A 288,358-nucleotide genomic window follows, 5' to 3' on the forward strand; every position below is an offset into this window, starting at 1 on the left:
CAGACTTTTCAGATCAGATTTCTTTTTGTTGGTGCTACGATGACTCCAATGGAACAGCGATCACTCTGAGATGAGGATGCAAGTATCTATTAAACATCCAGATTATGGTTTAGCAACACTTAAAAACTTTCGGTTTCATTGATGATGGCAGCGGCATATGAAAGAAAGTGATGAGTGTTTGCCCGAATGAAGATCATATTTCCTATGAGGACTAGCGGCAGAGGGTCTTGAAATCCTGATTTGGTTAAATGCAACCTAAATCCCATTTTTCCCACGTTTCAATGATCATGTGAAGGATGAATAGCGATGAAGTAATAAAGTTAATTGCCTCCGAACAATGTCACACTGTTGAGTTTGTTGCATGGCTGGTCATGTGGAAATGTGAGCTATCATGCTGATGGCTAATTATTGCCAGCATGCAAATTTCCTATAGCTAAAATGATCAGGATCATTGTGATTTGAGAATCGATAGACACTCAGATGTCCAGAAGAATTTTATTTTTCACCCATGACAAGCAATACTGTTGCATCTACCATTTTTTATAATCAACAGATTTTTTTTCTCTTGACTAGAAACAATTATTGGTGGGTGATATTTTTGGTCATCTTGAACACTTACAATGTTAAACGTTTTGTTTTTTTGTGCAATATAGACTGTAAAGCTTAAGTGGCTATCACAAAGAAACAGCTTGAAGAAAACACGCTGCACCCCTTTCATCGTTACTGTTGTACAATATCCTTCCGTTTCTTAACCATGACATTGATAAGAGAGGATCTCAGTAATACTTTTGATTATTTTTTTTTTTTATGTTAACGTGTGTTTATTCTCAGGATTACTTTAGATTTTTTTTTTTTTTAATGTTGACGTGTGTTTATATTTGTTTGAGGCGAATTTTTATTTTTTTTAAAAAAAAGGTCTCTTTTGCAGAATTTCACCCACCACAAATGTCTTTTTAACGTATCCCTCACAATTAATATGGTTCACGCTATATACAATATTGTAAAAAAAGGTCCATATTGATACTGATTTGTTATTCTTTTCCGGTCGCCACTGTAAAACGTCACAGTGGCACGGAAAGCTTTTTTTTTAGTGGCGAAATGGCGCTGACTCAGGTTAGGCACCCAGTTTTTTCCCGCAGCTGTTTTCTGCTCGAACGAACACGAGTCAGCCGAGCGATTGTGACGTGGTTTGACCTGGGACAGTATTCTCTCAGCACGTCCAGTTCCAGCTCAATGGGTGCATATTGCCACTTATGCACTTAACAGAAGCATACTCTCCCCCCACTCTTTCTCATCCTCAGTCGATCTTGCAGTTGTCTCAACGTTTTTTGCATCTCACACTCCTCCCATTACTCACCCTTTTTACTCTCTCCCTTTCCTGTCTGTTCCTCCAGCTCTGTCGATTTGTGCTCATGAATTCTTTATCTTGAGCCTAGTTATAATTTAATGATCAGAAGAAAGAAGCTGAGGGACGCTTTCATGCTTCTTTCTTTTAAGATTTGCATTGTCATGCAATGTTATAGTCACACAGGATTTTGAACATCATTTAATTTCACTTCATTTCTGTTATATTGATGCCCACCCGCGGCTCGGAGCCGCAGTGGTTAGCACGTCCACCACACAATTCAGCGACCCGAGTTCAAATCCACTGCGCTCCGACCTTCTTGTGTGGAGTTTGCATGTTCTCCCCGAGCCCGTGTGTGTTCTTTCTGGGCACTCCTGCTTCCTCCCACATTCCAAAAACATGCATGGCAGGTGTATTGGACATACTAAATTGTCCTTGGGTATGATTGGGTCCATGAATGGTTGTTTGTCTCTGTGTGCCCAGCGATTGGCTGGCAACCAGTTTAGGGTTTACCCCACCTACTGCCCAAAGTCAGCTGGGAGTGGCGCCAGCTAGCTTGCCACCCTTGTGTGGATACGCAATTCTAAAAAATAGATGAAAAATAAAATGTGATGCCCATCCTACCTCGCCTGGGGCTCCCAAAAATCAGTACAAATCCTGGGATTATTAGCATCTAATAGACACTCCCGATTTACCAATAAAAGCCTGTACGCATCACGGTGAGTGCCTGTACACGTACTGTGAATCTTCTTGCTACTCTGTAAAATGTGAGGTCGTGTTCCCACTTGATGGCTGCAAGGCATATGATCCAGACATGTTTTAGCGATTAGGAAAGGCTGATGACACCCTGGACTGGTTGCCAGTTAGTTATACATGAGAATCCACTTGAGAAAAAAAAAAACATTTCTACTCACAAACACACAGTCTCTGAGCGAAAACTAACCTATTCATTAAAAGTAAATTCACCAGATATAAGAGGACATATGCTTTATGTCACAACCTGTAAAAACACTGGTTGTCAAAAAATAACATTTGTTGGTTTGAGCTTAATAAAGACACGGAAATGGAAAAAAAATGGACATTTGGCAGAGACGATGCAAATAATCAATGCAAATAATGTAACTGCAAATAACTATGTTTAGACATAAATCTGTCACAGTTGAGATGTGTCAGACATACTTACGTGATACAAATATTACTTTCTTATTTGCCAGGGCTTCTCTGGCACCATGTGGAGTCTTAGGGTTTAAAGATACAGCGCAATAGTTTTTCAGTAAATACGCGGCTTATGAGTGAGTTTGCCAACAGTGAACCGTGGATGGGCACAATAGCTTGTTTTTTTTTTTTCTTATATTTTGCTTTCTTTGCATTGGCAAAATATACTGTACATTGAATTTGATGACTGGGACAACGTGTGAAATGCCAGGATGGATACTGTATATGGAAATTGTTGGACTGACTTGAAATTGTCAAAATTTCTTTAGAGGATGCTAGTAGAACCCTTCCTGCCACAGGGATTATTCTAGACCCCTATAAAATGTGTTCTTAAATGTCATGACATAGGTTTGTGCTTGAGCTAGAACAACAAAAGAAAGTTGTTTCAACAGGCATTGACCTTCATGATGATCAAAAAAAGTTCCTAGTTTTTGGGGGGGAAGTTTTTGTCTCTGCAATTACATTTACATCTGTTGGTCAGTAAAAGAAGAGAGAAAAATTAAGCGAGCATTTCTCATGTTTAAAACAATGTTGCAGAGTAGCACACGCTGACACAAACATGAATAGACCACCTTGACCTGATAAAGACTCAACAGTTCTGGCCCTCGCGGCTTTGATAAGGACCCCGGTGGCTTTTTGTTGTGCATCGAGCTAATGGCATTAATATTTGTGCGGGCCATAAATAATGCTAACAAATAATGGCATGGAAGGAATTAATGAAACGCAAACAGAAGTGGAGCAGAGAGATGCATGGTTATACAGTGTAGCGACAAATTACCCTGCGGGGAGGGTTGGTGAGGATGAGGGGGCTTCAGTACCGTCATTACTCTGTACAGAGAGTGCGGTCTGGCTAACACCTGTATTCCCCTCCGATCGGCTTCACCCTAATTAGCCCACACACACCCTGGGGATCTTCTGACACACAAGCACTGCAGGGGGAGGTTATGCAGGGAGAAAGTAGGGAGGGCATACACAATTTAGGTGATCAAGTACAGCAGAAAAGGAGAAATTGTGATGTTTTATTTGATAGAAATGCTAGGGTTTTCGGGATTTAATTGAGCAATCAATTTTTCCATTGAAGAACAAAAACATGGATTTTTAAGTGATGCTAAACTCATTTAGGCATTTTCAGAAGTAAAAAGGTTAATATTTTCTCGAAAAGAGAGCTCAATACTTTTTCATGTACAATTAACTGTAAAAGTTGCATTTTTCCAAATGCTGTCTACTGAAAATTACATCAAGTGCTCAAAGCTCAAGCTGACCAATCATGGCTCACCGATCTGGGATTGGTTATATAACATTTGCAAACCAAGCCGTGATTGGTTATTACTCAGCCTTGATCATGTGGTCATTGTCAGTCAAAAGCAAGTGCTAAAATTGCCTTTTAAGGGTAATGTATGCGAAAATACAATTGTACAAATTAATAATAACAATAAAAATGTTTTACAGTTAAACATTGCCAAATAGGTTGGATTTGACTCATTCCTCAAAACCATTAAAAAATTCTACTCCATTTGAAAAATAAAAACATGGCTTCATTTAAAATTTTAAGGAGCAGTCCTTCCCTCTTTCAAAAAAAGATTTGTTTTGGGCATATCTGTTAATTGAGAGACACGAGACACACTCATGAGTACCTCACTCTCTTCCTCAAAAATATAATCAATATTTTTTTTCTCATATCTCAAATTAGAGGCACACTATGGGGCCAAAGGGGCCTGATTTATTCATGTATTTATTTCACGGATCATATCTTTTCATGTTGTAACTGCAAGACTGTCACTGATTGTATTTGTTTAGTATTGTCAAGTCTGAGGTTTTTTTTTTTCAACTGTAAACACTTATGAACCCGTCAGATCAATTACAAAAAACCCTATTCAAACTGAAAACAAAACAAAACAAAAACCAACAACCTTTTCCCTCAACCTTATAAACCAAGGCTCTGCTTTTTCGCTAAAGGCCTTTAGGCAGTGGGCTCTTCACATTTCACTGCATTTAATTAGGATACCGTCATTTTTAAATGGATATTTAATTTCACTACCACCTCGACTTTAGTAAATTCCCAGTTTATTGCCAATAGTTCCTACGGAAAGTCTCTAACTTGAAAGTCGCTGGAATTCAGCAACCTTCCATCATACAGTATGTGATTACAGAGTGTTATTGGCTTCAGTGACAGAGTAGTCTGGAGCAGGCTGCTCAGGCAAGCCGTGAACTGACATCTGCTGACAGCTATGAGAAGTGGAGGCTGAGAGGTGCAGGAGTCAGTTTCATTTGCACTCACCCCATGGTTCGGAAGTGTGAGAGATGAAATGTTTGTTAATTTTCCATGTCACATTTCTCCTTGTTAAGAACACGTGAAACACCTGCACACATTGTGACACGCTTTGATGGTATAAGCCTTGACAGATGCCGCATGCCGATCCACCTCTCGCTGAGGTGTCTTAACAATACCTCGTAACGTGTTTAATAACGTTGACCCCTGGTGATTTATTTTTCAGATGTCAGAGCTCCCCGCTGCCTATGTAAATTGATGCATTATTGATTTTCTGGTTAATGTCTTCATTTTAGTCAACCTTTGTCCATCCATTTGCTATCCTGCTCTTCTTCACAAATCCCATTCACGCTCGCTAAGTGGGCATTGAACCCGTGCTGCCTGCATCAAAGTCAGACGAAATTACGATACACGGCGGTGACATGCAGGTAGATTTACATCTCCCTTTAATGTAAACAAAAAAAAAAGAAATCAATAATTTGTCGATTGCTACGCAACTCTGCCGGGAAACTGCCATTGTGTATGTGTGTGTGTGTCTGTCTGCGTAAGCATGTGTGTTCCTTTTAAAATTTGTTAGATGGGAGGCACTGATCTCACACATGCTGACCGTCAAGAGAAACACTCAACATATAACATGTTTCAGGACCCTCTCACTCACGCTCATTCACACACACGCACTTAAACATTTTTCTGATTATCATAGTGACATTGGTTTTTAAAACTAACTGGACAAATACACCAAATAAACATATCGATATTGAACTGAAGCCTTTCGCTTGTTCAAGACCCAAATGTATTTCACTGATTTTGCTACGCATAGATTCCACTTTTTTGGTGAACATTTGTAGGCGACCAACGTAGTAACTGCCACATATCTACTGTACATCCTATTGCTTGCTTTCTGTGTATTTCTACAACTACAGTAACTTCAAGAAACCACATCCATATCCTGTTTTAAAAGACAATATTAGTTTTAACTAAATCATGAAAAAAGATTATTTCCAAATGAACTCATAGTTGTTTAATGGCAGCATAAAGTAAAGGAAAACATGTAATGCAATTCCTTTGTGGTTTATAAATACTATGTATGTTCAGTGTCCATAAATAAATGTCACTGGCCTCCGACATTTCAAGATGGGTGGTTTGTGGCGAACATTGGGATCCTATTTCAAAACAGACAAGGTGTTAAAGCGGGTGAAAGTGTTGACACAGTCGGTGTGTGCAGTTGAAATCATAGTCTTCCTTTTCCGTTAGAAAGTGCAGCACTTTGGAAAAATATACCTATAGCTATTCAGACACTTGCTGTGCTGTATCTAATAATATATAAGTACAATATGGTTTACAGGATCACGAAATAACTGAAGTAACAAAAATGTTAGTCACGTTTCATGTGCAGTACATGTCTTCACCACTGCTTTGAGATACTGTAAGTGACCCAATAAATTTACTGCCAAACTTGTAAACATCAATCAAATAGATGCTCGCCTTGGCATTTAAAACAACCAAACAGTTTACCATTGTGAAATAATTTTAGCTTAATGTTCAGCAATATTGTGAAACAGCATAGACAAGCAAATAGCATTAGAAGAGGTGTTTGTAAACAAACGGTAGAATTGTTCATGAGACACAAAGCATAGTTTTACATTTATGCAGCTTCCTCAAAGACGACGGTCTTTTATGCATTCATCTATCTCTATTTTACCTACCTCGAGGGGCTAAAGTTTTGCATGTACGAAGGAGCAGCATTTTGTCCACTGAAATGAACAACAAAAAATAATAAAGTGGCAAAAATGGCTTAGAAACTTTAAATTGTACTTGTCTTTTCTTTTTGTAATTTAATCTTGTCATTATTACATCAAAGTACAACATTTTAAATGGAAACTGTGTAATACACTTAATTTGAATTGAAATAGATGATTTCATAAAGGGGCCCTTTGAGTTACCATTATGGCTATTAGTGCTGGGTATTGTGTCTTAAAAGGCTATTGTGATATATTGTGATAAAACAAAGGCAAATTCGTATTGCAATACATTGGGCAATGTTTGTAAAAAATATATATCTGACATATAATAACAATAACTGAAAAAAAGGAAATTATGAAAATAGAAAAATAGATGTATACTTTTTCAGAAGCCACACATCATTGACATATATGAGCACACATTAAAACATTATTTTCAAAAAAAGCATGTCAACATTTCGCATGCCCTTGACTGTGTTAATACATCCCCAGGAGTTGAGAATACTCTTTCAGATGGCACTGATGTGGCAGGAATACACAGGTAGCACTTTGCCACACGTGACTCTTACTGCGCACCACTTTGTACTCTTCTTTTCCCGCCATTCTTGCTCTTCAACCGTAAACAAAACAGGTCTGTGACGTCACTCGCGTTACCGGTAAAAAATACAACAAAAGCCATGGTGAATTCTATTGTTATAACTTATCAAATACAGTGAAACCTCAAGATATGGTCACTTCTCTACAGTTTTTTTTTCTTCATATTACAAAAATTACTTAGCATATATATATATATATATATATATATATATTTGAAAATGAACTGAACTTTAGAGTTTCAGGAGTAATCACGTATATGTTGTTGTTTATCGGAATACAATATGTATGCTTCAAGAGCTTTGCCGGCAACCTGGACCTTCTGTTCGCTCCATCTCTTATCTGGCTCGCCTGGACTCCTGTTCCCTATATATATATATATATATATATATATATATATATATATATATATATATATATATATATATATATATATATAAATATGTTAAAAAAATAAAATAAAACAAAGCAAAACGCAAAATCTCAAAATTCCAGTATGATTTAAGTGCAACATGAGATTCTACTTCTCATTAATATATATATATATATATATATATATATATATATATATATATATATATATATATATATATATATATATATATGTGTGTGGTTATTTATTTATTAATTTTTTTCTGGCTCCATCCTCTGTCGCCATTTTTTGCTTTGGAACATCGCCTCATTTGAAAGGTAATGTAACATTTAATGTTGTGTTTTTTAAGTGCTTGGAATGGTTTACATGTGAAACATGATTCATAATATGACAAAAATCATGATACAAAAGCCACTTCATAGGGAATTAATTAAAAAAAAAATACTACAATTATAAGGCATTTAAAACCTGTACGTGATATATTGGAAGCTGAACTTTGTATTGCAATACACGTATTGCATGAATTTGTTTCGCAATATATTGATATATCAATGTTATCGCCCAGAATTTGTGGCTATGGAACAAATTCAACTCTTATCATATCATGTCTGCACTGAAAGTAATATCACTCATCAATATCAACCAAAACCAGGCATGCCTATTTTTGCAAAGGCTGAACATTTGAGGCATCCCTGGTACTGGAAAAGTTTATTATGCGCAATTGTTTCTAATGTTGTGGCTGGTAATGGTCAGTATATATTGCCACTGTGGTAGTTGTGTAGCTATGTTAGGGCTTATTGTATTGGTGTTTTATGACTAAAAGTCCACATCCTCTTAAAATTCTCCCCTTCAAAGGCGTGTTTCTTTTTACTCCCACCTTTTTTGTTTTTCCCCATCTCTCCTTTGCTCCGCTCTCCGCTGAGACTGATCTGAGACTCCTGTCGTGGTGACAGAAGTAGGCTGCGCTTGCCACAGCGCCGGCCCAATCAGTGACGATCTGCATGGTAATGTGTGGCAGGGGCGGGATAATGAAGTTCCCAGCTTGCAGACTGGAAGGCTATCCTCCGGTGTGCTGAGTGATTTATCTCCTCTGTCAAGAGCCAGGACAGCCAGGACTTGTCCTTCCCCACGGTCCCAGGGAACAGGAGTCGAGGCGAGCCAGATAAGAGATGGAGCGAACAGAAGGTCCAGGTTGCCGGCAAAGCTCTTGAAGCATACATATTGTATTCCGATAAACAACAACATATATGTGATTACTCCTGAAACTCTAAAGTTCAGTTCATTTTCAAATGAAAGCAAGTGGAGAACAGGTGTCGTGCAATGAAACCTTTGCCTCTCTCCATGTTTCATACATTTGTCCTCTGCCGTGTCAGCCTATCCATCACAGCCATCCTGCCCCGAGCACAACCAAACGCAAAATAAATCTCTTTTATGATTTATAACTCTTTTATGATGAAGACTAAAACAAAAGATGCTGATTTCTTTTTCCTCTACAAAGTCAAACATCACCAAGAAGTTAAAAGAGTCAGATGGAAATGTATTGAAAGGGATCCGACTAAATGATCAATGTCAGTTGAGCGGAATGGATAGTTCAATATTCGTGTTGAAGCAGCTACAAAAAACAAAAAAAATCTGCTTGTATGCAACCAGAGGCACCGCCTTATCAAATGTTAGGTTACATCAACAAAGACTTCTATAGTGGCACAATTCAATTACAATTTAAAACAGGTATCAAATCCTTTGACCTTCACCTGCAAACACAAGGGCACAACAACTCAAAAAAAAAAGGCCGTGAGTCTGGACCATCAATTTACAGCAGTGTAGGATTCATTAAAAAAAAAAAAAGTAAAGTGAAAGCCGCTCTTAAATAATGATTTGTTCAAAATCTATGGCACATACTTCGCTAAAAGTAACTTAGAAATGTTGACATTCATTTTGAAAACGATCACAATGATTCACAGTCCACTTTTTTCTGCAGCATACAGAGTTTATTTTCAATATCTATCAACACAGTCTTGACAGCTTCTCATCAAATAAAAATGAATAAGTTAACCTGTTGTAATCAGGGGTGTCCGAGCAGATTTTCAGATGTGTTAAATGTATCCATCCATTTTGTAGCGCCGCTTATCCTCACAGGAGTTGCGGGCCTACTGGTTCCTATCCTAGCTGACTATAAGCAGTAGGCGGGGGACACCCTGAACTGGTTGCCGGCCAATCGCAGGTGTTGAATATATTTTCTTCTAAATGTCATTGTTGCTCTCAAAGCCTCTCGCAACGTGTTTTGGTTGATTGACTCTTGTCTCCAAGGTCTACAGATGAGTCAGTTTGAATCTTTGTCAGATGTGACCTTGGACACAGATTTAAATTGGTGCAATGAAGTATATAATGGGTTTATTTTAAGCAATTATGCATTCTGGTGGAATCTTGTCTGGTTTTGCAAAGGCTTTATTTATGCAGCTTGGAAGTTTAAAATGTGTCATGATTCCATTATGAAAAAAATATAGAAAAAGAAATAAATTGGTTTGGGGAATCAAGGAAATTACTGTGTGCAGGAAACTTATGCCTGTTTAATTTGGCATGTAAAAAAAAAAAAGAGAAAACATCTTGACAAATTGTTATTGCCTTCCAAGACATTCTGTAGGTGTGTCTTAACTAATATTTGTGGAATTATGTGGTATGTTCAAAAAGAATTTACCTCGGGCTAGGAAACCAAAACAGGTGCTTACGGTGCATTGTTTATTTTTCCCCATGGTTACAGAATCCAACACACTTAAGCAAACATGCACTACAAACAAAACAGCAGATTTTGAAAAACACTTTTAGAGAGTGGTGACTGAAATAGTTACATTGTCTATATTTGGTTATGAAAAATATGAGCCATGAAGGAGAAGGCAAAAAATGTATACAGTGCTGACTACAACTAAAAGTGAAACATAACATAAAACAATAAATGCTGCAGACTTAGAGTTGCACATTATTTCGTATGAAAAATCATTAATTTTAAGATTCCTCTTTGGAAGTAGCAATCTTTTTAAATATTTGACTCTGGAATGCTGATTTGCCATTGAACTGTACTCTTCAAGATAGGGAGGAAAACAACCATAACCTGGTAAACAGTCAGGTATTTATGCATTCAACAGCTATGAGGATCAAATGTTCCCACAGGAGTTGATTGTATCGGGGGCATGTTGAGAGGAAAAAAGCTAGGAAAAAAGCAAATGTTAACCTTGAAGTTGTTAAGCAGATAAAAATATCATACCAGTTCTGTGGTGCTGCTACACTATTGGGTGATATTCTAGTTTCAATAATCTAAATTCAATTAGAGTATTTTATTACTAATATTTATTACTATCATACAATATTTAATCAACTCCGTATATTCTTAATTCAAATACAGCAACTAACATATATAAATATAAATGTTCAAATGTGAATGGAAGCCCATTTTCACCAACAACGTTTGATTCCCTTTTCATTGCAGTGTTTTTTATTTATTTTTTACTCTTAGAAGCCCCTTTCTGCCAGTGTTAATGGGCATTCAAGCAAACTGACAGGTGAGCGTTTAACCTCGTTTTTTGTCACCATATGACAACCAGCTGTTTTATTTAGATGAAATGAGTCGGCAGTTGCCAGTGCGCTAATTATTCAAATTTTCATATTTCTCTGTGTTATGTTAAGTTTTTCATAAACTAAGACTTTCATATCTTGAGGTACCACTGTATTCATAACAGTTCCATCCTCAGATTATACACTATAATATCGATTGTCTGGCCATGTGCCTCCATTTACACTGGCCATTTACACTACTAAATGAAACATTGCTGTTTACTTGGCCAACTCGGTACAAAATCTCTCCTCCCTAATCTCATGAATTAAAATAAAACTAAAAGACATAATTGTCTCCTAGAAAAAAAGTTGGCATATATTTACTCTTGCACTGGCAGTAGAGGGGTAGTGTAGAGGGTTAGGGTGGTGGAGAAAAAAAGGAATGTTTTTATTTTTATAACTTTTTTTTTTTTAATTGTCAGGAATGGACTTCTGTATGGAAGCCTATGGCATGACCTGAGTCACTGTAGCACATTAGTAAGCATAGGAAGAAAAACGACACAGTATTTGGCTCATGGCCTTATGGAGGGCGCCGTGGCTCAATGGTAGTCATTGTCACAAAGAGAGGCTGTGGGTTTGATCCCCCAATAATTGTGACCATGTCAAAGTGTTCTTGAGCAAGGCACCGAACCCGAGCTGCTCCTGATGCTACATCATCAGTTGATAAATGACTTGTCAGCGCAAAGTGCTTTGATATGTGTAAGTGACAAGATGACTGAGGAAGGCAATGCCTATTCAATTTGTCATTCAACTCACCCGAAGAAGGTTTTGGATCTGAGCAGATGAAGCTAAATTCCCAGTTAATTATGGCTCTCGCTCTCTATGTATCTTCAGATGCTCACCCCGTTGTCATTTTGTTCACCATTTGTGTTTCACACCCTAAAACCCTTTCTAATATACAAGCGCATACAAATGTATGCATCTCAATGCCGAGCATAGCCGTAACCTGCTAGCAGCTGAGGCTGGCGTGTGTCTGAGCCGTTCCTTAGAAGCAGGCAAGGGTGACAGCGTCAGCTTGGCTTTCTTAATGAATGTCTCACTTCCCCCGGCACACTTGCTTCACTCCCCCTTGCAGCCACCTAGCACCACTCCGCCTACGGGCCCTACATCTCACCAGTCGACAGCGAGTGCCATCATTGCTGTGACCTCATGGCCTCCCAACCTCGCCTGCAGGTTCCGTGTCACTTCGGTTATGGCAAAGGCTGAGGTTCTGGTGCTGGTGTCAGGGCACTGAAGGGTAAATGGATTAATAGAAGCTAATGAGGAAGTGGAGCTTAGTCATTAGCATACATCAAATCTCCTAAACCAAGCAAACTTTCGCTCTATATTTACATGATATGGTCTTGGGTATACCTTTATTTGAATTAAAAAAATGTTGAAACTTAGCCATATGTAGGAGGTGTGTAGTAAGCACTATACGATTTTATACTGACCCAAATTACAAATATTGGGCCCTGACAGAGTGAAACGATGGCTCACTGGTCAATTAGGGCTTGTCTAAAAATAACACCTTCAAAATTGGAATTATTCAAACTTGAAAAATAATTTCTGGTCAGGAAAATTGTAACCCCCATTCCTTGTCTTGACCTGTTCTGTCACTGCTACTTTTCATTGTGGAATTCCAACACAGATCTTTCACTTTCCCCTTTTCAGGTAAGGTGACAATTACTTGGTTTCTGAACTGAGAGCAGACACTCTTCAACATCTACAACCTGTGAGGCCCCCTGTCACCATATGCAAGCTCACTCACACACACACACATATGCAAGCACATGACACATACATATCTGATTATCCTCTTTGTGCATTTTCCTACCATGCAGCTGAACATGTACAAAGACACGTACATTATCACCCCCACAATGTCCCTCTGCTCTTCTCCACTCACAAAAAAGAAGAAAGCAAATCCAAGGGCATGACAGATGAGCAGACAAACTCTTAGACATATCATTATCCCTCCTCTCCAATCACATGGTTGAGGACCATGCTTTCACTGCTAGTTTTGAAAGGATATTTCAAATCCTAACAAGTTTACCCTTTCTAAGTAATCCCTCCGTACCTTCCCTACCCTGCATTCATGATTTTTTTGAAGGATTTGTTTTGGATCCACTGCACCTTTGTCATGACCTTCTTGATATAATCCATGTCTTCCAATCGGTCCCTTTTATGACCTCTTTGAGCTTGGCAAAAAGAAAAAAAAAAGTTACACAGAGTCAAAGCGGGCGTGTTGGGAGGTTTCTCCAACACAGCAATGTTCTTTTTAGCTCTGAAGAACTGATGTATGCACAGAGCATTTTAACCAAGCATTTTCCCATGGAGAGTGAGACAAATATTGTTCCACTGAAGATAGATAAGGTAAGCCTGTGGCATAATTTACCAAGCAACATTATCCTTTTAATTGGCTTGTTGTGCAGCCTCTCAAGGAAGTGCTACAAAATGATGGTTTAACACTTAGAACACTGTTGACATGGAAAGACATAAACGAGAACCCGACCTAAGAGGGCGACCCGGCCGAGTGAGTTTTTTTAATGAGTTTTTTTTTTGTTTTTTTTTTGACCGAAGTAATATCGGTATTAATGCTGTCAATGTCCAAAATAATATTCCTCAGTCTTCTCAACTCTATGGTAGAACACAACTATCCAGCTCCCAGTTGGCAACTTGCTGTTTTAAAAGACCAAAAAGTCTGCTTCTGAAATGTTCCCTATAAATTATGAGACTGCATGCATGTCAAAACAAAACCACAACAGTCTGAAAGCTGCATAGTCACACCCGGTGGGATGCACCACAAATTATATTATTCTAACCAACTAGTCACTGACTTTTTCTCTGTAGTGGGGCCCTCCACTAGTTGTCATTTGATATGTGCATTTATGAGCATAAAAGTATACATTATGTCAGCTTCAAATTGTGACAGAATGCCCTCTATTTTTTTTTTTTTTAATTAATGTTGACAATATAGATGTGCCACCACACTTTAACAGGATTATTACCGACTGGCCCATATCAAGTTACAATGTGTTAAATTATGCAAATACATCACAAAGTACATGTTAGTAAGTTTTTTCATATAGAATGTTCAGGTAATATTTTCTGAAGTTGGTGTTGGGTGAATTAATCTAGTTTGACTGAATCAACATTGGTTCTGTTTTTGCAACCAAATAATGCCCGTTGTTTTGACTGGGTTAATACGTATTGACACAGGTGGGCAACTTACTGTATTTTCCGCACTATAAGGCGCACCTAAAAGCCTTAACTTTTTTAAAAAGCTGATGGTGCGCCTTATAATCAGGTGAACCTTATATATGGATGAATATTGAGAAAACTATTTTCATTTCTAGGCCAAGAGCCAATCAGAGAAAGAATGCAAATTTGTTCTGCATTCCCAGAATGTTCTTATTAGCAAAAATACTGAAACCAGGACTAAGAAAGGGAGCAACTACAAATAAATCTCTCGTAAAGTCAGCTGTGTTATAACTGTGAATGACAAGTGGTGAATTGAAGCAACCCAGTTTATTCACTTAATTTAACAGATTTCTCCACTGCTTTGTAGTGCTTTACATTGACTATTGTCACATTGACTGCAGTCCGATTGCAGTTTGTACTATAAAGATGCAGAAATATGGGAAGTAAGCATTCAAGTCAATTGCATTACAGTATATTTCAGTAAGCAAAAAGGGGCATGGCGGACCGACGGACCTATGACTGACCTCTGACGTAGTGTTTATCCCACCGATTACAACGATGGATGAAAATTACAATTCAGACATTTTTAATTCACCGTTTATTTTCCATTCCCGTCATTCGACGGCCCGTTGGCAAAACGGGCGTCCGTCAGTGCTGACGGAGTGCCCACCTCTGCGTACTGACCCAAACCCTAACTTTAACCCTAAGTCCCCAGTATTTGTGTTAGAGAGATTTCAGCACATGTATGTTGTTTTGTTGCATGTTTTTGCCAAGATCTCAATCGCAACCTACCTCCCAACTCCATTTCACTCGTCCCCCTTTGCTTCTGCCTTGGTTCTTGACCTAGCCCACATTGGGAACTGAACAGGAAGGGTGTGGTGCTGAGAAGGCTCACCAGGGTCGCGACCTGGCCTCCCTCCCGTCATTAGAGCCTCCAGCTAGGCCAGGACTTCCGTTGATGTGGTCCACCGAGGAGAGGAGGCAGGGGAGGGACGTCTCCTTAATTGTACCCTAGGTCAGAGGGAAAGGAATGTCTGAGGTCTGAGGCCTCGCTACACACACACATAGACAGGCATGTTGCAAAGCGCTCATATGCACGCACTCGCTCTTGCTGTTCTGCCTCTGTCTTGCGGGCTTCTGTGTTCTCCACCTCCTATACACCCACCCCTGCGGAGAAGGCCACTAATTGGCACATTGGCTGCCAGTGTGGGTGTGGAGGGAATGTCAGAGCACTACGCCATTGCACAAAACCCACAGACGTCTCTGAAGCAATATGGGGACCCTGGGGAGATACTGAGGAGTTGAAGAGCACCCACCTCACAGCTTTGACCACCACATAATAAATGCTGTATGTAAAGAAATATAAGATACAGCCTAGTCGCTTTGCATGTTTTTGGTTTCTCGAACGGCCAATCTCAGTCTTCAGTTGCGTTCTCCCTCATAGGTCTCAGCTGCATCATGCCGTTCTGAATCATACCTGTATGATATCTGGTATAATCACAAACAATATTGTATCTGTATGTTTACGACTAGGACACATATTCCATTTTGAATCATCTTTCAAACCCAAATATGAGGGAATAGTCCTGCACTAATATCTGGGCCACAGCAACACTACTTTTTTCATTGACAACACATAGTATTTATGTTTTAGTGTTTATGTTTCAGGTCTTGCCGACAGCAATGTCTGGCACTTGATGATGCCTTCACAAGTGGGATGGAAGTCTGCATTACTTCAAATATTGGTTTATCCTCAACATAATTTAAACTGCATGAAAGTGCCCACATCAGATTGGTGATGTGGTATATTGGTATTATCAACAGCAACATTTTGTGTGTGTGTGTGTGTGTTTAATGAAAATAAGACATTTGCCATTAACTGTTTTTACTTTGGAAACCAATGATCGAACCAGTAAATGAATCAGTGTCAACAAGGTTGGTGAGTTGACATAATTTAATCTCTCGTGTAATTTTGCTTTATTGTTTTTTTTATTATTTCTGAAAACTATTAAATAATCAACAATTACTGGTTGATAAACTGTAATTAGGGAAAAAAGTTTTGCAAGACAATTTATGAAAAATTTAGTTGTACATGAATAATCATTGGAAAAAGTATTCTAAAAATATATGGTAGTGACAGTCCTGCCCCTAAGTTTGACTTATAACATGATGGTGACACATTTGTAATTTATATCATTTCAGAAAGTGTTTCACGGACAAAACGCACAATGGCTTAAAATGTAAAATTGCTTCATTTTTGTCCACACCTGGCTTGTTTTGGACAGTTCATTGTAAGCTTTGTGATGTAAGTGTATGAATGTGGACAAACATCAGAAAAGAACCCGAATGTTTCATTACTAGACACATAAATTAATGGTGTGCACATTTCCTAAAATATTTTGTATAATTTTGAATCCCTCTTCTTTCATTTTGCATGGGAACATTAAACAAATCTCAATGGCTTTTTTGTTGTATATGTGATCTCCGGTGTTGATATTAAGGGGGAAAAAAAAAGGTAATTCATTGTCATTCATATGGTGCTTACACAGTAAAATTATATTTCTCTCCACAAGTAGGAAATGGGAATTCTATCCAGACTATCTACAGTAAGACTTGTTCACCGCCATGCAGATGCATAAAAGCCCCGTTACGTTTGGCCATTTTCTTTGGTTTTTTTTTTTTTTTTTTCCTTTATGGGCCCTCATCTTCTTTTATTGACTACTCATGCCATCTGGAATGCTCCAGCTGTGAAAATTCAATCCGATGTAGTTCTCTTTTCTTTTTGATCGGACCGTATTTCCATATACATGATCGTTTTATGTGCATGAAAAACACACATGTTCGTCAAATTGATTGGCATGATTCATACACCAATTTCCAATTATTACAAACATAAAATAAACCTTTATTTTCCCGTATAAGTCACTTAATTCTCTACCCAGAACAGTAAAAGCTATGTATTATAATGGCTGATGACTGAAGCAAAGATTGTAAGAGCTCTCAAATGTGCAGTATTCCTGACATTTAATGGCTACTTTATTGGATTACAGAACCGCTTTTTCACACATAAGTTGATTGAATGAATTTTTAATTTTAAAGGCTGCCAATCTGGTATACTTGGCTTCAGATGTCTAATAATAGTATTTGAATGTATACAAAGTGGTTTGTCTAGTCAGGTTTTTTTACTCACATGGAGTGATCTTTTTCATCATCAGTCACTCATTGTTTCACATTTTGAAAAGCATAATTACAGATTTACATATTTTAAATGCATGATTGGAATGTTCTTAGCTTGACTGTTCTTGTGTATTTTCCTGCACATTTCTTCCCCATCCGAGCAAGTGACTGATACCTATCACAAACCATTCATTTAAAAACCTTTTATCAAGCATGATTACTCTCAGAGAACTACAGCTGAAGGACACACTGAAACAGTTCTTCCTTTGGCTTGGTGGCACAACTGATAGAGGGACAAATTTAGAAGGGTGATGAAGGCTGCTTCAAGTGGGTGGGTGGATGGTGCAAAGTTGGTGGCCATTGGTGCATTTGGACACACATAGTGGGCCGAGGCACAGGGGCTCCAAACAGAGGAAGGGAAGGTCAGGGCCCGCTAACCCATACGGCTGGTGGAGCCTCGGCCCATAGAACATGGAGCCAACTTTCCAGTCAACACATGAGTCAGTCAGCAGAGATGCGCCCAAAATAAATGGCTTCCCTGTTTCAGGCGGAACCACACCCTCTCGTGGTTTCTCGGAGGGCAACGTGGGCAGGCAGGGCGACCGCCCCTCTGGGGTTTCTGAGGCTGGGGGTGTGGGGGTGGGGCTGGTGGTGTGGGGGTAGGGGTGGTTGAAAATTGATGGCATGAGGGATTGGATGCAGGGGGTTCTGACTTTCTTCCCAAAATAGCAACATTAGGGTGAGGAGCTAGCTGGCAATCTGTCAGTCTTTTCATTGTTTATTGTTTACCCACATCATGGGCAGTAAGCAACGGCACACCCTCTCTCGGGGCTCTCTTCGGCAGAGGCTGGCCCCAGAGAGTACAACGTGGGCGCGACGTTCATCACTTCCCAGCCACTGTTCCAACTGTATTATCTCGCCACTGTAAATCTTACATCAACAGTATGATTCAAATGGACTATTCCAACAAATATGTCAATTGCTTGTTCAAAATAAACTTTTTACCGTGACTTACTATTGCCGCCTATCTTCACTAGGGTCGCTGGTGTGCTTAATCCAGCTGTCTACAGGCTGTATGCGGGGGACACCCTGAAATGGTTTCCAGCCAATTGCGGGGCATATTTTTCTGAAGCTCCTCATTCAAATGACAGGCCAGAATAATAGTAAGAAGAATAGTAATAAGAAGAATAGTAGACACCGAGATGAATCAACTTATCGCACATCATGTTAACATGCATCTAGCATGAACAACAGATGCATTTTGACACATGAATGAAGTTGATTCAACACAAACAATGACTGAGAACAATGACCAAGAATTGCAATATTACCAAACAGACTGATAAATAATGAGGTAAACTTACATCTGGTCTTCTAATGGCCCACAAACTAGATTAATGATGCAAGTTCCTGGATAATTGTGACTGGCAGAACATTCAAAATGTTCACTAGGGTTAATTAGAGTGACTGAAAAATACATAATGACTTAACTGTGACTTTCAACCAGAGCATTGTATTTCACTTTTTTTCCCTAAAATAAATTTATAGTACAAAAATATGTACGAAATACTTTTTTTTTTTTTTTTTTTTTTTTTTTGCTGAAGCAAACGCCACCAATTTAGTGGAATTATGTTCATCATTTGCCTTAATAAGAACTACTACACGTTCTTAACACACTTAGTCTTTTACAAAGTACCTGAAAGCAATGTTTGTGAAAATCAGAGCAGGAAAATACTTAGAAGCCAAAGGTGACTTTTTGAATATTACTTTAGGTGTCTGAGATTTGCTGTACTTAAACATCATAAATAATTTCTGATATAAAATATGGTGATAGTGAATGCAGTGGTTAGAATTTTGACTGTCAACTTTGCTTTCATTCAGTGATGTTAACGATTTGCATGTTGACTAATGAGCGAGGTTAGCCACGGCATCACGCGATGATGACGTCTATTGGCCTCCAGTCGGAAGGAGTGATACAGAGCAAGAATTGACACGCTACTGGCAGTCCGCCCAATTTAAATATTTCGTTACTGCCTTTGTTTCATTGACCCAGCAAGTTCAATATGGGTAGGAATTATCCATTTGGTGATCCATGGTTGACTTTCTTCTGATCTTATTTGGCAGGAACAAATAACAGATAGAGGAAATTTATTAGAGTAATAGTATATATTCCCCCACATGATTGTATACAATTGTGAGTCTAATAGTTTTATAACGTCGTCCAGATAAATTATCACGCTTTTCCTCCGTGCCAGGACTTGTTACCTTTTGAAGTAGCATCGCCCGTGAAAAAAGACAAGGATAGAGGAAAGCCAAGTTAAGCTTTGACTTTCTTATGTTTGACACTTAATTTCATTCGAACACATCACGCCGCTGTCAGGCCACCAAGGCCAGGGCCTGATGATACAGCGTCTCCTTTATGTTGTTTTCGCTCTTTCTCACTCAGTTCATTTCATCCCTCCTTTCCTTCCATTTTGCCTCACGTATGAGTGCATGTCCTCACTCGTGACGACTCTCGTTAGCTGTCAAGTGTCATCTTTATTAAGTGCTGGCTGTGAGTCAAAGGGGTGACAGGACAGAGGTGGAAGTGGGTCTTTCATTACCCCTGACTGCGGAAGTGTCATTCCCTCCATTTATTATTCATATTCTCTTTAATTTAACCTGGTGCAAGTGGCCTTGCAGCCCAACACTTCTTGGATTGGGATTTATCGTACTCTTTTTTTTGAAGCGCTTAGAGCAGCAATCTGCTTGTTGATTGTCAGGGGACAATGCAATTACATTCATGTAAGACTTCAAAATGGATATTCACATGCCATCTGTTAATATTATTGTGTGGAAATTGTTGGTAACTTAGAGGACATAAATAACAGTTTGATTCATGTCACCACTATCTGCATTCATGAAAGCTGTGCGTAATTGTTTATATTAACACAAAGAGCTTCCTCATGCAAATCATTGCACAATTAATTACATGTATATGATAGGACTGTTGTTTTTCTTTCGTATTATTTTTCTGTTTTGCACACAATCCTCAAATTTGCTCTGGGAAAAGAATAAAATCTTTTGGGATTACCACCTCTCCTGCTTTAGATAAAAAGATCAAACTGAAAGCATACTCTCTTTAATCCGAAACACACATACATTGCCGCACACACACACACTGACAATCCAGTTGAAACTAAACAAAACAGACACACACACTCACACATTGACTAAAGCCTTTAGGAGCTCTAACTTCTCAAAGTCGAATTGATAAGAAGCAAGTGGAGAGAAGGAAGGAGTGAGACAAAGAGCCAGAGAAAACATTACATCTGCTAGCCTAGAATTAGAGTCGGAATGTATTGTCACTCAAGTGAATGTCGCAAACTGCGGGTTCTCTCAAAAACAGGCTTGTCTCCTTTGCCGTCACCCCTCCCTTCCACCCTCTTCCCCCAAGGACTGGGTGCGTTTGGGGAGATAATTGACGAGTCCCCTGGCATGCAGAGAGAGAGAATGAGCCGCTCACAGCCACACTGGGTGTTTGTGTCCCTGTGCTCTGCCTATACCTACCTTTCTGCCGTGTGTGTTTATCAGAATAGCAGAAAAAAAAGGGAAGCTTGGGTGATTATCCGTTTCTTTGTGCACGATAATCCAAAAACTCGAGAAAGGAAACCATCCGTAATGAGAGATGAACCTAAAAGAGGAAGCCTCCCGCGATACTTTTTCTTGATGCCCTTTTTCTTCCATCTTTCCAGCCCTCTGCTTGTGGAACACTTCTGGGTGTGACAAACAACTGTTGTCTGAGCTTCAGCTTCTTCTCGGCTTTCTCAAACTATGGGGCGCTGTGTCAGATCTGGTGTGGCAGTTGGGATTCCACCTTTTCACTCTTTTCAGAAGCTCAGCCTGTCATTCCAGAAAAATAGTTGCTATCATATCCAAAAATGAGTTCAGTTTTAAAACATTTTTTCAGAGAGAAATTGGGGCCTGCAGGAGATACACGTTTTAAAGGATACTTTATTTTTACCATTTGTAAAAAAAATAATATTGTGTATATAACTGTGCACTTAAAACCTTCAAAAAAGCTTTTTTCTACTTGACATGACATCACATGGGTCACCTCATTAACCCTTTAGAAGAACATGTTTATTTATTTTAGGTGGCAGAACATGCAAAGGAAATCGTCATTTCTGTATATTCGCCATAACTTAAATGTCTGAAATTCCTAATCAATAAAATAACGCAAAAATATAGTAGCACACAAGTCCTAAACAATTGGATTAAAAACACTGTGCTTAAATAAATGTTTTTGAAACACTCAAATGCAAATGTGTTTGGATTAAAAGCTAAGTACAACTGGCAGAGATTCATTTGCCTACCACGAGAGAAAGCCCTTGGACCAAGAGTGGTACCGCACTTTAAAAAATGACATTTTCAGTGCCATGGACGAGAATTCTCATCTTTTGAAATAGTAATGAAAGGAATAAATAATAAAATTCTCGTCAAATACGTTTTTTTAAGGAGAGTAGCTGACACCCTCAAATAAAGCATACCTAATAGAAACTAATTGAGCACTGTAGGGATAACTGTGACCATTTGATGGCAGTGTTTCCACACTTCACACAGCACAGATACAGTAAGTATTCCCAACTACGGACCTGTGTCAAACAGAAATTTACGAAAAAAAATTGAATTGAATTTTCAATCATCAAATAACATTAACGATCGATTCTTTGCAACGGAACTTCCGGTATCCAGAACCTATTTGGAGGAGCGCTTTAATGTAAACACGGAAAGTTCCCGCAATCGATCTTTTACTAATGGGTATTTGTTGTGCTATCACATGTAACAGCGGTGGTGTTTCAACAAAGGGAAGAGCCATGTAAAAAGGACCACACATCCCATACGTCTTGAAGCACTAAGTGTCTGTCTGCAATATAGTAAAAGCTGTAAGCGTCATGAAATAGTTGCCAAAGTTGAGCTATAAATACCCATAGGCCAGCCTGCTTGTCTGTCTTCTTCCTTGCTCAACATTTTGGTGATTTTGCGTGATGCATTGACCACAGTATTTATTTACATTTTACCTTATAGGGTTATTGCATTTATTTGTTATTCAAGATTAAGTTCAGTAAGCGGAAAAGTTGTCAGTCATAATACAAACCCATCATGCCAAAAAGGAGAACCCATAAAGACATTATATGAAAGATGACGGAGAACCAACTTCCCTGATTTTCTGACTAACAAGAAAAATTTCCCATTCTCGTGGCGGTTCATCAGGGGCAGCAGCTTGTTTCAAACTTAAAAACGTTTACCTTGAGAAGAAACACTCACATATACTCTTGATCAACTCCAATAACTTCCATTAGAGCCTGCAAATTCATAGAAACATACAGTATACAAATGTTTGCATTATAGTGGCTGTATGTTTGCCTATGGACATATGTGTGTAAATGTGAGTCTGTACAGAGCATGCCAGGAGATTCTTCAACGAGTGCCGTAAGGTTTTTGCACTCAGATTGTCCCTGCTGTGCGCGCGCCCACCCAACACCTCCGTTCGCGACCCCCCGCAGAAACCTCTGATTGCTGTGGAAACCACACTTAAGGAGCAAATTAGTATCTCCTCCTCCTCCCTAATTTAAAAGTATGGCTTAATTGATTTCATTTAGTACAGATGGAAAGGCAAAATCAAAGTCTGATTGTTTGCTTATTGAGAAGTGATAAATCAGTTTATAAATAGAAATGGTAAATTAGAAAGTAACCTTTCATGTCAGTATCACTTCGATTAAACAAAAAGGTAGCAATGCAGACACGCATGCAGAAATGAGTGCCAGTATTTAGTGTCATCAGGGGGGAAAATGCCATGTAACACTGAGCAGCGAAGAATCAGCCTTTATAGCAGTTTCGAGTGGACTGAGTGGAAAATGTGGAAAATTACTGGTCAGATACAACCAGCCTTGACAAAATCATGTCTCCAAGCTCAGTGGGTTTTGCAGTATTTATTTTTTGTGGCAATGAACTTTGCTTTTATTCTATGTACAGACAAAATTATATACAAGAAAAAAAGACTACAATGTTTATTCACGTAGGCTCCGTTAATGGAAAAATGCTCAGCTACTGTATGTGACTCTTTTTTTTTTTTTTTGCCAGTCAGTATGGACATGCCTTGTGAACATACTCTTCACAAGTTTTGATCTTGAGAAAAACAACACCCTTTTCCTTTCGCATCCTCCCCCAACATTCCCTGGAACGCCATCGCGTACGGTCCCACAAGTGTGCGACAGTGGCCAGTGGTCACCTCCCGCTCACTGACTGCTTCTGTGTTGAACCATAACCATGCCGTCACCGCACGGTGTGCTGCGGCCAGGTGAGCGCGCCACCTTCCAGGACACAGGACAAACATCACTCCAGTCTTGTCTCTGTACATAAACCCTTGGGGGTAGGGGGGAAGCAGTCGAGTGGTTAATGTTTATTTCTGAATGCATTCATTATACGGTGAAAGAGTTGCAGTCGAAGCACTGCAATTGTGGCGCCAGCGCGTGATTGTGGCAAGACAGCTAGACCGCCTCAAAATGGCTGAGCTAACAGGGACAGAAAAAAAAAAAGTCCAGCTTTACACTGGTACTCAGTAGCTTTTGGTGAGCTGAGTGTTTTCATCGGTACGGCCTTCATCACAATGTTCCAGAATTTACCCATCGCAATTTTTGTTAGTTGAGTGACTGCAAGATGGAAGATCGTGGAGATCGAATAGAGGTTGCACTTCAAACTTGAAGCTGCACTAGCCATAGTTTCATCTGTATGTGCTACATAGGAAATGCTAGATGCACTTTATGAACTCATTTATGACATACCTGTATCTGAAAATGGAAAGTGGTACGGGTGAGTACTGATAGTAGATATCAGCATTCTGCCAATACCAGTCTTATTTTAAAGTGTCAAATAAGTAGTAGGGATGCCATTACCAGCCACTGATACCCACAGCAAAATACATTTTGACATTGAGTGATTTTCACCAGTTATGCTAGACTGCAGCAAATGGACACAATGGTGAATCAACAATTGCATAAAAAAGAATGGTCTTTGGCCACATCATGTTGGTGTGTTGGTGTGAATTTTTTTTACTGCTGAAGCTCTAACAGTATTTGTTGTCAGTGAGTACTCATACCAGTATCAGTCTGAAAAGGTGGTATTGAACATCCCTAGCATCCCTGTGTTTTTAGACTTAAAATGTTGTGAAAGGTACATGTACATGCACATTAGAAAGACTGAAAATGCATGGACCATTTCCCTTTGGCCAATTTTGAATTACTGTTTAATGTTGTGGCGTTTGGTATGAGTTTCATCATCACAGGACCCCAAGGAAGACTTAACATGACATGTGGTGGTAGCATTCATTTGTGTTTGCATGCTAAAAACTCTATGGCACTATGGCACTAAGAGGTGAAAGTTTGTAGATGAATGAAGCAGCGTTTTTGATCTCGTCAGGGTTGTTCGAGTTCACAAACATTTGCCAGATATTCGCCAGTTGGAAAACATTTGCAACGATGAACGAACAATGACGAATCCCTGATGTGAAAACTCATTTGCTACATATGCCAATACTTGCATATGTTCATGTCTCAATGAGATAGGGGCTATAAGAGGAAGAAAGAGGAAAAAAAAAATCACAGCAACATAAAATCAATTATAAGGTTTTTCGTGGTGGTTGTAAAAGGTTGCATTTTTAGAGCATCTCCGGGTAGGAGACGGTGTAGTTGCATTTTGTGTAAAAAAAAAAAAAAAAAAAAAATCCCACTAAGAGTAAAAACACCTGCTATCGGAAATAAGCGCAGGTTTTTTGAATAGATTAAGCCAGAGGATGAGTGATCGTGAGCCCATGTGATCTATATTTTTGGGTATATTTGAGGTGGAGGGGCGTCTTGGGTTATGAGCACACATGCGTACAAATTTGCTGATAATCAGTGCTGTGTGTGCTTGAAGAGGATAATTCCCCATCCCATTCCTTCGCAACGACAGCTCGCCGTGGCAGCAAATCTGAAGCTGGCCTCCAAAATCAAGACATGTGGTTGAACGGAGGCTGTGATATCTGAGGTTTGCAATGCCTCTCAAAGAGAATATCTGAATGGGCCTTTTGATAAGAAAACAGCTTGAAGCCATCCCACACAGGCATGAAAACAGCATGCACCTCCCGCGTGAGAGCCAAACAGATTGGACGGGACGCAATGCTGGATCTCTTCCTATTAGCCACGAAGCCAAATGCACTGAGTGATTGACAATGATTAAGTGTAAAGAGGGTATGTTAGTGTCATTGCTCGAAACATATTTCCAACGTACCGGTGAGTAGGAGGGCTGGGCGAAACCCTGTCCATCAGAAAGACACCGACTCTGCTATTTGCAGCTCTTACATTCAATTCTAAACAGGACACTTGACATTTAATCTGATGGTTTATCACCGAGGCATATATTTCAACTGAAGGCCAACACAAACAATAAAGGAATGCATCGGCCTAGGGGAAATAAAGACATTCGAATAACTCCAGTAATGCTCCAAGTTTTAACTTGGAAACTGTGATGGGGCGCCTGCCAAGTTTCAGGCAAACACAGCTTGTTGACAAGTCGGTTGAATCGTGATCAAGGCACCTGCCACGTTGAAAACCTGAAACAGGCACCATTTGGCAGTTCACAAGGTCGCTTGTTATGTGTTGAGTAAAGAGCGCCTGTGCCAGATACTTCTTTCAATCATGTCACACACTGCTTGTAGAGAATACTACCAAATATTGCACATTTGGCTTGAGATCAATCTCCATAGAAGAGAAAAAGAACATAGATTTATCAGTTCCACATACAAATAACATAGAATAAATTATGAGTAGTTCACACTCCACTTTGCTGTCATTTGCTCCTTATGAATATTAGTGGGCCTGCTGAGTTGTTTGTGTTATGTTTACCTTACCGCAGCTGAATGGAAGTTATTGCCTATTCACCGCACAAATTATAAAAGTAAAAATAAAAAATCCTATTTCTACACATTCAGTCTCGAAAAAGAGAGACATAATTTTTGGAGCAGCTTTTTTACGAGTTAAAGGAAAAAAAGAATGCAGTAATTGTTAAATGTGTATTTAAAGTTGTTGCAACAAAATTCACAAATCAATTTTGCCACTAAAATTTGACCCGAGATTAATTTTGGAGCCATTGTTACAGGTTTTTATTTCTGGTAAATTCCCCATCTTTCTGTTCCCAAATCAATTTTTTTTCATTCGACGTGAGACCCAGGTGCTTGAACGGTTGGTGACCAACATGGCAACCACACCAATCTTTTTGCTGTGCAGAGAGGATATGTGTTGTTTGTTGGATTGTGCTGTTCCACAAACGCTGAAAATGTGAATGCGTAATACTTGACAATACTTGCAAAATTTCTAATTGCTCTCATATGTGTTTGCAACACAAAGTTCCTTCGATGACCTTGCTGTAAGTCTAAAAATGCAATTAAAAATAATATTGGAAGACACTGATACCATTTGGAATGCAGATGCAACAATGAATCAATAGCTTTTCATAATCGAATCATTTGGATACCTTTCTTCAATTTAAAACTGCCCAAATGGTGGGAATTTTAGCCTCTCCATCATAAATGGTGATTCACACCTTTAGTCCTACATGAAAGCAGACTTATAGTCTGTGTTGAATCGAAAATATGCCCCCCCCAATAAATAAATAAACAAACAAACAAAAAAACTTGATAATAACCCTAACCTGTTTTCTTTCACTTTACGTTTTGGGCTTTTTTGTGATATGTTACGGAACAAACAAGGAACTCATAATTAACATAAATTTTAAAAATGCATGTCTTTGGATAAAAGCATGAAATTAAAACATGTTTTTAAGTCTGATTCATCAATTAATCAGTAAAGTGATGATTGATTATTCTTGATTATAATTATATGATTGCAATTAATCGGTATTTTCATTTCATTTTTTAAATTTTTGACCTGTTTCACCAATGATCACAAATTAGGTGCCAACAAATTTTGAAACATGATGCTGATAATGCATTACTTACAAGGGGGCTCAATAATAAATGTTAGTAATGTAGTTAAAAAAAATCTAATTTTGAGTTACATATTTCAATTTATATTTGGAAATGACTTTTGAGATGTCATTTGAAACAATATCCTCCTTTGAGCAAATTGCTGCCTGTGTAATAGTTAATCTGAGTCGGATTATGAATGGATGATGACCTCAAATCATTGCCACTTTTGCCATCCAAACACATAAAATACTTTTTTGGCTGCACTTTTTAATTGGAAATATAAAAGATGACACGCCATCCAGGGAGAATAGGAAGGAGAGTGAGGAAGAAAACAACCAAGTGAGGATCCTGAGCGAGGAACAGCAGTTACAGACATTGTAATGGCTGCGTGTGCGTGCGTGTGTTTTTGTGAAGCTTCCACTCAGGTACGCTGAGCAGTGGCATGCAGCAGCAACAACAGCAACAGCATGTCTTTGGCTGACCTATTTAGATAATTGCACTCTTCATTAAAAAAAAAAAAAAAAACTCCATCTGCAAGAGAAATTACACCTCCCCAATGGTATCTAGGTAACATAATCTCCCTCCGGCGGACTAATTGCATGGCATGATAACCTCATCGGCTCGCCTTGTTTAATTTTTCATCTCTTTTTCAAATAATTATGGATCAGTAGAGAGATGTATTGATTTGATTCATTAACTTCATCCACTGAGCCAAGGTTAACAATTACACACACCCCCAATTACATGGTAAAGATCTGCGGCTACATTCTTTGCTTGCCCGCCAATTTGAAATTGTTGTTTTGTGTCTAATTTTCAAACATTCTTGCTCATAAAAATGATTTCTTAAGCTTTGCTACTTGATCATTTTGTGGCCATTCAATTTCATTTTAGTATCATCTCGACTAATATAATCGTATATTTGTGCAGTGAGCATAACTCGGGTTTCACATCCAACAGCGTGTTCTATTGACAAATTGCCAACCTTTCTCCAAATGTCTCACAATGGGAGCCACATCTCCACCTTGCACTTTGCTCAAACACCTTGTATGCTCCACTTGTGAACAAACAGGTTTTAGAAGATTCAAGGCCTCAGGCGGGTGAACAGGCAGAGGCAACAGTTCAGGCTTTGACTACAAAGTCTTTTACTGTGAAAAGAACAGTTTGAGGGCATCTGTAAAATAAGGAGTAAGGAATCAAATTCTGTATGTTTTTCTTTACGCCGCACATCTTTGTATCCTTGCAGTATTTTATGTCATACATTTCCTTTTTGAATAGGTTTGGTAGATTTATAGTCATTTAATGTTGAGCACGACCGCGCTCATCGCAGCACCCTCTCTTGCCAAAAGCGTCAGAATAGAGTGATTAGAAACAGCCATGAGGACATTAAAATGACTGTAATGTTGAAATGATTTCCTCCCATTAACTTTCCTGCCACCGCTCTGTCCATAATCTTTTCTCTTATTTCCGCCTCCTTATGTTTGAAAAAAAAAAAAGAGTAAGTTAGTCTGCACCCCTCGCTAGATGAATTACATTTCTCTTTCATTACATCTAGGAGAAAGAAAAAATAATACAAGCGGGAAACTGTTACTGGAAGGTTTTTTTTTCCTTTTTCCTTTTGCATGTACTGTCTTTGCACTCACTCAAGTGGTTGACACGGGTTATAATAATTTCAGATGCTTCGAGGCAATTTAAAGTCTGTGTTATTACATTCATTTTCTTTTTTTTTTTTTGGCAGTCTGTACAGTACGTGCTAATCCACCCCTTGCTCCTGTCTCCAACCACGTCTCAACCGTATGTGCCAAAAGCATGCACTCATTTATGCGCCACCAACATGTTCGATATTTGTTTGAACAAGATCAGCCTCTTGGACATACTGTGCTCAGTGGTGTACTACTTTGTATGGTTATCTAAAACTTCAAGTCCTTTCTCTTGTGTCAACACAGTTAATGTCGCAAAATTGTGTTTTTTTTGGCAGCCTGTTTTAGTCCAGGCTCAGTGTCATTGTAAATGGTCTTACACATAAAGTGCTCTTCTCTCTTTGGTACTCACAGTGCTTTACACTGACTACTCATTTACCTAATGATGACGCAGCACCAGGAGCAACTGGGGGTTCGGTGTCTTTCTCAATAACACTAAGACATGGACACAAAGTTGGGAATCGAACCCACAACCTCTTGATAAAGAGATGACTGCATTTCTACCCAGCCATGTGTCCCTGTCATATTACTTTAGGCATGTCCATAGTTTTTTAGTAAACGGAGTATTGTAATCTTTTATCGGTCATGTCCATGGTTATGACATACCACTCATTGTAAAAAACAAAACAAAAAAACTGACAATTTTAATCATGCAATTATTTTTTAATTCTGTCATTTGGACATACTTGGACCATAATCCGGCCCCTTTGGGGGTTTAACCGAACGCAACCGTCACCTGCGTTTGCGCACGGCAACCATCATACGCTGAAGTGTAATCACTCCAGTCGTAGGTGGAGATGACGCGCGGCACACATTAAAGTGTCATTTGACATTGGGACACTTTAGACCGGCCCGAAAATAATGGACCGGCCGTTTGCGAAACTACATACATTTTTACAAAGTTCACAAAGCTAATCGTCACCGCCCAAATATCATCCCATCAAAGCTGCATCTGAATCAGAAAGGAGGAAGTGACTAAATAAGATGAAACAACATTGTCGTATTGTAACATCTTAGCAAAGTTTTTATTTTATTAAACCACCTTTAGTATCGTATATATTTGCCTTGGTTCAACTTTGTAGCATACTGGTTTATTCCGATTTATTTTGGTTGCTTCTACTCTGGTCTGACTCACGTGATCAAGGTTCGTAGACAAAGATATTTTGTCATATTTCTTGTAGACCACAGCAACACTACACATGATGATGGGAGACAATCATCTTGGTCATTACTTTGTCACTGAATTGCTCATAGAATGGTCATAGATTTTTACTGATTACTCTAGATCCTGGGATCTTTAAGGGATCCAGAAGGGAATGTTGCAAACTAGTGCCCTCTCGTTGAATCTTATGTTCCCCTTCGCCATCCATTTGTGAAGCAAGAGGAGAGCGTAGACAGGCAAGGCAGCTTTTATTTGTGTAGCGTTCTAGCTCAGGTTGAGGGGGCCTGCCAAGGTTTCACAGGTAGTGGTAATGTAAGCCTTGCTTCTGGGGTCTCAGTAGTCTCATTTAGAGGGTTTGGACAGCAGGTCAGATGCATTGGAGTATGTCAGTTGAATGGCTTTGACTTGGGTTGATCGCTATCTCGGTCAGAGTCAAGCAGACCGGGCGGCTTTCCCTTGGCCACGCAATTCTATAGAGCATATAGTGTTAGAAGCCCCAAAGGGGTCATTTTTCGTCTGTTTACATTGCAAAAAAAAAGTTAAAAGTAAATGATTAGGGGCACGGTTCGGTGACGATGGATGTTTGGAGTGTTAACAGGGCCCTGGGTATGGCTTAGAACAACTTATGAAGGAGATTCAAGCTGACACGCAGGCAGAAACCTGGTCATTGTGGTGCACTCTTTTTGCCTCCCCAGCTCCAACCTAATCCAGCAACACATTTCGAATTTTTTGTTACTCAAAGCCCAACTTGATCTGTTAATACTAGTTATTGCTCTCTGATTGAAGCCTGCAAAATTATGAGTTGTGGTAAAATTGGGTACTTTAGCAAATCACCCCTGCAGGCACATTTTCTAATTTCATTGGTGAAGGGGACAATAAAAAAACAATTGCAGGTGAAACACACAAAGTAATTCCTGTGTTAAATAAGAACCCAATTACACCGCAGCAGACCCAGAGAGACAGTTGGACGGGGTTAATTTGAATAATGAGAGTAAATACTCTCCGTGGAACGCCCCGCAACTACCCTCTTTATTGCCCACTTTAGAGGTCTTAATGGCTGCATGTATGCTCATCTGTCGAGTTTGGATTTTATTGCCAATGAATTTGATTACCTGAATTTGCTTATGCTTACATTGACTTTGTCAAATGATTTGAAAGGGTATATTAATCATCAGTCTCCTGCCACGAATGTAGCTAGTTAGCCACTCCCCTTTAAAATCATAAAACCCCCACCAGAACTAATAGTAGAATTCAGCAGAGATGATACCAACAGACTATTTCTGTCTATATTGTAAGCCTCAAGTTACTCATTGATCTGATTCTGCGCTCTTGTAGTTCAGAATCACTTTGGTTATGTCCCTCCCAAGATCTGTAAGAATCAGTTGAGGTTACTCTCAGCAAGTCTCAAAACCACCTTTAAATCATATCCATGACTTCTCTCCTTCATTGGGTTGCTGCCAGTTTACCTCATGGCAAAATCCCATCTGAGTTATAGCCCACCTATCCCCCTCATCGCTCCCAATTCCAACATTGGGCAGCCTCTGGAAGGTTCAGGTTGTTTTCTCTCAGACATGTCTCAAATGCAGTGTAAAGAGAATACCCTAAAGACACAAGCTGGTTTCGGCTAAAAACAAGATGCTTGGAGCAAAACATTCCAAATTCTGTGTAAAATATCGTGGAAGGAGCTAAATTACTTCAATGATAATGATTTCATTGATAAAACTATTGAGACAAATGCAATCAAAGGTAGTCTGTTTGATCTCCAACTCAGTTTTTTTGCATGTTTACCAAAAACGACAAAACAAAACGGGAAAAAAAAAAACTACATTGAGGTGGCCATCTTTGGTTTAAAGACCCCTATTCTAATAACATTTTCTTACTTAGCCTGACCTGCAGAGAATGGTCCAAATGATTCAAGAGTTTTATTGTCATATGCATTGTAATACAGTACTACTCAATGAAATTGTTATTCTGTTCACTTCCCCAAGCAGACTACATAGAGTGTGTACGGCCCCCACCTATGCACACAATCATGCTAAATAGGAAAGAACAAGGCCAATTACGAAGCATTTTACTGAATGCCATTAGCACATGCTAACCTCAGGCTACTGCTATAAACAGAAGCATCAACAACTGTGTGTTGACATTCACCCAACAGTTCAATTGGCCAGCTAGCTGCATCAGGAATGACAAGACAGCATACATATTCTTGAAAAGGTGAAATAACAAATACGAAGGTACCATTTGGCCTGCAATTGTACTCCTGATGGGATTTATTTGATGTTCCTATTTGTGATGCTCCTCTCTTTTTTTGGTGTTTTGAATGTACTCAATCAAACTAACAAAACAGAATATTATCTGTGCCTCACATTTGTGGGTGTTCTAACTATTACAAATCTGCATTTTTGAATTCTTTAAGCTGGGACAATTTGTCTCAGAATTCCCATAAAACAACATTTTCTACACAGACCAGCGTGTGACCGACCCCCAATAGTGTGACCACTAACTGAGTTGTGTTCTTTATCCCTGTACACTCAAGAGTCCTTATCCAAAAATGTTATAATATGTTAATGATTTCAAATGAAAGTCCACTATGTGAAAGTGGATTTCCTTATATTAAGAACATAATATGACTTTTTTCCCCTTGATTTCATTGATGAAGGGAAGATAACGTGCAATACAGTACTGTATTTGTGAACGTTTGTGTTAATATCACTGAGGCTCTTTGATAATACATCTGAAAGTGTGACTTGTAATGACTGGAGTAGCAGTGCTCAGACTGACTTATTGACAACTACTTTTTTTTGTAACTAATTTATCTGTATCCTTTGGATAGTCTATTTGCTGTTGACATGTCTTTTTAAAAATTACACTTGTATAAATGCTTGGAATTTCAGCTTCTCAACACCATACAGTCTCCAATTTAATATTTTCCACATTTTGTTGTATTCCTCAAAACACACTATTAGCTTTTTTCCTGGTAAACAACATTTTTGTCTTTTTTCGGCCATCTTTTTGCATATGTTACTAAAGAAATTGATGGCAAATTGATTAAAGTATGCACTATATGTGTTGTTTTGTTTTGTTTTTTTAACTTTTGGAAGCGCTTGGAACTGAAGTTCGGAAACCCCCTTTCAAATTTAATTGTTTTTGCAGCCGTGGGATGAGGCAGACATGTTGAAACACTTCCTGAAACGGGGCAGACATTGGGGTCTGACAGCAAATATCCTCTGTTAGTCACTGGTTTAGTTGACAAATTAGTGGAGACAAAGCCTATTGTAGAAGTATTGTGAAATCGTCCAGTGTTTTACAACTGCAGCATTAGTACTCATTCAATTTCACTTGTATAGTTTGTACACTTCCTGTCTCACTTCCTCATACAGAATACAGCTGCAGTCTTTGGGTATTTTTCTTTCTTATCTTACCACTCTGAATATTCATACCACGTATGTATGGCGGTGGCGCACGTGGCTACCATAAAATTCAGTGACTAATCGCCACTTCCTAAAATATAACCCAGACAGGGACTAACGCTTTGAAATATGTCGCATGTGGGTTCCCCCAATTTTAGGGAATTTGTGCTGTTGGATGTTGTGGCATCTAACTGGAATTGAAACAGAATATGCACATTATACTGCGTATAGGTTGCTTTTTAAAAAGTGTGTCTGTGTGCCCCGCCGTGCATGCGGATGGCCGCATAGCTGCTACAGCACATGTATGCACGTGTAGTGACGAGACAGAGACAAGGGATGCCCTGCAGCTGCGAGCTTTATCAGATGAGGCCCGAGTCAAGCTCTGATAGATTCCATCTACCTTGCCTTAACCTTAATTTGCCAAGATACGGCACGTCAAACAGCCCCAGGAACAATGTAATCTGTCAGCCAACTTGAAAATGTTTTTCCATTTCATTCCCTGCATAACAAGAGTTCAACTGCGCATCCAGTCAAGTGAAATGCTTTTCAGATTTCTAAGGCAGTCCAATGACGACAGCTTCATTTAGACACATTTGATCTTCGAGTAACTTTTGCGATAGTGTAAGGTTCAATGTTGTTAGTTAATTAGTTGGCATCTTTCCTTTTGTGCATTATTGATTTCATTTCCTGTTCATTATTGTTTTAGCTCTTACGATGTGGTCACATTAGGAAGGGAAAATAAAAAAAAAACGTGAACTATCAGTGAAGAGAGAACCTTTATTTCAACTGGGGTTGCTACATGCTAAATTTGTTTTACATAACTGCTCTACAGTGGCAAATGTTGTTGTTGTTGTTTTTTTTTTTTAAAGAAAACAGGGTAATAATACAGACTACCCAGTCTAAGACACATTTTAAAACTGAATATCCCCTTTGTTTTGCTCATACATTTTTTCTGAGTTGCTAATGTTCTGACCACAATGTATCGCAATTGTTTTTCCAGAGATTCCTTATGAAGAAAAGTTGAATGACAATGGTGAATTAAAAGACAGTGTAGGGTTATGTGTGAGCTCTCGAGAGGCATAATGTTGTTGTCTTGGTGCAACCGCTTCTTTTCTTCCACCAAGTGTCTCAACGGTTGCCTTGTCGGCCCACAAAAACCCGGAAGTCCCCCTCCAGTAGCTTGTGACATTGCTTCCTGACACCCTTGTGTTTACAGTCATTGCAGACAGGAATGGTCCCCTCCAGAAACATTTGTCCTTAGTCAAAGAGGAGGTGTTTGTCATTCCAAGACTCTCGGGAAATTGTCCGTGGCTCCCGCTCAGCGGCTTATGACCTCAGTGAAAACACAGCCGTGTCCACAACAGATGTTTGTTTTGCATCAAATCAGTTTGGTCGCACTAGCCGCACTATAATACAACACTTGCGGAAGCTTTCATAAATGTTTACCGTGTTGCTAGAGACCAATATGGAACAATGGAATTACACATGATGGTATCTTCAACTCATGAGCTTGATGATCATCAGAAAATGTATGTCACTTTCATGGCAACTGACGATAGTTTGAAAGGGGACATTGTTACTTTGTGTTCTAAAAAAAGTTAAGTCGAGAGATGGCAATGACTATTTTACATATTATATGGTCTAGATCTAATATATATTTTTTCATATATATATTTAAACAATGAGAGTATAAGACATTTCATCCAGTTGTTTTACATTCAAAATATGATTTGGAGTATTTCTTTCACAGTTTTCTGTGCAACCTTTGCGAGAAGATTTAAAAGAATGGCATAAAAGCGAGACGGAGGAAAAGGAAATATGGCAAAGAACATTACCGCCAGTCGGGTCATTAATGAGCATTGCTCATGCTGTCATGGCAACTATTATCGCCATGATGTCGCTAATGGCATCAGAGACAGGGTATGAGAAATATGTGAAAATTATTGTCAGATTCAATTAAGATCCTTTCATCGGAACTCAGCTGGTCCTCCCCGAGGCCCCTCATTGATTAGCTATCAAACTCAAAGAAGAATGGAAACGGTGCAACCCAGACACCCTGTAGTGAGAGTCATCACCAGATCTTGACACTCACTGATAGAAGAAGGCTGACCCTAGCCAGCAACCTTAATCAGCATCATTGCTGACATATTTCTATTACTTGTAGTGCCAGTGATTATTTGCACACATAATTCTTCTGACATTGCCTGGTATGGCGACGTCCTGCAGTGCAGAAGTTTCGATACACGTTACAAATGAAGAATTCAGAAGTTTGTAACGTTGAACTTTATCATCTTTTCTTTTTCATTCCGACACAACCTTTCCAAGTTCAATTTTCAGAGAGCCTAGCTGAAAAAAATGGTCCGCTCCTTAATGAGAACCATCTTGCCTTGGTGTGCAGGTGAAAGGCAACAAGTGAAAGGCAAAGCAAATGTTTAAGAGAAGCATGCAGGAATAATCTGGATTGATGAGTCCCATTTGGTCAACATGTTTGTGCGCTTTGGAATGCAAGAGGCTGTGGTAGCTGGCCACATTAAGAAAGGCCGGCCCGGATGGCCAGATTCCTGTGGTCAGACAACGGCAGAGCTTATTGCCGCGGCATAAGGCGATTTGAGAGAAAGCCGCCCGTGTTTGTTGGCCGGCTTTCAGCAATAAAAGCGCACGTGTAACCAACTTCTGAATGTCTCGCAATTTTAACATGGGAGTATCCAGTATATTGTATGGTGCTGTATTGCAATCTTAAATCTCATCATGGTTCTTAAGCGGAACATTGTCCGTAAATTTAGAATGAGTGCATGTCAAAGGACAACTTCTTCTCTTCTGCATCGCTGGAACAGTCGCATGTTTAGATTAATAACCCACCATGTCTGCAATGTCAAAATGAACCACAGAACACAGCGGAGCCCATGTCATGGTGCCAAGAGCAACCTTTTAAGTTGCAATATCTGCCTGATCCTTTTGAGTATCATGTAACAACAGAAATAACAGATTATCGTTTTCATGCCTTGAGGGGGATTATGCACAATTTGGTTTTATTCGTGCTGTATCACAGCATTGGTTATCACAAGGCATTTGTCTTGACAGAGCAGACTGTATGTACAATGCCAAAGGTTTGGATATACAGTACTTTCTTATGCAGTTGATGGAGAAGGAAGCCAAATATTGATTCCTGCCATATATTTGGGATCAAAAGAAACTTTGAGTACAAGCAGACTTGGAATAGATATTTGGATGAATTAAAAGGACTCAAAACAGTCAAAGTTGGATTTTTAAGTATAAAATACTCATCACTTTACAAGCATATGTGCTTTTTTAGGGGACATTATGGCTCCTAGACGATATGTCCTGCACAAGCATCATTTTAATTCTGTCAAAGGGATCTCTGACGTGCCCAGGAATTTGGTGGTTTATTATCTTTGGTTCATTCATCCAGCCAAATTCTTATGCGTTTGTTCATTTTATCTGGGTGGTGCTCATTGCATCACATGCTGTGGACACAGCAGTTATTCCATGGTGTAAATATCTTGACCAAGGTCAGGCAAAGAGTTCTAACCAAAATGGTGAACTTTCTTCAGATATAAATATATTGAAAATTGGACAAACTGTTCTCGAGTCTTATACAGTATTCTCATACAAGTGGATTTTGAATTATGTATTAACTAGATACAATTGCACAAGTCTGAAATGAAGTTTTCAAATTCTTAAGAAAGCTATTATTACACAATGTTAGAAACATTAATGTTGTAAATTAAAAAAACTAAATTGACTTCTGGCTAAGCTTAATGATAAGAAGTTGTAGTAACCGCTACGTGTTATGATTCTATTATAGGATTCTAGTTGTCCAATGTTTTGGAAACTTTCAGACTTGATGGTGTTTGCTCATGGCCTATTAATAAGTTCTTCTTTGAATAACAGTGTGTGTCCAGAGCAGACAGCTTATGTCAGTAATGAGAGGGAGACTGAGAGAGGAAAGTAAACTGGACCAGTGGGGCAGGCCACATAACTTATTATTTGGTGAGCGAGTATACTCCTGCACTTTTAGGGAGACAGACACCCTTTTTTGGGGTGGATGCTGCCACCGACATCCAGCCGGTTGTCACTCCCAACTCATTAAATGCTGCTAGGTCTTGGGCGCAATGTTTCAAACAGATGACACGCTTGCACATTGTCACTTCTTAGACATTTAATTTGGTAGAGTTGAGGCGGTACAAGGTTTATGCAGTGGCTAGAAAAGCATTCCTGCCTGGAGTTAAAGCCAATGTTTTCCCTGAGTTATTTGAGCTTTATTGTCAATACCATGGCCGCTCTGTCACATAAAACACAAAGTTAGTGCCGGCAAAAGAAAGTAGTTTTGCGAATTCTGGTGTTTCAATTCAGGTGAGTCACAAGTGATTGTGTAGTGATTGGAAGCTTGTTTCTTTGATTGCTGGCTTTACCAGGTCACTCAATGTTGTTAAGGCAATGGTCACACCTTAAATCATTTTTGGTAATGATTCTGTGCATGTTAAAATACTGTTATTTACTTAATATCCGTACCGTTATCCTTGCGATATGACTGGTTGTGACTGGTTTGTTTTTTTATGTATATATCTCTATGCGGTTGCTATGCTCCGTCGGTTCGCTTTAAGTGTAGCAGGAGTACTAAATGCATCGCCCACAGTCTACTGATCGACCGCTTAGGAATGCCGGTAGCTTGCATGACACTGAATAAATAACTTAAAAAAAAAACAAAAAAAACAATCGCTGAGGGAATAAAAAAAAATCAGTCAAGAAAAAAAACTGTCAATTGAAAAAAAAAACCCAAAGAGCATCAGTCATCGCTTGATATTTGTTTTTTAATGCCCTGAATTGACAGTTTGAACTTCATTTTTAAACAACACCGTGATGCTCACACAGCCAGCTCACTCTAGGAACCAAATATTATCAAGTTGGTTGAGTGCTGTCACTGAGTGCTTCCAGGCAGAGCTTCAAAATAAAAATGTAGATTGCCATTCTTGTCTTTTATTCTTGTCCGCAACCTTTGATTCCTTATTTTCCTCCTTATGTGGCCATAGTATTTTATCAAGTCTCAATTTTTTAAATCGTTGCTTGTATTGTTACTATCTAATTGAAGTATTTTCTTTGATTCTGTTTATGAGTCTCTTGCCTTCACACCTTTCAGTTCAATTTCGGCATCAAATCAATTGATTTGTTTGTGCTTTAATTGCCATGTCATCATTTTTTGAATTCAAAGAAAGAGTATGCAAAGAATGAATTCTTTCAGTACACTTGTGCAAACCGTCCAGGCCTACATTCCAGCAAGCCCCTAAGCACAACTGAGCCCCAGGACAGATGCAACCATAAAAACAGCCTGGTTATGCACAAGTCACGGTAGAAGAATTCAAACCATCACAATTGCTTACCCCAGTGTTTCCTCCTAACGGCAGCAAGATGCACATTCCCAAGGTGGTCTGTGTCAGTGGTCCCGCTGTGGGCTCTATGGTATGGTAGATCTGTTACTACTGCTTTGTGGGCATTTCAAAGCCAAATGTTACGAAAATACAACTCTTGTTTATTTGGCTGTAGTTATGCTTAAAAAATGTGTGTTTTTGTCACATCAAGGCAGTGACTAATGAGTGGTCAGAACAGTAAGTGACATGGAATCTGGAATCATGGAGATCCTATTGCATTGGAGACTGAAACTCGTGGTCTTATTTGCTCAGATGCTTGTCGCCATGTATGGCTGTGTATGTTGTCTTCTGACACTTCGGCTCTTCACACACTAACAATAGACCACACCTGTCGGTCATTACTGCAGACACCAGACACCATGTGAACAACAGGCTCACTCCTAGAAAGTCCACAGACGTGGCTGCACAGCCACTCTGCGGCAGAAATATGCATCCCACTACAATCCAAAAAATGTATGGACTCAATTGAAATCTCTGTTGCAAATTGACCAGTGGCTTTCATTTTGTTCAGTTTCATTGGGTTTATACTTTTTCCTAATGCTGCCTGTGGATATAATACTAATTCTAAAAGTAAGGTTTGTGTAAATATAAAAGAGGGTTCAAAACTAGGAAACAATATCAAAATACGCAATACACAATACATGTTTCAACGTAATGATTGGTTTAATTGCATTTAATTTAAACTTTATTGTATTCAAAAAGGTAGCACGGTGGTGGAGCAGTTAGCATGTCTGCCTCACGGTGCAGATGTCCTGGGTTCAATTCCAGATCACGCCTGCCCCGCAGTGTAAAGCCTGAATGTTCTCCCCGAGCCTACGTGGGTCTTCACAGGGCACTCCGGTCTCCTCCTACTCCCCAAAAACATGCACGGTAGGAACAGGATATTGGACACTTCAAATTGCTCTTAGGTGTGATTGCGAGAGTGAATGGTTGTTTGAATCTGTGTTTCCTGCGATGGGTTGGGAACCAGTCCAGGGTGTCTCTCACCAATGCCCAAAAATGATTGGGCTGGGCACCAGGATGCCAGTGACCTGAGTAAGCATGAGCATCTAAAGAAAATGGATCGAGTAGAGGGGAAATACAACTTACATGGTGGCTTGGTGGAGCAATGGTTAGCGGTCGGGCTCACATTTCAGGGACCGGTGTGGAGTTCGCATGTTCTCCACGACCCCGAGTGGGATCTCTCCGGGTGCTCAGGCATCCAAAAACCTTGTATTGCTAATTTCTGGCAAGAGTAAAGACACATTTATGAACAGGCTGGCAATATGAGTAATCAACCAAAATCACAGAAAACATTAAAATATTGCTTGATTGTCTATGAACATTTGCCAGCTTCGCGCTCACAATTAATTTACAGTCCATCCACTTACAAGACCAAACCTCATCTTCTTTTGTCATTCACAGAAATCAATTTAGCAAGCACAGAATGGCCTCTCTGGCCCACTCATTATCCGAGAACATGATGTTGCATTTGTGATTCTCATGTAATCAAAATTGTCATTGATGTGTGCTCCCACCCCTCTGGCAAGGCAATTCATGAAACATTGAGGTAATCACAATAACTGTGTAGTGACAGAATATGTTGATTATGTGATTAAGTGTGCATGTAATTGGTATTATTGTTATTTTTAGCTAGAAGTTAATTGCTAATGGAGATTCCTAGTAATTGGATCACCGAATGGCAACACTGCAAATCTATTTGCTCCTAATAACTGTTGCAAAGTGAGAACCAATTTTTGGGCGGAAGGTGTTTATTCGGGGTAGATAGTGTTCTTAATTCTTAGAACTTATATATGCTTGAATAGTCAATTTATGAAGGTCCCATTCATGTTTGTTTCATTTTTATATTTTTTCAGAATTTAAATGTTACATGTTATTATTACTCACTACTGAACGAGACTGGAAACTCCATGTCAACATCGGAAGACAGCTAAAGTTCCCGGAGAACATCTCGGCCACTTCACCCAGACATGGTGTTAACGTCAGTCAACAAAGCAAGTGGTCCTGGTTGAGCTTACTGTACCCTGGGAAGACAAAATGGAAGAGGCTAACAAACAGAATAGGGCCAAATATGCTGGGCTGGCGAAGGAGTACTGGAGCAATGGCTGCAAACCCATTGCGAGCCAGTCGGGGTGGGGTGCCAGGGTTTTGCTCGACAGTCACTAACCTGAACTCTAAAACTCTTTGGAGTGAAAGGTTAGCGGTGCAGAAGAGCCATCAAGAGGCTGCAGAAAAAGCCTAAAGCTGGCTATGGATCTGGAGGCTTGATCCGTGGAGAAGTGAACCACTTGGACATAAGCCAGGGTCTGAGGATCTACAAAAGCAATATTCTATATCCAATTCTGAAATGCGAATCAAAAAACAAAAAATGGGGCATTTTTGTTTTCAATCACTGTAGTTCGTTTAAAACATAAAAGGCCATTTTTCATGAAAATACAAAAATAAAATTAAATTTGTGTTGTTTTTATAGTGTTTTTTTTTCTCCCCAGATAAGAATCCAAAAGGTCTATGTTAATTCAAAATGGAAAAATGCCAGGACATTTTAAAATCTCTCTAAAAAAGAAGGTAAACTGGAAGCAGTGTTTTAACCCGTCCCAAGCGGTATTACTAATATAAGCAGGTTGATTGAGATGGATGGTGTCCATCGAACTCTATCGAAATTTACTAAGAGAATTTTTTTTTTTTCTCTCTCTCTCATGCGGACGTTTACGCCAATGTTTTGTGTGCAGTGAGGCTTATCTACAATGCGCGTCAGGTGATTTTTGCTCAAACGTCCAGAAGGGATATTTTCGACTTAATTAGATGATGCTATGACCAAGGCAATAAATACTGTGGTCAAGCCAACTTCCAGTCAAAAGATCAAGTCAAACCAGCCACGCCTATTTTTCCGCAACTTAGGCATTCGGAAAATGTCCGTTGATGAGCGGCGGCACTTCACCGTTATGAGCTGTCTGTTGTTTTACATTGCTGATTTGAAATGAACTTTTTTTCATTCATCTCAAGGATGGAAATCAACTTTCTGTTGCGAGAATAGTGTGCTAGTTTGGAGTGAGGGAGTGCGAGAGATGAAGCGCGCATGCGTGGCGGCAGAAAACAATTTGTTGAAACGGAAAAGGGAGTCTGAGACGTCCATGTAAGAATGTTGTTTAAAAATAATAAAGTGAGGGCTGATTGCAAACTGCCTCCTTGCTGCTTATTTTGTGCTGCTGCTGGCTCCGCCTTGGGTCATCGTTCAAAGGCCGTTTGTGCAGAAGGGAACTCTGGAACTCAGACTTCCTCCATGTCCCCCGGACTACGACTTAGGGACGTCAAGGGAACAGCGCATTTACCAATGATAGAATCATTTACTGTATAACCCGAATCGTACATGTCCATGTCAGCCAAGCGGAAGCCTTTTATTTTGAAGTTGATCATGCCGAGAATGAAAGAAATTAAGGGTAGCTGGCATGACTTCGACTTTCACATAGAGGCTGGCCTGACCGCAATATTATTCTGGCAACTTTGTCCACAATCATGTCCCTTTCCTTGAACGTAATCCGTTTCTATCCTTTCAAAGAGGATGTGACTTGAGCACATTGCACACGATCAATCATTAATTTCACCAACAGTACGTTAAAAGACAGACGGACAGGTTACAGCACTACCGTACATTCTGTGCGACTCAATCAGCCTAACATTCGAAAATTCAACATTGGAAAAATTCGAGTCCCTTCCAGGAGACTCCATATATTTTGTTATTTCTAAACACTGTTGCCAAAACGGTTATCCTACTTTTGTTTTAAAAATAAAAACTGGAAATATGAACTTACATTCTTGTGGGGATTTTTGTTTAAGAAATAAAAATTAAATGAACGTAAGGTACATATGGTGTGTATATATATATATATATATATATATATATATATATATATATATATATATATATATATATATATATATATATATATATATATATATATATATATATTGAAGTTAAATTTTAAAACTAGTGTTTTAAAACGTTAAAATCAGTGTGTAAAAGTGGGTAGACAGACAAAAGTGAGCCTGTGATGTGTCATTTGACAGAGGACTTCTAATGTTATCAGATTGAGGCGTCAAAGTGATCAGTCTCTCACACACGCATGCACAAACATACCACACACACAACACACGGCTTCTGTCATTCCCCGTGTCTCCTTCCAAAAGAAGAGACCAGTCGCTTGCTGATAGAACAGGCCCATTAGGATCCCGCTATCGCCTCCCTCAACGGAAAGATTGAAAGACCATGATATCAGCGCAGCGATCCCCGTCGTCCTGGGAAAATTTCTCCTTATCAGTCATTGAGTCATTGAATCCCTTACTTGAGACAGAAATGAGTGGAAAAAGCACAGAAAAAGAGACATTGAAAAGCGGATTCAACACCTATGAGCACAAAGGAGAGAAAAAACAGAAAAGTAGATCCAGGGGAGCTGTCAATGAAAGAAAACATATAGAGGGATACAAAGCAACAAAGACATATGAAGGTCTTTGACTTACATGGGTTTTACCACAGACAGTTGGAGAGAGAAGGAGCGGCACTCAAACCTTTCTGAAGTCTGACAGAGGGGAGTCCCATCTTCCAACACATATGTGTCATGAATTTATGACACTTTTTACAGTATCAGTTAATCTTATTGTTATAGAGCACGAGCTGATGCAAAATCAGTGTCTGCTTCCTTCACAGACAATCACTTGTTTTTTAATTCCTTGTGTGGGAAAGTAGCAGCTCAGACTGTGGTAGAGATTGAGGACAAGTGGGAGCAGGTTGCAAAAGCATGCCCTTGTATGGGCAGACATAGAGTTGGCATGGCCTGGGCCAGGTCAGTCTTGCAAAGTTCTCCTAACAGTGGGGACACACTCGCTTCCAGATCCAGACCACTTAGTGGGTGAGCTCCAGAGTTGCAGCGATGATAACTCCTTGTTTGCATATTAATTATGTTGCAAGGCTTTTCAAGCATGTAGTTTAATGTGTATTTTCATTCAGCATGTATAACGGTGTTTATTATAATTTAAAAACTTGCGTCAATATATGTGGTGCTGTCAAAACTTAAAAGAATTCATTATAAATGAAAATAAATATCCATAAAATGTTATGACGTCTGATTTACAAATCGCAGTTTCATAAGAAGAACATCATTTTATTTCTTTACTATTAATTGAATATAAACGAAACATAATACCACAAACATATTAAAAATGAAACAATAAAGAAGTGCATGCACTGACCAAAACAAACGGCGGTCACAATCGATCAATCTTTTCAGTTTTTCTTCTCAAATAATATATAATATATAATATAATAATAACTCAATAAAATTAGTAAGATATCAAACTTTGGGTTCCCACAAGCGCATCTGCTTTCCAAAGTTAATGGCCTTAACCCTATAGCATTACATGTTACTTGCATTTGCAAAAGAAAATGTTAATGAGGTGAGAATACGTATACTGTACCAAGGATGCCACTTTATTCCCAGCAGTATAGCTACCTTCCACCGTAAGGGTCCACGGGTTTGTGGTTTTGAGACTTCAGGAGGCCTCCTAAACCACACAGGGAGCTGATGAGGCTTTTCTGAGAGTCCGTGTAATGTTTGAAGCGAGCAGCTAATGCTTTATGTCCCAGAGTCAAGCCAGCCAGAGGAGCAATTCCCCAGTATGGTTGATTTCTATTAATTAAACCATAATTGGGTTTTATATATTTATTTGGAAGACACTGCCAATGAGAAGAGTAAGATTAGGCAGAGATTTGCATGTAAAATGTACGAGTTTCATTACACTACCTTGGCAAAGACAGAATAATTCGCCTGCCTGCAGGGCTCACAGATGGCTCTGTATGTTTGCTAATTTGCTCTCCTTTCAAGGTCATTAGCTCTGTTTGGCAAATAATCGAAGTTTATTTGAGGTGCAGAACTCTCTAAATGTTTCTATTGTGACAGTTTTTTTGTAGCAGGGGGGAAACTGGAGAGCAAACTTAAGTATCAACAGAAAAAACAATGAAGCACCACAAAGGTTTGCTGAAATACCGAAGAGATGAATAAGCAAACATAATGAAATTGTATTTTTCTTTGCTAAACCTCTATATGATAAAACAAAATTGTTGTATATATATATATATATATATATATATATATATATATATATATATATATATATATATATATATATATATATATATACAGTCAGCCCCCTGCTTACGAGCATCCCGATTTGCGAACATTCCGCGTCATCTACAATCATTAATAGATACTTATGGCGGTAACGTGAACGCTATTGGTCTTACAATCTCACACTGACTGTCTCACTCACGGTGTCTAAATATATTACCATTTAAGTGTAGTGTTTGTACAGCTAAAGGGAAAAACAGCTGACATGAAATTAAATGTGCCGATTGCAGGACAAAGAATTGTCATTGGTTTAAATGTGTGTTTTTTTTTAAATTAATTGTCAATACATTCCAACCGTTTAAAAAAAAGTGCGAATAATTATCAGTCAGTCAAGGAGACGCCAATATGCTATTGGTCGATTAAGGTCACGCGGTCTCACTCACGGAGATGCTATTGGCCGGCGTCACACGTCAATCACAGAAATGCCGATATGCTATTGGCCGAACGCCTTTATCTAGCTTGATGGGACAGGATGGAAGGAAGTAGACAAAATGAGTGAAAAACGGAATGTTTTGAAGACTTTGCAAACTTTATCTGTTAGACATAGCTTCTAAAATTACTAGCAGCGGTAAAGGAAGAAATAAGAGGATGATGTTTTAGTATCTCCGTGATTTGCACCATGACTGAAAGAGTTACTGTAACACTGTAAGACCAATAGCCTATATGCGTTGCCGTAATAACTCAAGAGGTTAATCTCTGCACCCTATTTCGGGTGATGATACAGCGCCATATAATGGTTGCTAGACAAGATTGCATGTCAGGTTAGTCGGCGATCTCCCGATATGCATTGGGACAGCGTCATTGTTGCAATTTTGTGAGTAGTAATCAAAGGTGAACTGACGCTCGAACAAGCTATAAGTGTGCTGCCTAGTAAATGCAACACACACAACCACCTCTCCGCTTCCACCGTGCTCAATTCACGTCGGGAAAAACAGTTGACATGAAATTAAGTGTGCCGATTGCAGGACAAAAAATCGTCACAGATTTAAATGTGTTTTAATCAATAAGATGTCAATACATTCCAACCGTTTAAAAAAAAAGTGCAAATAATCTAATAATAATCTAATAATATCAGTCAGTCAAGGAGACGCCAATATGCTATTGGTCGATTAAGGTCACCCGGTCTCACTCACGGAGATGCTATTGGCCGGTGTCACACGTCAATCACAGAAGTGCCGATATGCTATTGGCCGAACGCCTTTATCTAGCTTGATGGCACAGCTGGTTGGGATGGAAGGAAGTAGAGAAAACCCTGACTGAAAAAGTTACTTTGACACTGTAAGACCAATAGCATATCTGATTTACCGTATTGACTTGGAGCATTCATCTCTGCTCATCTCTGCTTATCTCAGCACAAGTCACGTCTTTCCAAAGGTAAAAGTCATTTATCCTTTGTATTTGTTATTTAATGCAACTGTACAGTAGATTATGTCACTTAATATTAATTTATGTATACAGCGTGATGATTTTACCTAAGGCTTCTGCGCGCGTTGCACGCACTCACGAATTAACATGGGTTTGGATTGCCCGCTATACGAGCAATTCGAGATTAACATGGGTTTGGATTGCCCGCTATACGAGCAATTCGAGATACGAGCGTAGCCGCTGAACGGATTAAGTTCGTAACCCGGGGGCCCACTGTATATATATATATATATATATCCTTTTTACGAGGGGGCTGTGTACTACAGTTTGGAAGAGCCAGTTTCCAAACATTTTTCCCCCAACCTCATTACTCAGCAATGGTGACTGAATCAATTTTTCAAAGTGCAATATTCACCATTTTCTCTTCCCTCTTCTGACGGGTCCTGTTTAGTTTTCTTGTGGAGGAAATGAGTTTTGACATAATGGATTTTTGCCCAGCATTACATAAACATTGACAGTACGCGCACAGTGTTTCTTGTAGGGTTCTAAGGCTTTGTTTGACTCAGTGGCCCCACCTGTCACTCATTCAAGATGCTAACCAATATTTGAAATTGCGCCTTCGTCAATATATTTTGAAGAAAATATTTGCTTGTCAGGGATCGCTCGAAATCTTGCCACAATTTGTATTTTTCATTCAGAGCTTGTGTTGCCAAAGTTTGTATTAGAAACATATGCGCCTAAATTGAGTGGCTGAAACATGAATGAATGGTTGTAAGACACACAGGTTACTACTATGACTGCGTTTACAACCAGTCAATAACCCTTTTAAAAACTGAGGAGTGGCAACGTTCGGTGTGTAAACGACATGTAAACACACACACAAGATCCCGAATAAGCTTGTAGCCAGATTTGTACAATGTGAACAAATCTTCTTTTCTAGCACAAATTTGTAGTTTCCTTTCAAAGGGGTCATCGGTTTGTGTTATGCCCATTGCTTGTAATATGCACTGCTATGCTGTTAAGCGGGGGTGGGCATAATCAGAAGTAAAAGCTGTTTGCGTTCCATTGGGACTTAGACTGTCTAACTTGAAAATGTTCATTCATCTCTACGAGGAGTAAACACACAAGGAGGAATTCAGACATAGCATAAAGCCACTTTTATGGGGCGAGGTAGAAAACCATTTATTTTTTTATTGTGGTGAGTGACATGAATATAAAATGTGTTTTTAATTGACAGTCAAAAGTAAGAAGCGCAAATTATGTCTATTTGCATTGTGACCTTATTCATACGTTGCTGTTTCATTTGGGGTAACACAATTACTGTAATACAAGCAACCGCCGTGGCTAAAGCATGTAAACGGAACTATTACAAATAGTTCAGAAACTTTTGGCAAAATGTTGACATTAACCCGACCTGATTGCGAAAATGACATAATTTAAATGTAGCCAATGTCTGTTCGTATGCTAAAACACAGCTGGAGATTAAACACTTACATAAAGAAAGAAAGAAAAGTGCTCATCCACAAAAATCAAAGCCTGTCAGCAACTTGTGCTTTTTGAGCGAAATATGCGGTTCTGTCTCGGTCACGTCTTGTCAGGGGAATTGATTTAAAAACCCAAGAACACAATAGGATTTATTAACTGGAGAATAAGAGAGATAGCTGAAGCCATATATCTTTTGTGAATATGTGCTACTGTAAGTGTGATAATTCTAAATCAGCATGTCAAATTGTCCGTCTTCTGAGATAGGCGATTGGGCTGTGTCTCATAGCCCTATGTTTCATTTAAAAATGAAATGGCCCAGTGAAAAAGTTTAATCAGGCTCAGTATTATTGGGGATATGGAGCGAGACACTCTTGCATAGTAGACATAGCATAAAAAGAATCACTTTTATGACTATCTAACTGCAATTAGTTTAACCCTTTTATCTCCCGCCATTTGTAACGCTATTTGGACCATTTCACAGAGCCTGGAAGTAAAAGTGAAATTGATACAGCACGGGAGATACCATCAGCCCAAGGGGACGAGTCGGCTGGGGGGCAGGGAGGCCTGCTTATTTCACAGTCTGTGGCTTAAATCCAGTTTGCAGCGAACGGTGTCACTCATTCATGTACAGAATATGCTAAAATTGTCACCTCTGTGCTGTTTTGTCACGTACGACAAACCCCACAAGTATTCACTGAATAATTCTGTCACTTAGTGCTTGGATGTGTCAAAAACGACCACTGGCAGACAGCTCTTTATTTAAGAAATATAATTACAAACATGAGACTCAGGAGATGGAAATTAAAATATTCTCTCAACAGATAATAACAATAAAAAAAAAAATCTGACAAAGACACATTAGCATACAGTGCAGGGAGGAAATCTTTAATGAAGGTATCAGAAGGATCTTATTGTCTGGGGATTAACACTTTCTTTTCTTAAAAGCCATTATTCAACACTGGCTAATGAACAATGTATTTATTTGTGTTGTTTTTGTCTTCATTTTAATTGGCGTTTTTTCCACATTTCATCCCTCCCCCCCTCCCCCCCTCCCCCGCCCAAAGAGGGCACTCCAATTATTTAATTTATTTTGCTGTTTAATAATAGTGACTGTTTAAATGGTGCGACGTTACGTACCACGTACCGGTACTCAAAACTGACGACACGGAAAAGAATCACCTTGCTTTTGCCAATAAACAATGATATTATCTTTAATATCATATAGTCTTCTCCAAAAGTCACCATATGTACGCACACTTGTTCCTTTTTTTCTGTTTGGTTTAAGGTCTCATTCAAACTGATGAGAAATCATCAGCGTTGGAAAGTGTAGACGTTGCAGTTTTTTGTCGCAAAAATGCCGCCTTGCAGGATGAGAGTCTGTCCCCGACAACAGTTTAGTGCAAGTTTGAGGACTTCTATGCAGTACAGTCTCAAAACACCATACGCTCTTTGCAAACCACGAGTCGGGAAGGCCTGCTATTACAACCAATATAATGTGTTTGCATTCAGTGAACTAAATTATAGTCACAGGAAAAGATTTTCTTGCCAGGCAATATATTTTGCAACACTGCGCCAATATCAAATGGTGAGCTATGGGCAAAGGAATGTTGCAAAAAACCTAAGCTATCTAACGCAAATGAAATCACAACTGTTTGTTGGATACCTAAAATGAAATAGAAAAATGGAAGCGTACATTCATTTTAATAACATGTTGCATAGATTTGTTTGACCGGAGCAGCAAATAAAATAATGCCAAAAATGATCAATGTGTGATGACCGTATGGTCAAAGCCAGTCTTAAGTTATTCCATGCAAAAAAAAAAGGAATTACAACAACTTTGGTTTCATGCACATATAATAGCAAATAAAGACAGCATGTGACCATTTTAATTTTTCCCCTGGCTGGCTGATGAAACTGAAGGTGTAAGATTGGATGTCCGGGGATATAACACAAATGACAAGATTTGAAAGATGTTCACCAAGTAAAGAAAATGTGTTGTGATTGCTGGCAAAGAAAATGAGCTCGGCACAGTGCCACATGGCCCAAGACAGTGAGCCAAATGTTGGCAGCCTTCATGCACATTGGCTGCTTTCCAGTCGACATTCACTACTTATTATATAGTGCCTCCTACAATGTCACCCTAAAAAAAAAAAAAAAGTCAATCTGAATTTTGAGAAGTGATTTGTGAAATTGTCCTTAAATTACAGTTAATTTTCAGAGGCTTAAATGGACAAACCACATGCAAAAGCACATATGTGACAAAGTGGAAGTAAAAACAATAAAAGGACTGCAAAAATAACTTACTAGTTGAGAGCGCCTGCTCGCAGTTTAGATGTCAATGTCTATGGATGTGTCACGGAAAGGTTCCTGTTTTTATTGGACCAAACACTGTACTGCTTGTGTGGAGAACCGTTTTTTTATGATATAGTGTACCTCATGGATCCAACCTACTCCTTAGGAGTTTTTTTTTTTTCTTTTCTTTTTCCCCTGCTCCAAAAAGTCAGAATGTTTGACTTTTGTTTTGAAATATTGCCCCTGACAGAGTTAGGACAGAATCCCCCACTTTTGGGATAAGGTATTTTTTGTGCTCCCAATATTGAAGGAAAACCTAGGTGCTATCTATAATCTATAATTATCATAATCATCTATACAGTTCTGTCTTAAGCACCTCTTCCAACTGGAATACCTGGCTTATGAATTTTGCTTTTTGTAAATTGTGCATGCTAAGCAGTAGCTAGCCGTTTTAGAAGTGAAACACTTGCTTAATAGCTGTCGTTGGATTAGCCTTAATATACTGGATATTATTATATTGGATTGGCCTTAATATGTATATACAGATGTGTTATCAGGGCTGTGCTGGAACAAAAATTCAACCCAGGACTTTTAGATGTCACCCCCTCACTGGTGGTGGTGGTGTTGTGTTTGTGTGTGTGTGAAGGGAAAGTGTCCATACATTTTCTCAAAAAATGCCAGACGGCCACCATGTCACACTATGCTGGCATACAACAGATATTTGAAGTAGAACAACAGTACAGCACGTGTCAAATGAATGGACAAAGTTGTGACGCAATTGCTGCAGACATTAACATCTTCACGACTGGTAGAAAAGTCAGCCAAAGAATCACGGTCCTCTTTTTCCACTTTGGACTCCAGCAGAAAAACTGCTGACGGAGAGCTTTCCCATTCAGGAAACAATAAGAATTGGATTGAGTAAGACAGACACAAGTGAAAATGCATTTAATCCAAACAAAGGCTTTGGTATTGCCAAGCCGCGGAGAGTGAAAGTGGAGGAATGGGTTTGCCCAGCCGACTCTACATTCTACGCAACAAACCACATCTTACTATTGAAATCATTCAATTTCTCAATCCGCATAGAAGATTTCTATTAATGGCTACAAATAAAGATCACAAAGAAAATCAGAGACCTACTACTTTGCTTCTGGGAAATCCCAGTAACTGCCTGTCACTGGGGAAAATAATGTGATTTAGTCTTGTCTGGAGCCAAATGTGAACAGCAAGACCCATGGTGTGTAAACAAAATCCAACAGTTCTCAGCGAAATATTTGTGTAAATAAGTCTCAAGTAAGTGTTTCCTTTGCCCTTTGTTGTCAGCTGCAAGCGTTATGAACATAAAGGGTTAGTGAATCAGCAGGTCCAGTGAATGGTGTAGCAGTAGAGAAAAAGCTTGCTCTCTGTGGCAGTTGCCCCCTTCAGGCCCACTTTTTTATCATTACCTCCACTTACAGGACTGGTGTTGCCCAGTCCAGTACATCATACACACAAAGGCAAACAATATGTGATCATGCAGCCTCAGTTGAAGACTTTTTGAAGTTGAACTTGCACTTTTTTATGTATTTGAAGACAAATGTTTTCATATTTTGCAAGTGTCATTAACAATTACTTTTTAACATATCATTTTGCCTAAGAAGACTTGAAAATCGACTTCAATTTTGCGACACTCGTCCTTCATCTCCAGTCCTTTAGTCCTCCTGTTATGAATATTTGAAGACTAGCAGCAACCGCGAAGGCTCAGACTCATAGGGCTAATCGCTAGAGTCATCCACAACCTGCTTATTTTCCTAATCTCTGACCAAGAAGGACATTTCTGCATTATAATTGTTACACCCTGTTGGCTGACTTATCAAACCGTTGACGAAGCCATTCCATACCAATATGAATTTTGATTTGAAAATTACAAATCACTTGTGAGCCCACCCCATTCAAAAAAATCAACTCCGCTATTAAAATGGATATGCTGATATTAATATGCCATCTTTATCTCGTAATCTTGCAAACACTGGTTTATCCCCCGTTACTTCCAATGAACAGTTTTCAACTTCCAGATTTCTTGGATTTTTTGCAAACTAAATGTGTAGGACAATGATTTGTGCACGCGCCTGTTTTCACAAGCAATGTTTGCGACCAGCCTACCTTTAATGGCTTGTGTGTGAGATAGGCCAGGCTGTGCGGCTCTGACAGTGAAAAGAGGATAACAGGGAGATGAGGAGGAGAGAGCGAATGAGGGAGCGGGGAAGGGAGGGTGGCTACTTAGACACTCATTAGCCACCAGACGCTATCTGGAGTGTGTCAATAGAGTCATGTTAGTGGGGTGTTAAAGCATTGACCAAGATACACCGAGTGAGGCCGAGAGGGGAGCGTCGCGAGAGCCCTCCCCCTGCCATGGCAGCACCTGTCACACCTTGAGATAATCATCCATCATGCCTCACTGCTGACTGGAGGGGTGTGTGGTCCATTTTAATGGCTGCCATTGACACAATTCGTCCTCCCCGCCACCCACAGCCTGTCACCAAATTGCTGCTGTTGCAGCAGGCCTGCATTTTATTGCACCTGTGCGGAGACAAGATGTGTGCGTTCCTGCCTGGAAGACATTTTCCCAGGAACAGGTGTGATTGTATGCAAAGGAAGCGCTATTTTATTTAGTCAAAACTACTTGGGGAAGCAACTTCCATTGACATTCAGTGACAAAAGGTATTCTAATTCTTGTCATTCAACATTTGTGATACCGAAAAACGACGGGGCAAGTATCTAGTTAGCGAACGGAGATGGCAAAAGTATTCACTCTTTGTTCTTAAGTAATAGAAGTCTACAGTTAACATGTTCTCCGATGTGTGGTCATCTTAATTTGCATTCTGTTATTTCAAATGATGAAAGACAATGATGGCGACTCGAGATATGATATTTGCAAAATATTTTACTATAACAAGAATTATCCACAGCAAGCGGTTGCTCGCAAAACACCTCAGTTATTTTATTAAAAATAAATGAATAAATAAAAGTGCGATTAAGTCCTCCAGTGCAGTGTTTCACAACCAGGTGTATGTGAGCACATTGCAGGGGATATGCTCAAACTCATTAAAGCTCAGATGAAAATGGAAGGAAACTACACCCTATGGCTCTCAATATATTATACTTATTTAGTCTTTTAATCACTATTTAAAGAGGACTAACCTAAAAATGCTCCAATTTTATGTTAAAGTCTATAAAATACTGTTTTCTTTGATTCAATCATATCAAGGACAAGAATGGAAGACTGAAGCCCAGTTATTCGACTAGGTATTATTGTGAACATATGTGACTATATGGACCATTTATTGTAATTGATTGCTCCTAAAGGTCATCCATCGTGATGTTTACTTCCTATTGATGATGATTGTACTTGGTTGTTTGTGTTGGAATGTTAATCAAATATGGTGTATGACAGGAAGATGAAACCAGAAATTGAAGAGATGATCACAAATGTCTTTGTCAAGCCAGTCTCTCTGTTCATTATTGCTAGAAATCTAGAGAGACTTGTTAAGTCTTGCAATGTCTTTGTATTACTTGATACATAGGGGAATAAAATCAAAACAAAACAATGTTGAAACATTGAAATGTCATCAAAATTGAATTTACTGTATGTTCCCAAATGCATTTGGGATATAATATCCATGATAATACGTTATTGTCATAGCTAGGCCATATCAAATGGCAATTCATGTTTTAATCGAGGCAAAATTCTGAATTCAAAATTTCCATTCTGGTAATTTGGCATTAGAAACCATAAAACATGTAGCAACATTAAAACAAGCGCACTTTGGGAGGTGATGCCTCAAAAATAAGTTGTAAGCTTAATGGAAACTTTGTTTTGGGGTTGAAGGGAAAAAACAACATTAACAACAAAAAAACTATTCTGCCCAATTTCACATGTTAATAGAAAGTGTTAAAATCTAAAATGATGTTCTTAAAATTTTCATCAGCGCACATTGTGAATTCGGTCACATTTGTAGATGAATTAACTAGAATTATTTAACTCGTGTAGTCAAATAGAAAAAAGGACAGATTCTTAAATGTACTTAAGTAGAAAAGTAAAAATGTTTTTCATCTTGATAAGGGCACACAAAAACATTTCCAGCCCTGTTCTATTTCACTTTTAAGAAAGCATTTGATCCACATGTTATCAAATATGTTTTTTTCATAGCTTTGCTGACTTATTGGCACAAAAATATTGCTAAATTAGCTCCTTATAAGATGTAAGGATATAAGGTTGGATGCCCATATTTTTAAAATTGTCAGAAAAATAATAATGCGAGGACAGATCCCAGTTAAATGAAAATCTAGTGCAACAAAAATATTTAATCTATACGGTAATACAATAATTCCCACCACTGCTGGTGATAATGTTTAGTCGTTTAGTAAGTATAGCAAAATTTTGGCTAGGTGTTTTTCAATAGAGTATTTTAATTAATTTTATTGTGCTGACCAGTAAACTAACCTTCCCTTTCCCTTTTAATTTGTGTAAATTCTTCCCCTCATCCCACATTCTTCTGCTTTTTGATACTTTTGCCAAAAAAAAAAGTTACACTGAGGAATGTTGATGTTATTTAATGTTGTCAGTTTTTGCCAAAAAAGGTATCTGCTTATTCCATTTCGACTGCTTTGAGGCATTTCATTCTTTGTGAAACTGTAAAACTAAAACATTGCAACTCACTTGCAATATACCCTTTAACCATACTTCCGTATTAGAATTTGAGAAGAAGGATGCCCCATTTGCCACACCAACACTAACTAATGTCACAACAGTAGGGACACTCATGCATTCTAGTTATTTACAATACTTCCCGTTTTGAACTTCACAAAATATAATGTATAAACTCCAGTTCATGTTTTGTGCGCTTCCCAGTATTTGTGCTTTTGCTGAGTGGACAACATTTGTTTATGTATTGTCTGGCTAGGAAAATATGCTTGAGAGATTTGAAAGCAAAGACAGTCACTCAAATCTCTTTTGGCTTCAAAAAATGGCTAGTACAGCATAATTATGGTTGTGTTGTCATACTTACATTAACTATAATTCCATTAGATGTATCGTTCTAAAAGTGAAACATTTGGAAAACCCTTAAAAGCAGAACAAAAATGGACTGACAGAAAAGCTGGAAGATGTATAGTGCCTTTAAAAGATTCAACTCAAGAGCCACATTTTTGCCACCCTCACAGTTGGGTCGAGGAGCTAAAATTTTACGTAAGTGGGGCCGCTGTAACCTTTGGTTAATATTACTCAATTACAGGTAAAGAGTAACCCTTAAAAAAAGTATTTGGTCATACTTTCTAAAATGCTTTGCATATATTGCGGATTGCTTTTTCTCACTGCTCCTGCGTGTGTACAGCATCAGTTTGCACATGTGCTGTGGATGACTGGCTTGTTAATTGCACGGAGCATGGTATTTTGCACAGACTGAGGCTTCTGGGTTTCTCAAGTTCTAAATAGAGTTTTTGTAGGTTGAAATGAAATGCAGAAGCCATAGAAGCAATCTTTTTTAATTATTCTTATAAATAATAGAGTCAAAGGACACATGGTGTTATGTTGGATTCTCGGAACAAGACTAAAAATGCGTAACTTAAAATGGAATGTAGCGCTATAAAAATGAAGTAAACAGTATTTTGGGGGAGATACCAGACACTCTTAAGAATGATGTATTAAAACTACTTAAAACTCCATCCATCCATTTTCTATAGCCGCTTCTCCTCACAAGTATCTCAGGCTTGCTGGTGCCTATCCGAGTTGGATTTGGAGTCGGGTCTCAGAACTGTTAGGCGGACGTGCTCACCAATGCTCCACCGAGCCACTCCCGATAAACAACATATCCAAAATATTGCTTTGGTAAATGTCACTGGTGTCTTCCCACGTTTTGCCACCCTTGACATGGGCTACGGTTTTTGCAATAGAAGGCTCGCAACGCTCAGTCTCATTGAGATCTCTTATGTAAGATAGTGTTGAGTGCGTGTGAAGTGCTAGCACATACGCAACGATTCATGCACTTTACTGTAACTGGTAAAAATGTGAGGATATGTAACGAAGTGTGCTCTTACCAGGCTTTCTGAATTATTTCTATGAACTCCCCTTTGGTGTACTGTGGTCGGATGAGCTCAGATGTTGACAAAGGTGCTAATAGTGCATCGAAAGCGTCCATAGTATGCCCCACGGTGCAGCTGGACACGCGAGCGGGGGAAGTTGAGCAAACGGGTCGGGGCCTCAGCAGGAGAGTGGCACGCACCCGGTGCCTGGAGCGGTCCTTTAATAAAGGACCACAGAGATGCCGGCCCGCTGCGGTTTCTGCGTTTGGGATGATTCTAGTTTCAGGTGACATGCCTCATGCTCTATTAGCAGACTCTTCCGACCACAGTTTTCTTTGGCAGCCACTTTGCACCAGACGCCAACAGCTCCTACCGAGACTTACTTTTCCACATGCCACCTTTCTCCTCCTCCATCATATATACAGCATATTTATATGAATATGTAGACAGTATACAAATAAACACACACGTGCCCACACATGGGGATACCGGCGCATACAAATACAAATCTTGATTTCATTAATATATACGTTTCCAGACACATAATCACACGCTGACACTGACAGACAGGCCTGAGCGTCAGTCTCCGTGCTAAATAGAGGTCTGTTATTGGACAGATATGTCCGGCACACAGACATCTATATATTTTGTCTAGGCCAATCTAGTAGGTGGGCCTTGACATAGTGGCAGTGAAGGATTTAGGCTCCAGCAGGCTGTTTGTGCAGCACAGCGCTGGGTCCAAAACATCCCACTCCTTCCTGTGAAGTGGTCCGGCGCCGGTCCCCTCTCTTCTGCCCCTTTTCAGCACCCCGGCGTTCCTTCTGGGTGGCATCAGGACCTGAAGTGCAGTCAAAGAGGTGTAACCCAGACTCCCGCTACGCTTCTTCCTCTCCTTCCACCATTCGGCTCACGCAGACGGCATCGCATTATTCTCTACTTCAGAGCAGACAATGCTGAAGCAGCACAGATGTGTCATCAGCGATGATTTGCAGGGGAAGTCCACAAAGAAATGCAAAATTGAATTTTCCCTTCAGATTGAGCGCTGGGTTTTGTCTTTTTGTCAATGTGACAAGTATATTATCACACCATATTTTACACACGCACAAAGGCATTCTTTGTACTGTTCCAGTGGCAGCCCCTGAAGTTATTGTTCGGCGATATTACCCAGGGTTCCACTGTGATGTCTCACTCATCATCCTGGTTGGATATCAGCTTTCGGCTGAATACTGATTGTCTCTGAGCATCCAAGTTATTCTCTGCGTTTGTTTGCAGTATTTAAAGAGCAGCTTTATTAATCAAATGAATAACACACTGACATTTGCACACTATTTGCTTTTGCTGCTTGGTGGAGGTCTCGATCTCAGGAGGCTTGACAGATAAACCTAATTAAACCACGCGGCGGAAACATAGAGAATCATTTTTAACGCGGAATTTCTCCAGGAAGTATTCACAGAGTCTTTGTTTGCACATGTCAAAATGTCTGCATGTGTGATTCCTAAGTAGAACTTTTGTGGGGGGCATGAGTGGTGATGGTAATTACGGTGATTCGAAGGGAGCCGGATCGTTTGACCCCATTCTTTGCCATTTTTCACAAGATCTGCCATTCATTTATTTTCCTTTTGGGTGGATCCAAATTTGGTCAAATTAACCCTTTCGACTTATGTGCCTTACTTGCCACCATATTGTCCAAGGCTTGTATCCTCTTTGCTGTGACTTTTCACAAGCGAAGAAATAATTTTAACCAGCCAAAAAAAGTGTTGGTTTTTTTTTATTTTTTTTACGTGAGATGTTTCATAGAAATTTTTCATAAGCTTCCTGCCTAATTTCACGCCCACAAGTTTGTCATTCACTACTGTCAATTTGTAGTTTACCACTGTGGTTTCCAACTAAATAACCTCTCTCCCTCAAATAGTGGCCCCTACGTTAATATACTGTATGCCATCTTAATTGTGCCTCTCCCTAAATAGACGTCTCACAGTTAACCCTCAGGGGGGAAAAAAAAAAAAAAAAAACGAGTTTATAACTCCAATTACATTAGATTGTATACATATTCACTATTATTCACACACAGACATTAATGATAACTGCTGAGTCCTTTTGATTTCTGTAAAATAAAGCATTGTTTTTTGTTTTTTTTTTTTGGGGGGGGGGGGGGGTCATGCAGCTCTATATTGAATAGTTTATTGTACCATAAGTCTGAATTTCCATTAAAAGTAAAAGTCCTTCTCCCCTACTCGGTAGGTGAGTAAATTAATGCCGCCAGGTGGTTGAAGTATCCAGTGGAGGCTTTGTGTGTGCTTTTATTTTCAGCCTGGACGTGGCAGGGTGAAAATGGACTATTCTAAATGGAATCTCTAGAAATCTCCAATAATGTGACAGAAATTCACCAGATGTTTTTTTTACTCCTCTCTTTTTGGGGGAAAAAAGAAAAATCACCAGAGAGCTGCTCATAAAGTTGCTAAACTGGCAATGGAAAGTAGCCCTAGCAAAAACTCTAACGGAGACAAATGGATGATATGCAAAAATCTTCATTCATTATTTATTTTGACCATAGAATGTCAGAAACCTTTTAGTGACACCTCAGAATTGTTTAAATACTGAAGCATGGAGTAAAATATCTTGCAACACCTCATGCAATTCAAAAAATATCTTCTAGCATTAGCTCAACATTTACTCCTCAAATCATGTGACCAATGTTGTCTCTGTTATTTACATTCAGCTCACAGCGAGATGTTTGCTGAGAGGGATAATTTGACAGTCAGATAAACAGACAGACAGACAGACGGATAAACAGAGTGTTGGCTACTGACAGAGATCTCACTGTCAGTCTCACTGCCACTCTGTTCCTCTCAAGCCCGGCAGCCATGGGGCAATATTTGAGCAGACAGTCACCAAGTCGCCCAAATATTGAACAACATGCCATGGCTACTTTTTTTCAGTAATTCTTGGACTTACTGTCTCTGTTTCTTCTTGAGGGACAAGGCAAGGAGAACATGGCTTGTGTGAGTAAATCACTCCTTGACTGACTTGGACTGCCATAGTAGTGTGTCACGTGTGGCAGTGTTTTTTATTGCCATAATTTTCATCATTAGAATGTGTATTTTTTTTTCTGTTACATTTTTATTTGTTTTATCAAGATTGAAGAGAAAAACACTATATAGAGCTGAAATTTCTGCAGAAATGTTGAAAGAGGCCAAATGTCAAAAGGGCAGCAAGGTCTAATCTCTGTTTCAGAATGGCGCCTCAAAAATTATTGACTGAAACATGATCTAAATCCGATATTTGTCCCATTGACACCATTATAGTCATTTTCCAAAGACAGTGATCCGTCGCTACTTCATGCCTCCCCTACCCTACCCCTTAGTGCATCGCGAATGTTTAAAAACAAAACAAAAAAAACCACAATATTGCAAACTTACTTAAATCTTAAATTAAACTTTTTACTGTAACTTTACTGCTATCCCTTCCCATCCCTTTGGCTGGACTCTCAAGGCTACACCCACATACAAACGCATGAAAATACCGTCGAGGCGGAGAGATGCTACTTAGCAGTTTTTCATTTATCGCGGGGGTGTTTTGGTCCCCATTAACCGGGAAAAACGAGGGATTACTGTCTTGTAAACCTGTTGTTCTATCATACATGTTTCGGAGTTTGACACCCCTTCTTTGGATAATGCATTAGCTCTCATATGATCTACCTTCAGGAGGAAAAACATTTTTCCCTATCATCAAGTTGTGGGCCAAATATTTAAACCATTCTAATTCATTTCACAGAAAAATTGCACAGTGGACTTGTTTGACCTTACAAAGATTGTTGGATCTGTTTTCCTTTTTTTTTTTTCTTTTGACCCCCGCTGCCTCTAAAATGCGTTCTAAAAAAGTGACATCTTTAGGCTAGAATCAAAGTTAACTCTGCATGATAAATCAAATAATTCACAATCTGGTAGTAATGAGCCAGAAATTAAAGAAGGAAAAACAAAACATTTCAGAAGCTTGACAAGAGGAACAAAACAGACATGTTAAATGATTTGAAGAATTTATGTAAAAGCCCAAAAATGTGTCCACTATCTGACACGCCACATAGCTCCTCATCTTCATTTGTCCTCATTTTCCTTCTCATCGTTCGTTCAAATACCCTCGTTACTCTGTACTCTGTGAAATACGGTAATTACAATAACACAATAAGTTTTTACATTTTTCTTTCTTATTGTCCTCTTGGTCTGCGGTAACGCTTGAGAAAAAGCTAACATTAGTGCCTTGTTACCTGCGACCCTGTTACTGTGATTATAATACATGTATTTATTTATGTATTTATTAAAACATGTAATACAAATATTACCATAGATCAAGCTGAACTAATGATAATTGCCCATGATAACTGTTTCCCTATTATCGATGAATATGTAACAGAACATCAGGAAAGTGCAAGTTTACTTTTGAAGAATTTTTAAGCCAAGATGTCCTCCAATTCTGGAATGACCGGTAGCCCATATATAGAGATACAAAATGTTTTGGTCGTTTCAAGTAAGCGCAACTAACACAAACTCGCCGTGGTATAAACCGGTATGTTGTAAAATGTCCCCCGTGTCTTGTTTGTGTAGGCGTGACAATTTTACATTATCAGACAGCGTCTGTCTGTATGTGTGCCACAGAGCCATTGTATGGCGACATGTGCACTGTACAGTATTCTGCGCCTGCCGGATCCCAGTGACGTTGTCACACCTCTTTTGGAGTCCTGCTGTGTTTCCCGAGGCGTCCTGAGGTCCTGGAAGCTGTCTTGGTAACGCTGCTGAGGATGGTGGGCGTCTGGCACAGATAACACGATGATAACTCTGTGATGGACAGCCAGCAAACTTTTACCCCCCTTTCTCATTTCCCCACCCCACACTAATGCCGAAAATCTACATTGTTACCTAGAGGTGTTTGTTTGTGTTTCGTTGTCTGCGTGCATTTGCTTTTCTTAAGATTGGGTGGAAGTCTTTTGAAAGTACAATATAAATATAGTATTGTAAATTAGAACACTGCTTCTGTGAATGAAGAAAACAATACAGTATCTTTGAAAATCAAGGTAGCAGGAGTGACAGAAAGGGCCCTGCGTTAAAAAGAGAAAAAAAAAAATTAACAAGGAGTGAGAGTCAAGCTTCGCTTTTATATCCATTTCCTTTGTATTAGCACTTTTCAATTACGTGTTAAGTTCTAATGATACAGTATAACTTTTGGTCGTAAGTTTCACTGGCTGTTTGGTTATCTGCAAATGTCATTGGCATTCTTTTATTCTCTCCTTGCGGTGGGTGGCCTATGGGGGAAAGGCTAATGTCTTGTGTGTCAATTCACAGCAGGAAACTTTTAGATCTATATAAGGTTACTCATTGCAGAACTTATTTTCTAAGAGAAAAAGGAAATCCATTATTTATGAACATATTCCCAGTCCATCCCTAATTGTTTATTTTCTTCACAATTGCTTTGATGTATCCATCCAGACACTTGTGAAAGTCTGCTGGAAACAGAATATTTTCCATTATACTCTTATAATATATAATTATTGTGTGCCATTCCACTAAGGGTTTATTTTAGTTCAGTGTTTCCCACATGTGAATTTGAGTAAATTAAATAGCTCGTGTCCATGTGCCACGGTTTCCTCTTAAATACGTTCAAAAACATTTTTGTTCCCTTGACAAACACTTTTGGTTGTCATTCGCTGGCACTGCTGGGCAGTCTTGTTATCTTTTATCTGTGCTGTGGAGAAGCCATTTAAATGCTTTGGAAGGGCTTGTTTAACAAAACAGAAAAATCCCTCATCTGGCTTGGAGTGAAATAACACACACGGTTTTTGGAGCAGAGCTGGGCAGTAGGCGGTGTGTTCTTCACGCCGCTTTCTGTAATTAAGCAGGCTGCACTTTCCTCGCTTGACTTTAACTCCCAAGATGCCTGATCAGCACTCGGCAGTATTTAGCGAAATTTAGGGTGGGGGCGGATGCCCAAGCCGCAGAAGAAATCAAGTGGTCGTAAAAAATCATTTGAAAGTACAACAAAGAAAATGGCCCCTATTATTACCGTAGGGAAATATAAAACGTAAAAAGAAAACAAGGGTGTGTGCGCACCCTCCGAAACTGCACTATATACGACCTCGGGGCCAGGCTTTCGTGATGCATTGGGGAACTTTGCAAGTGATCCCTCTGTGTATGCTTTCTTCTGAAACGCCTGTGAAGGCTACTCCAACGTTTATCCAGTTGTCTTATTTTTTTTTTTCTGGGGGAAAAAAAAAGTGTGTGTGTTGCGCATCCAATTTACAAAATTATGGTCAGCCTTCCAATAAACACTGTCCCCCTAAATTGTCAGCGTCATCCACTACGATAAATAAGCACTTACTGCCAGGTTTTTTTTGTTTGTTTTGTTTTGTTTTTCATTTTAAACTAGAATTAACTGTACTGACCTCAGTTTATAGACACTACTTTTGATACACATACTCTCAACTGCTGAGTCTTTTTGATCACTTTTGATAACTCAACAGCACCTTAAAGATTGTTCCAAAGGGTAAAATGGGTTGGGTCTCTGTGTTCCTTCATAGTGTTCATTCTTGATTTGTTAAAACTCAAATTTACTTGATATGTCTTCACTAACAGGAAATTCTTGTATTTCCAAAATGATTAAATTACCCTGCATAGTTTGATATCAGTACCCCAAAATAATAAATAAATCAAAATTGTGGTTACATAAACCTGCCAAACGTTTTGAAAGTTTGTGGAGCCTGCGCAGCCCTTTAAAATAAGAGATGACTTGGAGACAGGCTAGTATTGATTTGTGACGACATAGTGCAGTTAAAAGATTTTTAAAATAATTGATTAATTCATTTTATCTGTGATTCCATCCATCCATCTATTACCTGTAGGTGCTTATCATCACACGGGTTGCTAGCTTGCTAGGGCCTATCCCAGCGGTGCATTATTGTGGCATATCAAAATATTGATACACAAAAAAGCAATGTCTGTCGTCATTTATTGTCATTAACAGACTTTAACAGATGCACTTGTAAGACACAAAAACTCATGCACTTTTTTTTTTTTTACATCTCCCTTATGCCCTCCTCCCACAACAGGAGCCTAACATGTTGCGCCAAATACAATGACAGCCAATCAGTGTCCACTTCAGAGTGTGATTGACTTCCAACTGCCAACAACTCAAGCACAAAAAGCCTGATGCATGAAAACGAGTCACATCAGCATTCAAAAAGCAGAAAGTTGTAAGATTAATGCGTTTAAAAAAAAATAGCCAGTCAGACAAACCATGTCATCCTTACACCCCTTTGACAAAAATACTACATTGATCAGAGTTGGCTTTGCATGACACTAATGACTTAATTGGTCAAAAAATTATGTTACTGATAGTCAACACAAATAGTCAAATCTGTGTTCTATCTCTGCCAGCAACATGCAGTGACAGGCAGAACCGATAAATGCTCTTCCATTTCAGTACATGTAATGTTATTTAAAAAAATAAAACAACAATAAAACAATAATCCTTTGACTTATTAAATTATTTCAATGTAAAATATGCTCGCAAGTTCACTAAAGGACGGGAAACACTTTTGTACCATTTATACAGTTTGCTGTTTTGCGGTCTCCAGCGCTCAGGTATAATGGCAGGCTGCCCCACCTGTCTAGACTTGGCATTCCCAGCTGGCAGTCTATAGGAGAACGGACCTCGTCGAGCTTTCGCACCAAGCCGTTCCGTTCACATGCCAGGGTGCCCAGTGGCGGGATCGGCATCTTTCTACTGGATATCAGCTTTCGTAGGATCAAAGCTCTGCAAGCGATATCCTCCCCCTCATCAGGCGAGCTGCAACAGCGCAGTAACCCAAGGGATGTGTTCGTCGGGGAGAGGGGTAGGGTGAAAGGGAGTTGCGGGGGGGTGAACGACTGACAGATAGACACAGGAAGAGGGGGAGGCGGCGGGCGATGAGGAATGGCAAGGCTGGCGTAGAGGGTGGGGGGAGGTATGAAGAAATAGGAGGATGAGGGTTGGGTTAAGGGCCTGGAGGGCTTGGAAGGACGAGAGGGGGTGATCGTTAGGGATGTTTGAAGGCATTGGGAGGGGGAGGTGTGGATGGCAGAGCGATGCAAGGTTGAGGATACGCTTGTAAACGAGAAGACGGCATCGGCACACGGGGTCTCGAGACGGAGTGGCCCCTAAACCCAACGGCATCCGTGCAGCCCCCCTCCGCTTTTGCCTCACCTACCCTCAGCACCCTCACGCCCATGAGTCTATTTACTCACCCGCTTGTTTGCCGAGAGCGACAGCGTAGCACCCCCTCCTCCAACTCCACTTTTCCTATCCCCTCTATCATCTTCCTTGGAGATGTGAGGAGTGAGGTGCAACACTTTCCCCTTCCTGCTCTCCTCCCTCTTAGCGAGCGCTTTTTGATTCCTCCTCTTACCTCCTCTCTTTCTCTCCCTCTTTCATATCCCAGAGTGCTTCTTTTCTAGTGCGTGTCTCTTCCGATCGCGACTTCTCCTCAAGGTATCAGTGTGTGGCACAGAGTTGTAAGTCTTCTTTTAAAAGTGCTAGCTCATTAAGGAGCGAGCGTGTTTGGATATGCGTAGTTTGTATTTTTAGTGTGTTTGTTTGTGCCGCTGCGCCGAGGCTATGTTCTCTCCTCACCGCCTGTTTGTGAGCGTGTGTGTGTGTGTGTGTGCGTGTGTGTGTGGCCTATGTGTGTGTGCGATGGGTGTAAAGCAGGTAGGAACAGTGCTGAGTCTGGTTCTTTTTGTTCCACTGTGGTGTTTGGGAACACAAACTTTATTCCTGTATAGCAATAACATCTGTTTACAGTGTCGAACATACTCAACGCCAGGTGAGGTGAAATAAGATGTTGGAAAATCTCACTGCATAATTCATCGATGTGAAAATCCAATGGATGGTGTTGGTTGAAACTTTGCAAAAAAAATATATATATATATATGTATATATATATTTTTTTTTTTAAAGTGATATAGGCAGGTGGGAAATCTAAAACCATACCCTGAAATATGATTTGAAAGCCCTATTTCTTCGTGGTGTACTGTCTGTCACTGAGCACCTGTCACAAAATGCAATATTTGGCAGTATTTTCAAAACAATAAAGTCTTATATGTTAACTTCTTATAAGTGTGAGCTTTTTGCATACACCAGGGCTGATTCTAAAATCTGAAGTTTAGGGACAGTTTTAACACACGCACAAATAGGTGTTTCACTGATAGAGTATCCAGTCAGTTAGCTGTTAAGTACGTCAATGCCTTAAATATTAAACCATTATCATGCTAAAAGTGTGTATTTCGCATCGCAATTTAAAAAGACCAAAAGTACTGTCAGACTACATCTAGCTTTTCCTCACCCGAATAAACTGTCAGCTCACACCTAACTTACACGGTGCCCTAAAGAAAAAATAAGGCCTGGTAATGAATGATGTATTTATATTGAGCGATAAAAATCCATCTGTAAAGTAACAAAGTGCTATGTACTCAAACTGCTCCATGTGGAAGGCATGGCACACACCCGCCTCAATGAGGACGTTGGAGGGATTGAGTAGATCAGTTGTCAACTGGGGGTTCTGTACTTTATATTATATTACATTTTATTTTCAAAAAGGATCATGTCCTTTCAGTGAAATCTCTGACAGATGTTAAAGGATGTTGACAAAGAATAAGTTGGGAGGTGGGCCAACCAGCAAATTGTGCAAATCCTCATTTAATTGGCACATACTGCAATGCAACATAAATGTGTTATATGTTCTATGTTTTTATTATTATTATTATTAAAATGTTTTTTTTATTATTAAAATAATAAACTGTATGGTTTTAATCAACATTCATTTCTGTATTGCCTTAGTATATTGTAATTAAGAAAGTACAATTAAAAAAAGTTTTTCAAAAAGTCACTTTTATTAAAAGGACATTTATTCATATTAATGTTGAAACTTGATTTACTGTTTTTTTATAACATTTGAACTCCATTTTTAATCAATCAACATTAAGTGGCATGTATGCTTACAAACCAAGCACATCACCTGGAACAGTGTTGTATGAGAATGTATGACCCTGGCATGTGCAGGTCTCCGTCCTTACTAATATAGGGTATTTTTATACACACAATACCTCATTATGACAATCCGACCAATTTTGGGGGACATTTTTTTTAGTTCCTCAAAAATAGAAAACTGAAAAGTTATATTTACATGAATATTCACAGCCTTTGCGGAGAAGCTGAAAATTGAACTGAGACACATACTTTTTTCTTTTTCCACTGATCATCCTTGAGATGTTTTTACCGCTTAAGTGGAGTCAATCAGCAGAAAATTCAATTGGTTGGACATTATTTGGAAAGACAGACACCTGTCTATATAAGGTTCCACAGTTGGTCCTACATGTCAGAACACACACACGCACACACACACCAAGCCTCAAGGGAAATGTCTGTACACCTACGAGACAGGATTGTCCTCTGAGACACAAATCTGTGGGAGGATACTGAAAGAAAAATCTGCTTCTTTGAAGATCCCAATTAGCAAAGTGGTCTCTATTATTTTTGAATGGAAAACATTTGGAATCGCCAGGACTCTTCCTTTAGTTGATCGGCCATCTAACCTGAGAGATCGGCTGAGAAAGGGCTTAGTCAGGGAGGTGACCAAGAACCCGATGATCACTTTGTCAGAGATCCAGCGTTCCTCTGTGGAGACAAGAAAGCCTTCCAGGACAACCATCTCTGCAGCAAACCACTAATCAGGCCTGTACGGTTGAGTGGCCAGATGAAAGCCACTCCTTAATAAAAGCAATATGGCGGCCCGTCTGCCAAAAAGCATCTAAATGTTACTCAGACCATGAAAAAACAAATTCCCTGATGAGACAATGTTTGAACTCTTTGGTGTCAATGCCTGGCATCATGTTAAGAGCACAGCAGACACCGCTCGTCAACAGGTCAATATGATCGCTAGAATGAGGTGTGGTGGTCGCAGCATCATTCTTTGGGGATGTGTTTCTGCAGCAGGGACTGGCATATTTGAGAATTACTGTAAAAACGAAAGGACAGAACTGATAGGTGTGGAGGCTTTAATTGCTGTCAAATGTGGATCAAAAAAATATTAAGCAAAGGCTGTGAATACATACATAAAAATTATTTCCTTGTTTTGTTTTTCTTCTTAAACATTTAAAAAATATATTCCCAAAATGTTTTTCACATTGTCATAATGTGTTATTGTGTGTAGAAATCTGAATTAAGAGACATATTTAATTCAGTTTGGAATTAAGCTACGATATGTCAAAGTGAATAAAAAGTGAAGCACTGTGAATACCTTATGGATGAATTTGTAAAATGTATAATTTATAAAACTGACAGTTTTCTGCTCCTTTCATCATCACATTTGTCACAATTTTGACACTTAATGAATTGTTCAAATTCCATTTGAGTAATGAAAAAACAAACACTTTAAATCCTACATTTAACCCTAGCTTGCCATCCGATTTAATACCCACCCAATAACATTGCCGAGTATTTATATCACATTGTGTCACTTGCATGCTTTCAACACTGAACCTTCTGCTCTTTACATGGGACAGGTAATTCATGGTAAAATGATGTTTGTTCAGACCGCAACCCACCAGCAAACCTTTGCTTTACAGAATGCTGAATGCATAAGACTGTGGATAATGGAAGTTAATATTGCATGTCTCTAATAATGGGGTTATTATTTTTAATAAAAATATATTTTTTGCATTAGCCATAAGCTGTGCATTAGATCATATTTACTTAACCTTTAATAATATTGGTTTATGGTTGCCGTCACTGACCCCCTCCACATGCTCACGGATGAACATTCACAGACGTGTTAATGTCAGTCTGCGATGGTACTGGGTAGTACAAGTGACCATACAGTGGGCAGCTGACTCAAAATATAAGTGAGTACCCAGTTGCTGTCACTCTATCTGTTTTCAACAGATTAGATTGCACGCACACACCCGCTTCGTAGACACCGCACACACTCGTAAAGTGAACATTTCTTCAAACATGCCTCATCAGCGCAGCAACAGGCTAGCAGCAGTTGTGAAACGTGAATCTCTTTGCTAACTGTCTGGGTGAGAGATCTAGAGAGAATGATTTTTTTTGCCTTGGCCTGGTTCCCTCATATGGGGATGTCCTCTCTTCACTAGAGGAGATGTGGTGGCATATATTTCATGTGGTGAAGTGAGTCATCGTGGGCTTCTTGATCGGTCAATTTAGTTAATAAACAGTTTGAATTATTTTATGTCAAATAGCCCTTGGTATATCTATTATAGGAAAAATATGGTCTTGTAATAGAGGATATTGTTGCTGTCCAGCATGCATTCAGGGTTTTTTTTTCTGAATCTTGAAAAGCTACGGAATTGTCTGGTTCCTGGATTAAAAACAATTCCAAAGAGGTTGAACACAGTGACGGCAAAAGCGTGAGCGGATCAAAGAAAAAGAAACAAACACTGTGTTACATTGCTGCTTACTAAGAAACCCATTTTGAAAACACTGAGTTTTCCTTCATGGTGTTACAAACAGGGCGAAACTCAGACGTAAAAAATGCTAGGTTCTCATTGTAGCCTGAAGTGACCCAATTCTGATCTTTTGATGGCAGTGTGAACCGCACAGATCAGATTTTTTTTTAAATGCAACCCAGGCCACTTGGGTATGTGGTACTAACTCCGATATGTGTCGGAATGTTTGACATGCAATTTCAGTCTGGATGGCCAGGCCCAGGTTGCACGTAACAAACAAGGGACAAATATCACAATTTTGCGCTCAAAAAGGCAGGAGCAGATGGACCAACTAAAACAAGAACAACAGATGAGGCAAAGATAGCTCAATGAAGGAAGAGCAATGTGTATTTTGTATCTGTCTCTTTCACTCTTGCTTGCTCGCTTGGAGCGAATGAGTCGCTTGGAGCAAGTAAGAGAGACGTTACTGGCAAAAAATGCAGTGACAATAAAAACCTCACTCTTCTCCTCCTTCCTTTACTCCTTAAATTTAACAAATTGACATTCTGGCTCCATTATGACAGCCATTTCAGCATCGCCTGGTACTTCCGTAAGCATGTCCGCTGTCTGTGACGTCACAATGTCCTCGATGTGATTACAGATTACATTATATAAATTTTTTTTAAAAAAAACGGAAATGTTGTCCACTGGACATGACATCCATAGGTCGAGGTTTCAATCTAGTTAACACAATGGACATAACCCAATTTGCTAAAGCATGTAAGTGGAAATATTCCCAATATTTCTGTGACCTGATTTTTGACATAACCCATCCTTCAGCGTGAATATATTGCAGGAAATTGGTAAATAACCGATGTTGAGATGTCAAAACTACCGGTAATCAAAAAAATCACTTGTCAAACTAATGAAAATCACTTAGCCATTGTTTTGTCAAATAATCTTTTTTCAACTTTTTTCACACTCTCAATTGTGATTATTCTCTGATTCTTGAATGTCCTCCATGAAAGCAGATTTAGTGTTAATTCCACTTTTTTTTTTCAAAATGAATAAGTTTCAAAAAGGTTTGTTAGTACAACACTAAATCCTCTCTCGGTTTTTTCTTGTCACCAGACAATACAAAATAAACATCAAGACTTGGTTAATAAACAGTAAACGGGAAATAGTTTAGCAACACACCTAACGTGAACTAAAATTTTATCCGATTGTTCGATTAATCAATGAAATAAACAATATTGTCATTGATTTGAAAAACATCCAATAGTGACAGCCCAAATCAAATTGGTGTGTACTTTTCGAAATAATGACAATTCTATCCTGTAAGGTACATACAGTAAGAACCTTCTGAATTTATAAACCCCAAACCTAAGCACATAAACAGGGTACAGTGTAATGTCTCTCTACCGGCTCTTCTGGAAAGCGGACGTTAGCAGAGGCATGCAGGCTCTCAGCTGCAGATCGATGCGGCACTGCTTTTTACTGCGGTTTGTGGACGCCTCTTCTCCACTGTGTTATTTTATCCTTCATCAGGCCTCTGTTCATTTGTTGTTCATTTGCTCTGCCTTGTCGGTTCAATAAATCTTATATCATCTTAGATTTCCCCCATTAAGGAATAGCTGTCTCTCCTTTGCCAGCTCCCTCTTGTATTTCGGTTTGTCCCCTCAGTTATTGTCTTTCCATTATCCAGCATGCCCATCTGTGCGCTAGGAGTACAGATTTGATAGTGACGTGATCTTCAAAGCAAATCCAATTTGCATACACACGTTGCATATGCTGACATAGAGCGTGCTTTGAAACAATACATGCGTGCTCATTTACAGAGATAAACATGCACACACACCACGTAGCCCTCCCCTGAGCTAAACACACTTCTTGTTTCCTTCACCTCCATGAATATGACATTGAATTGAATGTTTTTACCTGAGACTTAGTCCGACCTCAAGGCTTGTCTTGAGCGAAACTAACTGCTGTCTTGGTCTTCAAGTTGGCTTTTGTCCTCATAATGTAAACATATGTACTGAAATATATGCAAGATCAGAAAAACACACACAGTGTAGCCGACTTGCCGTACGCTCCATTTAGTGCAAAATCGGTTTGGCTACAGGTGGTCTTCCTGTCTTAAGCAATGGATTGGGACGAGTTAGACTTCCTTGAGAAAGATTTCAGTCAAATAAAAAAACACACCGATTGCATGTTGTGTTTTAACACTGAGAAAATGACGCAAAAAGTAAAACTTGAGTTTCTCTAACCACCACATTAGGGTAACCAAGAGTGCCAGACGAAGCTGTTCATTGTGACCCGCCTATGTTTTTGTTATATTCCCTTGATTCTTTGTCATGGTAACCTACTGTTTTCAGCTAGCTCTTAACAACACCATTCTTCTTCACGGTCACCCTTTCTCCACATTGTCACCCCCCCCCCCCCCATGCAAAATGATTCCCCAGGTGGAGAAAGGCTGTTTTTGCGGGCTGCGGACTAGCAGTTGACTGGTGTGTGGTTCACCCCTGCTCACTGATGATGGAGGCCCTGGAGGTTCCTGAAGCAGTGTGACTCAGATCATTGTGTAAAGTCAGCAGGCCCTTCCCAGTGCATACAAAGGCTGGCGTGTTCTGTAAATGATGTCAAATGCGCTTAGAGTCTGCGTTGATGCTTGATTCCTTTGTGCAGGTCACTCATGTGAACCTTTAACTGCCCGTAAGGGTCATTAATGCTCTACCTAGAATATGCTCTGAGTGTTTTTTGCATGCTCCTGGAAGCATGACAAAATAGAGCAATAAGACGATCAAGTCATACCTATTAAAACGGAATTGTCCCGACAAGTCAGAATAAATGTCATTTTACAAATGAGTTTTTACAGAATTAGAATCAGAAATAATGCTTCAATTAAGTGAATGAAAACATAAACCTGTGGCATTTGGGCACCACCGAGTAGGCAACGAGGCACCTGCATTTCTTAATGAAAAAATCCTTTCGGCCTTGTCCAAGATGCTATGAAGATGCATTTGATTTTGTGACGAGAGTGAGACCCTTAAAAAAAATCTGTCATTACACTATATCTAAGGAATTACTTTAAAGGTTGAAAATTGTGTGTGCACCTGTGGAGGTAGATCACCTTGACTCTGTCCGGTTGGAGAAAGAGAGAGAGAGAGAGAAAGAGAGAATGTATGTGAGAGAAAGTGAGGGTGCCGTGGGCGCCAAGACTGAGAGAGCGGAGATGTGCTGGTTCCCTGAAGGCCGTTAGGTTCAGCACACCAGTATGCCCCCCAGAATCTATATCTTACTCTGTCTCACACACGCGCGTGCACACCAACACATCCACACTCACCCCCAGCCCAGCTGAGTGATCCCGGGAGAGACTCTGGCTCAATGACTTACTACATCCAAGGCAAAAGACTGCTTTGAAGCAAAAGTCAGTGGCGACACTCAAGCGCACAAATACACACTTGACATGATTGTACTGTACACTGTTTAATAGCGCACGCCTCCTGTCTTTATCAGACAGATGCTCATGCAGTCTGCTCACCACTGGGATTTCCCACCACTGTATATTATTCCCTTTATTTGCTGGGCAATTAGGCACCATGCCAGGCGTCTCACTTGTAAAATTAAGGTAAAAGCACAGTGTTAATGGGGGTACTAAATATTGTACGTGTATGGAAATCTTAATTGGTCTCTGTACATTTGAAATCTGTTCCTTTTCGTCTTCATTTTTCGTTGTTCTTTTTTTCTCATCATCCCATATACGAAAGACTCTGGCTATGACGTTGAACTTTCATCAAGGGTTGCACAATTTTCATAACTCGTAGGTGGATTCGGAAGCGTGCGGACATTAACGTTCACCACTACTGATCCACCGGCAGGAAAAATGACAGCGGACATTTGATTTATTGGAAATTTTCGAGACCGTTATACCACCAGTCAAGTTGTTAGCTGCATTGTGGTTTGAAGCTCATACGGGAATTTTCCAATGCTATTTACAGCAACATGTTCTGAAACCTGCTATTGTGGATGTATAATTACAGGCCGAAATACTGTGCTTAATTGTCAAACAATAGGTTATAGGTTTGCTCAAGGATATGACATGGCTCTCGTCGCCGAACATGATGAAGTAGAACACAGATATTTCCATGTTCTTTCATTCCATGGACCCATTGACCACGCATGACTGTCATTTTCAAATGGAAAGAAAAAACTCAAAGTTTTATGTGATATTTTCCTTTTCCTGGAAAAAAGATGAATCAGTTCAATCTCTTGGACTTGAGGTTTTCTTTTACATTTGGACCTTCTCCCACCTTCATTTTTGTGTTATTTTATCCAAGTCTTCTGTTGTTCCTCATCGGTGACAGTGACAAAAGGGTTTCTTCATCTTCTGCCTTGCAATTTCTAATTGGTGGGAAATGAGAGCAACATCTGGTTCTGTTGTGGACAACGACATTTGTCCAACCATTTATTTGTCTGCCGGTTGCCATAACGTCATCACCTTGGCCAGCAAACTGGACTTTTTGGCGCAATTGCAGAGTACCCGGCACTCAGCAATACCAGCCATCCTCATAGCACAGACTGTGTATTTCATCCATCCAAAAAATGAGCCATTTTCATGGTCATATTTGATAATGAGCTTATTTCACATCCCTACAGCTAACGTCCTTCCTAGGCGCCGTGATATTCCCAAGCCTGTGGGACTCATAATTTAGTGGATGAATTAGATGACTTGAGAGGATTCCATCAGTGGTGCATAGTGCCATGATACCACTACAAACACTAATATTTTAGTTCTCTAGATCCAACTCCCAACAACAATGAAAAGAAAAACCTATTGACTTTAGAAAAAAAAATGTGGAAATGCTAAGAATCCCCAACGGACCCATCTTATTATTTACGCAGTTTACGTTTCCAATGATACATATTTGCAATCTTTTGTTTGCTTCAATATTGTAATAAACTTAAAATAGTTATAGAAATCATGGGCATACAGCGGTGCTTTGAAAGATGAGTCACTCACGCAAAATATTCATGGCGGCAGTAGACTCAACTCAGCTCACTTCACAACAAGCAGGAGTTTAGTATACTAATATAATCTTATAAAAATAATAATAATAAAAAAAAAAAAACATTCTGCTTTCATGACAAAGTTTACTGTTTAGATATAACCCCTCCATATCAGTGCTTTCATTATTTCACAGGGGACGCATATTTCAACCACATATCAACGTGCGTCCCTCGGACGCATCGTATTTTGACATCAAAATATTAATCTTCATCCATCTACTAACAAAATTTGACAACTTACAAACATTTTTGCCAGCTACATCGCTACATTGTTTTGATCTTACGGAAAATAAACGTCAGAAAAAAAGAACAGCTTTGTTTACATATGCTTCTCAAGCCATGCGTAAGATAATGATGATCAAGTAGATGACTACTAGATCATTGTCATGACCATGCTTCCGGGAGTAATTTCAAGATAAAACAGTCCCGATGTTTCAGACATTACTTGATATCTCACGTTTTATTTTGAAGCATTGTCTGGCTTCCTTTACAACCAGCCACGTCGCCAGACATTTCACTAGGGCACAGGCTACAGTACTAATATGCAGTGCTTCACCAATAAAAACAAACTTACTTCACATGCCACATACTACTTAGAATAGTACTGTAATTAATAGCTACTGTATTCAAGAGACATAAACAATGTGCACATGGCTAATTAATATGGTAACTTATCCATGTGTAGCGAAATGTTCATATTACTTCTGTAAACGTGCCAGGAAGCAGCGGGTGATGAGAACCTCTGCAAGAAGGCAGTAAATGTAGCCGACAACTAGGGCTCCACGATTATGGCCAAAACAATAATCACAATAATTTTGGTCAATATTAAAATCACGATTATTCATAATGGTTGGTCAAACATGTCTATTTATTGCATTTTTTAAAACAAGCAGTAAATAAACAAGGCTTCAAGGCTTGATACTTCAAGGCTTGATACGTACAAGTAATAATGAACTAAAAGAAAGAAAAAAAAACATTTAAAGAAAATCATCCAAGATCTGACATAAACTTGGCGCACAGGGCAACACAGCTAGCTTACTTGCTGAATGTAATTCAATGAAAAAAATGAAGCCTACTTAGAACCAAGCACGTTACTTACTTTTAATCAAATTTTAACCAAATAGCAGTCAAAAAGTAATTTTCGGTCATTTCAAACTAATTTTATTCCAATTTTTTTGTCAATTGGATTTTTCAAAATGGGTGGGAAACAGCTGGGAAACTCAACGTCATTTCACACTGGTAAATAAGATATTAGGGTGAGAAAGCAGAGGCTTTTGTCAGGCAAACATATGCAAAACATTGCCCCCTGGTGGTTGGATGACAAAGTGCTAGATTTGACATACATACGGTAGCCGGCTTTTTAAATGTTAATATCGCCGGTGAAAAGCTTATTTAATCGTGGCAGCCAATTTCGTGATCACGATTAAAATTCGATTAATTTTGCAGCCCTACCCACAACGTGTTAAAAATATTATTTTGAATTGACTTAAAGTGTAATTCCGTGACAGATAGTACCTGCGTACTAGTTATGCGCATCCCCGTATATATTTTCCCCTCATTGTTTTCTGAGTGTGTGTAGGGTAAACCATCCCTTTAACAAATGACACCTTTTAGTAAAACTGTCTATCACCTCTTAACCTGTCATGATTAATAATTTAAGGCCTCCAGTGTTTACTCATATTTTTACTGGAATTTCATGGATACCAGGGGTTAGACAAATATACACAGAAGAAAATCATGAAATAAATTAAACATTCAACCCAGTTCCTGCCAGATGGCCCTCGGTTCCACACATCATATCATATTTGCTGCTATTTTATATCCACACATGAGCAAATAGCATGCAGGAGAGGAGGCGGCAGAGGAGCAAACAGCATGAGGATGCCATGTTGAAACTGTGGTGACCGGTGGCTCCTCTCTGTCCGCTGCCTCACAGCCTTTCCTTTGCACCGGCCACTCAATGCAAGCATTCACATACTGGAATCCAGTGGCCAAATCGTCCAACCCCAACGGACACAGTGACTCTCCCGGCAAAATATACATTCCACTTGTACCCGGAAGTTGCCATTTCCGAGTTTCTTATCATAAAAAATATCTGGAACGCCGTCTGAACGTCACACTACTGGTAGGTTCTTTTGACCCTACTGGTGTCAACTTTCAAAATGGCTGATTCGTCCATCAACAATGTCAAATTTGGATTATTGAAAGCAATACAATCGGCTCTTTTAAATAACCGTGACTACTGATCATGAGTGCAGATTGTTCCATTACCTGCAGGGATATTGTTTTTGCCTTATATTGCCTTATAATGTCTGCATAATTTTAATTTACTACTCATATTTTTTGAGATATGTTGTTAACGATTGGTGGGTATACAGTAAAACTCTACAACGAAACCTTCATGTGCAAAAAAACCCAATGTGAAAAAAAATCCATGAATTGAAGCCTTTCCCTCTTTCTTACTTCCCCATTCTACGAAAAATCCCCCTGTTGCATGACACGAAACATTTTTCCTCTGCATTTTAATGGCACTGAAATTCACTACGTCGAAAACAAGCCTGCAGCAAAAGTCTAGCTTGGTTTATGCTTGACGCGCCGGCACGTGTTTTGCAGCACTTTATACTCGGTGTAGCGCTCTGCTGCAGTCAGATGATATTCTCCTATACTACAGGTGGCAGTAAAGGGAGTCTAAAGCATACAAACAACACTATAACAGAAGTAGATAATCCTAGTTGATACAAAACAATCTAAATACTTACAAGCGCTTTTTTTTTAACAGGCTCCTCCTCATCTCTCTTCAACATGGTGCTCGTCGGGAGTTGTTTGCGGTATTTAGGTCACGGTAGTCCTTTTCAGACGAATCATAAAGGTGTTTGAACCGGCAAACTTTCGTAAGAAATAGCTCGGCCACCATGTTTTCCGCTCATAAAGAAACTCTGAAAGGTACACGTTGTGTTAACTTCCGTCAGATTATAGATTGTGAAACACATTTTTGAGACATAGCTTTGCTATAGTGAAAAGTCCACTGTTGAGAAAAATATCTGGCTGCAAACATGTTTTCGTTGTAGAGGAGTTCATGAACAGATGGTTCATGGACAGCTTTTGATTCTAAACTGAATACAACATTGGCCCTAACAACATTGTAATCAACATTTTAAAACCTTAAACATTTGCTGTGAATCTGTTGTCCCTATAAGTTTTTTTTTTTTCTTTTGGCAGCATGCTCAAATACAAATACTATCTGTAATCCAAATTTGGTCTTTCCAATCGTAATATTGATAAGTTAAGTAAAACAATTATAACATCAAAATTATGCGATCTTTGCGGAGCAATAATTCATTTCTTTCCCTATTTGGTCCTGGAAAGAGCAACACAAGTGCTGTTTAACAGACCTCCCGACACACATCCGAGCCTTGAAAGCAGCGGGTCAGTCATAAACATGATGTGTTTGCACTAGTTTATGTGAAAGGTAGTTTTGAATCAACTTGTATCCAAACATTAAGCTAATGTGCATTACATTGACTAAAAATAAGCAAGTGAATGAAAGTAATTTTCTCACCTTTTATTGCTTAAGTGCATAATTATTTTTCAACATGGAGTGTCCCACCTGAGCAGATTTGAAAGCTGTGAGTGAGTGGATCAATTTGGCAGAAACAAAAGACAAACATGGCTCTACTGAGAGGGTACAAGTGAACACATTTCACCAACAGAGAAATGATTCAAAACCTTGCTCTGCATTCTGAAAACAGACAGCCCATCTTTGCTCAGAGGGGCTCGCGTTCTTTTTATTCATTGTTTTCTTCTGTTTGACTGAATACAATCTTCATCTCAAACTAAGTAGTCCCTCTTTCCAATAATTGTGGATCTTTACACATGAGTTGTACTAATGCTGCTTTGGACTTTCCTATTTAATGTTTGGGATCCTTAGACAATCATAACTGCAATTTCAGCCAGATATTGTTACGTTAAATGATAAAAGAATGGTATTGGCCAACTCAGTCAATCTTATGAATATTTTGGGAGAGGACCATTAAGCAGATGTTTTTTCTGACCTCTTCTCTAGGATAACTTTTGTTTGTCTTATTAGGAAGATTCGCCCACCAATTTCAATTACCTTCACGTTGGTGTTTAAAAATGTAAGAAGTGAATTTGGAGATTTCTTTCGAAATACATTTTTCAAGTGTGAAGTAGGACCCGACCAATTAATTGTCCGACTAATGAAATATCTTCAAACATCGGCCAAAAATACCTGGACGAACCTTGAGATTATTTTAAAATGTATGTGGTTGAACAATAAACAAGTAACACTGATGTCATTACACATATAAATCCATACCATAACATTATATCTCTAAATATATACCATGAAATGTATTGGTAATCTCATTCTGCAGACCTGTCATTCAATACAAACCAAGTCTTAACGCTTTCCAAGCAATGATTAGGTAAGTAATGTAAGGAAGTTGTGCAAAGAATTGAATTGGATGTCATTACTTTATACACAGTCACAGTTTATTTAAAAAAAATCATAAAGGACATAGTCCAACATAAACTAAGGTTAATTGGTCAAATATGACATTTGTTAAAGATAGGAACACAAACACATATGGCAAGAATTAATGTCAACATAACTTTAGTAGTAACGCTCTATTTTTTTCTGCCCAAAATTGGAAATGAGCCAGAAAATATTCATTTAGGTCAGGCCCTAGACTGGAGATAAGTGCTGGTAACAAAGCACATTTTGAGACATGTGTAGCGCTCATTAGGAAGGATATAGCCTTGTTTTGTTTGTCTTTTTTTTTTTTTGGGGGGGGGGGGGCATTGAGCTCACTAATGCACCGCAACATATTGCATGAGTAGTTCAGCACATTCATTGGCATCATATAGTCTTGTGCAATTGCAGCATGCACTTATCCAGCTAGCTAGTTACTATACCAATATCCTGAAAATGTGTTGCATTGATGTCTACTGTGAGAGTGTGCACTTTATTATCAAGAAGGTGAAAACAGGCGGGGAAAATATTAAAACGAAAAATGCCTGACTTGACAGCCAGCATGATGTTTAAAGCGAGTGTCCACTTTCGACTGTCTGATTGCCATGGCCTGGAAAAGGCTTGAGACAACTGTGAGCTTTTCCCTTATTTTATAGCCTGATTAGACGTGGTCTTTTTTTTAATTATTTGCATTTGTCCATAAAAGCCAGTATGCCAGATAATCAAACCTGTAAGTGGGGAAATGTAAGTGGATGTTTGGAGGAAATTGTCATTTGGTAAAAGGTTGAAAAATTGTGTTGGATTTCATCTCTTGGTAGTAAGGAGGACCAGATTAACTCCTCTAACATGACATGACTCAGCCTGTCAAACTGTTTGTGCCAGGCTTAAAAGTAACACCAACCCAAATTTGTGAGTCTGCGCCTTAGCCAGGCAGATATCTTGTGGAGCTTCTGGCAAACCCACCTGATGTAAAGTAAAATACTTCTCATCAGGCATTCTACCAGGTTTATTGACTATGACATAAGTAGTGATTAGTGTATTTGTTGAGGAACCCCACCATCATCTGGCTACAGCAAGCACTGGTCTACAGGCTTTCAACATTTATGGAGTATAATTGCTGCTTAAAGTCTTAAATAATTTATTATTGTAAGATATGACGGTGGTGCTTAGGAAGCAAATTGGGATCATCTTCCATGACCACCAAGGATTTACAGATTGGAGGCAGAACTAAGTTTATTTCCTCTGCTCTGCTTTTATCCCTGCAAAGAAAGCGTTTAAAAGGATCACCCGCGACAGATAACCATGTTACTGTACTGACGAATAACGCTGCTGCTCTTAAGATCCTGATTTTGTGTGTGGATTTTTTTCTCTCTCTCAATCTTCCCTTCACCCCAGTCTAATTGTGCTGATGCTCTACCCGTGGGTTTTAATGTTTGACACGGCAAAACGCTCTTAAATCCTCCACACAGCTCCCTCCCTCATGAGGCCGAGTATCTTAAAAGGAAAAAGGATGTATGTCTAATTCATAAATTTATCACGTCGCAAAATGATGCATTAAATGAGAGGGGACACGCTCTGATTTGAAATGCTGACTTTAGAAAAGAAGTTGTGATGTATGTGTGTGTATATATATATATATATATATATATATATATATATATATATATATATATATATATATATATATTTTTTTTTTTTTTTTTTTTTTTTTAATGAGTTCAGCTCTCCTTCACCCCTGCACCCCCACTCACCTCCCACGGCCTCTTGCTTTCTCGTTTGTATCACTTCTTGAGATAGGAGGCCACGTGGTTGCTGCTTTGTCTGCTTCTCTATATGATGCATCATAAACCACCAAAGTCTGGCTTAATTCAGGAGGTTAATTTTACTTCTCTGGGAGCATGGGCAATGTGTCATTTATTTATGTGTTATGCTTGTGGCGGTGAGATAAATGCATGCACGGGACTGTACATGAAATTAAGACGACTGAAAACAAAACAAAGCACTCTGAGGTGTCTTAGAAATGTTCCAGAACTGGTGCCACGATAGATGTTTCAAACACAGATGACAAAGTTGAAGTTTTATTTTTCAGCGAAATCACTTTGAATATCACCGATTTCAGCTCTGGGCAGCTATAGAACCCTTTTCCACCTCCAAGAGGATCCCCAGGCGTTCCCAGGTGTCAGAGAAATCTCAGAAAAGAAGACTAGGACAAGCCTAGCTGCTTAAACAGCAAAAAGAGTAACTCAGACCAGCCAGGCCAGCCGAGAGACATAGTCTCTCCGGTATGTCCTGGGTCATCCTGGGGCCACTTACGGTGGGACATGCCCGGAATACATCACATCCTCTCAACCAGGAGGAGAAGCAGCTCGACACTGACTCACTCCAGGATGACCAAGCTTCTCACCCTATCTCTAAGGGAGAGCCATTAAATCCTAGGGAGGAAATACATTTGGGCCACTTGTAGCCTTCATCTCGTTCTTTTGGTTACAACCCACAGGTTGTACAAAGAGGGCGCAACACCCCTGTCTGCCAATCCAGGGGCATTGTCCTCATTGTCCACGCAATGTTGTTGAGGTGTTTCAACCAGGACAGCCCTACATCATTCAGAGCCTATAGGAACTCCGGATGGATCACATCCACCCTCAGGGCCTTGCCACCAAAGAGAAATTTGACCACCGGCAACCTCAGCCCCACTGATTGAAGAGCCAATATCGGAGTCTCCAAACTCTGCTTCTTCAAACGGAAGACGTGTCGATGGATTTGTGGAGGTCTTCAAAGTATTCTACCCACAGGCTTACAACGTCCCAAGTTGAGGTCAGCAGTGGCCATCTCCACTGCATGGTGCACTGTTTCCCCTGCCTGAGACATGGTTCATCGCATGGTGGACCAGAATTTTCTCAAACCCGTCCAGAAGTAGTTTTCCATGGCCTCACCAAACTTCTCCCACGCCTTAGATTTTGCCTCAATGGCCGCCGTAGCAGCACTCCACTTGGCCAGTCTTTATTTTTCTGCTGCCTCTGAAGTCCCGATGGGACTGCTTCTGCTAGACGGCATCCAGGTGTCCACCAGAGGGTTCGGAGATTGTTGTCACGACAGGAACCAACCAACCTTACGACCAAGATTCCAATCAGCTGCCTCAACAATGGACCAGCTCGACTATTTCTACTTCACCAAAGTCATACTCTCTTGCGCGTAAGACAAATCAATTTTAATGCAAATGAGAAACAACGCAGGGACTGACCAGGACCCGGCTCATTCCATCCCACAATGCCGAGAACAGCACGAATGTCTCATTGTGTTACCCCTGATTCTGCCATGGGCAAAATCTAGAAAAATACCAAAAGATGAAAATATAATACTGAAGTAAAAATTAACTATAATGAAAAATCCAGAACTTTTATAATCCTGGCCTAGTACTGGTGAGTCTGCTAAAGTCAATCTTGTTGATTAGCGATTTTTCATACCACATTTCAATAGCCAAAAGGGAAAAAAAAATGCAATGTAAAGTCACAGTATGTAAATTATCGGTTGTATTATTTGCATGTATTATCATAATGTATATTCTTTGCTTTTGAACTGATAGAAGACGTTTTCTCTGGAGTATCACATGGGCTCCCCAGAGGCTAAAACCAGTGGAGGCAGTTTGAACACCGTTGCAACATCAGTTCCGTTCAGGTTCAAAGGGACTGCTGGGCTCCCTCTCGACAGGTCAACCTGCCAAGTAGCAAGTTTAAACAGGGAGAAAACAGTTTAAAAGAGTAAATGTAAATGCCTGCTCAAGTAGAAGCACTCCCTGGAGATGTGTTAAAACAAGGGTGAGGACGAGACTGATGACAACTCCATCCATTGGGGAAAAAAAGATGTAATAGTTGCTCTCTTGCCAGGGTTAGACAAATTATAGGCTTCTGGTGAAAGTGTGAAAGACATTTTTGGGTTTCATTTATAGTGACTCAAAAGTGCAATACGTGTAGAAATCAAGAAATTCAGGAATTCATTTAAAGACCTTTATAGCAATTTTAATTGTAGTAAATGAGATGTGCGATTTTGATAAACTGATTTTTTGGCACACTCCTAATTTAAAGCATTATTTTCTTTTCTTACTTTTTTTTTCTTACATCAAAGGTCAGTTCTAAATCATGAGTATGTAAGTGTATTTTCCCTAAAAACAATTGAACGTATTGGGATAAACATTGAAGTATGAGTAATCGCAAATTGGGACAAAGGCAAGGTCCAAAGTCTGTAGATGACACCACAAACCATTATAAATGCTCGGGTGAAGAGATGACCTGTAAGTGGACAAACTGGAGCAGACACATGGACAACATGAAGATGCAGATACAAATTTGCATAGCTGTGACATCACTTGTCTTCATTCTGAATTTTTGCACCTCTTTGAGTAACTTTAGATTATCGTGGAGCCCTCACTAAATAATGTACCAGTGTCTTTGTGCTGTTTAGTATATAGTACTAACTGCTAACTTGCTTTGCAGTGATTTGTATCACTGGAGCTGCATGGATTAAATCAACTAATGCTTTGCTGTTGCTAATTAGTGTTTACTTATAATTGTTGTTTGTAGGACCGTTGTGTAAAAGCTACCTGCCACTGATTTACTGTCAGGATGCCCTATATATTACATTGTCACTCTGTGGACTGTGACATTTCTTATTCTTACAGGAGTACACAGGAAGTGTTTTGCCTGTTTTAGACAAACACTGACTGGTACATGTACTGTATAGGTTGGTGAAACTATCTCATAAGAGGCTATTAATCAGAAGGGCTATTAGCAGCCATCCTTTGTATTCATTCAAAAAGCTGTGATTCATATCAGATTTCTTTAGAATAGCATGTGATTCAATATAGAAGGTGTGGGTTCTCAGGAACATGAGATAAAGGGAGACAGACATGAGACCAAATGTCAAGCAGAACCGAGAATGCTACTCTTCTTTGGTATAGTCAGTCACTTCCTACACCTCTCCAGGTGCAGGATCTTAGTTTTTGTCTTATGGCAAATTGGATATCTTATTTGTAGAGCCGTACATTTAATCAAAAAAGGTAAATCCATATTCACAACGAATATGTATTTGTGTATATTAAATTGCTGCTAGTTGGTGCACATGTACAGTATCTGAAGTGTCCTCGCTTTCACATCTGCAAACAGGAGAACTCCGTCCCTTAAACGTATGGTTCAAACTACAGTCTTCGAGGACCTGTATGTTTTCAGTGTTTCTCTCTCAAACACACCTGATTCAAATGCTCCTGCAGAGTGTGCTGATGAGCTAATGAGGTGTGTTGGAGAGAGAACTTTCAAAAGAACGTAGAATACCAGCCCTCGAGGACTGGAGTTTTATACCTGTGCATTAAAACATGACAAACAATTCAAAATATAACTGTCTACCAAAATAATAAAATCCAAGCCAGTCACGCCTCAGATTGCAAATACCACAGTGTGATTGGTTGGTACTTGAGGCCTGAGCAACTGTGATATAATTTAAACATGGATAAAAGAAAAGAAAATGTCTCCATTTGATTCTACTGTGTGTTTATGTTCCTTCCCCAAAGTGCATCCTTCATCTTTTTTACTTTGTGGCTCAACTCGCTCACTTTCTCTGTGTTTCACCCTTTGCCGTGCACACAAACTGGTGTAAACACACAGACACAAATACACACAAATGCATACACATAACACGGCATGTCTGTTTACGGCTCATTGACATAATGCATGTTCATGTCCCTGACCCTAGTCCTAGCCATTACAACAGATAGCCTAACCCTTATCTTAACCTCTTGTGAAGGACAGTTGTCATAATGTGATTTTGAGATTACGTCAGCATGGATCTGACAAAAAGCATCATTCTCTGGTCTCACAAGACGTACATTTCCAAACCTCACTGACTAAACGCGAGTAAACGGATTGTACAAATGTGGCGTGAGATTTTTCTCATGCTGAGTTTCCACAATTATAAAGGAAGACCTCACTACTCAAGAAAAAAAAATAGGTGTTTAGATGTCAAGGTGTCTAAAAACAATCAGAAACGCTATAAAATTGTCCCAGCTTTAAAGTACAGACAAATCATGTATCTCTTCTTTGATGAACGACAAATGCGATCGTGTTGCTTCTCGAATGAAAACAAATAAAACACAGACCATCCTTCCGTTTTGTAACTTCTTATCTCGTTCAGGGATCATCCAAGCAGGCTTGGGTGGACTACCCACTAAAGTGGTTACTTACTGGTCACTTACGGGGCACGTATACATTCACATTTTAACGGAGTATGACACTGCAATCCAATGCTTTAAAAACCACATCACAAACGTATGGGCGGGGTATGGTATGGACTTTTTGTCCACTTTCTTTTTAATCGCGAGAGGAGAGGGGAGGGGAGGGGAGTGAGCTTACTGTGCACTTTACGGTAAATCCGGAAGGCAGAGCATTGCTGAGAACTTTCACTTTTCTGGGATGTGACAGAGCCAATATTTTCCCCGACAACACCTTTATTCTTTGCGGCTATACTCGCCTGCCAAAAAATAAAAATTTCAATGTCGCAATCGAGTGGCTGAGACCGTGCTAAATATTGTGCTGACAATGCTGCGCAAGCGTTAGCTTAGCACATTAACTACGGTTCAACAGCTGTTAAGTGAAGCAAACTCTGCACATACCAGTCGTCCCGAGTTCTCGCTTCCGCTTTTCGACAAGCCAGGTGAGGGCTCTTGCTTGGCTCTGTTTCGTATTGAAAGCTCAGCTGGCCGTGTTGGATCGCTCCCGGTGACCGCAAAGCGGCCGCCATGATTCATTCCTGCCCCCTGCGTGAGCCGTTGAATGTTCCCGAAGTTGATTGGCTGTGGCGACTCGAAACGCGGAAAAAGGAAATAAAAAATAACTTCACTCGAAAGGCGCTTCTCGTGACCGCGCGCGGACATTTGCGTCGCTCCATTCGCGTCCATCGCGTCGCCCCATTCGCGTCCATCGCGTCGCCCAACGTGCATTCGCGCCCAGTCACGCCAACTCCTTTGACTACAACACAAACGCTCCTCTTGTTCGTCTCGTTCGCGTTCCGTGCACGCGTACCATTAAACTAAATCATCTCGAAAACATGATTTCGTGTGCAGCCCACTCGGCCCAGTACCAGTTGATCCACGGGGAACGGGGGTTGGGGACCGCTGCTCTACTCTACAATTCCGCCACTTCTCTGTCAATCTAAAATCACTCTGCCACCATCTATCCTATCGAATGCGGTGTCTGTCATTAGGGCAACTCACATGGACACGTCTACTTGTAGCGTATGGATCTACAAGTAACACTTCTCCAATTTACCTAAAATAAGAATAGTGAGGAAAACCAACATACACACAAAGTGCCAGTCTGCGTGCACCCACTGGGTATTTGAAACAGGTGCAGGAGACTTTGAAAAGATGGCAAAGGTGATCGGGTGAAGAAGAACGCAGATGATTGTACCTTTTGTCTGTCACCTCTCCACCCCGCGTTGCTCCCCCCACCATCCTTGCATCACCTTGCCTTAGGGGGTTTGAACAACTGTTCTTGATGGGGGGGCAAGCGTTCCCTCTGTTCTTTCTCATCGCCTCTAGGTGTACTACCAACTCTCCCTACCCTGGCGATCTCCTGCCGCCTCGCACTCACAAGGCTTTCACACAAACACAAGCACACACACACACACACGCAAGCTGTGCAGCATGTGAACCCACTTCACTCTGTGCGCTCTCTCTTTCTCATCTTCCTATGTGGGGCTCTTTGTAGCCGCCGTGCCTGAGCTTGCTGAGGAGAACAGGGAGAACAAAGCCAAGGAAAAAGAAGGGTGGAGAAAATAAGGCTGAGGAGGTGGGCGAGGGCTGGGGAGGGGATGAATGAGAGCGAGATGGAGAGGGAAGCTTATGTTCACATCGCAGCGAGAGTGTCGCCTGTTGTTGCTCTCTGTACGCCGCTTGACGAGTGTCTGCGCCACAGCTTGATGTGGAGGTTGTCCCCAGCTGCGGAGACAGCAGATCGGAAACGTGGCGCATACTCTAATTAGACAGGCCTAAGTGTGTTGAACTGAGGGAGAACCCTAGAGCGCCAGCAAATGCCGCCTGGCCCCCTGCAAACGGAGCAGGAGGAGACCCCCAGCGGTAATTACAACGTTTCACAAACCAAGCAAGACAGCTCCAGGAAGTTTTCACTCAGAAGAATCCTCTTCTACTCTCTTGGGAGAAGGGAAATAGTTGCATTTCATTAGCCATCACCATAGGGTCATTTTTAAAAGAGGAGGAGAGCTTTCGCATCAGCTGCAATGAGATAGCAGGAACCAGCATAGATTCAGCATTATTGATGATGATGATACATTTGGAGCATCATAAAACAAATAAAAGAGGAATTTCAGATATTATTTCTGGTATATGAGAAGTAAGGTTTCAAATTTAGCATCCTGACTGCCCATATGCCAGAAATAGAGCCTCAGATGTTTTACCTCAAGTAAATGCTTGAAAAAATGCTTAGATTTCCAAGTAACACCATCATGGGCACAATGAAAAATCAATAAGTCAGTCAATAAGAACAATGTAAATGTTTTAATCCTTTTACAAGCAACTATAACCTAGCATAAGATGAACATTAACAATGGCCTAAAATATTAATGGGCCAATAACAGTATATTTTCTTCTTTCTACAATGTGATATGTGCATATCAATTACATTTACATTGGCAACTTAATTTCTTATTAAATTAGTTTTATGGTCCCAATATTTCTAACCACGAAGTAAAATGGCTTGTTTGCGGAGACCACATCTCTTACCCTTCATGACATTACTTGATGCTCGTGGGCCACGCAACACGCATCCATCCACCATCTTGACCGCTCATTCTCACGAGGCTCATACCTAATGGAGCCTTTTAAAACATTGTGAATACGGGGCCAAAAACAGGCGTTTTACTGACATTAAAATGCAAAACACCATCAAAACACCACTCTCACGTACACACATTCCTCCTATCAAATCAGTCCCCATGGAAACCCAGCATTCAGAATATATGTTCTTTCCGTGGGTGGCTCAAGCCATTTTCATCATGAAACATGATGTTACATTAATCTTGACATATACTGTATTCAGAATATGCAAGAAGTGCTTAGAAATGCTTCAATGGAGCCAAATAACACTTTGGGAGTGTTTCGGGTGAGAAATCAACATTGGAAGCTCCAAAAAGTTGACTTTACAAGTTACGGCCCCTTTAAAAGAGGCCCTCAATAATGATTGCATTCAAATGTCTTTTAAATTAAAGTTAAGTAACAATTGACAATTGTACCTAAAGGTGAACATTGTAGAGACATCTGGTCTCTGTAAAAGAGTTGTAGACAACAATAATCCTGTGGACACATTTTCAAGGCAAGTAAAAATGGAGCTGAGATAAACACAACATTGAAAAGTGTGGTACTGAAATCTGCAAGTAAAATTCGGATCATTGTCAGCATACTAATTAATCAGACACAGAAACTGTAACTGAATGTTAAGGAAAGTCACTAAAGATAAGCAGGACTTGTATTTAATTGGAGCCAAGCCAGGCAGATGATTTGTAAACTAAAGTCATCTGATCAATAAACATACTGTAGTCTAAAACACTCAGTCAACATCAGCAAATTAATTGCACTCTTCATGAATTGTTGAAGAATAGGGCATAACCGTAAATGCAAAATATTACTCCTTAACTCTTTAAAAGATACGATGAACGTCACAAAAGCTGAATTGGTGAAAAGCCTCTTAACCTATTTGTCTAGGAATCAAGTGTTGAAAAGAGACAGTATATTGAAATGGGGATGTGAAATGTGTTGCCTGGAGGGGTTTTGGGCAGTGGCTCGTTGCAACCAGGGACACGTTTGATGTTTGTTGACAAGACAATGTGGAATTCTGCACTTGAGATTGTTCATGTGTACAAAATATAAGCAGAGATCATTTCAGTACTTCATTTCACTAATTTTGCTGAGCCTTAGTTGCTAATTCACAACGACAATTGTCACATGTGTGCTGCTGGGAACGTCGAAAAAAAAAAGCACAGAAAATATTTATGGAAGAGGGAGCGACATTTAGATTATAAACAATGTTTTTTTTTTAAATGTGCAGTGCCTAAGAAAACATTCAAATGCACACAAGACTAAGAAATACGAGTATGTTTATTGATGCGTAAGTGTTGAGGCTTTCTCACTTGTCTCAAGTTGGAAGCTCGCCCGTTTCCTTTCTCACACTCAGCCGCACAAATGCACACTACACGCAGATGCAAAGAAGTACTTCAATATCTTACAGCAGTGATTCTGAACCGGCGGGTCAAGACCCAAATTTGGGTTAGGGTGTCATTTTGGGTGGGAAAATAAAAAATACGAGCGTTGCTCAGTTGGCTTGCAGTGGTACCATCACATAACATGTCAAGATTATAGATGACATAAAAATGTGTTTTCCTTGGGTCTAATCGGAAATACAAATATTGATAATATTTAGCGTTTCATTTCAGTTTTGCATTTTTGGCCCAGACATGTTTTCCATGCACACTGTATATTTACTGTAGTTATGACTTTTCGGCACTAGCATAGGTTAGTGATAGACCAAGGGTTCTGGAAGGTTGTGACATTTATGTGGCAGAAGATTCAGGTTAGGGGCATGGGTTATGATGCCTAGGAAAATATTTATTTCAATTTTGATGGGTTTGTTTCCATCAGCAAGAGGATAATAATAATAATAATAACAATAATAATAATAATAATAATAATAATAATAATAATAATAATAATAATGCGGACTGTTAAAACTTACATTTTTTTTGGGGGGGTGGGGGGGGCTGCAGCCTTTCTTTTCTCAAAAGGTGACAAACTATTGATGCCACACTTTCCTAAAAAGAAGAGATCAGTGCCAAAGTACTAATTGTTCATGTTTCTCCTCAGATTCTTATGACGGTGGTCTAAAAACTTATGACGGTGCTCTAAAAAGAACTTTGCGTATGTAAACTTGTTGTTGTGTAAAAACGTGATGATTTATTGGCTTCCAAAAGCTGATTTTTAACAAAACATGTTATTTACTGCTAGAAATGTGGGTGGCAACTTGGCCACAATGGGATAATGCAGGTCCCAGGGTCAAAACTTGCCGAGAACCAGTACTGATGCCACGGAAGAACAAATGTGTGAGGAACAATGCATCACTTAACCCACCAATTTCTCTTCACTCTGGATGAAAATGATGCCATCCTTATTTTTCAGCATGTCGCTACCTTTTCACGTTCTTTCTTTTGGCATGCATAGTGTCAGTTGGTGTGGAATGCGTGTAAAATCATCTGTGCAGGTGCAAAATGACTCAACTAAGCTTTAACTACATGGATTAGCCAAAGATGCTGTGGCATGGGTGTCAACTATGATTAGACTTTTCCGAGAAACGTCAGCAATACAGTTTGGGAAACCTAGGTCTATACCCATGCCTTCACTGTTAAATCAACTCACTTGGAAGGATTAAACAAGTATTTACCTTTTTTTCAGTGCTAAATTCGTAGTTGTTTGGATGTGATTTTTCTGGTCCTTGAAGCTTCTTTTTTAAGTGATTAGTGTCTGATGTAATGGTAGGGAATATTTTGACCTCAACATTTATTTAATTGGCTCAAAGGACATTTTTAAAAATAACTTCTCACTTTTTATGTTTGGTTTGGTTGAAACAAACTCTGAGACAATGACGCTTTCACAAGAGCTTGGTTGAGATTTCATGAGTAAGGTTTTCAACTAGCCAAACTTTATAATGATTTAAATGTGGCAGTGTGAGCATTAAGGTAACCAGGGATGACCAATTCAATGTACTGAACCCTACCTCAAACAATTACAACGGCTATAGCACAAAACGCAATAACAGGTTTAGTAGTGGTTGCATATGGACAATATAATTTACATATCGCTTGTTGTTTACATTTTTGTTGTTGTTGCATTTTATAACAAAAGGCCTTCACAAAGATAAAGTTGAAAATGTATCACTGATCTGTGACACCCTGTGACACCAAATGAAGGACGTCCTCTACCTGGCTAATTTGTTGCAGCGTTATATTATATATCTTACACCAGAACTGTAAGGGGAAAAGAGAATGTGTCCGATGTACAATGTTTAATACTGTATACAATATTTTTACGGATTACAGCAATTTACCCAGACTGACTCACTCCTCTTTTACGTATAATGTTAGGTGCCAATATGTAAATTGATATAATCATTCGCATCTTTATTCATTCTTCTTTTAAAAAGCCACTTAAACTTCACAGCATAGAAGATAATTACAAGCACACTAAACAGCTTTTAACCATATCAAAAATTAATTAATTTCACATTTATTTGGGTTATCCATTGCTAAAACATTTTTCATGCAAATGCCACATTTCCTCCCCAAACATTCCTTCAATTCAATTAATTGGGAATATAATTAAAGCCAGCAAATTCACAGTTTAATTTGTGTCTACGGTTTAAGCTGTGCCAGAGCCACAGAAACTCCTTCTTCTCTAAGTGGATTAATTAATTTGAATCAATAAAAGTCTCTTAGTCCAGTTGCAGCATTCCCCTGCAAATAAATAACACCACACAAAGCATTATCAGCTAGTGAGGGTCCAGGCTTTTGCTTTCCTGGCTATAAAGAAGTGTTTTGCTGAGACAATTAATACTAGTGTGGGATCCTGCGCAGTCTTCTGCTCTTTCAGCGTTTCTGATTTTTGGAGCCTTCTGGTCTGCGTGCTGGGTTATGGTATTAAAATTTCCGTTCAATGTTAATCTAGAGGTTCGATTGAACCAGGCTGGTTCAAGTAACTATTTGCCAATTTAAATGTTTCCATAGCTGGAACTTGAATCTTCTGCATGTTTCACTTTAAACTAGATTGCAGCATTTCCTCCATTCCTACATTAATTCAGTAGCCGAGGTTCACCACTCCTAAATCCTAGCCACTACTGCTAGGGCTCAACGATCTATTGTTTGGGAACCAAAATCAAAACCAATCATTCAGCCCGATGCCAGTCCTCAGTTGTTGTTTTTTTTTTTTTTTTAATTGAGCACTAATTTGCAGTCAAAGGTCATCTGTTTATACAGCCACAATTCCCTGTAACAGATGACCCCACTACAGAAAAAATTACTTGAGGAAACATTGGACTGATCAGTCTGGACACACAGGGGCTGCCAACCTTGCTATGCTGTCAGTGTATCGCCACATGCTTATAGTTAAAGTAACTTAGTAGCTTTCCCGTACTGTAGCCATCATCACACAACACGAAAAAGCAGAAGAAAAACAAACTACATACGTTCAGCGTAGGTCTGTTTGCCCCTCCAAGAAAGAAAAAGAGCAATCGAGGATTCCAACAAAAGAGCATTCATCTGCTCCAAGCTGACAGATTTGTATCCTTACAAAATATGGCCGGATAGGAAATTTCTGATGTCTTTTTCTTGAATCTGGAATGCAGTATTATCATTCTGTTAAGCTGAATTTCAAGTTCATCTTAAGAAAATATGGATTAAAGACAGAGTCGGTGCTTGACAGGCTTTGTGCTTAACAGCATGGGAGCGAGTTGCTCTGTGAGTCACTAAGACTGTGCTGCAATGTAAATTTCATGTTCAGAACAATGGCCAGCCTCCACATGTCAATGCTAAACATTGCTTTTGCTGTTTTACTGTCATTTTACATTATTGGAAAAGCATAAAAGTGTCTCGCTCTGTCTTAACACACGGAACAGCTCGTGTGGATTACGTCCCGTTTCTGTTTGCACCCTTAAACTTGTAAAGCAGATCAGTCATGGTCCATTTCATTCCAACTTTCAATTAAGGATTTAGTACAGCTGTCTTTAAGCATAAAGATTATTTGGGGTGATTTGTGTCTACTTTCTCTTGTGGTTTTTAAGAAGAAAACCTACTTTAGTTTTGACTCCTTTAAGAGAGCAATTCTAAAAATGGAATTGACAGATGACTTCATTCACAGCCTGCGTAACGGGCGTTTTGAACAAATCATTCAGCGGTGACTTTTTTGAGTAGGAAACATGATCTTACATCAATCTTGACATATACTGTATGTAGAACGCACTGCTTTACACCCCATTGCTGTCAGACCTCTGACAACAACTCTATGATTCTTTCTGTCGTTCTCACCTCTTCCTGCAACCATGGTGAGGAATCTAATGCTGAGGTGTTGCATTTCTGTTTGTGTAAGCATCTGTCACAAGTCCACTTGGGAAAATCTGAATAGCTGTACATGCCCCCAAGCAGATTTGTTGAACACGGAAAGCTTTTAGCAATATAACGTGTTTTGCTTTGCTGCACAGAGTGATGCGGCCAAATCCAGCTGACCCATTCCGTTCTCGTATTCCATCCATCCGTTTTCTGTAGGTGCTTATCCTCATTAGTATCGCAGGCTTTCTGGTTCCTATCCCAGCTGTCTAATCAATGGCAATTTTTTTGCTACAATTGTTGTCTGACTGGACCGATGTCTGTAAGTTTAATTACAGTTCAATGGTCTCTTGGCCTTTTTTTTTTTTACATTCAATTCAAAGTCTTATATTTTAATATGGCTAAATTACAACTGTCAGCCTACAATGTTAGTCAGGTAAATCTTACACGAGCAGATGGTTGCCAAAGAGTTGCGGTTTTTTTTTTATTTATTTTTTATGCCTAGAACAGACGTTTACCTTATTAATTTGTCACATCTGTGTTGTAAAGCTACACCCAAACGTGTTCTGTGCAGCGTGATCAAAGTTGCAAGGAAGGGGAGAAAAAAAATATGAGTGGGTGCCCTCCATGCTTACAAGGAGATATACTCACCTCAAAGAGTAAAAGAAAAATGATTACAGGCCTCTCTTCACTCATGTAGAAGCCCTTGTAAAAAACATTTGTAACATTTTCTTGTTTTTATTTTTTTGTTTGTTTTGTTTTTTTTTCCCCAAGGTGAATATGACTAAAAATTTTCAGTGATTACGCTACTATCAAAACATGCTGTTATTTTCTAGTTCTTGTTCTGAATTTAGGCGGCACAGTGACACAGTAGTTAGCACATGCACCTCACAGTTCAGGGACCCAAGTTCAAATTCACCTCGCTAAGGCTTTCTTATGTGGAGTTTGCATGTTCTCCCCGAGCCCGCACGGGTTCTCTCCGGACACTCTGGCCTCCTCCCACACTCCTAAAACATGCATGGCAGGCGTATTGGGCATACTAAATTGTCCTTAGGTCTGATTGGGTGTGTTAGTGGTTGTTTGTCCTTCTGTGCTCTGCAATTGGGTGGCAACCAGTTCAGGGTGCCCCCTGCCTACTGCCCATGGTCAGCTGGGATAGGTACCAGCAGGACTGCAACCCTAGTGAGGATAAGCGGTTCTAGAAAATGGATGAATGGATGTTTGGAATGTATGTCTGCTGCTGCCCCATAAGAACTTATCAGTTTTTCATATAAAAACTGGGTCAAAAACATATTCTCTTGAACGTTTAACTAATTAAGAAGAGTATTACACCTCCGTCTCTTCTCTCACTCTGTGGGAGTCATATACAGTAACATTATACCAATCCAAGATCCACAGTCTGAATATTTTTGTAGTCGGTTACTCTACTTTTTACTATGATCTCCTGGTTGTGAAGAATTGAAAAATGTTACTTGCATGATTATTTACTTTTTTTGTTCTATAGCAACTAGAACTTGATCAAGTATGACGTGTCAATATAGGAAATAACATAATTAACACATTAAACAGGAAATGTGTCTGGAACATCACAGCATATATGGTCCCCACTCATTGGTTCCAAAAATAAAGTAAAAATGAAAACGTGAAAGAGCTGAAGAATCCATTCACCACCATTTTATGTGCTATCTAGTACAAGAGTGGTGGTCAGTGGGACACTTCAAACTAAAACATTGTAATGGGTTGCAAGTCTCGGCCTCTCCACATCCATCACCCCCAGCTTGCGCAGCACACTTACTCAGCTAAAAGCTGTTTTCCAAAACATGCATGTAGTGATTATGCACATGTTGTACTAAACACATTTCTAGCAAGTAAAACGCAATTCATTAAACTGCCTAAGATGTAATGCTTAATTTCTGTTTCAATTATTTTTTGGAAAGTTTATGTCATCACAGTTTAAGCTTCACATTCACTTTGAAGAAGAGAAACGATCTGCATAAGAAATGATCGAGAATCTCAGTTGGTTTCAAAGCATAATCCTTGAGCGGTGCCAAGACACATGGATGGTCCGGGGACATGCATCTCCATAGAGCTGGACCCATCTGTCAGTCTTTGCTCATGCTTTGCCGCTTCCTCCGACAAATCTGACAGCTCTACGCCTCGGCTAGATTGAAAAATTATACAAACGTTCGGGTGGAAAGGTGTAATTGAAGATGGCAAAAGGGCTGATTGGGAGACATTTAAATGATTATTCTTATGTGTTCAACACAGGAGGGCGTGTGGCAGAGGCCGCACACAGACTCACTTTGAAATGATTGTAGCAGCTGACAGGTGGTTGACAAGTCCCACTTTTTCTCTCAATCTTTCCCCATGAACTGATGCATAACAGTTCTGTGGACATGATCTTCTAGTGTGCTTGTTTACAACAATACGCTTTTGTGAAGCTTTTGCTGAAAAATGAACATGAAAATGGCAATATACCCCTTATCAGGAATTTATCTACAACTTGATTGTCTACACACATATGTGAACTGTGCAGAAAATCATGCTAAAATGCTCAATTTTGCTGTCTGTAAAGCCACTATCACATCAAGCAGTCAACAATTGCAAGTGTTTTTAAAAGCAGCGAATGTGGCGAGATCATTGGAATTTATTCAAGGTTGCGAACGTTCTTTAAATGAGCACGAGACGATCATCTGATTTTACCTGAATTTTGAACTTGCTCAAAATTTTCATGCGGCAAGAAAGTCGCAAAAACTGTTGAACTCATGAACATTCAGCAAACATTGACACCCTTGAACAAACTGATGCGAACACACATTTTGTTACTTCACCAACAGTTGAAAATGTTTGCCCCTCAGTGAGATAATGGCTTAAAGGTCAGAAATTCACAACCGTTCGATGTTGTAATATAATACATATATTGAAACAATGCAGTTGAAGACAACAGGTGAAGTTTATTCATTTCAAAACAAATTAATCTCTTGCAGTACCAATTAGAATTATAAAAGCATTTTTTTTTTATTATTTATTATTTTATTTTATTTTTTTTTCAACTGTACAATCAAAGTAACATTATGAAAAGTGTGGCAAAAATGCTGACATAGACTTAGTGGCGGTGACGTTGGTTTCAACCCTAGGCCTTCAATGACGTCATGTTTATTCCTACCTAATATGCCTCATAAAAACAACAATATGACACTAGGGCTTAAGAATTCACACATATATACTACATCACACTTATTATAGGCTAATCAAGCAACACGGCATTTTCACAGCATTTAAAATCAATTATTGTCAGTATTCTTTACATTTTATTTTGTTATATATATATATATATATATATATATATATATATATATATATATATATATATATATATATATATATATATATATATATATATATATATATATATACACAAACAACAAACTCTCATCTGGCAATGAATTACATGAAGCTGAAGAGAAAAAAAAAAATGTCCCGTATGCCTTTGTCGGCTGCCTGTGTGGGTAAGCGGTGGACATGTACCTGTAATACATCCAACCTTCACAAGGCAGCAGCCAGCACATTAGCAGACTGCCAGAAAGCAGTGACATCACATGCATTACAGCCCTGCTGCCATGACAGTATCTAATGGAAGAAACAAGACACCTTTAATGAGGACACTAATTTAAGAAATATCACATTGTGCACTTAAATATGAATCAGATGAAGCTGTGACAGAACGGCAAAAGCATAATGCAACACAGGCATGTCTCTGTATTCACTATATGCTGGAAAAAAAAAAATACAATTAAAAAAAAAATACAAAAAAAAAAAAAAAAAAAAAAATATATATATATATATATATATATATATATATATATATATATATATATATATATATATATATATATATATATATATGTATTTATTACTAGTTCACAGGCTCTTAAATATTGCTCCAGGTGATTTCTTAAACTTTCTGTAATTTTTAACATCAACATATGACTTGGGCATCTGTATACCATATAAGAAACACATATCACATTTTCCCCTGACATAGTCAAAAGTTTCTATCTATGTGGTCTAAGTCAAGAGTTGTGTTCTGTCATGTTAAATGCAGTTGACAGAGAAGCAAGGCAACGCCCTAAACCTCTGGTCTGAGACTTTGTTTGCCCTCGGCAGCAACACACTGTACGCCCTTCATTTTGGTCTCAAAAACTGCCGACTGTGACTGATTTGCTATATGCCACTCAAATGGGCCGGTGTTAAACTTGCGCTTAGTCAAAAAGTACAACAAGACATGCTAGGGCTATGCTATTTCCACCACAAGTGACTACGGCTGTTTATAGTATTTAAAACCATGAGCATGGAACCTATAAGCTGGAAAACAATTATTTCCAGTTGCTCTGGATTTCACAATACCATTACCATGAAGCTTTTTTTTTTTTTTGTAAATTTTACAGGAATGTAGTATTTAAATATCCATTATGTCCATACATGTTTAAAAGTTAACCTCTCATAATGACATTAAAAAAAAAATGTAAATAAGGACTGAGGCATTTTACATAGTATGTTGTAAATGTCACATGAATGTACAAGTTCATCTCCTCCTTGCGTGGTTACACTGGTACAACACACCATTCACGCACCCAAACACACCTAACAACACTTTAGTGTGTCCAATACACCTGCCACACATGTTTATGGAGTGTGGGAGGAGGCCGGAGAGAAACCACACGGGCTCGGGGAGAACATGCAAACTCCGCACAGGAAGGCCGGAGTAAATTGGTCTTGAACTTGGGTCCCTCAACTGGACGTGCTTGCCACTGTGACACCAGGCCACCCACTTGCGAAAGGTAATACAGTCGGCCCCCGGTTTACGAACACCCTCTTTTACGAACATTTCAACTTGCGAGCGTGGACCGCGGAGTTTTTTGTCCCCCACTTGCGCACAAACCTTCCGTCTTACGAACAATATGACATGTTGGCCATTGTGTTCGAACATTTATTTTCGCTTTGCTATGTCAACTAATTTGGAATTTGACGCTTATCACAGCAACGTCGAACGCTATTGCTCTTACAATGTCACAGTCACTGTCTCAGTCACGGTGTCAGTCACGGAGTCAGTCACGGAGATGCTATTGCACGGCGTCACGTCAATCACAGAAATGCTGATATGCTATTGGCCGAACGCCTTTGTCTAGATTGATGGCACAGCTGGTCGGGACGGAAGGAAGGAGAGAAAATCAGTCAAAAATGGAAGGAAGGAATGTTGTGAAGACTTTGCAAACTTTATCTGTTAGACATGGCTTCTAAAATTGCAAGTGGCGGTAAAGGAAGAAGTAAGAGGATGATGACAATAGAAACCAAGCAGGAGATAATAAAAAAATACGAAGGAGGCGCATGCATAGTTAACCTTGCCCGTGAGTATGGACGGAACCGCTCGGCAATCTTTTAAGGGCAAGACTTTCCTTGCCGGGGGATGGACCTCGCTCGACAACAAAATGGAGAGGCTTCTTCTATTATGGATTAAAGAGAAGGAAATCGCCGGTGATATGTTTTAGTTTGAGAAAAGTTCTTGTTTAAGAAAATAAATCAATAAATTCTGCGGGTTGGTCTCTGCTCAACTCCGTCTCCACTCGGCTCAAGTCACGTCGGCCTAGAGGAAAATGTCATTTATCCTTTGTGTATCCATGTTAATTTAATTAACTGCAAAGTAGATTATGGCAGTAATTTTATAAATGTGTGTATATTCGTGATAGTTATAACAATGATTTCACCACGCTTTGCCAGCCAATGTGTACGTACAATTGACTTCCCTTTGCTACATCAACGAAATCATCTGCTCACGCACAACATGGTAACGCTGATATGCTATTGCTCTTACAATGTCACAGTCACTGTTTCAGTCACGGTGTCAGTCACGGAAATGCCGATATGCTATTGGTCGAACGCCTTCATCTAGCTTGATGGCACAGCTGGTCTGGGTGGAAGGAAGGAGAGAAAATGAATCAAAAACGGAAGGAAGGAATGTTGTTAAGACTTTGCAAACTTTATCTGTTAGACATGGCTTCTAAAATTGCTAGTGGCGGTAAAGGAAGAAGTAAGAGGATGATGACAATAGAAACGAAGCAGGAGATAATAAAAAAAAAATTAACACGAAGGAGGCGCACGCATGGTTAACCTTGCTCGTGAGTATGGCCGTAACCGCTCGGCAATCTTCTAAGGGCAAGACTTTCCTTGCCGGGGGACGGACCTCGATCGACAACAAAATTGAGTGGCTTCTTCTATTATGGATTAAAGAGAAGGAAATCGCCGGTGATAAGTTCTAGTTTGAGAAAAGTTCCGGTTTAAGAAAATAAATAAATTTTGCGGGTTGGTCTCTGCTCCCCTCCGCCTCCACCCAGCTCAAGTCACGTCGCCCCAAAGGTAAATATCATTTTTCCTTTGTATATGTTATTTTATTTAACTGTACAGTAGATTATGTTACTCATTTTTAATATGTGTATAAAGTCGTGATGTTTTTACCTAAGGTTTTTGCGCGCGTTGCACGCATTCACTAATTAACATAGGTTTGGATTGCCCATCATACGAGCAGTTCAAGTTACGAGCCTAGCCGCTGAACGGATTAAGTTCTTAACACGGGGGCCCACTGTATATGTTCTCTACTGGTAAAAGGTAAAAGTTTGAATAAAAAGTAATTAACTAACAAATAACTGTCCATTATATTGAAAATGCATTATAAGATAAGATAAAGTAGCAAATCATCTGAAAATGTCTTCTAGAAATTACAAACATGATTCAAGATGTTTACCCTATGCACATTAAAAACACCACACAAGCAATGACGATTTACAAACGGTAGAAAAAATGAAAAACAGCAGGGTTTTAACATGGACACATAGGCATAGGTACCATCCGATTTTGCTCCCGGGCTCCACTGGGGGCACACCTGTGTTAGCCTACTTCATTAGCTTATTTCATTTGTCGGCCAAATGTGTTCCACTTGTATTTGCTCATGTGGGCTTGACCTGGGTTCTGAATTGACCTTAACTGGGTTCTTGCTGGGTGAACTATATGTGATCCATGTAGTTGCTGAACTTATTATGGGTTCAATCTGGTTTTGCTTCTGGGCCCCACTAGGCCGCCACGTCAGCCCATATTGGGCTGTCAATGGTTTCTGACTAGGTTTTAGGTTAAAAAGGGGCAATTTTTTTTTGTCTGACCCATGTTTTCCCCACGGGTGTTTGCCTATATGGGCTTAAACGGATATCTGAATGGGCCTTAACTGGGTTCTAGCCGAGTAAACTATATGTGACCCATGCAAGCCACACCAGTGTTTACCCATTATGGGTTCCATCTGGTTTTGCTCCTGTATTTCACCAGGCCACCACGAGTCAGCCCATATGGACTTACATGGGTTTCTCACTGGGTGGTAAGTGGGTTCTAAAGGGGCACTTTTATTGTCTTGACCCATGTTTTCTCCAAGTGGGATTGAACTGGGATCTGGACGGTCCTTATGTGGGTTCCAGATGGACAAATTATATGCATCCCATGTAGGTCACAGTTGTGTTTGCCAGTTTAGGGCTCATAGTGGTTTTGGTGGGTCACATGTAGCACTGAAAGTAAAAGTACACCTATTTTACAAACCTAAGATATATAAGTGATTAATTTTTGTAAAAATATGTATTTATGTATCATACACATTCCTCTTTTCCCCAAGATTGTCAAAAAAAAAACAAAAAACAAAACTATATACAGTATTTTAGCACTTTTAATTGTTTTGAGTTTGGGTTAATTTAAATATTTATTTAGTTGCTTTAGTATGACATACAATATTTAGCAAAAATAAAATGGGGGTTTTGTAGAATCCCTATATATTTTACAAAAAAAAATTAGGGTTGACTTTTACTTTCGGTGCTACATGTGACCAAAAATCCAAACCAAAAAACTAAAAAACATTTGGAGCCATATGTGGGCAACTGTGGCCTATAGCGGCATCATAATTTATGCTACTGAGCTTCATTGTGAGGTGAAGGCACTCAAAAAATATGAGAAGAAAATGAGTGTCAAGCACTGAGATTTAATTGAAGGTCGGGGATGTGCTTTTTCACGGATTAGCAGCATGAATATTAAATCAAATACATGTTCTTGATATTGTAAGCAATCTCCAAAGCTGCATATATATATATATATATATATATATATATATATATATATATATATATATATATATATATATGTTATGAACCTATTATATGTTGTGGAAGTTGCCCTCTTTTTGTACCCTATTTCTACCTTGTTTCTGCTGTGTTAATGTTTTTGAAAGCCCTCTAAAATGTGCAGACATATGTACCAAAGATTCAATTTGGCAGTTTACTACTCAAAAAACAGTGCCCGGGCCATCGATTCTACTGATACAATGTTCACAAATGGCAATTCCAACCATGCATATTGCTCTTAAGGGTTGAAAAAAAATACCCAGCAATGACCATCTGTCCATCCTCGGCACCATCAATAACCCTAACCCTTACACAATATATAATCTGTCTTAGTTTGAATGGGTACCTCTGCAGTAAAATGACCATGTCTGATGTAAATGCTGGTTCCGTATTGAAAATAACAATCTGTTAATTGACTTACCTGTATGAATAAGTAATAGTATGAAGGTTTTCATTCCAATTCTTATACTTAGGAGGAGAAGAAAAATGGTTTTGTATGGGAACTAAAATGGACAAAGATCACTGAGTGCAAAGGAAAGTGTTTCTCTTTGTTACCATGGCCACCTGTAAATGAGATTTTTTTTTTTTTTTTTATCCCACTTCAACCACAGAAGATGTACAGACATGGAAAAACAGAGAGACACAGGTTGTTACTTGATTTTGATTAACGGCTGCATAGATGTTATTTTGGTAAGGTCTCATTTGTCTGTTGGAGACATGGTCCTGCAATGGGTCAAACATGCAGAATAAAAGATAATTCACAGCAATACAATAAGAGATACCTCAACAAGTACATGGTTTCAATGAATGAATGGCAAATTTTTCTTTGCTATATTTGAATCAATTACATTACTTGTATAAGGCTGAATGCAACTAAATCTCTCATGAAAAAATAATTACAATTTGCAACTCTTTCCCACCACAATAAATGGGCTGTATCATTATAATTAAACTTTTTGGAGCTTTTAATCATATTACAATGCTAATTAGAAAAATAGCCATTATTATCACTATGCCTGAAAAAGTACAAAAAGAGGGCGTGGCTCAAGTCTGGAAAAAAATCTCTGCACATGCGTCAACAAAAAGACACTACAACATATCTGTCTCACTCAATGATGTCAACAATACGCGGACCGCCCCCGCACTACTCATGCACACAAAAAACCACCCATATTATGCAGGCAGCTGCCCCTCTTGAGATATTTACTAAAAAAATGGCTTATGGAAGTTTTTTTTTTTTTTTTTTTTTTTATCATTTAATCAAACAGCCTGATTACAGCACCATCATGTCACAGACTGAACTTGTCTGCAGGTTTAGAAATAACAGTAGAACCAACATATTTTCAACATAACGCTGACACTTGTTGAAATACTGCGCCACATGCTATTGGACTGCGTCACGAGTCCTAAGATACTGGCGTCACTGTCAAAATGGCGGCATGCTACGGACTAGATCACACGTGAGTGCTTAAAATAACTATTTATTGTGCATTTTGCACTCTCCAAGATGGGACTTAGTAATGGATTAATCACCGGTTAAAAATGTGATATAGAAGTGCGGGCAATACTTGGTTGAAACCAAAAGAAGAGCTGGTGAGGTATTCTATATCCACCCTTTGGCACAACTGCTACTCAAATTGACACATGTATAAAAACCTGGGTTAAGAATATTCCGAGCAGTTAAAAAAAAAAATGTTTTGACCTGTTAGTTGAGTGTAAAAAGAAAAAAAAAAAATCACCATAGTCATTGTAATATCCAAGAAACCTGCATTCTGGTTTACAATTATCGATTTACATTATTTGGCAGCTGCTCCCAATAGTACTGTTCCTTATTTCAGAAGGATTTAACAGTTATTGAATTAAAATCAAAGCGCAGCAGGTTTTCCTCAGACTAGCCAAACAGTAGTGTCCTTTCGGAAAAAAATGTCAGAGTGCACTTCGAGAAGGAACAGTGTGGGATCAAGAGTTAGCCATGGCACCAGTCATAATCCACCCTTCAAAAGAGCCAGATGGAGAGGCTAAGGTTTCAGTCCAAATATTGTTTTTGGATTGAGGAGTGCACTGGCTCTCGCGCTCTCTCCATCGCTGCGTATCCTTCTCACCCAAAGCTACAGTACTCTTTAGTAGTATGCGCTTCCCTTCCTCGCTCGCTCTCTCAGGCTTTTCCTGCTGTGTTTTATCAGGTCCTGTCTCCTAAAGTCCTCAGAGTTCATCAAGACCTCTTGGGTCAGCCCTTGTTAATGTGTCCTGGTCTGGGTTAGGTTAAGGCATGGACTTGGTGTTTCTCATCCATATCAGATCTTGAGTGTTGACTTAAGGTCAGCACTTCAGATCCATCATTTTCATCATGAATCACTCTCAATGTTTTCACTGAGTGTGATTCACCGTGAAAATGTTGCTTAAAGGTGCCTGACTGAGGGGGTCCTAAATCAGCAGTCTTACCCTGAGACGCTTGATAAACATACAGCTCCAGAGTTTGTGTCTGGACTGGCGGGCCTGTGGGGCAGAAAGGTATGTGCTTAGTGGGATTGTGCCTCGCCTCATTCTCCAATTTTTTAACACACACAGAGCGACCTTGTGTGGAGCAGAGGGCTGAAGTCAGCGCACGCTTTTGACTACACTGCTACCATAAGTGCACACATTTGCACACAACTGCTCACTTTAAGGCCCCGTATTTGGAAGATGATTGTCCATACATGCACTACATTTTAGTGCTATAGTATAGCACAAACTAATATTGTGCTAATTGTTTAATGATTGAGTAAGAATCCGAATTTAAGATGCAAAATTACAAAACAGAAACTCGCTCTGCAATCACTCTTTCCAGTTGTCGTAGGTCTCAGAGTCCTATTAGCACCATCACAATGAATTTGCAATGAAACAGTCAAGTTGAGTTCAGAATAAACTCGAATCTCCAAATTAAAAAAGAAATAGTGCATCAGCAGTTTTCTCAAGGCTACCTCAATTTTTTATGCATGTACAGTAAATGATGAAGTCCTACCTTTGGCACTTTGGTGATTACATAGCTCATGAAATACAGTGGGCCCCCGGGTTACGAACTTAATCCGTTCAGCGGCTACGCTCGTATCTCGGATTGCTCGTATAGCGGGCAATCCAAACCCATGTTAATTCGTGAATGCGTGCAACGCGCGCAGAAGCCTTAGGTAAGAACATCACGCTGTATACATATGTTAATATTGAGTCAAATAATCTACTGTACAGTTTCATTAAATAACAAATACAAAGGCATAACGACTTTTACCTTTGGAAAGATGTGACTTGAGCTGAGATAAGCAGAAGTCAACATTATAAACCAGACATGCTATTGGTCTTACAGTGTCACAGTAACTTTTTCAGTCAGGGTTTTCTCTACTTCCTTCCATCCCAACCAGCTGTGCCATCAAGCTAGATAAAGGCGTTCGGCCAATAGCATATCGGCACTTCTGTGATTGACGTGTGATGCCGGCCAATAGCATCTCCGTGAGTGAGACCAGGTGACCTTAATCGACCAATAGCATATTGGCGTCTGACTGATACTGACTGATACTTATTGGCAGGTTTTTTAAACGGTTAGAATGTATTGACATCTAATTGATTAAAACACATTTAAACCTGTGACGATTCTTTGTCCTGCAATCGGCACACTTAATTTCATGTCAGCTGTTTTTCCCGACGTGAATTGAGCTGAGTGGAGGCGGAGGGGAGGGTGTGTGTGTTGTATTAACTAGGCACCATACTTACAGCTTATTCGAACATTAGTTCACTGTTGGTTTCAACCCACAGTATTGCAACAAGGGCGCTGTCCCAAAGCATGTCGAGAGGTTGCCGTCTAACATAACATGAAGTTATGTAGAACGACCCTTAAACAGCACTGAAATTCCACCCGTAAAAGGATGCAGAGATCAACGCTCAATGCCAACATGGCAACGTTAATAGGCTATTGGTCTTACAGTGTTACAGTAACTCTTTCAGTCATGGTGCAAATCACGGAGATACTAAAACATCATCCTCTTATTTCTTCCTTTACCGCTGCTAGTAATTTTAGAAGCTATGTCTAACAGATAAAGTTTGCAAAGTCTTCAAAACATTCCGTTTTTCACTCATTTTGTCTACTTCCTTCCATCCTGTCCCATCAAGCTAGATAAAGGCGTTCGGCCAATAGCATATCGGCATTTCTGTGATTGACGTGTGACGCCGGCCAATAGCATCTCCGTGAGCGAGACCGGGTGACCTTAATCGACCAATAGCATATTGGCGTCTCCTTGACTGACTGATAATTATTCGCACTTTTTTTTAAACGGTTGGAATGTATTGACAATTAATTAAAAAAAAACACACACATTTAAACCAATGACAATTCTTTGTCCTGCAATCGGCACATTTAATTTCATGTCAGCTGTTTTTCCCTTTAGCTGTACAAACACTACACTTAAATGGTAATATATTTAGACACCGTGAGTGAGACAGTCAGTGTGAGATTGTAAGACCAATAGCGTTCACGTTACCGCCTTAAGTATCTATTAATGATTGTAGATGACGCAACTGCTGAATATATTGACGCAGTTAGGGCGAGAACATTTCTACATTCTCAATGGCTGGTTTGACGGAATGCTCGCAAGACGAGAGGTTTGCTCGTAAGCGGAGGACATAATTCTCCCTGATCCACGCTCGTAAGGCGGAATGTTCGCAAATCAGGATGCTCGTAAGCAGGGGGCTGATTGTATGATGTCACTTTATGTAGTATTTTGAGTACCGACATTCTTTACCAGGAATTGAAAGGCCTCGTTGACTAAAACTACACCTTTCCTTTTGTGGCAGCCGCACCCCCTTCATAATGTCGTTTTAAAGATGACAAAAATGAGTGATTTAGTGACATTGAAAGGAACTTGAGTTGCCAACAAATCAAAATATGTGTCAAGACACCACACACAGTAACACCCACTCCTCTTATCAAATCTGTCATCTCGGAAAACCACTACTTATAACAACAGTTCCGAGTGAATTAGTGCAACGTTGATTGACTGCCTGTGTGTTCCTAATAACAATTTTTCGCCATTTGGACATTTCCTGCTGCTAAATTTTGAAACTAATAAAAGAAACATTGCTGTTTAATCGGTCGGCTCGTTGCAAAATCTCTACTCCTCATCCCCTGAATGAAACCGAAAGGAGCAAAAAAAAAACCCTGAACGTCTTCACAAATAAGGTGGGTATGTATTCACTCTTGCACAGGTGATATGGGTGCAGCGTAGAAGTGGTATGGGGCCTGTTATTGTCATATTGTCCATCGCAAGCGATTTTATCTGTTTGGTCAGGGCCCATCGTGAGAGCGCAGAATAAGCAGTTAATTCTAAGAAATGCATCAATGAAAGTAAAAACACTTTGGTAGTATTAATGGTGATTAATCAATTTTGTGAAATTGTGAAAAAGCCCCCAGAAGTTGTAGCTCAAAATTATTTCGATAGTGAAATAATTAGAGCGACAGTACACTATATTTGAAGGCGACCACCGCATAGATTGTTTGAAAAGCCTGAACTTTGGTTGTTTCTTTTGTGTGGGTCTTGTCACCTTCACTTCTGGCCTCAGGAAGGGAAAACCATCCTCTAATGAATGTGACAAGAGGTAACTTTTGCACAATAAACTGTTTGTTCTCTTTGATGTTTTCTTCTAACTCAATAGGATGTCATGGTTTGTTGGATTTTGGGTTTATTTTGAGGGGTTATGTTCCTTTCTGTTTTCATATATGGTTCTGCTCCTGCTCTTCTCGTGTCTCCCTGCGTTAGTTCTGATTTAGTCCACCTGTCCGCGTTACCTGCCCCCCGTGTCCTCCAATCCGCTCCCCTTGCCTATTGTTCCTGGCCAGCCGCCGTGCGTTTCTGATTAGTTTGTGAATGTATTTAAACCTAGTTTCTGTTACAGCCCTTTTCGGATCATTGTCATGTCATGTCAATTTCTCTGTCGCGTTTTCGTAGTCCCGTCTCATCCTTCGTCCCTCAGCTCCGTGTTTTCCTGCCAGTCTGCCCGTAGTGTTTGTTTTCTGTTCTGCCAGCCTGCCTGCGCCCTTAGTTCGAGTTTTTGCCGTCCTGTTTTTCCCGCTTTCGTTCCCGTTCGTGTTAATAAATATGGATTACATCAAGCCCTTATCTCGACGCCCTCCTGCTTTTGGGTCCTCCGCAACCACGCCGGCCTTCACACCCGCTGCCCACCCCCGTGACATATGAAGTTAATGTTTTTAAAAGTAAACCATGGCTTGAACCCTATGTTTGATCCTTTGATATTGAAATGCAGTGAAGCCGCCCCAATGCTTAATTCTTAAGTGCTTACCTCCAGCCACAATTGCAAATCTGGCAAAGAACCAAGCTACAGGGCCTCCATTTACTGGAAAATACAAATAAGATGATTGAAGAAGCCAGGTAACAACACCTATCTATCTATGTTCTTAGCCGCTTATCCTTACGAGGGTGTAGGTGGGGTACACCCCTGACAGGTTTCCTGCCAGTCACAAGGCACACATGAATGTGGGAGGAAATTGGAAAACCCAAGAAAACCCATGTGGGCATAGAGAGAACACGGAATCGAACCCTCAATGTGTGTGGCATATGGGCTAGCTAACCACTCCTGCACCATATTGCCCGGTAGCAGTAGGGTCACAAACTCTTTAAATCATGACATTTTGGATGTTTTGTTGCTCGTGTATGATACATTCATACAAGTGTTTTTGTGTCTGGCAACAGTGCCCAGCTTCAGGTCATTTCTTGTCAATCTCCCTTTTTCTTGTCACAATCTCAACATTATGCTTTGTACCCCTTTCTTTGTTGTCATAGTTCCCATTGACATTTCCTTCTTATCCTACCTAATCCCATGAATATTAGTGAAATATACCTCCATCGCGTGGTAAATCAGAAAACCTGTAATCCTTTACCACATTCATAAGAATTTACTCACATATATTAAAGAACTTGAACATTTCCACTTGTTTGCCCTGACTGTTTTCCGATCAGATTTTGGTGAGAGGAAAAAAAAAAATCACGCTTACCGCACCCCACACCACTTGACATTGGATGAGCAGCATTTCCTTCATTTGGTATTTGGGTGGAAAATCCTCAAATTCAGTCATCCCAATCAACGATATATGTACATTCAGAAATTGAAAACTTCAAATAGAAAAGAATTTCATGTCTACAGCTAGAATCACACTTGAAGAAAATATAATTATAATAGTCCTGCTTAAATTATGTTTTCTGCTGTCGTACGACTGTGTGGATGACATACTGGATGCATTTTAAATGAGTACAACTGCCAGATAATTTGGTTTGTACATTACCTGCAGTAATTCCTAATATTATTTTTTTTTTTGCAGATGGTTTTAAAACATTAAATCATCTATGATTTAAAAAAAAATGCTTGCTTATTATTTTTTTTTAATTGTATCCAGACATGCATTGTTTTGAATATATTGCTGTGAGGACAGCAATTTCAGCATCAACGATATGTGCAAGCCTTGCTGATTCTGCTGGGCCAACAAAGTCAGCAACGACACTGCCCCGCTGTATCTTGTGTTTTAAACTGCTCCTGTTTAAAAAACAAACAAACAAAAACAGTCGTGTGTTAGTCTCACCACTTAGTTCCTCCACATTAAACTGGAAAGTGAGCTAAAATGCCCTCCAACCAAACCCCCCACTGGCAAGGCAACCTGTTCAGGGTAAGTCTTTAGCCAAGGGGTGGGGTGTGGGGGACATGCATATACCCATACCCATACCCATATCCATATTTGTGCCTAAGTTGGTGTATACAAGTAACAAAGATGAAAAAAAGCAATGGGGCTTCACCGGTACCTCTGCCACATAAAGATTACTTTGATCCTTACACTGTCTCTCGCTCGCATCTATTGGGCCTGTCATAATTAAATTAAGTCTCACCACCATGCATCATCTTACCGAACCCCTGCCCCACCCTCACACATTACCGAATTCCAGTCCATGAGGTCAGCGCAAATATCAGAGCAGGTTGATGCTGAATATATAGTGGTACATGTGTTAGAAATAACCAAAAGCAAACAGATGACTTAATTACCGGTGCTCAGAAACATGTAAACAATACAACCGGATCAATGCAAAAGAAATTTCACAGTCGGTGGGGGGGACATATATACTTATCGAGGGACACCACTCTTGTTCCCCTCCATAAAAGCAGAATTACCGATATTCTCTGGAAAACAAAATGTTCTACTCATCTTTCTTTGCATCACTCTTCTCTACATTTAATTATTATTGTAATCCAAGAGCAGACTTGACTCAGTGTCATTTGCATTTGATTTTGGTAGCAGGCCTTTGACTTTGATTGGAAAATACTTGATGAAATAAAAAAAAAAAAAAAAAACTTTGCTATCACCCCCTTATAGCTGTGCTAATGTGAAAACAGTCACTGGGAATATTGTGCTTGTTAAGCTTGTTCAAAATTGCATTCAATTGAATGTATCATTTAGCAAGAGAAATGACTTGGAGCAGCAACATCAGCAGGTTTTTAAAACTCATAACTTTTCCCTTGGTTGAAAGTGTATCATTTTTATCAGGTTAAAATCAAAATTATGGTGCTTTGCTGAGAAAAATAAAAGTCAGCAATAAAAATACATAATCAAATGAGCTCATAATTACTCCATTATAGGTGGGTACCAGTTTACATGTTATTTTGACTCCAGATAAGATGTTATCAATGGTGGTTAATCTGTTTCCTTGGATAATTTATGATTCACATATTTCAGTGATGCAGTTTCTGAAAGGAAAGGCTATTCATTCAAGATTTTGGCAGCGTCAATAACTTGGGTCATTAGCAAAAGTGGTTAGGTTTAACTGCGAGGCAGCTGGAAAAATATATGATCTTGCAAATCAATTTTGCTACTTTGTAAAATGATAGCAATTTTGATGACTGCACCAATTAGCATCTTTTGGTAAAAGGTAGAGGGAGTAGAAACGTTCTTGATTTCCATTCGTGGAAGGCCGGAAAGCAAGCTTACAAGCTGACAATGCTTTGAATGTAGGCTAGTGCTGTATAATAGCCATTGGTACAACGTCCATTTTTTCAGAACAAAACCTTTCTTTCAAAGAATATCATTGCTGTAAGCATTTACCCCAACTACCTAGTGCTGTGACAAATTGTAAAATGCCTTCCCTTTTCAGCTAGCCAATTTGCCCTAAATGCGTTTGGAAAAAAAACTTACATTGTTGCCATCGTTTTCATCTTGGTGAGTTCATTCGACCCCTTAAATTCAACCGTTTTCCCTTCACACCCTTCAAGTTCAAGTGGTTCCGTTCTTTAAAATAAAGGCACATCCATTGCACTTGCTTTTTGCTGTGCTCAGGACAAGATAGGGCACAGAATGGAGAGCTGGGGCACAAGGTTGTCCATATTTGGCGCTGATTACGCAGAAACTGAACAGGTATTAGCCTTGTGCCTTTTCTGCTGGATTTGATCTAAAGTGGAGTGAATCGCTGTCACATGTATTTGTCAACATTTTAATCAAAACCCCTGCTAGAGGAGGGAGGACATTCGCAGTAGCTGAAAAATGCTGTTTTGTCATTTCTATGGAATAGCAGGATCTTGGTGAATTAAGGCTCATCCATGATCTCCAGCTTTTTGAAGACTGCTTTACGGTGTACTTGGAGCTGAGCAGGGGGTGATTTCTTTTTAACCGTGTCGCGGTAGCTCATCTGTCAACACAATGGTTGACAGATTACTGGCTAATTACTGGTTTGTCTTCTCCATACTATACAATTCTGGCAAAATCTTTTGTGATTTTTTTTTCAGCTACTTGTCACAACTGTTATGGGAATCCCAATAATGGTATAGCAAAAAAATTAAAGTGAGGCCCAACCAAAATGTTATTATTAGTAGTATTATTATTTTTTCCTTGGGAATGAAATGACAAATAGTGATCAAAACCAAAAGAAATATTTTTATCCATCAGAATTTTTGGGGCTCATCATGATCACTCATTTAAAAAAAAAAAAAAAAAAAAAATCAAGATCCCATCCAAGAATGTGTCTATTTAAATCACTTATTTATTGCATGCACTTGCTATGTATACAGAGTATCGAACAATGTTTTTTTCCATGATATTTATTAAATAAAGCATTTTTGCTCTAGACCAGCAATCTTTGTCATACCCAAAACTGAGGTGAAAATATTAATGACCACTAGAAGGCATTCAAAAATTGGAAAGACATAGTGAACGTTAAGTCAGGCAAAACAACAACTTGAATCAAAAATAATTGTTGCAACAACATGCTGTAACTAAATTATTACATCGTCATTAAATTCCTTTACCACAAGAAATAATTACTGCAAATAAGGAACTAATGCCATCGCCACCGTTCCCATGACAATACGGTCACACTTGTGCTAACAAAAAGTTTAACGTCGCCTCTCTAAACATTTATACATATAGTCGGGAAGAACCAATCAATAACATCATTGATCACTTGACAAATTATGACATTATAGCTGTAATTCGTGTACACGCATGCCAAGATGCTAGGCAGCAGTAATATCGCAAATTCTGCCCTATCAGAAAGACGTGTCCAATCAGAAAGAACTTCCGCCTATGACGTCACCGGTATCCGTGTCTTCGGCAAAAAGAGTAGCGCGATGACGCCAATCCCCATTGAAGCTGTCAGACGTAACCACGAAACCGGAGACTTGGTCAAATCTCCACTTTGGCCCCAGGTTTGGAAACATTCGATTTTGATGAATAAAAAAGGCTGGCCACATATAGAAAATAGGGCAAAATGGAGACATTTACAGCCCATTTCCAAGAACCCCAGCTACATGGAGACATGGCCACAGTCCACCAGTCCATTCACCCCATTTCTGTCTCACCACACCTGCTCACCTCACTCCTCCCAATCAGCACCAAATACCAACAGCTGCTACCAATTACCTGCTCTGAATATGACCCAGTCACTTGATCACAGAATTCGCCAGATTGTGTTGTCCCGTTATGCCAGCACTCTACCCAGCCTGTCCCTGACCTCCCACTTGCCTTTTGCCCACTCCAGTCTGACCGTGTACCGATCCAGCCAGTCTCAAACCATCCGTCTGCCTGCTGTCCTCACTTGTCTGATCGTGTACCGACCTAGCCTGTCTCTGACTACCCACCTGCTCGCTGATGACCCAAGCTGACACCGCTTGGCTTCGACCCACCGTGGTCGCCACGCCGTCACCCTCCGGCTAGCCATTAATTCCCCAGATAGCAATAAAGAAACTTTAACAGTGCTTACCTGCCTTTGCCTGCTCCCGGGTCCTCTCTTCACCCGTGATAGATTTTTATTTATTTAGTTTTTCTTACATAATCCATTTTTCAAGTGTTAGGCAAAAAGAGGGTTTAAAAATGGCTGGTACTGACTTGAATTAGAAACTGGATTGTAAGGTAATTGCTTAAGTAAACTGAGCTTCTGTTTATTTTGTTTCACCTAACTTTTGTTAACACCTAACTTGTGTTTATTTTGTTTCACCTAACCTGAAGTTTCATAAGATATGCATACGTCTGGTGTGACCTTGCAACTTTAGAGGCATTTTTTTTTCCAAGACATTTGGGTTTATTTTTAATTGCAGGACTTCAAAGGCATTCAACTCCTTCAGTGCTTAGCTAAACACATGACTAAATTCAAAGAATGGCATCTATACGTTTGGAATATGTGAAGGTGATAAGGGGGTGGGGCATCTGTTTGTCACTCCAGCAGTGGTCGCATTCTTGTAAGGTCAGTGATCCGGGCTACAGTACGTTTGGGCCCTGCTGACAAAAGTATGGTGTGTGTGTGTGTGTGTGTGCATGTTGGGGGGGGGGGGCTGTCACTGATCCCCTCGGATGCTAAATATACCCAGGCGTGATTGACAGGGGCAGGTGGATTGAGTTGGGACAGTGGTAGGGGCATTGGGAATGAGAGTGTCTGGAAAAAAGTCCACCTGATTTCTGTTCAGATGCGGCGAGACATCGGGGCAAACGCACAACCCAAAACAGGGGTTTCTATTCAAAGCCAGCTGGTCTGGCTTTATCACATGCAGGGCATTTATTTCGGGCGCTTTGTCGATATTTGTATTTTTTCTTTCATCCTCTTTTAATGGTCACCTTTTTTCTTTACTTTTAAGTTGAATTTGTTTGTGCCTCAGCTGGTGCTGCAGGGTGTAACTTCCTGGTGAAGCAAAGACAAGGCACGGGTAAGTTATTCATTTTACATCAAAAGGAAATTAAGAGTTTACAGTGGGTAATGGCTTCCTAAACAGATAGGCCATATTATTTTGATTACCATGCCTCTTTTTTAAGGAATACTGTATTTAGTTTGATTTGAATGGATGTTTTTGCTCATTTCATCCTGGATGTAGTGAATGCACAAGACTATTAAGGTGTTGTTTATTCAGTTTCCTCTGCATCGGCACAGCGCAGTACATGATACCAGAGACGCTCCGGAAAGGTGTGGTCAGGGCCCAGCTGTTACCAATCGTTCCTGAAGAACACTTAGGGAATAGGTGACTGAAGCACCTGGGAAAGTGTGCCTTAAACTTTTAACGCCTCTGGTGTTTTCTACCTTTGAAATAAGACAAATGATTGGAGGCGTTAAAGTGTAACTTAATATAGTGTTATTTCTTCTTTTCTAATTCTTCACAGTCAGTTGAAGTTACTGCTACAGTTAAGGGTAATTGCTTAGAACATCTCCGTTCACAGTCTGGAACCATTGGTGAGAGAAAAGAGCTTCAGCATGCTGTTTTCTTTAAAAATGACTCATTTCCTCACGGTAGCTCCCCATGTAGGAGGTACGCACTCCAATAACAGTCTGCATCACAGGGTTTGGTCTTTAAGGACACACTGAGATAAAGTTTGGAGGTGAAGAAAAATCTTTGACACTTAATGTTATTGATAAATGACTTTGAGAGGGGAATATCTGAAATCAGATTTAGCCAGAATTAAATAAACTGACTGGAAAAGCCTTGAGGTTAAACACTTTATTTTAAATGTTAAACCATTTTCAAATAGTGCTTTGTAAGAAATTATTTTGTATTTTGATTCGTTTGAATATAATCATAACAAAATATCAGAAAGCATGCAACTTTTCCTCAGTCATTGGGAAGCGTTAGCAAACGCTTGGAAACTTGGACCCAGTTTACAGTAACTGTTCAGTCTTCTCTTATTAGCTTTTCTGCCCTCTGAATTCCACTGCTTTGATGGGCAGCGGAATTGAGGAAACATCTTGTTTTCTCTCTCTGTAGGGAGGTTAGCGTGCTTACGCACTTGCCTGTCTTTGGAAACTCATCCCTCCTTGTCATTTCACCCATTTCTGCTTTGTCACTGTCATATCATATCGTATGACTTGTAGAGAAAATATCTTTGATCTATCATCGTTGCTCAGTTTCATGAATGAGACCGATTTTTAATTTTCTTGAGTTGCAGTGTACTTAAATAAATGTGTGGCTCAAGTGGAATGTTCTTAAGGCAATTTCTAACCGGGGTTCATTTAAATGACGGTCAAAGGTTCTGATACACCAAAGTACTAATCTGCTGTTGTTTACAAATGTTTTTTTTTTCTTTTTTTAAGAATTCTGACTAAATGCAACCCTGTGTTTAGCCAAAGTGTGTTCCTGTAAAATTTCATTTTTGAACAAATTATCACTCAACTTTTTTTTTGCTCCCGTGTTTGAAAGAAGTTATTTTCTGCCTGGAATGCAGTGAAATTTGTTTCGCTTTTCTTCGTTTGGTTGTAATAGCATATCATTCATTGTTTTACCTTCCTTTCCTTTTTCATTATAAAACATTTTTAACATTTCCAAAAGGCATATGACCTCCTGCACTAAAACTCCCCTTCCATCTACCAGCTCTGAGCTCCGTCGAGGCCAAAAAATATCAGTTTGATGCTCCGGCGCTACGATACAGCGGCAATGTGCCGGGGCGGCCTAAATCTACAAAACAAGCGCTGGCGCGAGGCAGCTCTTTTGATCTGCAGCTAATCTCAGTTGCCTGCCTCCCCTCTGATCATGTCTGAATAAGAATGAGTTGGGGGGCCATCCTGGAGGCACAAAGAGCTTTAGACACAACCGCTCATCTGCTGAGATCCAGCACGCAGCGCGCGCTCGCATTTACAGTTGTGAAGGCTCCACTCGCGCTTTAGAGCCTCGTTTAGACGCATCGTATTCTTTTTTTTTTTTCGCAGTCAGATGCTATCAGCTCCTTGTAGAGCATGTGGAAGAAGTAGCGTCACTATGCTGAGTGATCTTTAATTGTCAAGGTCAACAGCTGAAAGAGGGCCTGCTGTGTAGTGGTTACCATAGTGAGTTTGTGTTTTGATCAATGGCTGGATTTGAGATTTGTAAGATACCTCAGCAGCCGGTATTGTAATAAGCCAATAACCACGACCTACTGTACACACCAGGGTTGTCAAACTCATTTTAGCTCAGTGCCCACATGGAGGAAAGGCTATCCTCAAGCAGGCTGGACAGGTAACATCATGCTAAATATTTTAAAAACAGTTTGTGTCATTTAGATGTAGATTTTTGCTCTGTGCACCGGTCTACTTCCAGTTTATCCGAATGTCATTTTAAAGTAAATGTACAGTATATATTTAAAAAAAAAAAACATACATAGCAAAAACTTCCTTTTAGGTCCCCAATGCATGCTTTTACAGTTGAATGAAATGAATGGAAATATTTGATGGTCTTTCACCATTTCTTCATAAAATGCATATTTTTTTATAGAACACAAAAGATCAACTAAAAATAAATAAACAAATATATACGTACAATTAAAACACAAATATCCAGAGTAGGGTGGGTCAGTGGTGCAATGAATAGCACGTCCGCCTCACAGTCAAATGGACCAGAGTTCAAATCCACCTCACTCTAGCCTTCTTGTGTGGAGTTTCCATGTTCTCCCCAAGCCTGCGTGGGTTCTCTCCGGGCACTCCAGTTTCCTCCCACACTCCAAAAGCATGCATGGCAGGTGTATTGAGTATACTAACTTGTCTCTAGATGTGGTTGGGTGCGTAAATGGGTGTTCATCTCTGTGTGCCTTGCAATTGGCTGGCACCCAGTTCAGGGTGTCCCCCGCCTACTGACCGAAGCCCGTTGAGATTGGCGCCAAAAAGCCTGCGACCCTGGTGAGGATAAGCGACTCTCCCTGGGGACACATCCAACATAAAAGATTTATTTACCTTTGAGCAACGTGATGAGCATGTGATTGCCATATTCTCTAGTGAGGGTAGCTTAGGCTAGCTTAGCTCTTTAACATCACTTGCAATCTCGAGACCTATGGCTAACCAATTAAAGTTTTAATTAAGCACTACAATGCACAGTAAATATCATATTGAAAGCACTCAAAAAACATCAAGTCTTTAGGCAGCCATCCTTGTGACCCCGTGCGCTGACCAATAGCAGACCAACATCTTCATGACCCTGTGACGCCAACTAATAGTATACTGTTATCTTAGTGAGTTGGGAAACCGACCAATAGCAGACCAACATTGTAGTGATGTAAGCGGTGATGTATGTACGTATGACGTATGAGCGCACACTGACTGCCACGTTGGATGTGTTGTAAGGCAAAAGAAATGGCGTAAAGAGACAAAAACACACACACACACACACACACACACATCGCGGGCTACGTCCTAAGGTGAAATAACATAAGGCAGGGACGTCGTAAACTAGGGGTCCACTGCGTGTGTGTGTGTGTGTATATATATATATATATATATATATATATATATATATATATATATATATATACACACACACACACACACACACAAATGACAATTGCTGAGAAGGGGAGAGGTTACATGGCTGTGACCCGCCATTTGGGAGTGAACAAACCCACCGTCCACTACGGACGAGGCGAGCATTAGAAGACGGCTGCCATCACCTTGTAATAAAATGATCGGCTTGTAATAAAACGATCGTCTGTATGGAAGCTCCTTTAGCAATCTGGATTGCCGACTGCCGGCGGAAGAAGCTCTTTCTTTTGAAGTCTCCCGCAGCTGCGGTCATATTAGTAGCGGCCCAGACATTGAATTAAAGTCTAATCTGAGACTTCATAGGAAAAGGGGAACAGTCCACTACTGTACCGTGTATAAGGTTTAATCATATAAGATTTAAGATTTGATGACTTTTCACGTGTAAAAAAAAAATCAACATTTTTTTTTTTTTTTTTTATAATGTATTTTTTTTATATGAAAAGTGGGTGCACTACTTCGCGGATTTTCAGTTATCGCTACCGGTTCTGGGGCGTATTTACCGTGATAAACGAGGGTTCACTATATATCTATGGATTAAAGAATGAAATTGACTTTGATGGTCAGACCAGCAGAAAAGGCCTTGCTGTCTCTGACGGCCCACCACAGACTAAACTTACTGTATTTAGCCATTTTCAGCATTAAAATGTCTGTGTTGCCTATAATTTTACTTTATCACATGCTCACAGCTCAGGTAGCAAACAGTCTCAGCTCACCTGTTTTCTGGGTTTGTTCTCTTGACATTCATAGGCTGAGCTGTAATTGGCTCGGCTAGCATAGTAGTCTGGGCAAGAGTACAGATGTAATTGTTTTTAACATGTGATCAACAGTGGTTAATATTTCTACTTACTGTATATAATAGTGGAAGTTGCTCCAAAATGGTTATTTGGTTTTATGGATGATTGAAATTGATTATTTCTACTCTGTTGCCTCTGTAAACAACATTACAGAATCCAAACAAGGGAGATCAACCAGCACTCTCAAACGGATTGTGTTGGATATGCAGTTGCTCCACAGTACTTGTGCTGTGATGTACAACTGCCGTTGATAACACCAAGAACTTTTTGTAATATTTTAATTGGTTACTTTCAGTGTGAAAGTCTTCATCAAGTGAAGAAGCACCAGCTTTGAGCTGCCTGCCAGCCCACCCTATGGCGTTGTGGTGCAGCCAGTCAGCTCAGTCACAGGACCACAGGGCTCTTCCTGTGATGTAACAGGAGCATCAGGCAGAACAAAGGCAAAGCTTGTTGTTCAGCTTGTGCCTCATCCATTATGCATAAAAAAGGTATACAGTTAGAACACTGTTGGTTAAGCATGGCACATGCCCTTCGCCGTCTCATGTTTGACACTGCTCACAGTCAGGGGTCGCTATGAGGTCTTTGGTAAGACCTTTTTACTGTGATACTGTTGGCGGCTAGGTCCAGGGTTCTGTTCTCTACAAGATAAATGATGTACGACGAATGGCCTAATTATACTTTCATAAGTCAGTGAGTCATGGCAGAATTTTACTTAACATTTATCAAGACAGTTGTTTAAGCTAATGATCTTGAAATGCAGATTGACTGTGAAACACCAACTACAATAATTCCAAATAAATTGTATGGCATTCATGATAATATTTATGATATCCTAGATTTTTTTTAAAAAGGAATGTTTTCATCTTTCCTACCTTTCCTATTTTATCACAAAAGCGTGTTTGCGTGCACAATTAAAAATATTCCCCCCTTGAAATAGTGATTTTGCTATTTTATGATTTTTTTTCCCTGTGATATGCAGCCACATGACTTAATTAAGTGATTTCTGCCACCTTTGCTCACCTAATTACACTGCACATTGGTAAAAATCCCTTCAACTATAATTACTGGTGATATTGACCCGAATTTCATTACAAATATGATTAATAAGAAGAGCCAAATTATGCTTAATATAATGCTTTGAATGACTAACACCAAGAACAAAAGCAGATCTGCCGGACTGATGGGTGGTGGGGGCTGTAGCGGTTATATGTAATCTGGATAAAACCATACTAGTGTGATGTAGGATGGTCCGGAAAACCCCAATAAGGTTCAGTCTTAGATTTACTCAATAAAGACAAAAAATAAACTCTGCCCTTCAATCTAGAGAACATACATCTTCACAGTATTAGACACTCTCAATTTGAGACAATACATTCAAATAAAAGTACAATAATACTAGTCTTTCAAAACTGCATTTCCACTGAGTTGAAAAGTTCATTTTTTTGTTTTACAAAACCTCTTGTTTTCTTGGGTTTTATTACTAACCTGACGAAGTGTCCACTAAGCATCTGAGGTAAAAAGTGATCAAATGCGTTGGACTTAATTGTAAATATGTGAGCCACTTTGCAGTTCAAAGCACCTATTGTGATTTTATTTAGTGCTTACTATTATACATGCTTAAAATACCTAGCTAAATCTATCATTTTGACTGATAGATACCAGTGTGTAATGTAAACACAACAAAATGAATCCACACAACTCTGACGGTAAAGCATGTATTCCAATGCAAATGTTGATTCCCGTCGTAAAAATAGAAAACATCTGTAATACTGTTCAGAAAGAAGTGCTCATATTTGCCTTAATTTACAAAGAACACCTGAACACAACTTGCCGACACTAACTACGCAACAAATAGTTTAAAAATAACATTGAAACAATCAAATTGACAAACGCATGCTTTTACCTACAGCATAGTTTGATTTGAAGTGTGCTCCTGTCTGCAAAATATCACTTCATATGCAACATAAATCAAAGGAAGGTAAGACAACTTCCATCCACCCACCCAAAAAAATCAAACGTCTGAGCACAGGAAATCCAAAATTGTTCATATGAAAAAGACTGAAAGAACGCTGTAGTTTTGCACTTTTTATGTGTACACTGCACTGTAAAATACAAAACAGGAAGACGATATCGGAGGTGGGCAACTTTTTTTTTTGCAGCTCCGACATTCGTCATTCATAAGAGCCCCGACCCCTTTGCGTCATCATCAGTCCATCAGTTTTTCAAGCAAGATAATTGCTTGGTAATTGTCCATCAGTCCATCTGTGTATTTTTGCTCACCCATCTGCGACCACTAGAGTGTGACATTTGATTTTTTTTTTTTTCTGGTACGTCAATCGTCAGGCGCTGGTATACCTTTGTCCTCACTCATACTAATTATTTTTCTGTTTTATTAATTATACCTAAAGCTAACACCATGTCTGCAGTTCTACAGTTACTCTGCAAATGAGACACAACACGGTAATATAAGTGTAACACGAAAACAAAACCTGACTGCAGGCTGATTACAGTTTGAACTATAAAGATGCAGCAATATAGCAGATAAACATCCAAGTCAGTTAAATTATATTTGAGTAAGCCAAAAGGGGTGTGGCGGGCTGACGGATATATGACAGACATCTGACATAATGTCTGTCCCGACGATTACAACAATGATAAAAATTGCGTTTCGACATTTTTAATTGACTGTTTTTTTGAGCATTCCCGTCATGCGCTTTAATTATTTAATTATTTAGCACCCAATGGAAGCTCCTCAATCCACTCATGAACAAACCCAGCTCAGTTTAATGACCTAGCAGCAAAATGCATGAATGTGAGAGTTGGGTCGTCGCATCAGGCAGTGTCACACTTGTCACGGCGTCGATGGGGAGCCAGTAAAGACAGAATGATGGAAAGCTGTAAATACTTGATAAGCATCTTTCATATGTATGTGACACATAACAACCACTCAGTGTTTTGTAGCCGTGCTGTAATAGCCGGCTAATTCTCCTGAGCAACGCCTGCTTGACAACGTCTTCTCCTGTGAGTGGCAGCTTGTGTTTTCACGTGAGCCAGAGCCACAACAGATTGCAGCGAGCCTGTGCTGTTCCTGCATCACTCTGGAAATGTGTTTGTGTTTACATCTTTAGCTTGGGAGAAACGTTCCTTTCTTTCCACCTCTTTTACAGAAACACACATTTTTGGAGGCGAGTTCTTCTTTGTGAATGTGTGTGCGCGCGTGTGTCCGTGTGTGTGACACATGCTGTGAAGCGGCTGCCAGGAGAAGCTTAACTAACAATCCGAGCGAGATCGCTATCTGCAAACCACACGTGTGTGTTTCGTCCACTCAGATTTCCCCCCTTTTCCTTTATAGCAAATGCCAAACCTCGACAAAATTGCACTTGCCTAAACGCCTTACGTGCGTAAACACAGGGTTGCATGTTTGAATCAACATAATTGTTTTGCTAAACTGTTAATTTGACTTTGACGAGACAGTCAGCTGCACACTCCCGCCTTCAATAATGACTTTAGGATCACATTTTTACAGTATGTGATCAAGGGCTCAGATATGTATTGAATTGGACAGGAAAGGTTTCAGAAGGCAAACTTATACTGTAATTACTTTCCATTTAGGGTAAATTACTTTGGCCTAGAATGACACAAATGGAGCAAAGTATATTTATTCAACCTACAGTCAAGTTCAATTGTTCGCACGCAACTATGCCATGTGTGTATCTCATTCATATTCTGTACCCACTGTAATGGTCCTAGTTCCTTTTTACCTCAATGTGAGAAATAAGGCAGAGATACTGTAGTTGCTGTTGCATCTATCTCTGTTTCTTTTAACCATTTGGGTTTTAAGGCAAGTGGGCCAATGCGCCCGAGGTCTACTCCCCGTAGGCCGAAGTACTAAGAGACCTAAGGTGGCCTCACCTAGACGTTTACAGCACTTAGTGTTCCCAAGTGGTCTTCCATTCAACTACTAAGCAGGCTGGACCCTGCTTAGTTTCCAAGATTGAAAAATTCTCAAGGTAGTATAGCAGTAAGCACCATACTGCAGTAATAGCCTGCCTTTAATGTTTTCATTAAAAATGTTTAGACTTGACTAAGCACGCATGGGTCAAATATACTACGGGGCTGTCTCTTTTGAGTCTTTTATATGAATAGTAACACTTTAATTACTTCACACTTTAAAGATAGTGAAGGGTTCTTTGGGATATTTTGGACAAAAAAATAATATGGTGGGTGTCAGGGCCGTAGACAAAAATCTTTATCATACCATACGGAGATAAACAGATTATTCTAAAGCTTGCATTGAAATTAATTGTACATTTACTCTTTAAAAATGTAGTTCATAAAGAAAAGAAAACCTTGGTGAAAAAACCCCCACCAGGACAGAAAACCCCCACCCTGTAGCTCCGCCCTTTTTTGGTGTATAGTCAAACCGTTGCCATCACCAGACCTTAATACGTTTTGTAAATATTTTTTTAAACATTAACTGTCAAAGAAGTTTGAAATAATTAATTATTTTATTTATTTTATTTATTTTTACGATTAGATCTTACAATCTTGTCATGTCAATGAAATCTCACACTGTCTTACATACTTCATCACAAAAATCATTAGGCTTCTGAGACAGTATAAAAAAAAATACAAGAAAAGCATACCAGAATAGATGAAGTTAATGTCAGTTGTTTGCTGGCTCTCATGATGGTTGATTCTGAACACAACCATATCCCTTTTCTATGAGGTGTGCATACTTTTGGCACCACATTATCTCAGCTGTTCATTTTTCCTTTTCCTAAAATATTCTTTTTTTTTTCCCAGTTCCAGGTGTAGAGGTTAAAGTTCACATTGAGGGAAAAAGTTTTGAAATGCTTTATTTTGCTCACCTTTCTTGTATAGACCCTACGTATGTGATGAGTTTTCACAAAGTCAGGCTTGTGTCTACAAATATGGAAAATTAAATATTGATTTATTCTAACGCTACACCTAACTCCCTATAAAATACCCTATTTTTTTTAGACTATAAGCCATAACTTTTTCCTCATGTTTGGAGCCCAGCGGCTCATAGTTCAGTGCGGCTTATCTGTGTGTGTTTTTTTTTGTGTGTGTATCTGTTCAAGGTGTCAATTTATGGAATAGCTATCAAATAGAACTGAAAAGATGAGAATCAATGTCTGTGCTCAAAAAGAGTTAAAACAACGCATTAAAAATAAAATATGTCTTAATTTAATAAGAGAATGTATCAAATTTTGGGTAAATTTGCGATGATTAAATTTTATATACAGTACACAGTATATGTGATTTTATTGATGTATTTATGATTGTACATGAATTATATAGAATGTGTTATTATGTTCACTAAAATAAACTATCACACAAGGGAGACAAAAAAAAGATGCTATTGAAGTATTGATTTCGAGTTTGAACTGCTATTTAACTAACAGATATCCTTTTATCCATCCATTTTCTATAAATATGTTGAAATAAACATGCAGGCAAGTTCAGTCTGTTAAAAAGCGGCTGTTGCTGTTGGCAGACAATTATAAAAATATTGAATATCTAACAAAAATTATAAACCTCATATACCATCAAGATCTTATGTTATTACCTGCGGCTTATAGTCCAGTGCAGCGTATCCGTAACAAAAATCAATTTTTTGCTCGTATTTTGCTGCTACTGCTTATTGCTGCAGATCAAGTTTTGATGAAGTTAGTTTGAGAGGTCTAGTATTCTCTGTGAGTTCATGTATAAAACTCGCTCACACACCAAATTTGAAATTCTGTTGCACACATTTATGTTGATGGTGTTGTTTCTGAACACTTTTTATGCAAACAAATACTAGTGACAGGTTCTCACTCCCTCCTCCTTCTCCTCCTCCTCACACTTTGCATCTCTTTCCAGGTGCCAACCAAAGAAGAGTTCGTCGTGTGAACACCGAGAGAAGCTTTCAGATAAATGGCAAAGAAATCTACGAGACGCTACATGAAGGAACATTGAATGTGGTATGTTGCAAGAACACATTTCAAAAAGTGACCATCTAGTTGTAGCAAACCAATCTGTCTTTGACTGCATTTACATGCATCCAAAAAACTTTCAAAAACCTGAATATTGGTAATATTTTTGAGGAAAACACGTAGAGGCAGAGGAATTGCTATTAAAGATTCAAAGGTCAGGTGATGTGAAGGTGGCATCCCGAGTCATCAGACACCAGTAGGGTTGCATTACAAAAGCACCAGTCAAGCAGATTAGACAGCTTGATTTATTTATCAACTGATTTGATAGGCCGCAATGTCCCGTGCGCCACTCCTGGCTGAATGCAACACAAAGCTTTTTCTTCACAGGTGAACTTGAAAAGAAGGAAAGATTAGGACCCTGTTTGGTGTCAACTTACTCATGTGAGGAGCATAAGGGAAGACATTTCTTTCCTGCTACATGTAGTTTGAGGGGGGGATATTAGGATCAAAGAGCAGGGCTGTCCAAATATTTTTCTCAGAGGCGCACATACAAAAGAGCTGAAGAAAGTGACACTAAGTGCTTCTTCAATATGTATTTATTGAAGAATAAATACATAAATACAATCTTTTGTCACCATATAGTCAGTTATTTTTGTGCATTATTTACCAATTTTAAGTGTTGAAAAAAGAATGAGAACAAAAAGAGCCTCCAAAAAGTCTTTTTTTGTGTGTGGGATTATACATCACAAACATAAATGGATAGCTTTAGTGCTTTGATGAAGAAAGAAGCAAACCAGCCACAAAGGTAAGTTTGGTCCACATTGAGACCTGTCTATTACACTGCTTAATTAAATTTATTGCAACACTCATGGTCAAAGAGCTTTGAAAACAAAGCTTGGCAAGGAAGACATAAACACAGCAGTCTGATTTTGTGAATAGCACCTCGCCTCACAACTAAAGTAACGCGACTTAAAATCCATCCGGCTCCGGCCTTCCTGAGTGGAGTATGCAGGTTCTCCCCGAGCCCGGGTGGGTTCTCTCTGGGCACTCTGGCTTCCTCCCACACTCCAAAAATATGCATGGCAGGTGTATTGGACATACTAAATTATCCTTAGGTATGATTCAGAGTTCAGAGTGTTCCCCACCTACTGCCCGAAGCCAGCTGGGATAGGCACCAGCAAGCCCGCGACCCTAGTGAGGATCGGTGGCACTAGAAAATGGATGTATATATGTTAGGGAGTAATTCTATATTATAGCAGCGATAAAGATACAATGCCAACCACAAATAGTGATTGAGGTGTTCTGTAACTCAAGTAACTTAGGGATGTACAGATTATACTGGTCAGCGATAAATTGGGTATTTGAAAAACTATGCGAAGATATGTTACAGTAATCTTTAAAATGTGATAAAGCAATCAGATATGATTTTTTTCTGTAATTTATGGTGGTCCGCAGCTCTATAGCCTTTTTAAATAGATTCACCCTGGTTCTGAGCAGAATTTCACTTTTAGAACCTAAAACAAGAGCAATCTGTTGCATTTCTAGGTCATCTCATGTGTACACAAATTGTACCTTGACATGGAACAGAGGATGGCGCAAACTGTTTTTGCGTGTTTGTTTATTCAATGGTGACTAATTTAGTTGTGAATAGTTTATTTGAAAATACATATCTAGAAGGTCTTTCCATAAAACCAATATCAGTAGAATTTGTAGGGTTGTCACACTTATGGGGGATTTGGGTGTCACCACATCCATTTTTCATGATGCATTTGCCATTTAATATATGGCTTGGGTTGCTAAATAATTGCTAGTATGACTGTTTGAGATTCAAACCAAAACCCGCACAATTGTGAGGCAGACTTTCTTGTGACCAGAACATTTTGCTGCTGCTCGACAAACTATGTTGTGTAAAGCAATGTTATTTACTGAAATGGGTTGCTATGGCAATGGAAGATGCTCTACAACTTACTTTGGAAAGCAGAGTTTCATCATTGTGATGTGAAGTCTGGTAGTTTAAATGAAGGGTTTTATTTTCTTCATTTTATACGCATGGATTGATTACACAGCAAACAAGTACTGATGAAATCTTTCCCCTTTGACAGCCATTAAATAGTCAAATAATAGAGCATGATTATTACAAGGCCTATCTGGTATTCATCAGTGTACATTAAGCCATGGTGATGCCTGTTTGGCACTTATCTGAAGTGGCGAACTTACTGCTTTAATTGTTATCGTCACACCAATGGAGTGGATGTTTTGAAATCATTCGGTTGGATGGATAAGGGCTTGCTAATTCTCCATGCTTACTGTCTGTGTCAGGTCTTATCATCTAGAGATAGTGCCTTCTTCTGCAATGATTGGCGCCATGTGGGGGTGGAACTTATTTGACGGGGACCACCAAAGAGGGAAAGGGCATTATGTGCAGGGATTCACGAGACAAAATCTGCACAAAGCATTTCTATCAAAGATCCATTTACCCAGTTGCGCTCTTAATTGGACTGGACTGAATTGAGCTCAAAATGATGCAGGAGTCGCGCATTGGGTTACAAATGTAAAGTTTAGCAACTGCATTGGTACAGCCCTGTTACAAGAATGGAACCCTACAGGTACCTCATTTATTTATTTATTTACAGTACTTTATTTTATTTTTTTTTACTTATTGTCTTGAGTACAGCTGCCTCCTTTCACTTTCAGTTAGGCTTTTAATCTGTGGTACCGAAAGACGCCTATTATAAAAAGTTATCCGGGTTGACTCATTCATTTTTTTCTAACACGTAGTTTATATTGACCTCAAATAATAAATGTGTGCTCTTATAGCCGATGACTTATAGTGACAGGCACAAAAAATAATACTCTTCCACTAGATGGCAGACCGGTTTCCGCTTGTTCCTTAAGCTTTGTGCTTAAAGGGGAAGTCAAGTCAACAATTTTCTTGAAATAATGTGCTGCAGGAGTCAAAGCATGGGTTTCTGATTAATATTGTTTTAGTGGAAAATAAATTAAGAAGCAAAATCCACCTGTTTTTATCCACTTCAGGGAACATCTGTTTTGCAACTTAATTTCCTATGAACATTACGTCAGTTTCTCAAGGCTCAGGTAACAACCAATCATGCCTCTCCTTTTTTCTGTGTTTCGTCAGCTGATGTTCAAAAGCTGAGTTGTGATTGGTCGTTCCTTGAGCGACCGTGATGTCATGTTCAGTTGACTGCAAGTGGCAAAATGCCTCCCCCCTCAGATGGACAAAAAGGGTGTTTTTTGCTGCCTAATTTATATATTTAACAAACATGACAGGAATCAGAACACCATGTTTAGACTAGTAAGGCCATATGGAACCTTTTGTAAAAACATTTTTGACTTGACTTCCCCTAGTCCTAAGTTTATGAGTAAAATGAAACAAGAGCATCATTGTTCAGTATGTTTTGTGTCATTTTTGTTTGGTCGTGTGAAATTTATCTAATGTAACTCGTGTGCTTGGGCTAAGTAAAGGTTGGAAACCATGCTTAAATGTTCCTCTCTGAGCATTTCTCTACATGTTCCCTCCGTTGTCAGAGGACCGTGGAAATGTATACACTTTTTAAAAATTATGTATTTACTTTGTATAGTTTTGAAGCTATTTTTTGCTCTATCTTATTTGTTTTGTTTTGAGTTTGAGATTTGTGTTCAAGTAAAATGTGTGCCTTGTCTCAATAAAGACTGAGGCAACACTGGTCCGCTGCAGGGTTAGTTGGTGGTGCAGGCATATTAGCAAACCATTACGGCAGACGCGATTCTTTCATAAAAGTCCTGTTCCGGGCAAATATGATCCCGCCCCCTTTTTTCAGTAGTCACACAAAAAAACAGAAGCCGCGGTAAGAGGAAATAAAAGAGAGGCTTCGTGGAAAGACTGTCACGCCTGCGTGAAGGAGAAGACAAGACCATCAAGCTCCCCAGACCTAAGTAGTCTTTCCACTGTACACCAGCACAACCTTCAGCACCCACCAGCACCGATCTAGCGGGTCTCGGACACCTCTGTTGCGCGCCTCTGCCGGCGCACACGCTCACTGAGTGATTAGAGGGAAAGCGAGAGAGAGAGCGCGAGATAGAGAGAAAAAGAGGAGGAGGGAGAGAGAGAGAGAGAGAGGGAGAGAGAGAGCGAGGGAGAGAGCGAGAGAGAGAGAGGAGTTGGTAGTTCTTCTCCCTGACATTGTCGAGACTCCCAGCGCGTTACAGTAGAAGACTTTTTTTCCCCTCCCAGCGGCGTCCTCTGCTAAGTTGCGCTCCTGGATTTTAAGTGTGTGCTCGATCGGCACCGGAGTCCGTCCTCTTCAACCGAGCAGCTGTCTCGAGTCCTGTCAGTGCCGCGCTGTGCTGTCCCGTCCGGACCCGGAGCCAGACCCACCGGCGGACCTGCTCCTCGCTGTTCGCAACGTTCTTCCACATTGACACTCAGACGGATGCGATTTCTGGCTTCTTAAAGTAAGTAGAAGGGAGCGCGCGTCGCTTTGAAAACGATCCACTCTTTTGACGCGCGCACCCCTCAACAAAAGTTCCAGTTGTGGTCAAAATTAACTCATTAAATCGTAATGTCTGTGTGGAGAGTGAGGCGCATCTTGTCCGTATGCAGGCGCACACCTCAACGTTTACAGCCGACTAAATAAACGCACTTGGCGTAAGGTGACTCAAAAAAGTTTATTGTACTTAACTCGTAACATTTAACATTTGACATTTAACAGTTGACTTGACTTTGTGCGACTAGAAAATGACATTCAAGAATTAATGTTTGAAACGCAGGAAGTAAAGTGAATCGCTTTTTAAAACTGTGATCGAATTTAATAATTGCAATTGAATGTAATGAAAACGTGGACAAACATTCCACAGGGAAACTTTTACGGGTAATGAGTGAACCTGTTTAAATACACTTCTGCATTGATAAAAAAAAAAAAAATACGTATACTGTATATACATTTTTACATTGAACTAACAGTCCCCATCATACATTTAAAAAAATATTAACAATATATGAAGAAATATTAATAAAGAAGAAGTCAAGCATGCCACATGAATATTGACTGAATGGTAAACTGATTCTTTACAGCCTTGTCAAGGTGTATTAAAAATGTTTGTTTTGTTTTTTAATTACTTGTGAAGTGTGTATCTGGCATCACATGTTTATTTGTAGTGAAGTGTAATATGAACAAATATGAACAAATAACCTGTTGCAGGCTGAGCCTTAAAAATGTCGTGCCTGGCACATGGGAATTCAAATTTATATATTATGCATTTTTTTCAAATAACAATATTGTTCAAATTTAAAATCCCAAAGCAGTATGTTTTAAATATAAAGCTGCCAAAGAATTTCCTTATCGCATTCACAGAAATGTTTATTACGCAGACACAATTCATTGAAAACAGCAAATGCACCCTTCACGCCAATGATTCCTCATTTCAAATAACGTAGTTTACGAAAGCTGCGGTCACATCACATTTTTCATTTACTTTATTTTCATTTATTTAATTTCAGTTTTAATTTAAATTATTGTTTAAGGTCTTAAACAACATCAGCCTGAAAGCTTCCACTTTGAGTGGTTAAAACATAGATGATTTAAATTATACAGAATGTACATCTGAAGCTTGTGTCCATTTTTTTTTCTCTTTTACTTTTTTTTCTATTTTCTTTTACAGTCAAATAGATTTAGTGTAAGCCAAATATTAGTCCCATTTCCACCCTCCTGTGGTCAATGAAGTTGTCCCGTCTGGCCTGTTGCTCTCTTGGGACTTAGCGTTGGCTTAATCCGCTCAGAGGAAGGTGAGTGCTCGCATGTGGACCCACGATTACACACTGACGACTCTGTCAGCCAAGCGCTGTAATCTCAGGGACCCCGTGCAAGCACACACACGCACACACATGCAGGCGCACATGCACTGACAAAAAGCATGCCCTTTCCCCTAATGCTCAGACACCCTTACAGTGTCCTGACTACTTTTTGTTTCTCCTCTTTTCCCTCCGGACAAATCATGTGAGATTTTGGGCACTGATTCACAAAACCAACAATGACAACACACACTTGCCCCTCTCAGAGTGAGGATTAGAGGGTCACGTGGCCCTGTGATTGGCCAGGGCATTGAGCCGATTGTCAGGGCACTTTGCTGTACACTTGGGGCTCAGTGAGGCTTTACGTAAAAGAAGAACTCAGTGTGTGCGCGCCTGTGCCTGTGCGTGTATCATCGGCATTTGCAATGCATTCAGCATCGGTGGTATCATTTGTAATTTTTCCTTTTCCTCTCCTTTTCCGTTGACCGGCTTTTATCTGTCTTGTAGCTTTTCTTTTAAATGTAGCAGGAGAATTATGCCACATAGCCATGTAATCGTAAAGAAAAAAAAATGCACAGTTCACCATTCGCTCCTCGTGGAAAACCAGATCTATGAAAATATTTAGCTTTATAGAAACATCAGAGACGCTCATGTTTAAGCAAATAATTCACCATCCCCCTTTGCTCTGCTTTAAAGTATTTCACCCCTTCCTCCAATGGTGTTTTAAATATTTTGGAAGAGGTTTTGCAGAGTTTGCTCAGTTAACCATCAGCAGAACGCTCATTTGCAGACTGCAGGTTGGCAAGATGTGGCGAGAGATATCAAAGTACAGTAATTGGACTTCATCCCCCTTTGGCTGAAAGGAGAAGGTGATGGAAGAGTCAAGTAAATCAAATCATGAGGAACAGTTAGAGTGCCAATAAAATTATTAGCTGAATTTGGTACAACAAAGGTCATTCTTCAGATTATTTTGACAAAGGCAAATTTGCCACTGGCTGTTATGAAGAAGATGAAAAGTTTCAAAGTAACTCAAGGGCTTGTTATGTAGTTTATTACACAAGGCCAGTCCGCCTTTTATGTCTATGATTAAATTATTATTGCACGAATTATAGAAATAAGATGACCTCACTTTTTTTTTTTTTTTAATCTTCATTGCAGACTGGCAACACCTTCTTTTTCAACTTTAAAAAATACGCTTCTGTGCGGTTTATGGTGAATGCATACTGTATATTTGAAAACGTCCTTATTTTTGCATAATGATGCCAAGTCTTGTGTGTCTGTCTAGTAATTAGCGCTGATGCTCAGCAGCGTTCTATGTGTGTGTCTGAGTGTGTGTTTGTGGGGGGTGATGTAGTGGGGCTTGTTCACTGGGGTGTTAAAGATCACAGCGGAATAGATCAGCCTTTGATGTTTAATTGTATTGTAAAACACACTTTAGAATATTTTCTCCATAAAGTTGATTTTTGTTTTGGGCTGCTTTGTGCTTTGTGTTTGCTGCCTCCGTGTGTGTGCGTGTCTTGTCTCTGTTTGCACATAGGAATGTTTATGCCTTTGTTTTTGTTTTTGTTTTTTTGTCTGAGTTGCGGGAGATTCTTTCTGGTGCATATTCAAAATGAAAGTGCGCCGTCGTCTCTATGCTCATCTGAAAAAGAAATGTTTGAGTTTCAGGGCTGAAAAGACAAACGGAGAAAACAAAAGAAGCGGAAATCAAATCATATTCCTTACTTTAAAAGGCCCCCATTTTTTTTGTTCTAAAACGACGCCGTAGTGATGTCGTAGTGATCTAGTTTAACAGGACGTCCTGCCTCCTCCTTCCTGTTTCCTGTTTCCTGCCTGGCCTGTCGGTCACGATGGCGGCGGCGGCGGCAGCCTGCTGGGTGGTCCGCAGCCAGCCGCGCGATGACCACACAATTGTATCGTCAGCATTAGCCCACCTAAAGAGACACCCGAAACACCTCTCGCCATGCTTGAGGCCGGCTCCTTGAAATATTTGGATAAGGAGTGGAGGGAGGGAGACGTTGGACTTTGCATGATAAGACAAGGGAAACATTTAGACTAGAATAAAGTTTGAACATTTTGCTCTATGCATTGAACCATACAGACTCTGTAGATTTAATATTTCTAGAAATCAGCTCGCACAGATTTAAGTATCTTCCTCACCACTCTCTTGATTTTGAATCTCTTCCTGAGAAATTAACAAAATTAAAAAACTACGGCAACATGTTATCTTAGACCACCACAGGTGTGTTTATCTATTAGATATGATGTTCTTGTATTGTATAGAGCTCAAGTCTGTCCAAGCATGAAGCGAGCAATAGGCATTTCGCATTGATGACACTCGCGGGGCCCACCTGAGGCAACTCTGAGCATATGTTGTCTTTAATGTGGTCCACATTTGGACTACACCCCATTTAAAAAAAAATAAAAAAAATAAATACATCCAAGAAAGGGGAAATAGAGATCAGTTCAAAAACGTTGTCCAGGGACTGTAATTTGTCTTTGTGACGCCTGCGACACAGCGGAGTCATTCGGTCATGTCTAGTAAAGGCGAAACTCACAGAGGTGGTTCTGTGCTCGAGCATGCACCCATCCGAAGCGTCTCCTCTATGCCGCCGCCGCTCGTGCTATCGGGTATTTTTAGACGATCTTGTATTGACACATGGATCCTAGAGGGAAAAATGACTCAAGTTTTTGGCTTTTCTGCCGCCAATTTCTCACAAATACCCCCCCCCCCCGCCCCCCAAATCATCTGTAAATCTCCTCCTGCTGTGATGGACAATATCCCAGCACTAACTCACGTCACGTTAGAATGTTTCAACTCTTTTAAACTCGTATGAGTACAGGCATTTCCGAGAAACGACACTCTGCACACTTTGTCTCGAGCAAGAAGTTTTAACCTGCCAAAGTCCACACCAGTGTTTCTTTCCAGTGTCATCCGGGCAATTCCCACACTAGAGGCCAGTTCTTGAAAGACGTCGGGGTGCTCATATGGCCCTGGAGAAATTGAAACTTTAGTCTTAAAGCACCAATGCCTTATCTGTTCTTTCCTTGGGTCCATCTGATGTACAGTAGCACCGTGATGCATGCCCTCTCTTCCAAAGTGCAGCTCATGATGTCATTAATTTTATTCATTCTTTATGGATGCTTCGTCCGGACGAGGAAGGAATGGGGGGGTGGGGGTGGAGAGGAGCAGGAAGATGGAGAGAAAGGAGAAGAGATGGTGTTGCGGAAGGAGATTTTCAGTGGAGGAGCATGTATAATGAATGAGGGGGGCACTTTGTTTGAAACTCCAGCCCCGCGCTTCACTTCAAGCCTTGCTGGCCAGAGTGGGGGCCATTCTCTCGCTCGGTCTTTTTAGAATCTCTTTGCGATGCTTTCACCTGGCTGGCGCTGCAGTTCGACCCGGTGGAAAAACAAATAACCTCGTAGGAGAACGCTCGGAGAGCAGAGCGAGAGCTGACAATGGAGAGAGGGTCTGCTGGAAAAAGGGTGAGGAGTGGGTGAGAGAGAGGAAAGAGGTGAGGTTTGTACAGCGCCCAGACGACGGAGGAGAATACTGGCACCCGGCCCACACTTCCTAAATAGTGCTCTCTACAGAAATAGCTCAGCCTTGATATTGACTTTTGTCTGCTGCTTGTGTGTGTGCGTTTGCTGAATGGAGTGACACTTCCATTGTTTAGTCAGATTTTTTTCCACTTTGCTAGTTAACTTTTTGGCACAGTGTGTGCTCATGCGAGTAAGCCAAAGGGGGGCGGCAACTCGATCAGTTGTGATAAAAATGGCCTCTTGACTTATTTTTGGCCCTCCGCTGGCCCGGCCGTGTTAAAAATAGCCAAGGAAGTGTGGGAGATACCTGCCGTGGCTCCAGCTTTGCTCCCAGGGCCTCCTCGCTGCAGCCATCCGCCGCCGACTCGCTCCAAACGGCCCCCTCGGGAGCAGCGCAGACAGGATGAGGGTGTGAGAAAATCAGTGGCTGGGGAAGAAAAAAAAAATACTGTCAGTGTCAGAAAAATAGGGACGCGTAGTCTGCAAAGACATGCCGACAATCCTCAAACAGTGGCGGGGTGTGTTTACAACTCAAGTGCAGTGGTTCAAGCGGGCCATATTTATTCCTAAATACTTTCATATTTATCTTCTCCACAATAAAGGACAACTCTCAATTAAAATAATATTCAGTAAAAAAAAAAAAGTACTGTGTAAAGTGAAACTAGTACACCCCCCCCCCCAAAAAAAAAAAAAAAAAACAAACTACGATAGATCATGCAGATCGTGACTATTCATTACCAGATCAGTATTTTTAAGTAAGCCGGTTTTCAATTTCACAGCTAGTTATGTGCTTCGGTTTTGGTTAGCATTTGATTTAACGTCCATGTTTGTCGATTGTCTTAATGACCAGATCCGTATACAGTTGGCACCGGTTTATTCATTTATTTTCTGTAGGCTTCATAATATTTATATTCGAGCTCATCTTTGTATGTATTTTTTTTTTATTTGAGACGTTTAATGGTCGTTGAATGGAGAATGGAGAATAGTTTTTGAAGAAGTAAGGTACTTGGACTCCGCATGCGAGGTCACAGAGTGCTTTTCTCTTCTCACTGCCATCTGCACACCGAGGTGTTAATTTTGTTTCTGCAACCCGGGCATATGTCATGTGAGCAGTGTCAAGACTGTTAACTTTCTCTCGTAGCCTCACATTTGGAGTGGCTAACAGCTCAATAAGAAAAGAAAAGTTTGAAGGGAATGTGATTCTTCCAAGCCGTTTAGAAGACTTTGATTTTATTTTTTCAATGTTGAATGTGGTGCAATCTATGATATTTGACTCTTAAATGGCTGGCAATCAGCAGCTGGGGGATCCCAAAATTGATGGCCAATAATCATATTAGGCGTTGGCCTGAGAAAAAGAAACATACAGACCAAGAGAGAGGCGGGAATCTGTGAAAATCATTACTGCTCTTGGAGGGTTTTTTTTTTTTCACAGCCAGTGAAAGATCATTCTTTATTTCCAGTGCGCCCCCCTCTCCGCCCCAATAGCCCCTCCGTGGGTGTGAGGGAATTGAGCTGCCCATTATTAATGTGCTTTTGACAGCTTAATTTGATAAGCGGGCTACTTGTTAAAGAAGTCTTGGATTGTTCTCATGAACGCATTTTTTCTTCTCCCATGTTCTTCAAAATGCTGCCTGTCGATGACCCACTTCTGAGAGGTGGTCGAAAAAACAAGGAAGAGCAGTGCAAAATCCACAGGGAGAAGAATGAGAAGAAGGCAAAGAGAGGGTAGCGAGTGCACCAGAGTGAGATGGGATGGGATAGTATGTGGGAAGTTAACGCAAATGCTTTTCTTTCTCTCTCTCTCTTGCCATCTCTCTTTCTTTCTTTTTGCCGCCTCCTCACTCACCTCCCTCAACCATCTTTGGCTCCTCTTCCCTAATCAAGGGAGAAATGCTTGGAACGATAACAGGGATTAGCTCTCAGCGCTCAGCAGCTCCCCTTGGTTAAGTACACATGTAATACGTTGTTTATTTGATATAATGCACAGTAGGAGCCACAGAAGCCAGGGCTGCGCCGCCCGCTGTCCCGCCACACACGCGCGCACACACACGCAGACGCATACAACTGTGTACAGTATTTAGAGAAATAAGTTTTATTTAGATAGCCCCACAACGTGTTAAAATAGTATCTGAAGGCACTTCACACATTTAGCAGATCAAGAACCATACTGCTCCCCCCTTAGATGGTTCAGTAGAACCTTATGATTTTAGACAGTTTGGTTTGTAACCATTTTTTTAAACTGAAGTTCATCCCAGTTTTCAGACTTCTATTTATTTTTCTCACTCAAATAACATTCGTGTCATCCAGTTAGTTGCTTTTGTTTTGAAGGCCTGACTTTTGAAAGGATATTAGGCCAACGTTGCCCTAACTTGTCCTGCTGTTGACGAGCAGACCCGGAGGCTTTTTATTGCCTTGAGTTGTGAATACAAGCTTTCCTAATTGTCTGTTTAAACCATATTACGCAATACATAAAAATGACTCCACTCACTGCTCTTTGCTGTGTGCACCATCAAGGACTTTCAGTCACATACTCTTATTTAACACTGATATCTACATGTAAAACTCTAGGTATGTTCCATAAAATGTATTTTTCAACAATATTTTGGGGCGTTACCTTATTTCCTGCTGTAAATATCGCTGTGGTGTTTGTATGATTTTGTTTGATTAAGTTTATTCAGTATTCCTGGAATGGATTACTGTTGAAAAGTAAGCTTCCATGGAAGGTTTATTAGATGTGGGAAATAGATGGAATTTGATTGATTTGTCATTTAAAAAATCAGCTAAATCACGAAATCGAGGTTTTGCACAAGTGGCAGAAAAGTGATTTACAATAATAACTTAATGACGTAACTGTGCACAACTGTACTGTCAAAAATGTAAAATATTAAAGCAAATATATATATTTTTATCTTTTGCACGGGATTTTTTTTCAATGAATCAAACTTTTAAAATAAGAATTGGATCGGTTGATTATTTTAAAATGGATGAAAATCATTATTGTCCAGAATGGCAAAATCAAGATACAAATTAGTATCCATACTGCATAGCACTAATGTATCTTAGGAAAACAAAGAACCCCAGAAAAGTTAACACTTGGTGACACAGGCAGGAAAAACTCCCTCAAAGGAAGAAACTTCGAGCAGAACCCGGGCCGGAATGGGACAGGACGGAGAGGTTGAGCAGCTGGGGAGGGACGAGAGAACAGTGGGCACAGCAGCGGCCGTCCCAACAACAGTAATCACACACGTAGCATGATCATGCGCAGGTATGTGCAAACACACGTTCACACACTCCATCATGCAAGTTCCCACACACAGCTGTGATGCAGGTCACATGCAGTGAGGGGTGAACAGAGTGAGAGAAAACAGTATGGAATCAGAGGGGCGGTTAACTGTGCGTCAAGTTACTGTGTGTGTGTGTGTGTGTGTGTGTGTGTGTGTGTGCGCGTGCGTGCGTGTGTGTTCAGGGGGTTGTCTAGCATTCTCAGGCCTTCTTTGGGTCAGAAGGCAAGGGGATTTTCAGGGGAAGGAATTGAGTGATATGAGAAATAAATGAAGGGGAGGAGAAAGAGGCAGAGGGGTTGTGTGTTGTGCCCACTCGTTTCTTGTTGCGTGTTTGTGTGGAAAAAGGGGCCATGCTCTGCTATCATTAGCCGGGGGCGGCGGTGCTGGAGCGCTGGGAGGGGGCAAGCGAGGTTATGTGAACGATGCAGCTGTCCTCGGAGCGGAGGGATTTGAGTTCTCCTGATGATGATGTTGATGATGAAGATGGTGGTAGCGGCATTGGGGGAAGTCCAGGCATGCAGGTCTTCCATTGAGCCAGAAGCAGAAGATGAAACCTTGTGAACCAAACAGCTCTTCTCGCCCCGCCACTCTCGCCCATTACTTCCCAAATAGGCAAAATAAATAAGTAACGATTGATGCTTGATGGCAAAGATAGGAATGGCGAAGAGATGAAGTGGAGGAAAAAAGAAGAGGTCATGATTTATACATACAGAATGGGGGACACTTACTTATATACTCCCTACCATTTGTGGATTTCTCTGATGCGAGTAGAGAAATTCTTTGAGCACAGCATTAGGTACACCTGCATTATTTGGGATCCACTACACGAGCTTTGTCATTTTTTTTCTTGTCATGCTTTGACAGACATTCGCTCACATTTACTCGGTAAAGCTGTACTTGTGTCAAGGAGCCAAATTTTGTATTTCAGTTATTTGGCTAGATTTTAAAGATTGTATACCAGAAGAATTAAAAAAAAAAAATGTGTTATCAGAAAAAGGCTATACAGATTGGCAGTGCAGCAAATATTTTTTAACTGAAAACAAATTGAATATCAAATAAATGAATGAAATAAAAAGTTGACTAACCCTAACCCTTTTTTTTTAACAATTCTCATTTTTGGCTCGGTGACATGTTAAGGCCCAAACCAGTAAGTAAATTATAATTAAATAAAGTCAAAATAAAATAATGACAGGTTGTTGCATAAATAAGTCCAGATAATCAATTTAACAACAAAATAAATGCTTCAACATGATTGCATTTGATTCTATTCTCATTATTACTCTTGATTCGTACAATTGAACTGATTCCTCATTGTGAGACACGAAAATTTAATATTGAACTTCTTACCAAATATGGTTTCTTGTCCAATAATGCACAACTTTGTGCGGGTTACCTAAATTAGATTTCAATTGAATAGACACATGAATAGAATAGAGTCATACCTTTCATATTGAACACGTTCATCTTCTCACAATAAAAAAAGCATGAAGAGAAACAGACTTTTTGTTTTGGGATTTCCCCAGTAACTTGGCATACAATTTCATAAATCACTCAAATTTCTTCAACGCTTCCTTCCCGCACCCCTTTATTGTTTTTCTTTGTGAACGAGTCAGATCCCACGTAGTGAAGAATGTGGCTGCAGACTGCAACCCAAACTGGCTTGTCAGCCTCGTGTGATCAGCGGCTGCCGAGAAGACAAGGCGCAGGCGTGGCGGCGAGACGACAGATAACAGAATGGCATCGGCGCGCGCCGCTAATGCATTCAACCTGCCACCACGCTCCGACAACAAGGCAAACTACCATATAAGATATTCCGACAACATCCACAAAAACATTCAGAGACACACACGTGCATAAAGAGCGTCAGCTAGTATGGTAAACAAGAAAGAAGTGCGGAGTCGAAATTTATACGCAAACAAACAAGTTAGAATGTAACTTTAAGTCTTGGCGAGCTGAAACAATGAAAGACGTCTTCCACCTGCACTTTCAAATGTTGATGTGGAACGGAGCCAATGAGCATACATTCCTGGCAGTTTTAGCGTAACGGTCAGACACAATGGTGTGAGTGGTGCTAAAAATAGAGCGTGGTCGAACAGCAGGGCGTGGTGTGGGGGGGCAAGGGTCCATGTGATACAGTGGCCTGCTCTGTAGCCGCATGGTGAGCCCGAGGCACTCTGCCAAAGCTCGTAGCCCTCGCGGCGGTAATTTGATATTTGTTTGTCTGCATTAGTTCATTCTCCTGCCCCCCCAATGTGCTTGTGGGGCTGAAGTAACAGTAAGCTTTATCAGATTACTAGCTCTGAGGTCTCTTTCAAACCTTCCCTTTGCCATCTTGATTCCATGCAGCTGTGCAGACTCTTTAATCATAAGCTATCTTTTTCTTTTTTTTTTTTTTTACCAGCCGTCCCCTCCTCCCATCTCCTCATCCTCCCTCCTCCTTAACATATGTTAATTGGCTGCTTTCTGTGACAAATTACGAGCGCCCGCTTTGATGAGGTCGCCTTGTGATGGGGCAGGGAGTGGAGTACGCTGATGCTGCCAGTCCCTGGCCAGTAACCCCCCCTCTTAACCACTCCAAAAAGGAGCGGGTAATGAGAGGCTTGGGCTGGGCCTGGCCTGGCCTTGGCCTCGGCGGGGGCCACTCCCCTAAACAGAGGCTCATCTGTAGGTGCCGTCATGCCACCGCACGCCTGCCACACTCCAGACACCCCCCCCCCCCCACACACACACACACACACACTCTGTGGGAACTGTAAAGCACAGTTCCAACTGGAGAAGGCACGTTGTATTCAAAAAGACTTCCAAACGCAGTGTTTTGGCGTCTTGAGTTGTCCATTTTTGATTGAAACAAAAGATTATGAGTGGCATCAATTATGAATTTAGTTTGCAGCTTGTGTATCAAGTTTACAGTGTGTGTGCATGTGTGTGGTGAAGAGACAACGCCTGGAAACATAACACCAGCCTTGCTTAAACAAACACGAGCAGTGCAACAATCTGTGTTTAATGACGCGCGCAATGCTGACAATTATCGGTCAGAAAATGTTGGGAAAAAACATCAACCAATCAAGTCAACCATTCTTTTTGTTCTTTGTTTTTTTTTAATGTCGAACTTTACCAGTAGTCACTCTACTCTCTCTTTCGTCCTGTCTCACCATTCCCCTCTTGATACATTACAATCTAGGTTACTCGGTTTCCGAGTAGAGCAAAGGGACCTGAGGAAAAAAGAGAGAAAAAAAACAGAAGGTCGTATCTACTGTATGAAGGACATCCTTGTTAAAGTGTGCAACCGTCTGCTCTGCAAATCACACCAATGCCGTGACTGCCACTTGTCACACCATGCTACGTGACAGCTTGGGAGGAATTAAATTTAAAAAAAAAAATCTCACCATCCTAAGGATCATTATTTCTGCGTAAGAGAAAGACCTATGGCTCTTAAAATATTGAAATTTGCCACAAAATGTCATTTTTTTTCAACAAAGTGATTACAATCAAAGCATCCTTTGATAATATTCAAACTATATATTTTTTTTTTATATGCTGCATGTTTGCGTTTTACTATTACAGTCCAATTTTTTGTGGAAGCAGCACTGTGGAAGCAAAAGCCGGCGTTAAACTACATCCATTCAAAAATCGCCAAGGTGAGAAGTCATTATTTGGGTATCTTTAGTGTAGTTCTCTTGAAGCGAGTTGCCTCGCCACTTTCTGGCAGTGCTTTTGTTAGGGTACTTCTCAATGAAGAGGCTTGCTTACAGAAGGATTGATTATGATATACAGTAGCTCATAGGTAGCTATAGGTAATATGCGGTCACCTTTTTTTGGTTCATGTAAAAACAAAGAGCTGTAGTTTTAGCTTGACTAAACAACAAGCATTTTTTTTAAATTCCAAAACTCATGGTTCTACCCCATGTTGTTTTTCCACACCACCACACAGTCCTTACATTTTAGATTTTGTAATAGAAAACAAAGCTCTTGCTGTTTAATTTGGCAATACATTTTTATCTCAGGATTACTATGTCCCTTTATGACCTTTGGAAATTAAATAAATCAACCGATTCAATCCTCTGAAAATTATCTGATCGAATGTGGACAATTTGACTTTCTTGTTACTGAAGAAGACAAACTTGCAGATTAAGTAAGTAAAGAGGAAAACATCCCAGTAGGCCTGCCATTGCCGACTTACCTACTTAGTTACAATAAATACCCAAAAAGGCACATTCTTGTACATCCTACTCTTCCCATTGCTCCACTGCAAACATGACCACTGCCTGAAAGCAACGTGTCTTTCCTTGGAGGCATCACACATGCCTCCACCCTACAGAAAAGAGTGACGAAATTGAGCCGCCGATGGAAAACGGGAAGTGCGCCTCGTGGCTGCATGAAGGTTAGCTGTGTTAGCATTAGCCTGCCGGCCTTAATTGAGGCCAGGAGGGAGCATTTAATAATTGCTGTCAGAAGATCAAATTTAATTCTCCTCTCTTCACAGCTACCACTGCTGTAGGGGGGGAGTGAAACAAATTGTCATCAGAGATTTCTAAATGAACAAAGCTTTTAATTAGGGTGATTATAAGACTGTGGCAGCCATGAGGAGTCAGAGCTGATGGTGTGATGAAATCATCACCCTCGCCGCGACTTCTGGTGTTGATACGGCACACGGTTGAAGAGGTGTGGTGTTAGAAGAGGGGGTCACGGGCTCAGGTTCTCTGTACAACTCTCACCTCTAATACTCTCTCATTGCCTCACTTCCCCGCACTGAAGATGACAAAGACATCGGCTTAGTCGGCAGAGAGCATAATTGGGTGAATATGTCAGTGCTTTGTGTTATAAGTGACATGACTCGCGGCTGTTCTTGTTGGGGGCGGAACCGATACAGGACGGGGGGTAAGCGGGATCTGCATTAGTTTGTTGGTCGTTATATTGTTTTTGTGTGCCACAATAGACAAGTAGGGAGTTACCGCTTGTGTACAAAGACACGTTTACTTTATATACTAACCGCAAGTGAGTCTGTATGTGTTGGTGCTGGAGCCCATCTCTTTTTACTACTCAGTATTTGTGTTGATTCGAGGAGGTGACTTAGAACATGTATAATTGACCTAACAATGACAGGAAGGGGGGAGTGAAAGAAAGAGAGGAAGAGGTAAAAGATCCGTGGTCATGCTGCTGGAGTTCAGCTTTCACCATCCGTCTGGAGCTATTGCAACACACACAGAAAAGAACATTCAAAAGGGGTGTTTTATGTTTGTTTAGATTTCCAAAACATTTTGGAGCCTGAAGACACATTTGAAAGGTTTTATGAAAAGTATTTAAAATCCTGTTTAGAATAGCGCCCTTAAGGAAAAACTTTGGGTGTTTGGTGTTTCCAAACACTAGAGATACTACCTGGCATGAATATTATCAAATTGTTGGTTATTTTTGCAAGTCCCCGTGAAAATTTGCATTTATACCTTTCACAACACCATTTCCCCAAACCGTGTTTTCTATGCGTTCTAGAAAGAAGCTACTGAGTTTTACATCGTTGACACCATGCAAAACCTAAAATCCATCTTTTTTTTTCCCAACTGGCCAATTTCACCTAAAGAAAAATTTTGTCAAGCCAGCGTAGAAACAGGGAAAAATGACATTGCCATTGCCTCATTTGTGAGCAAAGGAAACATAGTTAGCATGTTTGGCTCACAGTGCAGAGGTCCTGGGTTCCGTGTCCAGCCTTCCTGTGTGGAGCTGCTACGCCTGTGGGGGTTTGGTCTGTGTATTCTAGTTTCCTCCCACATTCCAAGACATGTATAGTACCCAATATTGGACACTAAATTGTCCTTAGGTGTGTGATTTTGTTTTTCTTTCCGTACTCTATGATTGGCTGGCAATCAGCTCAGGGTTTATGCCGCCTAGTGCCTAACGACAGCTGGGATGGACTCCAGCCCGCTCGTAGCTAGGGATGGGGCAAGATCGGCTTCTGATGGTATGGTAACCTTGAGCAAAAATATCACATTATCACAGTATTGAAATTGCAGCTCCAAAACATTTTTTTGGGTAAATTGCCATTTTTCTACATTAGAAAAACTGTTTTACAGTAATTTTAAACAGAATATACAGGACAGCATTTATTATAATAAAAAACCATGCTAAATTATAATAAATATGTAAATAAAATTAAAACAAATCTTCATTGAGCAACACGGGTTTTGCTCACCAATAAAAATAGACATTAGTTTTTGAACACAGTTTTAACTGCAATACGGGCACTTTGTGTAAAATAATATTTAAAAAAAAACAATCATTAGACTTCTATGTTTCATTTATCATTTTACATTTAGGATAAGCATCAAGATAATAGATGGATGGTTGTATATTGGCAGGATTGGTGTGCGCATATCAACTAGCAATACAGGCTTACTTTAAGTAGGGCAGCCAATGTTGTTGTTTTTTTTTAATACAGCTTTCTATTTAGTGGAAATTTGTAAGACCTATGCAATTTTTGGCCTGGTTGCCTTTTCAGAAAAGCTCTACAAACAGGTTTGTTTTTTTTTCCTCAGGTTTAGCTTGCTTGCCTAGGTTTTTTTTTTTTTTTTCATGTATTTGAACGAGTTTAGCAACAATGACTCAAATGGATGCACCAGATTTACAAAGTATTTTTTTTTTTTTGGAAACGTGATCAAAGAAATTTTTCAGTCACTGTGGCAAGTTACCAGTCCACAGTTTTGTGGTTGGAGGGGGGGGGGGGGTCGAATCGCGTGATTTTAATCAGACTGTCCATTTCTAATGAAGAAAACAAAGCTATTTTAAATAGCCCTAGATCATGTTTATTTTTTCTCTCTACACTGATTAGAACACACACATTAAGTTTACTTTTTTTTTTTAAATCCATGTGTTCCCCCTCACTTCCATGTGTGTGTCCTTTGGCTCGTCTGCCTTTGGTCCAGCAGCTGTGGCTTTTACAGCCCTTGGCCTGCTTTCAGAGAGGGGGCTGACGCATTGTGTCAAACCACCATGTCCTTGGGGAAGTCAGCACGAGGCTATATGGAAAGATGGCTCTCACCTGTCTCGATGCTCCCTCTGACGGATGACTACCTGTCTACATGCTGGCTCTGGCCGCCTACTGTTTGTTGCTGCTGAGTGAGATGCACAGCTGCCCACATGAAGGCTCACATTTCCAAACTCTCCACTCTACGAACACATGACTTATATGGGCAAAAAAATTCAAGGATGTCACCAGGCTGGTAGATGTAAGCGATTTTAGTCGTTTAAATGACTACATTGCATTCCACACCTAAAATGTTGTTGGCAAGATATAATGCAGCAAACCAACATTTATTCATCAAACGTGTTTTTTTTTTTTTTTATAGCATTTCCTCTGACTTTTTTTTGTATCAGAGAATTGTGTGGCTGGATAAAATACTATTAATAATAATAATATTGTCATCCTCACATGACAGACAGGCAGGTGGTTCCCCACACTGTTTTTTGAATACTCATTTTTTTGTAATACACGATTCAAACTAGTTCTTAGTTCAAGTACTGTGATCTCATCTTCTGTTGCCCTCTTGATAGGAACGCGTCCAACAGCGTATGCGCTGACTTTTGATATCATACTTCCTTGTAAGTGTTCTATTTATGGTCAGCAGGAAAAAGAAACGGAATTGCTTAGCATTTGCATTGAGGTTCCATGTTAGTGTTTTCACAATAGCTTGCAGTTGTTTCATGGAATTATTTTTAGCATACTGCCTAAAATAGTTTGTGGTGAAGTAAACATGAGTTCTGGTAAAAGAACAAATTCACAAAGCTTTACTACTTCTTTACCTCATGGAAAAGTGTACATGTCTTTAGGTTTTGGGTTTAAGAGATTTAGGAGAGGAAGAAACTTTGATTGTCTTTGGCTTCTGATTTCACATGCTTCCATGATTTTTCCTGTCTTTCTGGCCAGTCTTGGACTTGACAGAGGGAGGTGAAGGAAGGTAAAGATTGCTGGAAGAGATCCATTAGGATGTGAATCCATGACATTTCCTTCTGAACAATTTAGCTTGAATCGAAGGTATTGAGAAGAATTAAGCACTTGAGCAGATACCTCTGATGGTCTTCTTTTTTCCATGATGTCATTCCCAATTTGGAGTGTAGCATTATGTAAATAAAAGTAACTTTCAATAAACATGTCTTAGTTCTAACATACATGGGGATTGACAACAGGGTACACAAACGACCGTTGCTGTCTTGCTAATGATCAGAAAAGATCTTGAGCTAATGGAAAGTGACAAATGAGAATAAATTCTAATATCTTGCAACACATTTATAAACACATACACACAAACATTCAAATTCTGGTTCAGCTCAAACCTCCACCAAGGAGAATGAACATATTATAAGATGATCCGCCGCTATCACGCTAATCCCCGGGTGTACATGTTGCTAATCTCTTTAGCCGCTAACATGCTAAATTAGCCCTAATATCAGCAGCAATTCAAAGCCACAGAGGCCCACCTACGCGTGGGCTACCTCCCAGCTTCAGGTCACTCGGAGAAGATATAGACATTAGGGAAAATGGAGGCGGTAGAAGTAGTAGGGCTAGCCATTCGTCACCCTACCTATCTCCCTGCGACAGACAGCAAACGCTACGTCCCACATAGACGAGTCACCGCCGCTAATGACATTAGAGGCACAATGAGGCCCGGTACACGTTTTTCCTCTTCTCTCCCATGCTGCGTGGCCATTGACTCGCTGGATCCTCTCATTTCTGCTGGTGCATCCTCATCAATCTTTGGAGGCCCCAAGTGTGCCAAGTGCACCGTTAATTCCTTTCCCAAAATGTAGGCATGTGAGCTAGAACAAAATCCACATGTAAACTGACAGGCAAGAGATACAAGAGAAACTCAAATAGGAAACCAGTTAAAAAAAAGAAGAAAGATTTGCAGGAAAACCTTTATTAAGAAATTAACAATTTTTTCTTTGCCATATTCAAGGAAATGAGAGTTTATTCGAAAAAAAAGTGTTTATATAATGTAAAATACACCACCTAAAAGATTTACTTACTACAGTGTAGTATGTTATTTTCCCACATAGAGGATAAAGGGATGCTGGTACAATACACATACAATACACATATGTCTATATATTTATGTAAACATATATACATATATTTCTGCATACATACATGGTGTGATGCATGGTGTGATGAGCAAGTGACCATACTGTTGAGGTCGGTTTACGCAGAAAAACATCACCAATATTGTCACGATAGGGCTTCTTCCCTAATTCGCTTTATGCTGTGAAATGTCGAGGATTAGACTTGAAGAATATACTCCTCAGCAGATTTGCGCACGTTGTACAATACAGAAGCATCACTTTCGGTTTTAACATAACACTCCCCCTTCCCCAAGCATAATTTTGTGTGGATGATTCTTGTATTCATGGAACTTCCTCCGGTTAGTATTTAGTGGGATTTAAACTGAAAAAGATTTTGGTAAATGTGTTAATATTTGTAAATAATATGAATTGTTATGCAGTTCAGTAACGCAACCGCCAAAGTACTAAAATTAGAATTTGCCTCACTTCAGTTTTAACAAAACATGCTTTATTTCTATCACAAACTCTCAACACATAACTTAGAATGAAAGCTACAGTGGAGTAGCACAGTACTGTTCCTAACTCAAGTGGAGAAGCCCAGTTTCGGACTACATTTACAGACACCCCACAAACTGTCTATTAGAATGAGGAAAAAGCACAGAGAACTGTGTATTAGTTTTTTAGTGCCTAAACGCTTGGGAGAGAGGTGACCTAGAATCGAGCCTTGTGGTGCACACTGGAGTGTTCATGTTCTCATCGTCCTCTCGGCTCCCACTTTGGAGACACAGGGAAAGAGCGCTCATTAGATCTATGTGCTGAATTTCCCTCTCCAATTCTCCCATCCTCCCCCAACCTTCATCTTTCTTGCTGGTTCGCTCTTTCTGTCCGTCTGCTTAACAGATGGGAGGGTCATGGCTATAGCGCTTCCCCTCCCCCTGGAGAGGCCTGGTGCCTCTTCAAAAGATCCCTCTTTTTGCCTCACTCTATGTATGTATCTGTGTGTTCCTCTCTCCACCCGCCATCGCTCATATTGTCACCTGTCCAGCTCCAAGCTAAAAGAGCTATGATTTTAAACAAGTAGAGTAGCAACTGTTGTCCTTCTGTCTTCACGGTGCCACTGCCGACTTGGACAGCAGGCACCCACTGCGGGCTTCCATCCAGTTCTCAACAAGCGCACGATTATTTGCCTGGTCGGATCATTTCAGTGCCAAGCTTTGCGTAAAGTAAACTGCCTTAAGGTCTATTTTTTGCACCCTTCGCTCACCTCACTTGCCCTGCCGAGGTCAGAGGTTGCTTGTGAAAAATTCCTCCAGCGGATTACTGCCGTGTGCCACGTGACCGTGCTCACTAAGCGGCGCTTGTTTCCCCAGCATTCCCCCTCCATATCGTCACCTTGGCGTCAGCAGGCTAAATTGGATTGATCAAGTCATATGGTAATCTGTGAACCGATGCTCTACGCCTGCCACATTAGGGGGGGTACAATGGGTGGGCAAATCCAGGATCCAGCCTGGCACTCATATGGGATGGGGGCAGGTGTAAGGAAGAAGAAGAAGGGGGGGGGGGGGGGGGTAGAAGAGCTTGCAGTGATGTGTAGGAGGAGGTAAAGGTGGTGAAAGTGAAAAGGATGAGAGGAGGAGGTGGTGGTGCTGGTTGGGATTTAAGGGGAGCGATGCATGGCTAGCGCTAGGAGCCAAAAGCAGGGATTAAATGTTCAGGACACGGGCTTTGTCTTAATGTTACGTAAGGCCTAAGGTGTTGCCCCAGCGGGTGTTGACATTGAGAGGTTCAGATCTGCTCACGAGCGCTTTGGGAGGATTGAGGAGGAGGTGGTAGAGGCCAAGAGGCAGGGATCATTGAAGTAACCCCTGGCTTTTTGGAGCCCAGCCCGGGTTGGCTAGTGTTGACTACAAAGGCTGGGAGGGGATGATGCTGTCAGCCTGTGATTGAGGTACGCTACTGGCTTGATTGATACGCTTGTCTGGCTTTCTTGTGCCAAGCGTCTTAGTTGGCTTGTAATCCCAGTTTGTCTGACAACATCCCTCTTTGTTTCCATCCAGAGGGCATCTCTTTGTTTTTTTCCTATCTTTAAGGATGGGCGTATTTGCACACAAATGTTCTGGATAGCCTCCGCAGAACTGATAGAGTTATTTTAGATCGTATTATTATTATTTCTCCGCCTGCCAAATATGCTTTGTACGTACATCCCGTATCTCCTGTTTTGTGCATATCATACAGTATGCCTTCGTATTGTGCATTAAACCAACAACTACTGTTGTGGGGCATGAACTGTAGAAAAATTAAAAGAAGAAATAAATACTACTCCTGCTTTTTTTTTTTTATGTCTTGATCGTTGTCGGTTCAACACCACTGTATATTCTTGTACTTGCCATTTGCCGTTTGCCATTTTCAGTGACCTGTTTATCTCCATCAATGAACACGTACTATAAACAATCCTCAGTAGATTGGCATATAGGTCTGCAACCTTGCAAACTGCGGTGTTTTATGTTGTGGGTAAAGCCGCGTATCTCGTGCATTTGCAGGTCTTGGTGGATGTCCCTATTGCATACTTTCATTATCAATGTCCTACTAGTGGAAAAAAAGAGGTCAAGTGCGTAGTCGTGTGCGGTATTCACCTCGGGGGTTTAAAGCATTCTTCTGCTTTCTCATGCATGTTACTCAATAAATACATGGATTGGGGTTAGGGGGAGATGTGGAGAAAAGAGAAGAGGGGGGTAAAGGAAGTGCAGTACAGTGAGTGTGTGTGTATAAGTGTGTGTGTGCGTGCTAAGGAGAGAGTGTGAGAAGAACGAGGAAGAGAGCAAGAGTGCAGGAGAGAAGAGAGAAAGAGTGATAGAGAGAGAGACTGTCATGTCTTTTGGTGAAGCGGTGTCGTCTTCCACATCAATGTCTGATGCTCGTGCTGCCAGGTGCCGGAAATCTGGTTCAGAAAGGAGAGAAGAAAGAGAAGATGGAGAAAAAAGGCCGGGTAGATGGAGGATTTTTATTTTTTTATTTTTATGTGATGGCACTGACAGCTTCCCTGCATTGCACTGAGCTTAAATAATGGGATGCTCATTTGCATAACGAGGGACGTTATCACCTCTACTGTCAAAAGAAAACACAACAACAGTTCTTGTGCTCCTCCCTTAGATAGATTGGGTTGGCCTACTTAAGCACCTCCAGAGAGATGTGCAGAAGCTCGGGCTTAGCCAAGCTCAAATGAAGAACACACACATGCTCACGCACGCAAACTTTTTTGGGGTGCGCCCAACACAAAGTCCAGCTCGGTGGCTTTTGACCAAGAACAAGCAAATGTGCACACACACAGAAATTCCAGTGTACATAGACAAGCATAAAATGCACATTATGTGAATTGATCTCCAATTTCATGCTGAGATTTTGTTTTAGTGTTGCCTCCAAAATAATAGATGTTTCAAATGTTCAACATTTTTTTTTAATTTGACATTTATGTCATTTGTTGAGTCAGAATCGGGCAAGGCAGTTTTAAATTCAATGAGTTTTGTGGTTCACCATTCTATTTTTTGCACTGCTGGCATGGAATTAACCAGCACTCAATACCCTTTTCTCAGGCAATCACTTAACTAATTCACTGCCATTCATGGCTTTAAACATTAAAGATTCTTTTTCAACTGGGCTGGTAGAACTTTAGTTTCAAAATAAAAGATAATTGATTACATTCTCCTATCCTAATGAACAACTGAATAAACAGATTAAAAAAACAATAATAAAAATCCTAATCTTAGTGAATCTTTTCCCCTAAATCATCGGGAAAGCTTTCAAATTCTTTTACAAGGTTACAGGGCATAGGAAATGTATAGAATTTTTTCATCTCACATTTTGTAGATGATGGAGCACGAGCGGAAGCGGGACAAACGGAATGCTAGTTTTACTGTCAGTACAGTGAAGTTTTACAGGAGGAGGGAAAAAAAGCTTTGCCTAGTCTGGAGGTAATGTTACAGTGCTAGTGATTAGAGCGTTTAAGTTAGCGGCACTTCCAAAACACTGTCAAACTCTCTGTGAACGAGGCGAGATCCTGACAGCGCTGTCTCCTCTCATAGTCTGCGCCGAGAGAGAGAGAGAGAGAGCGAGAGAGAGAGACCAAAAGAAGCAAAAACTGATTTGCATGATATCGACTGTGAAAAACACAGCCACTCTCACAACATTGTTGACAGATTCTTTGTCTTTCTTCGCCCTCCCTAGTGGCTGCCATGATGCCACTTTTATATTTTTTTTTCCTTCCTCTCAGTATTTTGCCATATTTCATTTCATTTAATGCTCATCCTCTCCTACCCCCTCCCTCTCTTCTATCTCTTTTCTTGCAGGTACAGATGCTGGAATCTTTGAGTTGATTGAAACAAATAGAAAGCCGGAGAAGTGAGAAAGAAGAGAAAGAGAAGCAAGAGGAAGCGGAAAGAAGAAAAGAGAGAAGCAAGCATAAAGTTCTTTGGGAAGAGGAGAGACAGAAAGCGACGGGGACGATGGGGAGGAAAAAGATTCAGATCACGCGGATTATGGATGAACGCAACAGACAGGTATGGCTCTGGGGAATGGGAGGATGGATGAGTGTGAGGGTGGGAAGGGGGAAGTGGAAAGAGCGGGGGGAAACACCCTATACTCCCCCACAACCCTCAACAATGAAACTCTTTGGGGAGTCTGAGCAATATGAAATGGGGGGACAAGGGAGTGGATGCCAGCACCACAAAGTTATTGCTTTGGGGGTGAATTGTTCCTGGCTTATAATGACACGGCTGGTTTATCTTCACCAGTCTGTGATGAGGAGGGGGTAAGGGTGTTTCCGGTGAGAAAATTCTCAAAACTTCAATCCTGTAAATCACGGTTTACATTGAACGTAGCTGCCCGCGTTAGACTGGTGCGGGCCTTGTACACCATCCTGTTCAATTCACAACCGGTGGAATATTGCCGGGTGGCAGAAAGCAAACATGACGCAAAGAGTGTGCTCTTTTTTGGATCATTTAAATTCAGACAATCAAAATTCCAGTGGATACCTATATCATTTTGGAAAAATCCAATGCACTAAGCTATATATATATATATATATATATATATATATATATATATATATATATATATATATATATATATATATATATATATATATATATATATATATATATATATATATACTGTATATGGCTGAACTTAGTACATTTAAGAAAAAAAGGCTCATCCACATTAAGCACGTGACGTTGAGGTGGTGAGTCATCAATAGCCTTCCAAAATTTATAAAATGCCAATTGTGCAATAGCAAACTGGTAAAGGCAACAGGAATTTCAAGAAACCCCACAAAATGTTTTTGCACTCACAAAGTGATTTTTGACGGGTGTCGATCACAAAAGTGTCACGGAAGTGTCACGGAGTTTTTCGCATTCCCATGTTTGCGTGCATAGGAAATCACATGACTAGCATTCCTCTTAGCTTTGTATTCATGGCAGTTGTACAATATGACACGCTGCACGTGGACCAAAGTAGAGACGGACATATTCCTGATTCTCATTAGGGAGGACTTTTTTGACAGGGTATCCATCTTCTGTAAACAAACCTGTCATAAGAACATTTCATGTTTTTCATGATTTTATGAGAATGATCTTATCTCACTAGACAGGATGTCATGAGAATTATGCCTTAGAAACAAAACACTTCAATGGAAAAGCTTACAAGTTCTTTATCGAAATTGGAAAAACATTGTTTTTATTCTGTGAAAAATTGTAATGGAAACCCAGATATTGCTTTCGGTTATGACAAAAAAAATAATCCAACACGCTTAATTGCTTTTAGCTGGAGACCAACTTTTTTTTCCATTTTCAGTGTGTTTAAGTGTAATGTCTTGTCCTAATACAGTACCGAGTATGTTTTCAAGCCAGCGGCCATTGAAGGACCCTCAGCATGCATTTCTTGAAAAATTGGACTTTGTGTCTCATGCCCAATCTTAAAGTCTGAGTTTATAAAAAACAAAACAAAAAAAAGCAAAGAGAGCGCTCCATCTTCACTGCCCTCGAGGCACTCAATCGATCACTTCCTGCGCTTCAACTGACCACTGACACTTTTTCAACTTCTCAACATTCCAAATTGGATCCATACGCATCTAGCCTGGCCCCCGGATCACAGGTCAAAAACAGGCACACACTGAGCGGCTTCGGGCCTTTCTTAATCTCTGACATGAGTGTGACGCAGTGACACTTGCTTCAGTTCTTCTTTGTCAGTCATTTGCAGAGTCACCCTGTTTAAAAATAAGATGACTCGTGGAACCAATTCGTCAAGGTGGGAGGTGTCCTTTTGACCTGTTATAACTTGTCTCGATGAATGGGAATCCAGCTAACTCGCGGATATGTGTAAGTGGGTGCACCTGAGATAAAAAAAGAAGCTCCCAGTAATTCCGATTATCGTGACACAGCATTCGCTCTTTGGAAAAGGTGGTGAAGCGGCGCGCCGCATCACTTTGTCATCGTCATCCAGCGACTGAAGCAACGAGAGAGGTCACCGAGTTCCCAGCGAGGACTCGAGCTATCGTGTTGCAGCGGCATCCTCTCTTCCTCCTCGCTGTTATCTAGGCCCTTCTCTCACCTTAGACTGAGCCCGCTACAATCAGCAGGCTATCCGGCTCCCGAGGATAAGGAGGCAAAGAGGGAGACAGGAAGGACACCTGAAGGGAATCGATGCCTGAGATATCCGGACTTTACTTACAGGGGGAGAGAGAAAGAGAGAAGCGGAAAAAAAGGGTTCGGGGAAAAGAGAGTCAATAAACCACTGGATTTTGTTGTTGGGATAAGGAAGGCGTGGTTAAATGATGTCATGAAATAGTGCTGGTGCATCACATGATGCTTGGAGCACATTGAGTTCTGTGTGAGCACATGTATGGCACACATAAATGACATCACTGCATTAGACAGCATCACAAGACAAACCTGAAACTCAAATCTTCTTAAAAGAAAAAAAAACAGAAGTTGAATTTGCATATTTTCACTTCCTTTTTGACAAAATGCCACCCGCCCTAAGCCAAATAAACATAAGAGGAGTTTTTGTAGAGCTAATTTCACCCTTACATTCTTCACATGAGTAGAGTTTTCCTATTCTTTTAAAAAGAACAGATCATGTTAATGTTCGTTTTAAAGTACTGGGATGAAGACATACTTGATATCAGCTGCAGACTTTGGTCTGCTTCTTTTGTGTTTAACGAAAGGATGGATTATACTAGTGCCTCTCAATTATATTTTGCGGCAAAGAGAAAACATTTCACGCACACTCACTTGCCATAAAAACAGATTATTTAAAAAAAATGTATATGTATACCTAAAATGGTATCCTTTTTAACAATGACAAACGGACAAAGCAATCTAAACTAACTTTCAACGACTGTTAACTATTTTTGTACAGCATTTATACAGGTTAAAGGTTTGTCTAAGCATAAAAAAAAAAACAAAAACAAAAAACCCGTCAAAGTGCCTGAAAAAAAGATGCCAATCCACATGGCAAAAACAAATCCTTTTCCCTTGGGTCATCCGCTCCCCTCCTGCTATTGCCTCGTGCACCCCCAGGGGGGCCCGCCCCACTATTTGAAAAGCACTGGATTATACAGTGCCTTGTGAGGCAATCATCCAAATACTTTTGAACCCATGAGAAATGAAGCTTTTCCTGCACACCTGTGAATCAAATGTAAGTGGTATAAAACATGAATGGATAGTAAAAACTGCACATGGCACTCAACGTGTAAGTCAAAAAAATATAACCCCTTACCTTGTACTGTAGGGGGGGGATCTGCCTAGATGCCATAACCACCCTACCACCTACAGTGCTTCCCTGCCCGCCGTGCTGCAGCGATGGCAATGGGCCCATCTCTTCCTGGGCGGCCACTTTGGGTTGCCACCCGGGGTCCCCCCAAACACTTCCCCAGGGCTGAGAAAGAAGGGCCAGCCTTCCCCGTTGTTGACTGGCTGCCCAAAGCGCTGGACAGTGGACAGCAGTGTGTGAGGCCTGGCTCTCAGCCTCCTGACCACTCAGCTCCTCTCCCTGCCTCAGGCATATAAAAGAAACCCTCATGGACTGCACATGGAGAGCAGGTGCACGCATGCAATATACAGGCACACATACTGTATGTGTGATGATGTGACACATCGCAATTGGATAATTCAGTTCGACATCAATGATACTCTATAAGGAGGCTGCTTTTTATAATGACCAGCATTGTGACCACTTGACCAATTTACATATGTCCATTAGAAGAACAGTATCAAATGTTCTGCCCATGCCTATTATTTTGATACCTTAAGTCTCTCTCTCTTCTCTCTCTCTCTCTCGCTCTCTCTCTCTCTCACGCTCTCTCTCTCTCTCTCTCTCTCTCTCTCTCAAAACTGAGCATTTTGGCAGAATATTTGGGACAGCTCTTAATGGTTACAACGTTGTTGCTTGTCGATTTACAAAGAATAACCAGCATCATATATCTCTGTAGACCTTGTCAGGAGAGCCAGTCATCTACTGCAATTCGCCCCAATAAGTGTTGCCTCTAGGGTGCTTGGAGGGCTAAATTCAGGGTGACTTGTTTGTGCATTCATGATGGGATGGAGACATTAAGGTTCCAAGGAGGATGCAAGGCCAAAGGTTAAAGATGGAGCAGGTCATCAGTGTCAGGAAGTGAAACAAATCCATTGCCCAGCTTTCCCGCCCAAACAACACATGGAATAGATGCCTTTGGGCACGTGGAAAATAAGAGATCGTTATTCTTTTGTTTGTTCCTATGACAAATCCTCCAATCAATGGTGCCAGGGTGAGAACATGTGCCGGTGAAATTAACAGCAGAGAAATAATGAGGCCTGCAGGGTATCTCCTCATCCCCCTTTTAATTCCCTCATTCCCACCTACCACCTTCCTTTTTCTGAGTGTCACCTTCTCCCTGTCATCTGCTTGGCATCGCAAGACCTCACCTGTAAAGCACTCTCTCACATCATTGTTTTACTCGTCTTTGGACTGCTCAACTTTTTTTTTCCATGTACTGTAGTTCTTCCCCAAGTTTCATTTTCCATTTCACACCTTATTCCTAAGTGCTGAAATCGGAATTAATGTGACATTCTTGTAACAGATGTTGAAATCCGGTCCGCATAGGATTCCAAATGCATTTCCGCTTTGGCACCATGATAAAGGTTTTCAGCAAACGACAAGTTACTTTTGTAATGACGGATAAAAGCTCGGGCCCTTGAAAATCAACTTACTCTTTTTCTTTCTTTACATTTGTGGCCATAAGAATATTGACAGGAGGAACTCTGCAAACCATTACCTTGCTGTTCGGGGTTATATTTACAAACTTCCTTAGAGACAAGCATGTGTTAGCTTTTAAATACTCAGCATGCACACCTCTTTCAGCGCATCTTGAAAATGTCTCCTGTCGGGTTCCTCTTCCATTGAAAATGATGATAGGTGGCGTTATGAAGAGAGAGAAGAGCACGGCATATATTAAAGGAGAGACAGAGCCCCTTTTGTCAGAGTGGCCTTCTTAACTGTTCCCTTGGCTGTCTTTCAGAGTTCAGAGGCAGGTCTCCTGGACTTCTTGTATTGCTTTTGCGTAAGCCCGGGTCTTCCTGCCTGGCCCCTGACAATGGACGAAGTGTTTGTCTCCAGACAAAACCAAAAGGGACTGACATGGATGTGTGTGTGTGCGTGCACCATGTTTGGTTTGCTAACAAGTAGTTTTAGGTGCCTGCCTCTCCACTCCTCCTATGCCTCCCCCAGGGAAGCAGGCAGGAGGTGGGAAGCAGAAGCGAAGCCATTGTGAAGGGGAAGCCACTGGCCTCTTCCTGTTATGAGAGGAAATGCATACAAATGTGCTTCCTGTGCATCCACCCCCCTCTCTCTCACCCCCACCGCCCCTTCTTGCTCTCTTCCCTCTGTCTCCCCTCTCACCCATGTGGTGTGGAATCTGCCGCCGCCTCTCCTCCTTCCCTGTTTATCCCGGGCCGCCTCGCTCCTCGTTTGCCAGCGGAAATGTGACATGTCACTTTATGCAGAGCAAATCTCTGCTCATTTGACTGGGACGCGCTTATAATTGCGGTTTCACAGACAAGCATACGTACATGAATAAAGATGACAGGAAGAAGATGAAAGGACTAAATAGGACTAAATAGAAATTTTAATAAAAAGATGAAATGCCTAAAAAAAATATCATTTTGCAATTATATTTACACAGTCACCATTGGGTACACCTGCAAAATCTAAGATCCTGTACTAGAATTGAAAAAGAATAAAGAAAAAAAATTACAAAAACAAAACAGAGATTGACACTGACTAACAATACAACAATATTATTGTTATTTAGATCCGAGTAGTGAATGCCACTAAATTCCTTTTGTTTTTGCTGTTGTTATTATTATTATTATTATTATTATTATTATTATTATTATTATTATTATTATTATTATCATCAGTCGTATCAATGTTATCCTTATTATCCAAAAACAATTTTAAGGGTCTAAACATGCTCAAAAACTTGGTTGTCCCCCGAAGACTGCTGGAATAGGCACCTGCAAGCCAGCGACCCTAGTGAGGACAAGCGGGTCCAGATGATAGATGGATGAATTTTACACGTAAATCATGATTTGCTGAAATTTTGTTTATTTATGAATTATTATTATTTATTTTAATCTTGTCATACACAACTACAAAAAACGGCAGGGAGGACATGCAAACTGCACACATGAAGGCCATGGATCTGTGCTGCCCAAGAATTTTGACGGATATGCCAACCACTCATCCACTTTAAATGTTCATAAAAACATAAACAAATATTAGTAAAATATAAGAAAATGTGGGGTTACAATGTGCTTAATGATTTGAGTGAAGAGTACCCTGCTTAGCCAGACTAGGTGGGCAACTCATAATAAAAAAAAAACAAAAAAAAACTAGAAAAAAACCCCACTTTTTGTCATAACAAATGGCAGTTCTATGCCACTGCAAGCAATTGCAATTATAAACATATTCTGAAATACTATGGGATTTCATCCATATAATGCTGTGTAAATTTGAGGACTAACTATATATATATCAAACATAAACCATTACAGCCAATGAGTGTACTGCACAGGTGATTACTTATTGACCACATGCAGAATATAATTTTTCCTTGTTGTTAACCAACAAGGACTAATCAATGAAACAATGCTCAGCAGGAGGAGCACATTTTACATAGGACATGTCAAGCGTGAATGTTTTTTGTGCGAAAAGGGTCACATGATGAACTCTATACAAGCAATGGAGTCACAGCAAACTTACCCCAAGCTCGACATAGACAATAACTTGAGATCTAGCGCCAATTAGTACATCCCACATGAGGTTCATGTGCAAGGGTGGTTGTTCGACCAAGTATGTACAAATAGGCGTGTTTGCGTGGATGTATGCTATACAGCAGGTTGTGCTGTATGTGTCACATTGAGATGTGTGGGCGTGGTGTGAAATTCTTCTAGGTGTTATTGTTTGGTCAGTTTGGGCTTTACGTAATCATACCCGTTTTCCTCCTGGATGGTGATAAAAGCCATTTTGAGAAGATCTGAGAAATTTTCATGGACAAAATGTTTTGGGTGAATTAGCCATTACACACATCAGAGGCAGAAAAAAAAATAATAATCTGGCTCATAAGATTTGGTCTGGATCCTTCAAGCTATGTTTGTAGATTTTGTGATTTTCTTAACCAAACTCGTATAACAGTGCTTTTTTGCACAGAGGCATTAATACTGAAACAGAAACGACAAGTAGCATTTTTTCCAAATATGAAAAATTGGCCTTTTTAGAATATATATATATATATATATATATATATATATATATATATATATATATATATATATATATATATATATATAAATTTTAGATATATAATAGACTGCCTCATAGATAGCTTCTTCGACACATTTAAAACACAAATGGTAAACATGCTAATCAGTTGCTAATCAAACAATACTCACATGCACCTTTTCATTATTCTCTGCTCATGTGGTAAGAATTGTAACAAAAGTATTCACAAATGTGTATTTCAATCCATAAATGTGTAAAAAAATAAAATAAAATCTGATTCTGTGACGAAAGTCACAAATGTGTAACGAGAGTCACAAATGTGCAACGAGAATTCAAAAATCCATGACTGAAGTCACAAATGCGTAACGGGAGTCACAAATGTGCAACAAAAATCCACAAATGCGCGGCTGAAGTCACAAATGCGTAACAAGAGTCCACAAATGCGTACTGAGTCATAAATGTGTAGCTTGATTTGTATGCGTCAACACATAGTTGAATGCGTACAAACTGTACAGTATGTACAGATCTGTAATTAGGGCGATCTGTAAACGCTTTTGGCCTTCTGGATTGGCTGGAAATTCTCGCGCATTTGTGTCTAGTCACAGACATGGATTCTTTTTACACATCTGTAAATTTAAATATGCATTTCTGAATACTTTTGCAACAATCATGACCCCATACTGAAAAAACCCCCACTAATATTACTGATGCTGGGTGAGTGTACTTATCGTCAAAACACAGAGTTCAAGCTGTTTAATAACACTTTCTGTTGGAATTTACTGTCAGAATTATGAAATGGAGATAATTTCGAGTTGTACATAAAACACACACACATACATAGCTGTACCGTAGGAAAGCCGACAAATGCCAAACATGCCACACATTTGGACTATCAATCGAACATTACTCATAGGCATATTTTTATTAATCTCTACAAAAAAATTCTATTAGTCCTGCTGCTTAGTGAGCGTACTTGTGACTGCCTACATCTGAATGTGGGTTTTCTGCTGCATTTAGGTGGCCAAGAAAGAGCCTCACAGTCACGATGAATTGCTTTCTTGATATAATAAATTCTGTTATTACTATGTCATTTGAACATGAGAACATTGTAGTGTTATTTTGTTTGTGAAAAAAACATGTTTGTAAGGATCCCTTGTGAAGGCCAAGCAGATTACAATAATGGCATATTCTTTCATTTCAGCAGAGAAAGATGATATGAAATACACTGGGACACCAATCAAAGCCAGCATGTGGCTTGTCCCTTTATTATCACTGGACATGTGCTTCTCACACTCAGCCCACTGCAAGCCAGGTGCCACCTTTTAAAACGCTAATGGCTCCAGTGGAGTGAGTGTCTGCTTGATAACAGAGCTCAGTTGGCCACTAACTGTCTCAAGCGAGTGTCCCTTGGAAGACAACACTTCAAGTCATGGTCTCACATAGCCAGCTTTGACCTTATGTCCTACACGTCTTCTCATTTGTCTTGTAGTCCAAGGCTGTTTGGTGTTTCTCACAAGGGTTTTGGGACATTACAATTAATCTTACTGTCACTGTTTTTATTTGTTTCACATTTAAGTCTGATTGCGTAAATGTCAGCCTGGTATTTGGTGAGCCCTTGGGAGCATTTTCTACTTCCGTCGATGCTGAATAAGAGGTACGGCATCTGGAAATACACAGGATTTGGTCAAGAAAGCTTTTTGGAAGGAGTCTGGTATCAGGATGGTGCAATTCATGCAAGGTTACCAACTTAACGTAGCGAGGGAAAGGAGGAAAGGGTGGAGGCGAGGGATGGATTCAGTTTCCTCGGTGCATCCTGGGAGACGTGCTTGCATGTAATACAAAACTCTCCATCAATATCCAGTCATTCCCAGCTCCTCTTTCAGCTTTCAAAGTGTGAAGGGCAGCATGATCCCATTCTCTTGAAAGACTTCACTTGTAGTCTTTATTATTGTATTCAAAGCGTGATTCACTGAAAATTAGGCGGTTTCAATTCTGTATTTTTTGGCACTCAAAGTGTTTAAAGAGAATAGACAAATATGCAGTATATAACGCCAACTGATCACAGCTCTGATGCAGTGTTTCTCATAAAAAAAAGTTTTGTCAGTGAAAATCTCCAATGTGAACAACAATACAGCACGACAGAAGAAAATGCTACCAAGGGAAGAGCCCTCGTAATAGCTTGCATGAATATTTTTTTTAGTATTTCACTCGATTCGCAAGAAAGAGCTAGCAGGTGCAGCACACTTTTCCTGTTTTAGTTTTGAACCAAGCATTGAAGGAATGTACACTGTTCTATTAAAAGACTGTGACTTTGGGTACTTCTACCACGTGTAAAAATGCCAAAAAAAGACAAAGAAAAACCCATTGCAAAATACTTTTTGAGCTTTTATGGAAAATCTGGTATTAATATGAGTAGGTGCTATTTTTATTGAAAGGTAGTTACTTGGGCAACACTAACTTTCCTTTTATATTCTTTTATTAGCACAGAAATAGAGCGTTATGAAAAGGGACATTTTAATCTGTCATCAGTCTCTCTGTGTACTTTGATGTACAAACATTAACGGATCTTCTTGGCCGTTATTTTTCCGAGACAGAGTATTTTCAGTTCCTTAAAATGCAGCTTTTTTTTTTTCCTTTTTCCTGGTATAGTGGGTATAGTCTGCATCAGTAAGGGCTGTTTGGACTTCAACGAATTTCTCTTTTCCTTGAATGCACTTTCAAATTGAATGGTAAAATAAAACATAGAAAAATCTGGTTCCTTTTTTGCTACTTGCATGTTCTGTTTTTTTTGTCTCATAATTGAATGACCACAAAGCCAAAAATGCCATCATGATTTGTGAACAGACACCGCTGTTATCCTGCTGAGGCTATACATGATCTTCTCCTTTTCCAGGTGACATTTACAAAGCGAAAGTTTGGCCTAATGAAGAAAGCGTACGAGCTGAGTGTGCTGTGCGACTGCGAGATCGCTCTGATCATCTTCAACAGCACCAACAAGCTGTTCCAGTACGCCAGCACAGACATGGACAAGGTCCTGCTCAAATACACAGAGTACAACGAGCCCCACGAAAGTAGGACCAACTCAGACATTGTGGAGGTGAGTCTAAGTCCACATAAACGCACTTGTGCCCAAATGCTCTGAATCATGGACGGAAACACACAAACACACCAGATGGTTGTGACTCATTACTTCTCTTTTTTTTGTCTTCACACTCATCACAGAAAGGAAAAATTCTACGTAAAGTTGTGAGCATATGAACAAACGGCACAGTGGATTATACTTTCCGAGTTGCAAGTCGACTGCCCCCCCCAATTATACCTTCTCAATGTTTTTAATGTCACCAAGAAGGATATTTTGGCTTGTCACGATGTCAAGTCTTACCCCGTTTTCACTGGAAACCAGTTCTACCCTACGTGGTCGCATTTCCATTACACTTTGTCGAGGCCAGGCATTTAAAATGTAATCATTTTTTCTAGTGTCTACATTGTCCAACCCCGCCGACGACTGCAAATGTCACTTTCAGGGCAGCTTGAGAGCGTGCTGATGAAGCGGTTCTTTACAAGATCCTTAAGCTCTCAACAGGAACGTGTTATGCAACATTAGCACTGGGGTTCTGATCAACCTCGTGGGCAGAGTTGATCCCTTGCTCTTGCGCACACGCACACACGCACACATCTTCTCTTGGTGTGCTTGCTGATCAAACTCCTCTAGAAGATCACATCCTTTTTTCGTTACTAGTTACATCAAGTCACATTAAGTAACAATGTGTTGATGCTATTGATCATACTCCGCCTAACACATTTCAGATAATTAATGCATGCACAGGCACACTTCTTTCATCGCACTGATCCATTTTTTTAAGGGAATTTGTTACCAACAGTTGTTTATTTAATTAAACAGACACCTGATTAAGCCACTGTTCTAAATTATTTGTTCTACCTGATGACAAATTATGTATACCAGTCTGAAATTGTTGGCTCTGAATTTGAGGAGACAACATGTGCTGAAACCCATTGAGATGTAATGAATGACTAGTCAAGGCCCACACGCACCTATGGATCAAGCTGGCCAGGCTAATACAGGAGCCCACAGCGTGGGACATGTTTTTATCTCTTCATATGGGTGTTAGTGGGCTCCATGCCCAAACACGGGTGGACAGGTCCACTGGGAGTATTCCCGCTTCTCCAGATGGCAGTCTGCCCCTCACAGCAAACCTTTTCAGTTTCCACATTCGCATCAAATGCCGTCTGCTTTGGAAGAAAATTGGCGTTGTACGATTCCAATGATATCCATTTGAAAGACATTGATATAGTGGCTAAGATAAAAACTCACAGTAGTTTGCTCTTGTTACTATTTATTCGGTGCCATCAAATGTGTTAAGGTAGCTTATACATGAGGTGGTACAACAGTTATCATATGGGATGACCTTGATAATTAAAACAAAGAGAACCAACCGGGCAGTTTAGAGGCACCCGCATGTGTTACATACTGAATGTTTACCATTCACAATGCTTCATTCTTCTAAAATGAAGCTTTTCTCTCAGTACATCCAAAGCAATTCTTCATCCTTGCCAATATTACATTCCAGTGATCAAAAATATACTGTATAAGAATTGTAATTCTTTGCTAAAGACCCTTATAAAATCACATCTAAATCGATTATGCAATACATACATTATCCCATTTGTGGTCTTTACTCACAAAGCCTTGCAGTCATTGTCTGCGTAACCCTACTGAACTACAAATTTGTCACATTTCAACAAGTGCCTGTGCTGCGACATCACCACTTTGATGCTCTCTGTAACCGTGTCTTCTTTATTGAGCTGAGGATGGCTGACATATAAACAGCCGTGTCAGGAAAGATGTTTAAGAGCCTAGTGGGGGCTGGGGTGGAAGGATGGAGCAGCAGAGCGCTACCAGCACAGAGACCCCCAGAGGTCTCCGCTCCAAATCGATGCGATGAGGCCCCTGCGTGCTAACGGGATTGGCCACAGGGCTGACACAGGCACGTTTAGCGCGGACGCATGCAGGGTGCAACCAGTCGGAGGGGCGGAGGAGGGAGGTGAACACGGGTCGGGACCCTCCAGTGGAGCCTTGCGTGCTGCTGCTAAGCTTTGTCAAGGTTCGTGAACGTGGGCGGGTTGCCGGGTTGGGGGAAGGCAAGCTCATTTCTTGCTGATCGCTAAGCGGGTGAACGATATTAAAGGTAAAATTAAAAATGACCTGCAAGAAAGCTTTTCTCATTTAATTGTGACAAAAATGCGACTTTAATCGCATGATGTCTTGTTCCGAGTTTGTAAACCACGTTAGAAGTATACAGAAAAGCTTCCTTCTCCCTCTGATGCTGCTGTGCCTGAAGGTGTAGTGGGAGGGAGGCGAGGCAGAGGTAGGGGAGCAGAGCTCAGCGTGGGCGGTCGACATCGAGGCCCGCTACATTAGCAATAAAACTCTATGTAATTAGCATGTCTTTGGTTGATAATTAGCGTTGTTGAGAGAGTGCCACTGAGAGTGTTACACAGCCTCTGCAGCTACTGTATGTTTACAAGAGGCTTCAGGGCTTTCTCATGTTTTTGATGCATTGAACATGCTACATCTCAAGTCATGAGATGATTTTCTAGGAGGTTGACACTCTGTTTGGGTCAAATATATGAGCGTGAGCCATAAAGAAAAGCCTAAAGAAAATGTTAATACTGAGCGCCAATGAATTTGGGGTGGGGGATGGGAAATTCTTTCTGACCGGAGAGGAATATTACTTTAATACTGCATTTCCAAGGGTTAAAAACATAAATATGACGCCATTTGAATTTGAAAGTGTTTCCACACTTTTGGCTGGTGCTGTATTCCAGAACCTAAACGTCACATCGTACAGGTCCATTCCAAAATCACATCATTCTTATGCTTACTGCAAAATGTCAAAGAAAATCAAAACACGCTTGAAGACTCAAATGAAGTCTCATGAAGTCTTGCCTGTGATACAGCTGTCACACAATAATACCATGTCTGACGGAATTTGGAACTTGATTGTGTTCAAATTTTGACAAATTCCAATTTGCTCAATCACAGGGGTGTTGGACTTTAATGGCATCCTGCTACTTAATACTAAAAATCATACAACTGACTTTCAAGCCCATAGCAACCATGTCAGGCATTGTAATATGCAAACTTTGGATTAACAATGCCACAAACTCTGAACTGAAAAAAAAGACAGAGGCAGCTCTTCAGTCAAGGATGTCCAAGTATATCCTTCTCGCAGGTCTGCAGTAAACCCCTGAGTCTGGTTTCATATAAAACGACATCTTTCCCAACCTCAGAGAAGAAATTGGAACTCATGAAAATATATCCACCTTTCTTTTTTGAAGTTATATAATGGCATTCAATGTGAGTAAGGGAGCTTTTAATTGCAAGAGCACATTAAAAAAAAAAAATCCTTTGCTGCCATGTGATTGCTCACTACATAATTTTCAACAAGACATTTTTGTGTCCCAAAGCCCTGATCCATAGTGAAGTTGTTCTAGTTCTCCTTTGATTCTTCTGTTTATGATTCAGTCATTGCTATTTTTCTGATAGATTTCCCAAATGTTGTACTTAATGTAGTGGCCAGTGATTTTTGATTACCTCAGCAAGAGCTGCGCTCTCATGCCATTAGTGAAAGCATCACATGGCGTGGTGCGTGGCACATGGCGCTAAGCTGACCTCTCCGCTTTCCGACCATACCTGTCAGAAGACAGGCTGCTAGCCAATCCCATTCCGGCATCTTAATCCAATCTGAAAGTTCAGCTCTTCTCGTAATCTTCGACAGCAGCAGGAGCAAGAGCATGCTTCCTTTCCCTAGCTCACCCTCCCTGCCTCGTTTTTTCTCCACCTCAGCGCTCACCTAGGACGATGTATTCCATGCAAAGGGAGAAGTGGGGAGGTGTGGGACCGAGGGATGGATGAGTGCGAGCAAGGAAAGAGGGAGGGAAAGAGGGATGGTGGGAGGGAGGCTGGTAATTATTTCCAAAGGTCATTCTGTTAATGACTACCCGCTCAGCTAATGAGATTCAGCAAAGCTCCCTGGCCATGTTTCACCCGGCGTATGTTTCACCGATGTGCCAAGATGTGCGCGAGGCACAGGTGTGTACTCAGTCCAGTGCGGCGGCTGTCGACTACAGGAAGCTGTAATGTAGCAGCAAAGTGTGTCTACAAGGCAATTATTATAAAAGAATAAATATCACAGAGAAGACATCGGGACAGTGGATTACGCACACTTGCCCACTGAAATTGTTCCATCTTAATAAACGTTGCTCAAATCCATGTCGACTGCAGCTATCTTATGAGTAAGCTCTACGACAGCCATATGAAGTTCTACATCACCAACTACAAGCACATTAATACACGTTTCAAATGAATACCTCTCTAGTCAATCAAAAACGAGCTTCATTTAATTTGTAAAAGTAGTGCACTTCTTGGCCCTCGTTCGATTTTGCAGCCGATGTTGTGCCCTGTGATTTTACAGGTATATTCCATCAGAAGCAAATCTATACGGTGTCAGTAAGTGTACATTAACTCTCTGAAGCAAATCAGTAGCAGGACATGTGATCTCCCTCTCAGAAGTACCAGTGTGCTCATGTTCTGCCTCGCGCTTGCAAAAATATTTTCCAGCATGTGTGCTATTCTGTGTGCTTATTTGGTTTCTAAACACCGTGGAGAACATTAGCCTTAAGGAGTTTCAGTGTTGATCAGCTCACTGAATGACTTCTTCTCATGCCTCTCAAAGGCTGTGTAATCGTGGCAGCTTGAATAGCGACTCTAATGTGTCTTCCACGACTTTTACATTTGGCCGCCTCTAATGGAATATATCTAATCATATCTTCTGTCCCCTTAGTTATCCACAATGATCTGGCGTAGACTTTTTAAACTTGTAGGTGCGTGGGGTCTAACTTGGGGTGGCGACTTGGGGTGTGGTCACCATTGTGATCACAGTGCTTCAGTGTTCGCTGGTGGCACAGAGGCGGGTGACACGGCTTGTTTTTCTTACCGAGGCGCGGATTAAGGGCTGAAGCTGCTTTGACTGCCTAAGTAAATTAACGTTATGACAGTGGTAAGATTAAGAAATTAGGAATTTGCTCAAAGTATAGCTGATGGCGGCCCGTATGAATTTTGGGATGCATATAGTTAGCCTGCAATTATTATTATTATTTTTGTTTACATGCATGGTTAATGTTATGTTTACATTGTAACCTTTGCATTCAAGTATACAGTATTTGGATTGTTCTCATCGCAAATGAAAACACAATTATTCAACGTCCAACCATTGCCAAGCAATGTTTTTAGTAATGTTCTGACATGCTATATTGTCCAAGCAAACAGAAATAGAAATACTCAAAGCCAAAGTACTCAAAGCCCTTCAGCATGATAACTCATTTACCTACTGACGCAGTATCCGGACCAATGGGGATTCAAGTGTTTTCTCATGGACGCTTTGCCATGGTCACTGTGGTTGGTGATTGAACCCTCAACCTCTCGGTTGGGAGATGACCATATTACCACTGAGTAAAGCGGACCCAACTCTCTTTACTTGTGAAACCCACCTCTCTTTTCGATTGCATTTTCTTTTTTCAAATGTTATAATGACATTTTTTAATGACAAAGCTATTCTGCCAGAGACAGGTGTACCATGCACTGCACCGCTCACATATTTGCTGTTTTTACCATCACTTTGGCAATTGTGTCACAAAAGCACAAAAATGCTGGAAATAACACATGTGGACTTAATCCTTGAGATGCTCACTGCAGTCTTGCAAAGCACATGGACCACTTGGATATATATATATATTTTTTTTTAATGCAGCTCCCGCAATATTTAATGCCTGAAATGTTTCCCAAATAGCGGGCAAGTCGGACATCAGAGGTTCCGCTTTTATTTATTTTTTTGTAGGCTCTGCGTTTAACAACAGTGGCAGCTGTAAGCAAGCTGATGAGTTGGTGGAAAAGCAAACAGGCTACTGTATACGTGCAAAACCTCTTGTAATGTTCCATGTGTCATGCAGCTGTGTTTCCTTCCCTTCTTCCTGTCTTCACCAGTGTTGTCCTCTCCTTGGTCCACATTAGGGCTTCAAGTTTGCAATCTTTTTTTTTTTTTTTTTTTACGTACAAATACAAGTTACAGTAGGTTAGTACTGACAGTGGCGTTTTTTTTTCCTTTATGATTTGAAATGCTCACTTTTTAAATGATTGCTTTATTTTGCTTCAGTCAAAACCGCTATCACTTACGTTTCACAGTATGTGACCTCTTTCTCTAATAGATGCCTTATACAAAAGGATTTTAAAAAGTGATTTTAAAAATAGTTTGTGGTAGGGCTAAAAATAGTTAGTAGCTGGCGGTCTTTGCTGGGAGGACCCCCCCCCCCCCCCCCCCCCCCCACACACACACACACACACACACCTCCCTGTTTTTAATGTTGGTGTGGGGGGTTGTTTTTCAAACAGAAGAATGAGTAAGCAAGCAGAGCTTCATGCTATTCATTCAGTCCTCATCTCCCCCTTTCTTTTTTCCTCTGATCATCCAGCATGAATAATTGCTCTCATCAACCACATGCATGACACCATCGGCCCAAGACCCCGCGGTGCCTATAAACATTTGATCCGTTGAATAAAGACGCCTGTTATTTAATTCACTTAGCTCCCTCACTCCCCACGCTTAACCAAACAGTAGCTTCCTTTCTTGTTGTTTGTTGAAATTCATACATAATAGAGAAAAAACATGTACCCTTTTCACAATTAAAGCCGAGACCCTCGTTATCGATGTGTTTAAAATGATGTTATTGAGAAATGGCCTTTGACTGGATTCCATGCTATATCAAGGTTGGCATATCAGCGCAAGAAACAAACTTTAGTGAGTTCCTGTTAAATAGCATATACACTATGCCTCTTTAATTTTATACGAGAGGCCAAAAACAGGAAGGGAGATAATGTACTTGATCTACAAGCTCAGCATTTTTGCCCCACATTAGACGGCCACTGTCCAGAAAAGCAGAACCTCAGACTTTAAACTTACGACTGGTTTGGAGCTTACTCTGGGGTGTGTTTTAAGGTCAGTATGTTGCAGCGGAAGTCTGAGGTAGGCACACGACAACAAAAGAAGCATTTAAAAATAGTTCACTTGAAATGTGCCAATATGTGGTCCCTGTGGTATGGAGAGTCAGGCCACTTCTGAGGCCACGCTGCCAAGCAAGGCTTTTCCACTATACCGCCCAAAACAATTCACGCCAGGCATTAAGATGAAATGAAGCCTTGTTCTTTGAAACTATTTGTGGAAAATTTTAAATAATGATCTATTTTTAAAAGTGGCATTCCCTCCACCCGGCCCCAGAGCTTCCGTCCCCTCCGCCCCTCCGTTGCTGCTGCTCATGCCCCCCTTTTCTCCTCACCATAATTGCAGCTTTGGGCAGGGTTTGGAAATCCAAGGTCACATTACAGAGGTCAAGCAGCTGGTCATTGTTACTCAAGGCCTCCCTCAGGCTCCCTCTTCCTGCTGTGGAGCCACGCGATAAGCGACCAAGTGACAAAAGACGATAAGTCATGATTGGTGGGCAGCCCAAAAAAAAAAAAAAAAATGAAGACATGAGGCGGTTGTTTTAAAGTGGTCCGCCTTCATATTTTTATTTAGAATTGATAAGTCATGTTTAGGGCTAAACAAAGGCGTGCCAATTTATTGAATCTAAATTCAATGTAGACACATTATTATTATATGTTCCATTTAGAATAGAAACTATGCTATGCGACCATGGAGCAGATAGAATAAAAAAATGATAGACTTAAGATGTGGACATAAGTGCCCTCTTTATCCCCTTTCTCTGAGCTAGTATTGTTCTATAATGTCTATCTGGGTAATTATACAGTATAGAGACTTGTCTGAATGACCACTTTGTTCACTGGGCTTGGATGCTGCTGTAGCAGAGCGTGTTGGATTGTGACATGTGCTCTGTGTGTGTGTTTCTTCCATATGGGAACACTGCACCATCTGGTATTGCGTTGCATACAGGCTAGCTAAGACATGCCTGTATGTCAGTGGGCTCTTGTCTGTGGGGGCTTTTTCTAATGGTGATTTTAGCACGTGCACATCACATATCGCCATGGTTTAATAATGTTTGTCATGCACATACCGTTCATCTTTTCTTATAAACTTGAACATTTAACTATGTGTGCCCATAGAATAAATTGTGAAAAAAAAAAAAAAAAAAACGGCTGGGTTCACTTTTCAGATCAGGGATACATAGAAAAAAAACAAACTGTTTCAAGCTAGGTTTTAGGGAAAGAATAGGGGCAGGCGATCCTATTGCCGCTTACCTTTGCCCAAACGGTCACTCACACATGCTCACTATGCAGCCCTCATCCGTGGACATGCCCCTCGACATGGCCCTGGCATGTTCAAACCACGCTTCATGAAACTGTGGCCTTCTTTGCCTTTGGTCTGCCATCTGCTTCCAATAAACTAAGCCAGCCTGATCCCCTCTGATGTCTCCCCACCACCACCAACTGAAGAGCAGATAGAACGAAAGCGTAACAGTGTCCAAGTGATGGGCGAGTGAGACAGAGACAAAGGAATAGAAATGAGAGGAATGAGAGAAATTTTGAAAAGGGCCACACCATGAGTGTTCTGGCAGTGCAACGGTGCTGAGGGAGTGCATCCAATGTGGGTCCACTTCATACAGTAACAACCTGACCTGCTCCACTCTGATGAAAAAGGGGTTATGTTACTTCCACCCGTTTCAGCCCTTTTGACTCATCTTCTGCTGTTAAATTGAGTTGGTCAATTGGAACAGGCTCCCTGATGCTGATGCAATAGTTTTGAGCAAACATTATAGTACGTTGAACCTTGAGTTAAGCTTGAGAATGACCTGAAAAAAAAACATTGTTAGTGCAGTTCAAATTTAATTCCTCCTATATACGTAGGTGAAAAAGTGGTGCATTACTCACTCCCAAGTTTTCACGCAACCTGCATGACCTGGAATCACCCCCTGATTTGAAAAGATTCGAATGGTAAAAGTATGTTCTTGCCTTACAAACAAAGACTCCACGTAGTTCCACACAGTCCAAAATTAAATGGCAGAATTAATAATCTGCCATTTTAGAGGAGTTCCTGAAGCTCATTTGAAATTGTATGAGAATGTAACTGTTAAGCGTATCTGTGAAAAATATTACATAGCACCGGGTGGGAGCGTCTGTGGTGCCACAGAACACACACATTTTGTCACATGGCAGGTGTGCATCATTGACATAGCTTCATGCTTGAAAAGAGGATGAGAAGATTGACTTTAAACCGTAATTAAAGCTTTCTCAAAGCAATAAAGTGATATTTCAGTCATTTTTTGGTCAACCACGCAGGAAAGAAGTGTCGGTTATTGTATTCCAAAAGTATGGAAAGGGTGTAAACCCCCTTTAGTCCGTGTTCAGACAGTCTTTTCTGAAGTACAAACTGTGTTGGCAAAGACCAAATATGAATAGAAACAAGCTGTTTTTGTGAGCTTGTTGCACCAATGCTGCCGACTCGAAGACATTCAGATACATTGACTGGCCTGTCTGTCGTGGACAGCCATAAACACAATATTGAATGTGTCGTACCCTTCAGCCACTGCCAAGACGACGGTCAGCAATAAAGAGCTTTCCAAACATAACCCAACAGTTAACACACACGTCTGTCAAAAATAAAGACGGATCCATCAAGCCAACAATATTTTGACTCTGCTTATGTCGAGATGTGGTGGGAGTCCAGAAAGCGAGGGGGACGGCTGCACAGTCGGGCAGAGGGAGACAGACTGAGAAGCAGACTGGGACAGAGAGAGGGATCAGAGGGCTGGAGAGGGTGCGAAGGGTGGCAGAATGCCGAACAGAAGGATCCTGCTTTGGTGGGCATCAGCTGTCCCTTTCAGACCCCCTGGGGGCCGATCAGAATTCACACCCAAATACCATGCAAGAGACTTTGGAATTATTACTCACACCCTGGACTGTGCAAAGGAACTGTTACATTTTAAAACACATTTCTTTGACAGATGCTATACAAAGAACTTCAGAAACAAAGGAAAGCAGAAGATCCAAGTTAGCTTATTCCAAGTAGAACTCGGTCTAATTGATTGCAATGGATTGTTACCAATTGTGTTTTGAAGCAACTGAGGCAAAACTGAGCACAAAACTTGGCCGGCAAAGGCACTGTGGAAACAGTCTCAACTAGTCTGCTATCTGAAGAACAAATACGTGATCTCAGCTAAGTGTTACGTAGCTATACCGGTGGTTCCTGTTTTTTGGGGGGTGTACATATTTTTTCAGTACCTCCCAACCTGCGCAAAGCAATTTTTAATTAAATTAAAACTAAGAAGACTTAGAGAGCTGTGCCATCTGTGTCTGATTTATTAAACTTTGTGAGTACATTTGTTGTAGTATCTCTAGGTGTACTTTATCCAACAACTCCCGAAAATAGAACGTGCAATGTCATCTGTTTTATTTCTGGCTTGTCTCCTAGAAAATTACATCACTCATGGCAATGACCATTCTTAAAACAAAATAAAGGCATACAACATTTTGCAAAGGAGTCACTGACTCCATTTAGCAATAGGTTGTTTCATATTCCACCTAATTAATTTACTCATAATATGAACAGAAAAATGACTGTTTCTGCCACGGCATTCAAAAGCATGCAACTCGATATGCTGATATATTCAGAAGCCCTATTGAAATCTCACTAACTCAGGGGTACCCGTACCACTTTTTGAGAACGGCTGATCTATACCTATGAACATTACATGACAATAGATTTTACATTTTTTACCACAGAAATTAAGTCAAATATTCATCCCTGGCCCTTCATGCTGGGTCTGTTGATGTGAGAAGGAAATAAACTATTGTGCTTCCTCTAAATTTCATTCCAACATGATTGTACTACACTGCCGTCAAATCGACCGCTAGTGTCTGATTCTGCCGTGTCGGCCCACCTAACTCCGGGTGAAGGGTACTGATGAGACGGATGTCTAAGTATGTAGGCCACCGTGTCTATGCTGTCCCCGCTTGGCAGAGGCCCTGTGACAAGTCGAGTCATGAGGGAGCATCATGAAGAAGGAGTTTAATTAGGAGCAAGCCTCCAAAGGGGCCTCGGAAAGACATAAGAGCCAAGCAAGCAAAAACAGCGTCTTTTCCTCCTCTCCCAACTAGTGTAGTTTGTCTTCTTTCTCCCTTTCACGCGATGTATAAATATATACAATGACGCTAGGGTGTAAGGTGTGAACACAGCTGTGCCTTCTATGGTGATGTGAGCACTGCGGCGGTCGTGATTGGTTGGTGGGTCGTGTGTCAGCGTTTGGCAACAGGTGTCATGTCTGCAGACAGGTGGCCATAACTGGGATGAGTGGCATAGTGCCCTCAAAGTGCTGAGCCCCACTGGAAAGCTAATCCCGGGGGGAGGGCCACATGCTTCCAAGTCATTTAACACTCTGCGACCCATCAACACCCAACGCAAGTAGTGCCCCCGACCCCCTTGGGGTCCCTCCTTTTCCGTCGGGCAGCGCTAGTTTTCCTAAAATGGACATCTATATTTGATCTACGGATGGGTATTTGACCAACCGTAGCAGGCCAGTGCAAAGTCTGATCCAAGGGCCTGTACTTTGAAGGGAAGAAGGCCAAGAAAACTTAGTCTGAAAGCGGCTGAGAAAAGGGATGGATGGATGGATGGATGGAAAAAAAAATGTGAATAAAGCTTCATTCGTGTTCATATATATTTGATTCAATTAAAAATGCATCGGGACACTTGCTGTCAACTGAAAATGACATTGCATTAGAAAGCATTTCAATCAATATTATGGCCACCCCTTATGCGAAGGAAATATGTGGAAATTTGAAAGAAAAGTTTTGGTTTGTCACGTGAAGTGAGCAAGGCCAGAAGTTCAACTCCTGTCAGTTCAATACGATGATTTGCCAGGACCCAAATGCAACTACAACACCAAAGACAGAGAAAAAACTGGAAATTTCACAACTCACGCCTTTGCCAAAAAAGACAGCGTGATGAACCTCTGCAACCCCTTTGTTCTCCTGACTCACACACCTCACATGAAGCGAGAGCGCCTGTTTCACGGCTGCTCTGTTAGAAGTCAGATCTCCTTGCGTTTGTTTGGTGTGATTTCCTGAAGACTGTCAGAGATGTGAGAGATGCTTTCAAATTCCAGATTTCCACTCCTGGGGGGGGGGGGGGGGCAGCGGGCAAGTGAGAATTCGGGAAAAGAGAGAGAAAGAGGAGAGCCGGTGAATGTTGACACGCTTATACAGTAGCTGCTTCGCCACAAGACGCCTCAGGAATCAAACAGCAATCACGCACACAAAAGGAGCCCTCTAAGTTCACTAAAACCACACTCCAAACGGGCCTTTGTTGTGCTGACATGAGAGATGAGCGGATCGTTATTTGTTTTCTAAGCAGGCAGATCGTTCCCTGTCATTGGCGCTGCCGCTCATGATGGAGCAGCTAGCATTGCTCGTATCTCCTCTGTGATTGAGCTCCAACACAGACAAACAAATGAGAGGAAGAGGTGAGATTAACTTATCTCAGCACCTACCTTCCTCCTTTACACACCAACACTTGCACAACCACACGATCCTTTTCTTCACACACACACCCACACCCACACACACTTCATCAGCATCAAATACAGGGTGTACTAAAGTAAATTTAATTACACCTGTCTGATATGGAGCCTCAGATGAAAGTAGGGGAGCGCAGTGTGAAGCAATGACTACACAGACAGAAGCAGGCCCGTGATATTCCTCCACTAGACTAATCTTCCTTTATTAAAGCCAGGGGGAGAAGAGACGGTTGGGGGTGGGGGGCGTGCTGGTGGGTGGTGGTTAGGAGTGGAGTGAGGATGGGGGGGGGGGGGGGGGGGGGTGGTCTGCCTTTGATGAGATCTCTAACTGTCAGCTACTGTACTTTCTTCACTCGCAGTCTCGTCTTTGTCTCACTTCACAAATGAACACAACGTGTGTCAGCGGGAGCCTACTTGCTCTCGGTAACGCACACACACACGCGCGCGCGCTCTTCTATAGTACTTCTGAAATCAACTTTGGTCATCATGGTCGTCAGCAATATCCTCATAAAAAATGACTCCGGTGAAGAAAAGTCCCAGAGTAGAGGGCCTGAGCTTTTAGGGCTCTAATGGGGGCAGGTGGCCATCAGGTGGTCAAAATGGAAACTGCTCCCTTTCATAAAGCAGATGTACCCATCGCTGATCCCCAAACCTACATGTTTATGTTTCATTTGTATCCCACTGATCATTTTTGTTTTTCTTTGGGTTCTGTTCTCGGGGATCATCCCAGTACTTGAAAGTAGTGTAGTAATATTTATTTTTAATATTAAAATGTCTTTTTTTTCATTTATCAATAAATTACATTTTGTCAAACATTGCTTAGAAGCCAGTGATGCAAGATCTTTTGTAATTGTAAATATTTATCAGAGGGTTATTGATAGATTCCATCGTTAATGTTAACTTTTATTTTGTTGAAAAAAATTGATATTCTTTACTGCAGGTGTAATGTTGTAATTATGATGGACTACTAACCTGTTTAGCCATTTTCAGCAGAAGTTAATATTCTATATCTAGTTCATTTGATAGCTAAATTATTTTTACATGTACTTTCAATACCTTTAGGAACACATTTTTCAATTTGCTTCAACTGAAAATGACATCACATGTCAGGTTCTGAGAACAACCACCCAAAGGTCACCTGTTTTCTGGGTATGCCATGTGACGTTCCTCACATGACCTGTGGTGACCTGTGCCCTGAATACATGCATATTAATTGTCAGTCAGCAACAAGTGGTAATCTATATTTCTGAATACATTAATTATACATTTTAAAAAGCCGTAAACGTAACCGTAAAAAATATTAACTTTTCACTACTGAAAATGGCTAAATAAATTTAGTGTACTTACAACAAAAGGTGTTCAAGTGTGACTTTGCAAAAGGTATAATTTCCTGGTCAAGATCCATTCTGGGTTATTTTCTCACGGCCTTTTTTATTTGCCGTATGCTTAGCTGCCTGTGTATCCTCATATCATAGTCGAGTCTAGACTGCGGCTTATCAAAAAGGATGAGCGAATCGATAAACATAGACTATCATCAGCCGGAGTGCTCTTAAAGTTCCACATTCATCTTCATGTCGCTCCTCGCCCTACGAGAGTGTTCACCTGGGCTCTCTGAAGCCTGCAGGCCTTCAACTGTGCTGTGCCACTGCTTTGTTTACAGACGTTGAGAAAGAAGGGCCTAAATGGCTGTGACAGCCCCGACCCCGACGCAGATGACTCGGTCGGCCACAGCCCCGAGTCTGAGGACAAATACAGGAAAATAAACGAGGACATAGATCTGATGATCAGCAGACAGAGACTGTGTGTAAGTAACTCTTGTCGAACCCCGAGTCTTCCTCACTTTTTTCTCTCCTCTTTCCTGTCCCCCTACTGTTCTGTTTGTCGCTTCCTCCTCGTCTTCATGTTTCCGTCGTGTCTCCCTGCCATCCGTCCCTCTGCCCTCCTTCCTGTGTTGGTTGCGGGACCCGGCAGGCATTGAGCAAGAAGGAGAACAAAGGTGGCGAGAGCCCGGAGCTTGAATCCACTCTCATCCTCACCCCGCGAACTGAAGAGAAATACAAACAGATTAACGACGAGTTTGATCACATGATTAAAAGTCATAAGATCCCTGTAAGTACGGGCTTTTGACGCCGCGCCGCCTCCCCGGCAAGCTAACAAAATGCTGACTGGCCGGTTGGTGTTGTGCTAACCCAGCTAACCGCCATTGTTTGCCAACAGACTAAACACACAAAGTGAGAGTGTGAGTCGGACCGCAGATTACAATGTATATATAAAGTGGAAAAGATTACAGCTCTCACATTTTGCTTATTGAGGAAAGGTCCTCTAATTTGACATAACTGCAGCCACAACCAGCGGCCATTTTTGCTTCATAATTGCAGAGTTTCTCTCATTTAAAGGCACTAGTTTCCCCACCGTGAATCTGTTACCCACGATGCCTTGTTTTTCGAGGAGTTACTGCAGACTGCATGCACAGGAGTGTTACATTTGTCAAGATGATGCTCTCAAACACTGCATGTCAATTGCTGGATTGCAGTTTTCATTTTACGGAGGAGAAACCACACAGTAAGACTGGAATCATATAAGCGGACCCTTCCCTCCATTTACAAAGCTTCATATTGGAATGGTTACATGCGAGTATACAGTAATTCTATGGTAGATAATTTCACGGAGAACAGTAGTGTCTGACAAAACCTTGCATGAAAGGAGTGAAGATGTGGTTTTGTGAGCTGGGGGCGGCGTGGCTTTCTTGGTGAGATGAGTTTAGGACCGACGCTGCCGGTCTCAGAATTGGGGTGCGGTGTGGGGGAGTGTTGTGCTCAACACAAGTGGCAGTTCAGTGTGTGGTCAGGGTGGCTGCCAAACCATGGGCCTCTCTGGATTGCAGGGGACTCTTCAGGGGGTTGGTGAGGGGGAGCCAAAAGGAGGAAGATAAGTGAAGGCAGGAAGGATGCCACCCGTTAAATGCCTGTTTGGAGACATACACAGGCTGATGAGTTGTTTTAAAAACAAGGTGTCCACATTCCATCAGCAGTGTTTTATTTTCCTAAATGAAAGCTCTGATGATTCTAGAAAATGCAACCTACACGTTCATATTATATTTGAGAAACAGCAAAGCAATTCCAAACAACGACAATGATGCGCTCTTCCATGAATGAGTAAAAGAAAAGGAAAACAGTAAAGTAACAAAACCAGTAGACTAAGTATATATTCCATACAAACCCAGCTGATTCTCACTAGATTGGTTTCACACACATGGCAGTAATTTAGAGCCCTATTTTCTACTTCCTAAAGCTAACATTCAGAATCCAACCACTTCCAGGTTACTCCCAAGGTTAAGCCCTTGTGCCAAGTGACACAAAAAAATGTCACCTTAAAATGAGGCGCTTGGAGGTTCTTATGTTATTGATGGGTCTCCACGCAGATCTAAGTAAATACCACTAGCACTTGCATTTGCGCCGCTAAATGGAAATAATAAATCTTTTCAGATTAGACTCATACCAGGCCACCTCAAAAAGAATTTGACAAACATGACTGCACAAGATGAAGATAAAGAGTTTTCATTTATTAAATGATGTAAAATGGATGTAGAAATACACTTATTTTTACTAGGCGTCTCTCTTTGAATGAACACAGTGACTAGTTATCTCTGTAAAGTAACTGTGCTGATCCCAGTACATCAGTTTAATTAAGAGCATGTTGAGTTGTGGCAGTTGCTTTCCCCGCTGTACTTCCCTGAAGCTCCCACTCGCTACTGGTTTGTGGTCTTGTCTTCTGTTTTATTCAATTGTGCATGGATGTCTGATGTTAGTTTTTCCATTTAAGCTGTTGGCCTTTCACTGTTTTTCCTCCTAATTCCCATTGACTGTGTCCTTTTTTAACAATGTGGTCTTGTTTTATTTGTCTCTTGTTTTGAGTAACAATGCAAATCTAATCAAACTGGCCCCTCCTGTCGCTCCCTGCCTCTTTTTATCAGCAGGCCATGCCCCCATCCAACTACGACATGCCCGTCTCCATCCCCGTCAGCAACCAGAACAATCTGATCTACAGCCATCCTGGTGGCTCGCTTGGAAATCACAACCTGCTACCGTTGACACACCACGGACTGCAGAGAAACAGCATGTCACCAGGAGTTACACACAGACCCCCCAGTGCAGGTAACACAGGTACGGGGCTACATGCATGTCAACCCAGTTGCCCCATCCGCTCATCTCTAGCATGCCTAACACAATGAACACTGTACAGAAATTCCATTTGAATGAGCTCATTCAATCCCAGAGACATATTTTTACACAAGTCTAGAACTTCAACTTCACATACTTATTTATACTATACTTTTATATACAGGTAATGTTTTCACCCATTTATTTTTAAGTGGATGGCTAAAGGAAAGTCTAAAAAAAAACGGCTGAATTAAGTAATTAATGAGTTCAATTCCAACATACTTCAGGTACTTAAGTACTAAAGTATTGCTGTAATCATTTACTTCAGGTGTTTAACTACTAAAATTATCTACTGCTTTGAGTAATAGATACTAAATTAATTGATTACTTTGGGTACTAAACTGTCGAAAGTCATTATTACTTTCGTACTTAGTTCATATAGTACCGGCCCATTTTAACAAACTGCTGCACGTAATAAAGACAGAACATACAGTAAAAATTAAAAGACAATAAATAATAAATTAGGATAAATAATCATTTAAAAAACACAATTAATGAATAAACAATATATGCTTTTTACATATAAAATATGCTTCTTTGAGCGGAGTGGTAAGCACATCCGCCTCACAGTTCTGAGCTCGCTCTGGCCTCCCTGTTTGGAGTTTGCATGTTCTCCCCCTGCCCATGTGGGTTCTGTCCAGGCACTCTGGCTTCCTCCCACATTCCAAAACATGCACGGTAGGTGTACTGGACACAATAAATTGTCCTTAGACTTGATTGGGTGCACGGATGGTTGTTTGTCCCTGGATGCCCTGCAATTAGCTGGCAACCATTTAAGGGTGTCCCCGCCTACAGCCTGTCGACAGTAGTTAAAGCATTGCAAGCAAAGTAAGGGATATATGAACCTGATTGTCTTGTTACTCATCCGTAATGAAACAATACGCGGCAACCGGTCCAGGCTGTTTTGGCTTACAGACCCTGCCGTTAACTTTCAAACATTTAGTAGTGTTGAAATTGTTTGGAAACTGATCATCTCCATCATTGTCATCGATGGTCTTTTGACTCTGTGCGTTGGGATTGTTGTCAGGCCCCACGTACAGTATAGTCTTTCAGTCTACTGGTGACATAAGGAAATCCAGCTTGTTGGTTTGTTATTGTTGTCCAGAGACCTTTTTCTGTCCCACTGGTCTGAAGCATTCAGCCCACACCCTCACCCTGTCATTACAACTGGATGCAAGAAACGCCAGCACAAAACTAAATATGAGCTTTGGAGCTTGCAGCATCCACACCAAACCACATAAGTTTTGAACCCTCCCACCCTTCCACCTCACATGGCTTAAAAATAATAATGTGTCATTTTTCTTGGAAGACAGCATCCAGTTGCTTGGTGTGTTTGAGAGAAGGTTCTTTTCTTTTTTTGCTCTCAATTTATGTTTTCATGTGCGTGTGTAAATGTCGTGCAGCGTAAGCAGAGTAGATGGAGCGCGTGTCCTCTTTCAACCATTCATTTCTTTGCATTTTAGGTGGCCTCATGGGTGCTGACCTCACCACTGGCGCAGGCACCAGTGCTGGTAAGAATGTCTTTTCACTCTTGCGCCATTGTCTAGCAACGCATACAAAGTATCCACTCACCCACTCGCTGATGTAAAACGCATGACTAATATTAACCCAAACCCAAGTGGAGATTCTGTCCGTGATGTGTTGATGTTCATGGTGGTGGTGGAGTTCATCTGGGAATGTTTACCCAGTGCTGGGGCTGTGACACATCCTGCCCCAGTTGAGTTTAGCAATAAATTCATACAAGACATGGAGGGGGGAGAAATGAAACATACTTCCTGTTGAGGTGAAGAGCGGCGCTATACCGGACTTTGGAGTTCATTCATTTTTCAAATTGTGTGTTTTTTTTTAACAGTACATTACCTACTTTAAATTTACCTACTACTTTTTCCACTAGTGCAATTATTTCATATTTCCAATTTTGAAGTGTGGGGTTTTTTTTGGCTCTTGAGTCGGTTCATAAAACCTTTAAAAGATTCATTTTATCATCACCTATTACAACGAGCACAAATCATAGTATTCCAATTAACCTTACTTTTACAACAATAGTTTTCCACCATTTTACCCATCCAGACCACAACCTAAAAAATGGTTTTGTTCATAAAAACTACTGTACTTTATTTAGTATTATTTAACATTGAATTAAAGCATCAGAAAATTGAGAATTTTTGCGATGAAAAATATGTAATTAACATTGATTGCTCATAAAATCTAAATAAAAGTTTACCTAAATATTTGAAAACAAACAATTCTCAAAGATGAAGTCTAATTAATGTAGAGGAGTTGAATACAATTCAACTGTATTTACTTATTTCTCCATTTTCAGCCGTGAAAAGTTCATTTATTTATAATTACTGTACTTATTTTTTTTATGTACAGTTGCACCCTTTAAAAACATATATTTCAACTAAAAATGACTCCACACGTGCTCAAAGCTCAGGTTAATAATTGCACATCTTTTTTCTGGCTTTGGTCATGTGATGTTCTCAAGCTGAGCCTTGATTGGCCGTTATCTGAACCTTCAGTAAATCTGATGTCATTTCCAGTTGACAATAAGTAGAAAAGGTATTTTTTCCAAAATAATTTAGCCATCAAATTTATTACAAATAAAATAACGTTTTACTGATGGAAATGGCTAAATAAATGTAGTATCCCTTTAAGCAGTGATTTTTTTTTTTCAAGTATCACTAAAAGGTGCCAGCTCAGCGCAACTGAGAGTATCACCTTTGCTTGACAACAAATATAAGTGAATAATTCTGGTACAACTTGGTGTAAAACAAAAAATAAATGTTTGTTGAGTACAAAATTCTCAAACTAAAAAAAGATCTATAGCTGAGGTTTAACTAAACATGTACATATATTGATTGCTCCTTGGGGTTTGTCTCCAACCGAAGCATTTTAAGTTCTTTATGTCTTCTAACACTCAACTTCTTTAACAGCTACCATACGTCTTGTAACCAAATTAACACAGCGTTTTAATGTCTGACCATACCCGACAAATGTTTATGGAGCCTACAAAGATTTGAGCAAACCCCAAAACTTATGTAAACAAATGTAATGTTTTAGCTACTGTGTGCAAATAGATTTGTCCCTCAGGGCATATCAGGCCAGAGTTTATGGCAAAGAGACTCCCATTTAAAGGGTGAAATTGTATAGCCTCAACGTATTTTACAGTGTAAAAATGGAGAGAAAGGGTGGAGGCCGCGGGGTAGTGGCTCAGCGGGGCACATCTGGGCAGCCCCGTCTGGCCCCTGGGGCTCCGTCATCAGGGTCACCGCTTGGTTTCGCTGTCTGGTCACTCGTCACACACATGCGCGCACACGCGCACAACAGGATCGTTTATTGTGGCGTGTGTTCGTTCGACGGCATGTTGTCGAGCAGCGGTTCCAATGTACTCTTTGTGTCACCGGGGCCAAGGAACAGAGGCGCTCTGTGAGGAGTCCGCCGCGTCGCTCGGCAGCAGCAAAAAAATATGCGTTGGGAGAGACTTGTGCAAAACTAAAAGATTCCATTCAAAGGGCCCTAAATCATATCTGGAGGCAAAGTGTGTGTGGGGGGGGGGGGGGGTGCAGATAATGGGGTTGTATGGTGATGAATATCCACTGGTGCTTTGAGCCATGTGTGCAAAGGAGAAACAGCAGGGTAACACAGATGCAAGTGGTATGTGAACTTGGTCGCTCATTGTAATGATGTGCTATTCAGTGAGCAACCACAATCATGTTATTATTGATAAATATATTTTAACATTCCTCCTGCTCACAAGTTAGGATCAAAATTCTACAAATAGCTGTCAGGTGTTTCTTCAAGAAAGATGAGGTGTGCGTTTGGATGTGCGTCTGTGTGTTTCCACAGATGTCATGGTTTTGCTGTCTGTAAAGAGACAAAATGACAGCAGGCTCCCACATGGGACTTCTTTTACCTGGGGTCCTCCCCTCCCCTGTAGTATGGAAGCAGTGTAGAAAAAAAAAAAAAGTTCTTTTGTGTCTAAATCACACACGTATCAGAAGCTTTGTTATTCCATTTTTGTAATTGTTTCAATGTCTACTTTGACTAAAAAAACTGCTTCAATTGTCATCTTAGTAAAGTGGAATCCCCAATAGATTAAATGTTTTTAATACTTTTAGACTAGTAGATGTTAGAAATATGATGTGCATTTTGGCCAAATGAAAGAAACGCATTAATGTGCTCCTCAGTGGCGCAGTGAATAGCACGTCCGCCTCACAATTGAAGGGACCTGAGTTCAAATCCAGCTGGCTTTGGCCTTCCTGCGTGGATGCCATGTTCTCCCCGAGCCCTCGTGGGTTCTCTCCGGGCACTCTGGCCTTCTCCCACACACCAAAACGTTGCGTGGCAGGTGAATTGGACGTACTACATTGTCCTCAGGTGTGAATGGGTGCTTGATTGGTTGTTCGTCTCCATGTGTCCTGCAATTGGCTGGCAACCAGTTCAGCGTGTCCCCCGATTACTTCCCAAAGCCAGCTGGGATAGGGACTAGCGAATCTGCGACCCTTGTGGGGATAAGCGGCTAGAGAAAATGAATGGATGGAAAGAAACACATTCACTAAAAAAAACGGTAATAAAAATGTTACCTCCCAACAATTTACTGAATTTAATTTATCCTAATTGCAATAATCGTCTGGATGTTATCCTGTGTCAAATTTGAGCAATCGGCTCTAAACAGAAGAAGGAGTTTATGACACCACCTACAATATCTCCTACATATATATGATTTAATACTTAAAAAAACAAAAAAACAGTTACGATTGGCCTTCAGGGGCCTCCACAACCATTGTTACCAATAAATTCAAACGACAATGGATTCAATGCCCTGAGAAGAGAATCATGTGAATGAGTGAAAATAATTCAATTTCATGTTGTAGAATCTCAGTCACATTTAGGGCTATTTAAGATCGTAACACCAAAAGAAATATTGTCTGTCGCATTAATACCCAAGCATGCGAGTGACATCAGCATCATCCACTGTGCTACTTGGAGTCCAATACATGAGGACAAGTTACTGAAAGGCCGAGTCATCATGCCTCCTTCCTCTGAAATGTTGGGGAGTGGGAAGCGTGAACATGCCTGTATTTATCTACTGCACATGTTCAAGCTTTAAACTTTTGCAATAGCTAGGTCTGGGGGGGAAAAACATGGTGAGGGATCAGACCTGCTATGGGTCCCCATTTGAGCTCATTATGAAACCACAAACTGCCATTTTTTTTTTTTAAACTCCTCGTTGCATCACTACCAGTATTAGTAAACACACAATAACTGCTTTTATCATTACAAATATATTGGCTAATTGAATGAAACGGGATATCATCATTAAATTCATTTCATTATTTTAATCATTTCGTTATTTTAATATATCATTCCTATATACAGTTAATGAGAATGTCTTTTTAAAAAACACTGCCAAATTTGAAGAACAAGAATAATCATATATAAAAGAGAGAAGGTACTCAAAATCATGAAAAAAAAAGCCCTTGTCGCTTGTCCCTTGTCTGCTGTAAGTACTAAAATAACAAACCTTGCTCACCGTTTAACTGTCAAGTCAATAGCAATGGACTTTCTGTAGCATCTTTTTAAAATCTACACATGATATGAAAAGGACATGGACAGGTCATGGCACGGTGCATTTTTCTGTAGGCTTTGGAAGCAAGCTAACTGCAAGTCACAATTACATCAAATAGCCACATGAGAATGAATGCGCTTTACATTCATACAGTACATCGCGAGTGATGTGTTAGCCACACCCCAAAAATCTGAAATTGTGAAAACCATTTTAAAGCTATAGCTTCATATACATTCAGCAGTAATCTTTTTCCTTGTACTGCATAGTGAAATTTTGAAGTCTCTAAATTCACTCTATCACTTAAATTGCCTCTTGGCTTGACTGCATATTATTCCTCCTCAAGCGGTTGGTTGCAGCTTGTGCCGTGCAAAGTAGCGTGTAGTGTGTAGTGGCTCTCACGTCTCTCCAAGTCGAGTCAGAGCATCTGTCTCGAAATCAGAGGGGATCAAACAAGGAAATGAAAAGACTTGACTCAAAGTTCTCATTTCATTTGCTTAATGACTTCATGATTTCACTCGTGAAGTGCTTTAAGGAGCGGCGTGTGCCGCTGGTGATCATCGAGCCGTAATAATTGACTGGACCGCGGCCATCTCCCCACTGTGGCAACACACAGATGTCTGATTGAAGCCTTCGCAACATGGAGTCTGTGTGTCGTTCTGACCAAACGATGTATTAACGTTGCTCCCCTAGCACGTTCTCATCTCTGCAGAAACACTGAGGCACGGCTTATTTACCAAAGTGTGTGTATGCGTTGTGTCAATGTGTGTTTTAGGAGTGTGTGAGGTCTCATTCATCTATCTCCACATGCACCCACTCCAGCTCACAAAGGGCCAGCCATGAGAATGAGAGAGCAGGAAAGCTGAAGAGGCAGCTGCCACTTTGCTAATGTGAGGATTGAGATAGAACCAAGAGGCTCCCATAGAAAACACACACGTGCATCCATATGCATAGCTCGCTTTTTACTTTCAAACGTACAAAGATGCCACTCTCACACATTACAGCCCATCCGCATGGAGAAGTGCGTTCGGATAAATGTGTATAACGCCGTATATTCGCCGAATGACATCACACATGAAGCACCCACACATGAGCTGCACGCGCACGCACACCTACACACGCAGTTTTTATAATTCGTCCTCTGTCACCACCAGCGGTCGTTTTACTCGTCAAACTGTTCAAATTGTGCTTTTGGAGACTTTTCATTTCCAAACAACAAAAACCTCGCTCTCAAATTAAACAAAGATCAGCCAGGGAAATTGCCCAGGAAGACATCTGCGACTCATTTTCCCCCCGGAGTATATGATTAGGAAATTCATTTATGTCTAACGTATAATTCCTGCCTGTCTTTCAAGTGGGAAAGTCCACACAGCGTCTTGTGTTCTAGCCCTTGGAAGAAGGAAAGAGAAGTGGGGGGGAGGGGGGGGGGGGGCAACTTGTGGGATTTGGTTAGAAACAAAGAAACAAAATATGTTGCTTGCAGGAATGCTTTCCTCCCATTTTTTTGTCTTCATGATACTGCGAGGTTTTCAACGCATCGTTTTCAACAGGGAAAAAACGTGTGCTGCACTTGTGTTCTCTTTGCAAAGCTGGTGGCAGCCCCAAGGGAGGGTCTTTGTGTGGAGCAACCGCACGTGTTTAGTTCTGATGGCCAAATGATGGGCCCCATCTTTCTGTGGTCTTGCTACCCGTAATTTGATGTTTTTACATGATTCACTGGCTGTTGCTGGGCACATGTAGCCTTAACTGACTGTGACAGAGTTGAATGGGGAGGGACGCTTTTTGTACGGCCGCCAAGTAAATGATATAACCACTCGAGGGTCCTTCTGTCAAGAATGTAACTTTTCCATGGCTCATTTAACCAAATGACAGAAAAGACTGAAAGTACTGTAAGGTGAAAATGGAATATTGTGGAATCCTAATTATCTTACACCGCAGGATTTCCAACAGTTACTCAGCTCTGGAATCTTTACCTACTAGAGCACAGAACTTCAGCAATCCTCATTTGGGTCAGCCCCTGTATATTTCTACTTTTGATAATGAACTCCCAGTGGTGTCTTTGCCAAATTATACCCAAGAAATATCCAAATAAATTTTGGAGGGAATGAAGTCTTGGTGAAATTTTACTGAGTACCATTCAAATGTTGACACAAAACATGATGTATAGTATATTTATGTTTACTGTAGCAAATAAACAAATAAAAGTCATATTCCTATGATGCCATACTGAAAAGGAGCGCGTAGAGAAGGGGTTGGGAACCTTTAATATTCAAAGAGCCATTTTAACCCGGTTTCCACGGATAAGACAACACTGGGAGCCACAAACTCCTTAAGATTCAAGTTTTATTGTCATATGCATATTACAATGAAATTCTTAATCTGTCCACCTCCCCGAGCAGACTACATTCCATAATTGAGCCAATAATAAAGTAGGCACAATGAAAATAAATGATAATAAATAATAAATTCGATAAGTTCGACTTGCAGGATTCTACTGTACTGTCGTATTTCTTGAACGTTTCTGACTCTTCCATCTTTCCTTTGATTTGCCAGGAAATGGATATGGCAATCACCGCAACTCCCCCGGTCTGCTGGTCTCTCAGGGCGGCATGAACAAGAACATGCAGGCAAAGTCACCTCCACCCATGAATTTAGGCATGAACAACCGCAAACCCGACCTCCGTGTTCTAATCCCACATGGCGCCAAGAACAACATGCCCTCCATTGTGAGTAAACTACGATTTGCATTGCTTTACTTGTTTTGTGTCTCTATCATTGTGTCGGATCGGAAATTTCATCAGGTCATTTGTTTCAGCTCGTCTGATATTGTAGCACTCAAAATTTTCCACACCCACCTCAAATGTGACACCACCATAATGACCAACATTAGCGTACCATAGTAGGCCTAAATATTCATCAAATGAAGCAGAAGTTTTATTCCTAAAAAAAATATTTATTATCTATATTATGCAATTCATTATTGTAACTGTTCACAGTTTGAACATCTGCACTGTACCTAATTTATGGGAAAATAAAAATCGTAATTGACATATTGACTATGCAAATGTGTCCATTTAAAATACATTACAAATAAACATGGTACTCAGGTGTTTAAAAACTTAGTCTAGTTCAACTGAATAACCCTTAAAAATGGTCTGCATAAAAAGTTCAAAAATGTTTTGAACTTTTTATACAGTTAATTTTTCTGTTTATTTTTTGAAGAAGTTCATGACTCTATTACAAAAATGTTTAAGTAGGCTTTTTTTGAGTATCTTTATTTCAGTGAAAATCAGGTACTAATAGAGAGAATATAATTTCCGTAATATAAACTGCAGTGATTTATTACGCACTGTGGCCTTTACCATAAATTTTACATCACTTTGTTTTTAATACAATCCTTTTTTTTTCATGCATTCTTCACCACTTTTGAATAGATGCATTGATTCCATTTTGTGTCCAAATTAACCAGATGAATTCAATTGAGCAATAGCAACAGTTTGAGTTGCTGTTTTTGTCTGGTTTTACCTTTTCTCAAGGTTAATTTAGAAAATGTTGTAAATATCGATATCCATAGTTTCATTTTATATTTAGACCTGCGCCCTCACTCATACTCTCTAATTTGAATATATCACCCTCCCTTTTTAATGCCCTCAGTCTGATGATGTCGATCTCCTATTGGTAAGTGGGACTGTTCCAAAGTAGAAAATCCCAGCAGCCTCCCTCAGATGAACCCGAAACGCCTTTACCTCGATGTTCAATCATTGCAAATAGAGTCGCTTTTTCTTTTCATTTGCGCTTACTTTTTGCTGCCATCGCTTAGATTATTAGAACCTGATATTTGTGAATCCAGCAAACCTTTTCCATCGCTGTGTCTGGTGGCGCTGAAGGCTGCGAAGTGGGCTGTTTTGTGTTTTAGGGACACATAGTGCCCTCCAGTGTTATGTGACTGTAACAGCACGTTGACCTGACGTCTAGTTTCATAAGTTTGATTTGACATTTAGTTTCTGCCTTTCACTTTTCTCTCTGCTTACGGTCACGCAGCCCACGCACACAATTTACAGTGTTTCTTCTTGTGATATATGTTACGCTTTCTTTTTGCATCAAAGCCCATCTTTCGCCAGCAATTGCTCACCTTCGCCTCTGAAAAAGTGCGTCCTCTCCCTTTGCCATCGTTACCCTGCGTTGCCTTGGAGACAGATGGTGTTACTATAGCGACAGTGGGCCCTCGCTAAGGGTAAATGACAGGGTTTGCTGGGTTCAGTTCGTGTCAGACAATTGCTTCCCCGCGCAAGTTGGCATCACAGTCATTTTCCCATCATGTGCCGAGTGAAAGAAAGGAAATGAAAAAGGCCAATATAATATACTGTACTTGCTTTGATTAGGCTTTTCTGTTCATTAAATATTCCGAAGTATGTTTCCTCACCTCCTTTCTCTCTATATTATCTTTTCCTTTCACAGAACCAGAGAATAAACAACTCCCAGTCTGCTCAATCATTGGCCACCCCTGTCGTGTCAGTAGCAACTCCAACTCTGCCAGGACAAGGCATGGGTGGTTACCCGTCGTCCATCTCTACTTCTTATGGTACAGGTATGAACAGCACATTACTACTGCGATAAACTTTGTGATTGGACATATTTTTTGAATTAGACCTTTATACTTCAATAGCAATGAACTCATTCAATCCCAAAGACATACAGTATGTCCACATTGTTTTAAGAGTCATGACATTCAATTCCAGTTATTTGTGTTTTGTTTCTTTTTTTTTTTTTCCAAATGGTTTCAAGTGTTTAGCTAAAAGGTGTAAAATTGCCCGGTACGATATTAATCAAGTTCTAAAGCACTAGATTACTCTCAGGTAATTAAGTACTAAATGATTGATTACTTTAATCTTGCTTACCTGCATAAACACGTGAAGTACCTGAGGATTTTAGCACTTTACTTCAGTACTTATTACATAAAAATCATCAATTACTTTGGTAAATAATCACCTAAAGTCATTGATGAGTAAGTGCTTAATTAGTTAAGTAATTGAATACTTTTGAACTAATTAACTCAAGTAATGGATCGTTTTAGTACTCAATTCGTTTAGTAACAGTTATTTTCTTTTAGAACTTCATTTTGCCAAGCATTTGAAAAAATATAAGTATAATATAATACATATTATATTATATTATATATATTATACTTATATAAATATAAGTATAATTTCTGGAGTCTAGAAAAAAAATAGCTGTTAAGATTGCGTGAGTTAATATGATTGAAACGATATGATTAAAACAAAGACTTCTCTGACACTTTTTTCTTATGAGACTAGGCAAAACGTAACTGTGAGTTATTTATGGCATATGAGAAGTTTCTAACACAATGCCTTGTAAAAATAATAATAGTGTAAAGGCGGCGCATCTTAAGCCCTCAATTTTAAAATGTTGTACAACATTTGAACAGAAGAGGGTGGTATTGTCAAACAAATGATTACTGAGGTTGGGAATGGCGCTGTGATTTTCTACCAAATTGAATGCTCTTTACAACTTGTACACATTCCTCACGCCACTAATTGTGACTTTGTTTTAATCCTACACAGAGTATTCCCTAAATAGTGCAGACCTGTCCTCGTTGTCCGGCTTTAACAGTGGCAGTTCCCTGCATCTGGGCTCAATGAGTGGCTGGCAGCAGCAACACATTCAGAACATGCAGCATTCGGCCCTGGGACAGCTCGGGTGAGTGGGACAGCTCCAGTCCTTTTGAAATGCATGGTTCATCACATAAGGATGACGTCACAAGCAATAGCCACAGAGTGTGTGCAGTGGTACCTCGATCTACGATTTATGAGTTTAAAAGTTTCTCTCGCCTGACTTTGATTCGTTTGTGAAAAATTGCGACAAGTGCTATATGGTGCCAGTAAACGCAGCTCGACTTTCTTCACAACAAGCTCTATGTCAAATCATGTTCAATTTCCAAAAAAGATAATAATTGAATTACATTCCCTGTTGAACGGCAGTAAATGCAAATGAAGTTGAAAACACCATAGATAGGCTTAGGTGAATAGTTTCAATGATTTGCTTTTGTAACTCTTTAAACAAGGACCTGAATAAATTATTTATCAACAAACAGCACTAATAGAATAAAACAGTGTTCATATATTATTTGTCCTCAGATAAAAAAAGACTAATGTTACTGCAGTCAACTGAATATCGGTAACCATCCTCTCCGCGTGTATTTGTGTATCGTACTGCCCCCTGGTGGCCTGGAAATCCAAACCACCACTACAATGAATTAATCATAATGTACAAACCGTTTACGTTTTTGCATTCTATTTTTGTCCATCCATCCAACCATCCATTTTTTCTAGCTGCTTACCCTCATTAGGGTCGCAGACCCGATTGTGCCTATCCCAGCAGTATTCTGGCAGTAGACAGTGGACACCCTGTACTGGTTGCCAGCCAATTGCAGAGCATAAAAGGACGAACAACCATTAAGATCCGATCACACCTAAAGAAAGTTTAGAATGTCCACTACACCTGCCGTGCATGTTTATGGAATGTGGGAAGAACAAGCGCGGGCTCGGGGAGAACATGCAAACTCCACGCAGGAAGGAATTGAACTGGTGTCCCTTAACTGTGAGGCGGACGTGCTAACCACGCTTCCACCGAGCCACCCTAATTATGTTTGTATAGATGAAGCTATTGACATGCTCATCTTCTTACAAAACAGATATCGGTCTTTTGGAGGTTAGAATCGATTAATGACAATTCCATCCATTTCCATTCAGAAAGAGGTTTTGTGTAACGGGCATGAGTCGAGGCACCACCGTACCGCGTTATCACCCATTTTCTCAGGCCTTCACAGCACAAATATGACACCTCTTGAAAATAGTCAAATTAATGCATGTTTGTGTGCTCTGTATCTCTGTAACACCTTTCCTTCCCTCTTCCTTCCTACAGAAATTGCTCTAGCTCTCACTTATGTCAGGGTTCAAATCTCTCCCTGCCCTCTACTCAAAGCCTGCACATCAAGTCCGAACCTGTTTCTCCTCCTAGAGATCGCACCAGCAGCACACCGGGGGGCTACGGAGGTGGTGGGGTAGTACCCCCCCAGAACCCCTCATCCCGCCAGGACTCGGGCCGCTCCCCGGTCGATAGCCTGAGCAGTTGTAGCAGCTCCCACGAAGGCAGCGATCGCGACGAGCACAGGAACGAATTCCACTCCCCTCTGGGACTGGCCCGGCCCGCCCTGGATGAGCGCGGGAGCCCCTCCATCAAGCGGGTGCGCCTGTCCGAGGGGTGGGCCACATAATAGCGCTGCCCTCTCCCCAACGTAACCCCACTCCCCCCAAAACAACTACAGCCCCCTTGTCAGTATCACAATCGTCTGACAGCCCCTCGCAAAAGTTGACCATCATTTTGTTTTTAATTTTTTGAGTGTGTGTGTGTGTGTGTGTGTGTTTGCTTTACATATGACATCACATAAAACGGTGGGCTCTTGTAGATGTCATTCGGGGTTTGGGGGGTGGTTTTTATCCTACTTTCGGTTGGGGAACTATGCATAAATTGCTTTGCGTGTGGATAAAAACAATCACAAATGCATATATGATTACACCTGTGTATATATATATGCATATCGCCAACAAAAATAGTCAGGTACTCTGTTTCATACAAGTTACAATTCACCGCAGAGAATCATCAGTGACTACAAAAGACAAAAAAAACATTATCATGCGAGTGAGTGCGCGAGGACAACACCTTAGCACTTGACAAACATGCGTGTGTACAGTATCAGTTTCATCGCTATGTACCGTCTCCCTTGCAAAAACTAGTGTGTGTTCACATTAGATGATGTCATGTTGCAGGTTCAACGTATTTATGTAAATAGAGGTCAAAAGGAGGTGGTAAAGAAGTTGCAGGACATTTCAAGATTTATTTACTTGGTAAAGGAAAAGCTAATATGCAACATTTGAAGGACTGTACAGGTCACGGAACCCAAAACATGTTTGGAATTTTTGGTGTGTAAAAATTGAGGTGAGAGAGAGGTGTGGTGTGACGCCCACTCTCTGATCAAAGAGTTAGGTGTAACAACAAGCCTCTGGATCTAGTATTAACTATCAGTATTATTAAAGGAAATAAAAAACAAAGATTAAAAAAAAAAAAAACAGTTGTACGATACACTTGCTTATATTTTCATATGAAAGGATTACAATGCAAAGCATTTTTGTGGCTTTTTGTAGTTTCTATAAGCCAGAATGTGTTTTTGATAGCTTTGCTAATAAGAGAAGGATAGTGCACCTCACCCTGTTGGGGGGATGAACGGGCTTTGGAGCCCTAAGCCATGAAACAGACCGAGATCCAATGCTTTGCTGAACTGTTTTATCTTTGTAGAGGTTTGTTATTCTACGTGTATTTCTAATTATATATAATTATGGTAATATTAAGAATCTTTAAAAAAAAAAAATCTGTGAAATTAACATGCTTGTGTATAGCTTTCTAATATATAAATATATATAATAATTTTTTTGGGTTGGTTTCTTAGTGGAGTTTCAATGTGCAGTCGCACATGTGTTTTGGTTTGTTTCCTTTGAGCCCTGAGCAGAGCTGGTGCATTTCCTACCATTTTTGGGCTCCGACACGAGCAGTCAGTGTGGAAGCAAAGACACAAAACAAAAAGAAAAAAAAAAATGAAAAAAAAACACACCGGCTGGCCCAACACACATTTGATGTCTCACATGTTTCATCCTAAAGCTTAATTAACTTATTGAACATGGCCGTTTTGTCCACTCTTCAGTTACACAACCTCAGCTTGTCTTGTCCAAGCTGTACAATTTCCCTGGTGGGCTTTTTAAGTAATAACATTTTGCAAATGGAGGAGAGGAATAACTCCAAATCACTTGCAGACCTAATTTGATTCTGTATCTCATCAAGTTGAATTATTTTCAAACGAAACATAATTTGCTACGGATTTAATAGCTATACAATACAAGGAAGATTTGATCGCCGGTCGCTAATTTCTGATCGATAGCTGTTTTGATTACCCAAACTAGCCACTGATCTCTGCCTCTGAGTCATGTATCTGCTGTCATTTAAGTGTTATGATATTTCAATGTGCATATTTCATGCAGGTTCACTATGTTGTTACTGTATAGTCTGTGCATTCAAACAGGGGCAGAGCCTCTATTGCAGTGTTCTTCTCTCTTCTTTTGAAAAAATTCAGTACAAAAAGGTTGAGAGGGAAAAATAAAAGATGTTTGAGGCAAACTAGTGGAGATACCAAAGCCAGTGGCATTTGTGTGTTGTAAACTTATTTTCACGTTCATTTATGTTTTTATTTTGCAAGCATTGAAACCTGACAATAAAAAGAAATGTTCAAATGTACAATTTCTTTCACACTTCAATCCTGCTGAAGACCATCTTATAGTTGGACTTTGTGTCAATGCCAACAGCATTTACCCTTCTTGTGCATTGATTTGTGCGTGTGTGTGTGTGTGTGTGTGTGTGTGTGTGTGTGTTCTCAGAAGTGCATGCATCAAGAAGTCACATGGCACACTAATTAGAATCTATTTATATTCACTCCCAGCTTGAGCTGTTGCCAACATGTCATGGTGATTAATTAGTTGAAAATTAACCAAAGACATGCAAGCATATTTATATTTCCATTTTTTTTTGTTGTTGCATTTGATTTTTGTCATCATCTGTTGATCAGCTGTTGTCTTGTCATTGAGATAAGAGATTAAAAGTAAAGCTGGTACCTCCAAATGACCCAAGCAGAACCTCAGCTGATGTATTGTCAAGTCACTTTGCAGTGCAAAAGAAAGAGCATCCACCTGTACAGCCATGTGTAATAGCATCCCATCCCTCTTTGTTACTCCACAGTGTGGTTTATTTACATCTTGAAAAAAAAAGGATTTTGTTTATCTTCAATGCTTAATCGTCAGTCTGTAGTGTGAAATGTAGCTTGTGTCAAACCCAGAGACTGGGGCAGCTTTGGAAACGTTTTGTGCAGAATATGAACGGCTTTCAGCGGCATAAGCTGGCCTTTGTCGCCACTTGAGACTCGTGATGGTGTTCAGTGGTATTCCACACTTGTGGAACTCAAGGAACTGGACTGAAATGTGTGTAATGGTGGGAACGCCGAGGGGCTGGACGTACACGTCTCCTCGGCTCAGAGGGAGTTGAAGTGTTTGTACTTTGCAGAGATTTCAGTAAACTTACTGGCTTTCTTAGTTATCCTCATTACGACTTGGTGTGACTTCTTTATGTTGGACTTGTTTGTGCATGCGAACTCTTAAATGGCGCTTGTTTCGATGCGGGTTCAAAAGATCTCAACCACGTGAAGGTACAACAAACATAGTACAGCAAACAAATGGTGACAAAAACAAAGGACACTGCAAATGTATCTGGTAATATTAGGGGAAGAGCAATCACACATGAAAAAAAAAAAATAAATTCAGCAAAGCGGTTAGAAAAAAAATATAAATAAGGAACGTAATTTAATCGTACATTTCGCAAATACATAGGGCAGATTTGTTTGTTTTTGGCCTTCATTGAGCATGACTATTTGAAAACCTCTTCTGTAGCCAGATGTTTATTTTTAGTCAGATAAAAAGCAAACGATTGAGTTCTCTTGCTTTTCGTATTACATGTTTCCTTTCATAATACATGTTTCCTTTCAAACAACCGTTAAAATTCGTTCGATCATGGACATTCACAAATGGTTATTTAAATAACCTTTGATAAAATATTCTCGAATTAATAGTATTACAAATGAAAATTGTTTTATACAATCGAGGAACATTGCCATGCAGAGTCGGAAGACGCGAGCGTTCACTTTAAAAAAATCAATTGTTTTCATGCAAATCAAACGAAAATTTTAAAGTGTATTTGAGAAATGCATGTTTAAACTAATAGAACAACACGGGCGCAATTGACTTTTAAAAATAGGCCTTGGATTTGCTGCACAATGAAATTGAAACCGTCTGCTAAATAGCTAACATGTATGTATACCTAATACAGTTTATTTTTCCGAGTACCTAATTAACGTAATGTAAATGTAAAAGGTTGATTGGATAAATGCGTCAAATCATTGGAGACACACTATATAACAGTTTATAATTCCCGTTCCTCTATAGCCACTGTATACACAACAGACGCCAAAATGAACAAATGCACGTTTTTATTGCGTGAAAACAAATTAGAAATAAAGCTGTAAATAAAATATACAGGATACATTCAAAACATTGAATATTGTTAATTTGTATAAAACATAGTCACATTCCATATTTTAACGTTGCTAAAATACAAAACTACGAATAATGTATTTGCACGTATACGAAAAGTATTTGACTCAGTATTTTCTAACCAATGATGATCTTTGTCTGCGGAAAACGTGAATCTAATGGTTTAGACCTCTTTAAGCAGCTTTTTCCAGTCCACTTGTAGTCTTCCCCAATATGGTCACTAGATGTCGGTATTAAGTCGCAGAGTGGAGCTGGGCTCTCGATCCTCGTCTGGTCTGGTTAGTATGACAAAAACAAATAACAAAATAAAAACATAAAATATTTTCTTTAATGTCTTTCTGTTTTCAGGTTTTCATTCACGCCATTCACATTTTAAAGAGGTTGACTACAATTGAAGGCTATCTCAAAGAGTCAAATATTGCTCAATCGTTTATGCAATACTTGAACCATAGTGGCGGCTAACAATGGGGAAATGCTAAAGCAAGTCATTATCTTTACAACTAACAAAGATGGGCGCTAATGCTAAACACATATTGACAAATGTAAAGCACAGGATTGAAATATTTCTTGGCATGTTTTTTTCTTTCTCGTCATTGGTAGTATTTAATCATATGGAGCATAGGTTTTTTGTTTTGTTTTTTGTTGTCATTATCGTGTCTTATTATAGCCTATGCATCACTTTGGACTTAACAATACACACATGCACGCACGCGCGACGACACACGCACACATACACACGCACGCACGCACACTCCCTCTTTCTCTCTTTCAAACACAGACATACACACATCAAAACATTTCATTTTCTAGTGTCAAACACATACAAAGTTGGACAATGCATTTTGTACAGTTACATAAATAATAAAATGCGCAAGTTATTGAGAATCAGGTTAAAAGTATACTGAGCTAAGGGCTTACTTTGGGGAAATTTCATAACCAAAGATTACAGGTGGGCAACCTTATCCACCTATTGTGACTCTAGAGGCGCAGCGAGGTCGGTGACCACTCCCGACACGACGTAACATGTACAAAGTTTGCAAACTTCAAGACGATGGAAAAGGTGCAATAAGAGGTAAGGTCACGTGGCTTCTTTTTTATTAATAGCACGTGTTTCCATTGCGAACATGTGATAAATGAATGGACGTAGGTTGGAAATTTGACCTCAATCTGCGCCACGACTTACAATATACATGAATGCTAGTTAGAATTTTTATCAACATGGCTTGTGTTATTTGAATCGCTATTGAAGTTGCCATTTGTCAGTCGCCATTGATGTGACATTGCTTATTGCTAGATGCGCTCAATGTGACTGCGTCGCTCATTTGCATCATTGAGTTAATATGTTTAAATATCACAATATCAGCCATATTAAATAGACAAATCTTCATAACATTTAAATAAATTAACAGTAATAGTATCATTTTGTGAAATAAATGTTGGTAAATATTATTGCACGTCAATCTTATTGTCAATAAAGTACAACGATAAAATCATTGTATTAAATATGCATAAAAATTGAAAATAATAATAATACCGTCGGAGATTGTGGCGGTGCCGTTTTCTCATTTAAAAAAAAATCTTGTTCGGCGTTTCCATTCATCCTGGAGCCACTCTTCTACTTCTTCTCTTCGCTACAAGCAAGCTAACAGGAATACTGTATTCTGTATTTTAAGACCTCCGCCAGTTTAGAGGGGAAAAACAGAGACTTTAAAATGGGGACCAGGAGTCCGTCTGCGGCCGTGCAGGCACAAGCACACTCTGACTGGGTAGTGCGAGCTGATTTGCATATTTGGATGCGCTAATTGCCCTAGCGTATTTAAATATGGCTGCAAGTCGACGTCACTAGACGTGCACGCGCAACCTAAGTACAGCCTGAATCAATTAGACAGGGAGGTCTTCCATTATGTCCATGATAGGATTGCCACCTGACAGTTACTAATACTCAGGTGATATGTATTTGTTTAAAACGATTGGAGGAAACTAATGATCAAAATAGTTTAGTTTTTTTTTTTCCCAAACAAACTGAATGCCAAGGTTTATAAAGACGTTTTGTTATATTAATACTTCCCCTTCATATATACTCTTTGTATCTGTGGTGCAGTGGTAAGGGGAACATAAGGCACTTTTTTTGTACAAAAGAACTTGGAGGCACTCGTTAGGATTTCTGAGCACGTTCTAACACAGAAGGATGGACTTACCCCCCCGACCGTCATCATCATCACCCTCGTCCCCAGACCAACTGACTGAAAACTTTGCACGCACTTTTTCTATTTAGTGGCAGGATGGGAAAGTTGTCTCCTGCACCCCCACCCTATCTCTTCCCTTTTCCACCCCCTCCCTTTCTCACCCCCACCCCCAGCTCCGTCTATCATGTGCTTGGGATATGATCACACTGTGCTCAGAGCGGCTGCAGCATGCATCAAATGCAGGTTATTCTACAAAGTGCACGGTGTGCCCCCACCCCACCCAAGCTTTCTTTTTTTCTTAATATTTTGAACAGGATATTTGAGGGGACAACGTATGACCGCGAGACACAACGGACCTCTCACATCATTTGACTCGCCTCTGTAGTAAGTAATTACAACTTTTAAACCTTGTTGATGAGAATAGAAAAGTTCCAGAATGCTAGTTGTCTGAAAACATATACAATGTGAGGTGCTCGCGTTGTTTTGTATTGGTTTCGGGTGAAAATGTAAAAATTGTGGTTATAAATGTCATTTTGACCCACTTTCAGATACAAACTATTTTCTGTTTTGATTTTGTGCGGAAATGATCATTTTCCATAGCGCTTGACATTTTAACAACAAAAAAGAAATTACTCCCTTCATACATTTCATTACAGATGGCTGCTATGTGTAGCTAAATGTAAAAAATCCTATATTTGGTGATGGATATGGATCAAACTATTAAGATCCTTATCAGAAAAAAAACCTTGAAGTTGCACTTTAACGTCACACGTATTACGTAATTCCTATTGCTGGTTCTTAATCTAATATCACCTAGAAAATTGCCATTTGCGTATAAAGTTGCCTATTCTATACCTATCTTTTTATTCCTCAAAATTAATGAACGAGTTGTATTACACTTTTCTTCATCGTGCATAAGATGACGTGACCTCTGTTGGTGCACGTGCGTGTGCGCTCTCGTCGGAGGCCCATTGTGAAGCCTTAATGAGGTGGCCTTAATATGAGCTTTATAATTTACATTCTGAAAACGGCGTATAGAGGTGTTAAATCAACTTTAAAATAACAAGAAAATGACACTAAATAAGTACATGCATTGGCGCTTTTGACGCATTCATGCTATGTAGGCAAAATGTAGAAGATGCCTCATAGTGCAATATAATGCATGTATGCGAAAATCCCAACACAAGCGACATTGTGTTGTTTAAAACCTGTAACATTTCATTAACGCAGATAATGTGCATAGGTCTCTTTCGGCTCAATTTTACACCTGCCGATTTAGCTCCGCCTACCTCCGGTCCTGACGAGAGCGGGTACCTCTTGGATGGCGTGATTGACAAATGAATCCGTTTGTCACTCACAAATTGACATTATTTGATTGGTTTATACTGGATTGAGAGAGATTTGAATTGAAGGAAAAAGCGGCGTGCCCATGCGCAAAAATAGTCGTGTTTTGCGCATATGGTCTGAGATGTCCAGCCAACTACTTACACTTCTGAATGTGCATGGTGGGGAAACGAGCTACACGGGCACGTTTAAGGAAGTGAAGGTGCGGTTGTAATCCACGCCGCGGATGCGCAAAAAAGGGGGGACTCTTTCAGGATTTTGACGCATGATACAGCAAGCGAAAGCGTATTGTTTTTGTAAAGGCAGCCTACATTGTTACATTTCTCTCCGCTCGGATAGTCGCTTTTCTTAGCACGCATCTTCCATTCGAACGAAATTCAGTCCGTCTCTGCTTGAGGTAAAATAAAGAGGGGGGGAAAAAGCATTTCCTTGCTGAGAAAACGACGTGCACGGCGCTCCTCGCCGCACAAGGCGGACGTTTTCCCTCCAGCGCGGACGTGTGCGCGGATTAAGGAGGGAAGAGGCTGAGGATGAGAAGGAGGTGGGGGTGTGATTTGGCTTTTTTTTTTCCATGACATCATCGTATTTACATGCTCGCGGTCCGAGGCCTTTGACCTCCCTGGTTTGGTCCATATTTTGCCCAGCCTCCCCAACAAGCTCTGGGGATGCCCCCTTTACTTCCACACCGCTTGCAGAGCAAGAAGGAACGTGCGCGCCGCCTGCACATGGGACCCTCGGGCTGCGAGGCTACGAGGCATCGGCTCACTGGCTTTCCTTGACGTTGGAGGTGCACGGACAAAATGACTCTCAAAAGCAAGCTCCCGATTTCATAATCCGAAACATTTGCTTACTTATTTCCTTGCACTGTTGTTGCACTTTCCACTGGGAAGCCGGACCCCCCCCCCCCCCCCCCCCCAACCCCACCCCCCATTCCACACCATCCCTGCGTGGTGCTTCTCCTCCGGCCTCACAGGATATCTATGGCAGCTCCACGACGATTTAGAAGAGGCGAACGAGTCTTTTGTGGGATTCAGCCTTATTTGCAATGCAGATGAGGGCCCCTGTGCAAGGACGACTGCACTCTATAGACGGCCTGCTTCAACTCACTCATATTGCCTCATGTCAAGTGAATGTAACTTTAACATTGGGATTATGTTTCCTTTTTTCTCACCGTTTTGCCATGGATGATTTTTTTTTGTCATCCTATGTTGTGACCAGCAATGAAAGGATATCATAAATGTATTTGATGAAAAGTTGGAGACAAGAAGCAAAGGGGTGCATGTGGATTATTGCAGAAGATTAGGAAGTGTGTTGTTATCTTTGGTTATCTAGCTGTATGAGTGTTCTGCTCGTCATAAAGCTAGATAACCGAAAGTAAAAACCACTTCCAGATTCATCGAAGACATTCACCGTTTATTATTTTCCTCTCAATTTTCCTGAACTTGACATATGTAGAATTCTATATATTTCATCAAATTGTCATTTGCTGATAACTTTGTGATGTATGAAGTCTTCTATATACAGTGTACTACTGTATGCACACACCAAACTTTCTCATAGATCAGCTATCCGTGGTTAATATTCATTCCTGCTGGTTAGATTATACAGGGGAGAATTTAGGTCCAAATAGTGACATTTAGTGTGCATGTGTATTTCGACATGTTCTAGTCAGGCCGGGAAACGGCGCTGGCATCCCAAAAAAAGAACCTAATAATTAGGATGTATGGGAGGGCTGACAGAAAGTGCAGAGTTGAGGGTTAGGAGGGATAGGGGTCTGGGGGTGTGCGGAGGAGGGTGGTGGCAGAAGTGGGGGAGAGTGGCTGTGTTTTTTTTTTTTTTGGGGGGGGGGGGGGGGGGGGTCGGGCGAGCTTAATTGATTCCGTTAACCGCAGTGCAGGAGATGTGAACGGCTGGACGATCCCATTCCCACGCTCACTGGGGGCAAGTGGCAATGCCATGACCAGGCCCAATACGACAGGGCTGTGGGCTTGGATTGTGAGGGGGGGGGGTAAATGCAGGGGGAGTTGTCATGAAAAGATGTCAAGTGCACCCTACTCATCTGCATCCCCAAAGAAAGAGGGGAACGTGGAGTAGACTAACGGTCTTTGAGCGCCTCATGTCTGTGCCAGTTGTATGCATAATGACATGGCAATTATCTTAGTTATAGTCTTAGTGATTTTGAAAGGATTGTGCTGCATACGGCCCCACTTCATCAAACTGCACTTAGCCACATAGGCATTTAGGTACACTATGTAGCTTGAATGGGCTGACGTGCATTGTTGGAATTGCAACTTGGTCTTTTGGGGGCCAACTAATTTCAGGCACATCATGATGTGTTGTGCATATTATGTACAGTACATCCGCACATTCAAATGCGAGTCAATATAGAGCTATAAAAATAATCATCATTTGATTCACATACAATGACAATGCACAATATTGATGGTTTTTTAAAAATATATTTTTTCTCATTTGTAACGAAACAAGGTGACTAAACACTTCATAGGAGAGATTTGGTCCCTTCAGAGATCATGACACCGTTGAACTAACTTCTTTTCTCAGTCATTGTTGGCTCATATATCTGTGGACATCTTACATAGATGTACAATGGCAAGTTGTCATAGAGATTGAATTATAACTAGGCTAACACACTTTTTCAAGACTCAATTTTGATTCCTCCAACAACCTGAGTCTTTGTATGGTACAAGTGCATCATATTTAGCCTTAAAAACATTTAATCAATTTTCTGAATTAAATCTTCACTGACATGTTTGTATACCATCCCCAAAAGTCTTTGAAAAAAAGTTAATTGTTCGCCTGAGGAAGTTGGCCTGAGCAGTTACAAGTAAACACGTGTTAACATCACTGGTTAAGGTCAAGCATAGCTTTATGAAAGGGACTAGTGTTTAAATTGTGTGCAAGTGTGTGTGTGTGTGTGTGTTTGTTGGGTAGTGGAAGTTGTAATTGTCCCTCTACATGTCAGCCCACTGCTAGCTAGAGCACTTGTATTCTCGCTGTATGTGGCATGCAAATGCATTCTCCTTCACAATACTGAAATGATTTCACTTTATTATCAGACAACAACAAAAAAAAAAAACAACAACAAAAAACACCAACATTGCATGCTGTGTGTACTGCATATTTAATTTAAAGCCAGTAAAAATTCTGGAATCATCCCCGTTGTCAAGAAATTAATTGAATGGTGAGGTCTGTTGCTACCAGGAGGGAGCAGCATCCTGTCTAACACACTTGGATGATCAGACTTGCTCTGCATCCTTCGAGTATCTTTCATCAATTAGTCTCACTTGTTTTTTTAAACTCAAACTTTTTTCCTATTTATAAACCTTCTTCTAAATTTTCGAATAAAATGTTTTCATTGTTTTCTCACTAAAAGCATGCTACATATATACGAATCCTTCTGCTTTGCTGGATATGCCCTGCATTGTTTGCCTATATTTATGAATTTGGCTAACATGCTTCTCCATGTCGCCCTTTCCCATTCAGATCATTGCACTCATTAACTTTCACAAGATTTGAGTGGTAAAAAAAAACCACGGTGACCACGGAAGGTGTTTTTAATTTTCATCCACCAGAAAATCAGCGTGTTTTACATTCAAAGCTTGTATGTGCTCACTCTGCATTGTGAACACAAGCAGCTTTGACATAATGTGGAACAGCCTTGGTTGAGTTCTTTCACTGAGAATATGAATAGCCGATATCTGGCTGATGGCTTGTTACTTATTATGGGATCCCTTTGCAATGTTTTTGTATTTTTTTTTTTTAAGTTGGCATGGAAGGAAAAGTTTCTTTGACAAAAACTTTCAAAAATATAATCTTAATTTTGACGCAGCCATTCAGATCAACTTTTTTGCAATTTTGCCTACATTTGCCTGTCGGTCTACATACAGGGTTAGCTGACCCAGGGCTCTTTAGAGAATGAATCTTCATCCCGTTGATGAAAGGGAACAATAGCCGTGTCTCGTTCAGCAACGTCTGTCTGTCTGGCCTTAAGCTTGGTCTCTCTCGCTGGCTTTCTATCTATCTGCGTGTGAAGCCCGTGTGTGTCTGCGCGTGTGTGCGTGTGTGTGTCTCCTGGACATGAACTTGAACTTGAGACAGGCAGCCAGACACCATCTGTGCACCAGGGCTAATGAATTCAGTGCATTCATGGCTGCAGAGCGAGCCTAGGCCACCACCACCCATTGATGAGCAGATGACCCCTATAGTCTGAGTTAGCTCTTCATCACTAATAGAATTCAACAATAGCAGCTGCTAGTAAGGGGGCTTTACTTTGCCTGTCTGGTGGAGGAAAAAAAGGGTAAGTGCATGTCTAGTGGCAGAACTTTGCCCATGTCCGCATGCGCTTCCTGTTCATCTTTGTCATTTTGCAAAACTCGTTGTCATGCTTCCTTCTTCTATCAGCCATATGCAGCGACTCCAAGCACTATTAAAAGCACTGGCCTGCTCTTTTATTGGAAGCGCCATCTTGAATTTACAGCCCTAATAATTGAACGGCCTGCTTGCTTCCCCTCGAAAAAGGCTAGTAAGTGAATGAGGCATAAACCTTAAACAAGCCAGGCACAACGTGAATTCCGGCAGGCCCTCCTCATCCTCCTTGTCTTCCTCCAGCTCAGGCGTCTGTCACAATCACAGTCGCGCATACGCATGCGTACACACAATGAGGCTTTTCCCTCTGGTTGGTGTCGCCACGGCAACGGTAGGTGAGATCACCGTGCGCATGGCAGCATCAGCCCCTGCCAATGCAGGCCAGGTTCCTGGTCTGTGTGCGTGTATGTGCGTTGAATGTTGTCGGCATCCAACCGGAATGCCATCTCCTCCCCATTGTCTGAATGGGGAGACACATTTGTCATATTTACCTATTATCTTCGGCTTTTGCAATAAGTTAAGGCCTTGACATTCTCAGCTTCTTGTCCTATACAGTACTCACACAAAAGGCATCTCATGGTTTCACTACCAATAGAAATGGCTCTGACTGACTGCTCACATTGTCGTATGCGGGTGTCATACTTTGCAATAATCCAGTGAGGAATGCTGCCGTGTTCGGGCCCTTTTTAATGACATCATGCATGGCCACTTGAGCGTCTTGTTGCAAGCAGCGGGCATGCTGTGCTCTGCCATGCCGGACGAACCTCCCCTCCTGATGATTGCATGGCTGTGCGTGGCAGACGTATTAGTCTTTGCATCTCTTTATTGCCAAAGATCTATTTCACACTTATTTGCATGTCATTAGGTTGAATTTTTGCGTGGTGGAATATTCGCAAAATGAACCGACTAAACTCTCTTCCGACAAAATCATCTCAATTTAGGAGGTGTACAATAATTTAAATGAATGAAAGTTAAAATGTCTGATTTAGTTTTCAAAGCTCAAGCCTCAGGTATTTTTTTTTATAATCGGAGTAGTGTCCTTATGAGACATAGTAAATGCTGTCATCCTGACTATCTACAACAATGGCAGAGGAAAATTCCTTTTTTTTTTTAACTAATCCACACTCTATCATACTTCACTCTATGCAGAAAAAAAGGTTTTAAGAATGAAAAAGTACAGAACATACTGTATTGCATTTAGGTCAGATTAACAGAACAATTTTTTTGAATCAAAATTAAACCATAAATATTTATTACTCACATTATTCTAATATTTATTCTCTAATTTTATGGTTTCTGTATGTTGATTAGATACATTTCTATGCATTGTGTTACTTGTTATTGCGATGTGTGGATGTTGGAAAACAAAGGTCAATCACACCCTGAAGTGGATACTGATTGGCTGTCGTTGTGTTTGGCATAACCTGATAGGCTCCTTTTGTCGGTGGGAGGGAGAAAACGGAAGAGTATGCGACAATTGGTCAATTTAACTTAAAAAACAATTCAAATGGCACCACAAAAGAAGCTCGAGTTTAGCCTATCACATAAATGCAAAACACCCACCTGTGACTGCAGCCATAGCTAACGACAGCAACAAAGATGTTATTGTTGCAAGCCATAGCAAAGCTCTTTGTATGTATGAGCAAGTTTGTGAAGGACAGGATGGAAGTTTTTTTTTTTTTTAATTATTTTTTAAACGTTAAACGTTAAAAGTTATTGTGTTTATTTTTTGCCAAAATGATCTTGAAGGATGAAAGGGACTAAGAAAAAAAGTGTGGTAAACCTGCAAAAGATAAATACAAAAAAAAAAAAAAAAAAAAAAAAAATATATATATATATATATATATATATATATATATATATATATATATATATATATATATATATATATATATATATATATATATATATATATATATATATATATATATAGTATATATATACTATATATATATATATATATATATATATATATATATATATATATATATATATATATATATATATATATATATATATATATATATATATATAGATATATATATATATATATATATATACTATGTTTTGTTTAAAGGTTCAACTTAAAAGAGAGAGGAAAAAAAAACAGTTATCCCGTCATTAAAAAAAAGGTCAAAATTAAAATCCGTAGAGAGGAGCCACAATAACCAAACTGCAGTACAGCGTGGAAAACTATATTGATCTTTTGATCTGCCACAATAACACAATGCTAAATAGTGCAGTTCAGTTTAAAAATCAATTAGATGAATTATATAAAGATCTTAATTAATCCCTCATTTTTTAAAATCTCTTGAGGCCCCTATATCAAGTAGCATTTCACTAGTCTCTTTTCAAAATAAATCTAGTAAATGTCTTCATTATCTTGACTAGTCAGGGCATTAGACTCACACCATACAATTAATAAAACACAATATAAAACGGTCTAAAACTCTGCCTATACTGACTGGTACTGAAAAAAAAACGGGGTGCATAAAAAAAGTGGTGCACAATCGCATCGTGTGCATAAAAATGCTATTTTTACCCTTAGCTCTAAAGCTGGCTGCCATGCATGGCTTCTTGGATGTCTGTGCTCCACTGACTTTTGATTATGCAAATACTATGGCGTATAAATAAATTAGTATAATTGCGCCATGAAATGTGCTTTCAATCGTCCTTGCAGATGAAAGGGTGTAAATAATATATTTTGTGTCGCTGCATTATTCATCCTCGACTAATTGCAAAACAGTAGCGCATACGTTTTCCAAACGCTTTTTAGTGAATGCTCTCACCATGCTCTATGCATGCCTACAATTGATATGTGAGAATTTGTAAATCGTTGAATATCAGGATTCAACATTTGGAAATGTGGATAAAAAAAAAAAAAAAACGAGGTGAAAAACGTTAAGCCTTGTTTGTATTGCATCTTGGTTGACGAAGGGCTCTGACAGAAGCATAATAAATGCTGCACTGACACAAGTGAAAAGGCGCTGTCTGTGAAGCATGGGATATAGAGGCCTGGTTACATTTGGCATGCAGCAAAGCATTTGAAAAATATATGATGGTGTTCACCATTTAAATTATACGGGTGCTTGGACTGGAGGGCCAGTAGCAGTGCTTATAGAATAGTGAGCAGGAGTTGCTACGCTCGCATTAGCATCTGGCCCTTTTATGTAAATTTGATGAGAGAGGAGTCATGCATATACGCCCGGGCAGGGATGTACTCGCCTTAATATCCTTATTAGAGAGCTGTGAATTAAATATTTATAACGCAGGGCTCGGGGTTGGGATAGAAGGGGGCCTGTCCTGTGTTGTCGTGCAGAGTCGACTGGAGGAAGGAAGCAATGGGAACTGTGAAGGAGGAGCTTGGCTTTCTCTACGCGCCGCCTCAAGGTGCCACCATCTTAAGGCGTTTGGCACTAGCACTCGCAAAGAGGCTAGACCTAAAATGTCCGCTGGCTTAACCACGCGCTTGCATACACATTCGGGCGTACACATTTCCTATTGACAGTGAGGCGGAGGCCTGAAAAGTCGCATATTCAATTACGGCGGTCGGCCGTTATGCACGCTGAGCATTTCATTTGCATGGATAAATGTCCCCGATTACTGTCACCTGCAAGATGCCAGCGTTTCGCGTACACGCCATTTATTAGCCACGGCTTGCTATGCTAAGCACTCTTTCCGTGGGATTTGAAGGAGCCGGTTCATTTCTTTCTCAAACAGATATTTTCCAGGTTTATTTTATCAGGCCAAAATGCGCAAAGCAGGCTATGATTAGTGAAAACAATTCAGCTTTCAATTAGAACGGTATGTACTGTGTGCGTGTGTGTGTGTATGTGTGTATGTTTTTACCAATATGTATTTTCATGAAAAATAAATTCTCTATGTTATAAAGGAGGAAACTATCGAGCAAAGAAAACAATAGAGCAACATTATTATAAAAACATGTAAACCACTCACCCTTTTACTCTGCAACACACATATACACACACACACACACACACACACACACACACACACAAAACACATGCACAGAGGCCGACCTCCCCTATCTGTTAATTATCATAAAAGTGCTTGCTTTGGCACAACGCACACACACAAGCATACATAGAAATGGCACAAACACATTGTTGAGCGAGATACAGCCCCAGCATTAGCATTTTCTTTCATCTTGAAGTGCTCCTAAGGCAACGTATGAAGAAGAATATGCAGGAAATTATTCTACATGAATTGCGCCTTTTATGCAGTCACACACATGCACATAAACACAAGGCCTATATATATATATATATATATATATATATATATATATATATATATATATATATATATATATATATATATATATATATATATATATATATATATATATATATATATATATATATATATATATATATATATATATATATTTAGATATAGATAGATACATATAGATATAGATTTTATTTTATTTTTTTCATAGGATTGAAGCTTTCCGTTAATGTCACCTTTTCTTTAGACCTTTGCATAGATGATTGAGTGAATCGCAGTGTATGATCGCGTGCGCATGTTGTCATGTTTTGCATGCACATTATTAGTGTGACCCCCTCTCCGCCACTGCCACCACCACCACCACCACCACCATAATGATGAGTGGTACAGGCGTGCTGCCAACAGAGACAATAATTAAACGGCTGCTTGTTTTTTGAGCCTAGCGCTTGCTAATGGATTGTTACTAGGACGGAAATGAGACTGGCAGCACAGGAGGGGGGGAGGGGTGTCAAAGCAGACCTAGACTTAGATGAGTAATGAAGGACTGGAGGCCACCTTCCATTTAAATAATAATAGTCTCTGCAGGTGTTTATACTTAGTTTAGATTCCAATTCTATATGTTTAGGAGACATTAACAATAACATGGCTGCAAATTTCACAGTTTGCATCATCGCGCTGGTGATTTCTCGGAGTCGTCGACTGACTCGACAGAGGGCCAGTCGGCACCACCTCAATAGATAACACTGGCTAAGCAGTGAATAAGGTGCACAAAAGGAGGAACGCTGCGAGATGGGATGAAACATGTCATACAAGCCGCAAAGAGAACAAATGGAGAAAAATTTCAGGGGAGGGAAGGGCGTGAGTGCAGAATGGTGCCCCCAAAACGATGCCGTAGGGCTACACACAAACACACACACACACACACACACATACGCACGCACACTGAGAGGTCGGCCCATAAGTAGAACATTCCGCTGGGGCCGTTTCAGATAAAGATGTCTGTCTGTTCGTCTCATCACAATTTGCAATTTACTTGTTGAGATGTTTGTATTTGAGGATCTAAAACATCAATAAAGTATAATTCAACCAAAGTGTATATAGTGTTATTGTTATGTGTGTGCGTGTGTGAATGTGTGTGTGCATAATATTACAGGCGCTTCAAATTAACACAAGGGAAGTCACAAATACATTATTTTCTGCACGTAATTGCTAAATCAACATCAAAACATAAATACATTATAAAATCCCTACAAATAGTATTTTACCAAAAATAAAAAATACCAAATAGACATGGTAAAGATTTTTTTTCAATGACTGCTAGCCACATCTACACTCAATCTGACTATACAAAAATTATTGTCAATCTGCATCGACATAACCATGTTGGCACACTGGCCGGAAGTCTTTTTTTTTTTTTTTTTTTTTCGTATTGCTGTGCCACTCCTGTAATCTACAAAATGTAGTGGACAAGCCAGGATGTTAGTGTTAACCTTAGCATGTGTTTACATAGCATTAGTAAAAGTTTGTAAAATGATGAAGGTACATATATCACAATGCTAAGGCAATTATATAACATGAGGTGGGTTAGCATTTAGCATTGCTTCTTTTGTTTCCGCCATCTCTATTTTTTTGTGACTACAATAAAGATTGATCATGGGCTAAATGTGCAATTAGGTCAAAAAATAGGTCATATGGACAAAGTTGTACCTTTATTGTTTTGAAACTCCAAATCCTTCTACATCACATCTTCCAATTACCTTAAAAACAATATGACCATTTGCACCTTGTTGCAAAAATTGAATCCCTTTAAAAATCCTATTGTTTCTTTGCTGCAGTGATGAAGAAATGTAGCTGCAGAAGACACAATACGGCAGGAGGACAATGACGTGATGTATGGGATTTTCTTTTCACCGTACCTGCCTGAGGTAAGACAAAACTGTAAACTCAATGACTGTATGCTTTGATTATGTTCCCAAATTGTAAATGTTGACAGTACTGAAGAAACATTTAAACAAATCATAATTATCTGGTTAACTAGTTTATAGGACTGCTCATAATAGGACATTACATTCCCCCTGTAGAGTTCACACAAAAAAGCACAATGACACAACTATAACAGTGAAAATATTTGTGTATACCTAATGAGGAAAAGCGGTTCTAGAAAGGAATGAGTGAATTCCCATTTTTTGTCACTTTTGAGAGTCGCATTTACACATACACACGATCATCACAGTAGTAACACACACGCACCAATACAATTGTGCAGAAGTAATTTAAAAACATTTCTTCCGGCTGTGGAAGTCCATGCGGTAACACTAATTGCTCTCATTTATGTCCCGTGGAGGACGTACTTGGTTTTCAATTAGGTGAGTCCGTCATTATCACAAGTTAAATTTGATGCTTCTGATGAGAGACAAATCACTTTAATAAGTCCACCTGGTCAGACAAGAAATGTTCATTCACTCGTAGCGATGGCTAATGTCATTGCATTTTTGAATTGAACCTTTGAGAAGTCTAGATTGTGTTCAAGTGAAATTAGTCATGGGCTATGATCAAAACAACAAAGTAAGAAACCGGGTCACTCACAGGTCATAATATCAGGTACAGTTTAAATTATTACAACACAAGAGCTGTATCAAAAATTTTTGCACCAAGAGTTTGAAATATATACAATAGTTGAGAGGTACTAAATCAATAGTAATGATATAGTGTATAACTCCACTGCATATTGATGCCATGTTTATCTTCAAAATCAACATTAACAAGCCAAGTATGTCAGATTTTTTTTTTTTAACACTTTCATCCATCTGGTAATCTAAAGTTGATATTCCTCCAGAAAAGAGTTAGTTTGTCAACATGGACGGGCCTCAGTGTGATGGACAAGACGTCCTTTTCACATATATTGAAAATATTGTTGAATTCCAGAATTCCAAAGACATTGATAGGACTAGAACAAGGGTCTGTTGGAGACAAATCCATTCATCGATATTACAGTATTTGACTTGTATAAGCAAAAATTGGCCTGTATTTGTTGTTGTTTGTTTTTTTAATTCAGGCTAGATCATTATAGTTATGTTGGTTATTTGTAACCGTTGAAACTATTTTTACCTGCATAAACATTGTTGAAGCAAGTATTCAAAAAGGTAATATAATCTGAGACGCAATTAAAAAAAAAGACATTAATTTAAGTCACACAAAAACATGTGCACCTAGTAGACATTTTTCTTTCCCTAAATAATTGCTAACCATTACCATCATTATCAAAGGACCAGGATATTTATTTAATATTTGCTACTATTTGTGGTAAGATAAACAACATCAGAGAACAAATAAAGCCAGCATGTAGTAGACCTTAATGGTCAGAACCCAAGTACAGAATAGGTCTTAGTACAACCCAAATCTTATATCCATAATGACGACTATTAAGTCATTCTAAAAGCTAATAAATGCAATGCAAAAAAACCCTGCATATTTATGAAAACACACAACAGCAAATTTTTGGTATAAATGTCTTAGTTCTCCTATTTCTATGTCAGGTAAGTCCATCTTTCATGCTTCAGCCATGAACATGCTGCCAACACTTTTGCCTCTTAGCTATAACACAATGTCAATTTACATGTGGAGAAAGTTGCACAAACGCACCCACATCCATCCCCTCCACCCATCCTATTCACTATATTTGTGATTTTTCAATGAGCTTACAAGTGTAGTTTTAGTGAAAAATGCTCAATTAAAGCAGACACAAACAGCAGTTAAAAAAACACTCTTAAAATCCAAGCAGGCGACTGTCTAAAAACGCAGGGGGTTTTCTTGTGCATCACCACATAAATAGAACAAAGGATATGCACATTGTGAAATCATGCAAATGAATGCAAATCACGCGCAGCAAACAATAGCGAAGGGGGAGGAGTTTGTACATGCAGAGGAAGATGCCAGCGACTTTGTACACAAAGTGTAGGACAAATCTGCTTTATGTGTAAAGAACATTGCCAATATAATTCCCAAACGTCTCCAATATTTAAATAATCTACAATTTTCACTCTGTTATTCACTATGTAGCTGTGAACTCCTAGATGCAGAAAATGCTTGAATATTAAAGCTGCCTCTATTGTGTGTGCAATGTGCACGTTAGGATGATGCAATATGTTGAGAGCACCACCCAAGTAAAATACGGAGCACAAAAGCGATGCAAATAAAAATCTTGATTTTTACAGTCAATCATTCAAGTGAAAAATTGCTTGTATTTTTTATTTTTCTTTGACTGGCATCTTGTCTCTTTCTATGAATATTTACTGAAAAAAACAAACCTATTTTCAGCTATTCATAATGAGCAGAGGCTATTTGTCCCAAATAGCCTAAATGTCCCAACATTTATTATTAATAATACACCTTCATTCTTGTGAGTCTTACAACATGTCTTACAACAAGAGAGTTTCATTAGAAATGTCTTATGTGTTGATATTGTAGATCAATTCTATAATTTGCCTATTTATCTCAAATGGATATAATATCAAGCTTAAAATTAAAGAAATGCAGTCTTCAGCTTCATATCTACACAAACATTCGCTGAGGTTTAGATAACCACATCTATCTATTTTTGCCAGCTCAACCACAGACATATACAGTATGTAAGCAGACACAATATGGTTGCTGGGTAAATCAGGGGGTGCGGTCACAGAGAAGACGTTGGCAATCGTGCATTATGATGTTAACATTCCCGCATGTCTAATAGGGTGGATATTGCCACAGAAGCCGAATGCTCTGTGCACCCGCTGCGTGTTGACCGTGCACATGAGGTGTAAACTGTAGCACTCCATAATGATGCATTAATTGCGGCCTGCGCCATTCGTCAGTGTTTGGGCTCCTTGCCGAGGCTACTGAAAGGCCCAGGATGCGATCGTTAATCTTATCGGATTATGCATGACCACGCCATGCAGTATTTTCAAATCAGATAGCATTAAATTGTAAACACACCTCGAGATGAGGGAGAGTAGAAGCAGCAGGTTTTGCTTCTCTCAATGTTAAGTTAACCGATTTACAGCATCTTCAGCCTCACTAATTGTGTGAAGGCTGCATAAAAATATTATCCTGCGTAATTTTTTTTTGTTATTTCACCCTTTTTTGGTTATTCAACATCTACATTTCTCAAAAAATTCGAACAGCTCAAAATTTCACATATTTTACTAATTCAGACATTTTGGGGCAAAACAGTCGAGATTCAAAGTATGCCCAGGTCTCCCAGAATTCCACATTTTGCCCATTCAAATTAGTTAAGCACACAGGCAACTTTTTCTTTGAAGAGTTCCTTGTCTTCCTACTTCACTGATTACACATTGATTACACTTATGTCATCAAATACAATGTCAACAATTAACCATAGTTCCGACAAACAATGCATTGTCTATAGTTGATTTGGTTTTTGTGTGGCCTAATTAAAGGTAAAATTGCAAGAGCCGGCCCCACACGCATAGACTGCTCGTCTTCTATTTGCTTTTCCAACCTGTCTCTTAATAGAAAGGCACCAAGACGAATGGGGAGGGGAAGTGGATATGAAAATGGAGCGAATGCAGGAATCATAAAAGATGGAAACAAAGGGGCACAGACAGCATACACCGAGAGGGACAGGCAAAAGATGAAGCTCATTTTCTGTGGGCACCCAGTGGCGTCTGCATTGCAGATCGCTAAAATCCCCCCGAATGCGTCCATGGTCTTTGGAGGGGGGGGGGGGGACATGCTGTCTCTGCTTTGATACACTTTGTTTTCCCTCCCTCACCTCCCCCACTGAAATATATTTTCTGTCTGCATCAAATGTCAAGTTAATTTCCTGGGTGCTATGAGCGATATGTCCTCCACTTCGGTGTGTGTAGCAGGGTGCCGAGCGTGCCCACTGTGTGTGTGTGTATGCTGGACAGGGGCATGGCAAAGTGAGAGATGAGGGTTGCTGAGGGTAGCTTCAGTACAGTATCTATAAATTGGCTCTCTGTGAAGGGCTGGAAAAGTGTGTTGACCGTGCACATGCATTGATATATTCATGTGTGTGAGTGTGATGGTGTGTAAAAATATGATCCAATTATTAATAGATGCTTTTGTCAGTGTTCTTATTCCCATCTGCCTGTCCTTATTGTGCATTCATATGTTCAGCTGCTTTAAAGGTTCATCTGAATTGAATCCCTCACACACACACATTCAGACACAGACGTACATATACACACATACAAATTAATGCTTCGCAATTCAATACACTGTCTAGAGCAAAAAAGTGTCTAGAGTAAGTCACAACTGTGCAGTGGAGGGAGCTTTTACCATTAACTAAGCTGGAGTTTTTAGTCACGAACAATATCTAATCAGCAAAGCTTTTTACATGCAAACACGTATGTTTTTATTTTCTAACCCTAACCCATTTTCTCAAAATTAAACCACTCTGCTTGGCAACTGATGTCGTTCAGGACTTCCCCCTCCCCTATTACAGGATGCGTAAATTCTAAAATTTGTTCACTGCCCATATCAGGCGCTCATTTGCTTGACCTTCAGATCTGTATCATGAAAGCATATATATATATATATATATATATATATATATATATATATATATATATATATATATATATATATATATATATATATATATATATATATATATATATATATATATATATATATATATATATATATTTGTGTGTGTGTGTGTGTGTGCGTGTGCGTGTGCGTGTGTGTGTGTGCGTGTGTGTGTGTGCTTTAGATAAAAAACATTGCATTGATTCATTTCTACATTCACTTGTAAATGTATATAAAAGCAAACTGTGTTGTAATGTGTAATGTGTAAAAAGCCTTATTGCAAAGGCAAGGAATATGCATTTGTCACTCATCTTTATGCTGATGTATGCTTCTGTCTCACATACGTCACATCCCATAACCCAGAAAAATTACACCGGTCCCACCTAATTGCGCATATTCATGATGCTGCTTTGCATAGAGTTGCTAGCATATTTCCACCAGAAGACCTCAACCGCTGAGGGATGCAGCTGAGTGAAAGAGCTGTCAATCCACTGATTCACTACGTCTCCGCCACAAGCATCCGTTTGATAACTCTCCCTCCATGCCTCCATCTTCTTTTTTTTTTTTTTTTTACTGCTTTTATATGATCTGAGGCCATCAAGCAAGCGAGTTTCCTCTTATTTCTTGCAGTCTGTCATACTGCCACTGCCTGCAGCTTGTTCAATTCTTGTGGGGATTTTAAATATATATAAAAAAAAAAATAGCTGCATCCAAGATCACCAAGGTCATTTGGCTGTGTACAGATGGACACGATATTGTAATGATCAATAACAATCCATAGAGACCATTATGTTTCGTTAAATGATTTCAGACTAAGTTTTTGAATTGTAAGAACTGCACCAGGGAGCTTTAAGGAACAAATTCGCCTCTCAGTGTAACACACTGCCATTACAATAATAAACCTGTTAAATTAATACCCCTTTGAAGGTGTCCATTAACGGTGAGCATTAGTATGTGTAAAGGCAGGATTTTTTTTTTTTTTAATGTGTTCACCTCTTCTGGTCTGCAGTCAATGAGTGTGGATCCGTTATCTTCGGTTTATGTTGTTTTGCTATATTACTGGCATCTTTAGCAGAACCATCAATTTGCTGATTTTTGTATTTTTTCACAAGTCTATACAACTGGTTACTCAACCTTTGCGGTTGTTTTTACTTTTTACGGACCATGTAGAATTAAGTTAAAATGGTCTCTCTGTCCAATAGGCAGTGGTGACACTATGCAAATAGATAGATATGCATAATACATAAAGGATGTGATTTTAATTGCAGACAAGGTGCTTAAAGTGACTGATGGAGAGTTGTCCCTCTGGCTCATTGTCGCTACTGTGAAAAGGACTTAATCAGACTTGGCCCAGCTGTAATGAAGGTGCTCTTTCGAGCTATGTTGATGCATGGGTAAACAGGGATTGTTTCTGCGCTGGGTTTTCAAACATGGCCAACAATGCTGCCATTGTCCCGCCAGTTCTCATTAGGACGAGCATCACAGGGGCACTGAAGGGAGGTGGGTGAAAATGGGGCAAAAAGGGGAGTATGTGCGTGTGTGTGTGTGTGTGTGTGTGTGTGTAGCTGGCAGGAGAAAAGGATGTAATACAAGGTGTTGAACAAGGAAGGATATTGGAAAAAGGCAAGATAATTTAACATGATCTGTCTGTGTATACGTCCACCCTTTGTCCCTCATTGTTTCTGCATTTTTTCTGGCATTTGCCAGTCATGCCACCTTTACATCACCTTCTTCAACCCTATGCAGAAGAGAGGGGCAACGTGAGGAAGAAAAAGAGGCCAGGGTGGGGGCGAGCCAACGAGTGCGCAAGCGAGGGAGGTGGGGGGGCAAGAAACAAGACAAAAGGAAAAGATTTCCCTGCTTCTTGGCTTAATGAATGGCAAAGAATGCTCACAATAGAATACATTAACCTTGCGTTAGTTGAATCAATCAATTAGCAAAAAAAAAAAAACTGTTGCAAGTCTTTTAAATGTGTTTATTGGTTCTGCCTAATTCGTAGTTAAATTGTGTAACCCAGTGAAGCATCTCTCCTCGCCACCTTTCCCACATTTATGCCGGCGGCAACAACAATTGTGTAGTGATCAACTCAACGTTTGTCAGCATGTATAAAGAACATGAGTGAGGCAAAATTAATCTGCTACAGTATTGTTTGTGAATTTTGCTTGACTGTAAGCAAAATTTTATCAATTTGTTAGTGTATTGTAGAAGCGTTAATGTGTTGTTGCAAATAATTTGATTACCTTACTGATCCACGTCAAAGAGGTAAAATATTGATAACGATATGATCAGATTATCCCTATAGAATTGTGAACTGTGATCACAATAATAAATCAATGACTATCTGACAGTGTGAATGAGAACAAAATTTTGTTTTGTTAGCTTATACGGTATATATTTCAACACTTGTGTATTGAATGGTGTCCAGTGTATATCTTTCCTCATTCAGTCTGTTAATTCTTACTGTGAAAATGCCCCCTTGGCGATTTACATGGCATTTGGATTAACTTTTTTTATTCATTTTCTTCCATGTTGTCTCCTTTTTTTATGTGTCATCGAGAAAAACAGCTCCATATAATGGCACCAATCTACAATATATTGTGATTAAGGCATGCGCTGCTTGTGCCTAAACACATTAAGGAACAAAATGATTCTTGTGTGTTGGCAATGTAAGGACCACAATGTGTGTGTTGCTGTGATTCAAGGTAATGCTTGGTAGAACTTAACCCTTAAGGTGCCAGAGTTGTTTCAATAAAATATTCAGTGTTTGTAGAACTGTTTTAAAAAACATTACTTGGAGCAAACATGGAAGTTAAATTAGGTATTATTCAGCGGTCTAAAAATGGCGAAACGGCAACGACGTTCAAGTGCAATGTTCCGTTTTTGGGTTTTGTTTATGTAATGAAAGTAACTGATGAGGTCGACCCTGCCTCCCCGCTGCCATTCTTACCGTCACGGCAAGTCCGCAAGGCTTGTAACTGAATGACTTCAGAGTGCGCCCCAGGGCGAAAATGGCCGTTGTGCTGTTTCCGGTTGAACTGGGCAAGAACAAAGTTTATCCGACGAAACGGGGGCAAATAGGGGCAGAACAATAATACAATACTTTACAGTACAGTACGTATAGAGTAATCTGTTTATTTCATTTATTTATTTATGTTTTTTATTTGCTATGTTGTTCCGACTTACACTTATATTCGGATATTCAGGTTACGCCGCGTCCTAAAAACGGCTGTGTGTGACTTTTCTTTTTTACCCCAAAATATAAAACATCTCACACACATTGCCCAGAACCTGATTCTAAATAGAATTACAGTATATTGCCAAAGTAGCAATTTTGCACCAAGTCATTTTTTCTTCTAATAAAATGCCAATTATTGCGATGAAAAGTCCTTTTGTTCTTGATACAAAAAAAAACAACAACAATAGTACAAATTTGCCACACTGTTAGTTTTACCTGCACAGGTGAGCTTTGATTGGTGGAAATTTAGATGAGTGTTGAAAATGTGTGCAGATGTTTTGAGGTGTATGTTCATGATTATTATTCACAAATCATTTAGCATTCAAACAAAAGTGATAATGTAATGCAAGGATGTAACCCTGTTTCAAAATCAGCCATATCATTAATGTCTGATCAGAGTTCCTGTACAAGTTGGTGACTAAACTTGTCTGTCAATGTGTATTTGTCTTCTCACATGTGAGTTTGCGTTCCCAATTCAATGTGCGAATCACACCATCCACTATGAAACATGTAGCTAGACAATTCCAGGTAAAGCTGCACAAGAAGTCCATATGTGGATTTGTGGACAACATGCAATGAAAAGCCACTTCAACATAACGCAGAATGAATGGAAGACACATCCCTATGTACATTCAAGGGAACTGTAGAGTCTATTTGATGTTCAAGTGCATTGAGAGATGTGCTTTGCTGCTGTTCAAAGTGCCTCAAATGGTTGCTAGGTCGTATTTTGACCTTTCAAAAAATGATGATAAGCCACAATTTCCGTATAGTCTGCGCTTGTTGTCCTGTAGTACGGATTATAGGTGTTTATATGTTTTGAACCTTACTGCTGCAAGTGCAAAAGACTGGTAATGGGCACTTTGCAGGTTGGGGTTTTCATTTCAGACTCGTAAGGAACACACATAATTGCTTCTCTTTGGCAGAAGACTGTAGGGCTAATCTTGAGAAAATACAGTACATTATGCTACCACAACATTCCACCACAAAGGTCTACCAATATGAGATCAATACAAGCGGTTGTGTTGTTCATAATAATGCTAACTGCAATAATGCATTTGTGATGGACATGATCACATATTGATTATCACTTTTTTCAAACTACAGTCTAAATGATCCTCTAATACTTAGGCTTACTAAAATGTACTGTTTCGGCTGACTGACTGTGGTTCTGACATCACTTCATCTTTGGCTAAAATCCCGCTAATCTTTCAAGAGGAAAATGCTTTTCTGCCAAGCAGTTCAAATTTAAGTTGTAGTTGCTGGAGCCCCAAGTTCAATTCCAGGTCGCTCTGGCCTTCCTGTGTGGAGTTTGCATGTTCTCCCCGAGCCAGCGTGGGTTCCCTCTGGGCACTCTGGCTTCCTCCCTCACCCCTCAAAAATACATGGATGGCAGGTGTATTGGGCTCGCTAAATTGTCCTTATGTGTGATTGTATGCATGACTGGTTGCTCGTCCTTATGTGCCCTGCTGGCAGCCAGATCTTCTTTAGGTGACTTTCAACAGATATTCTTTACATTAACATATCCTCAATGGACACTTTATTAGGAACAGCTTAACAGCATAATGAGCTACAGTACAATAGAACTTCATAGAACCTAAAACAAACAACCTTTGCAAATAGCTACAAAGACTAGTTTGTCTCTCAGTTGATCCGGTTCATGTAAGATGGGTGTTTGGATAGATTTATGTCAGTGATCAATCAACTCTTACTTCCATTCTAGGCAGCATAACGACAAATCATAACGACAAAATGGCAGGATCAACATTACCAGTGGTGGTTGCAGCCATGCATTGTGTACTTCGTTGTCCAGCATTTTTTTTTATATAACAAATAAATTATATTTATCTGGGGATAGGTAGTAACTTAAGACCACCATGTTTTTAATTTAGCTCAGGCGTGTGTAAATGTAGCATAAGATACAACCTTAAAATAAAAATTCTTCAAAATATCTCGGCATGCAAAATTGTGCTGCCCCTGAAAACGTCAACGGTTTCAACCCAATTTGAGTGCATACACACAAATACACATCCAAACACACATGCAGTATACTGACCAGCCCTGGGATATAAGAACACTGAAGGTTCAAGGTCATTTCAAGTATTCAACCACCTGGGGCGTCCCATTGTCAAGGCACCACATCCTTTTTCTCTCAAATGTACCTACAGGCTGTGGCAGGCACAACACATTGTAGGTAGGCGGGCATTCAATACACCACATCCCACTACCTCTCTCGTCTGCAGCAGTACACTGTCTGTCAGGTGTGACATAGGCAAATAGCTGCAGGTGGTAACCTTCTATAAACACACTGTCTTTTAGTTATTACACAAATATTGTCAGGTTGCCATTATGTAGTTTTTTTTAATATACCATTGTGTCCGCTTTATTCACTGGAGATTGTCCCGCACTGTTAACCTTTTACTTGACAGTACTCTTGTTGGCATTGAATGAGTGCTTATTTTGCTTTCTACTTAGGGAAGAATTAGACTGTATAGAAATAGTAGAGAGGCATTTTTTGTGAGAACCACAGTAAAGGTGAGGCAGAGCAGGAAGGAGGGGGAGAAGGCTTAAAGGGAGTAGCAGCAGTGGGTGTGATTAGCTCCTTTGTTGGAGGTCTGTTGAGCTTCATTGGCTGCAGAGAATAGCTTCCTAATGAAGCCAGCCAAGCTTGGACCAAACTTTGTGCTGAAGACAAACTAAGTTATGGTGGTCCGGCGGGGCGCTGGAGGCGAGACAACTGATATTCAACGCCAGGACATATGGTCACCCCCAAATAGAAGCCTACGCAAGCCACTTTCTCATCTTTTGGCTCATTTGTGAGTCTCTGCATTTGTGCACTCGGAAATATTTATATTGCTGGCTTGTTCCAACTTTTTCCGTTTCTGTTAACCCAATGTAACACAAAGACAGAACACCGGAATGAAAGAAGAGCATAGTGACTGAAAGTAGCATCTACTTTCTGTCACCATGCTCTGCTGTTGATGCTGAGGAGATGTGACACAAGTGAGAGGGCTGCAGGCTTTGTCTGTTCAGATGACCCCAAAACAGAATCCTTAGTGACGTGTTCTGCAAGAGCGAAGCAACTGAGTAAATGATACCAACCTGACCGCGGCAATGATGCTGTATTTTTCATCACAGATTGTGACATTGACAAGGTCATAAAATAAACATGTGTGTTTTGTGGTTGTGTGCGGCAAAAAAAAGCCTAATTGTGGTTTGAGGCTAATTGTTTGGGTCAGGGTGGGAGCGTGGGGGACGGGCGGCTCCCGTGTCTAACCAGCGAAGCACTCGGTAACTGAGCCGGCGAGGGGGAGAATGGGCCCACTCCAAGGCCACACAGCAGGCTTGAGCAACACTTACTTCTACCGGTCAAACTGTCAGCCAGAACAACTTCATTGTGCCCAAAATTGGAGTTGAAAGCAGGGCAGAGACTCGGGAGGAGAGGGAAGCGGGGGGGTAGAAGTGAGGAAGAGTGAGCGAAGGATGCAGAGACAGAAGACCGAAGCGAGAGGGGGTCTGTGGGAAATCGTGGGACTGGAAAAGGGGGAGTCCTGGAGAAGGTGCAAGCTATTTTCGGTGAGAAGATTTCCCAGGAGTTTGACATAAAAGAAAAAGAAGTTACTTAAATGTAGGATTTTCCAAACATTCTCAAGTCAAGACCCAAACTAACGTCATTCTTTTCTGGAGCCCAACTTTATATTTACAGTGTTTTGACTCAACACTGTTTTACAGTGTGGATAAATTAATATTGTGCTTGTGAAATATGATTTAAGCTTTTTAATTTGATCCATTTTTCCTCTTGAAAATGACATCACAATTGCTCGGGGCTCAGGTAACAGCCAATCACGGCTCACCTGTTTTCTGAGTCGAGTCACTAGAAATTTGCTCCGCTAAACTGATCCAATTTTGGGTTCCTCAGCTTGGGTAAGTAAGGAGAATCCAAATTAAATGTACGTTTTCTCGATCATAAAAGGTACCAGTTTGCTTCCAAGCTATAAAAGTCAAATGTAAATGGTACAAAAAAGTGCCTTTGACATAGACACAATATTAGTCCTACAAAGGTAAAATAATGTCACTCAGTTTTATCAGAGACTTTTCGCATAATCCTCTTGGGAAAGTCTGACACAAAACCAATCCGGAAAAGTCAGAAATGCTTCACATCACCATTGTCTTCCACGTCGCTTTTCTCTTCGTCCCCTTCAAATTCATGTTTCCACTTTTGACAACTGTATGGCAAAGATTGAAGAAGTTTACTTTGTAAAACTGAGTTTCAGGCGATAAGGAAAGTCTTCTGCTTCTCAGTGCACGAGTGTGGGCGAAGGTGTGTGTAGGTGTGTGTGTGCGTATGCGTGTTAATGCGTGTGTGTGTGTGCAAGCGTGCACGTGTCTGTGTGCAGTCTTTTCCTGCCAGCTGGTAGTATGTGAATGTTAGTGAAAGTTTGTGAGTGTGCACGCACGCACGCACTTAAGCAAGCATGCACATTCACACACACACACGCACGCACACACACAAACACACGTTTGATCCAGAGAAAGCCCTGCAGCTCCCAGAGACCTAACAAAAGGCCTCCTCTATCCATTGTATGAGCTGTGTGTTTCCCAGGAGAACCCAGCCACAGCCGGAGAAGAGCCCAAGATCGCTTTCCCCTAACATAGCTGCTTTTTCTTTCTATGGTCCGGCACAACACTCTCAAAAGAAGCGGCCTTAGTATTTTGACGTCCAAGATGCTGATTTTGGGAGCAGGAGAGAGCGGGGGAGAGAGGAAGAAAAAGTGAGAGTGAGCGTCTTGACAGATGAACAGACGTGCCAGACAGACAGAGAGCAGACGTTCCCAGTGCACTCTTGTGAAAAGGAATATTCAGGGTGTTCTTTGCCATTTTATTTGCACTCTAGTCAGCTCCCTTGTCGACTTTGTTCATGGATGTACATTCGCTCGTGGGTGGGAAGAAATATTTCCTCCTCGTCCTGACAAGCTCACCCAGTAACTGCATATTAATTTCTATGCTGAACTACTGAACCAGACCGGAGCAAATTGCCAGTCACCGCTTCATTAGCAAAGTATTTGAAAGTTAGCAGAAAGTATCTGTCTGCAGTGCTCCACCAGATCCAACAACCTCGGCTTTCTTGCAATTAGGTATTTTTATAACTAATAGACTGCAGTGATTCAGATTTTATTTGACCGGTGTACAAATAAGCTTGTCTGAATATTTATAGAGATGTTTATGGAGTCATTTTCGTAGCACAGCCTACCCTACGTTTTCTGTATGTTTGTGTGTGTGCTCTGGCATACGGTTCGCCACTGCTTCCGTTGACAAATAGTGACACTGATTAAGCCCTGCACTTTATCTCTAGCAACAAATGTGTTTAAAATTTGTTAAAGGGATCAAGACAAATATTCAGAGAAAATCAGGTTATTTGCATTTCTGCATTTGGCAGACGGAGATAAAAACTTTGCAACCTCAGGTATACAGTATTTTTTTAATGAGCGATTTTAGGTAGTTGTGTGATTTATAACAGTGAATGAGAAATTGGATGTGAACAATGCTAATCAGACAGCTAGAGAAATTATGGCATTTTAAGGAGTGTGTAGCCAATCTAAGCAGTTGATGAGCCATTCTTTTTTCAATGTAAAAACAACATAGATCAGGCTGCCAAAAACACAAAATGGCTTATAAATGTATGAATGAATATTGTTGCTGGTTGGTTCTAAGTAAATCACTAGGATAGACTTTAACTTATTCACTGCCATTGACGGCTATTGACGTACAAGATACAGTGAATGAGTTGATTTTCTACCCGTCCTTATATAGTATGTTGTTGGTGTATAACCAAATAATGTAAATGCATTACTTGCAGGAAATAAATAATCCTGCAATTTTGCAGATGGACATTTACTGTAACTCAATCACTGTTAAATGACCAATGTCCAAGATCCATTTTTTACTGGTCTGGCAGTTAATGAGTTAATATGAAAATAAAATTGATATTTAAATCTGACAAATTGGAAATTTTATCAACCTGCCAATTTAATAGAAAACATGTGTCATCTTTTGTCATTACTTATTGGGTTTTGACTGATGGCGATTATAGCATTTGACTTTCCTCTGAGATATGGGTGAAGAGGCCCAATGGTAATGTATTGAATCAAAACAGTTGGCTGGTGTGCACTAAATTGCAACAATGACAATCAGTCGAGGTCAGCTCAAGCTACACTTGTGTTTATCATTCAAAAAGTAAAAAATCAGAAACATGCTATTCCACGTGAAAACAAACAGCCCTATACACACACTACGCTACCAACATAAAGCGTTTTTGAAGGCATTAGTGACATGTAAAGATATGAATTTTATATATCGTTGTTATTGGACTGTTTCCATGAAAGATCCATAATCTGGGACTGAGCACTGATTGCTATGACGTTATCGCAGGCCCAAGGAGCTGTGTTGTGACAGCTACGTAGCAGCATCTCCTGGCTTTTCAATTGCAAGTTATGGTGAAGTCGTAATAAGAGTTGAGTTTGATGGCGCCTGGGAGGTTCTTGAACTCGCTTGAGTCATAGAAGCAAGTATCTGAAAACAAACATGCTAGGCTGAAACCATCTAATCTCTCCATCACCATTATCGTCTAAGATATCACCATACACCCCTTCATACCCGCATCCGTACACCCTCTGAACCAGATTTTCCTCCCTCTTGCTCTGTAATGGGGATGAGAGTGAATGTAAGCCATTGTTGTGGTGTAACTGAACTCTACAGAAAGTTGTTTGATCTTGTTTTGGCCCATATTTTTTTTTTTAACCACCACATCAGCTGACAGGGTAAGATACACACCACTCTACTTTCGCTCGTCAGATGATTGTAAAAATAATCTATAAAATAAAATAAATTGCCACAACTTTGTGTGCTTTCACAGTGCAACATGGCATCCTGTATTCTGGATTTACCATAAGCATGTGATTCTACACCATAGCGACTAACGACTCCACAGTTGCGTTTTGGTTTAGGTTTTGAAATTCCCTAGACAAAGATGTCCTCGTGTTTACAGATGAGTGAATTTCTGACTACGAATGGATGAATGAGTTTTGTTTGGAGGCAAGTGCAGCAAAGTCTATATTATAGACTAGTTATAGACTCTATAACAAAATAGATATACTTTATATCAAAGATATAATTGAGGAATCATTGCTTAACTTGAGTATTATCAAAAAATTATCTAAAAAATCTGAGGTTGTTCACATCTTTGTCCTGGCGTGGCAGAACGCCTTGAATGTAATACGAATCCTGGCTATATTCCAGTTTTGACGCTACCACAGAAAGCGAAAAATGACTGGGTTGACTAATTCCTATTTTATGTCATTTATGCCAAACAGAAACATTGACCAAAAGGTGACTAAAAGGCAATGACTCATCATTGTAAACACTCTTGTATGCAATTTGATGATACTGTCCAACTGTACCTTATAAGTGTCAAATGGGAGTATCGAAACATTCCACCATATTGTTTGCATTATTTGGCAGCAGTCTCACAATATGTTATTGCGGCCTTATTTTATAGCATCTTCAGCTTTCCGTGTGAATGTGCATGCAAATAGCCGCATCCCATTGTGGTGGTGTGGCTTTGTATGTCAGGCCTCTTCCCAAATAGGTAACAATCAAGTCAGAGGTAGAGGGTTGTGGAAAGACTAATGTTTTGGGGGAAGCTTTTTGTGCAAAGACACACCCATCTGTGCCACAGAATCATTTCCGAGGTGAGAAACTGTACCGTTTTCATAAGAACAATTGCCACTTCAAGTTAGCTTCCCAATCAAAGAGGATTATTTCTCCTCCAGCATATGTGCATCTAGTGAGCGCTGCCATAGTGGAGAATATGAAAGGGAGGGCAAAAAGGAGGGAACACATCATAAAAGCTTAACCCTTTCATTCCTTCATCTCAGAGTAGAGGATTTGATGTCCCTTTTTAGTGCGCATACTCCATATATACTTCCATTGCCTTTTCAAAGAAACTCACAGTTTCACAGCCCAGTAGAACAAATTATGTTTCTATAGCATTTTACTTTTTGCGTGCTGTAACGCATACAAATCTATACTTCCTTTTGTGGTCGCGAATGCAGACTGCGGTATATGTGCGTGTGTATGTGTGTGCACACTTGGAGCGAAGGTTTGCCCACACTAAACCATTAAAGCAAGTGCAATGATGAATTATTGATAATGGCTAATGAAAAGGATCAGTTCAGGATGAACTATGGGCTTAACCAAAGCCCCCAGACTAACCCACCACCACCCCCTCCGCAAAGGCACACACACACACACCTACACACACACACACACACACACCTACACACGTTCACACAGTTAAGTTTTTATGTTTTACAGCTATCTTGGTTTGGTTTGGATTAGAATTGTCCTGCCACATCTCCCTCCGCTCTGTCCCTCTCTCCATTGTGTCCTTCTTCTAACTGTAAACAACAACATTTCAAAAGCATGTTGGTAGTATTCAATTCCAAACTGAGCAAGTCTACCAGGAGAACAGAAAACAGTTGTGACGCTAAGCCACATTTCAGAGAGAATAGGGGTTCAGTATTGGGGGGGAAGGGGTAGAGAATGCCGGGGAATGGGGGCTTGGGGGGCAGGAGAATCGGCGCCAGCCCCTCTGAGGCGCTCAGCAGCATCCCCCCGCTCGGAGGACGACGGATGTGTCTGGGGTATCCATGACAACAAGGCTGTATGCCCGGGATTTACCACAATAACATGTTCAAGTAGAGTTGGCGCTGGTGTGTGTTTGCACTTTTATATACTTATGCGAGTGCGTGCACATGCATTAAGGCCCACAACTCTCAGTCACATTAATATTCACTCAGTCTGACTGAGAACTTGCTGCAGCCTAAATCAGTTTGCTGACAGGGCCCCTCATACATCAATGGCTTAACATTTACTCACTTTAAGCATCTAATACAAGTATTTAATGTCAGAGTCAATATCATTTCAGGGTGCTTGGAGACGTCCCCATTTCACGCACAAAAAAAGTTTGTTTTCCATTGAACTTCTAATTCAATATGTTGTGTAAATGTTGTTGTTAAGAATACATATTGGTCAAGCGCCCACACTTAATGGATACATTTACTGCAAGCAGACGAATCACTCACAAATCTTCATATTTACAGTTAAAATTATAAAACCAACAACCTTATTGATGTATCCTTATTTTCCAAAATCCCTGAGCTACAATAGAAGACTGAACGAGCCACATACCACTTTGGAAGTGTTTGTCGCAGACCACTGTGCTGAGCACATATATTGTGATGAACATGACAAGATATTTATTCTTTGATTTTATAGCTTCATTTCATCATTGGTGGTTACAGCTCCCAATGAAGTAAAATGGCAAAAATGCATGTCTGTATATCACTGAAACCATTATTGGGTTTCTTCAAGAAACAGGTTGCCTATAATGACAGGGTGGACAGCAATTTCAGGATCGCATGCATATTAGTCTATATAATTCTAAAAATAAAATACAAATGATGGAAATGACAAATTTTCATCAAATAATTTGCAGATAGAAAGGTATAATATGTGATTTAGCATTGTTTTATCAGCAGCACAGTGTGTGGGACATGTTAAAAAGACATTTTAATGATGACTTGTCGATTCTGCTGTGTACACCAAAGGCACTTTTACCCCCAACATCTAAATACCCTTGCACTGGCCATTCAACATACTAGTATTTGGACCATGCACTAAAACAGAGCCTTTTACTCTCACGCTCAGTGAGGAGATGATACACAGGTCAAGAATCACCCTGACACTAACAGTCACACATTGTGTCCTAATAGTCCCATATGGGATATCCGAGACTTTCCACATCACAGTTGTCTGATGAGCTCCTATATTTGTGAAGCAGAAAGCAAGAGAAGGTACAGCGCTTTTAGTGTCATAGGTCAAAGTACATACTGTTTTTTTTCTATTCTTAAATTTTTTTCTCTCTCTCTCTCTCTCAAATACACACACACACACACACACACACAAACACACGCAGATGCAGATCCTCTGAGAGTATATTTTTAACCCTGACAGCCCTGTGCATTTGCTGAGAGGTTAAAGGGCCTGATGGCGAATAAAGTAAATAATTCAGAATAGTTGAAACTCTTTCGGTGTAACGTCAGCATGAATGGCGAAGGGAGACCAAAGAGAAGTACTTACAGTGCAACACACTTTTATCCAAATCTGAGTTTTTTCTCAATTCACAAAAAAACAATCACAACATTTTCTCCCGCAATGTGTAGTGATTAACCAGTCTTGTGTAAAGTGCTTTTGTGTGTTTTTGCCACTCACCTGATGTCTTTTCTGTATTTTGTAGATTTGATGAAGGCCTCCCGCAGGGTGACCTGGAAACAAATGTTGTCGCGACGCTGGTCGTCGGGTTTACACTGAGGATATTCAGCAGATCGCAAAGGTGACTTTCCCTTTTCTTGCATTACTGTTTCTGCTCTTTTTTTTATGTGGGCTGTATTTCAAAAAACTCCCCTGCCACGTATATCATAGGCCTCTGCATCCCTTTTACCTGAGAATTCACCATGAAGGCCTCCGTTAGACATTTTGAGTGACATTGCATGTGTCAAACTGCTGATTGAAGGAGACACATAGAGAAATGCTGTGCTAATGAAATCATCTGACCCACATCCTTTAGTGCTATCCATTTCTCCAAAGACACAGAAAGGGCATTTATACAGGTAAACCTGGTCCCCGAAGTGAGAGAAGGAAAAGGAGCATCCATTATTTACTATAGGGGGGCTACTAGACACTTAGCCCATAATGCACTGCTTCAAGCATATAAAACATGGAGCCTCCTCTGTGCTGACAAAACCATTGTATTTTTTCTTTGTTTTTTTTTTTAAACATGTATGTTTCCATCCATACTGACAGATGAAAAAGAATATGTCTCCCTGAGGTTGAGAGGAACTGACAAAGGTAGAAAGTGAATGGCACGGTGAAGATATTTGTTCTCTTTCTGTGCGCCAGTAATGTTTTGACTTGGTTGGCAATTCAATGTGCAGCTTTTTTTGAGTGGGGGATGGCGCTTTTATTCACAGGTAGGTACTTTTTTGCTTGTAAAAAATGAGACCATTCTCTTCATAGGTTCTTCTACTTTGACAAGCGCTTCAAATTTAACTGAAGAAAAAGATACCTAATCCAACATCCACCATGTTTCACCGTGGTTATGGGGCTCTTCTGATAATGCTTTGAGTTGGTTTTTTACCTCTTTGAAGCAACTTCAGTCAAGCTGAATGGTCTTAAAAACAGTAGCAAATCCCAGTCAACTTTCCGTGTACCCATGGCCCTAAGCATAAGTCGAAACAAAAAATTATTGTAACATAGAGTTAGCAGCCCGCACTAACACTAGGGCCTCCGTGTCCACAGCTCAATTTACTGTCGGTTTCTCAACATTCTTAATCAGCAATTGAATGTGATTTTTTTTTTCTTTTAAGTCAGTATTTTGATGTTGTAGAGATATGACATGATGGCAATAAAAACTGAGTCATATAGAGTAAAATTTACTGATAGCAACAATCTCTGCAAAACTCAATTTCAAAATTGAAGCATTCTTCGGGCATTGTAATGATGTCCCTGTCTTATTTGGTGGCCTTCGCAACACACTGTTGTCGTGTGACATGCCGTTTGTCACCTGTTCTTTGACAGTGTACGTCTGGCGTAGTTTCCCGGAAGCCAACATGAAGCGGATTTGCTTTCGTTTTTTTATTGATTTTGGAACATTTTATATAAATTCCAAATTGTAGAAAATCAGAAAATTGGTTCTTTTGTGAATTTATTATTTAATTTGTATTTTTGGAGGGGCCACACCACTAGTAAAACTGACGTTGCTTGCAGACAGACAATCAGACAGTTGCTTGACCAACAGACAGGGAGGTCAGGCAGACAGCCTGCGCATGCCCTAGAGGTGCACAGTCTCACACTCGACTTCTCTGACTTCACTGGCCTTCATCTTTTGGAGATTGGCCGAGTTTGCCTGTCGATCGCTGAGGGACCGCCTGCCAACCCTGAATTCTTCTGTACTGTCAGCTAAGCATCAGAGGCATTTGTGGAAGAAGAAAGCCTGGCCGCAACACTTTTGTACTGACTGAATCCCTGAAAAAATGAAGGCAGTTGCTGACCTACTATATATGTGTGAGGGAATTACTTTCAATATTTCAAGTCCATGACAAGATAAATCAGGTTTAACATTTGAAGTGAACCTGCTTGGAAATGTTGAATCTAAATTGATGTTGCTCTGCATCTGCTGTTTGCAGACAAGGACATTGGAAATATGCCTGAGAGAGGCTGTCATATTTACTGATTTTCTTCTGTGCTCTCAGCTTTTGTAAGAGCTAGGCATTATATTCATATTGGACCCAAAGCACTATGGTTTCAGAGAAAAAAAGTCGTATCAATAGGGGTAAATGAATGTCAGGTGTGGTGGGAGTGATCAAGGAAGGGTGGTAGGTGCCGTCCATTTGGAGCTTGGAGCTTCTGCAGCTAAATGTGATGGTTCATTCTCAACAAAGCCCCATCCCTAGTTATTGGAGTGCGCACATATGTGCGATCACATTCTTGCAGTTGTTTATTTTCCAAAGATTTATATTTATTTCAATTGAGTTGTTTATGTAATTGATCACTTCAATTTAGCTTGGTCTAATTTTGTTATCTTAGAAAAAAAGGAATTTGAACAGGATGTACAGACATTTTATATCCAATCTATGTCTCATCAAAAAAGGTTTTATACAAGTGTAATTACCCGGGAAAGGAAAACACCAAAAAAGACCATTAGTAGACATATTTAGTTTGGTCGAATCCTCTTATATTATAAAAAAATGAATTTGAATAGGGTGCATGGACATTTTATATCTGTTGTATGTCTCCTAAAAATGTTTTAATCAAGTGTATTAACTCTCCAAAGGAAAACACCATAAAAGACCATCATTAGATATATTCAGCACCAGAAGCATATCAACTGTCTTCATAGCAATTGTTTATTTTATATATTTGCCATCAGTTATGGGAAACAATGAAGTATAAAGACTTTTTGCCTGACAATTTTGCCTGTACTTTGTAATTTTAGGAGTATTTTTATCTGACAACTTTTTACTTTTATTCCCTACATTTTGCCACAGATTTTGCTATAAATTGCCATACATTTCACCGTTTAAAAGCAGAAAACAAGTGTCATCTAAGAACAACAACTTGCCTGTCCATGGCATGGATGTTTTATGACAAATCAGTATTTCTGAATTTCTTGTTTCTCTCTGCCTATAAAGCAAATTTAAGTCACCTGCTCAAATGACTAACTTCAGAATCATAATCCTCTTTTGCAGGTGTGGTTTTGTGTGAGAAAGATTCATATTTTCATAGATGGCCCAGGTAGTTGGCACTTTTCCAACAATCATTTATTATTCACACTGCTATTACAGTACTAACAAATATCACATGTTACACATTCAGTGCATCAAGTGAAGCAGTTCAGAAACATTAGCTCCTTAAAAAGGGGACAAAACTATTTACAGTAAATGAGATACATAGTCACCAGAAATGCTGGTGATGCTGCCAAATAATGTTCAAATCTGGTGGAAAAATTGTGTTTATATTTAGAGTTTAGTTTTAAAATAAACAAGATGCACATGTGCAATAGTGAGGGTAGCCAAACAAAATGCTACTAAAAGAAGAGGATTGACTTTTGGTATTAGGATCATGTAATACCATGTAACAAATATTAATATGCATTATTCATGCAATGCAAGTCGGAATACATGGATAATCTCATTTTAATGCTTGGCTTGCTTTGTACACCATTTTAAATATTTATTAAATAGTCTGAATTGGTATCATTTTGAAAACCTCAATCGGACTCAATGAACCTTTTTTTTTTTTTTTTTAAAACAAGTAGATTGTTGTGGTGTAAACATAAACCCTCCATCTCCTGGTTTCCTCTGAAAGAATAATAAGAAGGCGTAAACCTGAGACACTCCCGAGCCATGTCCTCAGCCCGCCTCAAAAAAATGTCAGTGGCTGTCTTATCAGGTTCTAAAGTATATCATGTAAGACAATACATGTGAGAAGTGCAGCAGGAAGAAAAGAGAGAAAAGTGCAGTGTGATATGAGGTGGTGGGGGCTAATGTCCGCTGCTATTGTTGCCTTCAAGTTCACTGAGAACACACAGCTCATGAAGTCCTTTCATTGAAAGATTTTACTGTGGGCAGGGAGGCACCGCAACTCTACTAGTGCTTCTCCTCCAGACAAAATCTGCTCACACAGGGTCCCAAGTATGGGTGTCATGTGCGTGTTGCGCTCACAGTGGTGGTTTACACTTCTGACCACCGGTGAAGAATTTGTCCCGAGTGGCGTTAAAAAAGAGGCAGAATATGTCCAGAAGCCTTTTATGGTTGAGGCTTTTTGACGTTTTAGGGAATTTCAATCGATCACAATATAGAGTGTACAACACACTTCTTGTTTTTGCTTGTTGACATGCTTGAAACTAACGATGTTTAAACTCCATTTTTGTGACTGCAGTTTACTTACATGACATAAAGTTGCATTGGCGTCTCTAGGTTATTATACAAGTGTGAATGGATGGGTGAATATTCCTTGACTGGTTAACCAACAATTTTGACCTGCAGATTTGAGGTTAGAAATAGGACCAAATTAGTTTGAAGGGATGACACAAGATTCAACATTTTTACTCAGCACTAGAGGCTACAGTTATCTTAACATTTGATTTTGCTTTTGATTGCTTGATATTTATAGCCGGCAGGTTTTTCAAATATTTATTGTAGGGGGGTAAGGTTAGGTTAATTGTGCAATAACATAGGTATATGGACTAGAATGACCAATTATTCTTAATTGCCATTTCTGGTAACCAAAAAAAAAAATATTTTGACAGCTATTTGCTTTTGTTTGATTTTCGGATAAATCTGTAATATTTAGATCTAACTCTTGACTTTTTGCAATTAACTTTTTGTAGACATAAACTGGCTCTTACTTCAGCATTCAAACTTTGCTTTGGCAGCCTGATGTGCAGACAGAAATGCAATGAAGTGTAGATGGAATTATTGTTTCCACTTAGTGCTGAGAAAGAATGTACACTGTAAAAGATTTCGTGTAATATTTACTTGAATAAAGTGGAAAGTTTTTTTTCATTCAGAAATTGAAAGTAATTTTACAAGGAGAGATTCTATCTAAAGCTCACAGCCTTCAGGTTGCGAAAGAGCCACTCTACCACATGAGCCATACCATGTGCTTGTATATTGCTGGTGTCTTGAAAAGAAACAATGTTTTTGTGCCTGGAGGTATAAGGCGTCCACCTGACACTGGTGATATACTACTTACACACAACAGGAGTAGCATGGCTCAGGTGGTAAAGTGGCACTTGCCAAACATGTTCTTCGCTCAACCCCTGAGTAACTTTTTCATCTCATGATCTTGTAAACTTGACTCGAAAGTTCTCCTCATAATTTATTGAGAACTTTTGGGTTAAAAAAACAAACAAAAAAAAAACAGCTCCAAAAAATACTACTCCCTATAAATTACCATGGAAGGATGTTCTAAAATGTCTCTTTGTGTCTTAGTGGAACACACTCGAGCTTGTAGTTGTAGAAGCTTGTTTGTTGTTTGTAGTCCGCTGGTTAAAATTCTCATGCAAATGATTTTTTACATTTTTCTGTTTCAGGTGAGTTCCTTCCGCTCAACAACTGGGACAAAGGAGGTCATCTTACATTAACGGCACAACATATTGTGAACATGTCCTGATGAGAATCACTGTATTTCTATCGTTCTCAAGTAATTAAGTAAAGTTGACTAATTGTCTGTTGGCATAAAAAATAAAACCACTTTTAAGACCTGAGATGTTTGCTTGATTCTTAAAGAACAATAGGCTTTTGTCCTGTTTACAGATGACAAGAGCATGCACGCTGATAAAAGGCGGCAGGTTGATCAAAGCATCCACATCAAACTGACGCCCGACACTTTGGAGTTTATCTGGAAGAAAGAAACTCATAAAACATTTCCCGGCCTGCTTTTGCACAATAAATCCTCTGCCTTGTAAATCAAATGTACCTGTGTGTGCAATATGAGCAACGCCATCTGAATATTTTCTTCTTGTGTCGCCAATCACATGCATATATATTTCATTGCATTTCTTGTATTTGCTTGGTATTTTTTGGGGAGAGAAAAAAGCATGACACGATCCAATCTAAGAAGATCAAAAGTAGGTTTGAGAAATTGTTTCATATGAGAAAGGCACATAATTTTCCCTGCTCTTCTCTCCATTCATCTTCATGCGCCTCTTCATTTCCCCTCTCCTTTTCCGAACCATATTATTCTCCCTGTCGCTTTCTACTTAACATTCATTCTCACTATCATTCTCCCTCCTTCTTGCCCCATCTTCATTTCCTTTAGCGACATCACTCCTCCCTTCTTTTCAACCAGCGTCCCCTTCCTCGCCTCACTCCTTCTTTCGCTCTTTCACTTGGTCCCCCCTCTCAGATGTCACATCAGAAGCTCTTGTCTTCCGCTTGCCCTGTCATCACATTTTTCACACAGCCTCATCCCTTAATTGGGCCTGGATCATCATATCATGTAGAATGCCTAATGGCAAGCAAAGGATGAAAGATGGCCTCCACCTATAGCCCCCCCTTACGCTCAGACCCTCTCATGCAGTGCTCACACAAACAAGCACAGCGGTGGCCGAATGGCGCCGCCTGTGCACATCTTTACACCTTCTGTTTACACCACAGATGTCAATGGCGTGACAGGTGGGATGGTGTGTGTGTTCCTGCAGTGTCCAATGATGTTTGGCGGCTTGTGTGATGAGACAAAAGGATGCCCCCGAGCCAGCAGTCACATCTACAGCTAACAGGCATACAAAAAAGCAAAAATCCAGCAAAGGTGTCCAGAGGGTTTTCAAGTAGCTCAAACTCCACATTCGACCAAAAAAGGACCAAAAACCAATGTGTCAAGCACTTATAGATTCAAGATTCAAGTTTCATTGTCGTATATACATTAGAATTACAAAGTAATACCACACAATAAAATTCTTATTCGTTCACTCCCCCAAGCAGACTACATTCCATAATAATAATAATAATAATAATAATAATAATAAGAAGAAGAAGAAGAAGTAGAAGAAGACGAAGAAGAAGAAGAATGTATTTTGACAATGACTCAGAGAGTTTGATGCAATCTGTTGTCCTATTAGTGAATGTAGAATGACAACATCCATCAAACAATCCCTGCGTCTTGATTATATCAACAAAAAATGTGTTTTTCCACCACAACTTAAAGCTGGTTTCACCTTGGCTAAAGTCTAGTCTAAAGTCTAAAGTCTAAAGTCGGTCATTCAACAGTCAGTTGCGCCAGGGGCACACAATAGAAAAATCCCTTTGTCCACCAGAGTGGTGTATGTAGTCTGCCAATTCCTGAAAGGGTAAAGTAGACATCTTGATCCAAAAATGAGGATGCACTGTTTTTTTTTATTATTTTTTTTATGCTGATTGCATGTGCACCTCTCCAAAGACTGGGTTCATATTGTTTGTATACACATGTTTACATCCACACTAACAGTTCCATAAACAATTATTTGCAGGTGGTAAAATCATGCCAACACAAAGTACAGTCAGGTACATTATTCTTCATTATTTCTCATACAATTTTAGTGTAGGGTCCCAAGTATGGGTGTCTGAATTCATTGTTGTCACAGAAAAACACACAAATTCTATCTTGGTGCATTGGTGTTGGCCGACAATTGGCTGAGAGTAGAGTGCACCAGCAATCAAGCTGCCCAATAATCCAATCCACTGACTGCTGCTCCTCTTTAGGCTGTTGAGGAGTTAGGTTTGACTTGCGTACTTCTGCAAAGCGTGACCTGGCATCCGTTACACACTGCATAGGCTCCATTCATTGAACTCAGCTTTCAGATGGCGTGCGCAACAGTAACAGCCGCCACTTTCGCACATCATCCTCACACTCTACTTTCCAGGCATTATAAACTGAGCTACAGTACACTCAATCAACACCTGGCATGACTGAATAGTGATGCACAAGGATGATGTAATAGCAACCCATCCATCTAATTGCATTAGTGTGAGGCTGTGAGCTAACAAAATCCTCACATCCATTCATTCATCCATCCATCCACCCATCCATTGTCTAATGCTTATCCGAAGTTGAGCCACGAGGGCAGCGGCCTCAAAAGGGAAGTTCAGTTTTCCCTCTAATCAGCCACTTCATCCTGCTCCTCCAAGGGACTCCCCAGGCGTTCCCAGGCCAGCTGAGAGACATATTCCTTCTAGCGTGTCCTGGGTCGTCCTCTGGGCCTCCACCTGGTGGGACATGTGATGCCTCACCAGGGCGATGTTCAGGAGACATCCTAACCAGATGCCCGAGCCACTCGACTCTGAGCCCCTCCCAGATGACCGAGCTTCTCGCCCTATCTCGAAAGGAAAGTCCAGACACTCGACGGAGGAATCGCACTTGTATGCGGGATATCATTCTTTTGGTCATCACCCACAGCCTGTGACCATAGATGAGGGTAGGAATGCAAAATGACCGATAAATAGAGATCTTTGGCTTGCAGCTCAGCTCTTTCTTCACCACGACATAGCCTGCGTCACAGTGAATGCTGCACCAATCCGCCTGTCGATCTCCCGCTCCATCCTGCCTTCATTTTCAAACAAGACCCTGAGATACTTAAACTCCTTCACTTGGGGCAAGAACTCATCCCAACCTAAAGAGGGCACGCTATCCTTTTCCGACCAAGGGCCATGGTCTCAGGTTCGGAGATGCTGGTCTTCATCCTCATCGCTTCACTCTCAGCTATGAACCTCTCCAATGAGAGTAGGAGATTACAGCTTGATAAAGCCAACAAACCACCAACTCGGACTCCCTCGACACTTCCGTTGTGCCAAAATGTCTATCCAAACAGGCAATGAAAACAGAGCGCACAGGGACCAACCCCCACTATAAAGGAATCCAACTTACTACCAGCAAAGTGGATTGAACTCTGACATGTATGTACAGTATATATAGTACCTGAAAAGCCCATATCCGGGGGTTCAGTATTTTGTACTTCAAAAGCACCTTCCACAGAACTCCTCAAGGGACATGATTGAATGCCTTCTCTAATTCCACAAAACTAATGTAGACCTATTGGGCAAACTCCCATGCACCCTCTCATCAAAATAACAATATGCTGGAGAAAGAAGGTTATTGAAAAGCATACAGTACCTTTCCAACATGTGACATCATCACTCATTTGTGAGCAACGGAAAAGTCAGGTAAGCAAACAAGTTGGAGGAATAGAATTAACCATTTACCCGATGAAAATGAAATCTGTATAGGGTTATCAAGAAAATCCATCCAAACACATTTTTGGTTTCACTGGTTGTATTAAAGCAAGCATGTAATAGCTGAGAAGCTATTTGTCGAGACAACGTGGATGCAGTCATAATTGAGACTAGAGACGTAGCTTTTTGACAGGGTGTCTTGAGTTGCCACTGTCTCCCATTCAATGAGTGGCGTTTTCTTGGTCAGAGTCTGTCGAATCTGAATTTGCCTCAGACTTTTCGAGTCAATACTACATTGCGTTTGCATTACATTTAAAAACAAATTACCTAATAAAGTTAAAAAAAAAAATGAAAATGGAAAGAACTCAAAATATACATGGATTTGGCTTTTATTATTCCTTGCTCCATTTTCTATAACAGTATGTAAAACGCTGATCTAAGAGGGCGCCATATAACGTCTTTCCTAGGAAGGTCATTGACGAGAGCTGGCCGTAGCATCCCCGTACACTTAGTGTGAGAAGTTGTGCTATTCCTGCTATCATAAAAGGCCTATTTGTGTTCTAGCTGACGAAGCCATGTGATGAAAAGGTTTATGTTGAATTTGTAGGTATTAGTGTGCTTCCAAGTGGGAATGTCCGTGTGTTTGCCTTGGTGCTCAGTGGCGAGCGATTGATTTTCAAGTGTTGAATGTTGACTGAGTGTTCTGCTATCCCAAGAGGGACGACACCTCAGTCGTTGCCTTCTCCATCTCACTGTCCATTCTCACACCTCTGCCCTCTCTCATTACCAGCCTCCATCCACTTTCAATATCAGACCTTCCTGTCCCTGATGTACACCCCCATGATGGCTTTATTGATAGGGTACATTGATATGTATTGCCGGCTGAAATGAGACGCTGTCTTGCCACTAGTGGCTGGACATTCCTTATGCAGGTGAATAAACGACAGTCGTGCTTGGTAATTTACTGAGGGGGGGACTCGCAGCTCCCGTAGCCTATACCAACAAGATCGAGATATATATATGGTGTAAAACACGTCTATATACAGAGTGGAAGGAGTAGGAGTGATGGGGAATGGAAGGGTGTTGTGGAACATCACAGCTTTTCAATTTTGCTTAAATAGAATCACTTTTGTGCTCGCTCTCCAATCTGTACAGTCAGCAATCACTTGCCTACTGTATGTGTATTTGCACATATATGCGATGGCACGGGAGTGGGTGTGGAGATAAAGAGGGCATGCACAGCTGCAAATGGATCAATTTGTGTTCCATCTGCTGTTGTATGGTGTTTCTGAAGGCACTTTGGAAAGTAGCCAAAGACGATCACAGTCGGCAATAGGGCACTCACAGAAATACTTGCAAATTCAAAATTTCACCACATATATCATCATTTACTGTGTATATAGGAACTTCCAATAGCAGAGGCTAGAGTTTAGAGGATGTTTGATTTATTAAATAGGGAACAAACCTTTATTGTTGATTCTTTTAGAAAATCTCTAAGCATTTTAGTGAACATTTGAAAAAAAATGTCAAAGCTTTTCTGGGCAAAATGTGCAAGACATAGTCAAGCCATACCAATACAGTGAATACAAATACAAATGTGTATTGGTTTGTTTGTTTGATTTTAATAATACTTAGTTATATTTATAATTTATGTATCTGTGACTGGAAAATGAAGCGTGGAAAGTCTTGTTGCAAAAATCCACAGATTCAGTCAATAAATGACCATAAATTGACCATAGCCAACACTCTCAAAATATCATCACACTCACTTTTATTATGATTGCTTCCTCTCTTTAAAGTAAAGTACAGTGTAGAGGGTCATAGTTTTTACTTTGAAGCACAACACTATATGTGCACAGCTGAGTCGTGAAGAGGCGACAGTTTTGGTAATGGGCCACTTGAGGCAGATTCAGCAAACTGTGCCACTTTGTGTGGTGCAACAAGACGAAAGTCACAGTAACCTTTTTGGTTAACCAGTTTGTTTGCTGGTGCACCATGTGATTTATGTAAAGTAAAATACACACCTTGCTTCAGTAAAGGTTGGAAAACAGCGGTGTGCATTTGTTTAAGGGGGCACAAAGGCTAAAAAATCAGATTTTTTTAAAATTATGCCTTGACACTTCTTTGCCTTGTTTTAATATTTAAATTAGAGTTGCGGGTGGATGACAATATCCCACATTGAAAGAACGTCTTATCTGGAAGAAAACCCCCGGGAGAGTCGCTTTGGATTGAGGTGAACTACAGCAAGGCAGTTCAGCTGTGCAAACTTGAAATTTAGGTGGTTGAAGTTCATCATCAACCTGCTGCTCGTCATGACTACTGTGAGGAACAAAACCCAGGCAATGTTCCTCTGTGCTCCACCATTAGTGATGTCGTGTCAGCCACTCCCGAGGCCCTGGCTTTGTTTTCCCATCATGGCCTCGCTGCCGCCTGCTTGGTTTAAACAAGCTGTATTCTTCTTCACCCTTTCAATTATACCATGCCCCGCAGCAGCTCCTCGCCTGACAGCATATCAGCCAGGATTGGAGCTGAGAGAGTGGGAGGAGTGATTGAATTCGGTGTTTGGCATACTGTAAGGGTGTGGTCCTCTTCCTGCCTACTGGCATTGTAAGCATTGGTTGCTTTCAACTCTCTTTTAGAGATTCGCTGTTTGTATAAGGAATTCTTTGGAATGTCAAAACAGTGGGGACATCTGCAGGAAGTATTTCAAGAAATTATTTAGAGTAGATATAATAGTGCATGCCAAACGCACATTGCTGTAGTTCCTGAGCCACTATTTTTTAGAAACATTGGATCTTGGTGGTCTGGATTTTTCATCATATCTAGTTTTTGATTTTCTTTCACTTTCTTAATACAGTTGTTTTTAATCATTAAGAGCGAGGATTTTTTTTCCAGAATTTTTGTTTTACCTGAGATTTATTGGTCTAGCGTTACATTAAAGAGTTTTTGTCATGGGTCAATATTGTGTAATATAATAAAGTAAACTACATTTCCTAAAACAAATAAATCTTTATTTGGTACACTTGTTGAGTGATATCGAGAAAAGTACATTCAAACAGAATCTCAAAAGTTTATGTATGTAATAAATTGGCAAAAAGAGATTTTGGCTATAAATATCATAAGTTTTAGATGTTTTGTCAACATAAAATATAGTTTTTAATTTATCATTCCATTTTCATTTCCTTTTCATCCATAATTTTTCTTTCTATTTCACTTTTAAATATTCCGTTAGTTTTTTTTTTTTTAATGACAATAACCTTTATCTGCATTGAATTTATCTTTTGCTTGAATTCATATAATTGCTAATATGTTTTTCATCCTCTGATTTTACAGAGGCCAGCAAAGCTCAGTAGTTTGGCAAGGTAGCGCTAAACTGACTTGCTTCCCCACAGTTGTTGCTAGTGAAAGATAATCTGACAAATTACAATGCTCTTTGCAGCAGTAAAACGCCAAGCCAATAAGGCGACACAGTCTTTATATGTCTGCCCTTATACACCTTCTGACCCTGGCTGCCAAGGGTGTAGATGAGCCTACCACCATGTCGCTAGCTTTGACAAGTCTGGTTTCCAAGAGGAAAAGTCTTCAAAGAATCATTCATATAAGCATGACTATGACCATTGCTTGAAAGTGTCTCTATATCTTTGCTGATCATGCCATGGGTAGCGAAAGACAAATGTGTAGTAAGTTATTATTAAGATAATTGTAATTTCTAAGTAAATTCTCACAAAAAACTACCATCGACCAGTTGTTTTATCTATTTGATTTCATCAATGTGGCTCCCCAATTCCTTAATCCCAGACACAGGTCAAGTTGTTCTATTGAGAGTGTGCACAGACTCAAACCCTGAAACCACTAAAGCAGAGCGTCTAGACACGGCCTCTCACTGCTGACCCCTGTTAGCCTCTGACTCCCAAGGGCCCTATAATACTTTTGTTTGCATGTTGATCAATTCTGTTTCCTGTCATTGCAGTCGGACAGCAAAAACACTAACATCCAAACATGGACTCGATATAGACTACAAATACTCAAGTGACGCATGTGAGCTTACCAATGGTAAGCTAATATCATCGAGCTCAATATCATTGAGAATACAACTAAATTAGCTTGTTGGTTAATAAATAAATAAACAAATAAATAAATGTAACCCCCTCATGCAAATATCACTTATACACGTTTTAGAAAATCCGTAAAACAATTAAAAAAATGTAATCCAACTATTTTATTTATTTATTTTTTTATTGTTGGTTAACCAAGTGTGCAAGTTTGAAATGTCTTTGTTCAATTGATTAATGTGTGGGTTTGACTTTGGGCCCTCTGTTCCCACACATTGACTTCATGTCTGCAATGATGTTTTGGGGGGAGCCGTCTAGTGATTTGGGCATGAATTATTGTCTCGTTGCTTGGCATAAATTAACAGACTCAGACGAGGTATAGACGAGTCAATGGCTAGCTTGTGGCTAGATGTTATGCTAATTAGCCTGTGTTTGCAAACCACATCTGTGCTTTTGTGTACACGGGGCACAGAGGGTTTCTTTTTTCTTTTTTCCTGAGCAATTAGCCATTATTTTGAATAGTGTTTCCACTGAAAATGTCTGGTTCCGAATGTGTTGCTTAGCGTTGGCCTTTTATTTGTCATGTCACAACAAAAGGGTCATATAGCAACCGCAGTAGAGGCAATGCAACATACTTGGAAAGTACCTAGGTGCTCATTATAATATGAGCGACACAGTTACCGAGAATGAAATATCAGAGACCATCCGAGAGATCAACCACAAAGCCCTCTGGTCCAGTACTTTTAAATGCAGTAATTCAAGCTAAATCTCTGGAACACTATTGCTCTGCAAACATTTTCTCGTGTGTCTGTCAAGCTTTCGGTAATGGTAGTATTTTGACATCATTTTCGTTTTGCTGTATGTATAAATAATAAATTAATTAATAAAAATCTCCTCAGATTTGTACCCCTTTGTCTGATGATTCATTTTGGTTACTGTGAAGGTTCACCAAGATACCTGATGTCATGCAACCCGACACTGAAGTTTACTATTGGAGACGACCTCTCTTTAACCAGATTGCATATACAGTACACTGTAGAATTAAAACATGGATGGGAAATATATAGCCTGCAGGCAAAAAAACATCACACTAATAGGCTCGATCCAGGAAGGATAAATATGAAACATGAAAAAAAAACATTAGGATAATCTTGAAAATTTTTATGGTCGTGTATTATAAATTAATAAAAGATCAAATAATTGATTTGATGACTCTATTTATTTGATTCAGATTTACATTATATTTTAAATACTGGCAACTCTGTTGTATACAATTTAGAAAGTATAGCATGAAACCAAATTTCACCACTTCAGTTTTTCAGCTTCTCACGATGTGGAGCATGAATCCCCCATCCTCCGCTATTTAAGAACGTTCACGCCTTTATTCACATCAATGGTTGTCCAGCGCAATTGCAAGTTACTTAGTTTTTATTACAAGGCCTGAGCCGATAAGCTTGTGATCGAGCTGGTGGTTAGCGCCTTCTCCGCACAGGGCTTTCAGCTCCTTGTGAGATATAGTTCAGCCAGGATGGCTGTGTAAGCAGAAGAATTTTACATTTTCAATAGGGCACAGTTTCAGACGACATTGTTCGAGAGTGGATATTTTAACTTATTCATTTAAATTTCATAATATGCAGTCATCAAAATGACAGTTATAATGCACATAAGTAGAGGATAAATCTCTGATAGTATCGGTTTCAGGTTGTTTTAGTAGTTTGTAAATGAATACTTTGTGTACTACAAATATTTTCCAATTTCACTGTTCTGAGTTGCATTAAATAAAAGGGAAAGTCTTAATATTTGTGTAATTTTTTCATGGTTTTACTAGTCCAAAACTAGGGTGTATGTGTCCCATTCACGTTTGAAACCCCTATTAGAGGTTTTCTGTTTGTGTCGGACGGTTTCTCATTTCTTCATAGAGTCGGTGTAAATATGTGCCGCCATGCTTGAACAATGATGGCGGTGTACCGCAGCTGCCCGTCTCATCTCGCTCAATGAAGGGGGGGCTTTTTTTCCAGGGTGGGAATAGAAAGATGGTGAAATACTATATTAAATTAGCCTGATTAACAATTTAGCCACGATCAGGCGAGCCGTGTGTGTGGAGGTGCCCGTGGAGAGGCCTGCAGACCATTCATCCCCACAGCGCCAAGGTCGAAAGGTGCCCCAAGTTCACAGGCTTGGGTCCTTTGTTATGTTAATTGACGTGCCCAAATCAGATGCCTGCTCCGTGGCCAGACACAAGCACTTGCCTGAGAACTTTCAGCTCGTCGTCATTCCACTGTTCATCTTAGCACCCCCACCCCATACACAATCCCCCTTGACACAGTGCATGCACGATCCAGCATTTTATTTCTATGCAGAAAAGGGTGGGGCTCGTGGGAGTGAGGGCTTGTTGTTCTTTTAAGACCGGCAGCTATATCTTCTTGTTTGAAATATGCACTGCAGTCAAAAAAGTACAAATATTATTTTACAAAAAGGAGTATTCCAAATCTGTGTTATATTCATTATAAGATTATATATTCTTGCATTGACAAATCAACGTCAGAAAATTTACTCAAATCAATTTGGAAATGTCATTTAACTGCTAACTTTAGTAACAAACAAATCGAGGAAATGTATGGGTGTTTTGGGGCTGAATTGTCCTTCAACACATGCGGTTCCACTTGTGTGACATAAAAGAAAACATGGTCAAATATTTTAACAGTTTAGAATGAAATACCTGACAATTATATGTATTCTAAAATTATTTTTATTTTAAGAATATTAAAATAAACATATTACTTGAATGTAAGATGATTTTATCGTTATATTTACAGCTGTAGTTAAATCACTGATGCTGCAGGGGTTCACTCGCCTGACTCTCACTATCTTCTTAGTATGAACGTGAATGCGAACGGTTGTCTGTCTCCACCCAGTGATTGACAGACTAGCCTGCTTTTCACCAAATGCCAGCTGGGATAGGCACCAGCTCCCCGTAAACCAAAACATGATTATGTGCGATAGAAAATGAAGGATGTCAGTATCATTGTAATTTCTGACACTGTACTGCATAGCAAAATACAATTTGGAAAAATCTACACATGTTATGCTGCTCTGTCTTGAGGGAGAGACAATCAATACACATTAACGTCTGTGTTGATAAGACATATGCAAGAGGTCAAGGGTCAAATTCTGGTCAACAGCCTTGACCAGAGGTCAAAGTCTTTAACTTGAGTGTGCCTTTTGTTCAAATGTCTGCAGCAATATGTCCTGCATTTTAAGACAATACAGATAAACACACACACGCAAATTATTCAAAACTAAAACGACAAAATGCAATGAAAATTGGATTTTCTTTACATTTTTATTTTTTATTTTTAGTGGGTGTATTTTGAGTATTCGTGCATATAAAGGCATGATGCTTACACACATGACATTAATACTGAAGGCAAAGTCAAGAACACAGCTCAACCACTTTATAATGAATATGACAACATAAAAAAAATACATATATTTAAAAACAACAACATGCAATATAATGTACCGCTGTCTGGATGCCACATAGTGGACAGCCATGTCGTCCTGAGAGTTGTAGGCGTCAATGAATAACTTCACTTGTCTCATTCACTTCCTCTCAAGACAAAAGAAGAATTCCCATCAATGCAAATGAGAACCTGACAAGGCTTTGACTCTCCGCAAAGCAAAAAGAAAAGAAAAAAAAGATCGCAGGTTGTGTTTTTCACACATGGCAACAGATGCTCCATGTTAAAAGCACAGTCGGTCACATCCTTGTATTTTTACTCTGCAGTCACCAAAACGTCTTCACACTTACGCCGCCACACGAGAAAATAAGGACGCTTCTAATTCTGCCAGCATAATTGCCTGATTATAATGAGCTTCTCTCTCTCCCCGTCTCGCTCGGCCTTTATTTCTCTGTGCACGCGCGCGCACACACACACTGTATCCCATTTGCAATATAAATCAGTCTTGATATGAGAGGAGAACATATGCATTCATATATCATGACGTGGTTCCGTATTGGATAAAGTGCAGCACGTACAATAAATCGACTATACATTAAAATGACTTTGCTGACATGGAAATTAATGCTCAAACTAATCTTTTGATATTGCTGCATTACAAACCTAACACTGACAAATGGGAAACTAATCCAATGTCATGCGCGCTCATTGAGCATCCTACTATACATGTTACATCGGTGACAGAAAAAAAAAACGTTTTCTCATGTAAGAATGATATATTGGAGTATGTATTAGATAATATACTGTGTATGAATAAGAAGTATGTCTTAGATATTGTAATGGCGTTGTGTTTGTTGCTGAATGTGAATAACACACCCAAAAATATTTCAATATAAGTGTCATTAAAATTAAAGTTAGAATAACATTTTACACCGATTATTGTTTTGTCGTTGTTTTGCTGTGAAATGAAATTGTTCCTTTTTTACGTTGTGAAAAATGCCATCTCTTGTTCTTTTCTTTCAGTGATTAGTGCTGTTTTTCCATGTACTTTTTTTAATCATAGCTAAAATGTTGAACCTCGGTTTCATCAGATGATAACAAAACCACCCAAACATATTTTTTAAATTGCTTTATCTTGGTTGTGCTTTTCAAATCACAAAAAGGGGCATTTGAACACTGGTGTGCACTTTATCTATCCTCTGTACATGACCTAAAATGCCTGAAGTATCAAATTACAGATGAAGTTTAAATTAGTTGTCATTCTACCTGTAGAGGGGTTCGCTTGTGCTGCAAGCGTTGTCGTCATGTTACGCTCCACCAGGATTTATTCTTCAGTCACCCGAAAGCTTTCTAAGCCCAAATGCAAGCTAAATGAACAAACTCATTCATGAATGCTCTTTTTTAATTACGCTCCCCACTGGTAAAACCACTGAGGAAGACGTTTAAACACAGTCATGTATAAATGGGCAGAAAAAAAAAAAAACAACCTCACATCAATTCCTGTTTATGATTGGGATACGAAACTTCCTAATGCGCACCTTCTAAAAACAACAAAATTTAAGATCTGTGTCACATTATTTCACAAACTCAAGGCCGCAGGCATGAGTCGGCCCACAAGAAGGTTTTCTATGGCCCCCGGGATGATATTGATTTATTATTAGAACCAGCCCGCAGGCCTCTCAGATGCTTTGTACGCAACAATACTACATTTCCTACAAAGTTGCGAGCGAGAGACGGCTTCAGTCATTAGCTACAGCAAAAGTCCACTTTTAGATACCCATCAAAAAAGGCAAAATGGAAGTTGGACCCATGGTTTCAAACAAGGTGGTCGTTGCAATTCGTATTCACGGAGGTTACTGGAAAATCCATGTGTCTTCTGTGTGGACAAAGTGTGGTGGTCGTGAAATATAATCTGAGACAGCATCATGGAACGAAACACACGGGCAAGAATATGGATATGAAATACTGGCTACAGAAGGTGGAATAATTAAAACAAGGTCTTAAATCTCAGCAGAATCTGTTCAGAACGGTCTAATCACAAAGCGAGGCTGCTGTCAAGGCCAATTTTACTGTGGCAGAGGAGCTCGCAAAATCGCCCGGGCCAATTACAGAGGGGGATTTTAATCAAAAACCTTATGCTTAAAGTTTGTGGTACAGTTTGCCCAGACAAAAGGCAACTCTTTTTAAACATTAGAATGAACAAACACTGTTGCTGAGCGTGTCCATCATCTAAAAGAGCAGTTTGTGATAAAGGGAAAATATTTAATCGCACATTCCCACTCTGTGGATGACCACGACACTTCTGACATTGCCCAGTTGTCAAATTTCATCCATGGAGAGGACTCCAGCCTTGATGCGACAGAAGATTTTTTCATATACTTCCCATGCCTGCTTTTGCCATTTCCCTCTAAATATATACTGATGGTGTCTTGAATAATATCGCCTCATTCATTTATTGTGCATGTTATGGGGATTTTTAATTGAAAGAATTTTGTCTTTTTTGCCTCTTGAAAACTAAAAATTACTGACAGAGCCATGAGAAAAAATGCTTTATTACTCAGATCCAATCATATAGTAATACATTTGTTAGATTTTCAGTAGTCTCAATGAGGGTCATTGAACTTTGTGCTGTCTTTTTCATATTTGTAATGAACTTTTTGAAATTTTGAATTAACAGTCTGCCTGTCAGCTTGTAGTTATTTTTTTTATTTGGTCTCCCTGTCCATTTGACTTTGACAATTGAATTATATCACACTGTATATAATGCTGAATTTTGACCGACATTGTTAGTGGTATTCACTGTATGAAACTCTGACAATATTATGTTTTACATCAATTCCAAACTAGAAAATGAATACACCTTTGGCAGTGTCTACAGTATGAAACCTGAACATTATCATCTTACTCGAAGAACAAACAAGAAATAGAACTAGACTGAATTAGATCCTTGAGCAGGTGTATGTAATGAATGTGTCGGGTGAGTGTACGTATATGTCATTTTATTATAATAGGATTTCCTTCTTCATGCCGTGAGTGCTTTCACTGTGCTTGAAGACTAAATAATGAATTTGAGCAAATGAGAGAAAGGCATCTAGTACATTCTATAATTAATGGTACAAAAAATGTATTCTTGTCAATTCCCTCCCTATTTTTTGAGTGAATTCCTCCAGTTTTATTTCCTGTCATCCAAGCGCTCATTTTAAATGCCACAATCCCAATTCACGCAAAAGCTTCTGTGTCTTCTGTAAAAGGGCCGTGTGCTACAAATAAATTATTCAGTGGTATTTGCATTTGCATTGTAATTTGCATTCGTGTACAGTAGATTACACAGACTGGAGAACGAGGCGCTGCACCAAAGAGAATTACATTCACGACCATTTTCACTTCTGCTTGCTGAGGAGTAGACTTTTTGTTCTATTTTCTTCCTGCGCTTGGAGCGAGAACACTGCTGAGATCAGTGACACACATTTCAAACTGCTGTTTGATTAATAAAAGAAGGAAACCACGTATAATGCTCCCCCACAAAAAAAAAGGAGTTGCCATAAAAAATGAATGACGACATTCAACAGCGAGTCTATTTGATTGACTGGCTGAGATTTTCACTGTAATATTCTCTACATCTTTATTTATATTGTAAGGCGAGTGAGGCAAAAGCAGCAGCCGGCACCGAGGAGATGTCGTATGGATTAAACACTCCGAAGGAGTGTGGAAGTCTCAGAGATACTCTGAAGATTCTGACTATTATGTTTCATCTAAATATAACAAGGCTGGCTAAAAAAGAAAAAAGAAGAAGAAAGGCATACAAACTCCGGAGAGTCACATTCAAACAGTAATAGTGACGGTGCCGAGTGTGATATGGAAGACGAGCAGCAGAATGTACAGTAGGAAGACAGCTCACGTTAATTATGAATAATAAGGAAATCAGCACATGCAGAAGGAATTGTTACACCAAAATACTCTAATAAAGACAGGTTTCTTTGAACTCTTTAAAGTGAACCATTGTGGAACTGCATGTAGATATTGAAATAGTAAAGTTAATGTGTTTTTGATGACATGCGATTTCAAGGCATGAACAGTTAATATGGGAATTGTGCAGTAGAGTGAGATCAGTTTGAAGTTGTATTGTGTCTGTATAGTTTTGTAGTATAGTACGTTCCCTTTATGGACATAGAGTATTTAATAAGAGAGACTAACAGGTTGTTGGAAGACTAGTTAGCACATCTGCCTCACAGTTCAGAGCTCGCCCTGACCTTCCTGTGTGGAGTTTGCATTTTGCATTATCCCCGTGCACTCCGGTTTCCTCCCACATTCCAAAAAGATGCATGATAGGTGTATTGGACACTCCAATTTACCTTGAGGTGTGATTGTGAGTGCAAATGGTTGTTTGTCTCTGTGTGCCCTGCAACTATCTGGAAACCAGTCCAGGGTGTCCCCTGCCTACTGCCCAAAGACATCTGGGATCAGCACAAGCAAGCCAGTGACCCTAGTGTGGGTAAGCGGCTATAGAAAATGAATGGATGGACTATCAAAACAATTGCCTATTCTGTATATTGTTGAGAAAACAAATAAGGCAGTGCCAATGGAAAACATGTGCAGGATATGAGCTTATTCAGTTTGTTGTAATGTACTTAAAATTCAGCCAACCATTTTCCTTAGTGCTGTTTCTCATTATGGTCACAAGTGAGCCGGAGAGACCCTGGACTGGACAGTCACCAGACGAATTCAGGACACATATAGTTAAACGATATTTGTACACACAAACACACACACGCACACATACCCATGGGTCTTCACTGATCATGGGATAAAACTGGAAGTGATAGAAAACCCATACAAAAATGGGAAGAACATAAATCTCACAAACAAGCCAAGATTCTAATCCAATACCTCAGGATTTAGAGCCAGATGTCCTACAGACCCACTTCTCAACAGACCCACCTCTCAACCCAGAGTGGAGGTTTATGTTCCAAATGACAATAACTAATAAATGTTTTAATAATAAATAAAACATTCTTCTTCTATCTATCACACCAAAGTGTTGTCACAACATACTCTGAATGATTGTGTGCGTCTGTGGGTGGGTTTTTTTTCTTGAAAGAAAATAACAATTAAAAAGCTTTTGAAGGTCACTTAGCCACTTAGAGAAAGCTTTAACAAAACAACTGAAACTAAGTGTATGTACATAAATATAAACATGAACACAATTATAATACTGTACTATCAAATGAAAAAATATTCCCTGTTAATTAAGTATATATCTCGAGCTCATAATTTTACAAAATGCATATTACTATTTGACTTAAAGTAGCTTATTCAAAAGAAAAAATAAAGTTAAAAAAAACTTATTTGTGTTCAAATTAAAATAGTTCGCAGTTAAGAGAATGAATGTACAGAACGTGCTTGTCAATAAAGTAAAAAAAAAGAAAACACTTTCCGGTCCGTTTGGTCCTCAAAATTAGAAGAGTGACAAAATAAAGCCTGTTAAAAATTACACATCAAAGCCCATTTTTTTAATTGTACGTGGATAAAAATGTATTATATTGATAATTCTATTGAATATTATTGTATAAAAATAGAATATATCCATATAAATACAGCTCAAAGTCGATTTTCTCACAGTGATTTCACAGGCATATTTTTAGTCACCTGCTTAACCGGAGTTTCACAGTGACCTCTACTGATGTTGATATTACATGGAAGCGGAGCTGCAATCGTTTGAGCCGAATGTGAAGATGTAAACCGTTCTGGCATCTACGCTAACAATTTGACTGAAAAAAAAGTAATTCATTTTATATATACTCGTCGTAAGAAGGGCTTATGTGCTCCTCGCCGTGTCATCTCCGACTCGGAGTGCTCTGTGTTGTCGGCGTTGAGCCTGTTTCAGCTGCACTGCATCAACATGGTAAGCGTGACAGCGAGCGCGACAGCGCGTCACCTTTTTCTTTTTTTTTTTTTAATTTGTATTGTTTAAATGTGATAATGTGTCATTGAACACATTTCTTCCGAATGCTTGAACGGTGATTTCATTCAATCGACTTGGCTGAAGTTTATCTTCTTGCTTTGCTAACCGTTAGCCGGTGGGGCACCAAATCTTGTTCCATTCTTTCCTTGGATTTGACAGACAACTTAAGCATTTTAAATTGTTGTGATGTTCTTTAGTATATTGCAAGTTGCTGGCGTTTCATGTTTGAAGAGTGACTATGTAGAGTAATTTAAATAAATAAAAAACCCTTGTTGACACTGTTACTTGTTAGCTACTGCAAGTTGCTAGCCTTTGAGGGCAGCTTAGTTTGCTCCATACCTATTATCAGCTTATTTGACCCCTGGATGACCTTAGAATGACTGATGCTGCAGAGTGTGATTACAATTACAGACTTTATTCTTCATGACGAAATAGATCGTGTAACCTTTGCAGGTCAACTTTGTTTCACCTACTCTTAACTTTTGACTTGTGCTCAAGTTCATTTGAATGTTCCAGGGATTCTTTCATAGTTTGCTGGTTGCTGTACTCTCACAGAAACTTGATCAGAAAAGTTCACTACATGTATCTGATCTATTAATATTTCTGTACATATCCAATAGTTTATATTATTTATGTTCATCAGTGACTGAATTTCTGCGAATGCGTGAGCGTTTGTACAACACTTTGAGCATCATATGGTGTTAAAAGTGTCTATAGAAAATGGATAGATGGATGAATGAATGGATGGATGGATTGACGGACAGATTGTGTTAAAAGTACTTTAAGTGCTCGCCATTTACAATTTATGTCATAGTCTCATTGTAAATGAACATGGAGATATATTTACCATGTGAATTTCATCGATATACAGTACGGAGGCTTCTGATTTTTCAAGCACTCTAACTTGAATGTTTTGGAATGTGTGAGGAAGCTGATCCCCAACCTCAGGACTGTGAAACAGTTCCTTTTGCTTTATATTAAACTAATGTATATGTGTATGCCTGTGTAAAGCAGTGATAAGTGGGAAGGTCCCGGTTTTGAATCTTGGCTCAGGCTTTCCAGTTTGGTGTGGAGTTTGCATGTTCTCCCCATGCTTGTGTGGGTTTGTTCGGGCATCTCTGGCTTTCACTGTCTTTGTAAAATTGTGTATCATCTAAACAAAATAGTCCATAGTTTTAAGTGTGAAAGGCCGTTTGGCTGTCTAGTATTTCAACTTGCTAAGACAGAAGTGCAGTCTTAAACGAATGTCTTTTACAGTATGTATAGGGCACATGACCTCATCATGCACAATTACCTCCCACCCCCATACCACAAATGTGTTGACAAGTTAATTGAACAATCTAATCTTGATAATGAGAAGTTAAAGCTGTTTGCTAACATTAATTTCAGTAGCCAACACAGGTCTTCTCATCTTGCTCGATGCCAACCCTGGCTAATTTTACTATATTGCTGCATTTTCCAAAATGCCTCCTTTTAAATTGTATGCCCATTTTACAATGAGAGAGAGGCTTGAACACACAGGCACATGAAAAAAAGTAGTTTTGATAAGGTTCCAAGCTCAACTTCATGGGTATAAAACCCCCTGCCCACCCCCCACAGATTTCAATTGGTTGTCTGGTGGAGGGGTCAAGCAGTGTAGGCAAGATAAGAGAAACCGTGCTGGCTTAATTTCCCAAAAGTGCGAGATCTTTGCTGTTTTCCTATGACGAATGGTCAGCAGCATCCACCTAACCAAGTTGAGCTGATGGGCATTTGACCTATATAGTAAACACCGCGATGGTGTGAGGTGGGGGTCTTAAGCCACAGACTTGATGTTTGACGACCAGACAGTTCTGAGAAAAGATAATTACCACCTTATTGGCACACTCTCTCCTCTCTGAGTGTTGAAAAAGCTATTGACACCCAGTTTTGAAGCTCACATTGGTAAAATGTACTTGAGCCCCATGACCAATTTCAAATGTAGGTCTAGTGTGCTGCTCTGGCCTGATAATCAGATCCTGTTCATGTGCTTTGGCCAGCATGGGTCAAATTCCCATTGAAAACAAACACTTTATAATTATACATTTTAGAATTAGTTTCACTAAAATCCATCAAGTAGTTTCTGAGATATAGGCATTTAGAATGGGGTCAACCATTTTGGAACACCCTGTGTATGTGTGTGTGTGTGTGCGTATGTGTGTATGTATTTATGTGTGTATGTATGCATGTGCGTGTGTATTTTTTTTACACATATATATATATATATATATATATATATATATATATACACACACACATATAAGCTGCGCACTAATGTCACATTCTTAAGACAATGTGCTGGGAACTGACTGCCAAACTATTTATGGCAACAAAGACAGGTTGAAGGGAAATAGCAGAATGCTATTGTTAAATTTAATGTGTCATTCACATTGAACCTTTTTCAAAGCATTCAGTTTGACCTGGCAAACCTTTTATCGCAGGATAAAAGCATTTAGTAATGACACCATTTCCACAAAATTTAGAAGGTGGGTGCACGTGACAAGGAAGAAGAACATACATGGTGGGAATAAAGGGAAATAAATCATGCAGATAGAGAAATGTGTCAAGTTTGAGTCGCTGTGGTAACATAGAATCAGAATTTGCAACTCCAGTCTCTTTGATTAACCGCCATGAACTAGAACGTAGCCTATAAACCTAAGAGCAGATTGACAATTGCGTATGCCCATTATTATGATTTTTTTTTTTAATAAAAAAAAACAAAAATGTGCACTGTTCTGCCACATGGTGACATTGTGCTCTTACTTGTATATAATTATTTTGGCAATCGATTAAACAAATCAAAGGACCTTTTGCATGGTACTGCATAGTATTTGTGGTGTAGTTATACAATTAAAATACTACCCAATAGCTGACAGGTAGTTGTATACAATAAAGGTTTAAATTCCTTTCTTGCAATTATTTGTAATTTCTAGACTAAAGCCAATTTTCTGACCTTACTAACAATAGCCTTCTTGGATTAAAGCTCAGATTGATAGCAATGACTGAGCTTTTAAGTACTAAGTGAATATTGATTGAGTTGCACGGGCTTGATATTGAGCTTCTTATGTTGCGCAATCTTTGTGTACCTGGTAGCTGTGCCAGATTTTCATTTTCTTAGGTGCGTTAAAAGGCCGACAATGTTACAGATTCAATGGAAATACAATAGTCTATACACTTTTCTATGATGGCAAAGCAAATATTATTTTGAGTTCTTCATAAGACTGTTGTTCCTAATCTTTCACCAATAGACAGTATAATATGCTGCTACGCTATGCTACCGAAACCATGAATCACTCCACCGGCTTGCACTGAAATGTTATTTCCATTTAAATGCCACTTATACCAGTCTGTTTTCACAGGGTGTGATCGGTGTGCAGCTGGTGGTTACCATGGTAATGGCCAGTGTGATACAAAAAATCATACCTCATTATTCTTTTGCAAGATGGCTACTTTGCAGTGGCAGGTAATTCACACTGTCACACAGCTTTATTGTTGTCATTTTTTTTTCACTTTTATATATTTTTTTTAATTATAATAAGTGTGGAAGTAAATGAGAGCTTGAAGTGATTAAAGTAGTTCATATAAAAGAAGGCGAAAATGCATCATAATATAAAATAAGGTTGTTTCCTCTTTGGCACTACAATTTATTTTTATCAAGCAAAATTTGGAAAGGTATCAAATAACTTTCTTGTTAAAGGATCGTTGCAACATTTTATAAAAGAAACTTCAAGTGTAATTGAAAAATGTTTTACTCTGATTTGCAGTACATAATTCCAAAACAAGTTGAGGCTATTTATTTATGCATTTTAGAAACAGCATTCATAGAGCTAAGAATGTTTTTTTAAAAAAACAATACACTTAAACCTTTATTTCCAGTGTCAGTCTTTTAAAGGTGGTTTACTTGGTCTTAACGAGTAATAAATGCTAATGATAAATGTACGATGAAGAGCTAAGATGAATACAGTGATCCCTCCTACTTCGCGGTCTCAGATATCACGGTCTCAGTACTTCGCGGGTTTTTCCAGGAAAAATTAAAAATATTTCAAAATAAAAAAATAATTTGAAAAATGCGCAATAATGGAAAAAAATTAAAAAAGCAAAAAAGTACATTATACAGTACTGTATTCATCAAATAACTAAGTAATATTACTGAATAACTAGGTTAAGAATTCTTCAAGCGTTATCTTATTTTGATTTGCATGCTTTTAATTTGTCGGGTCGCGTTGCATTTCCGTTTCCGGTTTTACGTTCTCTGTGCGTCATTCGGCTCATTACGGTGATGTGTTGAATGACAACGTGAACTCATATTTATAGTTTATTATCATTTATGTTGATAACGCACGCTACTGCCTATGTTTAGTAAGCGATGAGTGTTTATTCTGTTTATGTGTTCGTTTGTGTAGAGGTTGCACTTTATAGTTAGTAGTTGTTGTTAGTTGTTGCTAACCCGCTAATGTCGGCTAAAAATACAGTAAATTCATAGATTAAAGTTCGGCAAGTGTTTATATGTTATTTGACTGACTTTAACATTGTTTGTTGTTGATTTATTATTCAACAGATACTACATGATACACCATACATGAGCCAAAATAAATGTGAAGTTCAACGTGATGACTTGCGTACTCTTTCACTGGAGTCTTGGTGCAGATAACCAGTCCTGAGACCAAATTCTCAACAAACTAAGTAATATTAGTTATTTAATGAGTATACAATAATGTTAATAAGGATAATGTAATGTTCAATTAAGAAAGGAAATAAAATACGCAAAAAATACAAAAAAAAACAACAACAAAAAACAGGATTGTTTATGGTTACTGTGGCTATATCGGGCCGTACATAGAAATCTAGGAACTAATACCCTACTTCGCGGGTTTCAGACTTCGCGGGGGGTTGACACCCCCCATTAACCGCGAAGTAGGGGGATCACTGTACTTTTATTTTGTAGGGATTTCAAAAATAGCTCTGAACTGCTCAAAATGTTTTAAGTTAAATTCATCAAATTAAGATAGGTACTGTTTGCAGTGAAGAGTATTTCTGTCTTCTGAGTTGTTGCCCATTTTTAAACGAAAGGGATGAGATAAAGACCATTGCGGGAGTCTCGATCATATTATCGACTCTTTTGAAATAAGTTAAAAGAAAAAAGTCTTTCTGGTGTGTCATCCTTATTTCTAATACTTGTCCCATATTGCTCTTGCTTTGCTAGCCTGCGGTGGTATCAGCACCCTACGGAAGATGAGTTGAGGAACCTTGCTGGCAAACAGAAGGGGCAGAAGAGAAAAGACAGGTATGCGCTCATAGCTAGGCACTGGGATGTCATAGTATAGCAATTCTGCACTATCCAGTTAAAGCTTTATTCTCCCCCCAGAAGGAAGACTAGATGCGTATACTTTTCTTTTGAGTGACACTTGTGGCCAGCAGTCCACCATAAATCATGTCAGTAGCATTTTCCTTTGTGGCTTGTTACCGATACCTTTGCGGAATGTTATGCAAACAAAAATCCAAATCAAACTCAAACACTTTGACAAATACAGCCGAAATGGTGAGGGAGAACATTTTGTGTTGAGTTACTTTGTCTTCTTGTCTCACCTTGTTTTCCATCTAGGATTTTGTCCGACCCTTATATCGCATTTTATTCTGCTCATCCACCAATCATGCGTATTTTTCGCTCTAGTCCTGTTGAAGCAAACTGAACTTGGTCTTCACACTTCACCACAAACAACTATTTAAAACGCAGACTATTTAATGGAGCTGAAAGCTAACCAAAGGATAACGCAAACTCCTCCAAGTTCCTCATTGACACGGTTACCCCAAGTTAATTTGAATAAGAGAAATACCACCACGTTTAACTAAGTTGTAGAAAAGCAGCTAAATTGAAATGTTTCATGTTGCGTTTCACATTTGATGTTGTTTACAGTTCTGTTTCTGTTGTGAGTGAACCCCAGTCAATATTCTAGCATGAACAAAGATCTTTTTGTTCACAGGTTAATATAACTGATCCAAATCTTTCACGCCCTCCACTTACCCTGGCAACTATAAAGTAAGATTGTCTATAAAAATTGGATAGGTAGAACTAAAACTGTATCCTTATTAACATTAACAAAAGAAAAAAAGCAATATAAATCAACTTTCACCAACTGTCAACAACTTTTTTACAGTTTATACCGGTTACATGTTAGTCTAAAACAGAAAAAATATACCAAGTGCATTAATGTGCCTGAAAAAAATGTCAATCCTTATTTTATTGCAATTACATTTCACATGGCTAAAACAAATCCTTTTCCCCTGGGTCAGCTGTGCCCCCCGGCATCGCCTTGCGCCCCCCCAGGGGGGCCCGCCTCACTATATGAAATAGACTGACTTAAGACAAGTTTGTCTTCAGTTGGTGGGTGTTGAACACGTAAACACGTGAAATTAGGGTTTTTTTCCCGCTTGCTCACTTTAGTAATAGGAATTTGAATTGAAGTCACTACTGGATGTTAAGCCTGAAAGGTGGGGGTGGCGGTTATCCAGAATAGTTCTTTTCTCTGACTCTGTATGAGGCAGGTTGATGTCCTGTGGCACCACATGTTCATTAATCCCCCAAAAGAAAAAGATGGACCACTGTCTTTTTGCCATCTCATGCCATGCAGTTCGCTCTCCATTGTTAGCTCTCTGACTCCCTCAGTGGGATGAAGCCGAGCCCTTTTTTTCGTTGTCAGGTGGCTTGAAGTAGAAATGTGTCTTGGGCGTGTTTTGTCCCGGGACTCTTACAGTGGCATTGTCCTATGAATGTAGCGCACACACTGGGCTGAACAAACACAGGCCACAACTGAGGAGGCCCATCAGATGGTTCCTCATGCTCAAAGAGTAGCTCTCGCCATACCTGCTGCGAGTGACTTAGTTCTGCCTATAGACTGCAGTTTAAAAGAAATAATAAGTGTACTCTCAAAACAGCAGGGTCAAAAATGGACCCACTTTTTTCGGTTACCGTATTTCTCAGTAAAAGTCGAGGTTGTTTTTCCTAATTTTCAGCTCTCATATTAGGGGGGTCGACTTATAACCGCAGAACTTAAAACAGACCAATTTTTTCCACATATCTGTGTTTGAATAACATTAATTTGAATGTGAAATAAGTAATGTGTCATTTACGTGGCTTAAAATGATTTTATAGATATTTATATATGCCCTTTCGTCAAGCGCCGCCTGATTGCCTCTTTGTTGTCAAAAATGAGGCTGCGTGGATCATTTTTCGGCGGACTTTGGCGCATTCTGAAAAGGAAAACAGGGCTTGATTTGTGGGGGAGTCGATTTAGAAACGAGGTTGACTTGTACTCTGAGAAGTACGGTATTTGACCCAACTTTTGGGGCTGAATGAATAACCCCCAAAGACATTTGATAAAATTAAAAAATTAAAATGATAAAAAATACAATTATTTGGGTTATTCATTCAACTCAAAAAGTTGCCCACTTAATAAGCCACAAAATAACCATAAGACACTTAAAACTGCATTGCTTTGTGATTTATTTATTTGATGTGACAAGGTTATTTCTTCATTCAATCCCAATTTCATTAATTTCATTTAACCCCAAAAGATAGGTTTGATAAATAACCTAAAAGTTATTGTATCATTGTTTAAATGACAACTTAATGTACAAAACACGTGTTTTATTTTCTGCAAAACAGTCCAATTTAGGTTGTTTTTTTTTGTTTGTTTGTTTTTGATTATTCATTTACCCAATTTTTTGGGAGTGAAATGACTAACCCAAAAATGTGTTATAAATAAATAACCTGAAAAGTGAAGTCAGTCCCTTTTTGGTCCAATTTGGGTTATTTTTTTACCCAATTGTTTTGAGAGTACTAGTACTGTCATTCTATGGGTCTGTTTTTATGTATTACTAAATTTAAAAAAGTCTATTTACTGTAGAATTCCATTTCACTTACTTATTTTTTTTTACGTCACTCTTTACATCAGGAAGTATAATGGTCACATAGAAAACAAGCCATTAACGGTACCCAAGGACATTGATCTTCAGCTGGAGACAAAATACATCACCGAAGTCGACACATTAGGTACAAACATATTTTCTTCAGTTTTGTTTGTTTTTTTTTCGACAACATTTGCAATACAAAATGTTGTTTATGACTTAGAAATAATTTGGAAAAAACAATTTTCTTTTTTTTGTGCCCTCAGCATTGCACTACTTCCCAGAGTTCCAGTGGCTGGTTGATTTCACAGTTGCGGCGACTGTGGTCTATCTAATAACGGAGCTCTACTACAGTGTTGCGCAACCCTCAGGAGAGATGAACATCAGTGTGGTCTGGTCCATGCTAGTGCTCGCTTTTGTCGTGTATCCTTCAGTCATGATGTCGCTTCAAATGTCCGCTCCGTTGACAACGTGCATGATGTGTTAGTATCACTGAATGCTGCGCTGTGAGTAGTGTAGAAACCAAAGGCCATTTGAAAGCATCTGTTTTTTGTCCCCAGGCTTTCAAAATGACACCAGAAGGTCGATTTTAAAAAGAGCTTCTACGAATCCCAGTAGTTTTCTCTCAGACTGTGCGCTGTAGCTGTAAAAACTGTCATGACAGTCCTATGACAGCACAGAACAATAATCTTTAATATCAGATGTAAGTTGTCCCTGCCAGGGCGACAAGAAAAATACTGTATTTCCTCAAATCGTGACCCTTGTGCTAACAGACTGTGCGTCTCAATTAGTCAGTGGGCATCCTCTGCTTAAAGAAATGAAGAACAAATGAAGGCCTTTCCGAAAATGTACGCCTTACTTTTCAGTCAAAAAAAAACAACGCATTTCTAAAGAAAGTCGAGCTGATTTGACTCTTTTCTCCTTCATAACCAAAAACAAAAGCAGATTACTCACTCTGTGCGGTGATCCCTTAATAAATACGTTTTGGGGGGAAAAATACAAAAGCCCCTATATTTGCCTCCTTATAAAGAAGCAGGATTGTGTTTTAGGCGTACTGTGAACAGTACATTTCAAGCAAATGGTCCGCTTACACAATCACATTTCAATCGTTTTAACTTCAAAGCCTCCTACATTAAATGCCACAGCTGAGTGGTTTCTTTGTAAGAGAGGGCAAATCATTTCAGCATGATTGTTTAGATCCAAGCAGAAGTTGAGGCTCTAAAATAATGTGGAGATCTCCTACTCGGCTTGACTGCCAGCACCTTTATGGTCCACAGCTCCCTGCTATTTTGCTACGCTGAATGATGGCCTAATAATATGCATTATCCGTGCCGCCAACCACAGGAATCAATCTTTTCCAGTGCTCCTGGTCAACCTTGGCTCGCCGCGGTCAGATGGTGTGTCATTTCCTGGCTACGTCAAAGATTGGAGACCTAAATTTCCCAGCGCAGCACCTGAAGTGCTCAGTGGGAAGAAATAGAGCGAGGCCCAGATGACATGGGACTTTGAATATGAGGGAGCGTGTTTCTTCAATATATGTGCTAATGGAGCACTTGATTTTCAGTTTTCCGGTTTCAATTGTGATGACAATGTTTAAGACTGTCTGGACCTGCAACCAGAAGTACTGTTCTGTTGGCCTTTGCATTACCGCTGTGGGCTCTTAAAGGAGTTCGGGGTCTGAACTCTTTACTCACAGTTTGGCGGCTCTGCAAATAAAAATTTGCATCAAAAGTGGTGCCACAGCAAGGATTTGAATGGTATCTTTTGATTATGTTGCCGGTGCTTCCAATACACTGGATATGAAATCTACACACCCTGTTCAAATTCAAGGCCTTTCTGATGTAAAAAAAAAAAAAAAGAAATGATATGAATGAAAACGGGGAACATAAATAAGTTAAGAACGTTTTTTTAATCAGTGATGATTTTTAACCATTATTGATTTTTTTTATTTTATTTATTTATTTTTAAGCATAAATAACACTGGCCCTGTAGCTAACTAAATTGACAAAGGGTGGGGTAGTAAACAGCTGATGGTTACCTTTTGGAATTATGACCAAGAAGTGAAATATCTCTTGGTTATGATGGATCTCATGTTGCGCATCTTAAAACATTTTTTATATCTACTGTACATGACATTTCTAATATTTTGCCCTTACAATGTACTTTAACTCATTAAATCCCTTTTATTTGAATCCCGGGTCATCTTTTTCAAGCATTTGGCTAAAGTAGGTTCTAAAAATGGCTTGAGACTTAAAAGTCTTAGTCATTCATGGTTTAATTACCAAACAATTGATTACTTTAGGCACCGGAGTACTAAAGTACTAAGTAATAAATTACTTTGGGTATTACGAGTACTAAAGTCATTGATTACTTTAGGTACTAAAGTTATCAGTGACTAGTTACTCAGAGTATTCAATTATATGATTACTTTAGGTACTAAAGTAATTGCTGTGGGTACTAAAGTCATGATATATTATATACAGATATTCTTAACTCTTCCACTGGAGACCATTTCCTTGACTGCACTCCTTCAGTAAGATTCTCTTCTCTCTGACGACTCACTATTTTAAGCTGGAGGAAGGGGGGGAGCGCTCTCTCTGCATAACATTCGGCTTTTTCTTCTTTGTCAAAGCCATGGCCATTCTCATCGTGACTGAGAACTACTTAGAGTTTGGTCTGGAAACAGGTGAATCCCCGCTCTGCGCTTTGCAATTCGCAACCCTCACCTTCTGTCACGCAAGTTGAACTGTCTGCTTTTCTTCATTCAAAGGTTTCGCCAACTTCTCTGATAGCGCACTGCAGTTCCTGGAACACCAGGGCTTGGAGTCACAGTAAGTTCCTTTTCAGTAAAGTTTCTTCCCTTCAAAAATATTTTATTACTCACAGTTGTCTTTTTTTTCTTTCCTTGACAGGGGTCCCATTTCAAAACTTACCTTCAAACTTATCCTCGCCTTTCTCTGTGCCCTGATCGGAGCCTTTTTAACCTTCCCAGGTCTGCGATTGGCCCAGATGCACCTGGATGCCCTCAATGTGACCACAGCCAAAGTTACACAGTGAGACACAATATTTCATTGTTTAAATTCTCCTATGTTTGGGTTTATGATGCACGTAAAATATCATTACCAATTTTTTTTTTTTGGCTTATTCCGTAAAGGTCAGTTTAATGTATATTTATTCTCTACAACCTTTATTTCTCCCCCTCTCTGAAGAACTTTGCTTCATATCAATTTCCTGTCCCCACTCATCATGGTTCTGTTGTGGGTGAAGCCCATTACCAAGGACTACATCATGAATCCCACCCTGGGAAAGGACAGCTTGCCTTTGTGAGTAACACACATCTCACCATAAACTCAGTTACCGTACACTATGCTCTCGATTCTGATAGTGGGTCGTATTACAACTCTTTAACGAGCAGATTTTTGCAGACTGCGTTTTAGGCTCGTAACCACCCTGCATTCCCCCCACTGGTGCGTGTGTGCGCTCGCGTGTGTTTGTTTTGTACATATATATTTTTTTTTTAATATATTGCCTGTTCTCAACAAGAACCGGCTTTGGATGCCCATCGCGATGCCTTTGGGCTGAAATATGTTTTTAATAAAAGCTAGCTCACTACTGAACCTGTAAATGTTTTTAAGCATACAAATATCAATCATTTGACCATTAGATGGGGCACCAACCTTTAAAAATGGAGTCACATTGTCAAACTACTTTTAGGCACGTTCTTTTCACATTGCACATTGTACTTTATTTATATCACTTTAAAAAAAAAAAATGGAATTGATCCCAAATCTCCAACATCCTATTTAATTTTAATTGTAATTTTAATTTAGTTGTTTTTAGCCAACCTATTTTTAAAGCTTACTTACTTTACTTGGTCAACGTTTTATCCCAAGTCAAGTTGAAATAATGAAAATGAGGACTTGTGTTAGTAGAACTGATGTAATTAAGAGTTGTCTCTAGACTTCTGTCCATGTAGTTGCGATGACCCGGCAGTTCCTCCAGTTTGCAAAATCTCTTTTCCCCGTTGCTCCAACTTTGTTTCCTCTGCGGCATGCAGCCCAAATAATGGAGCGCTGTAGCGGTAACAAAAAAGAAGCTGTCATCCGTCTCGTTCTTCTGTGACTCACCGTACCGTCTCCGCCGTCAGGATGGCTGAGCAGACGTACGACACTCTGCGGTTATGGACCATCATACTGATGTGTGCGCTGCGGCTGGCGATGATGAGGCATCATTTGCAGGCCTACCTCAACCTGGCGCAGAAGGCCGTGGAGCAGATGAAGAAGGAGGCGGGGCGTATAAGTACTGTCGACCTGCAGAAAATGGTGATTGACCTCATTTGCGGCAGAAGGCGTTTTTCTTATGTATTCCCGATTTGCAGGGCTTTCGTAGTTGTTTTCATTGCGAGTCGCATTGTATTTAGGGTTGTCTTAATGGGGGAAAAACATTCATTATCACAAGGGATGTATGGCAGGAAAAAGAAACCTATATACCTTGGTTTTAAGATCACTACTTGTTTCAGTACCTATCTTTTGTGTCACCTGGGGCAAATTCACAGATTCACATTTAGACTAAAACATTAAAACACGAGTAAAGGAAAAAAATATAAAAACATTATTTTTTTCTGTTTTGTGTTTGGTTTTGGTTTTTATTGGCTATTTTATATGGCTGTCAAGGTTAAACTACAACCTTTGGAGATCAATTTACATTTTTATCATTGGGAAAACACGTACATTGCCTCTCAGTCTTGTCTCGCTCCCGCCATACCCCCTCGCCCCATAACCGCAACAGTATCTTATTTGATACAGAATGTAGAAATGCGTCTAAAAGTATCATATTTTTTTTATTTTAATAACACACACACCATGAGTTTTAACCCTTTACTGGGCAGAGGGCCCACTTTCAGTCACTAAACAGGCAAAAATGGCCTTTATTAGCACACGTTTTTAGGCATGAGTTTTGAGGATTTTAGAGATATTTAGGGGGTACGTTAGAATTCAAGCAGGGGATGTTAGGGACTCTTTCGGCCATTTTGCCTGTTTCGGCTATCATCCGAAAGTGGCCGCTTTGCCCAGTAAAGGGTTATTTGGCTTCTAAGCAAAGTCGACTTATATGCTGAGAAATACGGTAGTTATGAATATTTTGCTATTGATTAGTTCAGAAAAAAAAAAATTGCTTGACAGCACTTTTTTTCATTTTTGCTGTATTTTTTTGGTAGTGGGGTAAACAAGTTTAAATAAAACTGAAAAAAAAAAACTAAAAAGAAATATAACAGAAATGGCCTTTCATGTCTTGAGCAAATTTTTCATTGAAAATGTTCAATGATTTAGTCGCTGACTACTTTTTTCCCCCTCTGCTTTCCTCCCAGGTTGCACGTGTTTTTTACTACTTGTGTGTAATCGCACTACAGTATGTGGCACCATTGGTGATGCTGCTGCATACAACTTTGCTGCTAAAAACCTTAGGTGAGCCTTCTTTATAAGTGTTCCATTAACTTTTGAATTGACCCATTTATGAGACCTATACGTCAACTTTATGTTAAAAAAGAACAGCGTTTGAATTGAGCAATAAGATTAAAGGGAAGCTACAGTGAATATAGTTTAAATCCTCTGGCAGGTGATATGGGGAAAAAACAATGACTGGGACTGATCATTTCAAAAGTACTCACTATTTAAGAAGAGAGAGAGAGAGAACTCGCAAGTCAATGTCAAGCGTTCTGATAGTTAGATTCAAGAGTTTTATTGTCATATGCATAGTAATACCACACAAAGAAATTCTCATTCTGTTCACTTCCCAGAGCAGACTACGTTCCGTAATAGAGCAAATAATAAGGTAGGCAATAAAATAAACAAACAAACTAAAAACAGTAAAGAGCAACAACGGCAGTAATAATGAACCACTAATAAATGAATATACTCACAATCTGAGGATAATATGGAATAGATTGAGTGGGAGAAACTACTGTGTATACATATGAGGAAGATAGAGCAAAGTATCATGTAGTGCAAGATATGATGTATTTAGCAGCTTTCCTGCAATGTGCAGTGTTTTCGTTGACGCCCTTCTACAGTATGTCAATGGTGCACAGTGTTACTGTGACCTACAGTATGACACAACATTGTGTACAGTGATCCCTCGTTTTTCGAGGTTAATGGGGACCGGAATCCCCCCCACAAAGTAGCGCCCCCACTTTTCAAATTAAAAAAAAAAGAAAAAAAATTAAAGTGTGTGTGACTTTGCTGTGGGTGCGTTTAATGACTAACGTGGCACGTCCCTGTGGGTGTAAAAGCGGGAGTTGGGGTGGGAGTAGATCACAACTCCACAGGAACGTGCTGTGTAACTCATTAAACGCATTCCGGCACACGTTGTTGTCAACAGGCAGAGGAGCGAAGACGACGTTTACCAGACCTTTGGAAATCTCTTTACCTAGATTTTTTTTATAATAAAATGGTATTTCAAAGGTACACTCTCCTTTGTTATCATGTTTCATCATGAACAGATCTGACTTTAATCCAACATCCATGCCGCTGCTAATATGACCGCAGCTACGCGAGACTTCAAAGGAAAGGGGGAACTGTTGACTTACTGTACAGTGTATGAGGTTTAATCATTTAAGACTTTAGTAAATATGTGTAGTGCAGTAGTTCTACGCCCGAGGAGGGTCCATGGCAAGTGCATTCATAGTTACATCGTCTGTCTGGCATGCAAGAAACCCTCACGGCGTGTCACCACAATATAGTATAGCTTTTTTTTTTTCCTATAAAATCCGCAAAAGAGCGAGGGCGCAAAAATGGAAGCGCGAAGTAGCAAGGGATCACTGTATACTGTATGCCTTTGCCCATTTGTCACTTTGTAAAATCGTATGTAGCCTGAAGGTTTCCCGTTGGCGTAACGTGTGGCATTTTTCCGTCAGGCGGACACTCGTGGGGTTTCCACCTTGAAGACGCTCTGTCTTGCACACATCAGATGGACTCAGCAGCGGGGGAAGCGCCAATAGCACCCCCGGCGGTAGAGGCGGGAGCGCGGCCCTCCGTGGCCCAGCTGTCCGTAGCCCTGGGGGGCCTGAAGTCCGTCTTCAGCCCCTTACTGTTCCGGGGCCTCTTCTCTTTCTTCACATGGTGGATCGCCGCCTGCCTCTTTTCCACCTCCCTTTTTGGCCTCTTCTACCATCAGTATCTCATGGCGGCATAAAGCGAGGCCCGCCACCTGGCCGCACTGACTCACCATATCATCGGAACTATCGGTTCGACTCCTAGTGCTTCCTCCGCAGACGCTAACTCTGTGTTTTTACATTCACTCCTTTTTTATTCGCATCACAAGATTTCTTACATTTAGTAACAATCACAAACCTGACTGACAGTAACAATGGTGTCCTTTGATTTTTTTCTGGACTTGACATTAGTCAAATACCGCATCTCATGCCGAACACGGTTACACCATTGTTTTAATTGTTTTTTTTTTTTCGTCCGCAGTTATTCAGATGGAACTATTGCTTAATTCAGAGTTTTGTGGAGGTGAATCCGTTGGGTAAACGCGCTTAAGAAGTCACTGAGACGAGACTTTAACCTATTTGAAAGAGTCTTAAAAGTGATGGATCACGAGGCAAAAGCCAGTCAATTGAGAAGTGATGAGGTTTGCGCGCGCGAGACTGACTAACGAGACTCCAGCTCGATTGCTTGAATGTGTCCAAAATGAAGTTCAAGTGGAAGACGTTCCAGATTTTTTTTTTTTTTTTGGTAAACTGAGCCATTTCGAAACAAGTGTGGAGCTCTTTCAGTCTTTTATTTTAGAAGGTTGTGTGTGCGAGGGGGGGCCCGATTCATGTGTGCCGTTTGCGCGCGCCCGTTGCAATTAGTACAAGAGCAAAAATGCCTTTTATGTGTTCCTTTCCTTTTTGTTTTTCTAACACAATCCTGTGGGGGGTTTTTTGTTCGCTTTTCCTAACAAATCAAGTTGAATTCATCGATGGTGCCAAGTGTCCCCTTGTGTCTCCAACCACATCCCCACCTTAACGGCCTTACAAACTCATGAAGAATAGTGTTTGTGTGCGTGTGTTGTGTGTGCGCGCGTGTGTACGTTAGTACTCACAAAACCAGACCGAAGTGTATCTCTTGATTAAGCTAATGCGGATGTCCAAACCTTTCAAGAAAACGAGGCACAATGTCCAACACTCTTGTGCCATTTTTGCTACATTTGTTACATGAAATGTTTAGGTTGAGTTTTCCAATGGGAGACAAGTTGCATCTTTGACAAAATGAGAGACAATGAATGTATTGAGTGTCTGCATAGGATGTGAGTCTTATTTTTCTTGATTTCCTTCCCACACTTCCTTTTAGCCATTCTGCTACAAATTAAAATGCGGTCACGTCATTTTATTTGTCCTAATGTCTGTTTTTATTGATCATTTTGTTGTATTTATTAAAGATTTCTAGGCCTGTAAACATTTTAACACAAGATCTTTCTCGGTGACTTGAATCAGTTTTGTACATGTTGTGACAATTTAATCTTTTTTCTTTTAGTATGCATGACCTGCTCAATTGGGAAGTAGCTGGGATACTTTCAAGATTTACTTTTCCTCAATTCAGTTCCACTCAAGGTTTTGTTCTTAATTCCGTTTCTTGGATTCACAAAGTAATATACTGATTTTGCTTCCTCATGTATTTATTTTGGCATCACAATTCATCTTTGAATAAATTATGTTCTTTACTTTATGGATGCAATTTTTACCTACACACGTACATGTATGACAAACATTGGAATATGAAAATATGTTATTAAGTAATGGTTTGGTAGAATGTATAGCACGGAAAATAAACCGTACATATTGACTGCCTTATTTAAAAATGTTTTTGTTGGTAAATGTGGCTTCAAAAAATGTATTTAAATGAGAAAGACATTGTTTTTTTCCACAGATAAAAAGCATAACATTTTTTTCCTGAAAAGTAGTATTTGAGCTAGTATATCAAGGCATTTTTCGAGAGATTTTCGATGTTGGCATTTGTAGTAAAAAAGGGAAAAAACACCTTGTTTTTTAACCAAAAATAAAACGACATGTAGAACACTTACTTAAATCTAGAACCCTACTTGGAATCCCTAACAATGTTGTGAAGCGCCATTTTAAAAGCCCGAGTTTGACACGCTAACCCTAGTTCAGTGGTTTTAAACCTGGGTCGGATCGAACCCTGAGGTCGGTCTCGGGGATTCGGTGAAGCCTCAACTGCAAAGGGCATGACACACGTGACTCATGGTGTCAATTTATGACGACACACACAGCATAGCCATCATTAAATCTTTTGGCTCCCCAGTGAAGTTCATTTTTTAAAAGTAAAAAGTGTTATATGTTCAAACTCGTGGCTTGTACTGTATGTTCACATAATGGTTAATAGTCACTTTTCTACAAATTCATGCCAAACGGACTCTTATTTTTACTCATTACACATATGTGCATTTTCACACAGTTACACATTTTTGATGAAAAATTCTCTATTTACTACATTTTCTGTTTTTGGACTCAGTATCTTGTGCGCGTAAAAGGATGCTTCACAATGAGACTCTTACCACTCCAGTTGTATGTGTCCTTTTGTAAACTGCTATTGATTAAGACAAGGCAGTGGCCATCCATTTGACTTGTTTTGCTTCAGCGTCCTTCTGGAAGGATCAGTGTAAGCGACGACAAAGGCTTCCTAAGTCGTCTCCGCGAAGCTTTTTTCTGGGAAAGACATCAGGCCGCATAATACAGGCCACAAGTGCCATTGTCGCTCCGAGAGGTCAAACTGGGCCGATGCATTCATCGTTAGGTAAAGATCAATAATGGATTATAAGGTTTCTAGCAAGACTAGAGTATGAAGTGCTTCGTCTATTCACTCGATTTTAGGGCCATTTCAAACCTAAATAGTCTCTCAAGAGAGATTGTGTACACAGAGACCTAAATAGATGTCATCTTTATATGAACTGTCCACTTGTCGTCTTTATTGACTACAATATTCCTTTTATTTTTTAGAATCAATATTACTTTTATTTTCATTCAATAAAGTGTGTCCTTGCACAAACAAGCATCGATTGGGGCTGTAATTGAGACTCAAACACAATGTTTTCTATTGGAAATGGATCTTATCACCGTTAGAGGCGGCATTCCTGTCATATGCGCCCTCAAAACATGAATGTGATGCCGTGTAAGTGTTGTGAACTGATTCAATTAGAGACACAGAACAAAGATTAAAGGTAAATGTATTGAATTTAAGCACAACTAAATTGAAGCTGATATATTTGGTAGATACTCTCACATATGTTCACTGTTTAAGTGGTGAGGGTCAGACTTTGAGGGTTGGACTACATTAGGATTTAGGTTAAGAGTAGAGAAAAAACAAAAGTTTGTGGTTATTTAAAATGAGCTATTTTGTACAATCCGTCATCAACTGCTGCACACATTACGAATATGCGCACAGTAACGTGTGCATAATGTACATAATCTATCAGTAATGTACATAATTCTATGGATGATGTAAAAAGAGATCGCAGGCGTCTATTAGAAAGATGAATGTTTGTTGTCCGGTGTCTTTCATCATGATGAACCTCCCCCATCACTTCAAGCAACAGTGGAGTGCCCCCTGGTGCCACCAAATGAGTGTGACAGTGCATACAAGTAGGCGTGTGCGTGTGTGTAAGCAAGTTGTTACTGGCATCCAATCAGTAAGCACTCCTGCATTGCACTCACGGCTCGATCGCACGACTTGGCGTTGAATGTAATTGGTCAGAAATGAAGGTCTCGCCTCTTCTCCGCTGTTCGTGTCCCACTGATGATGACGATGAACCGGAGAGGGGGGACAACTCGAGTGAGGCCAGCAGCCAACAGATTTTTGATACGGAATGCCGCAAAATATTATCTTAGTGCCACTCACAAGGCTCTTGACTGACACTTGATTTGAAAGACGACCGGGAGCAAAGCACAATTGTCTTTGTTTTTTTGTTGCTGTTGTTGTTGTTTGTTTTTTTTTTTCCCTTGTGTTTGAATAGGAGTCCTCCGGTGCTCTCCAAAGGACATTACAACGACAAGATTGAATAAAAGGATATGCAGTGGCTCTGAAAACCTTACCCACACCTATTGAAAAAACAAGATTTTTGTGGTATAATAATAAAAAAAGACAACATCAGTAAAAAGCAAAACAACCGAGAAATTGGATTATGTGGATGAGCACGCCACACAATCTTACAACTACAACGGCATGCAGTTGACAGCATAGAAAACGATTCTGATTAACTCCAAATAAAGTTATGATGGTCTAGTTTGCTTTCTTGATGAACTGTTTATAATTTCCTTCACCTTTACTAAGGTCCCGAGAATAGCTGAAGAAAAGCAATAGTACCATTTGTTTTTCTTTTTAATTTACCACAGTACAAAATTTAACCTTTAACCTGTTAATTCCAGTTAGGTGGGGAAAATAGTAAAACACATTCTATCAACAAACAGAGATGACAAAAAAAGGCTACTAGAGCATCTGAACTTTATTTGCTGTACATCAGAGGCATTTTAAATGGTTACTTGTATTAGTTTCTATTTTAACGTGATTAACGTGATCGGTTATGTCCGAACCCAGCCACACCCCCAGTTGTAAGAGGGTATGCAAGTATTGGTGACCATTGACTTGAAAATTTCAACAGGTGTGTGTACTTTTCATATTGACTTGCCAGACTTGCCATCATCTACCAAGTATAGATTGTGCATATGTAATACATTGCTATTACCTGCTTTTTAAAGTGAGCATAAAATGACTGGAAAGGAAAGTTAAACTCTGAAAATCACATATACTCAGATTTTTGTTGTTTTCAGAAATATACCACACATTTACACATAATTTAGCGCTGTATGCGCCAAACAACTATTGCGAACATACTTGTAATCCTATTGGGAGAATTACTCTCCCGTTGGCTCGCGTTTTAGAGTCACACACTCGTGACCTTTTGACAGCAAACCGTGGCGACTTTAGTGCAGTGCGTTGACCAGCGATGAGTGCGGAGGGTCACTAGAGTCAAATCAAATGAGTCTCTCTGGGAGGAACGGGCCCTAGACATTCAGAAGGGGGCCCTCAGTTTGGATGAACATGCCAGCCAAATCTCGAGGGGTATACCGGGGACACATTAGACACTGAAGGTCAAATAATATCCGTTTTTTTCTTTTACCAGACAATATTTCAGTCTACAATAGAAAAATGTAGCAGACTTTCATCATTATCAATTTAGCTCCTAATGAAAGGAGAGAATTATCTATCACTTTTAACACATTAGTGACTATAACATAAAATGTGTGGTTCCTTTTGAAGGCATTTCCTTTATTCTTGCAACAAAAAGACTATTATCCGGCGTTGGCGGGCGCATATTAAGCAAGAAAAGCAAGCGTCAGTCATTGTGCACAATGCATAGCTGCTTTAAATGACGGCATTATCTCTGATGGTGTAGAGGGAAGAAGACTCGGGGCTGAGAAGAGGTAGGTTGTTTCAAAAAAAAAAAAAAAAAGACAATGAATGGGTAAAAAAGGGAAGCACACACATCTTCAATGAAGCCAGTGAGAAAGATTCCAATCCAAACTACTACCTAAAGGCCATTTGCAGCCCGCCACATTGTTTTTAGTCTGTGCGGCATGTATTAAAAAATGTCTTTGACAAGGCCCGCGTCATTGTAAAAGCCACGTCTCTCACAAGAGGTCCTGATGTTGTACTCTGTTATATTATCTCCAGTTTGCAGCCTCACACCTACAACCAAATCACAGCTGTGGTGATATACAGTACTGAAAATATCATGACCTTGAGTATGAAATTGCTTTTATACAACAGTTCTACAAGTATCTTTATGTAACTGTGACAAAAAATAAAGAACGGCTTTCTTTTTTACCCTCACACACTTAAAATCATTTAATTTTCTGAAATTTTTTGAAATTGAATGTTTCACTCATTTGTCGCAATACTTTGGTTTGCTTAACAGGCGCACTCTACATATAGTCATTTTAAAACAATTGAACTGTTCATTGATACTACAAAGTTGAATCCAATGTGCCTGATAGTCAGAAAAATGCGTTTGTTAGCTCTCGTTTTTTTAGCATGCGCCTATTTGGGGACACAAACTTTATTTTCTTTTACAACACAGCACACAGTGCACCAAAGAGTTGTTAGTGAAAGTCAACCCTCCCTGCAGCCCTGAGCACTACCCACTCCGCCGCCCATTACCCACAATGCAAGTTTTTTGAAGAACCGGGCTCAGCCTGTGTTCTCATTCCCTCATGCATCCGTTCACAACCCACCCCTTTCCCCACTTGTATATCTCCGCACAGCTCTCTCGCAGCCACAAGCGTACCGCCTGTAAGAGTCGAAAAGAGTTGTTGGAAAAACACCCTTATATAATGCCATGGCTGGATGATGTAGAATAACAACAAGGGGCGGTTTGGTTTGAAAGAAAAAGGTCTTAATTTGTGACGAACAAAGGCCGAGTATTAACAGGCTGTTAGACTGCTTCAGACTCCACTTTAGGACTACGCACAGTAGTAAGTGAATACTATATATAGTGCGTATTAGTGTCGTCAGGAATCATCGTATCTCTAAAAGCCTCACCTTTCAAGATACCCTCCCAAAATTTGTTCCATCATTAGATCTGCATTGTGAAGGAGTGCAAGAAATTTTCAACATCATAAAAATAACACCCACATTATGTGGACGGACCATTGGTATAGATTTTTATAAAAATGGGAAGTTTACCAAAATGTGCTTTTATGAGGTTTCAGCAAGACTCAATATAAATCAGCAAATAATTGCTCTTCTTATCTTTCCATACAGTTATCAATTTGCTTTAGGATTTAATATAAAGGGCAGCTCCACGCCAGACTGGTTAGCACGTTTGCCGCACGGAGGGATCGTGGGTCTCCCTCCCCGAGGTTTGCATGTTCTCCCTATTCCCACATGGGTTTTCCGGGTACTCCAGTTTCCGCTTATATTCCGGAAACATGCATGGAGTATACTTCGAAACTCTAAATTGTCCTCAGATGGGATTGTGTGTGTGAATGGTTGCTAGTCTTTGTCTGTCTTGCCATTGGTTGGCAACAAGCTCAGTGTGTACCCCAGCTAATGCGCTACGACAATTGGTGCATGTTAAATAAAGATGAACACTAAACAGAATACATTTTATAGAATAGAAATCGTTTCACAAAAGTGCAATTGTTATTTTCAGTGTTTTTGTTGTTATTTGGAGTGTTCATAGCTCTGGGGGGAAAAAGCGGTCTCTGAGTCAGTTTTGTCCAGCTTTTTTGAGCCCTGTAGAGGCGACCGGTGGGATACCATTTAGAAGCTTGAGGGCCAGGACGAGTTGTGTCTCTGACAATCTTCCTCGCTGTACTCATGTAGTGAGCACTCGCAATATCGTCCAGGGAGAGCAGAGAGCATCCAGTGATTTTCTGGGTGGTGTTGATCACCTTATGCATCCCTTTCTTGTTGGCTACAGTGCACCCCGGGTACCACAGGATGATGCAATATGCATGTAGACTTTCAATGGTGGTTCAAGTCTCACCAAGATAGCAGTGGAGGTGGAGGGACTTTATTCGCAATGAAAAAAGACTCCCACCATCTTGATGTAATCTGTAAAAGAAAAATCGAAACACGTGGAGGGAGTCAAACTGCTCGCATTCAAAATCCTTACTATCAGCAGGCAGGGGTGGGCAACCTTCCTGCCGTAAGCCATTTCACTTTTTATAGTCATGGCCAATCGAGGCTTCCGCAGTTCCAGTCAGGTTTTATTTTTACAATGATACTTACAATGAATGGCTCAAACCAAATAAATTTGTTGGACATTTTCAGGACACAGACCATAGGTTCCCCACCCCAGCTGTATGGGATGGGTGTGTAAGATATGCTTGCATTGTTGAGCGCTATGCACACACACACACACACACACACACACACACACACACACACGCACACGCACGCACACACGCACGCACAATGAGGCGCCTGTGCCACACAACCCGACATGGTGTAACCTAGCAACTATTTAATTAAAACAGCATCAGCGCACATCAGGGCGTTTTCCAGCCTTTGCAAGGATTTCCTCCAATCCCGACGCCTTTGAGCGAATCAAAAATGACGCTGTGTCTTGCCACCGCTTTGAACAAAACCTACGGCCTGCGTCGTCGACACCTGATTGGCCTGCCGTGGCCCCGCTGCTATTTTTTATTTTATTTTATTTTTTTGCTCTTTAAAGGGCTAGAAATTGAAAGCAGGGCATTATTATGCCGCAGAGATGTACATACAAGGCCGTCACCTCTCTGTCCTTCAAGAATAATAAACGCATAAGCACGCATCCATTCTTCCTTGTCCCCGCGTACGCCGAATGTATGTTCCCAGCTAGCTTACCGAGGGGAACATGCAACATGAATTGAGCAATTAGAGGAAATGTGAAGCAGCTCTGTACGTTGGCGCAAATCACACTGACTGTCACTCACGTCTCATCTGCTTGCACAAACAAACCATGTGGAGCAATATTCTGCATCAGAAGTGTCAAAACAAAAAGCCTGAACGCCAGTTGGCTCTCATTTAGAATTTTTACTATTCAGCATTCAGTGGACATTCTGATGTCTTCCAGTGCACCAAAAAGAGGGGGCACAAAATTACCTACAGACTGGACTACAGTTACTGTATGTGCAGATGTATTAATTGAGCAGACATTATGCAATTCTCTCCGATAAAGCAATGGATGGGGAATATTTTGCTCTTCTGAATCTGTTCTGTCATTGTCATTATTGCCCCCTTGGTTCAAATTCTTTCATGTCAATATGTTGTCCCTTTTTATCCAGCCCATAAGATCTAAAAAGCTCAATCCTTTAAGAACTCAACTGCAGTTGAATTTACCACTCTATTTTTATTGCATCATCATCCAAGACTGTTTGAGACAAAGTGAGGAGTAGAAAGTGGAGGCGAATAAAGGGAGTAAAGTAAACCGCGAAGAAAACAGAGAATCATCTTTCTCCATTGTAATGAATACAAAGGCCATTACGCTTTACCAGCCTCAATGAAAACATTTGTAACATGCTTTTCCATCAGAAAAATACCACTTTCCATAATGTACTTCATTTAAAAAAAATGTATAGGTATGGCAAAAAGAATATAAAGGTTGAAGGAAACAAAACGTTTTTTGCTATTTATTTGTTTACTCTCAGCTCACCATTAAACCCTTGTGCACACACTTTCCAAACTATACACTATGCATTTTTCCCCTATTTTTGTAAATGCTTTTAAAGGTGTAATAATTAAAGTTATTTATAATTTTTTTTAGGGTTTTTTTTGGGGGGGGGGGGTTCAGAAAAAGTGGATATTTTTCAAAGCACATGCCTTGATTGCTCTTACCAATGTGCATGTCGGGTGCTGAGATTACACGCCTCACTCTTTCATCCACGGGTCATAGGCCTACATTTATCATTTCTTTTAAGTATCGTTTTGCATCGTGGTGAGTGCCCATCCTGGTTGGACCACTAAAACCTGGCTCACAGTGTCCAAACAAGACCACGACCCAAATGTTTGGTCACGTGTATCTCATGGCAGCACTAAATAGTATATGTACTGTGATACCTCTTACCCCTGGCAGAAGGTTTTTCCCTTCCTTGATTTATTGATACTGTCACCTGCAGTGTAAAATGCAGCAAGAGGATGTGCATGCCACTCTGCAGAAAAAAGCCTGCTTTGATTACACCAAAAGTAATGCAGAGAAAGTGACTGCAAATGGCTTTAATGACACTCTCTGCAAATGGCTACATCACAGGGTTGACCTCAACTTCAGATACATTCACTATTTCCGCTCAGAAGCTACATGCTGCATTTCTGTCCGTCTCACCATCTCTTGACCTCCATTTTTGGTCAGTCACATCCATACAGACGCCATCATTCTAACATTCAAACCACATTGAAAGTCAAGAAATGCAAAATAGGCATTTATCATCACTGTCAAAAATGACTTTGAATCCAACACAAAGGGTTGTTAACATCTGTAAGATCTGCTCAATCAGTCAAGTATCAGTTGAAAAGTCCCCTTCAGTCAAAGAAATGTGTTCAAATGTGTACTTTGGTTCAAATGCAGCTTTTAAGGCTTAATAGTACAGAGAATTTACAATTGTCAAGATGGGATAATATTCTCTATCTTTTAATATCAAAATTATTTGCAATATATTTATTTACTTGTATGAATATTGAGAGCTTGAAACTGATACAATAATTTTGTTGTTATATGTCTTAATACAAGTATTTAAATGCTCTTGGTATAGAAATCTTAGCTGAGGGAGTAGGGTGTAGCACTGAAAAGTGGTATGTAATGTTAATTAATATGTTTGCAAAATGATTCCTGAAGCAGATTACAGCAGATTACAACAAATCATCACAAAGTAACAATGTTTCAACCTCTCACGCTAGAATGACTCGAACATTTCATAGATACACCCAGTTGATACATAGTGGTTTGCAATCGTTAAAATTCACGATGGCTAACAATGGAAATGTGAGTGAATGTGTTCGAACATGGTTTGCATAATGGCGCATGATTTTGCAGGAAAAGAGAGAAGAACCTCTTGACAATTTTATAATAGCACTTTAAGGGTGGCGGACAAGGTCAGACAGGGGGTGGGTTGCCATAGTACATGCAACTGTACTGAAGCTGCTAAACAAAGGCACCTCAATTACAGTACACTTGAATAGAGTGGCCTTAAAAATGCATAATACATGTTTTTTTAAGTAGAGCAGAGATTTATGTTGCACATCCGCAGGGTATATCCAATGAGAAATCTAGGTAGATGCTCTCGGAAATCATCTCAAGTTTTTCTTTATTTTCCACGGTTTAGGATAAGCATAATTGAACGTCTAACCCGATTTAACAATTTCATTGAGTCCCCATCAGTCCTATTTTTGCAGATGTCAAGCTATGAACAAAGGTCAACTGAATATTTGTAGGTCAAATCGAGAAAATGTGTCAATTGTCAGGCCTGCTTTGACTGGTCTAGTATTTACAAATCAGTATCGTTTCTCTGTAATCCCACAAACCTACAAATGCAGAAATTAATTAAAAGACCCCCTTTACCTTTACCACACAATGTGTTTTGGAAGTTTTGTGCAACTCTGAGATTAAACATAACATTTTATTGACAATGACGATTCTCAACATGCAGGCAATTCCCCCCCAAAAAATGTTTTCTCTAATTAAGCATTTAAAGTGTTTATTGACATGTGTATGGTGTAGAAGATAAGTTAGGTCCCGCTATTTAACAAGTAGTGTGCAAAGGAAGGAGCAGCATCCAAATAGTATAAAGCAAAAGTCGGAAATAAGGTGCATGGTCTTGGGATAGTCTCAGCTGCATGAGGTGTATGTGAATGATATTATTAGATGTACTGTATTTTTACTATGGGTGACTAATGAGAAGTCTGATGGCAGAGGGGAAGAGTTTCTGATTCTGCTAGTCCTGCATTTTACGCTTCTGTACCTCCGGCCTGAGGGGAACAGAGTGAACAGTTCGTGTTGGGGATGGGCGGGCTCCCTGGTGACGGAGGAAGCTTTCCTGCGGACTCCGAGCCGGTAGACGCTCTGCAGGGAGGGCTGTGGAGTTCTGGGTGGATCTGCATCGAGCCCCTCTTTCAACCTATGCCCGTTTCACTCTGTACCCGTCCCCGTCATCTTGACATGCAAACACACACCGCGCGCACTCGGACACCTCATTAAAGATGCACAAAAGCGTCACGCACCCATACATACTCACGCCACGTGCATTAATTAGGACGCCGGTAACAAGCTAGCCTCTCCATTCACACTCTGAGTTTCTTTTATTAGCATGACAGTGGTTAGCAGCAGCCAGGGGCCCATGGACTGCATGGTACTCTCCTAGGGGGCCCCTGATTAAAAACACAACCCCCTAGGACGCAAAGCTCTTGATTCCTTTCATCAACGCACCCATGCAGTGTCTCTCAGATGATCCCCGAATCGCAAACTGTCAAGTATACCTGTTTGTATGGGGCCCGCACCCCCTTCTCATCCCTTTGACTCTCGTTGCTGTCTTCTCACAACTCGCTTGGTTCTACTCCTGTGTCCTTTGTAGCATCTCCATCTAATTGTTACCTTAAATCAGTCCTTCTCAAATAGTGGGGGTGGCCCCCGTAGAGGGGCGCCAGGCAATGCCAAGGGGGTTGCGGATGACCCCAGGGAAAATGATTTATTTTTGCCATGTGAAGTGTGATTGTGATAAAATAAGAATTGGCATCTTTTTTTTTAAGCCACTTCAGTTTTTTCTGCTTAGATAAATATTAACCTGCATTAATACTGTAAATGCTGTAAAAAATAGCTATTACTGTAGTTGGTTTATATTGTTTTGTCCTTGTTAAAGATACAGCTTAAAGTATACTTATACAATTTCTACAGATAATAATCTTATTTATGGTCGGCATGGCAAGTGGGGGTTGCACGAGATATTTTTTCTTTACTTGGGGTGGAAGCACTTCCTAAAACGTCCAGACCTTTTAGGCAGTGTTTTGTTTTTTTTTTTTTCAGTCCAGCCTCTTGTACGTGAATGCAAAACGATCTAGATAGTGTTTTCTGTGGGCACATCAGAAATACAGATGTTGGCCAAAGGGAAGGGTCCCCGTTCTTAAAAAACACATCCTCGTTTTAGACCCGTTTAAAAAAATAAAATAAGAAAAAGAAAAATCATTTTTCCTCATATCTGGCGGACAAGTCCAACACCTGATGTACACCGCTGGTTATGATCTTCAGGCCTCACCCATCAGGGTCTCTCATGCTGCAGACTGGATCTCAAGGAAAAATGTCTCATTAGCTGCGGCCCTTGAAAGAAAAGGCCCCCTAGTTCAAATTCAGTTAGGCATTCCCTTTGAATGGAAGGACAGAGTAAATGAATGACTGAAGACCTTGCATTGGAGAAGGACTAGGGTGAAGGGTGAGGCCTTAAACCCAGAGGGGCACACAACTTTGACTGGGAAAAGACATAATTCAACACTGCAATTAGCGTGGTTGGGGTGGTGGTGGGGTTATGCTAATATTATTTCAGCAAAGGAGCACTGGACAAAACAGGATTCAAAGCTAAAAGAATGCCAAAAAAAATGCCACTGCTTGTTGACTATAATTAAATAATTGATTTTGAGACTCATTTCTACATGTACTGGATGTTAACTAGCATTACACGAGATCCTGGTCTTACAAGGGATATTAGGAGTTTTTGCCTTGTCCCTTAATTCATTCTTAGCCTTTTATTTTTACAGATAATTATTTTATGAATAGTTACTGTAGTGAGTGGGTGGCGTGCAAAATATTTTCTCCTTCCTGGGGGGGTGCAAATCACTGGTTCAATGCATAAATCGTTATGATAACTGTATGGCTGACATACACATAGCCCAAACAATTGGCTTGCTTGGTCAAAAAAAAATAAAAAATCAAATCAAAACCAGTCACCGTAAAATCAGGACAAAAAAATGGAGGTGGTGAAATCCATCAGGACTCAAGAGACACAAGGCCGAAAATCACGATTGTCCTGGTTAAAACGGGACATCCGGTCACCCTCGGTAAAGGTGATTTTAAGATCGCCCCTGGTCATGTTCTTGACTTTTGAATCCCACAATTTTACTCATTCGCCTCAACTCTTGAAAGTCCACATCTTGACTTAGGTTTGGATTGGATTGTCACAAAAACATTGGTGGTAGCTTCCAGAAAAATGAATAATGCATGTTGACTTCAATCATGCAGATCCGTGACATCCAAGATAGCCAAACCGCCATCAAAGCCTCAAACAACTCCACACAGTGGTGGAAATCACATTCAATCGGATTTGGTCAACCAGTCTTCGAGGAATTGGATAGAAGTCCCGCTAGGCCACATGCTGAACTATGATTGCTCTTATCTGTAAGATTTCTGATCTAGGTACCCCACTGCTCCAGGATAGTCTCCCAGCGCTCACAATGCTGGTCTTGAAGCATCACGGTGCGTCAGCCGCATACAGCATCTCGCTTACTATTGATGGTCATGTGGAAGCAGATCCACGCAGCAGGAAGCAAGCTGGCTTTCTTCTAACGAGGACCAGTCTCACAGAGAGAAGGGTCAAGGGTGCGAGCACCGGACAGCTATCACATCACCCACTGATGTAGAAAATGTTGTCATCTGCTCATCCAGCTAGCGCTCAACTAATAAGTAGGATTAGTTGATGTTAGCGAGAGCAGGCGGGGGTGCTGGTGCCCCTGCTGGGTCTTGTAGATAATGACCAACACTCAGCAGAAGAGGTTGCAGTGCAATAATGTGGGAATCGATCAGTGCTGACCTCCCTGCCGTACCTCATCCTGACCTATCAATCGATTATGACACCTATTGATCTGCCTCCGCTGTGTTCTCTTGCAGCCAACCGCGTCAGAGGTGAGATTGGCGCACGAGAAAGCTTCATGGTGGTGAAAAGGAAGGTTATCATCGCGCCCACCTTGACACTATGACCTGTCTCATCACAACTCTAAATAATCAACTAAGCAACTATATAGCAAAGCTTAAAAGTCAAAAATGTTCTTGACTATAATATGTTCTGCATATGTTCTATTAGTCTAAACAAAGCTTACTTATTAATATTGCGTTAATGGATTTCAAACTTTGAAGCTGCAAAAGTTTTTAACCATCACACGTGGCAACCATTTTGCCACTTGCTCTTCGCTAAGAATTATATCACAATGTTCCCTTTGGTTCAAAAGGCTTCAAATACTTCTAAATGTTGTATTCTACATTAGCAAGCCGGTTCACAGAGAACAATTGAGGATGATGGGAACTTGCATTTTGGATTTTTTTTTTTTTTTTTTTTTAATTCTGGTTCACTCCTCTATTGCGACTGAAACAGCATGTAAATTTCGAACTAATTAGAGAGAGGAAAGCAAAACCTATAATGCATATTTTGAAGCTTCTTTTTTGATTTACCAAGTTTCAAAATAAAGATTAATTCATTCATTTTGTTCATTAAGATTTTTCAACCTTTAGTATAAAGTTGCATTAAAACTAGCGCTGTCCCAGTCCTTTTTTAAAAACAAGATTAACCACACGGTTAAAATGTATTATTCACAATTAATCAGTTAATTGAAAAGGCTTTCCAATAACCATTTCTTTCCTACCAAATTTGAAGAGCACCTATTTTATCTTATATCTTTTTGACTCGTTGATTACTAGCTCTCTTGCTAGTAAAACCCTCAAAAACATCTTTGTATGGTTTGTGAGATGGCTTTTATATTACAAATGTAACTTTTAAACATGTTATAATGCTCACCAAAAAAAAAACCCGAACGTTATGTTTCCCTCCATTCACGCATCTCTATGCATTCCTGCTCATTGATGCTTTCACAGTATCAGCCTCACCTGATCACAGAAAACAACAAAATCCTCGAGTTTCTTGCGACACTGACTGAGTACCGCCCCCATATCCCCGATGCAGACCAAACACGCGCCCACATTCTAACAGCGGTCAGTGGTGCACTATAAGAATACGTCATGAAAGGTAGTGCAACAGCCGCACAGTGAGAGGCGGGGTTTGAGGGAGGCAGGCATCTTACTTCCAGGTGAGAAATACAGTCACCAAAATTATTTAATAGAAATTGCCATCGTGCCAAAGGTTGTGTATGGTAATAAACATACCTACAGTTTACTCCACAAAGCTTAAAACTATATAATACTTCAAATTTGTCATGTTTCGATGACAAGATAGTCGTAGTAAATGCAAATTAAATTGTTTTTTTCTAATATCCTAAGATGACAAACACTTGGATCATTTGCAGTCTAAAAAGTGTGATTGTTCTGAGTTAATGCATGACTAAGTGTGATCATCGTTTCATGATTAATCAAATGCGTTAACGCTTCAATTTTGAAAGCCCTAGATCAATCTAAATATACGTATACCCAAAGCCGATGGATAACATAGAGATAATTAGGGGGTTGATCAAATGTTTACCTTTGTCAAATGAATGATGATTGCCTGTCAGGGAGCTTGAATTTAGCACCAGAGGATCTTAGAATTTTGCACAAGTGTCAATCACGATAAGGCCACACATTCACGGGATGATTTGATTTCCTGCCAAGCAAGGGCTTGCCACCTCCAGACACTGATAAAAATTTGTAAAAGTGTGCATACTCTAGCATAATGGCTGTCAAAAGTCAATTTCTTTCTCCTTGAGCCATCTCGTATTGCTGCAAATTGAACTGGCCCACCTAAATACGGGGCACGGAGAGTCACACGCAAATGGTGCACCAGGAAAAACCGTGTCAGAGCCGCGTCGGGTGGCTGATGCCTGTTAGCCATACTGGAAGGTGAGCACTTATGCCCTACAGCAAACTGCAGGGGCTAAAACGCTTCCACACATCCGCGCGGGCTGCTAAGCGACTGGAGGCATACAGGGGATTACAACCGGTGTTGTTGCCTTAGGCACTAACCACAAGAGGCCATTACGCATGCTGCATAAACACAAACACATCCGACACACGTGCAAGCTTACCTAATACAAATTCATGCGCTCACACATTTGTTATGACTCGTGCACAGATTTGTATTAGCAATTTGTCATCTTTAACTATGTCACGGATACCTAAACGAAATGTTAACCAGGTAAAACACATTTTCATCAAAAAAACAAAAAAAAATCAAAGATCCTGGTGAGAGATGAATCAAATGCTAAAAAAATGTCTTGACTAGGAGTGTTAAGAAAAAAATGCATACCGCTAATACTGTTCAGGTTAGCGGCGGTGTATGGCATTATTTTTTTTTGCAGACTTTAGAAACTGTCTTTGTCTTATCTATCAATGTGCTACCATCATTCTCCTCAACTGGATAGCCAAAATAATGCCACACAGATGATTTCTCCTGTGGACTCCATTGAGCGCTTTCTCCTTTTCAATTATGGCAGATCGCAAACAAAGTTGAGGTACATACCACCACCTACTGTACAAGAGGTACAAGAGTGTTGCACTCACGCATATGCATCAAGCCTCGATGCCCTCCAATGCACTTTTGGCTCAATAAGCCGTACCCTCCAAAAAAGTGAAAAGAAAATGACTCTCGCAGCGTTTGATCTAACAAAATTTTGTCTGGCGAGACTTGGGCCCATCCCTAATATATATATATATATATATATATATATATATATATATATATATATATATATATATATACACGTGTGTGTGCATATGTATATATATATATATATATATATATATATATATATATATATATATATATATATATATATATATATATATATATATATATATATAAGTATATATAAATTCCCTTTATATGGGGCACACTAGTCGCAATAACATTCCAACATGGCAGAAGCTGATCTGTGCTGTTAAGTGGATACTTGGAGACCACAGGGACTAATCTGCCATTTGCCAAAATTAGTTGAGGAAAGTTTGTCTGTTGTCGATGGGTCACATATGTGAATTTTAAGTTTACTCAACTCACTAAGTGCCTCAGAAAAAGATCAGCAAGGATAGGTCCCTCTCAAGTCTGAAGCGCAAAAGTATTACTCAGTACTTGAAGTAATGATAAGAAATTAGCTACAAAGTTGATTTTTACACTTTTGGACACATTTTGTTTCATAAAAGGTTAAGGTTAGTTTACGGTTTACCTTCCATCTTAAGAAAGAGCGCGATAAAAGAAAATGTCAAAAGCATTTCTCTTCCTCTTCCAACCTTGGTGCCCATGAACAGTTAGTGCTGGAAGTAATTGTAATATGAATGTAACCTCAAATGGGTTTAATGAGCGCAATGAACCGTGAAGGGAGCACAGGTAAAGTGCCTTTAACGAAAGAGCCCTTATTTTACCGGTCGAAGCACTCCTATTTCACATTCAGCTTCAAAGAGTGCTTCAAATTGTGCCGACGAGACTTATTTCCTCTTATCTGCTCTTGTAGGCCATCCAGAGTGGAGGCGCATGGAGCTAAAATGTAACAAAATGGCAACTGAAGACATTGGGATTGCGCAGCGCTATGGAGAGCGACGACACAACTCAAATACGAGCCGGTAAAATTCAGGCTGTTACAGCTTCAGGCCACCAGACGTGAGAACTTTCCATTTCTCTCAAGTTACAGCTCCTTTTGACAAAAATGAGAAGAAATACAGTTGTGTTTTAAAATAATACAAATAGAATACTGAAGGGTGTCAACTAAATGTTCTATCGTTTGTCATTTATGCTCTTAGGAACGCCAAGTAAAGTGATGCACTTCCCAGAGTGGCGTATTAGCATGCAGGGGACATAAAAATGTAAATTTTGTCAGGAACATCCTCACCTAAATCTCCTGGTGTTCCATTACCCAGTGATCGAAGTAACTAGAGCCAACTCGAATTCTAGCCTGCACACAACAAAGCGCCTCGGACGGAGAAACGTAGCGCCGGAAACCTTTGAGGTTGGATTGAATGAATGAAAAACGAGAAAATGTCACCAATTCCATCTGGGAAGATTTCAGATAGAGTCTGACAATGAAAAGTACATCAAAGCGAGACGCAGACCCCACAGTCTTCAAAAGGCAGCGTGAGCGCCACATTCAGGGTTATTAAATAGATGAATATTGACAGGCTCTTCCTGTTTGAGCTTGAACGACACCACAGCTATCTCCACACATCCAACAGGACAAGAGAGATGATGGCAGGCGCAGCCGGGGCGCACTTCACCTCCGGGCATCCGCGGCGGCTTTAATTGACAGGCGACAGACCTCAAATATCTCCCCTCTAACCGCTCACTCGCACCTCCGCCATGGAAACTTTGCTCATTGGACGGAGTTGCGGCTGAGCCAATCGGTAGAGGTTGTGTTCGCTGAACTGGTGCGTCCTTCGGCAGTTTGGCTGACGTCAAATCACCAAACAATCTCGCTTAAGAATTTAACTGCTGGGCAAACACACACTGTGCGGGTAATGAAGGGGGCACCTTGGCTCGGTGTGTATTTACCCTGCCGTCAATGGAGGGATATGCATATAAATCAATTGCACAATCTGTGAGGAGGATGAGAGGATAAAATGCACACGTTTCGTAGGACTATGTATGAAAAGTCACGGACAGTCAAAACAAGGCTGTTAGTTTGGAGGATTACTTAAAAAAGATATCGGTTGTTGTTGTGTTTTCCTGATGGAGTTATTTCTTTTGAACATACAGCAGAAATAAATTAAAAGGGAAACACTGACATTAATGCACTCAAGCCCCCCCTGTAACACCTAAAAAAAACCATAATGAGTGCAAATTCTCTTCACAGTAAGAAAAATGGTGCACCCTATAAAATCGTAGAGGTAGGACTGCTAACTAACAACTGCTTTAATAAAAGGATTGATCGGTCAATGATTTTGTCACTTAATTGATGAGTCAGATTAGAAAATAACGTTTAAAATTCCATTTGTTAAAATTGACAGTACATAAAATGGAATACACACATGAATTCAGATTCAGAGACCAGGAGAAAAGGAATTCATCGTGATCCACAAACTGTTTCGTTTACATTTAAATCAGTTACTCCTAAGATGTTCAGCAAATTTTCTCTTTTTAATTTTTCCAATGAGCCTTTGAGTAATTTTTTAAAGTTATGTAATCTCTGTCGGCCTTTGTGTTGGTGACTGTTTAATTACATAGTTAGCCAAGTTCACTTGCGTCACGAAGTAAATAGAACTAAGTAAAGGGAGTTTTTTTAACGCTTTATAAAATTGGATTGATCGCCAAAATTATTACTTTAACTTTGACAGCCCTGATTTAATTCAATCATGATGTTACTTTTTAAAAGTAAAATACTGTAGTATACACTACTATAGTTTTTTAGAACAGACAAAGAGCAGTTCCTCTCTTCAGTGGAGAAATATGCATCTGCATTACACTTAAAAAAAAAAATGGATTAAGCACCATGGATTGTAACTTTTTTTTTTTTTTTTTTGGAAGCGCCACCTCCTTCCCATTCAGATGAAGATGCAATCTGGTCAACATGTTGGATGGACTACTTGAAGTACTTAGAAGTGATTGGAAGTATTCACATATGATGGACTGGAGCTGTGAAGTATGTTTTTTTCCAACATGACAGTATCATGAGGGCATTGAAATCGAATGTCAATAAAATGCCAATCTGTCGTAAATTGGTCTGAATTGAGTTTAAGCAGAGGAATATCATATTGAAAATTGTAGACAAAACATAGCTTTGTGTTGGCTGATTATAGCTGTTTTCCTGACTCTTTCCATCGTGAAATTGTTTCCTGAAATGTCACAAGGCTCTCTGACAAGCTAGTTTTGACCCGCTGACCTCCGGGCCTGGTCCCACTAGGCCTCTTCATGTAAACACTAAACAAATGCAAACCGTGCGTTAATCAGATTCATAACCCATGTGAGGAGATGTTATGAAGGCACAGAAAACCGATTGATTTCATCTTCACAGTTGTCTACATTTGGTAAGATGTGATTTTCGCATATGTATACTTACGTTTGGTATATATTCTTCTTTGCAGTTTTACAAAATAAAAATGAGTGAGAATGACACAACTATTAAAGAAGTTGCCCTCATTTTGCTGTTTGCTGTCTTTCTACCTTGATGAAAGCCACTTTAACATCTTGGGGGGCCAGAACAACAATAGTAAGAGTTATTTGAACCAGTATCATTTCTATTCATTTTCATTTGATATTGGACTACATTATTTAATATGATCAATATTTTTTTGTTATTAATATAATCAACCAAAAACTACATCACTACAAAATTCTGCATTTCACCCGAGGCACATAACCGCACGGTTTGTACATTTTCACCAAAGCAGCAAAACTTTCATAGTTTAAAAAAAGGCAACTATTTTGAAAGTAAGCCCTCTTCCCTTTATTTATTTATGGTTTTTTTTCTGCCACATTCTTGTTCAACTGTTCTTTTGTGAGGAAATGAAAGCTGCCGTACTCTATCTTTCCTTCTGAAATTTTACTTACTCTCCTCTTCAGAAACAACGGTTGGAGTGGAGTAGTGGACTGCATTTTTGTGTGGTGGATAAGGTCAGTGGCCAGAATGTGTATCAAAGCTTGTGAGCACCCTCTCATCCCACTTGTGAAAAGCTGCGGTCTAACATAAGGGAACACGCAGATTCCCGGCAGATGACTATTAAAAAAAAGAATGACCTAGAAGCTAGAATGTGGCCTGTTTTTTTCTTTTGGTGGGTAGACGGCGAAAAGAGTGATAATAGCAGAATGAAATGCTTTATTTATTCATTTTGCTGATGTCAATTTATTATTCAAAAGCTCAGTTTCAACGCACAATGACACCCTTGGACTACACTTACACAAAATGTAAAAGCACATCTACTTGCAGAAAGAAAGATGGAATATGTGTTAATGCTGCAAGACAAATCTGTCTCATGAATAAGCAAGAGAGAAGAATTGAAGACCGTGAATACGTGGCGCTCTATTTGCTTCATGTGTAAATTACATCCAAGCACAACATTGATCCAAATTTATTTATAAGAGTAATGCATGAGGTTTTAAGAAAAATGAGTTTTTTTTTTACCCCCTATTATTTATTTATTTATTTAGACGAAAATGGATCAAATTGTCATCAATCTATTGCAGTGTGTTTCCTGTGTTTTTAATATGAAAATTTGCACTGCATAGAATTGTACTTAACGGCAACATACAGTCATGCATTTGACCAATATGTAAAAAATTATACACTTTCTTTGTGCAAATTGCATGATACGCAAGACAGTCTCTGCCTAACTCATGTTAGTTGATCTATGCAGAGGATACAGACATTATATACAGAGTATTTTTATATTGTCTGTCTATAGGAAAATTCTGCATTGCTTGTGTTCAGATATTTATTGCTCAAAATGTCATAACACTGCCACATGATTGCTTTTCATTAGCCTGTAGCTATATTTGTCTATGGCATTTTGCATTGTTTATTAGCATTATGCTAAGCGGACTTTAAGGTTGAACTAACTGTTTTGTGTGTGTGTGTGTGTGTGTTTATTCTTGTGCAATTCTCATTGTCTTATGAGTAGTTTGATCATAACATTCAATTGGGAGTGACAGTAAACAGCTTGAAGCCACTTTTTGGAATTGCAACAATTCTGTATTAGAAACTGCTGTAAATTGCTGTTTCGGATTTGCATCATGAATAAAGTCAACTGTGATATTATGGCCCGAAAACATCACCATGGCATTATTCTACATCCTCAGCTATGATGACAATTAGTTATTTATAAATTCAGAGAACACACACGCACACAAACACGCACACACGTAGACAAAGCCCTTTGTGCCATCTTCCACACCATCTCTCCTCCAGGGGCCAATACAGGGCTCCAAAGCCCTTAAGAGGGGCAGCAAGCCGGAAAATGACCCCATGCTGTCTGCGCTCGCCTCAGCCCCGCCTGGTTACGCCCGTTTCCCAGGGACCCGCTGAGGGTCCAATGCCCCGAGGCCTCCCTCTCACGCCACACTACCTCCTAGGGCCAAACGTTAAAGGGGGCTCCCGACGGCAGACAATAGGAGACGAGAAACGTGGGAAAGAAATGTCACAAGGCTCTCTGACAAGCTAGTTTCGACCCGCTGACCTCCGGGCCTGGTCCCACTGGGGCTCTTTATGTAAACACTAAACAAAGGCAAACCGTGCGTTAATCAGATTCATAACCCATGTGAGGAGATGTTATGAAGGCGCAGAAAACCGACACCGGGTCCCACTCAAATCGCCATTACCGTTTTGCAGAAACTGATCAAACAGAAACTGGAAAACTATCGGTGCAACGCAACGCAAGATGAAGACATAAACAAGGTCAAGGAGAACAATTGTTTGAACTACCCCATCGCCTTGTAAACAGCGCTGGTCATTTAACCCTTGACCTCTAATCTTGTCTACCATCCACGTCAAGTGGACCAAGGCTACACTCCATATGGCTGGTAAGGGTCAAATGAGGATATTCTCCAACACAACGCCATCCAAGAGGTCAAGGGGCGCTGCACTCGATGGACACAGACAAGACTTTTTACTGATGGGCAGGGGGCAATTTGTTATGATGTAAGGGGTTAATGAGGTAATGATTAGCACGAAGCAACACTCTGTTGACCCCCAAACCCTGACCCGTTGGCTGGCCAGGGTAGAGCTGGGATTTTTTTTTGTTTTGTTTTTCTTAATAGTACTTGTCAATTTGGTTATAATGTGCCGAAATGAATATTGGCAGGTTGACTCCCAAATGTTGAAAAGCTATACCATATCAGAGAAAAACATAGAGAGTACATTATCTTAATAAAAAGTATATGTGTCATTGTACAAAGTCACATTTATAATTGTGACACTAAAGTCAAATTAAATCAAAATAAAGATAAATGATGGAACTTTTTTTGCAATATAATTTTAAACAAGTAAAAAGTATGTTTTTTTTTTAGGAGGAGGACTAGGAGGGGGTCACAACATTAGGATTTTTATTATAATGTTATGACGTATATACTGTATGTTATTCCATATTTTTTTATATCACTGTCACTTCCTCAACATTAACTACAAGCAAACTCTTGCAACTATATTACTTCAACATTATCATTTCCTGCAACCATTACAATTTTATTCTCGTAACATTCGAAATTTTTTCATCTCATCACATCCCAACGACATAATGTATCAAAATATTTCCTCCTGAATCCAAATTAATTCATTTATATTAATTTGATGGCTGTCAAAGCTGCCAAAAGGGTTGGGCTTGCGTTCGCTTCCTCTCGGTCACGCACCAAAGCATAATGACGGCGATGGGCAGTGAGGCAGCTGGTCATCCTATTTAGCAAACAATGGACTTAATCGGTTTTCTCCAGGCCCTTGACAAGATTCCATTGATGACCTCATTGCTACACGAGCCACATGTTAGAGCGCTGTGGTCACTGCGGGTCAAGATTTGTGAACCCAGCCCCACGACCTAATTCCCAGAGGGATGTTACCGATGGACTCCTGAGTTAGTACACATCATTAATCCTTAAATATCGCTTGGGTCAAATTTGCCCTGGTTTGACATTTGACATCAATAAAAATACCACAATTGCTGTTTTTTCACCCTGAAATTTGTGTACACAGAGGCTGTTTGGAGTTGAATTTTGGTGAGTGTTAAATGAAAAGACATGGTAGGAATGGTGGTAATCTCCAATGTGTGAATCAGAACATTTCCGAAATAATGGGACTGAACGAGAGAGCGCACCCTTTTCTAACCGGTATGTGGATGTGTTCCGAAATAAACAACAACATTAAGATGCACATTAAATGGTCATCAGCACACGCTTGCCACCATTTAAAGCGTGTCCGACAAAATCCAAATAAAGTTATGATATTCTAGTCGGTTTTTCCCGTCTTTTGTTTTTGCTCTCTAGAAAAAGCTGGAAGGTTACTACTGGAAGGTTGCTACTTTCAACTCCTCAAGATTCCCTCTATCTTGACTCAAATCCCAGCTGAACATGAATGGCGCTGCCATCACCATGCATCACATTAGGAATGGTGTCTTTTGGGTGGTTAGCGGTGTTGTGTGTGGACCAAACATACCTTTTGGAATTATGGTCAGAAACTTCAAAGGCTGGTCTCATTAGACCGTGGACACATTCTCGCAGATGTGTTTGGGCAATTTTATGTAAGTAATTTGGAAGATTTTGTTCAGCGTTAGCACAAAATGTTGTACCTATAGAAAAAAAATGCAATGTAGAACAATGTTGTATATAAAAAGCATAGCTATTATGCCTTTTCTACCAAACGTTGCTCAATGATTAATCATGCATTCATCAATGTCACCAAGGAAATTAACACATTTCAAAATGACATTTAGTTCATAACTTCATAGAAACAGCCGTTATGTGCACATTCTTGGCTCAAGTCAAAACTGACCCAGAAAATACTCAATACACAATGTATGCATGCAAAACCAACAATTCAGCATGTAACGTTTACATGTTTATGCTGAAAAGAAAGCGTAATGACCATGGATGTGATGAGCGGATCAATTTTAAATGCAAAGTATTACTAAAAGTCACACAGTTCCAAAAACGGCTCCTGTAATGACTTCAAATAATCAGCCAACAACCA

General features: G+C 39.9%; 2 protein-coding genes and 2 long non-coding RNA genes across 13 annotated transcripts; 3 read left to right on the forward strand and 1 right to left on the reverse strand.

Moving 5' to 3' along the window:
• The first annotated feature begins 113,053 nt into the window (after positions 1 to 113,053).
• On the forward strand, positions 113,054 to 192,587 carry mef2cb (myocyte enhancer factor 2cb). 10 transcript variants are annotated; one of them, XM_088422126.1, is made up of 12 exons: positions 113,054 to 113,195; positions 123,439 to 123,539; positions 149,504 to 149,713; positions 159,868 to 160,071; positions 174,238 to 174,381; positions 176,551 to 176,740; positions 178,261 to 178,308; positions 184,920 to 185,092; positions 186,021 to 186,044; positions 186,825 to 186,954; positions 187,949 to 188,084; positions 189,309 to 192,587. In XM_088422126.1, exons 3-12 carry the CDS (start codon positions 149,660 to 149,662, stop codon positions 189,658 to 189,660), a joined length of 1,455 nt encoding a protein of 484 aa, XP_088278252.1. In that variant the 5' UTR covers positions 113,054 to 113,195; positions 123,439 to 123,539; positions 149,504 to 149,659; the 3' UTR covers positions 189,661 to 192,587. The 10 variants fall into 10 exon arrangements, with proteins under 10 accessions (XP_088278252.1, XP_088278312.1, XP_088278243.1 ...); XM_088422186.1 differs by lacking the exons at positions 113,054 to 113,195; positions 123,439 to 123,539 and adding exons at positions 127,375 to 127,946; positions 174,549 to 174,686 and having other exon boundaries at positions 176,554 to 176,740; XM_088422117.1 differs by lacking the exons at positions 113,054 to 113,195; positions 123,439 to 123,539 and adding an exon at positions 127,378 to 127,946.
• A 923-nt stretch (positions 192,588 to 193,510) lies between these two features.
• Positions 193,511 to 195,391, reverse strand: LOC148429458 (uncharacterized). The gene is made up of 2 exons (XR_015866962.1): positions 195,126 to 195,391; positions 193,511 to 193,866 (listed from the first exon to the last, which is right to left on the reverse strand). It is a non-coding gene; the product is annotated as an uncharacterized LOC148429458 (long non-coding RNA).
• Positions 195,392 to 195,512: 121 nt separating this feature from the next.
• LOC148429459 (uncharacterized) lies at positions 195,513 to 231,434 on the forward strand. Its single transcript, XR_015866873.1, has 4 exons — positions 195,513 to 196,161; positions 207,594 to 207,683; positions 225,903 to 225,998; positions 231,261 to 231,434. It is a non-coding gene; the product is annotated as an uncharacterized LOC148429459 (long non-coding RNA).
• Positions 231,435 to 248,085: 16,651 nt separating this feature from the next.
• Positions 248,086 to 264,974, forward strand: tmem161b (transmembrane protein 161B). The gene is made up of 12 exons (XM_088427680.1): positions 248,086 to 248,288; positions 251,726 to 251,829; positions 253,570 to 253,650; positions 256,319 to 256,416; positions 256,538 to 256,694; positions 258,806 to 258,957; positions 259,042 to 259,102; positions 259,184 to 259,324; positions 259,481 to 259,594; positions 260,419 to 260,593; positions 261,637 to 261,733; positions 263,182 to 264,974. Exons 1-12 carry the CDS (start codon positions 248,286 to 248,288, stop codon positions 263,457 to 263,459), a joined length of 1,461 nt encoding a protein of 486 aa, XP_088283806.1. The 5' UTR covers positions 248,086 to 248,285; the 3' UTR covers positions 263,460 to 264,974.
• Positions 264,975 to 288,358: the final 23,384 nt, after the last annotated feature.

The sequence above is a fragment of the Hippichthys cyanospilos genome, chromosome 1 (genome assembly GCF_059441005.1).
Source record: "Hippichthys cyanospilos isolate Australia breed blue-spotted pipefish chromosome 1, RoL_Hcya_1.0, whole genome shotgun sequence".
NCBI lineage: Eukaryota > Metazoa > Chordata > Actinopteri > Syngnathiformes > Syngnathidae > Hippichthys > Hippichthys cyanospilos.

Excerpts from the sequence above, each read along its gene's own strand:
- mef2cb (XM_088422186.1), top strand. The coding sequence starts at position 149,660 with ATGGGGAGGAAAAAGATTCAGATCACGCGGATTATGGATGAACGCAAC. Across the intron at positions 174,382-174,548 it reads TCAGCAGACAGAGACTGTGT|GCATTGAGCAAGAAGGAGAA; the intron begins GTAAGTAACTCT and ends GGGACCCGGCAG. Across the intron at positions 176,741-178,260 it reads CCCCAGTGCAGGTAACACAG|GTGGCCTCATGGGTGCTGAC; the intron begins GTACGGGGCTAC and ends TTTGCATTTTAG.
- tmem161b (XM_088427680.1), top strand. Across the intron at positions 251,830-253,569 it reads TGGCTACTTTGCAGTGGCAG|CCTGCGGTGGTATCAGCACC; the intron begins GTAATTCACACT and ends TTGCTTTGCTAG. Across the intron at positions 260,594-261,636 it reads CTGTCGACCTGCAGAAAATG|GTTGCACGTGTTTTTTACTA; the intron begins GTGATTGACCTC and ends CTTTCCTCCCAG.